This window comes from Corythoichthys intestinalis, chromosome 6 (assembly GCF_030265065.1).
Source record: "Corythoichthys intestinalis isolate RoL2023-P3 chromosome 6, ASM3026506v1, whole genome shotgun sequence".
NCBI classification, from domain to species: Eukaryota; Metazoa; Chordata; class Actinopteri; order Syngnathiformes; family Syngnathidae; genus Corythoichthys; species Corythoichthys intestinalis.
Window position 1 is genome coordinate 11399724 of NC_080400.1, and position 217491 is coordinate 11617214.

At 39.9% G+C, this 217491-nt stretch overlaps 1 protein-coding gene and 1 long non-coding RNA gene across 6 annotated transcripts; both read left to right on the plus strand.

The window, feature by feature from the left end:
- The first annotated feature begins 4201 nt into the window (after positions 1 to 4201).
- LOC130917269 (uncharacterized) lies at positions 4202 to 4719 on the plus strand. The gene is made up of 3 exons (XR_009063441.1): positions 4202 to 4280; positions 4406 to 4481; positions 4572 to 4719. It is a non-coding gene; the product is annotated as an uncharacterized LOC130917269 (long non-coding RNA).
- Positions 4720 to 6805: 2086 nt separating this feature from the next.
- LOC130918015 (ryanodine receptor 1-like) lies at positions 6806 to 215868 on the plus strand. 5 transcript variants are annotated; one of them, XM_057839856.1, is made up of 108 exons: positions 6806 to 6999; positions 9695 to 9768; positions 51531 to 51653; positions 51785 to 51886; positions 56277 to 56297; positions 59144 to 59218; positions 59280 to 59358; positions 59427 to 59539; positions 59610 to 59709; positions 61937 to 62033; positions 65099 to 65173; positions 65286 to 65442; positions 65577 to 65741; positions 65813 to 65934; positions 65996 to 66182; positions 70074 to 70209; positions 70276 to 70371; positions 70447 to 70565; positions 70630 to 70763; positions 70834 to 71075; positions 76677 to 76869; positions 76997 to 77213; positions 77282 to 77386; positions 80585 to 80688; positions 81616 to 81699; positions 81776 to 81935; positions 85364 to 85511; positions 85579 to 85784; positions 87846 to 88020; positions 88097 to 88305; positions 91967 to 92313; positions 92409 to 92544; positions 93423 to 93583; positions 94324 to 94486; positions 94559 to 94645; positions 94717 to 94943; positions 95315 to 95759; positions 96551 to 97081; positions 97895 to 98095; positions 99740 to 99851; positions 99924 to 100067; positions 101701 to 101974; positions 104810 to 104927; positions 105034 to 105166; positions 108052 to 108146; positions 108229 to 108364; positions 112773 to 112956; positions 113034 to 113145; positions 113228 to 113348; positions 113426 to 113595; positions 113668 to 113888; positions 113965 to 114055; positions 116008 to 116148; positions 116220 to 116383; positions 117876 to 117954; positions 118029 to 118118; positions 118232 to 118372; positions 118435 to 118512; positions 118585 to 118660; positions 118735 to 118858; positions 120323 to 120438; positions 120511 to 120578; positions 120672 to 120793; positions 120947 to 120996; positions 122871 to 122931; positions 123022 to 123148; positions 123233 to 123341; positions 123414 to 123495; positions 127710 to 127840; positions 127905 to 128225; positions 131222 to 131462; positions 131525 to 131612; positions 139673 to 139765; positions 141407 to 141421; positions 152679 to 152849; positions 152921 to 152980; positions 154192 to 154326; positions 156906 to 157018; positions 159794 to 159890; positions 160082 to 160188; positions 160250 to 160301; positions 161887 to 161967; positions 167283 to 167382; positions 167465 to 167544; positions 167634 to 167710; positions 167822 to 167895; positions 170826 to 170843; positions 176623 to 176703; positions 179880 to 179968; positions 180043 to 180171; positions 180279 to 180383; positions 182531 to 182612; positions 187199 to 188505; positions 188632 to 188726; positions 193010 to 193184; positions 193270 to 193356; positions 193420 to 193677; positions 195426 to 195556; positions 195630 to 195672; positions 195751 to 195884; positions 195963 to 196023; positions 196094 to 196240; positions 200960 to 201094; positions 205985 to 206141; positions 206208 to 206272; positions 206335 to 206435; positions 212687 to 212738; positions 212809 to 215868. In XM_057839856.1, the coding sequence occupies exons 1-108, from the start codon at positions 6978 to 6980 to the stop codon at positions 212902 to 212904; spliced, it is 15261 nt and encodes a 5086-aa protein (XP_057695839.1). In that variant the 5' UTR covers positions 6806 to 6977; the 3' UTR covers positions 212905 to 215868. The 5 variants fall into 5 exon arrangements, with proteins under 5 accessions (XP_057695839.1, XP_057695842.1, XP_057695843.1 ...); XM_057839859.1 differs by lacking the exon at positions 141407 to 141421 and having other exon boundaries at positions 118435 to 118660; positions 161887 to 161949; XM_057839860.1 differs by lacking the exons at positions 141407 to 141421; positions 170826 to 170843 and having other exon boundaries at positions 161887 to 161949.
- Positions 215869 to 217491: the final 1623 nt, after the last annotated feature.

The following is a 217491-nucleotide window of genomic DNA, read 5'->3' on the forward strand; positions in this document are numbered from 1 at the left end:
GAGACGACCATACAGGGGACATTAATGTCTGCCGAGAGCGCAGGAAGTGGCTTGGCACTGGAGAATGAAGTGAAGATGCAGAGGCTGTGAATGCAAAGTCACATGATGATAGTGAGGCCGAGAAATGTGATTTAAACAGTATAAAAGTGGCAATTATATAGTAGTCTTATTGGCTGCCATTGACCATAGTAGGTGGAGTTTGACTTTTGGGGCAGGGGGGGCACAACATGTTGATGACCCCGAAACGCAGTGTCAGCAATAAAATTAACTTCCAAGAATATTTATAATAATAAGTTGACAATGAGTGTTTTTTGTTTCCCATCATTCTTGAGGGGAATTCTAAATCAGGCAACTCAAGCAATATTTTTCGCCAAGATCGTCATCCATTGAAAATGGTACGCCCGCCCGTGTCGTGCCAGTGTAGTTACCCCAGTCAAAAATTGTAGCGCCTGGGCGGAGCCATGTGGAGGTACAGTGCCCTCCATAATTATTGGCACCCTTGGTTAAGATGTGTTTTATAGCTTCTAATATTTGTTTAAATTCAGATAATATGGGATCTTAATGGAAAAAAAGAGAAAAATCCAACCTTCAATACAAGTGCATTTATTCAGTGGAGAAAAAATCCCACATAAAGAAAAAAATATTTGGGGGAGAGTTGGGACGGGGCTTTACAGTCCCGGCCCGGCTCCCCCCTGTTTTTAATGCACCACACACCAAGGTTGTGGGATGGTTGGGACCTGTTGGGGGGTGGGGGGGGGGGGTACCTCACGGTTGCCCCCTCACAACAGGCCCCGCCATCCCTGCACCTTTTTTAAATGCACCACACACATCATACTCCACAGGAGAGCTCCGGCAAAGGGCTGTGGGACGGGCGGCTGGGCAGAAATCCATGCTGCGGTCCCACTGCCCCAAGCCAAGCTCTCCTTTTTTAATGCATACATTGCACTACCCTCCCCTCACAATCCCATCACGGTGCTGGGTGATGGCTGCCAGCCGGGAACCTGGCAGCCACAGTAATAGGGTGGTAGGTGGGTCCCACACTTTTTCCTCATGGCGTGGCTCCTGGGGTGTGGCCTCCCCTCTGCCTGGGCTGTCGGCCGCGAGAGTGGGGTGGGGGGGTCGGGGCTCCGATCTTGCATCGCCCCGTGGCAGTTCCTCGGCGTTCTCCTGCCTCTGCCTTCCCCTCTTCTCTGACTGGACATCCGCCCTGCGCTCCGTTGCGGGTCGCTGGCTGGGCGCCGGTGTATCAGCGGGGTGTTGCCTGCACCGGTGGGGGGCCCTGCCCTGCCTTGGGCTTAGTGGGCCGCTGGGGTTCCCGTGGCGTGCCGTGCCGGTTGGGGGGCTGCGGCTGTGACTCGTGGCCCGGGTGGGCGGGCGGGGGTGGGGATAGACGTGGGGTTGGGGTTGGTGGTGCGTCCCCTCCTGCCATCCCTGAAGGCCGGTTGATGGGTGCGCGGGTGGCCCGGGGGACCACCCTGGATCCCGGGGGGGGGGGGATGGCTCCTTTGCTGGGCTGCGGGAGGAGGGATGGGTTGCGCTTTACCCCCCGCCCACCCTCCCTCCCCGGGTTGGCTGGGTGGGGGCTGTGGCCCTGGGTTGGCTCCCGCACGGCTTCTCCGCCCGTCTGCGTGGCTGTCGCGCGTCCGGTGGGGCTCGCGTGCTGCGGGATGCGGTAGGGCATGCTCGGGTTGGGGGTCCTGGTGCCGGGATTGGCGATGGGACGGCGTAGGGTTGGTCGCCAATGGGCTTACATTCATAAGAGATTCAAATGATTACTGTATTCTAGATCAGATAACTGATTTGTGTACACTCTACCTCTTTCAGTCACTTAGCTTATAGACACCCCCACCCCTGTCCCCCTCTTTCACTGGCCAATAGGCCCCCTCATGGTGTAAACCGGAAATACATCTCGCTGACGATGGCACCAGCATATTAATAATTAGTCTAGATGTTCTATGTATTTCTTGTTGTTGTTTGTGTATGTGTTTCTTTTCTTTCTTCTCTTGTGTTGCTTTTCTTCTGTCCCCCCATAATCCCTTCCTGTTCGCTGCTTTGTCATAATAAAAAGGTATTCTGAATGATCACAATGGGAGTATATCAGACTCTCAATGAGAAACATTAAAACTGTTCAGACAACCTGGGCACTTAGATTTCCATTCTCTGTGTCAAACAGCTGAACAGGACAGGTTAAAAAAAATATAAATATATATATATATATATATATATATATATATTTGACATCAAATAATGTGTGTCACAATTATTAGCACCCCTGATGTTAATATGTTTGTACAACCCCCTTTTACCAACAAAACAGCACCTAATCTTCTCCTATAATGTTTCACAAGCTTGATTTTGTGTCTGGTGAACCATTTCTGTGTAGATTTGGCCATATGTTTAGGGTCATTGTCTTGCTGAAAGACCCAGTGACGACCCATCTTCAGCTTTCGGACAGAGGGCAACAGATTATGATTTAAAATGTCCTGGTATTTTAAAGCATTCATGATGCCATGCACCCTAACAAGGTTCCCAGGGCCTTTGGAAGCGAAACAGCCCCACAGCATCACTGACCTACCCCCATACTTCACAGTGGGTATGAGGTGCTTTTCAGCATGCGCATCTTTCGTGGCCAAGAGACCCACTTAGAGTGTTTGTTACCAAAAAGCTCAATCTTGGTCTCATCTGACCAAAGCACACGGTCCCAGTTGAAGCCTGGGACCGTGGTTGTACAAAGTATTAACACCAGGGGTGCTAATAATTGTGACACACATTATTTGATGTCAAATAATTATTTCTTTATGTGGGATTTTTCCCCCACTGAATAAATGCACTTGTAGGGTGCCTCGGATAATTCTGTATAAGAATATTACAGCACGTACTTCTTATGACTCCAGGTTGTGTGTCCCTGCTCATTCAATTATACAATGCTTGCTAACGTTTCTGTTTTTGCTACACCTGAATGCTAGCCCTGTTCCCATCCCCCACTGTCAGCCAGCAAGAATTCTGCTTACATCTTGAGGACGGTAGACGCTTTGAGGGTGACGGGAGGAGTAGGGGGACGAGGCTACCTGAATACACCACCTGGATAGATGCGATGGAAGTGATTGTGATTGGCTGAGTGTTAGAGTCATGTGTCATGGTAAGCCAATCAGAGCCGGTGTTTTCACACACAAACCGGAACAGCGCGTGCGGCAAACACACACACGCAAAACAGATGCAGAGGGATATGATGGCAGAGAATTCAGAGGAAAAATTGTCCTTTACGAGGTGGAGATATAAACACTATTTCAAGTCAAAATACTTGAAGTACAGTAGGCTATGTCTACTTGACCAGTTATCTCAGGTTGTGAGAGTTAGACTCAATTGATTAAACTCACTTAATATTGTTTACTGCTGATTGTTATTTTATTATATTGTTTACTGTTTGTTTTTGTTGTACTTGAAGTGTAGGATAAATCTATTGCTGGTGAGGTGTGATAAATATTACAAGGTTCTATAACACAACTACCTGTCTTCTTCTCTATTCAACTGTCTCCAATACTGTTCAGAAAATTTCAAATTCTTTGACATACAACCATTTCTTTATAAAGTAACAGAAATAATTACATTCCCTGGTAACTAGTTACTTTTACTATAGAGTAATTCAGTTACTAACTCAGTGACTTTTTGGAAGAAGCAGTGAGTAACTATAACGAATTACTTTTTTAAAGTAACGTGCCCAACACTGCTCTTGACACATCAATATGCCTGTCTACTCTATTGACTAATCCGAGTAGAGATTTGTGTTCGTCGCCATCTAGTGGTTGGCTGCCATTACTTGGGTGCTTGCACACCTATAGCAGCCCAGCGTCAGTCAGTGTAAACAGTAATGTTAGCTGTTGTTGACTGTGTGCTGCGGGCGGCGATGTCTTTGGAAAGCTTTTTTACGGGGTAAAGGCCAACTGCTGAGCCAGAAGAGAAGCCTACAATCAAGTCCATTTTGGATAATATGTGGCTAAAGCTAGCAAACAAGGCAATAAAAGTGAATGCCTCGTGGCGAACCATATTGCTAAAGCCAAGAAGCCTTTCACGATTATTCATGTAACAAGGTGGAAAGTTGGGGTGCCCAATTTTCCCACAGTCCCAAACGCATCATGCTAAATTGACTGCCACTCCTCCAGCTGGCACTATAAATTAGCTCATGCTCAGCACCAGAGCATGAGCCAGGTTGTTGCTGTTTGTCCAGGAAGACTTGAGACCTGGTGAGAACCAGTTTGTGAGGGGAGCTGGCCTAGGATGAGGTACTTTTACATTTCTGGTGATAAATTGTGTTAAATGTGTAAACATTTTGCTGTGCTTAGCAGTTGCCACCTGGAGTGAGAAGTTTGTCAATTGCTGTTTAATTGAGTTCCCTTTTCCTTTTAAGTATGCCACTGACAACATTAAGTAGCTCACTCAAATTGAGTACGTTTTAAAAGGATTTAACTGAGCGTACAAACATGGTAGGTATTCCTTTTTTTTTTTGTGTGTGTGTCTTTTTCTTGGTTGTGGAAATTTTCACTTGAGTTTGTTTGCATTTGCTGTGATCATAGGCGGATCTTCTATTCAGGCGAAGTAGACCCTTACCAGTAGGGGGCCCCCCAATCAGCTGTCCTTGCCCCTACGAGCAACGGCTTGGGCCACCGGAGCCAGCAGCACCCCCAACTATTCATCATGTATAATTATGTAAACATACCAAACAAACAAAAAAGCCATTTGAATGCTGCATTTATATTACCCCCCCCCCCCCCCCCCACACACACACACACACTACAATGGACTGTTCCACGACGACGGACTGAATATCAGTCGCTTAGCTTCATTTAGCGCCGTTTAGCATCGCTTAGCTCCGCTTAGCTGTTCGTTAGCTTCACTTAGCTCTCCCGCGGTTTTCACGCCATTAAGCTCGCTATTTTTAAAGCTCACTTGCTACTTTGCACGTTGGCTATCATTTATTTCGAACACATGAGCGAACGTGCCCTCCATGAGATCACGTTCGCAGTGAGGGAGAAATTGAGAACAGACCTCTAAATGCCTCTTTTAACTTTCTTCTTCACACTGAACATAAAATACATGACAGCACACCCTGTGGCCAGAGGCTTAGCAAGAGTCCAAGAGTTTTATTTAACAAAAGTATAATAACGCCTCGGTCTCATAAAGCGCTTTTTAGGCGACTTAAAGTGCCCGGCTTCTACTACATTAGGACATAAAAGTACAGTAACATGGTACACTCACCGCTGTCTTCCTTCCTTTTCTCTTCTGCTTTTTTTTTCTTTTGTCGATTCTACAAAGATAACTTCTCTTCATTTTGGATATACGCCAATTAAAAAAAAAAATCATCCGCTCACTCTCACTCTGAGTCACGTGGGGGGTGTAGAGCGAGTGAATGGGCCCCTTCAGGGAACTCAGACACAAGGCTTTCACTGGCACTGTCGCACTTGTTGCTGCGACTAGTGACGTGTGCTAAATCTGTTGGCCCTCTGGGGGCCCCTTCTGGCTGGGGGCCCTAAGCAAATCCCTGGTTTGCCTAATGGGACGCGACGACTCTGCCTGTGGCGAAACAATGTTGTACAGTTCCAATCAGTCATACAATAATACTCAACAGCTGGTTAACAGCAAAAGCACGTCATGTTCGTCATATAAATAATTTCTCGAGTTAATCCCACATAATTCAGAATTAATATTATAATATGTTGAGTAAAGACTACATAATACAGATTCTACACGAAGAACAGCTTTAAAATGACACTCTTCTTGACATATGATTGGCAATGAATAATATAATTATCATACTATTATATATAGTAGTATACTATAATGCTAGAATTCTTTTTAAAAAAATTTTTTTTAAAGAAGTGTTTGAATAATGTTGGAAAGGCAAAGTCAGTGTTGTGAATCTGTTTACTTTCCATTCTTTTGCACTAATAAATGCTATCAGCATTTAACCTCATTGTGATTGTTATTTACATTATTATTTCTACTTTAATAAAGAATTTAGGTGTTCCAAAATAGTTTTGTGAATTAATAAGCGTCAACAAAAATTTCATTGCTAAATTAGTAAAAAAAAAAAAAAGAAAATTATTACATTAGTCGATTAATCGTAAAACTGGTCGGCTGACTAATCAGGAGAAAATTTGTCGTTTAGGACAGCCCTAGTGTACCAGAACATATTTCCCCCACACCCTTCTCACCTTTTTAACCCCTGACCCATGAAGAGGGCCCCTTGATATGTACACCTTAGGCCCCAAAATTGCAAAGTCCGCCACTGGCTGTGATTGTTTCTTTCAAATATTCACTCAACAATTTTTAGAAGTTTTGAATAATGCATGTGTTTTATTAATAAAATAAATTCACTTAAATAAATTGTACATTGTTGCCACCACATCTGCTGCTTCATTAATTTTTGCCAGACCTGTTTTATGTTACCAAAGGGCTTGCCTTGCCCGACACGGTTACATTCACGAAGAACTCATGATGCCCGAAACCAAGGATATTTGTCGTCAAGTTTTTGCCACACATTGCCGGTCCGTGGATTAAAAAAAAAAAAGGCCCACACAACACCGGTCCGTGGTTCAAAAAAAGTTTGGGGACTACTGCTGTATTGGGTCTAGTGACGCTCCTGTGCTAGTAGCGCCAATATTGAACCAATGGCGCCACTCTCCGGCGTCGCAACGCAACTGCACCGCAAGCAGACGCAAAGTCATGACTCTGGCCAAAAAAAAAAAAACAAAAAAAAAATGAAGCCACGGACCGGAGCTAGCCTTCGCCGGAGACTCCAATTCTCATAATGCACCTCGGCTATTCGACGGCGCGTCACCTCCCGGACCCGCCTGCCAGTGCCTGGCTAGTGGCTGCTTCTCTCTGCTTTACCGGCAGCGACGGGGTTGGTGGTCCTGGAGAGTTGCGTCCGCAAAACGCCTTCCCCCTGCCGCAGTGGGAGATGGAAGAGAGATTGACGGATGCCAGATGGATACGGAGCAGGTAACAACGTGGCTGGATGTGCGTGTGCTTGGCTGTGAGTGGTGAATTTGCTTGAGGACTGTGCCAATGTCACTCATGCACATCTAACCTTAGAAATGTTTTGTACATGACAGTATTTTCCAACCAACAGACCACCAAAAATAATGATTTTTGTGGGAACCATTTCGAGTTATTTATTGCAAAACACACCTGTTTTTTTTTTTTTTTTTTTTTTTTTAATTCTGTAATGCCCAAAGATGCCACAAGATGCCATTAAAGGCCTGGCTAATTGAAAGTAGCATTTATTATTATTATTATTATCATTATTAAACAATACAAAAACTACAGAGCAACCAGCTTACATGACATACAGCAACAATTAACAAAATACAAATACATTAAATCAATTCCAATAGTTGCAATATGACTTACAGTATTTAGACAAAGAATATGTACATAATTGTTAAATATTTCCAAATAAACTTAAAGCACAGACTAGCATTCCTAGTTTCGATTATAAGCAGGGGCGGAGCCACCAAGGTGGCATGGGGTGGCAACTGCCACCATAAGCGGATTTTAAGGTGGGGGCTTAGACCCCAAACTTTTGAACGGTAGTGTAAGTCTGAAGATAATGAAAATAATTCACTTAACTCATTCACTCCCAGCCATTTCCACCGGCGCAACCCCCTTCGCTCCCGGCCGTTTTATTGGATTTTGACTGATTTTGCAAGGCCCACAGAAAATTCTGTTCTAATGCTATATAAACATGGAACCCACCAAAAGACCGATTGGACTCTTTCTTTCAGCAGAAAAAAAAAGTTTGTATTAGAAAATAGCTTAGTTTGAGCAATTTTCCAATTTCTGATGAAAAAACAGAAATTGAGCTTTTTGTAAACGCGTACATTTCAAACATAACTTTGACTTTAACAGTTATTTTTTGTTATTGTTACATCCCAAACATTTAAATAATGTTTTCCTTCTATAAAATAACATAAACAACAAGACAAATAGAGCTTTTGATAGCAAAGTAACAATTTAACTACATAACTGACAGAGGCGTCGCGGCCCATTAGGCAAACCAGGCAATTGCCTAGGGCCCCCAGGGGGCCAACAGATTTAGTACACGCAGCTTTACTCCAATGAAAGCCTTGAGTCCGAGTTCCCTGAAAGGGCCCCTTCACTCGCTCAACCCCCCACCCCCACCCCACCCCACGTGACTCAGAGTGAGACTTGCTATATAAACATGGAACCCACCAAAAGAACGATTAGACTCTCTTCTTTCAGCAGAAAAAAAAAGTTCATATCTTTTTCCATTCTTTAGAAATCAACATTAGAAAATAGCTTAGTTTGAGCAATTTTCCAATTTCTGATGAAAAAAGAGAAATTGAGCTTTTTGTAAACGCATACATTTCAAACATAACTTTGACTTTAACACAGCTATTTTTTGTTACTGTGACATCTCAAACATCTGAATGTTTTCCTTCTATAAAATAACATAAACAACAAGACAAATAGAGCTTTTGATAGCAAAGTAACAATTTATTTGCACATAACTAAACTATTGAACTGAGAGATGACGCTGTTGTGGCCCCGACAGCCGGGGTAAACTTTTCCCTCATCACCGCCTGTCTCATAAGGATGGATTTTTTTATAGTCTTTCTTTTGTGGTGACCACTGCCTCGTGGCGGAGTTCGCCTGGGGGACTTGTGTCAATGGGGGGCAACTGGTTTGGCTGTGCGCGTTTCCGGCTGAGATGGGGACACTGGAGGGTGCGGGGGACGCGCGCAGCCGAGCACGGCAGCACGGGTTCTGCTCAGCGAGCAGCACTAACTCAACGGCATCGTCCGCTGCACTGGTGGTCCCGGTCGTTCCGCCCGGTCGTCCAGCGCCTGGCATCCCAGGGATCCTCCCGGTTTTTCTGCTCCGTAGTCGTTCGCCGCCTGGCGTCCTGGACGTCCATTCGGTCGTCTGCCGCCGGCGTCCCGACCATTCGTTCCGTTGAATCGGGTTGGGGGCCTTACCAAATGCGCTACTGCCCTCCAGTGGCCAGTTTTATTGCTTTAAAATGGATTTTCAGCATTGTGCTTTGGAGCTAGGTTGAATCAGAACCTAGAGATGTCTCTTGTGAAAAAAAAAACGTAAAAGACGTATAGATACGTCTTTGGGACACTGAAACAATTAAAAATAGAACGTATTTATACGTTTTTGGGAGCAAATGAGTTAATAATGGTAGGGTCAATTCTATCGTTACAAAATATAGGAAGACGATCTAAATGACCTATATAACGGAACTCATTCTATAATGCAAATAAGGTCGCTTAAAAGTTGGTGGGGACAATTTGAGGATCCTGAAAATTTGGTAGTGTTATGTCCCTCCCCTCCCCAGGCAAACCTATGCCCTTCAAATTTCCCAACCTTTTTAAATCAAATTCTGATTGCGAACATGTCAAGTGGCCGCCTCCATCCTTTTTTTAGCCGTAGACATGAGGAAGGAGGGGAGGGATGAGCGTCTCCTGGCGTGACAAACATGTTGGCGTGGCAAGGTGGGACCCACGCCGGGGTGCGAGCGCCCCTCCCACCCTTGTTCTCTCCTTCTGCACTCTGAGAGTCGACCCGGACGGGCGCTACACTGCGAGAGACGCTTGATAGAAAGAGAGAAAGGGGGGCAAGAGGAGATCAGGGCAGCAAACTAAAGGATCTTGTCTTGTCCTCGAAGGTGCTGCCAGTAAAGCGTGGCCGAGGATGGCGGAGGGGGGCGAGGGAGAGGAGGAGATCCAGTTCCTGCGAACGGTGAGTCCCATTTACTTTTCCCACAGGTGCTCCTCTCCAGAATATGTCCCCATAAAAGGGAGGTAGTTGACTTATTTCTATGTTGGTAACCTCTTCAAACTCAGTCCTGGTTAATGTTCCGGCTTGTAAAGCTGCCAGTGGTTGCGTATTAAAGCACCATAAAAGACCACACAACTGTGCTATGAACTGTATATCATTTGGAGGAGTTTAGAATGAGTATTTATATAAATATTATGGCAGCAGACTTGCTGAGTGTTGTATTGATAAAGGCAGCCATTTTCGGAAAAGACCCATTTTTATATTTGTAGAATTTTGACTGAAATTTTAAGGACAACTAAATAGTTTTATAATTTTCTAAGTGAAAATGGAGGCTACAAAATTGAAGATTAGGAGTGTCAAACTCATTTTTGATGACTAAATCCTCTTTTTTTTGGAGCTTTTTAATTGCAAATATTTGATGCAATACAAATATATATATATATATATATATATTTTTTTTTTACAAAAAAAGTGCGAGTTACCTAGTAGAAAATGCAATTAAAATATTTAATCACTTGACAGCACTAGCAAATATTATATATTTTCATTAATTAAAAATAATGGTATTCTTTTGTTTTTCAAAATTCCTATTTAGTTTACTTCTGCAACGATTAATCGATTATCTCGAGTAATTCGATTAGAAATAAAGCTGGCAACCAGTTCACGGTGTCCCCTGCCTACTGCCCGTAGTTAGCTGGGATAGGCTCCAGCACCTCCGCGACCTTCGTGAGGAAAAGCGGCTTGGAAAATGAATGCATGAATGAATAAAGCTTCGAATCAAATTTTGCTGCATCGAGGATTCATTTAGAGTGGCATTGTAATGGTTTGTTTTGAAAGTGTTCGCATTTAGATTTATTGATTTGGGTGGATACACTGCCCTCTAGTGGCAACAGTGAAAATGACATAATGTATTTCACATGGCTGAATCCAGCTGCTCCCTGTTAAGGCCAACATAAGGTTGTAAGTTTTTTTTTAAGCTAATACTGTATGTTTGTTTATCCATTCGTAATTTAGCTTAGAAGTATATTTAGATTTTTTTTGTGATACCATGTTAAAAGGATTTGTTAAGAGCTTTGTTTAAAAAAAAAAAAAAACATCTTATAGCATTTAAGCTAGCGGACTTTTGCTATGCAAGTTAGCCAGTTGTTCTTTTGTTGTACTTAAATCCTCATTTATTTATTTTTACCGTTTGAGGCTGAGATTAGGTATTTTAATTTCGTTTTAAACACGTCAAACACAAACAATTGCTCTTGTGAAATGAAAGTGTAATTCTGCATAGTTTGAAGAAACGCTCAGGGATTTTATTTTGTATTCGGATTTCATGCTCTTTTAAAAGTGCAGTCTTAGCAAGACCAAATAAATATTATTGCAAGCATAAACACTTGTTTCTTTCGTTTTACAGCTGCTAAAATATTCTGCAAGGCATTATACAGTATGTTTGTGATCTGATTACTCGACCTAATTAATCTATATATTAATCGATTACTTAAATGATAGATAGCCGCAGCCCAAGATTAGTTGTAATTTTGAAAAAAGTATTTACAGTTTTCAATTAAGCAGACAGAAAAAAACCACAATGTCTGTTTTTAATTTTTTAATTGTTAATAAATAAAAAGTCATCACCTTATCGTGGTGGAGGGGTTTGCGTGTCCCAATGGTCCTAGGAGCTATGTTGTCTGGGGGCTTTAAGCCCCTGGCAGGGTCACCCATGGCAAACAGGTCCTAGGTGAGGGGCCAGACAAAGAATGGCTCACAAGACCCCTTATGATGGAGAAAATTACAGGATCCAAGTTTCCCTTGCCCGGACGCGGGTTACCGGGGCCCTCCTCTGGAGCCAGGCCTGGGGGTGGGGCTCGAAGGCGAGCGTCTGGTGGCCGGGCCTTTTCCCATGGGGTCCGGCCGGGCACAGCCCGAAAAGGCAACGTGGGTCCGCCTTCCCATGGGCTCACCACCTGTGGGAAGGGCCAAAGGGGTCGGGTGCGTAGCAATTTGGGCGGCAGCCAAAGGCGGGGGCCTTGGCGGTCCGACCCCCGGCTACAGAAGCTAACTCTTGGGACATGGAATGTCACCTCTCTGGCGGGGAAGGAGCCCGAACTGGTGTGTGAGGCAGAGAAGTTCCAACTAGACATAGTTGGACTCTCCTCCACACACAGTTTGGGTTCTGATACCAGTCCTCTCGAGAGGGGTTGGACCCTCTTCCACTCTGGAGTTGCCCACGGTGAGAGGCGCCGAGCAGGTGTGGGCATACTTATTGCCCCCCGGCTTGGTGCCTGTACGCTGGGGTTTACCCCAGTAGACGAGAGGGTAGCCTCCCTCCGCCTTCGGGTGGGGGGGACGCGTCCTGACTGTTGTTTGTGCTTATGCACCAAACAGCAGTTCAGAGTACCCACCCTTTTTGGAGTCCTTGGAGGGTGTGCTGGAGAGTGCCCCCTCTGGTGACTCCCTCGTTCTGCTGGGGGACTTCAACGCTCACGTGGGCAATGACAGTGAGACCTGGAGGGGCGTGATTGGGAGGAACGGCCCCCCCGATCAGAACCCGAGCGGTGTTCTGTTATTGGACTTCTGTGCTCGTCACGGATTGTCCATAACGAACACCATGTTCAAACATAAGGGTGTCCATATGTGCACTTGGCACCAGGACACCCTAGGCCGCAGTTCGATGAGCGACTTTGTGATCGTGTCATCGGACTTGCGGCCGCATGTTTTGGACACTCGGGTGAAGAGAGGGGCGGAGCTGTCAACTGATCACCACCTGGTGGTGTGTTGGCTCCGATGGTGGGGGAAGATGCTGGTCAGGCCTGGCAGGCCCAAACGTATTGTGAGGGTCTGCTGGGAACGTCTGGCAGAATCCCCTGTCAGAAAGGGCTTCAACACCCACCTCCGGCAGAACTTCTCCCTTGTCCCGGGGGAGGTGGGGGACATTGAGTCCGAGTGGACCATGTTCCGCACCTCCATTGTTGAGGCGGCCGATCGGAGCTGTGGCCGTAAGGTGGTTGGTGCCTGTCGTGGCGGCAATCCCCGAACCCGCTGGTGGACACCTGGGGTAAGGGATGCCGTCAAGCTGAAGAAGGAGGCATATCGGGCCTTTTTGGCCTGTGGGACTCCGGAGGCAGCTGACAGGTACCGGCTGGCCAAGCGGACTGCGGCTTCAGCGGTCGCCGAGGCAAAAACTCGGACATGCGAGGAGTTCGGTGAGGCCATGGAAAACGACTTCCGGACGGCTTCGAGGAAATTCTGGTCCACCATCCGGCGTCTAAGGAGAGGAAAGCAGTGCACCATTAACACTGTGTATAGTGAGGATGGTGTACTGCTGACCTCGACTCGGGACGTCGTGAGTCGGTGGGGAGAATACTTCGAAGCCCTCCTCAATTCCACCGACACGCCTTCCTTTGAGGAAGCAGAGTCTGGGGACTCTGAGGTGGGCTCTTCAATCTCTGGGGTTGAAGTCACTGAGGTGGTTGGTAAGCTCCTCGGTGGCAGGGCCCCGGGGGTAGATGAGATCCGCCCGGAGTTCCTAAAGGCTCTGGATGTTGTAGGGCTGTCATGGCTGACACGCCTCTACAACATCGCGTGGACATCGGGGACAGTGCCTCTGGATTGGCAGACCGGGGTGGTGGTCCCCCTTTTTAAAAAGGGGGACCGGAGGGTGTGTTCCAATTATAGAGGGATCACACTCCTCAGCCTCCCTGGTAAAGTCTATTCAGGGGTGCTGGAGAGGAGGGTTCGTCGGGAAGTCGAATCTCGGATTCAGGAGGAGCAGTGTGGTTTTCGTCCCGGCCGTGGAACAGTGGACCAGCTCTACACCCTCGGCAGGGTCCTCGAGGGTGCATGGGAGTTCGCTCAACCAGCCTACATGTGTTTTGTGGATTTGGAGAAGGAGTTTGACCGTGTGCCTAGGGGAGTCCTGTGGAGGGTGCTCCGGGAGTACGGGGTACCGAGCCCCTTGGTGGGGGCTGTTCGGTCCCTGTACGACCGGTGTCAGAGTCCGGTCCGCATTGCCGGCAGTAAGTCGAATTCGTTCCCAGTGAGGATTGGACTCCGCCAAGGCTGCCCTTTGTCACCGATTCTGTTCATAATTTTTATGGACAGAATTTGTAGGCGCAGCCGAAGCGTTGAGGGGGTCCGGTTTGGTGGCCTCAGCATCTCATCTCTGCTTTTTGCAGATGATGTGGTGCTGTTGGCTTCATCAAGCCGTGACCTCCAACTCTCACTGGGGCGGTTTGCAGCCGAGTGTGAAGCGGTTGGGATGAAGATCAGCACCTCCAAATCCGAGACCATGGTCCTCAGCCGGAAAAGGGTGGCATGCCCTCTCCGGGTCGGGGATGAGATCCTGCCCCAAGTGGAGGAGTTCAAGTATCTTGGGGTCTTGTTCACGAGTGAGGGTAGGAGGGAGCGGGAGATTGACAGGCGGATCGGTGCAGCGTCTGCAGTGATGCGGACTCTGCACCGGTCCGTTGTGGTGAAGGAGCTGAGCCAAAAGGCGAAGCTCTCGATTTACCGGTCGATCTACGTTCCTACCCTCACCTATGGTCACGAGCTGTGGGTCGTGACCGAAAGAACAAGATCCCGGATACAAGCGGCCGAAATGAGTTTCCTCCGCAGGGTGTCCGGGCTCTCCCTTAGAGATCGGGTGAGAAGCTCGGTCATCCGGGAGGGGCTTGGTGTCGAGCCGCTACTCCTCCACGTTGAGAGGAGCCAGTTGAGGTGGCTCGGGCATCTGGTTCGGATGCCTCCTGGACGCCTCCCTGGAGAGGTGTTCCGGGCATGTCCCACCGGCGGGAGGCCCCGGGGTCGACCCAGGACACGCTGGAGAGACTATGTCGCTCGGCTGGCCTGGGAACGTCTTGGAATCCCGCCGGAGGAGCTGGCTGAAGTGGCTGGGGAGAGGGAAGTTTGGGCTTCCCTGCTGAAGCTGCTGCCCCCGTGACCCGACCCCGGAATAAGCGGAAGATAATGGATGGATGGATGGATGGATAAAAAGGAAAAACAGATTGTTTTCACTTGTTTGATTGTTAATTTTTTTTTTTTTTCATTTCATATTAAAAAATATGAAAAACTACTAAGTATTCACAATTCTGTAGGTCATCGAGCTTTCATTGAGGACTACAGAATTGTTATCGAAATGTTTGGTTAGCAATTAACATGAAGTCGATGCATGTGATTTACTTTTGCGGACCACACAAAATGACTTGATGGGCCAGACATGACCCCCAGGCCGCCATTTTGACACCTTTGTAATAGACTCATTTTTATCAGAAAAAAAATGATTATTACTCATAAAGATGTCCAATCCATTTGAAGTGTGAGGGTGGCAGCGAATGAAGCTGCTACACCTCCCTCTTCAAATGAATTCGAACCCCCTCCTCTTTCTCCTCAGTTATCAGGCCCCCCACATAGTGTCCATGGGTAAATATAATTAGCTATGTTCATAGGTAGCATAGCCGTGTAATAATGTATTTCTTGTTATTGTTTGTTCTTCTCCTCTTCGGTCTGCTTCCTCCGTTTCTGTTCCCCAATAGCCCTTTCCTGTTTACTGCTTTCTCCTAATAAATAAAACATAATCAACAACCACAAAGGGAGTATATCAAACCCAAAAACAAAATTGAGGAACTCTCCACAGCACCACCAACAAAAGTGCAGATAGTAAAACATAAAAAACTCAAAATACACATACAGTACACATATTTCATTGCCTAGCAATACTGATTCTAAATACCACAGGTAGATTTGAATTACGCTGATTTCTCATTGGACACCCCCCTCCACCCAAAAAATCATCAGTGCCGTACTTGCAGACAGACAGACACTCGGTGCATCTGTTAGCACAGTTATCTATTTTTGAACCCGAGTGAGGGAGCGAACAGGGCTCGAGTAGGCCGAGTAGCTCGCAGCTAGGGAACGCCTGGACAAGACAGCTGACAGTGGACGCATCCACTTTGCACTCAGCGGGGGGAAGACCCCAGAAAAAGACCCTGAAGTGCTGACCTGGTCGGTACTTTCCAAAAGTTAAGGAGAGTCAAAGTTGCAGAGAGAAGGTTACCAAATGTTACCATGAAACTTTCTTAATTTTCTCCCATTGAAAATGATGTAAAGTGAAAATAATGTGGACATACTGTATATTCTGAAACGATGGCCCAGAAGTTACAGAAGTTGTTGCACCGATACCATTTTTTGGCTCTCAATACCGATTCAGTAATGTGGATCCATCTAGATACAACATTTTATGAAAATACATACAAATAAATCTGTCGTGATAAAAAATTTTAGTAGGCAATATATTGTCTCTTAATTATTGCCGATATGCGATATTATTGCCTGTTGTTTTTTTTAACCTTTTCAACCACGAAATTAGTGACATCCTGATAAATCACCTATTCAAATGCAGAAATTTGGTATTCTTAAATAAAAAAAAAAAACTATATTAAAATTAGGCCTGTCAAATGATTAAAATTTGTAATTGAGTTAATCACAGCTTAAAAATTAATTAATCTTAATTCATCGAAATTCAAACCATCTCTAAAATATGCCATATTTTTCCGTAAATTATTGTTGGATTGGAAAGATAAGACACAAGACGGACATAAACATTCAACATACTGTACATAAGTACTGTATTTGTTTGTTATAACAATAAATCCACAAGATGGCATAAACATTATTAACATTCTTTCTGTTAAAGGGATCCACGGATAGAAAGACTTGTAGTTCTTAAAAGATAAATTTGAGTAATTAATTAATTTTATATTAAAACTAGGGCTGTCAAATGAATAAAATTTTTAATCAAGTTAATTACAGCTTAAAAATGAATTAATCATAATTAATCCCAATTCATACCATTTATAAAATATGCCATATTTTTCCGTAAATTATTGTTGGAATGGAAAGATAAGACACAAGACGGACATAAACATTCAACATACTGTACATAAGTACTGTATGTGTTTATTATAACAATAAATCCACAAGATGGCATTAACATTAACATTCTTTCTGTTAAAGGGATCCACGGATAGAAAGACTTGTAGTTCTTAAAAGATAAATTTGAGTAATTAATTCATTTTATATTAAAATTAGGGCTGTCAAATGAATAAAATTTTTAATCAAGTCAATTACAGCTTAAAAATTAATTAATCATAATGAATCGCAATTCATACCATTTATAAAATATGCCATCTTTTTCTGTAAATTATTGTTGGAATGGAAAGATAAGACACAAGATGGATATATACATTCAACATTCAGTACATAAGTACTGTATTTGTTATTACAATAAATCAACAAGATGGCATTAACATTCTGTTAAAGCGATCCATGGATAGAAAGACTTAGTTCTTAAAAGATAAATGTTAGTGCAAGTTATAGAAACTTTATATCAAAACCCTTCTTAATGTTTTTGTTTGAATAAAATGTGGAAAATTTTCAATCAAAAAATAAACTAGTAGCTCGCCAATGTTGATGTCAATAATTACACAATGCAGCAGAGGGCAACAAAAAATACCAACATTGCGTTAAATGTGTCAAATATTTTAACGTGATTAATTTAAAATATTAATTACCGCCCGTTAACGCGATAATTTTGACAGCCCTAATTAAAACCCTTCTTAATGTTTTCACTTTAATAAAATTTGTAAAATTTTCAATCAAAAAATAAACGAATAGCTCGCCATTGTTGACCTCGCCTAGCAGGACGTCACATGGGCTCCCTGCTGTTCTTCCACAGTGTCTTTAACTACGTAAGGTAGTGATTGAAATACACCACAAGGTGTCAATGGGGAGTTTTAAATTAATTAGAGATCTAACCAAGGCAAAGTCAAAGTAAGTTTTATGTGTATTTTGCATAGCTATTTTGATTGGGAATGCCAGTTCTCTTTGCACTGAGCGCTTTTCTTTTTGTGAACATTATTTTTTTGAGTGATAGCAATATTATTTTTGTTGTGCTTTCACTAAATGATACTGTCGCTACTTAACTATTCTGCCCAAATGCATGATGGGAAGTTGGGCAACCATGACTGTCAGTGGTGGCTGCAAATTGTATACAGTATGTTTTGCGTTGTTTAATTAAGCGTTTTAAGAAAAAGATTGTCTCCTGTAAGAGATAGGGCTATTATTTTTGTTGTGCTTTCAATAAATGATACTGTCGTAGCTTAACTGTTCCACCCACAGATAGAAATATTATTTATGTTGTGCTTTCACTAAACGAGTCTGTAGCAACTTAACTATTCTGCCCAAACGCGTGATGGGAAGTTGGGCAACCATGACTGTCAGTGGTGGGTGCAAATGGTATACAGTATGTTCCGCGTTGTGTTCAATTAAGTGTGTTAAGGAAAAGCTCGTCTCCTTTCATTCTTCCCCACATCGTTCTCCACAATACTTAATATTTGCTGTGAAAGAGTTGCCAAAGCTTAAGCCAATAAAAGGCCCGGTCCAATGAATGCCTGTGTCCACTCGCATGTCTCTGCCTTTTTGCTCTCAATGTGCTAAAACGGCGTCATTGTAAACAATGGCAACTCATGACCGGGCCATTCCATGCATGCGTTAATTGCGTCAAATATTTTAACGCGATTAATTGAAAAAATTATTACCGCCCGCCCGTCGACGGAAGTACGTTTGCTAAGCCACTAACCGTAAGCTTTACACACATTCAAAAGAAACGAAAACGACTTCGTGTTTGTCATGCATGTGGTATAAGTAATGAATTTTTTTTTTCCTTTTGTTCGCATAGCTTGCAAATTCTTTAATCCAGCGAGTTTTCATGTTAGAAGTGTCACCTTTTCACCGCAATTTTGCGTAAAATGAATACAATAGGAATTAGAGCAGTTACAGTATTTCTATTACTTATTTTATGCTGGGATGCCAAACCAAAAGGCTTTTGGCTGTAAATCTCCACATTCAAAATGAAAGTGGAGTGCAGCTTTTATGAATTATTGATGAGTGGTACACTTCAATGACACCATGGGGGTAAAGTGGTTCAGAGGCCATGATGTGCTTAGGTGACTCTTTTAACCTTTCATAGGGTAAGGTGACTATTTTTGGTCATTAAAAAGACAAAAACGTACCCCTATGAAGACCTGGCGTCCTCATACGTGAACATCGCATTTTCGGAAGCCATAACATTAAAGGGGAAGTTCAGAATTTTTGTAATTACCGTAATTTCCCGAATATAAGGCGCACCCGTGTATAATGTGCACACCAAATTTACTTGTAAAATCTATGGAAAATTATTGTACCCGTTCATAACTCGCACCCTAATTTTAGCACCAATAAATAGAAGAATACAAGAAAACAGAGCTCGTGTACGGGTACAGAAATGTCATTTTACTGATTGGTGAAACACAGCACAAGCATAGCATATTGGTAGTTCAAAACATTACCATAAACTGACAATATTGACAACTGAAATGAATAAATGAATAAATGACAACTTCTCCAATTTACCAGAATCTAGGAGAAAACAAAACAGATGTGACTTTTCTTTTAAAGGCTGCTGTATAACTTGCTCTTTTCATCATGATGAATAAATGTTTCTTCCATGGATTGATACGGGAAAATGAAAGTGAGAACGTAGTCAGAAATCCGAGAGAGCTCATCGTTGTCGACACTGTGACATATTGGTATTCTATGTTATGTTGTTCTATGTTGTGGCACTGGTGGATCCATGCTGCTGTATTGTCATATCTATGTTGTGATTGTCTATGAGCCAGAGGGCCGCTGAGGCTAGACAAAAGAGCGCAGCATTATAGCCGGACTGTCGGCATTTAAGTTCATTAAAAGCAAGAAATAAAACGTTGAACACGACACTCGAAGTATTCTAGTTTTTTTTCAAGACAAGATAAAACAGACACGACAGTAACAATAGGAACTATTGTTATTTGGGTTTGAGTTTCCCGAGGGACAGATATAGTTGACAGACACACACAGAAGGTCTGTTATGTTTGTTATGGTCCGAGTTGCGGAGCTGCAATAAACGTTGACTCAAATGAGTTCAAGAAACTAAATTCTGTGCTTTATGAAGAGTGGGAAAAAAAGCTGAATTTAACACAGACGAAATCATTCGGCCGATCAGAGTGAAGTATTACCGAAACAAAATGGTGACGTCAGGTACCGTAATGGTCGGCAACGGATCGCCGCATAAGTTTCTTCAACACAACGTGGCTGTGTCAATTCGTGTCAATAAAAAAAACTCGGTTTATATTAGGGCTGTCAAAATTATCGCGTTAACGGGCGGTAATTAATTTTTTAAATTAATCACGTTAAAATATTTGACGCAATTAACGCACATGCCCCGCTCAAACATTAAAATGACAGCACAGTGAAATGTGTACTTGTTTTTTGGAGTTTTGTCGCCCTCTGCTGGCGCTTGGGTGCGACTGATTTCATGGGCTTCAGCACCCATGAGCATTGTGTAAGTAATTATTGGCATCAACAATGGCGGGCTACTAGTTTATTTTTTGATTGAAATTTTTAAAAAATTTTATTAAAATGAAAACATTAAGAGGGATTTTAATACAAAATTTCTATAACTTTTACTAACATTTATCTTTTAAGAATTACAAGTCTTTCTATCCATGGATCGCTTTAACAGAATGTTAATAATGTTAATGGCATCCTGTTGATTTATTGTTATAATAAACAAATACAGTACTTGTGTTGAATTGTGCTATATAAATAAATTTGCCTTGCCTTGCCTTGCCTTATGTACCGTATGTTGAATGTATATATCCATCTTGTCTCATCTTTCCATTCCAACAATAATTTACAGAAAAATATTATGATTAATTCATTTTTAAGCTGTAATTAACTCGATTAAAAATTTTAATCGTTTGACATCCCTAGTTTATATAATATATATATATATATATATATATATATATATATATATATATATAAATACATAAATTTCTGTCTCCATCCATGTACCCGTTTATAATGCGCACCCTGATTTTACAAGTTGATTTTGGGGGAAAAAAATGCACGTTATATCCGGGAAATTACTTTAGGTTTAAAGTGCCTGCGACACGAAAAAACATGTTTATTCCATAATACATGCGGTATTTCATGCTACTGAATGAAATGGACCGCCTGGATGTGTGTGGATGCGATCGCTATATTTATTTAGCGAAAATGAGTGACTTCCGGCAACAGTCTCGAGTTGGGAAAGCGGGCGCTGTGACGTGTATGGAGGAAGGAGTCCTTTTCACTATACAGCCGTACTGTTGTTTAAGAAGGACTAAGGATTCAGCTGATTTTGCGGATTAATTTATTTTTCGCATCACGCCAGCCAAACGGCTGCAGAAAAATCTTGCTGTATGAGGGAGAGGCGTGTGCGCCTTTTTGGGGTTTCAAAAGGTTCCCATTCACTGGTGGATATTGGCCAAAACAAGCCCTACTACTGTGGGACCATGGGACTTACAAGGAAGTGAGTAAACATCGTGTTTTGTACTATGTCAAATACTGGAATCATTTTAATATGTAGGTGGCTTGCATTTTGTGGCTGACATGCATGCGGGGCGGCTATTTTTCGGCACAACACCGGTGGCTTGTCGCACATCCCCCCCGCCGGGAGAGGACTATATTCGGCTTATTGTGCTCATGTGCCCGGTGTTTTGTCAAATTTTCCGACCGATCAGAAATTGTAACTTTGAGTTAAAAATAGCCGCGACTACAGCGATTACAAAGTAAACACCACAAACTTTCTTTAAATAAAGGACTACTTACGTTTGATCATGAATGGGCATGTAAAAAGCTCTCCTCATACACATTAGCAACATTGTCCAGCTGCTTCCCTGGCTAGCTCTCCTGTCCGTCGTAGGGGAATGAGCTGTAAATTGCTCTCCGCTGGGCGGTTTGCCGATCGGCGAAGACGATCGACAACCCAGTCGTCATGTGAAATGATCCGGGCTAGTTATGTGTGATTTTCCGCTTCGAAGACTTTGAAACATCACTCGGTTCAGGTTAGCATGTCGGCTTGCTGTCACGCCTCTTGGTTTGTTTACTCTCTCCGAAGCCGGGGAAGGGAAATGACATAAGCCCGATTTAGTTGGCATAAAATATTGTTCGGGAGGTGCGACAGTAAAGCTGAAGTCGACAGTTTTGACCGTTATGGAGTAATTTTGCCATGTCGTCTTGAAAAATGCATTTTTATTATTTCATATTCCATTTAGCTCAAGACTGTTATTTGTCATGACCATGCCATTTATTTAGCTTTTGGGGAAAAATACTTGGATAAAAAGAATATCCTGTAAAAATTTTGGAGTAGAGAGACTGAAACAATGACATTTAGCGGCTCTCTTCGACAAGTTTTCCTCGTTCTGAATAATTCCCCCTCAACGGGCTGACTGGTCCTTCTCAAGCCATTTATTTAGCTATTGGGGAAAAATACTTGGATAAAAAGGAATATCCTGTAAAAATATTGGAGTAGAGCAGTACTTCTCAAATAGTGGGGCGCGCCCCCCTGGGGGGCACAGAGTGATGCCGGGGGGGCGCATGTGACCTCGGGGAACATGCTTTTTTTTTTTTTTTTTTTTTTTTTTTTTTTTTGCCGTACTGGAATAAAATGTACTTGCACATCCACTCAGTGGGTGGCAGTGGCGCTCTTATTTTCAGAGTGCGCGCAGTATTTTTGAACTAAGGAAGAGCACTCAGCACACACAGAAAACAGATATGAAGAACAGTGTGCCGCCGTCGTTTTCGAAAGCCGTTTTCCGACCGGAATCACTCACGCAGCGACCCACTGTCTTGTCCGGTTCTCACGTCGCCGCCCGAGAAGTGCCATTTTCGGCTTGGGATCGTCACGACGACCGCCCTCACCTACGGTTCTACCTCGGCCGCCGAGAGTGCGCTTTTTTCGTGCCGTTTGCCTTTTAGCTTTGACTTTTAATACAGTGGGTGATGGGGAAAGACCACATTTTACTGTGTCTAAAAATAATTATAGCGGGCAGCCAGAAGCCAAATCAATTAAGACGCCACTTAAAGACATTAGACCCCAATCTCATTGATAAGCCGCTTGATTGTTTTTTAGCGAAAACGTGCCGAATATTGCCAACTATCGTCCTGCTTTGTCAGTGTTATATCAGTAAACCAGTGAGCATTATTAGCATGCTCATTGCAAAATAACGCCACACCATTGTAAAGAAGGTAATACTGTGAGCAGGAAAAAATAAAAACTGTCCTTCTGTCGAAGGACACTCATTTTTTCTTTTATTCAGCTTTGTTTTTTGGTCAAATTTTTTGGCATATTGTCCTCATGAGTGAATGTTACTAATCAATTTTAATTTTTTATTATTTACTGATTTTATTACATTTTATTTTTCTGTATCAAATGGTCAAAAATGTACCTTGAGTGTATTTTTTACAGTTTGGATGTGACTTTTTTTAAAATTCAGGCAAATTGATGCGCGTCAGGTCTTCTCTGTTACAAACAAAATGTTAATAAAGTTATACTTTACTATAAGTTGATCTGTTACTTTTTTTCTTTATTAGAAAAAAAGGACACAATGTTAGGCAGATGCGTATTTATAATAGTAATTTCATAGACAAATGATACTATTTACAGTGGCGGCAGAGAGTTTGGGGGGGGCGCAAAACATTTACGTCTTCCTTGGGGGGGTGTAACAGAAAACAATTGAGAAGCACTGGAGTAGAGAGACTGAAACAATGACATTTTGCATCTCTCTTCGTCGCGTTTTCCTTGTTGTGAATAATTCCCCCTCAATGGGCTGCATACTAAATCAGATGAGATAGTGACTCCGCTGAAGTCATCCACCTGTTGGGGACGCTAGAGCCCTATAATGGGAGGCGTGGCTAACCGGCAGATTAAAACACTAATTTCTCGTCATCTGCGCTTTGCTAAATTGTTGTACAGTTGTGGTCAAAAGTTTACATACACTTGTGAAGAACATAATGTCATGGCTCTCTTGAGTTTCCAGTTATTTCTACAACTCTGATTTTTCTCCGATAGAGTGATTGGAACAGATACTTCTTTGTCACAAAAAACATTCATGAAGTTTGGTTCTTTTATGACTTTATTATGGGTGAACAGAAAAAAGTGAAGAGAAAAAAAAATAAATTTGGATTTCCCTTTAACATCACATGACCCATACTATTACCGTATTGGCCCGAATATAAGACGGTCCTGATTATAAGACGACCCCCTCTTTTTCAAGACTCAAGTTTGAAAAAAAGACTTTTTGAACACCAAATTAATTTTATACAGAAAATAACTACAGTACATCCGAAACAAATGATTATAACAATATGTTTGAGAGAAAAAGCATGTTATTTTGCCTCATTCAAATCTTAATACCTGAACATTTAAATATGTAAACTAAAGTGCAATCACATTCGTAAATGAATGGCTTCTGGTTTTTGAAATGCAAATAAACCAATCTCTTGTGATAAAACAACAAAATTGCAATAACTACGTTAACCATAAGGGGTTCGCTTTGGCCTGTGGATCAAATTCAGCATTCGCTTCAATGATATCTAGCGCCATCTAGCGTCTTGAATGGGTATAATGTCTAGACCCCAATATAAGACGACTCCCGCTTTCTCAGTCTTATTTCAATGCAAAAAACACCGTCTTATATTCGGGCCAATACGATATGTTCTGCAGGTCTTAATTATAATCATATATATTTTTTATTATTATCAGTCATTATTTGTATATATAAATTAGGGCTGCAGCCTGTTTTTGTGGCACTTGCGAGTCACTTAGTGCCTATATCGGGTCACTGTTGATTTTGGGGCATTTCAGAGTCCCTTCATGTTGATAATAGGTGACCTACTGTTGATTTTTCGGTCATTGGTCAACTTTCTGTTCGGTCTGGTGCATTTGCCAGACATTTGCCGTTGATATAGAGTCACTTAGTGTTCATTTTGGGGGATTTTGAAATCACTCCTTGTCACTTCTTGCTTATTTTAAGGCATATCCTTGATCCCTTCCTGTTAAGTTTGTGTCCCTTCCTATTGATTTTTAGGAATTTTCCGTTTCCTGTTGATATCAAGTCACTTCCAGTAGGGGTGATAGTGGCTAGAATTTCTTGCCAGAACTCCCCGATGTGAAGGTCGCCACGGAGCCAGAAATTTTCTTTATTTTCCATTCAAAATGGTATTTTTTTCAATCATTTGCAAAATAAAAGTTAACAAAAACAGCAATAACCCCAACCTCATCTCCTAATTTTTTTCCCCCCTTATTTCCTCACATACTAAATGCCAAATCTCAGTTTTAACTACTTAAGAACATAGGATATATATTAAAATTGAAGTTAATGTAAACATTTACTTTTTTTTTTTTTTTTTTTAATAATAATTTTTTGTAATAAAGATATAAGTAACATACATTCCGGAAAATAAGTCCAAATGACTTATATTATGCAGAGTGAAATGGAATATATTTTGAAGATCGCGCAAACATTGACTTTTTTAAATCATAAGGAAATGAATATGTACCATAACAAAAATGAACAAATATAAGTCCAAAGTGCAGATTGACAGCTAAGATGTTCTGAACCTCCCCATCAGAGGAAATGTGACTAAATATGATAAATAAGCCTCCTCAACTCTTTCGTTGCGCTTAAAGATTTGATCCGGTTTATGTTGCATTGCCCTTATTTTGTCGCATCAATTCAACAAGCTTTTTTTCAAATTTTTTTTTTTACTGTTCCAGAAAACATGCACATTTGAACCAATCAGAGCTAACAAGAGGTTGCGCTAGACTTTTTCGTTGTGTCATTTTGACTGACAGGGTCTTAAAAATCCGGTCATAATCTATTTTTACCCGTCACTTAAATTTTTAAAATGATAATAATGACATTGTGGTGACCCTTTGTTTGGCATAATTCATCTTCCGTACTTGTGTGTCCATTTGGCCGAGGGCGTTACCGGCTACGACACAGTCACGTGACAGAGACACTAATGAGCCGCGCACGTTCCGGCTTGAATATGAAGAGAGAGTTCACAGAGAGCAGCAGAGCTACAGCGGCTGGACACAGCAATTCAAGCTAACAAGACTCTTAACATTGCATACCGCTTCAACATATTCAATAGTATTTAGTTTTCATTCATTTTAAATTAATATTCTGTCCGAACAAGCTTATTCACACCGTGCCAGCACACATCAAGCAGATGAATATGTAACTTTTTTCTCCGCAGTGACAAAAACAGCTGACTGTGGCCCCAGTAGCTAGGCTACGTATGGAACAATGAAATTAACAATTCCCCTGCTGTGCCCTGAACGGAGTCTTACACCTTCCTCCTGGTGCGCATGGACTTGAATTGCGTGCCAGCTTGTGCAGTCCCTCTTTTTTTCACCTCTTTTATCAACACCATCGTCGTTTTGGGGCTTTTTGAAGAAACTTCGGACACTCAGTTGCCTTGACATTTTTCCGAGTAAGGCCAACGACGTCATGCATCAAGAGAGACAATAGCTAATTAATATGCTCACTCGCCACCCTGTGGTCTGGGGTGTGAATTGCAACCTGTCAAAATGAGAGATGGACCTACAGTTTTTTCCGTCACCGTTTTAAAAAATCGGTCAACGACGGAAAATATTCGGTTAACGCGACCCCTGGAGCTAACCATCTCTGCTGATCACATGTCAGTATGTCGGTCAATTGAACGGATGAGTCCGGGCGTTTTGCTTCGCTGCGTGCATTCGCACATTGATGTGACTCATCATCGTCAGACTCAGATAACTGCAGTAGCTGAGGAAACCTCCATGCTTTCCGTGGAATAAAATCAGTAATAAATATTGGTGGAAACGGATTACGCTACACAAACACTTTGTTATGCTTGTTGTTAACACTTGTGTATGTAAATCTGATGTTCGTAGATTGTTTTCTTCTTGGAGCTGAAATGCAAGTGATGCAGCTTAGCATTTTTTATTTTTTTTACATTGCGTTTTGACAGTTGCGCTCATATTTTCGGAATCAAAGCACCGTGTACCGGAACAGCATTCCGGCCCTGAATCTTATACCGGAACAGCATTCTGGCCCTGAGTCTTATACCGGAACTGCGTTCTGGCTCTGAATCTTATACCAGAACTGCGTTCCTGACCGTTCTGGCCCACTTTCACCCCTCACTTCCAGTAAATTTTAAGGCATTTCAGAGTCACTTCCTATTGCTATTGGGTCACTTCTTGTTGATTTTGAAGCATTTCCTGGTACTTTCCTGTTGATATCGGGTCACATCCAAGCCAATTCCTGGTGATTAAAACTGAAATATACTGTGGTTATGTCTAGGGCTGCAACTAATAATTATTTTCATAATCGGTTAATCGGATTTAAATGATTTATCGATTATTCGGATAAATGTCATTTCTTTCAATGACCTGCACAATTTACCCTGAAATTGTTTTCGGCATGTTGTAAGTAGCAATGAGGACAAAATGGATGACTATTTGCTTCAACTGTATCGATTATCAAGTTAGTTGGCAACTAATTTATTAACCGATTTGATCGATTAATTGTTGCAGCCTTATTAAAAAGCTAGTTTAGACAGTAAGATGTCTGATAATTGGCAAAAATGTGATTTGTTGTTTTCCAAAGTAAAAACAGATTTTTGTTCATGTCCTACTTTGACTTAAAAACAATTTAATGTAGAAATCTGATATTTATAACTGAGAAGTTATATATATACCGTAATTTTCGGACTATAAGCCGCTACTTTTTTCCCTCGTTTTGAATCCTGCGGCTTATAGTCCAGTGCGGCTTATTTGTTGATTTATTTGGGTTAATAGGTAACACTTTATATGACAGCGATGTAATAAGACTGTCGTAAGACCGTCATAATTATGACATAACATTATCATGGGCATTAATGAATGCTTATGACAGATATCATTAAGTGTCATCCGGCAAATTATATGTCCAGCTCAGATCTTTTGCATCCATTCAAAATGGAGATGATTTGTCAGATGACACAAAATGACATCTGTCATAAGCATTCAATAATACTCATGGCAGTTTCATGTCATAATTATGATGGTCTTATGAAAGTCTTATGGCACTACTGTCAGAAAAAGTGTTACCAAATACCTTAACTAGCAACTAACGAAACTAACTGAAGATATGATTAGCACAGAACATGAATTTGGATTGTTATTAACATCTGTGGTGCTGCAATGCTTGCTAGGAGGCATGTTGGACGACAACAGTGTTGACAGCTGGTGGCAGCAGAGGTTGACTGTCTCCCCCAAGAGATCAGTGATGGCCAAATGAAGCTTCTTGAAGCAACGAAGCTTTGCAGCCAATTGGTTTAAAGCTTCATGATGGTTCATTTGGTCTTATGACAGTCTTATGATGCCGCTGTCAAAGTGTTACCTGTTGATATCTTTTGGTGTAAATTAGGTTTGTTCAAATCATGTTTTTTTGCTCCCGATCCGATCGTTGTAGAGTATCTGCCGATCCCGATATTTCCTGATCCGATTGCTTTTTTTTTTGCTCCCGATTCAATTCCAATCATTCCCGATAATTTTTCCTGATCATATACATTTTGGCAATGCATTAAGAAAAAAATGAATAAAACTCGGACGAATATATACATTCAACATACAGTACATAAGTACTGTATTTGTTTATTATGACAATAAATCCTCAAGATGGCATTTACATTATTAACATTCTTTCTGTGAGAGGGATCCACGGATAGAAAGACTTGTGACTTTGTATATTGGGACAAAATATTGCCACCTTGTGTATTTGTTGAGCTTTCAGTAAATGATACTGTAGCCATGCCCAAATGCATGATGGGAAGTGGAACCATGACTGTGCGTAGTGCTACCAATTGATATATCTTCTCTGCGTTGGGAAATAACATGTGTTAAGAAAAAGATCAATTGCTAACTTGCTTCCCCACATTGTGTCCCATGATATTTCTAATCGTAGGAAGAGGGATTGTAAGGCTTTAGCCAATCAAACAAGGCTCCAAAGGCTACCAAAATTCACTCTACTCATTTTACGCTGCCTTTTATCTCTCTATATAGATAAAACGGCGACATTACAGATTGAGCGCGACAATGCGTGAGTGGGTTGTGTAGCGCATGCATTAATTGCATTAAATATTTTAACGTGATACATTTTTAAAAAAATTAATTTCCACTGTTATCGGGATAAATTTGATAACCCTACCTTAAGCCTAAACTAAAGACTCTGGATGAGTGTAACGTATTATGTCTAACGTTAAATACAATTAGAAAACGAGTTAATTAAAAAATAGATATATATTAAAAAAAAGGCATGGCAGATATTTTTTTGCCGATTCCGATACTTTGAAAGTGACGTGATCGGACCCGATTGATCGGGACATCTCTAGTGTAAATATCCCATAATCCAGTGAGGACAGCTGCGGCTTATCTATGACCAAATGCTGTTTTCGTGTCAAATTTGGTGGGTGGCGGCTTATAGTCTGGTGCGCCTTATAGTGCAAAAATTACGGTATGTTGTCCAAGAATTTAGACAAGTCTAAGTTGAAAAAGGTCCCAAACGATTAATCGGTTATCAAAATAGCTATCGATTAATTTGATAATCAATTAGTTGTCAATTAATCGATTAATTGTTGCACCTCTCGTTATGTCCCCTGAAAACACATTTTAAAAAATTGATTTCATAGTATTTAACTCATTACCTGCCATTGACAACATTAGATTCATTCAAATTAATCATTAAAACTGGGAGGACCGGATGTGAATGCTCATCTTTCAATGCCATCGACAACGCTAGACGTCCAATCCGTTTTAACTGGGAATGAACCAATGTATTTGTCATTGAGCCCACAGAAATATTAGAATTTTATTTTAGCAAGAAACATGAAGTCGATGCACGTGATTAACTTTTTCGGGGCACACGATATCATGTGGAAGGCCGCTGTGAGTTACAAGCTTTTCTCAGGAGATGCTTGTAAGGTCAATTCAAAAATGGTGTTTACACACATACACACACACTGATATGTCCCTAAGGATGCGAGCAAGTAGGCCACTGGCTGTTCCCTCAAGGCTGAACACTTATAGTGACACACTAAAAAAAGACGTTTCAATTATAGACTGAAACTCAAATACAATTTGAAAATGTCTTTCTCGGCCATGGGAGGCATACGCTGAGATGACACAGCTTTTACAGTTTATAGTCTATTATTTTGGGCAATGGCAGTGAATGAGCAATTAATGGACTGATTTCACTTAGGTTCCTTAACGCTTTATTGAGTTGATGGTGCTAGACGTCTAGTGCTGCAACGATTAATAGATTAACTGGGGTAATTCGATTAAGGAAAAAAAGCTTCGAATCAAATTGAGCTGTTTCAAGTATTCGCTTAATTAACTCATTCACTCCCAACCATTTTCACCGGTGCAACCCCCTTCGCTCCTGGCCGTTTTACTGGATTTTGACTGATTTTGCAAGGCCCACAGAAAATTCTGTTCTATTGCTATATAAACATGGAACCCACCAAAAGAAAGATTACTCTCTGCTTTCAGCAGGAAAAAAAAGTTCATATCTTTTTCCATCCTTTAGAAATCAGCATTAGAAAATAGCTTAGTTTGAGCAATTTTCCAATTTCTGATGAAAAAACAGAGAAATTGAGCTTTGTGTAAACGCATTAGGGCTGTCAAAATTATCGCGTTAACGGGCGGTAATTAATTTTTCTAATTAATCACGTTAAAATATTCGACGCGTTTAACGCACATGCCCCGCCCGCTCAAACAGATTAAAATGACAGCACAGTGTCATGTCCACTTGTTACTTGTGTTTTTTGGTGTTTTGTCACCCTCTGCTGGCGCTTGGGTGCGACTGATTTTATGGGTTTCAGCACCATGAGCACTGTGTAATTATTGACATCAACAATGGCGAGCTACTAGTTTATTCTTTGATTGAAAATGTTACAGATTTTATTAAAACAAAAACATTACGAGGGGTTTTAATATAAAATTTATATAACTTGTACTAACATTTATCTTTTAAGAACTGCAAGTCTTTCTATCCATGGATCACTTTAACAGAATGTTAAGAATTTTAATGCCATCTTGTTGATTTATTGTTATAATAAACAAATACGGTACTTACAGTATGTACAGTAAGTTGAATGTATATACTGTATCCGTCTTGTCTTATTTTTCCATTCCAACAATATTTTACAGAAAAATATGGGATGTTTTATAGATGGTTTGAATTGCGATTAATTACGATTAATTTTTAAGCTGTGATTAACTCATTTAAGTTTTAATTGTTTGACAGCACTTAAACGCATACATTTCAAACATAACTTTGACTTTAACTCAGTACTTTTTTGCTTTAGTTACATCCCAAACATCTGAATAATGTTTTCCTTTTCCAAAATAACATAAACAACAAGACAAATAGAGCTTTTGATAGAAAAGTAACAATTTATTTACACATAACTAACTGACAGAGGCGTCGTGTCCCATTAGGCAAACCAGGCAATAGCCTAGGGCCCCCAGCCAGTAGGGTCCCCCCTGAGGGCTAACAGATTTAGCACAAGCAGCTTTAATGCACTGTTGCAGCGACAAGTGCGACAGTGCCAGTGAAAGCCTTGTGTCCGAGTTCCCTGAAGGAGCCCCTTCACTTGCTCTACACCCCCCACCCCCCACCCCACGTGACTCAGAGTGAGAGTGAGCGACGATTTGGCTTTTTTTAAATTGGAGTTTATCCAAAATGAAGAGAAGTTATCCTTCTAGAAGCGACAAAAGGAAAAAAAGCAGAAGAGGAGAAAAGGAAGCAAGACAGCCGTGAGTGTACTATGTTACTGTAGTTTATGTCCTAATGTAGTAGAAGCTGGGCACTTTGAGTGACCTAAAAAGCTCTCTGAGACCGAGGCATTATTATACTTTTATTAAATATGCTATTGCTCCAAGTCCAACTGTCCCCCTGACTTGCACACGCTCGAAGGGCCCCATGTTGCTTGTTGCCTGGGGCCCCCGGGGACCCTTGCTACTCCTCTGCTAACTGAGAGAGGACGCTGTTGTGGCTGCGACAGCTGGGGTTGACTTTTCCCTCTTCGCCGCCTGTCTCATAAGGATGTTTTTTTTGAGTCTTTCTTTTGTGGTGACCACTGCCTCGTGGCAGAGTTCGCCTGGGGAACTTGTGTTCCTGGGGGGGGGGACTGGTTTGGCCGTGCGCGTTTCTGTGCGGGACACTGGAAGGTGCGGGGGACGCAACTGCCGAGAACGGCGGCGCGGGTTCTGCTCGACGAGCAGCACGGACTCAACGGCATCGTCCTCTGCACTGGTGGGTGCCGGTCGTTCTGCTCGGTCGTCGGCCGCCTGGCATCCTGGACGCCCATTCGGTCGTCTTCTGTCGGCGCCTCGGCTGTGTGGCTCGGCCGTTCGTTCCGTTAAATCGGGTTGCGGGTCTTACCAAATGCGCTACTGCCCTCCCGTGGCTAGTTTTATTGCTTTAAAATGGATTTTCCGCGCTTTGCATTGGAGCTAAGTTGAATCAGAACCCATAGATGTCTCTTGTGAAAACGTAAAAGACGTATAAATACGGCTTTGGCACACTGAAACAGTTAAAAATAGAACGTATTTATATGTTTTTGGGAGCAAATGAGTTAAGAGTGGCGTTGTAATGGTTTGTTGTGAAAGTGTTTGCATGTAGTTTTTTTGGTTTGGGTGGATACACTGCCCTCTACTGGCAACAGTGAATATGACGTAACTCATTTGACATGGCTGAATCCAGCTGCTCCCTGATAAGACCAACATTAGCTAAGTTTTTGTTTAAGCTAATGTTTTTTTTTCTTTTAACACAATTGCAATTTAGTTAATAGGTATATTTAGCAGTTTTTTTGTGGGAATATGTGTTTGAACAATTTGTTAAGAGCATTGTAAAACATCATTAGCATTTCATTGCATTTAAGCTAGCGGACTTTTGTTAAAGTTAGCCAGTTCTTTTGTTGTACTTAGATGCTCATTTATTTATTTTTGTATACCGTTGGAGGCTAAGCTCAGGTATTTTGATTTATTATTTTTTTTAATGAAATTGCAATACAGCATAGTTTGAATAAGCACTCAGGAATTTTTTTTGTATTCGCATTTAATGCTCTTTTGAAAGTGGCTGAATCCAGCTGCTCCCTGTTAAGACCAACATAAGCTTTACAGCATAAGTTTTTGCTTAAGCTAATGTTTTTTAATGCATTCGTAATTTAGAGTAAAGGTATATTTGGCCTGTTTTTTTGTGGGAATACGTGTGTGGACCATTTTTTAAGAGCATTGAAGAAAGAAAAAAAAAAACGTTAGCATATTATAGCATTTAAGCTAGTGGACTTTAGCCAATTGTTCTTTTGATGTTCATAGATCCTCATTTATTTATTAAACTGTTTGAGGCTCAGCTCAGGTATTTTAATTTTTTATGTTCCTTATCCGATTACTCGATTTTTCGAACTAACTACTTCATCGATTAATCGACTACCGAAATAATCGATAGCTGCAGCCCTAATTCACTCATTGTCTGCTATTGACAGCACTCGAAGTCCAATCCCTTCGCTGCCAACCCTCCCACATCTAATGGATCCGACGTCTATTAGTGATAAACTTACTTTAATTCAGTGCAGAAGCATGAAAAGACCTTTCATCCAAGGGCGTAGGTTTGTATAGGGACGGCAGGGACATAACACTGCCAACTTTTCTGGATGCTCAATGCCGATGCTGTCGGCTACAGTCAGGAAATATTGGAGCCACCTAGCCTAGCATCGCGTTTGCAACAGCGTCACAAAAAACACTTCGCTCTATGTCTCTGACTTTTCTCGCGTCATTCAACCAACGTAGTAACGCATAGAACGAAGAAAGAAAAACGTAATGCACGAAAAACGTACAGATTTTGAACGTACGGCGTACACATTTAAAAATCAGTGCTCACTTGTACAAATTACATTGAAACCGTACAATTTGACAGGTATGTTACAGTCCTGTCCCCAGCAAAAAGTGTACATATAGGTTATGCTCAGTGGCGAACTTGGCAATTTTGGGGCCTAAGGCGGACATATGCAGGGGGCCTCTTTATGGGTCAGGGGTTAAAAAGGTGAGAAGGGTGTGGAAAAAATGGTTTGGTGCACTAGGGCTGTCCTAAACGACAAATTTTCTCCTGATTAGTCAGCCGACTAGTTTTACGATTAATCGACTAATCTAATAATTTTTTTTTTTTTTTTTTTTTTTTTTACTATTTTAGCAATGAAATTTTTGTTGACGCTTATTAATTCACAAAACTATTTTGGAACACTTAAATTCTTAATTAAAGTACAAATAATCATGTAAATAACAATTATTAATCACAAATAAACAATGAGGTTAAATGCTGATAGCATTTACAGTGCAAAAGAATGGAAAGTAAAAAGATTCAGAACACTGACTTTGCCTTTCCGATATTATTCAAAACAATTCTTAAAAAAAAATCTTGCAATATTATTATAGTATACTACTTTATATAATAGCAGTATAATAATTATAATAATAATTGCCAATCATATTTGTCATGAAGAGCGTCATTTGAAAGCTATTCTTAGTGTAGAATCTGTATTGTGTAGTATTTATTAAACATATAATATTAATTCTGAAGTATGTGGGATTAACTCTAGAAATCATTATTTATATGACGAACATGACGTGCTTTTGCTGTTAAGCAGCTGTTGAGTGTTATTGGAACTGTACTACATTGTTTCGCCACAGGGTGTGCAGTCGTGTATTTTATGTTCGGTGTGAAGAAGAAGAAAGAGGCATTAGAGGCCTGTTCTCAACTTCTCCCTCACTGCACTTTGGCTCTCATGGAGAGCACGTTCGCTCATGTGTTCGAAATAAACGATAGCCGATGTGCAAAGTAGCAAGTGAGCTGTAAAAATAGCGAGCTCAGTGGCATGAAAACCACGGGAGAGCTAAGTGAAGCTAACGAACAGCTAAGCGGAGCTAAGCGATGCTAAATGGCGCTAAATGAAGCTAAGCGACTGATGCCCTTACTGTCATCGTCGTGGAACAGTCCATTGTAGTGCGTGTGTGTTGGGGGGAAGATAATATAAATGCAGCATTCAAATGGCTTTCTTTTTTGTTTTGTTATTTGTTTGTTTGGTATGCTGACATAATTATACATGACGAATAGTTGGGGGTGCTGCTGGCTCCGGTGGCCCAAGCCGTTGCTCGTTGGGGCAAGGGCAGCTGGTTGGGGTAGGTGGGCCTAAGGCGATCGTCTACTACACCTGAATAGTAGATCCGCCTATGGTTATGCTGTTATATCATTTCAATCAATGTTGAACCCAAACCTACGGCCTTGCTTTCATCGCCCCTTCCAATCTGGCCACCAACATTCCCATCAAAGTCAATGCATGGACATTAAATTTAAGTCAAAACAAGCTTATTTCTCAACCAATTTTGAAAAGATTATTTTATCATTGTTAAAGCATCTGCTATTCACTCACTGCCTGCCATTGACGTCACTCGAAGTCCAATACCTTCGCTGTTGTAATGGATTTAGAGCTGAAACGAATACTCGAGCAACTCGAGTAACTCGAGTTTAAAAACTGACCCGAGTCATTTTATTCACCTCGAGGAATCGTTTAATTTTGCCAGCTCTAAGCATCACGTTTTGCCCGGACTACTTTTAATGCGGGACAACACGCTGACGTCACGTGCGTAGAGGAAGAAGCGATAAAAAAATACCTTACTGCAGCCGACAGCCGTTACAAACTGCGCTGACGTTGCTAAAAACTACGCCCGCATGTTGCTACGGTGGTAGCAGCCTAGCAGATAGCGTCTGATGCGTGTCATAGATATCACATGTACGTAGAACTAGATGCGAAATGACTGACTCGGCGGTGTTAATAAAACAGCCGCCATCTTAAAGCAGTACACTTCTCGGCGCTCATAAATAAGATTAACGTTACTTTCACTCGCTCACGTAACGTTATCCCTGCGGAAGGCTAGGTTTCTATTCATTATGACCACTGTCGATGCGTGGCTAACTCTTACATACAGGCTTTATTTAATCTGTGAAAACAGCGCTGTAGAGTGATTAGGGTGTAAAATAAAAACATAATAGCTCATAGTAGCTCAGTAGTCATTGCTGGATAAAACACCAAGTAGCACTGGTGCCTAATGTGCTCCAATACAGAACAGCATTTATTTTGAACACTGCAAAAACTCAAAATCCTATCAAGACTTAGTTTAGACAAACTGAAAACTTAACTAGAACTTATAGCTTGACACAAGTGGTAATTCAATTGAAACACGTACGAAAAACACCTAACTTTTAGGTCATGTGTGTTATCAAGCGTAATGACATTTTTAAGTAAGAAATATATATATTTTTTTATAAGCTCTAAAAGTTTTTGGAGTGAAAGCAGTGAATTAGTCTTTTTTTAGTCACATTTGAGATGCAATTGTTGGCTGTTTTCAACAATGTACATCGAAAATAAAGACATTGATTGACTGAAAATGGTTCAATATTACATGAAATGTCTTGTTTTCTCATCTATATTTATAACTACTCTTTACCAAAAAAAAAAAAAAAAAAGTTTTATCTGCTTAATCGATAGAATTTTCAGTCGATTACTCGATTACTAAAACATTCGATAGCTGCAGCCCTAAATGGATTGGACGTCTACTAATGATAAACTCACTTCAATGGCAGCCAATGAGTGTCACTGCGCGATCATGTGTTTTTAATCCATAATGCCCAGTAAATGCACGTGTTAATCACTTGTGTGATGAAAATGAGATTGACTTTATCTGTCATTGCGTGAGCAGATTTAAAAACAAAAAAAATCATTTGAGGGAGATGTCGTTATTGGCTCCATCCGAAGGACTTTGCGGGCAAAGCTGGGGCTTCAAAGTGTTGAGCCCGGCAGATGAACACGTCGGTAGACACGCGTACGCTCACACGCCACCTGTTATGGTGTACGTGTCGGTAGTTAGCACAATAAACAGGTGGTTGTCAGTTATTGGTGATGTCGGAATCTTCTAGAATGTAAAGTATAAGCAGTTTTGGGGGCTAATAAGGACTTCAAAGTGATGTTTTGCCCATCATATTTTTGTTGCTGTATTTTTCATCATGCTTTTATATATCTTAAATGAGTTTGGTGTAATATATTTTATTAAATGATTATTTAATTTAATTTTTTTTTTTTTTTTTTGTCTAATTGTAGTAGTTTATAAAACATGGTCATTCGTTTTTTTTTCATATAAATGTTTTACTTTAGTGTTATTGTTTTTATTTGTATGAACACACTTTTTTTTAAAAAAGGGAGTGTTTTCAAGTAATTTTTAAACACTTTTTGGTCAAACATCTTGTATTCATGTCTAAAACGTCATCATCGTTGCAATGTTGTAATTTTTTTTATCGAATGTTTTATTTTTCCAATGTTTCTAATTATATTGTCTATTACATAAGGTGGCTGCTAGCTACATTCACTAATAGACTAGCATTGTACTTTGACATATTTATGTAAAATAATTGCTAACTGCACAGGTTTTTTTGCTTTTAACTAAGAATTGAGACTGTTTTACATCCATATCTATAAAGAATTCAGGGACTTAAGCATTTATTCACAATAATTTTAAACGGAAAAGCTCGGTTTACATAAGGGTGCCGCTAGCTGCATTCACTAATAGACTAGCATTGTACTTCGACATATATACGTAAAATAAATGCTAACTGCACGTATTTTTTTTTTTTTTTTTGCTTTTAACCAAGAATCGAGACTGTTTTACGTCCATGTCCATAAAGAATTCGGAGATTTAAGCATTTATTCAAAAGAATTTTCACCATAGAGCGTGAAGGTGGCTTTCAGTATTCACTGTGATAAACTCAAACACACGCTGCGTTCTAACGCCGGATCTAGGTGGAAATAGGACGAAGGTTTTACTGCATACAAGCCGGCAGGAGTGTCTCAAGAGTGATTTGATTGAGGATTCAAGTTAATTATTATAACAAATAGCATCATGCATGCACTTTGAAACACTGTGAAAAAAATTAAATGAATGGAAACATTAGCGTAACTTTAGCTTGAAATATTTACGTAAAATGAATGATACCTGCCCATTTTTTTGCTTTTAACCAGTAATCTAGACTGTCTTACGTTCATATCTATAGAAATGCCGTGATTTAAGCATTTATTTGCAAGAATTTTCAACTTGAAAAACTCGTGACAGTCGCCACGTTGGATTAAACAATACCGTAATTTTGGCTTAAAATATTCACGTAAAATGAACGATAACTGCCCGTTTTTTTTTTGTTTTTTTTTAATGCTTTTAACCAATAAGCTATTCTAGACTGTTTTACATTCATAGCTATAGAAATTTCGCGATTTTAGCATTTATTTGCAAGAATTTTTAATGACGGCCGCCATGTTAGATTTTGTATCTCTACACAGTAGCAGAATACAACCTAAATAGGTTGTGATTATATATAGAAAAATGCAAATTTTGCTTTTGTTGAGTAAAATTAACATGATTCTGCATGCCTTCCTCAAATATTAAGTTTATAACTGTCATTTAATTGTATTTTTTTTGTTACTGTTGCATTTTCCCCAATATTTTAGACGATAAATAATCGATCCAAACCAAGAAAATAAAAAAAATAAAAAAAGTTTAAAATCGTAAATATATGAAAATGAAAACCTCGACCACTCCTTGATGTCTGCGATTTCTGCATCGCGACCCTTGTTATATTACCATGTTTCACCCATAAAATCCCCCCTAAATTCCGGCTGTGGCCAATCACAGCCGTGTCTTGACACTCAGTGATACATGCTACATGGAGTTTTTGGATCGAAAAAAGTATGCGATAATATCTCGTTAAAATCATCGCGTCTTTCATTCTGCTCTCGCGTGCTCTCACCTCCAGTTAGGATTTTGCTGTTTAATTTTTTTTTTTTTTTTTTAAATGCCTGCCTGTTTAGAATTTTTCTTCCCCCAGTTAATTGAGATTTTAAGATTTTTATCACACGTGCATATAGGACAATTTTGAAAGTTGGCCAAATTGGGGGTCTCAGAGCGGAACTTCAAGTCACCTGAGTGTTTTCGGCCATATATATATACACATATAGTTTTACAAAAATGTTTTTTAGTTTTCAGATATAAAAACATGTATATATATATTTTATCATTTCTTAAAAAAAGATACCTGTGGGCTTTATCTAAAATCTTTTGCACATACTTCAAATATCAGTATTTTTTTAAATCAGATATTGAATTTTTTTTATATATGGCGGAAATCATGTATTTATATTCATGCGTCATTTATTTCATGTATTTTCTATTCTCCAATATTTCAATATTTAGCAGAAACTTTAACTTCTACGAAGCCTTCTCTTGGCAGTTACTTTCCAGACTACAGAGTCACAAGTATTGAGTGAGTAACCTTCTGCTCAATTCTCCTTCACTTGAGTTTACTACTTCTCACTGCCGTCTCCCCCGCATGAAGCGCCCAAGTATCTGCTGGTCAGCAGAAGGAGGCAACGTGATCGCGACAGGTGCAGCCACCCAAAATAGTCGTTGTGAACTGAAGGCCTGTAGCGTTGCACAGGAGAAGATCTGGTCCACCATAGACCGATAGAAACTGGAATGCCTGCTTTTACACAGATAATTAGATGGTGTCAGCACCACGGCATGGAAAACGCTTGTAAAATTCAAAGTTTTATAGCCAGTGCGCAAGCTCGCAACATATATCCTTGAGCTTGACATCGTTGTTTATGTTAAGAGTGACGAGCCCGTAGTGTCTTTTAACTATTTGGCGTAAGTCGCTGTACATTCTTACTCCTTTAGAGGGCTTTACATGGCTTTAAATGTCAGTTCGTCAGATTTTCTCCATGCGCTCCAGTCAGTCCACTAGGGGTAGGGTTAAGTCGCTTATCTGCAAGTCATAAGGAAGTATCACGTCTCAAGTTTCAAGTGGAGGCCAGTCCCCGTGAAATTCTTTAAGTGGAGTCAAGGCATTGCTGGGGTTATGCAGGTCATAAGCACATTTGAGTTGAATTCTCGCCCTGACCTGAGCCCAATCATTGCCCAGAACGAGGTGCTTTAAGCGGCTGTTCCTCAGTTAAAGTTCTGGAATTTGTTTTTTATACCCCCCTACCCTCACAGACACACCCACACACACACAAAAATCAGATAACTCTAGTCCCCAAACTCTGCTGTGTTGATGCGTACTCTCTAGAATGTATTGCGGTTGCAGGCCAGGTGATAAACCGGACATCCTGACCTTCATTAGAGCCTTGTCCACACATAGCAGTAGGGCTGTAGCTATCGATTATTGAAGTAATGGATTGATCTATCGATGAATTGGTTCGATTAATCGAATAATCGGGTAACAAACATTTCATGCATTGCGGACTAATTTTAAGATGTAAAATAAAGAAACAAGTGTTTATGCTTGCAAAAACGTTTATTTTGACCTGCACGTCCATTGGCGCCAGCATTTCACTTTCAAAAGAGCATTAAATGCCAATACAAAATGCCCAAGTGTTTCTTAAAACTCTACAGAATTGCACTCAAAAAAAAATTTACAGCCTTGTGTTGCCTTGATTTCCATCATATAAATTACAACCAATACAGGCCATACAATATATATGTATATATATATATATATATATATATATATATATATATATATATATATATTAGGGCTGTCAAACAATTAAAATTTTTAATCAAGTTAATCACTGCTTAAAAATTAATTAATCGTAATGAATCGCAATTCAAACCATCTATAAAATATGCAATATTTTTCTGTAAATTATTGTTGGAATGGAAAGATAAGACACAAGACGGATATATACATTCAACATACTGTACATAAGTACTGTATTTGTTTATTATAACAATAAATCAACAAGATGGCATTAACATTATTAACATTCTGTTAAAGCGATCCATGGATAGAAAGACTTGAAGTTCTTAAAAGAAAAATGTTAGTACAAGTTATAGAAATTTTATATTAAACGTAAAACCCCTCTTACTGTTTTCGCTTTTATAAAATTTGTAAAATTTTCAATCAAAAAAATAAACTAGTAGCCCGCCATTGTTGTTGTCAATAATTACTTACACAATGCTCCTGGGTGCTGAAGCCTATAAAATCAGTTGCACCCAAGCGCCAGCAGAGGGCAGCAAAACTCCGCAAAACACAATTAACAAGTGGGCCTTTCACTCTACTGTCATTTAAATCTGTCTGAGCTGGGCAAGTGCGTTAATTGCGTCAAATATTTTAACGTGATTAATTTTAAAAATTAAATACTGTCCGTTAACGCGATAATTTTGACAGCCCAAATATATATATGTATATATATATATTAGGGCTGTCAAACGATTAAAATTTTTAATCGAGTTAATTACAGCTTAAAAATTAATTAATCATAATTAATCGCAATTAATGGCAATTCAAACCATCTATAAAATATGCCATATTTTTCTGTAAATTACATATATATATTCTGTAAAATAAATTGTTGGAATGGAAAGATAAGACACCAGATGGATATATACAGTGGGGAGAAGAAGTATTTGATACACTGTCATCAAATACTTGTTCTCCCCACTGTACATTCAACATACGGTACATAAGGACTGTAGTGGGCATTTCACTCTACTGTCATTAAAATCTGTCTATGCTGTCCTCACTCCGAAGCGTCTACTTTTTCCAAAGCTAGACAGCTAGTGAACGGCGCCTTAATAATCAGACTTCTCTCTTTTTCATCTGATTTATTAATAAAATAGCCTCAAACCATTGTCCTCTTTAGACCGTCGTAAAACTACAACAAAAAAAAGGACACAAGCATTGCATTAGCAACAACGTTAGCTTAGCACGCTATACAGGTTCACTAAACATAAACAAAAAGCGTCTCATACAAAAAATAGAACATTTCGCTTACTAACATAATATGTACATTCTTTACAACAACCAGACTTACGGACAAATCTTGTCCAAGGATCATATAAGCACAACATTACAACGGAGGCGTCAGCCCGAGACGTCGTGCAGCCATATTGAACTGGCAAGAAAAAAAATAAACCATGTCGCAAAGCGACCACAAGAGTTCGCTGTTAGACAGCACAAAAAGCCTGCTGTAAAACTTACCAAAAGGCAGAATACTGTCTGAGCGGGACATGTGCGTTAATTGCGTTAAATATTTTAACGTGATTAATTTAAAAAATTAATTACCGCGCGTTAACGCGATAATTTTGACAGCCCTAATATATATATATTAAGAATAGGCTTGCGTAGGGGTGTGACAAAATATCGAAATGGTGATATATCGTGATACTTTGTATCCCCAAAAGTTGTCGATATGCTCCTGCGAGAATCGAGATATCATTTTAAAAAAGGTGTCAGTGTCTTAAAAAAAAAGAAGGAACCAACAAATTGCTACTAAAATCTTCCACAATAATAGTGTCTCAGTTAACTCTAAGGCTGCCTTGACGGTGCTTGACACCCAATCCATTTAGAAACCAGAGCATTTACAGTCATTCTGTCAGATTTTCAGGGCATTTATAGGTCACTTGCTTTTCATTTTAGGACATTTCCAGGTCATTTCCTGTTGAGTTTGAGTCACTGCCTATTCATTTGGGTGATTCCCAGGTCACTTCCTGTTCTGTAACACAAAATGAACAGGAAGTGAACTATAAAATACTCCAAAATCAACAGGAAGTAACTTAAAATCAACAGGTAAATGACCTAAAATGGCCCAAAATGACCTAATTGCCTGGCATTGGCTGCTACTGACGGCCATAGACGTTCAATCTGTTTGAAGTGGGAGGGAACCCTCCCAGTTCAAATGGATTGGACGTCTACTAGTGATAAACTCATTCCAATTCACGGCAGAAGCTTGTTTTTCTGTTTATTAGTTGTTTATAGAATATCCTAGAATGATTTCCTGACCAATGTACCGATAAAAATCAAAATTATCGCGTTAACAAATGGTAATTAATTTTTAAAAATAATCACGTTGAAATGTTTGACGCATTTAACGCACATGCCCCGCTCAAACAGATTAAAATGACAGCACAGTGTAATGTCCACTTGTTACTTGTTTTTTTTTTTGTGTTTTGTCACCCTCTGCTGGCGCCTGGGTGCGACTGATTTTATGGGCTTCATCACCCATGAGCGTTGTGCAATTATTGACATCAACAATGGCGAGCTACTAGTTTATTTTTTGATTGAAAATTTTACAAATGTTATTAAAACGAAAACATTAAGAGGGGTTTTAATATGAAAACAAAACATTAAGAAGGGTTTTAATATAAAATTTCTATAACTTGTACTAACATTTATTTTTTAAGAACTTAGAACTTAGAAAAGTCTTTCTATCCGTGGATCGATCGCTTTAACAGAATGTTAATAATGTTAATGCCATCTTGTTGATTTGTTGTTATAATAAACAAATACAGTACTTATGTACAGTATGTTGAATGTATACATCCATCTTGTGTCTTATCTTTCCATTCCAAAAATAATTTAAAGAAAAATATGGCATATTTTATAGATGGTTTGAATTGTGATTAATTATGATTAATTAATTTTTAAGCTGTGATTAACTCGATTAAAAATTGTAATCGTTTGACAGCCCAAAATATAGTATAATATAATATAATATAATATAATATAATATAATATAATAATGAATAATAATAACACTATTAATTAAATAGATAATAACCAAATAACCCTCTCTGGGTTCTTCACAGAAAAAAGCCAGGAAATAAATAACACTATGGGGGGGGGTTCAGGGGGCTGGACCAAATGTGGAGGTGAGCCGTATCCGGCCCACGGGCCGTAGTTTGGGGACCAGTGCTCTAAGCAATGAACTTTTATGAGGCCGCCCATATGACTCGAATTGGAAATTTCCCTCAGAAGTGGGTGAAAGAAATGAGTCCGGTTAAGCAGCAGAGTATCTCGCTTGTGTAATGGCTGAGTGCGGGCAACAGCTGAGAATGGCCAGTGTCAGATGAAAGGTGTTTATTGCCATCTTTTGCACCAGTCAAATTACTGTCTGTTAGTGCCAAGCTAGGGACGTGAATGCGCTTTACACTGGCTGTCATTGACGGTGCTAGACGTCGAGTCCATTTTGACTGGGAGAGGTGAATGAGCGTTAATTTGGGTGAACGTCTAACGCTGTCAGGGGGAACTGAAACACAGAGGTGGGTAGAGAAGCCAAAAATCCCTCTCAAGCAGGGGTGAAAGTGGCTAGAATTTCTTGCCGGAACTCCCTGATGTGAAGGTTGCCACGGAGCTAGAAATTTTAATTATTTTTTATTTATTTATGTATTTTCATTTTTTGGGGGGTGGGTGGTTCAAACCTCCTAAAACCACTGTAATGCAAAGAAAACTGTTTTGGCACAGTTATTTCTATAACACATACAGTGGGGCAAATAAGTATTTAGTCAACCACCAATTGTGAAAGTTCTCTTACTTGAAAGAGAGGCCTGTAATTGTCAACATGGATAAACCTCAACCATGAGAGAGAGAGAATGTGAAAAAAAAAAAAAAAACAGAAAATCACTTTGTTTGATTTTTAAAGAATTTATTTACAATTTGAAGTGGAAAATAAGTATTGGGTCACCTACAAACAAGCAAGATTTCTGGCTGTCAAAGAGGTCTAACTTCTTCTAACGAGGTCTAACGAGGCTCCACTCGTTACCTGTATTAATAGCACCTGTTTTAACTCAGTATAAAAGACACCTGTCCACAAACTCAGTCAGTCACACTCCAAACTCCACTATGGCCAAGACCAAAGAGCTGTCGAAGGACACCAGAGACAAAATTGTAGACCTGTACCAAGCTGAAGAAGACTGAATCTGCAATAGGTAAAACGTTTGGTGTAAAGAAATACACTGTCGGAGCAATTATTAGAAAATGGAAGACATACAAGACCACTGATAATTTCCCTAGATCTGGGGCTCCATGCAAGATCTCACCCCGTGGCATCAAATAACAAGAATGGTGAGCAAAAATCCCAGAACCACACTGGGGGACCTAGTGAATGACCTACAGAGAGCTGGGACCACAGTAACAAAAGCTACTTAATATCAGTAACACAATGCGCCACCAGGGACTCAAATCCTGCACTGCCGGACGTGTCCCCCTGCTGAAGCCAGTACACGTCCAGGCCTGTCTGCGGATGATCCAGAAGAGGACTGGGAGAATGTGTTATGGTCAGATGAAACCAAAATAAAACTTTTTGGTAGAAACACAGGTTCTCGTGTTTGGAGGAGAAAGAATACTGAATTGCATGCGAAGAACACCATACCCACTGCATGGGGGTGGAAACATCATGCTTTATGGCTGTTTTTCTGCAAAGGGACCAGGACGACTTACCTGTGTAAAGGAAAGAATGAATGGGGCCATGTATCAAGAGATTTTGAGTGAAAATCTCCTTCCATCAGCAAGGGCATTGAAGATGAGACGTGGCTGGGTCAGATTTTTCATGTTTTTAAACAGTGATGTATATTTTCACAGCACAAGGTCATCTATATGAACTATTATTATTATACCGTACTATATCCTATTACTACGGCTGTCAAAATTATCGCGTTAATGGGCGGTAATTAATATTTTTTAATTAATCACGTCAAAATATTTGACGCATTTAACGCACATGCCCCGCTCAAACAGAGTAAAATGACAGCACAGTGTCATGTGCACTTGTTACTTGTGTTTTGGGGTGTTTTGTCGCCCTCTGCTGGCGCTTGGGTGCGACTGATTTTATGGGTGTCAGCACCATTGTGTAATTATTGACATCAACAATGGCGGGCTATTAGTTTATTTTTTGATTGAAAGTTTTACAAATTTTATTAAAACGAAAACATTAAGAATGGTTTTAATATATAATTTCTATAACTTGTACTAACATTTATCTTTTAAGAACTACATGTCTTTCTATCCATGGATCACTTTAACAGTTAATAATGTTAATGTCATCTTGTTGATTTATTGTTATAATAAACAAATACAGTACTTATGTACAGTATGTTAAATATATATAGCCATCTTGTGTTTTATCTTTCCATTCCATTCAATTATTATTATTATTATTATTATTCCAACAATAATTTACAGAAAAATATGGCATATTTTATAGATGGTTTGAATTGCGATTAATTACGATTAAATAATTTTTAAGCTGTGATTAACTCGATTAAAAATTTTAATCGTTTGACAGCCCTTCCTATTACATGACCATATTAAGCCAAAAAAAACCCGTGCCAACCAGAAGCCGTGGTTGACAGGAGATGTCCACAAGCTGTTGAAGGCAAGGAATGAAGCCTTCAGAGCTGGGGATGAGGCGGGACTGACAAAAGCAAGAGCCAACCTGTCACGTGGCATCTGGAAAGCAAGAAGGAATATACACAAAAAAGATAGCAAAGATGCTCGGAGCATATGGAAGCCCATCCAAGCTATCACTGATCACAAGCCAGCGCAACGAAGCTGTGAAAACATCACACCTCTACTGAACGACCTGAACAGCTTTTTCGCACGCTTTGATGAACAAAACAACACGTATCTACAGAAAACACCACCCCCGCACCCTGACCGACCACTGCTCTTGCCTGTTGCCAGCGTGAAAAAAGCACTTATCAACATAACTCTCGCAAGGCAACAGGCCCAGGCAATATCACTGGGCGAGTGCTGAAGGACTGCGCTGAGGAACTAAAGCACATCTTTACTGATATCTTCAACGCCTCACTGGAGCTTGCTTCAAAACCGCTACCATCTTACCCGTACCAAAGAAGTCATCACCAACCAACTTCAATGACTACCGTCCGGTGGCACTGACTCCTATCATCATGAAGTGTTTTGAATGGCTGGTCATGTCACACATAAAATCCACCCTCCCACCCACTCTGGACCCTTTCCAGTTTGCATACAGGGCCCAACGCTCCACAGATGATCCAATATGCTCTGCCCTCCATCCAAGCCTCACCCATCTGGACAAGAGAAATTCCTATGCGAGAATGCTGTTAATAGACTTCAGTTCAGCATTCAACACCATAATACCACAACAACTCATTAGCAAATTGGACAAGCTAGGACTTAGTCCCTCCCTCTGCAAGTGGTTGCTGGACTTCCTCAGCAAGAGACCGCACGCAGTACGTGTCGGCAACAACATCTCGAGCACCATCACACTCAGCATAGGAGCCCCTCAGGGCTGTGTTCTGAGCCCTATGCTCTTCACTCTGCTTACACATGACTGCAAAACAACTTAGAGCACCAATCATTTGGTAAAATATGCGGACGACACCGCTCTGGTGGGCCTCATTACCAACGGCAACGAGATGCACTACAGGGCTGAGGTGGACCTCTTGGCCACGAGGTGCAGAGATAACAACCTCTTGCTGAACTTCAACAAAACAAAAGAGATTGTTGTCAACTTCCAGAGAGGCCCCAGCCAACACCTGCCACTGGTCATTGACGGGACGGCCGTAGAGAGAGTCACCAGCACAAAATTGCTCGAGGTGCACATCGATCAGGATCTCTCTCGGACCACCAACACCACATCACTTGGCAAGAAAGCACAGCGGCGCCTACTTCTTAAGGAAACTAAAGCACGCTAGCGCCGCACCATCCATCATGGCCACGTTTTACAGAGGGACCATCGAAAGCATCCTCACCAGCTGCGTTGCTGTTTGGTGCAGGAGCTGCACAGACTACAATGAGAGCCCTACAGTGTATAGTGAACACAGCAAGCAAAATCATCGATGCTCCACTTCCTTTCCTGCAGGACATCTACACCACCCGCCTCACTCGCAAGGCTGTCACCATTGTGAGAGATGTGACAGACTAAGCGCAACTTTTTCAGCTTGCTGCCCTCTGGAAGGATGTATAGGAGCCTCCGGTCCAGAACCACCAGACTGACAAACAGCTTCATCCACCAGGGCGTCAGGCTGTTGACCTCCCTCCCTTGCCTCCCATCATGGACTTCCACATAAACACACACATTTACGCACAGAGCACTTTAATAATTTAATACAGGGGTCCCGGCCCGCCTCCACATTTGGTCCGGCCCCTTGAACATTTTTTTTTTTTAAATTCAATAGTGTTATTCATTTCCTGGCTTTTTTCCTTGAAGAACCCAGAGAAGGTTATTTGGTTATTATCTATTTAATTAATAGTGTTATTATTATTTATAATAATATCATATCATATATATTATATTTTGGGCTGTCAAACTTAAAATTTTTAATCAAGTCAATTACAGCTTAAAAATTAATTAATCGTAATTAATCGCAATTCAAACCATCTATAAAATATGCCATATTTTTCTGTAAATTATTGTTGGAATGGAAAGATAAGACACAACACGGATATATACAGTGGGGAGAACAAGTATTTGATACACTGTCAATGGGAAAACCCACTGGCAGTGTATCAAATACTTGTTCTCCCCACTGTACATTCAACATACGATACATAAGTACTGTATTTGTTTATTCTAACAATAAATCAACAAGATGGCATTAACATTATTAATATTCTGTTAAAGCGATCTATGGTTAGAAAGACTTGTAGTTCTTAAAAGATAAATGTTAATACAAGTTATATAAATTTTATATTAAAACCCCTCTTAATGTTTTCGTTTTAATGAAATTTGTAAAAATTTCAAACAAAAAATAAACTAGTAGCTCCCCACTGTTGATGTCAATAATTACACAATGCTAATGGTGCTGAAACCCATAAAATCAGTCGCACCCAAGCGCCAGCAGAGGGTTACAAAACACTAAAAAAACACAAGTAACAAATGGACATGACACTGTGCTGTCATTTTAATCTGTTTGAGCAGGGCATATGCGTTAAATGCGTCAAATATTTTAACTTGATTAATTTAAAAAATTAATTACCGCCCGTTAACGCGATAATTTTGACAGCCCTATATATTATATTATATCATATTATATTTGGGGCTGTCAAACGTTTAAAATTTTTAATCAAGCTAATTACAGCTTAAAAATTGTAATCAATCGCAATTCAAACCATCTATAAAATATGCCATATTTTTCTGTAAATTATTGTTGGAATGAAAAGATAAGACACAAGACGGATATACATTCAACATACGGTACATAAGTACTGTATTTGTTTATTATAACAATAAATCAACAAGATGGCATTAACATTATTAATATTCTCTTAAAGCGATCCATGGATAGAAAAACTTATTAAAAGTTCTTAAAAGATAAATGTTAATACAAGTTATAGAAATTTTGTTTTAAAACCCCTCTTAATGTTTTCGTTTTAGTAAAATTTGTAAAATTTTCAATCAAAAAATAAACTAGTAGCTCGCCATTGTTGATGTCATTACACCATGCTCACTCCCCAAACCCATAAAATCATTTGGACCCAAGCGCCAACAGAGGGCGCCAAACAACAAAAAACAAGTAACAAGCGGACCTTACACTGCTGTCATTTTATTCTGAGCGGGGCATGCGCGTTAATTGCGTCAAATATTTTAAAGTGATTAATTTAAAAAAATTTTTACCGCCCATTAACGCGATAATTTTGACAGCCCTAATTATATTATAATATATATGTATATATATATATATATATATATATATATATATATATATATATTAGGGCTGTCAAACGATTAACATTTTTAATCGAGTTAATTACAGCTTAAAAATTAATTAATCGTAATTAATCGCAATTAATCGCAATTCAAACCATCTCTAAAATATGCCATATTTTTCTGTAAATTATTGTTGGAATGGAAAGATAAGACAGATATATACATTCAACATACTGTACATAAGTACTGTGTTTGTTTATTATAACATATCCACAAGACGGCATTAACATTAACATTCTTTCTGTGAAAGGGATCCACGGATAGAAAGACTTTTAATTCATAAAAGAAAAATGTGAGTACAAGTGTGAGTAAGTTATAGTAATTTTGATAGTTTGTATATTGTGACTAAATATTGCCATTTAGTGTATTTTTTTAAACTGAATATTTAATATAATTTGAATGGCGTATTATTTTGCATAACTATTTTCATTGGGAATGCCAGATCTCTTTGCATTGAGCGCTTTTCTTTTTGTGAACATTATTTTATTTTTGAGAGATAGGAATATTATTTTTGTTGTGCTTTCACTAAATGATACTGTAGCGATTTAAATGTTCTTAACTCCCCAATGCATGATGGGAATTTGAGCAACCATGAGTCACAGTGGTTGCTGCAAAGGATATATCTTCTCTGCGTTAACTACAATACGTGGTGTTAAGTAAACGATCGTCTCTACTTATACGTCCCCATGAAGCTTGCTGCAATTGTTATAACAAATGTGGAAGAGATGCTACTGCGTAACCCATTGAATAGCGCGGCTCCAGTAAATGTCTGCGTTTCCAATTCTTTCCTGCTAGGAAATTGGTAGTGCTATGGACTCCATTGGACTGGTGAATCGTGTTGGCTCATTGTCGTCACGCACTTTCTCTACTCTCTCGCTCTCTCGCTCAACCACTTTCTTCCTCACTGCTCAATCTGACAATGCCGGTCACATTGAAAATAACAGCGGCCCCCTTGGCGGGTGCCAGTAACACCTGCGTCCACTCCACTTGCTTGTCTCTGCCCTTAGCTCTCAATATACTTCAAATGGCGCCATTGTACTCTGTTCGCGGCAATGCTTGAGTGGGTCGTTCCGCACATGCATTAATTCCGTTAAATATTTTAACGTGATTAATTTTAAAAATTAATTGCCGCCCGTTAACGCGTTAATTTTGACAGGCCTAATATATATATATTATTATATTATATTATTATTTTTACTCTATTTACTTTTGTTCCGAGAAGAAACGAGATTTGTGGGGGATTTTATGGGTGAAACATGGTAATATAACAAGGGTCGTGATTCAGAAATCGCAGAAATCAAGGAGTGGCCGCGATGTTCTTTTTCATATATTTACCCTTTTAAACATTTTTTTCCCCAATTTTTCATTGTTTGATCGATTATTTATCATCTAACATATCGGAGAAAACGCGACAGTAACAAAAAAATAAATCAAGCGATAGTTATGAGGTAGATATCCGTGACCTTTTTGCAGACACCATTTTTTTCCATTTTGACGTAATTTGTTTCAAAGTTTAAAATATGGGAGTGAATAATTTTTCAAGGTAGTTTTTTTAGACATCAATTAATGATTCTAAGCTAAAAATGACAGCCATTCCGAACAATAAATATAATTACTGAGCTTCTCTTTATGGCTGGGTTAAAACAAGAGCGGTTGCGCGAAGTCTGTAAACGGAGGTTTCCAGGGTAAAACGGACAAATTAAAAATAGTTTAGGGGCTTAATGCGCCATGAATCTGCTATGGCAGCATATAGACATATTGTTCTATCAAACACAACAGTTATTTTGGCTTAAAATACAGCAGTTTCTTTTAAAGAGGCGTGCAAGAGCAGAAACTGCTTTTTCAGTCTTGTCTGTGGTTTCCGCCAAATACATTTTTAATCAAAAACCCGATCCTTTTTACCTGATTCCGATCCTCTGAAAAATGGCTTTTTCGGCCCGATTTTCGATTAGGTGTTCGGATCTGGACATTTCTGAATACAATGTGGTCGTAGTGAGTCAAAGTATTCCCAAACAGAACTATTCAAGTGTTATGTAAATTCTTCTTGTTTTAATAGCACAACCCCCCCCCCCCCCCCCAAAATCGCAATGTCAGTTTTTTTCCAATATAGTTCAGTCCTAGTTCCCACCCCTAGTTACTACCAACTTCTACTGAAACACGATCATTCTCCTGTGCAGGATGACCAGGTGGTTCTACAGTGCACCGCCTCCATCCTGAAGGAGCAGCAGATTAAGCTTTGTCTGTCCTGTGAGGGATTCGGAAACCGTCTCTGCTTCCTGGAAACCACCTCCAACGCCCAGGTAAGTACTACCTGCCTACAATCATCTGTTTCCTTGCTTTGTCTTATATTTTATAATTTAAGTTAAAATCAAATGGAGTCTTAAAATGAATGAGTTTTTAGTGTTCTCACGTTTTTGCTGATTTTTCACAGAAAGTGCCTCCAGATTTGGCAATATGCAACTTCATTCTGGAGCAATCGTTGTCAGTGCGTGCCTTGCAGGAGATGCTGGCCAACACGGTGGAGATGACCGAGGTAGGACTCTGAAAAAGTTCTGGTGGTGGAAAGGGTTTCACAAAACATTTACTGTATTTTCGCAGGGAAGTCGTTATAGATGACAATGATGTATGTTGAAGTGATACGCTGGTTCATGGTGAAACTCATGAAGGTTGATGTTTGTTGAGTTGTGTTTATGACGTGAGATACAGCGGAGAATTACAATGGGAATCATCTTTTTTAGCCAAGTATATTGGAAATACACGAGGAATTAAATTCTTAGTTTCAACTAGGGCTGGCACTATTAATCAACTACCGTAATTTCCCGAATAAAAGGCGCATCTGTGTATAACGCGCACCCCAAATTTACTTGTAAAATCTAGGGAAAATTTTTGTAACCATGTATAACGCGCACCCTAATTTTAGCACCAATAAATAGAAGAATACAAGAAAACAGAGCTCGTGTACAGATACAGAAATGTCATTTTACTGACTGGTGAAACACAGCACAAGCATAGCACATTGTTCAAAACATTAACGTAAACTGACAATATGTACGGTAATATTATGATCTGACAACTTGTCCAACTTACCAGAATCCAGGAGAAAACAAAACTGATGTGACTTTTCTTTTAAAGGCGTCTGTATAACTTGCTCGTTTCATCATGATGAATAAATGTTTCTTCCATGGATTGATATGGTAAAATAAAGGTGAGGATTTATGTCGGAAATCGGAAAGAGCGCATCGCTGTTGACTAGACTGTAACAATAGGAACTATTGTTATTTGGGTTTCAATATCCCAAGGGACAGATATAGTTGACGGACACAGGAAGTCTGTATTGTGTTACGTTTGTTATGGTCCGAGTTGCCGAGTTGCAATAAACATTGACTCAAATGAGTTCAAGAAACGAAATTCAGTGCTTTATGAAGAGTGAAAAAAAATTTTTTTAACACGGACGAAATCATTCCAACAATCAGAGTGAAGTATTACCGAAACAAAATGGCGACGTCCTGTACTGTAATGGTCGGCAATGGATCGCCGCATACGTTTTTAACACAACATGGCCGTGTCAATAAAAAAAGAAAAATCGGTCTTTATATATATATATTTCTGTCTCCATCCCTGTACCCGTGTATAATGCGCACCATGATTTTACAAGTTGATTTTGGGGGAAAAAGTGTGTGTTATATTCGGGAAATTACGGTAATCAATTATCAAATACAATGGGGCAAATAAGTATTTCGTCAACCACCAATTGTGCAAGTTCTCCTACTTGAAAAGATTAGAGAGGCCTTTAATTTTCAACATGGGTAAACCTCAACAATGAGAGACAGAATGTGGGAAAAAAACAGAAAATCAACATTGTTTGATTTTTAAAGAATTTATTTCCAAATTAGAGTGGAAAATAAGTATTTGGTCACCTACAAACAAGTAAGATTTCCGGCTGTCAAAGAGGTCTAACTTCTTCTAACGAGGCTCAAACCCGTTACCTGTATTAATGGCACCTGTTTTAACTCATTATCGGTATAAAAGACACCTGTCCACAAGCTCAGTCAGTCACACTCCAAACTCCACTATGGCCAAGACCAAAGAGCTCTCGAAGGACACCAGAGACAAAATTGTAGACCTGCACCAGGCTGGGAAGACTGAATCTGCAATAGGTAAAACGCTTGGTGTAAAGGAATCAAGTGTGGGAGCAATTATTAGAAAATGGAAGACATACAAGACCAGTGATAATGTCCCTCGATCTGGGGCTCCATGTAAGATCTCACCCCGTGACATCAAAATGACAACAACGGTGAGCAAAAATCCTAGAACCACACGAGGGACCTAGTGAATGACCGATAGAGAGCTGGTACCACAGTAACAAAGGCTACTATCAGTAACACAATGCGCCGCCAGGGACTCAAATCCTGCACTGCCAGACGTGTCCCCCTGCTGAAGCCAGTACACGTCCAGGCCCGTCTGCGGTTCACTAGAGAGCATTTGGATGATCCAGAAGAGGACTGGGAGAATGTGTTATGGTTAGATAAAACCAACTTTTTGGTAGAAACACAGGCTCTCGTGTTTGGAAGAGAAAGAATACTGAATTGCATTCGAAGAACACCATACCCACTGTGAAGCATGGGGGTGGAAACATCATGCTTTGGGGCTGTTTTTCTGCAAAGGGACCAGGATGACTGATCTAGGTAAAGGAAAGAATGAATGGGGCCATGTATTGAGAGATTTTGAGTCAAAATCTCCTTCCATCAGCAAGGGCATTGAAGATGAGACGTGGCTGGGTCTTTCAGCATGACAATGATCCCAAACACCCAGCCAGGGCAACAAAGGAGTGGCTTCGTAAGAAGCATTTCAAGGTCCTGGAGTGGCTTAGCCAGTCTCCAGATCTCAACCCCATAGAAAATCTGTGGAGGGAATTGAAAGTCCGCGTTGCCCAACGACAGCCCCAAAACCTCACTGCTCTAGAGGAGATCTGCATGGAGAAATGGGCCAAAATACCAGTAACAGTGTGTGAAAAGCTTGTGAAGAGTTACAGAAAACGTTCGGCCTCCGTTATTGCCAACAAAGGGTACGTAACAAAGTATTGAGATTAACTTTTGGTATTGACCAAATACGTATTTTCCACCATGTTTTGCAAATAAATTCTTTAAAAATCACACAATGTGATTTTTTTTTTCTTTCCACATTCTGTCTCTCATGGTCGAGGTTTGCCCATGTTGACAATTACAGGCCTCACTAATATTTTCAAGTGGGAGAACTTGCACAATTAGTGTTTGACTAAATACTTATTTACCCCACTGTATACTGTATATGTTTTTCTTTTTTTTTTTTTTTTTTTTTTTTAATGACATACTGACAGAGGACAAGGCCAAGCAACACCCCAATTCCTTCGTTAGGAAAAGGGAAATCAAAGTGTGGAAAAGCAAAATGACTTAGTCATGGAGGAAATTATTGGCACCCATGGAATTTTTCTAGAAAATATACAGCATTTCTCACAGAAATTATTGCAATTACAAATGTTTTCAGTATGAATGTGATTATTTATTGGATGTGCATTGGAAAAACACAAAAAAGCTAAGAAAAAAAAGCCGAAATCGACACAAATTTTAGAAAAAAACTCGAAAAATAGGCTGGACAGTATTGTTGGCAGCCTTACCTCAATATTTGGTTGCACATCATTTGGAAGAAATAACAGAAAGCAAGTTTTGTGCACCTCTCAGATGGAATTTTGTTCCAGGTCTCTCAGATTTGTGCCTTCTTGCAAAAGCAATTTTCAGATTTTTCCGGTGTTCAATGGAATTTAGATCTGCACTCATTGATAGCCACCTCAGAATTCTCCAGCGATTTGTCTCCAACCATTTGGTTGCTTGGTGCTAATTGATGTATTTTATGGGTCATTGTCCTGTTGGAACAACTAGGACCTCTGACGCAGACCCAGTTTTCTGACACTACACCCTACATTGCGGCCCAAAACAATCTGATAATCTCCAGATTTCATGACTCCTTGGACACTGTCAAGGCAACCAGTGCCAGAAAAAAGAATGAACCCTACAAAGAAAAGAACCCAGTGCCTATAGTCAAACATGGTGGAGGTTCAATGATGTTTTGGGGTTGCTTTGCTGCATCTGGCACTGGGTGCCTTGACTGTGTGCAAGGAGTCATGATATCTGGAGACTATCAAAATGTTTTGGGCCGTAATGTAGGATGTAATGTCAGAAAACTGGGTCTGCGTCAGAGGTCATGAGTGATCCAACAGGACAATGACCCAAAACATACCTCAATTAGCACCAAAAAATGCTTGGAGACAAAGCGCTGGAGAATTCTGGCCATTGATGAGTCCAGATCAAAATCCCAGTGAACCCCTATGGAGAAATGTCAAAATTGCTGTTGCAAGAAGGCATCCTTCAAATCTGAGAGACCTGGAACAGTTCGGAAAACAAGAGTGGTCCAAAATTCCATCTGAGAGGTGCATGAAACTTGTTGATGATTATAGGAAGCGATTGCTTTCTGTTATATTTTTTCCAAATGATGTGCAAACAGATATTGAGGTGAGGGTGCCAACAATATTGTATTTTTAAGTTTTTGTCGAAAATTGTGTCAATTTTAGCATTTTTTTTCTCAGCTGTTTTGTGTGTTTCCAATGCACATTCAAGATATAAGCACATTCATACTGAAAACATTTATAATTGCATTAATTTCTGTGAGAAATGCTGTATTTTCTGGAAAAAAAATCCATGGGTGCCAATAATTGCATCCATGACTGTACCTATGCTCCTGTTTAAAGATAATTGAGGAAATGGGTTATTTCTATCTTTATGTTCAGTTTTTCTGGTGATTTAATGAAATATTGGCACCACATTATTATTATTCTACCGCATTTAACTTCTTATGGTCTCTAAATAATATGTGGACCCGCTCTCCTTCAGGCAGTCGATTTGGACAAATGGGTACGTCTATGAACATCTGTCTGTCTGTTGACATTTCCCATGATGCCGTCTTGTTGAAAGTCCCCATTCGTGGTAGTTTCCAACGCATTTGTATTTTAGAAGCAAATAATTTCTGTTTTAATGTGTGGAAGCCATTTCAGCTGGGATGGCTGGCATTAAGTGATCATGTTTTTGAGTTAAATAGCGTTTATGAATTTTTTTTTGCACAGTCATTGTCACTCTGTTGCCTTTTGCACAATCAAAATACAAAGATAAGAAATCAAATAGAGGTTTATGTAATCTAAGATCTCTATTTACACTTTTAGCTCCATGTGGGGCATCCTACATGAGGATTAACAAGGCCAGCCGGGGTTTGAGAATAGCATGGCAAGCGGCCCAGTGGAGTGTCCCACCCACCTCTGTCAGAAGTAGAGGGGCAACAAGACATTTCCTCACACTCACACACACGGGAAAAGACAAGCATCGCCACCTGTCCTGAGGAAGTTAGCGCTAATGCTGACAGTGTTGCACTAGTATTTGACATACCTGCAACCCCTCGTGCCGCCTGGTGGGGATTAGGAATACGTGACCCTGCATAAAAGTCTATTTGTCGTCACCCTGTTGGTTGGACCAAATTGTTTTTTTGTTTACTGTAATGTATTTTCCTGTTTTATAATTCTTAGTGCAAAACAAATGTATATTTTATGTTATACCAGATACATAAAAGATCTAATAAGATTTAAATAAACTCATTTGTATTGAAAAATTTAAAAAAGTATTTTTATCCAAACAAATGAATGACCAAAATACGTGATGTCAATTGGACAATGTCAATATATATTACCAAAAAAATCTTGAAATAATGGATATTCAAAAAAAAAAATGCCAACAGAAACTATTGATATATATAAACAGTGGGGCAAATAAGTATTTAGTCAACCACTAATTGTGCAAGTTCTCCCACTTGAAAATACTAGAGAGGCCTGTAATTGTCAACATTGGTAAACCTCAATCATGAGAGACAGAATATTGAAAAAAAAAACCAAAAAAACAGCAAGTCACATTGTTTGATTTTTTTTAAAGAATTTATTTTCAAATCATGGTGGAAAATAAGCATTTGGTCAATAACAAAAGTTCATCTCAATACTTTGTTATGTACCCTTTGTTGGCAAGAACAGAGGCTAAACGTTTTCTGTCTCTCTTCACAAGCTTTTCACACACTGTTGCTGGTATTCTGGCCCATTCCTCAATGCAGATCTCCTCTAGAGCAGTGAGGTTTTGGGGCTGTCGTTGGGCCACACGGACTTTCAACTCCCTCCACAGATTTTCTATGGGGTTGAGATCTGGAGACTGGCTAGGCCACTCCAGGACCTTGAAATGCTTCTTACGAAGCCACTCCTTTGTTGCCCTGGCTGTGTGTTTGGGATCATTGTCATGCTGAAAGACCCAGCCACGTCTCATCTTCAATGCCCTTGCTGATGGAAGGAGATTTTCACTCAAAATCTCTCAATACATGGCCCCATTCATTCTTTCCTTTACACAGATCAGTCGTCCTAGTCCCTCTGCAGAAAAATAGTCCCAAAGCATGATGTTTCCAACCCCATGCTTCACAGTGGGTATGGTGTTCTTCGGATGCAATTCAGTATTCTTTCTGCTCCAAACACGAGAGCCTGTGTTTCTACCAAAAAGTTCTATTTTGGTTTCATCTGACCACAAAAAATTCTCCCAGTCCTCTTCTGGCTCATCCAAATGCTCTCTAGCGAACCGCAGACGGGCCTGGACATGTACTGGCTTCAGCAGGGGGAAACGTCTGGCAGTGCAGGATTTGAGTCCCTGGCGGCGCATTGTGTTACTGATAGTAGCCTTTGTTACTGTGGTCCCATCTCTCTGTAGGTCATTCACTAGATCCCCCCGTGTGGTTCTGGGATTTTTTTCTCACTGTTCTTGTTATCATTTTGACGCCACAGGGTGAGATCTTGCATGGAGCCCCAGATCGAGGGAGATTATCAGTGGTCTTGTATGTCTTCCATTTTCTAATAATTGCTCCCACAGTTGATTTCTTTACACCAAGCATTTTACCTATTGCACATTGTCTTCCCAGTCTGGTGCAGGTCTACGATTTTGTCTCTGGTGTCCTTCGACAGCTCTTTGGTCTTGGCCATAGTGGAGTTTGGAGTGTGACTGACTGAGGTTGTGGACAGGTGTCTTTTATACCGATAATGAGTTAAAACAGGTGCCATTAATACAGGTAACGAGTGGAACCTCGTTAGACCTCGTTAGAAGAAGTTAAACCTCTTTGACATCCAGAAATCTTGCTTGTTTGTAGGTGACCAAATACTTATTTTCCACTGTAATTTGGAAATAAAATTCTGTAAAAATCAAACAATGTCATTTTCTTTTTTTTTTTTTCCCACATTCTTTTATGGTTGAGGTTTACCCATGTTGACAATTACAGGCTTCTCTAATCTTTTCAAGTAGGAGAACTTGCACAATTGGTGGTTGACTAAATACTTATTTGCCCCACTGTATTTTTTAAGTGGGTGAACTTGCAAAATCATTAGGGGTGCAAATACTTCTGTCCCTCAATGTATTTATTTTATTTGAAATCAAAACTATAATTGTTTTATGAATGCCAACAAGGTAAGTATATAGGTTCATTTACTCTTTAACTTTATAGTGTCAGCACATTCGTTGTTTTGCCTGTCATCATATGTTGCTTGTATAGATGGATAAACACGGATACATTACAGTGGTTTAGAAACAGTAATCTTCTGAAAATGAAATAAAATAGTGAAATTTAATCACTTCTGTTAAGCTCTAGGCATAGCTGTACTCATTTCTAAATGTTGTTTCTTGTACTTTGCCAGTCGTCGCAAGGTGGCGGCCATCGCACCTTGTTGTACGGCCACGCCATCCTCCTCAGGCACAACCACTCAGGCATGGTGAGTTCAACAGCAGGTTTGTTTCAAAGTTAAAAATTCTGACTTTAGACTTTTTCTCCAGTACCTGAGCTGTTTGACCACATCTCGCTCGCTCACAGACAAGCTGGCCTTCGACGTGGGGTTGCAAGAAGATTCTACTGGTAAACTTTTGTGCTTTTTGTGCTAGTTGCTAAAAACTCCCCGAGACTCAGTGTTCTCGTCCCTCCAGGCGAGGCGTGTTGGTGGACTATTCATCCTGCCTCCAAGCAGAGGTCAGAAGGTGAAAAGGTCAGAGTCGGTGACGACCTCATCCTTGTCAGCGTGTCCTCTGAGAGATACCTGGTAAGAATACTCCAAGCACTATTTTCATCACTATTTTGCCCAAAACTGACCCATCATTTTCCTCCCATAGCACTTGTCCTACGCCAGTGGAGATCTGATGGTGGACGCCTCCTTCATGCAGACTCTGTGGAATATGAATCCTATTAGCTCAGGATGTGAACTAGCTGAAGGTACGAAACCTAAACACTAGGGCTGTCAAACGATTAAAATTTTTAATCGAGTTAATTACAGCTTAAAAATTAATTAATCGTAATTAATCACAATTCAAAGGATCTATAAAATATGTCATATTTTTCTGTAAATTATTGTTGGAATGGAAAGATAAGACACAAGACCAATATATACATTCACCATACGGTACATAAGTACTGTATTTGTTTATTATAACAATAAATCAACAAGATGGCATTAACATTATTAACATTCTCTTAAAGCGATTTATGGATAGAAAGACGTGTAGTTCTTAAAGGGATCCTCTATTTTTAAGACAAGTAATTTTTAAAAGATAAATGTTAGTATGAGTTATAATAATTTGATATTAAAAGCCCTCTTAAAGTTTTTGTTTTAATAAAGTTTGTAAAATTATTTTAAGTGATAGGTCGCCATTCTTGTTACGTCGCAGTGTGTGACGTCACCGGTCCCGTTTCTGAAATTCCAGCGTGTCACTCGTTAGCTTTCCCAACATGTCGTCAGTTCTACCCTTCCTATTTGAACCAGATCTGAAAAGTGAAGAGCAGGACAGCACTGTCGGTCGTTCACAAGACGAGCTTCAGGGAAAAATGCGTGCAGCAAATACCTGATAAGACAAAAGTTGGGAAAAACTGTAGATGTGAGAGAGTGCTGTTGGGAACTCCGGTTGGGAGTGAGAGTGTATGCTGTCCGGTTTTATTAGCAGATATTCAAGGTAAGCATATTGCGTTTTCAAACTTATCTCAATATAATTATGTAGATTGTTAGCTCCCAGAGCTGTCGTGTGCTTTACATACAGTACAGGCCAAAGAGCACACCTTGTGTAATCCATGTCTTGTGCATTGTAACGCGTGGTAGCTAGGATACATGTATAAAAGTACCAAAAAGGGGAGAAGCTTCCACTATGCACATTTATTGACAAAAAATAATATTTCCACCTTGACCACTCTTCACTCGGGAGCTCAGCAGTACGCAAACACGCGTTCCCTAACGAACTCCAACATTGTTGTGAGGTCCACGTCAGAGTCACTGTCATCACTGTAGCGTGCCATAGTGCTTTATTTATTTAGTATGATTTGGGGAAAACTCCCACGAAGAATTGTCAACAAAAAAGATAGCAATAGTAATCCAAATCCGCGTTTTTTACTCACTCGAAGATCCAGGAATTAAACCGATCCCATGGCACTGTCGCAGCCGCAATCAAGCCGTCGATTCCACAAAATAGACTGGTCAGAAAAGCCGCTGTGGGACCGACGAATCAAAAAAAAAAAAAAAAAAAAACAGATCCGAAACCAATATTGCAGACGCGGTGAGACCGTCGGATCCAGAAAATAGACTGATCCCTTACTTGACTGAGGATCCAGGAAAAATGTTCGGGCACCAGTTGTAACGCGTGGTGGGTAGGATACGTGCATACAGGGACCAAAAAGGGGGAGAAGCTTCCACTTATGCACATTTATTTACTAAAAATAATAATTCCACCTTGACCACTCACTTTACTCCCCTTGTTTCCATTTGACTGGAAATTGCATCCAAAAGCAGCACATTGTGGCATTTTACTTCGCGAGTTTAGGCAGCAATAAGCAATTGTTGAACCTGCTACACATTTGGAAAGATCCCAATGACGTCATCACTGCGAGCCTGCAAACCATGGCGCCAACTAAGGGTCAAAATATGGACTAAATATTATAAAATATTGCCATTGATTTAACATTTTATGTGTTTCTAACAACATATTTTTGAGAGAACAATTGTGGTTTATTAGAGCCTACATGTATTTAAGTTAGAGGATCACTTTAAGATATAAATGTTAGTACAAGTTATAAAAATTTTATATTAAAACCCCTCTTAATGTTTTCGTTTTATTAAAATTTGTAAAATTTTCAAACAAAAAATAAACTAGTAGCTAGCTATTGTTGATGTCAATAATTACACCATGCTCACTCATGGTACTAACCCATAAAATCAGTTGAACCCAAACGCCAACAGAGGGCGCCAAACACCAAAAATATTTTAATCTGTTTGCGCGGGGCATGTGCGTTAATTGCGTCAAATATTTTAACGTGATTAATTTAAAAAAGTAAAAAGTAATTACCGCCCGTTAACGCGACAGTTTTGACAGCCCTTCCAAACACAAAAGAAATTGGAATAAATCACTTCGTACTGTTCGATAGACGTGAGTGTGTGACCTGGTTCTTGTATTTTCAGGATTCCTGACGGGCGGTCACGTGCTCCGGCTGTTCCACGGTCACATGGATGAGTGTCTGACCATTGCCACACCAGAAGAAGGAGAGGAAAAGCGCAGGTTAGAAGAGCAAGGCACAAAATACATTTTGGTCCAAAGTTTTAATCACCGTATTTTTCGGACTATATTTCTCAAAAAAAATTTTCACAGTTTGGCAGAGGGTGCGTCTTATACTCTGGAGCGACTTATGTGTGATTATTTACGGCCGGGTCGGGCCGACTTCTCGCTAACTTTTTAAAAATATATATTCATATGTTTATACTAAAACGATGTACGGATGTTAAATAAAATAAATAATTTGGATAAAACAGACAAGGCGCTGTGCATGCCTGCGCACGTGAACACAGTGGCTCTCTTTTCAATCTTTCACTCCCAGCGCCCTGCGGCGCCCTCCGCGAGCATCCTGGTATTTCCTTTTCGCAGCTATAGGAGTGAAAAACAAACTAAAGACAGGGGAATTGAAAAGCAAATATCTGCGGTCGGAGTGGGATATGGAAAGGATTCAAATTCATTGTTGAAGGTGCTATACGGAAACCTGTGTCAGCTTCGCTGAATGTAAACGAATTAGAGCTGTCAAACGATTAAAATTTTAAATCGAGTTAATTACATCTTAAAAATTAATTAATCGCAATTCAAACCATCTATAAAATATGCCATGTTTTTCTGTAAATTATTGTTGGAATGAAAAGACACAAGATGGATATATACATTCAACATACGGTACATAAGTACTGTATTTGTTTATTATAACAATAAATCAACAAGATGGCATTAACATTATTAACATTCTGTTAAAGTGATCCATGCATAGAAAGAATTGTAGTTCTTAAAAGATAAATGTTAGTACAAGTTATAGAAATTTTATATTAAAACCCCTCTTAATATTTCCGTTTTAATAAAATTTGTAAAATTTTCAAACAAAAAATAAACTAGTAGCCCACCATTGTTGATGTCAATAATTACACAATGCTCATGGGTGATGAAGCCCATAAAATCAGTTGCACCAAAGCGCCAGCAGAGGGCGACAAAACTCCAAAAAACACAAGTAACATTGCACTGTGCTGTCATTTTAATCTGTTTGAGCGGGGCATGTGTGTTAATTGCATCTAATTGCGTATTTTAACGTGATTAATTTAAAAAATGAATTACCGCCCGTTAACGCGATCATTTTGACAGCCCTAAAACGAATGTGGCGCTTTGGTTTCATACGAGAAATATATTTAACAAACTTTTCCAGCGTTATTTCGTTGAGTAAATGCATTTACAATGATCATAAAAATATGTAGACTATTTAAACATTGAGAAAGTGTGCGTTCTTTTTCTGCCAACACGATGAGATTAAAATAAATGTCAAATCCACTATCCGCCTGTCAGAACCGACACGCAAATATAAAAGATATACATTTTTATTGAATATCCATCTTACAGTCTTGTTTAACTGGGAGAATTCGTTACAAAAGACAGGCTTTAATTTGTTATCATTACGCATATATGCACCGGCATCGTCACAAACGTGATCACACAAAAAGCAACCACGCATCGCATCCCCGCATTTCCTCCTTCTCCTGAGTCCTCACAAATGAAACATTTGTTTGTGAAAATTGATTTTTTAAATTATTATTATAATATAAAAATAATTGTAGTCAAAACTGAATTAATTAGGTACCTACTTGAGTGATATAACAGGGCTATATCGTGCAAGCTTTTTGCTTGCATTTGCGCGTAAAAATAATTGGTTGCGAATAAAGAAAAAAGAAGCACGAGTGCAAGCACAGATTTTACCCCTTTAATTCACATTTTGCTCCTGTAAACTACATGTCACTATGATGCTCTGAGCAACCAAATGATTAAACCAAACATGATGCCTGATAGCCTGTAAAAATGTGTACACTGCTGGCCAAAAGTACTGGCACCCCTGCAATTCTGTCAGATAATGCTCAGTTTCTCCCAGAAAATGATTGCAATTACAAATGCTTTGGTAGTAATATCTTCATTCATTTACTTGCAAAGAAAAAAACATAAAAGAGAATGAAAAAAAAGTTAAATCATTATCATTTTACACAAAACTCCAAAAATGAGCCAGACAAAAGTATTAGCACCCTCAGCCTAACACTTGGTAGCACAACCTTTAGACAAAATAATCGCGAACAACCGCTTTCGGTATCCATCAGTGAGATTCTTACAATGCTCTACAGGAATTTTAGACCATTCTTCTTTGGCCAACTGCTCCTGGTCTCTGAGATTTGAAGGGTGCCATCTCCAAACTGCCATTTTCAAATCCCTCCACAGGTGTTCTATGGGATTCAGATCTGGCCACTGTAGAAGTCTCCAGTGCTTTCTCTCAAAGCATTTTCTAGTGCTTTTTGAAGTGTGTTTTGGGTCATTGTCCTGCTGGAAGGCCCATGACCTCTGTGGAGACCCAGCTTTCGCACACTGGGCCCTACATTATGCTGCAAAAATTGTTGGTAGTCTTCAGACTTCATAATGCCATGCACACGGTCAAGCAGTCCAGTGCCAGAGGAAGCAAAGCAACCCCAAAACATAAGGGAACCTCCGCCATGTTTGACTGTGGGGACAGTGTTCTTTTCTTTGAAGGCCTCGTTTTTTTCCCCTGTAAACTCTATGTTGATTTTTTCTCCCAAAAAGCTCTACTTTTGTCTCATCTGAGCAGAGAACATTCTTCCTCAGGAAAGTTTTGGTAAAGTCCCACCTGGCTTTTTTATGCTTCTGGATCAGAAGTGGGGTCTACCTAGGTATCCTACCATAGAGTCCCTTTTCATTCAGACGCCGACGGGTACGGGTTGACACTGTTGTACCCTCAGACTGAAGGGTACAAAAATTCTTCTTCGAACATTCCTTCGGGCAAATTATATCACATTTTGTAATTGTCAATGATTGTCAATTATACTGATGATGATGACAATAAATATTCCATTCATTCAGTCTTGAAGCTGCATTGTTTAATAAGCTACCACTCAAAAAACAAGAGGGTATTTTTTTTGCTAGTTTTAAGCTTTGAAATGCAACAACTGTTTAGTCATAGTGTTATCTTTATTTTCTATCATAGTGTTATCTTTATTTTCTATCATTTCCTTACTATTGTATATGTGCATTGGGTTCACCAGAATGGCTCACTATGAAGGCGGTGCCGTTTGCAGCCAGGCTCGTTCCTTGTGGAGGTTGGAGCCTTTGCGCATCAGGTAATAACAGATAAACAGATGATGTCGTTGATGATGTAGTTGATAATTGTAAGTCACAACTTCATTTGTTTTATTCTAAAAAGACATCATGTTTATCGTCCACTTCCCACAGTTGGAGTGGCAGCCATTTTAAGTGGGGGCAAGCATTCCGCATCCGCCATATCACCACAGGGCGTTACCTGGGTCTGGATGAGGAAAAGGGCTTGTTGGTAGTGGACTCGGACAAAGCTAACACCAAAATGTCTGCTTTCTGCTTCCGTGCGTCAAAGGTCTGACATGATTTTTTTTCACACTTTGGAATTTCATCCTGAAATTTCACTTCAAAGTCCCAAATTTTAAATTCTTTGAGTACCTTACCTCTTTGTTCAATGTCTTTTCCCGCTTTTTTCCCACCTCCGAGCAGGAGAAGGTGGACGTGGCTCACAAGCGAGATGTAGAAGGGATGGGCATCCCGGAAATTAAGTACGGAGAGTCCATGTGCTTCGTACAACACGTTTCCACAGGCCTGTGGCTCACGTACGCCGCGCTGGACGCCAAAGCTGCTCGTCTTGGAATGATGAAGAGGAAGGTGTGCTTCTTTGACAACACATTTGATACCAAAAAGTATTGCTTATTGAATGATGTCGTTTTAACTTCCAGGTCATCCTGCACCAAGAAGGCCATATGGATGACGCCCTCACTGTGTCCCGCTCCCAGACAGAGGAGTCTCAAGCCGCTCGTATGATTTATAGCACCATGGGTCTCTTCAGGCAGTTCATCAAGTATGAGAAATATATTAGGCTTGATTTGACTCAAGAATCTAAATTTCATTTGCCTTCTTAGGGGTTTGGACTCTCTGAGCGGGAAAAACAAATCGCCGGGGCCTGTGTCGCTTCCTCTGGAGGGCGTTATCCTGTCCTTGCAGGATCTTATTTTCTACTTTCGCCCTCCCGAGGAGGAGCTGGAACATGAGGAGAAGCAGACTAAGCTGCGATCCCTCCGGAATCGGCAGAATCTCTTTCAAGAGGAGGTATGACAACCTCAAAAATATCGCTTTATAATTGCTTGGCTTTTAACGGTAACAGTATGGTACCAATACTAGATTTTGGACAAAATATCATTTGAAAGAATGGGTACAGTGATACAGTGTTGTTTTCATCTCGTTATATTCTAGTCTCCCAAGCAATGTTTTTAGCTCGTCACATCGACATCATGAAAAAATGGCTTGTAGACAAAATATTTTTGTTATCGTCATTGTTGACGAAAACAACACTGCTGCGATACATATGCAGTGGGGCAAATAAGTATTTATTCAACCACTAATTGTGCAAGTTCTCCCACTTGAAAATATTGCAGAGGCCTGTAATTGTCAACATGGGTAAACCTCAACCATGAGAGACAGAATATGGGGGGGGAATAGAAAATAATATTGTTTGATTTTTAAAGGATTTGTTTGCAAATCATGGTGGAAAATAAGTATTTGGTCAATACCAAAAGTTCATCTCAATACTTTGTTATGTACCCTTTGTTGGCAAGAATGAGGCCAAACGTTTTCTGTAACTCTTTACAAGCTTTTCACACACTGTTGCTGGTATTTTGGCTCATTCCTCCATGCAGATCTCCTCTAGAGCAGTGATGTTTTGGGGCTGTCCTTGGGCAACACGGACTTTCAACTCCCTCCACAGATTTTCTATGGGATCTGGAGACTGGCTAGGCCATTCCAGGACCTTGAAATTCTTCTTACCAAGCCACTCCTTTGTTGCCCTGGCTGTGTGTTTGGGATCATTGTCATGCTGAAAGACCCAGCCACGTCTCATCTTCAATGCCCTTGCTGATGGAAGGAGATTTTCACTCAAAATTTCTCGATACATGGCCCCATTCATTCTTTCCTTTACACAGATCAGTCGTCCTGGTCCCTTTGCAGAAAAAAAGCCCCAAAGCATGATGTTTCCACCCCCATGCTTCACAGTTGGCATGGTGTTCTTCGGATGCAATTCAGTATTCTTTCTCCTCCAAACATGAGAACCTGTGTTTCTACCAAAAAGTTCTATTTTAGTTTCATCTGACCATAACACATTCTCCCATTCCTCTTCTGGATCATCCAAATGCTCTCTAGCGAACTGCAAACGGGCATGGAGGTGTACTTTCTTCAGCAGGGGCACACGTCTGGTAGTGCAGGATTTGAGTCCCTGGCGGCGCATTGTGTTACTGTTAGTAGCCTTTGTTACTGTGGTCCCAGCTCTCTGTAGGTCATTCACTAGGTCCCCCTGTGTGGTTCTGGGATTTTTGCTCACCGTTCTTGTTAGCATTTTGACGCCACGGGGTGAGCTCTTGCATGGAGCCCCAGATCGAGGGAGATTATCAGTGGTCTTGTATGTCTTCCATTTTCTAATAATTGCTCCCACAGTTGATTTCTTTACACCAAGTGTTTTACTTATTGCAGATTGTCTTCCCAGCCTGGTGCAGGTCTACAATTTTGTCTCTGGTGTCCTTCGGCAGCTCTTTGGTCTTGGCAATAGTGGAGTTTGGAGTGTGACTGACTGAGATTTTGGATAGGTGTCGTTTATACCGATAATGTGTTAAAACAGGTGCCATTAATACAGGTAACGAGTGGATCCTCGTTAGACCTAGTTAGACCTGGTTAGAAGAAATCAGACCTCTTTAACAGCCAGAAATCTTGCTTGTTTGTAGGTGACCAAATACTTATTTTCCACTCTAATTTGGAAATAAATTATTTAAAAATCAAACAATGTGATTCTCTGTTTTTTTTTTTTTTTTTCACACATTCTGTCTCTCATGGTTGAGGTTTACCCATGTTGACAATTACAGGCCTCTCTAATCTTTTCAACTAGGAGAACTTGCACAATTGGTGTTTGACTAAATACTTATTTGCCCCACTGTATATAAACTAGATACATGGCCATGTGAATAGAGCAACATTGCCCAGAAATATAGTCAAATCAATTTACTGACCTAGCAGTTGTACGTTGAGTAGTCACCAGTCAATTTGGGCGTTCATGACACAGGGTCATTCCCCACCAATAGTGTAAGTAGATGAACTGGCTTCCACCTACTTCAAAATCAATGAAGTAATAGCAGGTCATCAAATCAAAGGTCATTTCAACTCAGTTCTAAAACGAAATTAAAATGATTACATAACAACAAACTAAATACCATATGTAGCAATTAATGAGACAACTGGAACAGTAACTGAAGAAAAATCAGCACAGAACATGAAGTTTGAAATTTATTTACAACTTTAGTGCTGCAGTGATGACAGCAGGTGGCAGCACAGGTTGTCTGTCTCTTCCATGGAAGTGAGAGATTGCAATGAGCAGTGATGGTCAAATGAAGCTTTTTGAAGCTTTGCAGCCAAATAGTGCAAAGCTTCATGGTGGTTCATTTGCTATATGATGCTATCAAGTGGTCTTGAAGCCCAAGAGGCCAACAGTGTTGAAAATTCTATGGCTATTTATTTAGGAAAATGATATGAATGGGCTTGTGTTACTATTGACTAATCCGAGCAAACCGACCGGAAGTAAACCATCCGCCATTGCTGGGGTGTTCCCCCGTAGATGCTAGAGTTGCCAACCGTCAATTGCAAAATGGAATCGTCGCGTATTCAGAATCAGAAGTATACATCCCGTATTAAGCTTACAAGGGACGCGCTCTGTCCTGTACTGTTATGAAAATCGAAAATAGTGTTTTATTAGTAGAACGAACGGATACTGGTATGATGCTTTTCAACGCATACCCCCGCCTCTCCTATTTTCTGACCAATGAGCTGACAGAACAATGACAATCCCACACATCTCATTGGTCGAGGCACGGTGGGTTGTCATTAAGATATCGGTAGATGAAATAGTGTGGGAGATAAGAAGTTTGATTAAAGCTTTAGTAAAAAGCTTTTTCAAAAAATGATGATCCTTTGTTTTCTTGTTCTTTTTGTGTTCTTTATTTTGACTATTTGTAATATATATTTGTGTCTTATCAATTTCGTTTGCATTTTCACATTATATTTGCAGTGATCATTTGTAAAACTGTTATTACTTAGGGGACTTTGAATGCACCTCAGTTAATGTTTGCACTTTTTAAAAAGTATTAAAGATACATTGCCAATAATAGTTTTTTAATGTGCTTATACCACTCAAATATGCACCAAATTCAGGTTTGAGTAAAAATAATATGACATTTACTGTATTTATAAAATAATGATAATAATAAAATAAACACTTTTCACATACAAAAAAAAAAACAAAAGGTGACAGTTATCAGGCCGGCTCCACCAATGAGGTGTCCCCCCCCTTTTTTTTTTTTTCCCAGTGAGTTGGCAACCCTAGCAACAGCTAACGTTACTGTTTACATTGACTGACGCTGGGCTGCTACTGAGGTGTGTTAACACCCCAGTAATGGCGGCCACCACTATTCGGATTAGTCAATATGAACAAAATGCAACAAGTGCTATAGGGATCATTTGTTATTCGTTTTTACTTTAGAAATAATGGCTTTCCCACAGTGTTTGGCTTTAAACAGCTTCTTTTTTGGGGAAAAGTATTTCACTTGCTCAAGATAACAATCATTCACGGTCCAAAATCCACAAAATGTGAGATGACATTGCCTTTTGTGGCTGCTTTATACTGTCATCTGTACTGCATTTGCATGTGAAACTGAAACAAAAATAAGTTACATATTTATTTAATTTACTGATATCATATTGTGACGTGTCGTTTCGTGACCCTGGCAAATCAAGGTGAGTTTAAGTGTATCGTCCAATCCCTAATCAATAGCACGCTATTTGAAAAAAATAACAGCTGCTAAAAGTACAGTAATGTACTTTTACTTGTAGTATTTAGTAAAAGTTATAACACTCACACTTTGTAATGCACTGAAGCGCGAAAGTAAAACTGATTTTCCGTGTCAGGGAATGATCACCATCGTGTTGGAATGCATCGACCGGCTCAACGTGTACAACACGGCGGCGCACTTTTCAGAATTCGCAGGCGAGGAAGCAGCAGAGTCTTGGAAGGAGATTGTCAACCTCCTCTACGAGTTGCTGGGTAGGACACACTTGTAACGACAAAAAGTGATGGAGTCGACATAATTTTTTCCCCTCTTTTTAAAAGCTTCACTAATCAGGGGCAACCGCTCCAACTGCGCCTTGTTTTGCGACAACCTGGACTGGCTGGTCAGCAAACTGGACCGTTTGGAGGCCTCATCAGGTATCAAATGGTCATTTATTTAGAGGGATTTTTCAACAAAAAAAAAAAATCATTTTTTTGTAACTTCACACCTAGGTATTCTGGAGGTTCTGTACTGTGTGCTCATTGAAAGCCCCGAGGTTCTAAATATCATCCAAGAGAACCACATCAAATCCATCATCTCTCTCCTGGACAAACATGGACGGAACCACAAGGTGAGTTTTGGCGATTATATCCCCACCCTGAAAATGATATTTTATCCATCCCTACTTTTTGAAGGTTCTCGATGTTCTCCGCTCTCTCTGCGTGTGTAACGGTGTCGCTGTGAGGTCCAATCAGAACCGCATCACTGAGAACCTTCTTCCGGCTCGCGACTTACTACTGCAAACCAACATTGTTAATTACGTGACCAGGTACTCATACAGTTACCACTTTTCCGCTCTCCAGAACTTCTGATAGTTACGAAGATTGTTGTATGCGTAGCGTCCGGCCAAACATTTTCTTGGGTACCTGCGAGGGCTCCACACAGTACAAAAAGTGGTACTACGAGATGATGGTGGACTACGTGGAACCCTTTGTGACAGCGCAGGCATCACACCTACGTGTGGGCTGGGCCATGACTGAAGGCTACAGCCCCTACCCTGGAGGCGGCGAGGGCTGGGGAGGCAACGGTGTTGGCGACGACCTCTATTCGTACGGCTTTGACGGCCTCCACTTATGGTCAGGTGAGATCACTGGCGTCAAAGGGGCAGTTTACATGGCGACTCTGCGACACAAAGACGCAAAGACAGAGTAGCGGAATGGCCTTGCGTGCACATGGTGTCGGCGAAGACAAAAAATTCTGAATCCTGCCTCCAAAGTGGAAGAATTCGATTGCGGCGGATTGAGGGGGGCTTGCTCCGCATGCATATCAAAGGCTCCTGCGGCGCGAGACCGCGCCGATAACGTCAGCACTCATACACGGCACGTTGGGCGTGCTCAGCGGTGCTACTAAACATTAAAAACAGCAAATATGGTGGAATGTCGGGTTTAATTTACTGTTTTAATAATATTTTTAAATGAAATATGTTGAATGTTTCCATTTTTGTGCCTTTTCGAACAAAAGAAAAATGCCATCGCTTCGAGTGGGCGGGCATATTTTTTTCCGAGTTGAGCTTGGTGGGGTCAAAGTGCATAATTCGCTGTCACCTTGTAAATCTGCACTGCCCCCTAGGCATGAATACTACATCGTTTTCATGCGGAATTGCGACATTGTTCGTATGGAAACGGGCCCATATAAATGCAAATTTGAAATTTTTCGTATTCTCGTAGTCACCATGTAAACGGCCCCAAAGTTTGCAATTCTTCATTACAGGTAGTCCCCAGGTTACGACGTAGTCGACTTCAGTGATTTCGACTTTTCGTTTTTTTTTCTTTTCTTTTTTTTAGTCTTGTAAACATTACCTTATTGTACCTGACAGTATTTTTTTTACTTTACGTTATTAACATGGCGTGTTCTTTCTTCACTAAACATGAAGTTGTTCAGCTTTACAGACAGCAAGCACAATTGTAGTTTTTGAAGCTTTTTACTTCCTTCACTTTTGACCATTTGTAGAGCTGTAACACCCATACTAGTATGTTCACTTATGTTCAGAATTACTCGCATTTTAACAATAAAACACTTGACACAAAACAATTGGTGTTCAAACGTCCATCTCGTCTGATCAATATGTAAGTTTAGAAGATTTTAATTTACCTAACAAAAGTCTGCTAGTTTAAATACTACGAATGCTAACGTATTTACAATTCTCATAGAAAATCGCTCACATGTAACACCACAAACTGTAGCTGTAAACTTAATTACAAATGCATTAGGGGTGTGACGAAATATAGAAATAGTGATATATCGTGATACTTTGTATCCCAAAAGGTTATTGATATGCTCCAGCAAGAATCGTGATATCATTTTAAAAAGGTGTCACTGTCTTAAAGAAAAAAAAAAAAAAAGAGGAACCAACAAATTGCTACCAAAATCTTCCACCATAATAGTGTCTCAGTTAACTCTAAGGCTGCCTTGACCAGAGCATTCAGTCATTCTGTCAGATTTTCAGGTCATTTATAGGTTACTTGCTGTTCATTTTAGGGCATTTCCAGGTCATTTCCTGTTGAGTTTGAGTCACTGCCTATCAGTGTTGGGAATAACGCGGTTATAAATAGTGTTATTTTTTTTCAGTAACGGGGTAATCTAACTAATTATTTTTTCCACCGTTACTGACGGTCAAAAGCGGTGCGTTACTTACTTTGAATAAATTGAAGAAACTACCAGCCGTAGCGAGTCTACTCTGCTCTGTTTATTTGTCATCAAAGACTTGGGGTGCGTTCAGGTTCATGGCAATGAAAATAGTAAACACACATAGCCTACTTTTGCAAGAACGATGGAGTTTAATACGGTCATAATGTGCAGGTCCTGCACAAATTCACAGCAAAACTGTTCGTGGCTTTGTAGCGATTTGTAATTTCGGAATCGCCAAAGAGTTTAGTATCATCCACCAAACAATAAACACAGCAGAATGTCCATTTCACGTAATTGTGGAAGCGCGTCGACATCTTTACTCCATTTGTCTTCGGCTTGCTTGTAAGGGTCAACATTGTTCACATCCTTAAGTTTGATCACATATCTGTTTTTCGCCTTAGTAACGAGTTTGTCTCTTATCGAAGTGGCAAGTTAAAGTTTAATGTCCCGCGAGCCAGACCTGCTTCCAATATGGCTGCGTTGTTGTCAAATCTCACGTGATCCCCCATTCTGTGACATAAACGCTCGAGCCTAATAGCGCACGTACTTCAGAGCTGGTTGTTTATATGTGAATTATCTCGCCCTATGTTTGTATATGTGTATTTGTTGTTAATAAAGTTTTAACACACGCAAAACAGATACAGAGGCATATGATGGCAGAGCATTCAGAGGAAAATTTGTCCTTTACGAGGTGGAGATAGAAACACTATTTCAAGTTGGTCAAAATTAAAGGAAAGAACGTGCATGTAAAGTGTATTTTATGTCCCGGGGCAAAGCTTTTGTCGACATCTGTGGTAACCAATTCAAATCTGTTTATTTTTGTTTCACTTCAAGTGTAGGATAAATCTGTTGCCGGTGAGGTGCAATGAATATTACAAGGTTCTATAACACAACTACTCGTCTGTTCTTCTCTATTCAACTGACTCGAATACTGCTCAGAAAATTTCAAGTTCTTTGACATACAACAAGTTCTTTATAAAGTAACGGAAATAGTTACTTTCCCTGGTAACTAGTTACTTTTACTATAGAGTAATTCAGTTACTAACTCAGTTACTTTTTGGAAGAAGTAGTGAGTAACTATAACTAATTACTTTTTTAAAGTAACGTGCCCAACACTGCTGCCTATTTATTTGGGTGATTCCCAGGTCACTTCCTGTTCTGTAACACAAAATGAACAGGAAGTGACCCATAAAATACCCCAAAATCAACAGCAAGTAACTTAAACTCAACAGGTAAATGACCAAAAATAACCCAAATTCACCTCATTGCCTGGCATTGGCTGCTGCTGACGGCCATAGACGATGATATCCTAGAATGATTTCCTGATCAATGTATCGATAATCGTTGTATCGCCGTATCATCAGATCATCGTTATCGTTAGCTTTTTATCGCATATCGTATCGTATCGTGAGGTACCAAGAGGTTCCCACTCCTAAAATGCATACACAAACATATTAGCTGAAACAACTTACAGCCTTATGTGGACCAAATCAGAGCCCAGCTGTCCTTTATCAATGTCAGTTAGAGTCTGCTCCTCAGTCATAAGGCGACAGTCCAGCCAGACCCAACGCTGCCACCAGAGGGCAGTGTATCAGCCACCAACAAACAAAATACATTTGGATTTTTTGGTTGCGTCGCCAGCGTAGGAACGGAACTCGTTCATAACCCAGGGACTGGTATTTATTTTTATATATGTACTAGTATATTAGCGGTGTAACCATACACGCAAATCACGGTTCGGTGCGTCAGTTCAACAGGAAAAACAAAAATACTTTTTTATCGCAGCATTTGAAAGTTAAACTTTGTTCTATTGACTAAAAGTAAACTATTGGCTAAAAATTGGCTAAACTATTAACCATTCTCTTAGAAAATCACTCACACGTAACTCCACAAACTGTAGCTGTAAACTTAATTACAAATGGATACACAAACATTTATTAGCTGAAACAACTTACAGCCTTGTGTGGGCCAAACTAGAGCGCAGCTATCATTAATCCTTTCAGACGTCTGAGTCTGCTTCATACAAGCCAACAGTACAGTCACATCCATCACTGCCACCAGAGGGCTGTGTATCCTCCATCATTATACAAAATACAATACCTTTGGGCGTTTTGGATTGTGATTTAGTGATTTTTTTTTTTTGGGTTGCATTCCCTGGTCACCACTGGTTGTCATCAAGTCACTTTGGCTAGGTTCATACAGCAGGTTTTAATGCACAAATTCGATTTTATCGTGTTTTTCCGACTCGAGTGAGGGATTAACTTGACGGTCTCAACGCGACAGGTTGCATAAAAGTGGACCAATTTAAAGCCAATCTAGGTCACTTTCGAATGTGGCTCAAATCCGATCTGGGCCACATTTTTCTAGAATGTCGCGGCAGTCTGAACTGTCAAGTCTCCCAAATCGGAATGCCTGCCGCAATTAGGTCAGCAAAGAGCGAGAAAGACAGGGTGCAACGACAGAGATGGAGCTATAAATTAGCGTTAGCGCATAGCTTGAACTCGGCTTTTGGGGAAGAGGCGGGCTTCACCACTGTCATATAAAAAAAAAAAAAATAATAATACTAATAATAAAATTACGTTGAAAAAGGGATAAGCCTGAGAATGCTTGTTTTTTCCTCTGTACTCCAAATGAGCAGTATTTAAAGATTACTTACATGGCCGAGAATCGGGGCGAAACTGACCGTATGTGTGTGCAATATGTACGCACAGTGCGTGCATGCGTTCTATCAATCCATATAAACTTTGAATATAAGACTGTCCTCTTTTTGGAAATAAAAATGTGATCACCCTGGAATGACGTAGATCCAGCATGTGTAGTTATTTGTTTTGATGCTTCTGCACATGCGGGTCAGTTTGCTCAGCGCGTTAGTTAGTTAGTTAGTAGTTAGTTAGTTAGTGCGCATGCGTACGACATTCACGGGCCCAATGAAAAAAGGCAGTCTGAATGGGCAAACCCCCCCCTAAAAAACATAAGAAAAATCAGATTTGTGCTTTAAGACATGTGGTATGAAACTAGCCTTCTTGTTGCTTTTGGACTTTTCCGGATCACTTCCTATTGGTATTCTACCTCCTGTTGATTGTGGGGCATTTCCAGGTGGCTTGATGATACTGGGTCATTTTCAATTTAGGCCATTTCAGGGTAACTTCCGGTTAATTTGGGGGCATTGCTTGGTCACTTCCCATTGGTATTGGGTCATTTCCTGTTGATTTGATGGTATTTATGGGTCACTTCCTACTGTCATTGGATCACTTCCTGTTGATTTTGGGGCATTTCCGATTCACTTTCTCTTGAAATCCAGTCATTTCTGCTTCACTTACTGTTGCTAAAAATAGAATACAGTGATCCCTCGTTTTTCGTGGTTAATGGGGACCAGAACCTGCAACGATAAGTGAAAAAATGCGAAGTAGCGCCCCACCCCCTAAAGTTTGTTTTGGATGTGTTTAATGCATGTACTTAAATTCAGCATTGGAAAGAGATACATATAAGACATGATTTTTCACTTTTTTCCCAAAGTATAATCTTAAAAAAATGATTATGTATATATACGTTTTAATAAATGGTTTTTAAGCACTTCAAATGTAATAATTATGATAAGTTTTAAACATGTTACTGTCCCACCCAGTTTTTTTGAAACAAGAAAAAATTACAGTAGTAAAAAAATGCTTGCCTTTATTAAAGGCTTTATCGAGTGAGTCCACATAATAAGTTGCCCCAGCAACTGTTTAACAAGTTAAACGATGATTGACGCATGTGGCCCTTTGAAGTCCGTGGCTCTGGCAAGATCAAACCCAAAAATTTGTCAACATCGTTAATGTTAATAAGCAACTCCAGTGCATGTGCTGACGAACAAAGAGCAGAGAGAGAGCGAGAGTGAGACTAGCAATCGGCTCAGGACAGCTCATCTGTTTTTTTTCTTTTCAATTCATAGTATTTAACTTATTGTCTGCTATTGACAACAATAAATGTAAAATCCATTTTAACTAGGAGGACTGTGAATATTCATTTTTCAGGGCCTATAGAGGGGTTAACCCATTGTATTCCATCCGACCAGGTACTGTCGCACGCCAGGTGGCCTCACCCTCCGCACATACTCTGGCCGCAGACGACGTTGTCAGTTGTTGTTTGGATCTGAGCGTGCCCAGTATCTCCTTCCGCATCAACGGACACCCGGTTCAGGGCATGTTTGAAAACTTCAACGTAGATGCCCTCTTCTTCCCTGTCATCAGTTTCTCAGCTGGCGTCAAGTAAGTAGTGACTGCTGTTTAACCTGTATAAATGAGTTTTTGTGCCCTCCCAAATATGTCAAAAAACACTTTCACTTGTTTCAAAATAACGTTCAAAGTAAAGATTCCAATTTTCCATTTCCACCAGAGCTCGTTTCCTGTTGGGGGGTCGCCACGGAGACTTCAAGTTCATGCCCCCACCAGGCTACGCACCATGCTATGAAGCGCTGCTCCCCAGGGAAAGAATGCGCATCGAGCCAATCAAAGAGTACAAGCACGACTTTGGCGGTGTGCGGAACCTGTTAGGGCCTACATTGTCACTCACTCATACATCTTTTACGCCTTGTCCAGTGGACACAGTTCAGGTAAGGAAAACAAAAAACAAACTCAAATGTTTGATGATCCTAAATAAACCACCCATTTATTTCTATAGATCGTATTGCCGCCACATCTTGAAAGAATCCGAGAAAAACTAGCGGAGAATATTCATGAGCTTTGGGCAATCACCCGCATCGAGCAAGGATGGACTTATGGAACGGTGAGGGTTGAATTTACCCGACACGCCCACACTTATACATAGGGATTCTCCTGATCGCATATTTTTGCTCCCGAGTCAGAATCACCTGACTTTGAGAATCTGCCGATACAGAGTCCCGATCCGATAACGAAACAAAAGGGTTCCAGTTCCAAACATGTTACTGTCCCACTGTGCCACCTTCATAATGTGAATTATTTTTAAATGCTTCATTGAGTGAGTCCGCTCACTCTTTGACGCTCACGCTGCACAATGAGCTGCCACAGCAAATTTGTACAAATTAAACGATGATTGATGATTTGGCTTTTATGACTTTTATATGGTGGCCGAGAGGTGTCAGGTGAAATGCAAAGTCCAAACACTTTGCAAATAGAAAAAGCATGAACCCCAATTGCAAACGCTTTGCGAAAGATAAAAAACACGAATGCAAACTGACACAACACGATCCCCAATTCCTAAAGCGCGATCGCAAATTGGCAAAAGCACGAACCCCAATTGCCACAACACGGCAGCAAATGGCTCGCAGCACGAATGCAAATTGCCACAACACAATCCCCAATTCCTAAAGCACGACTGCAAATTGGCAAAAGCACGAACGCCAATGGCGTACCGCATGCAGGCTATTTTTACACCGTGACCTTGCATCGTAAAGCGGATGTAAGCCGAAGTGGGACATTACAGACCCGCCCTCGCATAGACACAACGTAATTTGTGCTACTTTTCTCCGGTAATCTTTCAAAAACGGACATGCCGATCACGCATTGCTTTTATGGAACTTGTAGAAACGACTCTAGTCATTACGACAGATGAAGGATTTTTTCTTCATACGTTTCCGGAAACCAAAAAAATGTGAAGACCGAATCAACTTGCGCGGACTTTAACACCAGCTCGGTGAATCCATTCACATTTCAAATGCAGTAAACATTATGTTGGGTTGGCATGGTCTTTCAAAGGACAAAGAGGTAAGCCATTTTTATATTTTTAACTTATCATTTTAGCGTAACGTTGTGCCGTACTGCTTCTGTCTGACAATGAATGACCTGAAAAGAATTACAATGGTATCTGATAGCCACTGTTACAGTTTCTGTTATGTATATAAAAAAACAACAACTTTAGTACGGGGGAAGTGTAAGTAAATTATAGAATTAAGAAGTGTTCGTTGGCTGTCACTGAGTAGCATTTGCGATCGCTACACAAAGCTAATTAAATTACCCCCAAGAACGGTAAGAGACGTAGGACAACCAGAGGATATATAAGAAAGACAGGGCTGATGGTAAAGGATAGCTTGTTGAAACAGGAGAATGTCATTGTCAGTCGCGTCGATAAAAAAGCTAAAGCTATGCTTAAGTCGGCTCGTTTTTTTTTGGTCTTTTTCAGCCTTCGACACTCAAGCCATCTCTTTTAACTGAACATTTTTATGTTCTTCCACATCTTTGCCAGTGAATTTGGCACCAGGCACATCATTTTCAGAGAGAATTGGTAGGTTTAGCTCTGTAAACATCTCCTTCGTACACGATTTCTATTCATTTCCTATTAGGGACAAACGGTGGCCTGTCCCTACTTAGCAACAGTAGCTAATGTCATGAATATTAATGAGCGGAAGTGACGTGTTGCTTGCGGTACGCCATTGCCACAACACGACAGCAAATGGTTCGCAGCACGACCGCAAAAGGCTCGCAAGACAATTGCAAAGACGATGACCCAGAAGTTAAAAAAAATAAAAATAAATAAAAAAGACGACAGTTTGTATATTGCTATATGTCCGTTGTGACCATCTCTACGGGCCTGTGTAAAGTTGCCCCCCCATCAGACGCAAATTTATATAAAAATGATGTTAATCGTTGGTGCTGCAACTGTTTAGTAGATACAGTATTATACTTTTATTGAGATATTAATTACGAGTGGGGACGTCACTCGTAGCTTTTTCTTAGCTTAGCTCCCGCAGCTAACGGAGCGTACCAACTCTCTCACTAACTGAGGGGTGTCCAAACAAGGCTAGCACGAACATAGTGCAAACAAATTCGGGTCCATTTTGCACTAAATTAGGGGGCTTGAGATATTAATTTCAAGTGATGACATCCCTCTAAGCCCCCAATTTACTGCAAAATGGACCCGAATTTGTTTGCGCTACGTTCGTGCTATCCTTGTTAGGACACCCCTCTGTTATTGAGAGAGTTGGTACGCTCCGTTAGCTGCGGGAGCTAAGCTAAGAAAAAGCTACGAGTGACGTCCCCACTCGTAATTAAAATCTCAATAAAAGCATAATACTGTATCTACAAAACAGTTGCAGCACAAACGATTAACATAATTTTTATATAAATTTGCGTCTGATGGGGGGGGGGGGGGCTTTACGGAGGCCCGTAGAGATGGTCACAAAGCACATATAGCAATATACAAACTGTCGTCTTTCTTATTTATTTTATTTTTTTTTTCAAACTTCTGGGTCATCGTCTTTGCAATTGTCTTTTGCGGTCATGCTGCGAGCCATTTGCTGTCGTGTTGTGGCAATTGGTGTTCGTGCTTTTGCCAATTCTCAATCGCGCTTTAGGAATTTGGGAATATGTTGAGGCAATTTGCATTCGTGCTGCGAGCCATTTGGTGCCTTGTTGTGACAATCGGGGTTTGTACTTTTGCCAATTTGCGACTGCACTTTAGGAATTGGGGATCGTGTTGTGGCAGTTTGCATTCGTAATTTTTATCTTTTGCAAAGCATTTGCAATTGGGGTTCGTGCTTTTTCTATTTGCAAAGTGTTTGGACTTTGCATTTCGCCTGACACCTCTCGGCCACCATACTTTTATCATAGACCTACCAAGCTTCTCTGGCAAGATCAAAGCTACAAACCTGTCAATCATCGCTAACTTTAAGTACCAAATGCAAGCTGGACAGTTTGGCCGCACTCCTTAGCAGGAGGGAGGGTGAGAGGGTGTGGCGCTGCATGAGGCTGAAGCGGAAAAACATATATATTTTTTTCTTAAAACCCGAGCCTTCCACCCAATTCCGATCCTCTGAAAAATTGTACGATCGGCCCGATTTCCGATCACGTGATCAGATCAGGACATCCCTACTTTTACTTACCTCATACTAAGTTGAGTTGAGCATAAATTAAACAGGTTACAAGGATTTGTAAATCATGTTGTTTACACTTTATTTGACAGTGGTTTCAAAAAACTGTCATAATTATGACATGACACTGTCCACAGTTTAGAGACGACAACAAAAAACTTCATCCCTGCTTGGTGGACTTCCAGAGTCTTCCTGAACCCGAGAGGAATTACAACCTGCAGATGTCTGGAGAGACTCTAAAGTAAGTTTGATGTTCATTCATTCATTCCTTTTTCCATGCTGGTTATCCTCACGAGGGTCGCGGAGGTGCTTGAGCTTATCACAGCTAACAACAAGCAGTAGGCGGGGTACACCCTGAATAGGTTGCCAGCCAATCGCAAGGCAGTTTGATGTTCAAAATTGCTTTTAGTTCATCAGAAAATAATTTCAGTCACAGTACAAATAAAAAAAAAAAAGGCTAATAATTAGGGCTGTCAAAATTATCGCGTTAACGGCCGGTAATTAATTTTTCAAATTAATCACATTAAAATATTTGACGCAATTAACGCACATGCCCCGCTCAGATTAAAATGACAGCAGTGTAATGTGCGCTTGTTACTTGTTTTTTGTTGTTTGCCGCCCTCTGCTGGCGCTTGGGTCCAAATGATTTTATGGGTTTGGGGAGTGAGCATGGTGTAATGACATCAACAATGGCGAGCTACTAGTTTATTTTTTGATTGAAAATTTTACAAATTTTAATAAAACGAAAACATTAAGAGGGGTTTTAATATAAAATGTCTATAACTTGTGCTAACATTTATCTTTTAAAAACTGCAAGTTTTTCTATCCATGGATCGCTTTAAGAGAATGTTAATAATGTTAATGCCATCTTGTTGATTTATTGTTATAATAAACAAATACAGTACTTATGTACCGTATGTTGAATGTATATATCCGTCTTGTGTCTTATCTTTTCGTTCCAATAATAATTTACAGAAAAATATGGCATATTTTATAGATGGTTTGAATTACGATTAATTACAATTAATTAATTTTTAAGCTGTAATTAACTCGATTAAAAATTTTAATCGTTTGACAGCCCTACTAATAATATCATTTCTCTTCATAACGATTAGCTACTCTAAGTTACACTCTAATCATAAAGTGACTTGACTTGCTCCCCTAACAGAACTCTCCTGGCTCTGGGCTGTCATGTCGGCATGGGTGACGAGAAAGCAGAAGAAAACCTCAAGAAAATCAAGCTACCAAAGACGTAAGTTGGCTTACATCTTTCGCCCGTTGTTTCAATACTGTTTTTGAAGATGATATACTGTATAACCTTTCCTTAGCTATATAATGAGCAACGGCTACAAGCCCGCACCACTTGACCTAAACCACGTCAAGCTGACACCCAACCAGAACCAGCTTGTTGAAAAACTGGCAGAAAACGGACATAATGTTTGGGCGAGAGACCGTGTTCGGCAAGGGTGGACTTACAGCATAGTGCAAGTAAGACAATCTTAAACACAATACTGTATATAAATCTATTACAAACTTGCAGAGAATTGGACTCGAGTCACGGGACTCGGACTCGAGTCGATTGGAGTCGCAAATTCGATGACTCGCAACTTGACTAGGACTTGAAGAAAAAAGGACTTGGACTTGACTCGCTTGAGTTGGTTGGGTCCGACACTCGAGACCCGACTCGACTTTAGAGGCAATAACTCAAGACTCGACTTGACAAGATGACTCGAAAAACTTGGATCGTAGATTGGTTCCCATGCATCATGGCAAGTTTAGCAGTGCCAGGTCCCAAGAACAAAGAAAAACATGATTGGACTCGAGTTTCCCTCGCCCGGACATGGGTTACTGGGGCCCCCGTCTGGGGCCAGGCGTGGAGGTGGGGCTCAAAGGTGAGCGTCTGGTGGCCGAGCCTGTACCCATGGGGCCTGGCTGGGCACAGCCCAAAAAAGCTACTTGGGTCCTCCTTTCCATGGGCTGTAGGAGGGGTGCTTAACTCATTTGCTCCCAAAAACGTATAAATACATTCTATTTTTAATTGTTTCAGTGTCCCAAAGACGTATTTATACGTCTTTTACATTTTTTTTCACAAGAGACATTTCTGGGTTCTGATTCAACTTAGCTCCAAAGCACAACGCTGAAAATCCATTGTAAAGCAATAAAACTGGCCACTGGAGGGCAGTAGCGCATTTGGTAAGACGCGCAACCCGATGCAATGGAACAAACAGCCGGGGCGCCGGCGGAGGACAACCGAATGGAAGTCCAGGATGCCAGGCGGCGGACAACCGAGCAAAACAACCGGGAGGACGCCCGGGATGCACGGCACTGGACGGCCAAGCAGAACGACTGGGACCACCTGTGCAGTGGACGATGCCGTTGAGTCCGTGCTGCTCGCTGAGCAGAGACAGGTGGCGATGAGGGAAAAGTTTACCCCAGCTGTCGCGGCCACAACAGCGTCATCTCTGTTAGTTTTGTGTAAATAAATTTTTACTTTGCTATCAAAAACTCTATTTGTCTTGTTGTTTATGGTATTTTGTAAACAGAAAACATTCAGATGTTTGGGATCTAACGAAAGAAAAAAATAGCTGTGTTAAAGTCAAAGTTATGTTTAAAATGGATGTGGGGATGTGGCTCAGTGGTAGTGTAGTTGTCCCCCAACCCAGAGATTGTGGGTTCAATTCTCTGCCCTGATGAACTCGCCTAAGTATCCTTGAGCAAGATACTGAACCCCACATTGCTCCTGGTGCTGCGTCACCAATAGGTAGATGGCGATGTAGTGTAGTGCTTTGAGCGCCTTGAAAGGTGGAAAAGCGCTATATAAGTATAACACCATTTACCATGTATGCTTTCACAAAAAGCTCAATAAAAATTGCTCAAACTAAGATATTTTCTAATGCTGATTTCTAAAGAATGGAAAAAAGATATGAACTAACTTTTATTTCCTGCTGAAAGAAGAGAGTCTAATCTTTCTTTTGGTGGGTTCCATGCAGTGGTTGCGCTAGACATTTTCGTTGTCTGTCATTTTGACTGACAGGGTCATAAAAATCCGGTCATAGCCTATATTTACCGGTCACTTAAATTTTTAAAATGATAATGATGACATATTCAATAGTATTTAGTTTTCATTCATTTTTAATTAATATTGTAACGCTTGCTTGGCGGCGAAAAATTAGACACGGGAGTCGTGGTATTTTTCTCCCTTTTTACTCTGCTTACCGCCAACAACTCCGCCCCCAAAGAAAAAGAGGCAACGATATAGACCCCAATCACCAACGTCACACAATGATCTTAATTGTGGTTGTCAACTCAAAATCTTCTAAATATATATTAAATGCATCTTACCAGATATAAAATGACTACTACATAGTCTGTGGTGATCGTTTGGTGCCCAGATTTCTTGTCGAGTTACAGCAGTCCATCTCGCTCTCATCCTTGGGTCTCTCAGAATACGGTAGAACTTCAAGTCTTTCCGTCTATCTTTTCTGTTACAGCAACCAACCGCCACACACGCCTTCACCATTTTGATTATTAATATTAACGAGCAGAAAAACACGCCGTAATAGGAGGCATGTACGTAGCGGTAATGTGTAGACATGAACAGCTGACACACAATATGGCGGCTCCAGTCAGGGGGGGCGGAGTTGTGGCGTCATGTGATTGGGCGGCAATCTTGTCCATCAATTAGATGACGCGCTGGCACACCGGGTGCACCAATAAGAACCTCGCGTTAATGTGTCAATCACGGTGCCGCCGCCAGACCCCGGTGACGCTACAATATTCTGACAGAAGAGCCAACGACGTCATGCATTAAGAGAGACAATAGCTAATTAATATGCCACCCTGTGGTCTGGGGTGTGAATTGCAACCTGTCAAAATGACGGACGGACGTCAGTTTTTTCCGTCACCGTTTTAAAAAACCGGTCAACGACGGAAAATATCCGGTTAACGCGACCCCTGGTTCCATGTTTATATAGCTATAGAACAGAATTTTCTATGGGCCTTGCAAAATCAGTCAAAATCCAGTAAAACGGCTGGAGCGAAGGGGGTTGCACCGGTGAAAATGGCTGGGAGTGAATGAGCTAAGGAGTTGGGCGGCAGCCAAAGTCGGGGGCGTTGGCGGTCCGACCCCCAGCTACAGAAGCTAACTCTTGGGTAGGTTGAGAAGCTCGGTCATCCGGGAGATACTCTGTGTCGAGCCGATGCTCCTCTGCGTTGAAAGGAGCCAGTTGAGGGGGCTTGGGCATCTGGTTTGGATGCCTCCCTGGAGAGGTGTTCCGGGCGTGTCCCACCGGCGGGAGGTCCCGGGGACAAGCCAGGACATGCTGGAGGCACCATGTCTCTCGGCTGGCCTAGGAACGCCTTGGGTTCCCACCTGATGAGCAAGTTGAAGTGGCTCGGGAGAGGGAAGTCTTGGCTTCCCTGCTAAAGCTGCTGCCCACTTGACCCGACCCTGAATTAAACAGTAAATGAGGGATGGAGACTTCCCAAGGTGATTAATTTTACCTACAAAAACTTCCATTCCGATGGAAAACACCGAAAGTCAACATGCAAGACCTCCGATGCCAATATTTGCGACAATGAAAGTACAACGTTAAACTGCAGTTTGTTTTTTTTACATTGACTTTCATTGGCAGTAAGTTTTCCCTCAAAGATAAACCGGAGTGCTTTGTGGGTGGGCTGGGGAACAATGGTGAAGGCCTTGACTAACCTGTTACTTGACTTGACCCGACTTAACATCCTTTGACCTTACATGACTCGTCTTTACAACCTTTTGACTCTGCTCGACTCGACTTGACTCGACAAACCTTGTGACTCGACTTGACTTGCCCACAACAGGTAAGACTCTGGACTTTACTTATGACTCGGATCAAAGTGACTCATGCGATTGCCTGCAAGCTTGTCTCCATTTTTCTTAGGACATCCTCAATAAGCGAAACCCTCGTCTGGTGCCTTACAACCTGCTGGACGAGAGAACTAAGAAAACCAACAGGGACAGTGTCAACAACGCTGTCCGCACCCTCATTGGCTACGGTTACAACATTGAGCCTCCAGACCAAGAGAGCAGTAAGTCGTGTTCTTACAGTTAGGCCTTGATTGTGCTTTTTGTGATCCGTGTCACATCAACCTGCAGCCGGCCACGGCCTGGAGAACATTCGCGGCGACAAGGTCCGACTCTTCCGTGCCGAGAGGTTGTATGCCATCACGCAAGGGAAGTGGTACTTTGAATTCGAGGCCGTTACTACAGGGGAGATGCGAGTGGGCTGGGCTCGGCCTAGCGTCCGCTCGGACACCGAATTGGGAGCGGATGAGCTAGCTTACGTCTTTAACGGTAATAAGGTCAGTCCGACTTTTTTCTATTTCATAGCCAAGTGTTGTCTAAATCAGGGGTACACACACACATGAAGGTAGTTTGAGACTGTAGTAAAAAAAAAAAAAAAAGTACTGTAGACAAGAATATTAAGCCAAATTTGCCAGTAGATGGCAACGATTTTAGATTTGGGATCTGACCGGTTTGTCACTGCTTTTAACTCTTTGACTGCCATTGACAGGAACAGACCTCCAATCTATTTGAAGTGGGAGGGTTGGTTAAAAGTGCTACTAGTGATGAAGTCATTTAAAGAGTTTCAAATTAGTTTTTAAGAGTCACGTGATTGGACAACCAGTTTGTCATTGCACCGAACTCTTTGACTGCTATTAACAGGGTCAGACATAAAATTTATTTGAAGTAGGAAGGTTGGCATTGAATGAACGAACTAGAGGACACTCATACTGTTTGGACGAGTGATGTTTTTTGTTTATTTTTTTTGGCTTAATATGGTCATGTTATAGGTTATAGTCAGAGGTGGACCGATATGGGATTTTCAAAGGCTGACGCCGATACCGATATCCCCAAAAAGCCGATATTTGAGACCGATATACTTTATATTTTTAAAGCACGTAGATTATGAGAGGGAATTTAAAAAAAAAAATGCTTGGTGTAAAAACAGCCTACACCATATCAATGACAATGCCACCTGTGGATGATGTGCAGTTACTGGGGTTGTCGTAAACAATTATTTTTGTCCCGACTAAGCTATCGACTATCTTTACGATTAGTCGATGTTGTTTTAACGATTAATATTTTTAATAATCTAGTGATTATTTTTGGCGTTTGCTATTATTAATTCACAAAACATATCGAAACACTTATTTAAATTGAGTGTGAGTTTAAGAGGACGCTCGCCATGCTAAAGCTAATGCTAAGGTGAATGCTACGCTAATGCTACAAGTTATATTTATAGTGCAAGGATCGTTCAGTAAACAACTTAAAAGGCTGGAGCAACATTGCATATTCTCTCATGCAAGATAAACAAAATCTTACAATATTTACAAAACAAGCAAGCCTAAAGCTTACCTGTCGCAGCCTGCTTTCAAGCTGCTGCGGAGTCCTTCTGGGGTCCTAAAGTCATAAGCGGTGGCCACAGTTGCCCACACAGATGCCTGATCAAAATCGTTCATCAGCTTTTTAAAAAAAAATTTTTTTTATGTTATCTGGCTGATGTTGGAAAAATTCTCTGGTAAATACATTTTTACTAGGGCTGTCAAAATTATCGCGTTAACAGGCGGTAATTATTTTTTTAAATTAATCACGTTAAAATATTTGACGCATTTAACGCACATGCCCCGCTCAAACAGATTAAAATGACAGTACAGTGTCATGTCCACTTGTTACTTGTGTTTTTTTGTTTTTTTGTCGCCCTCTGCTGGCGCTTGGGTGCGACTGATTTTATGGGTTTCAGCACCATGAGCAGTGTGTAATTATTGACATCAACAATGGCGAGCTACTAGTTTATTTTTTGATTGAAAATTGTACAAATTTTATTAAAACGAAAACATTAAGAGGGGTTTTAATATAAAATTTCTATAACTTGTACTAACATTTATCTTTTAAGAACTACAAGTCTTTTTATCCATGGATTGCTTTAACAGAATGTTAATAATGTTAATGCCATCTTGTTGATTTATTGTTATAATAAACAAATACAGTACTTATGTACCGTATGTTGAATGTATACATCCATCTTGTGTCTTATCTTTCCATTCCAAAAATAATTTAAAGAAAAATATGGCATATTTTATAGATGGTTTGAATTTAGATGGTTTGAATTGCGATTAACTACGATTAATTAATTTTTAAGCTGTAATTAACTCGATTAAAAAGTTTAATCGTTTGACAGCCTTAATTTTTACATGTGATTTTTTTGTGTGTGTACATGGCTGTAGTTTTGTCAGTTGTTCAAATATGGTGTGATTATGAGTATGTGTGTTCCTCTTCACACGAACACATTTTTTGTGAATAAAGTTAGCTAACGCTCCATTATTTTATTTCCATACTATTAACAAACGGGCTATTTTCAGGCGCAAAGATGGCACGTTGGCAACGAACCCTTCGGCCGCCAGTGGCAGTCTGGCGACGTGGTTGGCTGCATGATCGACTTGACCGAGATGAACATCATGTTTACGCTCAACGGCGAAATGCTGATCAGCGACTCCGGCTCGGAAATGGCTTTTAAAGATATTGAAATCGGAGAAGGTCAGAATTCAAAATAATCACTCACGTTTACAATTCGTCAAAGCACCTAAAATCCATTCTTCGTTTTGTTTATTAGGTTTCATTCCAGTGTGCGCATTGGGCCTGTCCCAGGTCGGAAGGATTAATCTCGGCCAGAACGTCAGCAGCCTGCGCTACTTTGCCATTTGCGGCCTTCAAGAAGGCTTCGAGCCCTTCGCTATTAACATGAAACGAGACATTACCATGTGGTTCAGCAAAAGCCTGCCCCAGTTTGGTCCCGTCCCCGCTGACCACAACCACCTAGAGGTAACGGCTTAGCGTGTCTTGGTCTGAGGGCCACATCTGGACCCCGAAAGTAAATCATGTGCATCGACTTCATGTTTCTCTCGAAAATCTGATTCAAATGACATTTTTTGTCATCCTTTATGAAAGACCAAGAACTAAAGAATTCAAAGAATATTTACTGTATTAAATAATAATAATGATGATAATAATTTAAGATAAATACAAAAATGTAAATTAAAAATAAAAAAGGAATGTTTACTGTTTGTTCCTCTTTTTACTAATTTAAAATAATAAACTTTAAAAAATATTAATATAGTTTTTTTTTTTTAAATAAAAAGAATAATTATTGTTGGCTTTTCAATTGAAACACTGAAAATAAAACAATAAAAAAGAGAATAAACTTTTTTTTTTTTTTTTTAATTTAAATATGTACTGCGCGACCACTTATGTTTTAACCCAGCCATAAGTAATTAAGTAAGTAATTATATTTATTATTTATTATTCCGAAATGTCTATCAGTTTTAGCTTAAAATCATTAATTGATAGCTAATATCAAGTTAAAAAAAATATATATATATGAAATTATTCACTCGCATATTTTAAACTTTTAAACAAATTACATCACAATGAAAAAAATAGTGTCTGTAAATAGGTCATGGATATATCTACCTCATAACTATCGCTTAATTGTATTTTTTTTTTTTTTTTTTGTTACTGTCGCATTTTCCCCGATATTTTACATGATGAATAATCAATCCAGACGAAGAAAAATAGGGGGAAAAAAAGTTTAAAAGGGTAAATAAAAAAAAAAGAAAATCTCAACCACTCCTTGATGTCAGCGATTTCTGCATTGCTACCCTTGTTATATTACCGTGTTTCACCCGTAAAATTCCAAAAAAGTCCTGCTGTGGCCATATACAGCTGTGTTTTGACACTCGGTGATACATGCCATACTGAGTTTTTGGATCGAAATAAGGTTAGCACACGATAATCAGTGGCGCCTCCAGAAATTTTTCATAAAGGTGGCCAGATGGGGTCACTTAAAATCTTAGGGTGGCACACCAAAACTAAAAGCCATAATTTCATGGTTTTATGATGTTGTTGCAGTAAAAAGGCCAGAAGAAAACTATCAGAAAGACACGCCTACTAATTTACTTTGGTGTATTGTGTTATATTTAATGTAACTAATGATTTTATGTGTATAGCCCATAACAGTACAGTCAACATTTAAGTTCCACAATAATTCTGTTGTATTGTGTTATGTATATATTAAGCATAAAGTGTATTTTCATCCTATTTGGGATGAAATGTATAAATGTTGCTGCTCCAATCAACGATATACTGGCCAGTGGGGTGGCCAACAAATTTATAGCCCCTGGCCACCCCTTGGTGGCGCCACTGGCGATAATATCTCCTTAAAATCATGGTGTCTATAATTAAGCTCTCACCTGGACGTTTAGGGGTTTAAATCTTTTTTTTTTTTTTTTTTAATGCCCTCGTGTTTAAAATGTTTCTTCCACCAGAAAATAGATATTTTAACCTTTCCAATGATGTATTACACATACCGTACATATAGGACAATTTTAAAATTTGGCCAAATCGGAGGTCTCAGAGCCCCATGTCTTCAGCAAAGTGTTTGCGAGCTTTCTTGTGTACCGTCTTCAGAAGAGGCTTCCTCCTGGGGTGACAGCCATGCACACCAATTTTAATGTAAAGTGCGGTGTATAGTCCGAGCACTAACAGGCTGACCCCCCACCTCTTCAATCTCTGCAGCAATGTTGACAGCACTCCTGTCACGAGTCACATGACATTTTGGAGGGAAAATGACAAGCAATACTCAATTTGGACATTTAGGGATGTACGTAGTTCCCATGCGGTGTACTCAGTTTTGTTGCCAGGAGTTTAGATATTAATGGCTATATTTTGAGTTATTTTGAGGGGCAAATAAATTAACTCTATTACATAAGCTGCACACAGACTACTTTTCATTGTGTCAAAGTGTCGTTTTGTCAGTGTTGTCCCATGAAAAGATATACTTAAATATCTGCAGACATGCGAGGGGTGTACTCACTTTAGTGATACACTGTGTGTGTGTGTGTGTGTGTATATATCTATATATATGTATATATATAAAATAAATATAAAATAACATTGTTTGATTTTTAAAGAATTTATTTCCAAATTAGAGTGGAAAATAAGTATTTTTTTCACCTACAAACAAGCAAGTTTTCTGGCTGTCAAAGAGGTCTAACTTCTAACGAAGTCTAGCGAGGCTCCACTCGTTACCTGTATTAATGGCCCCTGTTTTAACTCATTATCGGTATAAAAGACACCTGTCCACAACCTCAGTTAGTCACTCTCCAAATTCCACTATGGCCAAGACTATAGTGGAGTTTGTGTCAAAGGACACCAGAGACAAAATTGGTAGACCTGCACCAGGCTGGGAAGACTGAATCTGCAATAGGTAAAACGCTTGGGGTAAAGAAATCGACTGTCGGAGCAATTATTAGAAAATGGAAGACATACAAGACCACTTATAATCTCCCTCGATCTGGGACTCCATGCAAGATCTCACCCCGTGGCGTCAAAATGATAACAAGAACGGTGAGCAAAAAGGTTGAATGACCTACAGTGAGCTGGGACCACAGTAACAAAGGCTACTGTCAGTAACACAATGCGCCGCCAGGGACTCAAATCCTGCACTGCCAGATGTGTCCCCCTGCTGAAGCCAGTACACGTCCAGGCTCGTCTGCGGTTTGCTAGAGAGCATTTGGATGATCCAGAAGAGAACTGGGAGAATGTGTTTTGGTCAGATTAAACCAAAATAGAACTTTTTGGTAGAAACACAGGTTCTCATGCTCATCTTGTGAGGAGAAAGAATACTGAATTGCATCGGAAGAACACCATACCCACTGTGAAGCATGGGGTGGAAACATAATGCTTTGGGGCTGTTTTTCTGCAAAGGGATCAGGACGACTGATCTGTGTAAAGGAAAGAATGAATGGGGCCATGTATCGAGAGATTTTGAGTGAAAATCACCTTCCATCAGCAAGGGCATTGAAGATGAGACGTGGCTGGGTCTTACAGCATGACAATGATCCCAAACATACAGCCAGGGCAACAAAGGAGTGGCCTCGTAAAAAGCATTTCAAGGTCTGGAGTGACCTAGCCAGTCTCCAGATTTCAACCTCATAGAAAATCTGTGTCGGGAGTTGAAAGTCTGTGTTGCCCAATGACAGCCCCAAAACATCGCTGCTCCAGAGGAAATCTGCATGGAGGAATGGGCCAAAATACCAGCAACAGTGTGTGAAAAGCTTGTGAAGAGTTACAGAAAACGTTTGGCCTCCGTTATTGCCAACAAAGGGTACATAACAAAGTATTGAGATTAACTTTTGGTATTGACCAAATATTTATTTTCCACCATGATTTGCGAATTAATTCTTTAAAAATCAAACAATGTGATTTTCTGGGTTTTTTTCCACATTCTGTCTTTCATGGTTGAGGTTTACTCATGTTGACAATTATCGGCCTCTCTAATATTTTCAAGTGGGAGAACTTGCACAATTAGTGGTTGACTAAATACTTATTTGCCCCACTGTATATATAATATTATAAATCTAAAATAATATCTATTTCACATTTCTGTGTTTGAATCTCAGCTCTGGCCTTTTCAATCCCTTAGGTTTCCCGAGTAGATGGGACCGTGGACAGCGCCCCCTGCCTGAAGCTGACCCACAAGACCTTCGGCTCGCAGAACGCCAACACCGACATGATGTTCCTCAGGCTCAGCATGCCCGTCCAGTTCCACGAAACCTTCAAGATCCCAGCGGGCACCACCTTGCTCACCCGTACGCTCACCATACCCGAGGACGAAGTGGTGGTGGTGGAGCCCGACTCGGAGTTTGAGGTCTTGAAGAAGTCAGCCAGCCGCAAGGAGCAGGAAGAAGACAAGAAGGAGCCTTCAGTACCAAAGGAGATCTCTGTAGAGAATGAGAAGGACACCATGTCAGAAAAGGGGAAAAAACGAGGGTGAGCTTGAGTTTTGAAGTACAAATTGGGGTCTTTGCACACAAGTGAGAAAAGAACAAAGAAGAAAAACATGTTCTTCTCTCTCCTGTACTTAGATTTTTCTTCAAAGCCAAAAAGGTCGCCATGACACCTCTTGCCCCTCCTCCCGCACCTCCGACAGTACCTCGCTTGGTGGAAGACGTGGTCCCTGACGACCGAGATGACCCTGAGATTATCCTAAACACCACCACTGTAAGACTCACCATTATATCAAGTTTGCCCGAGCGCTGTCAAACAATTAAAATTTTTAATCGAGTTAATTACAGCTTAAAAATGAATTCATCGTAATTCATCGCAATTCAAACCATCTATAAAATATGCCATCTTTTTCTGTAAATTATTGTTGGAATGGAAAGATAAGACACAAGATGGATATATACATTCAACATACAGTACATACGTACTGTATTTGTTTATTATAACAATATGTCAACAAGATGGCATTAACATTATTAACATTCTGTTAAAGTGATCCATGGATAGAAAGAATTGTAGTTCTTAAAAGATAAATGTTAGTACAAGTTATAGAAATGTTATATTAAAACCCCGCTTAGTGTATTCGTTTTAATAAAATTTGTAAAATTTTCAATCAAAAAATAAACTAGTAGCCCGCCATTGTTGATGTCAATAGTTACACAATGCTCATGGGTGCTTAAACCCATAAAATCAGTCGCACTCAAGCGCCACCAGAGGGCGACAAAACTCCCAAAAACACAAGTAACAAGTGGACATTGCACTGTGCTGTCATTTTAATCTGGTTGAGCGGGGCATGTGCGTTAATTGCGTCAAATATTTTAACGTGATTAATTAAAAAAATTAATTACCGCCCGTTAACGCGATAATTTTGACAGCCCTAGTTTTCCCTGATAAAATATTTACATAGGTCAATCCAGAATTGGAGGATATTTTACATACCTCAAATTTTGAAAAATTCACATACAAAATACTAAAACATGAAGTTTCTGAATAAATTTGCTTGTCCTTAGAGACCAAAAAAAAAAAGCCTGAAAATTCCAGAATTAATGAATGTGCTCTAAATCTTCTTACCTATCCTTTTATTTTCCTTCCAGTATTACTATTCGATTAGGATTTTTGCGGGGCAGGAACCGACTGGCGTATGGATCGGTTGGGTTACCCCTGACTACCACCAGTTTGATCCGAGTTTTGATTTATCAAAAGTGCGGAACGTCACTGTCACGGTGGGCGATGACAAAGGAAACATACATGACAGGTGGGTTCATTTCGCATGACTCCTAGGTTTCTGTCATAAGAAGCAAATCTAATGTAACTAGTATTGCACCGATAGCATTGCTACCAATATGGCACTAAAATGAGGTAATCTGTACCAGCAAATACTAAGAAATAACGTGCTGATGCTGTCCAATATGTACTTTTCATGATCTAGTTTCTAAAATCTGGCTCCCCCTACCAAAGATGGCTGCCAGCACGCCATCGTAAAAAAAAAAAAAATTTTTTTCAAACAAGCGCTTCTCGCCCTTCCCAAGATGCAGTGGTGGAATCTAACGAAGTAAAAGTACTTTGTTACTGTACTTAACTACATTTTTGTGTATCTGAACTTTACCTGAGTACAAATATGAAGTGGTACTTTTACTTCACTACATTTTACAGCACGTATCTGTACTTTTTCCTCCACTACTTGTCAAATTATCGCCTGTGAACGTGAAATGTTACTTTTGTTTGTTTTTCTCTCATTGTGAATTGATACTTACACTGCTGGCCAAAGTATTGGCAGCCCTGCAATTCAGTCAGAAAATGCTCAATTTCTCCCAGAAAATGATTGCAATTACAAATGCTTTGCTTGCAATGAAAAAACACAAAAGAGAATGACAAAAAAAAATTAAATCATTATAATTTTCTCAAAACTCCAAAAATAATCAACGTAACTTTACAAAACGTAACATTAAACAACGTATCGTAACATAACGGAGTATCAAAATGAATTTCCAATAGTATGAAGCACAGCAACTGTTACATGGTTTGGGGAGGCGACCTGGTGAGCACTCAGCAGACCCGCTTCAGCCAGGAAGACATGGTTGTGGGTTGCCTTGTGGACCTGGCCACGGGCCTCATGACCTTCACAGCCAATGGCAAGGAAATTAACACCTTCTACCAGGTGAGCCAATCTTCATTAGATCTATTTTATGAAGCATGTCTTGTTCCGGTGAACTTTAATGTTTTCTCATAGGTGGAACCCAACACCAAGCTGTTCCCTGCTGTTTTCATCCAACCTTCCAGTCAAAACATGGTCCAATTGGAACTGGGAAAACTCAAGGTCCGATCTTAACTCAGGTGTTTCTCCATTGTTTTATCAAGATTCACAAACCTTCTGTGTTGCGTCCTCAGAACATTATGCCGATCTCAGCCGCCATGTTCCGTAGCGAGCGCAAAAACCCTGTGCCCCAGTGCCCCCCGAGGCTGGACGTCCAGATGTTGACCCCGGTCATCTGGAGTCGAATGCCCAATCGCTTTCTCAACCCCGAGGTGGGCAAAGTGAACGAGAAGCTGGGCTGGATGGTGGAGTGCACCGAGCCGCTCATCATGATGGCACTGCACATCCCAGAGGAGAACAGGTGGGACAGCGATATCGGTCGGGCAGCATAGCATAGCATAGCATAGCATAGCAAGCATGACATAAAACATAGCACAGCCTCGCATAAAAATGCAAAAAAAAACGTTGCGTAGCGTGACGTAACATAATATGTAACGTAACGTAATTTGGGATTTAAAAAAACTAATAGTACAGTATTTAACTATTAATGAATATTAGTATATAACATTAAAACCAGGAGGACTGACCGTGAAGGCCATCGTTCAGTGCAATTGAAAGCGCTAGACGTCCAATCCATTTTGACAGTTGCAGCCCAAGAGGTCAATCTATACCTTATAAAGGTATGAAAGCACTATGAAAGCAGTGTTAGTCAAGACAGTAATTTATTTCCAGGTGTATCGACATTCTGGAGCTGTCAGAGCGCCAAGATCTGATGAAGTTCCACTACCACACCCTCATGCTATACTGCGCCGTGTGCGCCCTTGGCAACAACCGGGTTGCCCACGCGCTGTGCAGCCACGTGGATGAGTCGCAGTTGTTCTACGCCATCGAAAACACCTACCTGCCAGGTCCGCTGCGCAGCGGCTACTACGACCTCCTCATCAGCATCCACCTGGAGTCGGCCAAGCGGGCACGTCTGGGTACCAACAAGGAGTTCATCGTGCCCATGACGGAGGACACGCTCAGCATCAACCTCTATCCAGATGCCAAGAAAGCTCACTCCCTTCCCGGGGTGGGTCTCAACACCTGTTTGCGTCCCAAGCTGCATTTCTCCTCCATCAACTTTGTGGGAATGGATCCAGACCTCTATACGCTCAGTCCCGTTTTTCCACTGCAGGTAAGAGAAGTGTTGAATAGAAATGAATATGAATTCTATCTTTTTAAAGGTGTACCTTTAAAGGTCCCCCCCCCCCTTTTTTTATTTTTATTTATTTATTTTTTTTACTGTTTTATGCATTAGATGCTCAGATGTGTCTCATGGTTAAGGTTGACCCATGTTGACAATTACAGGCCTCTCTAATCTTTTCAAGTAGGAGAACTTGCACAATTGGTGGTTGACTAAATACTTATTTGCCCCACTGTACCAGATCTAACATAGTCAAATAAATGTTTGAAAATACAGATGTAATTGACATGTAAGTTCTAATAACTTTATCCTGAAAACATAGCCAACACTATTGATATCATGCGTGCATTTGTTTTTTTCATTGGTATAACAACCACTGTAAATTGCCGTTATATGAAGCAAGGGGAAATCCCCCCATTTTGGAAAACAATTTTCTCGCATGAAAAAAGAAAATAACAATTTTAACTTTTTTCATTTTTACGTAGGAAACACATCAGCATATTCGTCAGAAATGTAGCCCTGATCCCCGTTCACCCAATCTGTTTGGTCTTATTAATGTCCCGTCTGTAGCTAAAAATGTACATTCAGGTTATGCTGTTATAGTGTCCTTACAAATGTTGACTGAACCTAGGCCCTTGGTTCATTTGCTGCCAACCTCCATGAACAAATAGCAGGTTCTATAGCTGTCAATGGCAGTGAAAGAGTTAATATTTTCTTCAGGCAAAATTATAATTTCCTTATAAGCTAGTAATAAGTTAGTTTCCTCTTCTACTCCATTTCAGGAACTGAAGACCAGAGCTATCAGCATGCTAACGGAGGCCGTGCTGGACGGTAGCCAAGCCATGCGCGATCCAGTAGGAGGCAGCGTCGAGTTTCATTTCGTTCCCATCCTCAAACTGATCAGCACGTTGCTCATCATGGGTATCTTCAACGACGAAGACACCAAACACATCCTGAAGATGATCGACCCCAACGTCTTCAGCGGGAAGGAAGAGAACGAGGAGGACGAGGGACAAGCCGCCACGGAGGAGGCGCAAGAGGAAGCTGACGAGGAGGCCGAACTGGAGGACGAGGGTGTGGGTGAGGAGGAAGAGGAGCTGAAAGCTCTGGAAAAAGTAGAAGATGAAGAAGGCGAGGAAAAAGAGGAGGAGGAAAAGAAGGAAGGTGAAGACACCGGGGACAAAAAGGTGGACGGAGAGAAGCAAGAAGAAGAGAAGGAAGCGGAGATGCTCGAGGCGGAGTTAAAAGAAGAAGAGGAGGGGCTTGAGGAGGGGTTGCTTCAGATGAAGTTGCCAGAATCTGTCAAACTACAGGTTAGAAAGACAAAAAGATGTGGAAAAACACCCAGGACTACGAGTTTAAAGTCATAGTATTAGTACGACAATAAAGTCATACTATTAGTACGGGGAAAAAAAGTACTATTCGTACTTATTATTACATTACGATAACGTAATTGGTATGGATGTACGGTTAATGTCGCTAAATTATCTGCTACGATATTTTTCTCTTACTAATAGTATGACTTTTTTTTCTCGTACTTATACTACGTCTTTATTCTCGTAAGAATACGACAACTTTATTCACATACTAATAGTCCGACTTCAATCCCGTACTAATAGTACGACTAATCTCTTACTAATATTACAACTTTATCCTCATACTAAGACTTTTTTCTCATACTAGTACTATGACTTTATTTTCGTATGAATACTACGACTTGAATCTCGTACCAACTGTACGACTTTTTTTCTCATACTACTACAACTTTATTGACATACTAATACTATAACTTGAAACTCGTTCTAATTGTACGACTTTTTTTCTAGTACTAATACTGCGACTATATTCTCGTACAAATAGTACAACTTTAATCTCCCTCGACTATTAGAACATTTTGTCGCTTAACAATACTACGATTTTATTCTTGAGCTAATAGTACGATTTTATTCTTGTACCTATGATAGGACTTAATTTCTCATACTAATACAACGGTTTTAATGTCATACTATTTGTATGACATTCTCGTACTCTAATCTCGTGATCCTGTTTTTCTTTCTTCCTTTCTTTTGTCCTAATACGCCGTCATATAAAAACTCAAAAAGTGTAACTGTGGCTTTCCCTTTTAGATGTGCACACTCCTTCAGTATTTCTGTGACTGTGAGCTGCGACACCGCGTGGAAGCCATCGTGGCCTACTCGGACAACTTCGTGCACGAAATTCAAAGCAACCAGCGCGTCCGCTACAACCAGCTGATGACAGCTTTCACCATGTCAGCAGCGGAAACCGCGCGAAAGACTCGGGAGTTCCGTTCGCCGCCGCAGGACCAGGTAAATGAAAAACATACAAAATATTTTCATTTATTAGTTATGATAATTTGACTATTTCATTCAAAGGCATACATGTATTTTTTACTCAAGGTGTTTTATGTATGTATTTTTTTATTCGTCCACAATAATTCAATAACCATTTCCATTTATTTAATATAATATATAAAAAGTGGTACTTAGGCTTTATATGTAAAAGTCTTGAGTTTACCTTTATTTTCTTTACAGTAAATACCCTATTGGCTTGAATATAAAACGGCCTAGATTATAAGACCACCCCCTCTTTTTCAAGACTCAAGTTTGAAAAAAGACTTTTTGAACACCAAATTAATTTTTATACAGAAAATAATTACAGTGCATCTGAAACAAATGATTATAACAATATATTTGAGAGAAAAAGCATGTTATTTTGCCTCATTCAAATCTTAATAGCTGAATATTTAAATATGTAAACTAAGGTGCAATCACATTCGTAAATGAATGGCTACTGGTTTTTGAAATCTATTGTGATGAAACAACAAAATTGCAATAACTGCATTAACCATCAAAGTGAGGTCTAACTGTAACTGTAGTCTTGAAACAAATCTGAATAAGGAAAAACATTGCAATAAAATAGTGCAAACTGGTTAAACTTGAGAGTAGCTGAGATCTGTCATGACAGAACATCGCTTCAATGATATCTGGCGCCATCTAGCTTCGTGAATGGGTATAATGTCTAGACCCCCGAATATAAGACGACTCACCATTTTTCAGTCTTATTTCAATGCAAAAAAAAAAAAACAACAAAAAAACACTGTCCTATATTCGGGCCAATACGGTATATGAAACATTAATTTGTAATATATAGTTTTAAATAAAAAAAATCATAAATATATATGCTTAGTCGTTTATATTACTAGTTTTAACCGTTCAATTTTTTTTCTTGATAAATCAACGAATTACTAAATAAGATGAATAAATAAAAAGTGTTTATGTATACAATACATTCGTAATTACACCAAAAGTGGTTGGTTTTATTTTATTTAGTGAAAATTTGTGAAGCAATTATTTTGTAAAACACTGTAAAGTTAAATATATATATAAATATACTTGGTGGTTAATACGATTATTATTGTTTTATTTTCTGTAGATGATTTAGCCAATCAATTAATAGCCAAATTATAAGTGTTAACATATCTGAAAAATGAAATAAAACGAGAAGTTAAGATTTCTTAATTGATTTTAAAATTTGTTGTTTTCATTTATCTACAAATAATAAAATCAAAAATTGTACAACGACTTTACAGCATTAATATAAAGTTAATTTTCAAAATATTATTTTAATTAAATAAATTAACCAATTTAAAAAAGAATAAAATATGCATGTTCAAGGCAAAATTATTTTTATTTTTTAGTAAAATAAATATATAATGTATATATTGTGTATTTCAGATTGCTAATTTGAGTATATTTATTTTAGCATTTACAATGAGCATTTTAACCAATTACTCATTTATTTAAAAAAGTCCCGAATACAGTATGTATATAAAATGATCAATTTCACCATTGATTTCTTTACTCTCAATAACAACCATTTCATGAAATAAAAATGTTCGCAAAACTGTCCATTTGAATTAAAAACCTTTTTTTATTTTTTATTTTGCAAAGGTTCTTTTGCTGACCAATTTCAAACACAGTCCCGAGGATGAAGATTGCCCTGTACCTGAGGATGTGCGAGACACTCTGGGAGACTTTCACAATGACCTCCTCCTTCACTGCGGTCAGTATACTTGAAACAGTCACACGTTGATTCTGCTTCCTTGTTCTAAATCTCTTTCCACAACACTTGAAGGTGTACATATTGAGGAGGAGACGGAGGAAGAGGAAGTGGTCACCTCGCTGAGTGGACGCCTTCTCAGCCTGGTGGAGAAAGTGAAGAGCTTGCGAAAAAAGGAAGAGGAGGAAAAACCTGAAGTGGAGGAGGAGCCAAAACCTAGTAAGATGTCTTCATTTGAATGTGTTGACAACAGTGGCGGATTTTGGTCTTTCAATGAGGGGAAGCTCAAACTGTGTCCCCCCACGAATGCTTTGTGACGGTGGAGGGGCTCAGTGACACCCGCTGCTCGGTAGAGAAAGAAGCTAGAGTGCCAGAAGTCAAGTCTTCAAACACAAGTAGCTACAATAGAAAAAAAACACCAGAAATAGAAGCTTGATTTTTCGCTGGTCATTTTGAACAAAGTGACACTAGGATGATTATAAAGGTCTCCGGTTCAACTCAAAACAACAGAATGAAAATTCAAAAATGCCTCCCGTGGATGTTAATACTACATGATCACTGCTTCGCTTATTTCGCGGTCAGTCAAAAAAGGGATTAAGCCTCAGACCAGGGGTCCCCAACCTTTTTTGCACCACGGACCGGTATTATTTGGTTTTTTTTTTCACGGACCGGTGTTCTGACAAATTTTGCAACCCATCAAAAATTGCAACGATGCGGTTCTGCGGATGTGCGTAACGTTAAACATGGCCGCAAATGCAGCGATTCCAAAGTAAACACTACAAATTTTCTTTAAAGAAAGGAATATTAACTTATGTTTGATCATGGAAGGACATGTAGAAAAGTTCTCCTCAGATACATCCTGCCATGTCAGCTGCTCTCTCACCATTAATGACTTCGCCTTGTCGTGAAGCATTAATTGAGAAGCCCGCTTCATAAAGATACGATGTTGGAAATTGTAGCAAGGTTTTCAATGCTCTCGTAGCAATGTCAGGATATTCCGGAATGACCAGAACCTCGGTAGAGTTGTTATCTCAAATGTACGTTTAAGGTCGCCGTCATTTGCGATCTCTACAAGCTGATCCTCCTGTTGCACAGACATGCTCGAATCACTCAGTTTATTCACAAACGGGTCACGAATCCACTCCTTTGCAGTTCGTGGGTCTTTGAGGTTGTAGGCTCATCTTCTGGCTCGTCAGGCACCCTTTTCGCCGTAAAAAATATCTCCAAAGACGTCTGTTTTCCAGTCATCTTCGCTCGTGTGGGAGCTAATTATTGGTATTATATCTAGAGTAGACAGGGATATTGGTGTGTTAAACAGGGGCACAGGGTTAATTCGGCCAGAATGCCGTCATTAATAAATTATTCTTTCTGTGCGGCTCGGTAGCAAATGCGCCACGGACCGGTCCGCGGCCCGGCAGATGGGGACCCCTGCCTCAGGCAGATCATCCAATCAACACGCAGAGAAGCAGAGCATTCGGGCCAACCGAGCCCCTCCCACTGCCAATATACCACCAGAGGATAAACCCAGTGTTTAGCCAATGACTCGTCATGTTTCGCTGTAGTCGAACAATGAACTATCAACTTTGGAGACGCAAAGGGTCCACACTTTTTAAGGGATTGTGAAGCTTCACGAATTTATAAAAAGCAAGCTGCATCATAACAACTGATAAGAAGTTAATTCTGAACAAAAGTTAAGCGCGTTGTAGTGCATATTTAGTCAATAACATATACATACAACAGTATACATTTTTGGACATTTTAGGTTGAAGCTGAGCTTAGCTTGCGGTCTTCGAGCACTTGCCTCTGGTTAAAGAAATTTAAGAGGTTCTGGTCTTAACTTCTCTTCACACAGGCACCCTCCAGGAGCTGATCTCCCACACCATGATCCACTGGGCCCAGGAATCGTTCATCCAGAACCCGGAGTTGGTGCGCCTGATGTTCAGCCTGCTCCACAGGCAGTACGACGGGCTCGGAGAGTTGATCCGGGCGCTACCCAAGGCCTACGCCATCAATGCCGTGTCCTACCAGGACACCATGGATCTGCTAGAGTGCCTTGGCCAGATACGCTCGCTGCTCATCGTTCAGATGGGACCGGAGGAGGAGCGCCTCATGATCCAGAGCATCGGGTTAGGATGATTTGCCTTCCATTTATCAAGATTGGAATAGAAAAAAAACGAATTCTGCTGTATTGAGTACAGTACTTGAATTTATGGGTCATGACAGAATTGGAAGACATTTTCCATCACACCCTTCAAATTTTTGCTAATCTACATACCATGCAGTTTCTGAGGAAATTTACTCAAGAAATCTAAAAAATAAGAAAATGCTTGAAAATGTTTTTTAAGTAATAATATTAATATATACATATATTTAAAAAGGCTGGAGTGCCACAATTTTCTCTTGTCCTAACCCTAATTACCAAATTGAGCCTCAAAAAAGTTCAACTGAATTTTCAATCCAAATATAATTTTTTTGTGTGTGTGTGTGTGTTTGTTTCATGCCTGTCTCTTGTAACCGTGGGAATATTTGTTCTCATAAAGATAATATTTCAAATATTAATTAATATTGGTGTATGGGTGTCTCAGAACATGCACTCAAGCGTTTCACAATAATATTTTTTCGACGTGCGCATCCCACTGAGCACTTTTTTGCTTTTGAACGCTCCACACTACTGAAACAATTTTTTTAAAAATCATGGTTGTCCAAAAGAATGGCTCGAGCAAGTGTATGTCCTTGCTTTTATTTTTTATTATTGATATAAAACAGTTAGCCTTGATTTGTTGTCTCACTTTACCTCATTCAATCTATCAGAATAATTATTTTGATATTTACTTATAAGTAAGTTTGTTTTCTTGTTCAGCAGTACTGGCTAGCTAAGCAGCTAGCTAAAAAGCTTCTACTCTTGAGAGAAAAAAAGCTAACATTAGCATAGATTTGCAGCCCCTCTAAGTCAAAATCGTTAAATTTAGCAATATAGCAATTTGTTGTTCTTTGGTTATGGTTTAGGGTTAGGTATTTATTGGTAAAATAATTGGATGGCCGTAGTCGTCCAAATGCACTGGCACAAGACAAGTGTTTGTAATGTCATCCAATAATTCTTATAGGTGTGCGAAATTTCCGATTCTTAGATTATTCGCGATTCGGCAGTGGAAGATTCGAGAACGATTCACAAACATCCAAATTCCGATTATTGAATTATACCAGGTAAAGCGGAAGTAAAACACAGTAGGCGCGGTCTTTGGGACGCAATGAGGAACGGACCGAGAGTAAATATCATGTTCAACTCATGCCGCTAGATGAAAAAAAAACAATCATACCTGAATGCGGCCGACAGCTGCTACAAACAATGCCCGGTTGCTAGTTGCTACAAACATACAGCTACAGTAGATATCATATATATGTAGAACTAGATGCAAAATAACAGACTTGCCGGCGTTAGTAAACAGCCGCCATCTTAAGGCAGTAGACTTTTCTAGAAGGCTCTTTTGTAGCGAACCTAATTAACTTTTATCTAAAATACTCCTGAATCGGCAAAATCTTGTCTTGAAACTATCTTTAAATGATGAAAAAGTTTTAAAACTTTGACATGTCAAAAGTAGACAGAAGGGAAATTATGGAATAACGGGAGCAATTTTAACAACTGTAACAGTTGATTCACAACATTAAATTAATTGCATGTAGTTTAAAGCTACTGATACAGAACGGGGACTGGAGTTTTTTATTTACTGTTATTTTTGTATATTTGTTTACTGTTATATGTTAACTTGATACTGAAAAAGTAGTTTGGTTTAGCCTGAGAGGATTTTTGAACAATTTTGGAACTAATGTACAAAACATTAAAAAAAAAAAAAAAAAAAAAAGAGGGGGGTGAATCAATAATCGTTTTATAATCGAATCGGAACCTCTGAATCGTAATCGAATCGTTAGGTGCCTAAACATTCCCAGCTCTAATATATATATGTATATATATATATATATATATATATATAAACAGAAAAGGAATTGCTAAATAGAGGTGAGTACCCATAATATTGTTTAATCAGTACAAAGCTATTTATTCTACATTAGATATATCGAAATATATCAATAAAAAAGTATATATATTCACATTATTTATCAGTTTATGTTCTGTGTTGTAGAGGCACAGGTCCAGGCCAAGTTAAAAAAATCAATAATAGGCAGGTTAAATTAATATTAACTATTATCGGTTTAAAATAAATTTTCACACACACAAAGAAAAAAATAAGTGATTTAAAAAAAATATATATATTTTTTAAGGTTATGATTTGTATTTCGAATTTTTCTGAAGTTTAGGGCTCACAACTCCAAATTTTGTTAAAATTAGGGAGCCCTATTAGGGTATCATTTGGGTTTATTGGAACCAAAATTAACCAGACACCAACAATAAAAATCTAAATCAAAACGGACTAAAACAATTCTTCATATAAGTGCTCAAAAAATAAAGTGCTCATAAATGGGTTAGGATTAGGGTTTAGGGTCATTTTTTTTTTCTTTTTCTAAAATAGTTAACCTTGATTGACCTTGCAATAAAAATATCAGAATAATACATTTATTTTATATTTACTTTTAAATTCCTTCCTCTTGATCAGCGGTAGCTGCTAGCTAAGCAGCTAGCTAAATAGCTCGCGTCTTCTCTCAAGAAAAAGATAACATTAGCCTAAATTTGCAGCCCAGTTTCCTGCAACCCTGTTAGTGCAATTACATGAACAGTATTGAAAATATCAACAAAATAATGTGATAATTTTGACAATTCATCTGTAAACTAAGCTAATCAAAACTTTGATAGTTTATCGTGTCTTAGCTACTGTATAATTATGTAGCAGAAAACTACAGAAGTTGAGCTTATTTTTCAATACTTTTGAAGCCAAAAGGTCCTCCCAATTACAGAATCATGTTGTTGTTCTCAAATGGCGATAGATTTGCTTTTCATTCTTCTCCAGAAACATCATGAACAACAAAGTGTTCTACCAGCACCCCAATTTGATGAGAGCTCTTGGTATGCACGAGACAGTCATGGAGGTGATGGTCAACGTTTTGGGTGGGGGTGGAGACTCAAAGGTAAAGGGTTTTCCCATTAAATTATATAGCATAGCGTGGTGAGATGGTGGTCTTAAAGCTGTGGTGGGCAATTTTTTAACAACACTTTTTCAACTTTGGTCCAAAGGAGATCCGCTTCCCACAAATGGTGACCAACTGCTGCCGCTTCCTTTGCTACTTCTGCCGAATCAGTCGACAGAACCAGCGTTCCATGTTTGACCATCTCAGTTACTTGCTGCAGAATAGTGGCATCGGACTTGGTAAGTCGGCAGCATGGGTGTCAAACTCACGGCCTGGGGGACCAAGTCCAAACCGCCACATCATTTTGCCTGGCCCGCAAAAGTAAAATTTGTACATTGCCAAAATCTCGCTTGAATTTAAATGTAATTGAAATTGCCATAGTCTTTCATTTAAGGTCAACGACAATATTTTCCCTTTTTTTTTTTTTTCGTAGAATTTTGAATTAACTCATCTTTTAAAATGTTTTAAAGAAAATAAAGAGAGAATAGTTTGTTTTTCTGGTTTAAAATTGAAACAAAAATGTAAAATTAAATAATGATTTCCCCCCGTTTTTTTGTTATCATTGAAAATTGTATATAAATTAAAAATGAATGAATAAAATAAAAAAGAAATACTTACTGCTTTTCCTTTTTTAATTAAAAATTACATTAAAAAAAAGAATATTTGCTCTATATTTAATAAAATGTAAAATAATTCGAAAATAAAAATACAGTATATAAATAAATATAAAAGAGAAAATTACTCTTTCCTCCTTCTATATTAAAAAAAAAAAAACTTTTCAAAAACGATTTGTATAAAATACAGCAGACATGTCTAAAGTCCGGCCCGGGGGCCAAATGCGGCCCGTGGTCAAATTTCATCGGGCCCCCAGCCTCTGTCATAAAATCAATCACGTCTGGCCCGCGCACAGACTTAATAAATTGGTCAGAAATACTGCTACCAGCATATGAAGTAGCTTACACACTAAATGCTGCTCCTCATTTACCCACTGAAAGGCAGCAGCACTCTAAGCAACATTACCCCGTGTGACCCTCACTCACAATTTTCTAAAATGGCGACAATCAACAAAAAAAAGAAAGTTGCCGGCCAACCCTTCAAGGATAGGTGAAAATTACTATTTCTTCATTAAAATACGCAACAACTGTGTCTGCCTCATTTGCAAAGAGACAGTCCATGTTTTTAAAGAGTTCAACGTGAGGCGATATTACCAAACAAGACACGCTGACATGGACAACAAGATTACAGGGAAGATGCGTAGCGAGAAATTGAAGCAACTTGAAGCTAGTTTAATTTTACAGCAGCAGTATTTCGCAAGAGCCCGAGAGTCGAAGGAGAATGCCACAAAGGCTAGTTGCAACAATGTTGAAATTATTAATTAAAAATAATAACAAAGCAAATAATACAAATAATAATACTACATTTTATTTATAGAGCGCTTTTACCGGTGCTCAAAGGCGCTTTACAGTTGAGGGAAAAAAATAAATTAAGCTCACACAATGTGGGCAGTAAAGAACAATAGAGGAAAGAATTACAAATTAAAAGCCAGTTTAAAAAGGTGAGTTTTTAACAATTTTTTGAATATGGGAAGATCAGAACAGGTGCGGATGGTTTTAGGGAGTGCGTTCCAAAGTGAGGGGGCAGCAATGGAGAAGGCTCTGTCCCCCCAAGTACGGTGTGTTATTTGTGGGGGCAGTGCGAGAATGTTTCCATTAGATGAGCGAAGGTGACGGGAGGGGGTGTGGGGACAGAGAAGGTCTGTGAGGTAAGGAGGAGCCAAGTAATTGAGTGCTTTGTATGTGAGAAGGATGATTTTGAAATGTATCCTGTGTGAGATGGGAAGCCAGTGCAGTTTATGAAGGACGGGGGTAATGTGATTCCTGTAGGGGGTACGGGTGAGAAGGCGTGCAGCGGAGTTCTGGATATATTGTAGTTTATTGAGGAGTTTGGCTGGAGATCCGAAAAGAATGCTGTTACAATAATCGAGTCTGTAGGTGACGAATGCATGTATGAGGGTTTCTGCAGCAGAGTAGGTGAGGGAGGGGCAGAGGCGGGCTATGTTCTTGAGGTGGAAGAAGGCGGTTATGCTGATGTGGTTGATGTGCTGATCGAATCTTAGTTTATTGTCGAAAATGATACCTAGGTTGCGGTAGTGTGTTGAGAGAGGGAGGGTGCAGTTGTCGATGGTAAGGGAGAATTGACTGTTTTTGATGTGAGCTGTAGGGTCTATGATGATTATGTCAGATTTGTTGCTGTTGAGTTGAAGGTAGTTAAGTTGCATCCAGGATTTAATTTCGCTGAGGCAGTTGTGAAGTGTAGTTTTGGTGCTGTGTGAGATGGTTTTTGTGGAGATGTATATTTGGATGTCATCGGCGTAGCAGTGAAATTGCAGTCCAAATTTACGGATGATCTGACCAAGGGGGAGGATGTAAAGAATGAAGAGGAGGGGGCCAAGAACTAAACCTTGGGGGACACCTTGTGGTAGGGAAACAGCAGGGGACGTGCAGTTGTTAATGCTGATGAATTGTTGTCGGCCAGTGAGGTAGGAGTGGACACACAGAATGGCTTGCTAAAATTTGCTTAAATATATGGTTCTCCGTAAAGGACGTCAGCCAAGGTCGGCCCCCCAAATTTTTACCACAACAAATCTGGCCCCCTTTGCAAAACGTTTGGACACCCCTGTAATAGAGTATCCTTCAGTATACGTGTGTGCATGAATAGTTGTTAGTCTAGATCGGCTAGGTGTACCCCGCCTACTGCCCATAGATAGCTGGGATAGGCTCCGGCACCGCCCCTTGGAAGTTGAATGAATGAATAATAGAGTATTTGCTATTACGAAGCTAAAAAAAACAAACAACAACAAACAACAATATTGATCATTCTTAGGTCAACAATCTCTAAAGGATTTATCAACTATCAAAATGCACTAGTTGATTCATTTGATTGTCGATAAGTTGTCGACTCGTCGGTACATCAGACCAGCCTTATTTGGCAAACAGTGGCCCTCTGAATTAAATCATAACAACAGGGTGGCTCACAGCAAGTATGAATTTGACACGCCTGGTCTACGATATTTTTTGTTATCAAGCCAAGTATTTAATTAAATGGTTGTGCTTCTGACTCGCAGGCATGCGTGGTTCGACTCCTCTAGACGTGGCAGCGGCTTCTTGCATCGACAACAATGAGCTGGCTTTAGCACTGCAGGAGCAGGACCTAGAAATGGTTTGAAAACTGACATTAAAAGTATATAGACACACCCCACTTCACAAACCTTTTCTAATGATGTTGTTATCGCATGTTACAGGTAGTGACGTACTTGGCAGGCTGTGGCCTACAGATGTGTCCCATGCTGCTATCCAAGGGTTACCCAGACATTGGCTGGAATCCATGCGGAGGGGAAAGATATTTGGACTTCCTACGATTTGCAGTTTTTGTGAATGGTAACAGTACTTCACACATTGGTCCTGACTTCTTATTATTTACCTGTGTCTTCTTTAGTTATTTTGCATCAGGGGTGTCTAAAAAAAAAGATCGGGTTTTTAAAATGTATTCATTTTAAAGTATTAACTTATTAGCTGCCATTGACGGTGATAGACGTGCAATCCATTTTGACTGGACCCCATAGGCGGAGTTTGACTTTTGGGGCAGGGGGGCACAATATGTCGATGACTCCCAAAACGCAGTGTCAGCAAAAAAATTAACTTACAAGAATATTTATAATAATAAATTGAAAATGACTGTTTTTTTGTTACCCTTCATTCTTGAGGGGAATTCCAAATCAGTTTGCTTAGGCTATACTTTTCGCCAAGATCATCATCCATTGAATATGGTACGCCCACAGGTGTCTTGCCAACGTAGTTACCCCAGTCAAAAATTGTATCCCCGGGTGGAGCCACTGCGCTGTACTGATTTGCTCGATTTCCGTGTTTTGGTGATGTAGTCATCTATGAGGTTTCAAAACATGGCACATCCATTAAAAAAAAAACTTTTTTTCTGTCGTATAACGTAGCATACGTACTGAATATAAAAAAGGCAATGTTTCACTGTTTTACTCATAGGATGACCTATAACTGTTATTACTGTAATTCAAGTCCTGTATGGAGTTTCTCCAGTTTAATAAACGTTAATGACCAAAATATATAACTATGGTTCTTTTCTGGCTTCAATTCATTGTTTAAGTCGACATAACTCATAACTAATGTGTGTGTGTGTGTGTGTGTGCGCTCCCGCGGCCAGTGGACACAATTTTTGACGGGGGTAACTACATTGGCAAGACACCAGTGGTGGCTCTGTTGTACAATTAGCGTCTTTAGTGGGGCAAATTGAAACGCCGCTCACCAGCGTTTCATGGTCCACATTTTCAATCCTTGGTTCTTGCTCAGTAGTTGTTGTTGCTTTTGAAAGCTTAGGTTTGAAAAAAATTATGTATATCCATCTTGCCTCTTCGGTCCTCGGGTGATTTTGGCAAAGCAAATGACGGTCTAAGGTGATAATCACTTGATCTGTTCGAAAAATCATTTTGACCCATTAAAATATCTTTTTTTGTTCATTAAATTCATTTTTGTTGTTTGTTTTATTGCTATACAACTTTTATAGACAATATTTTCCCGGAAAATTCTTAATTTTAAACTCATATACAGAACTGTATAGGAAAGTCAATTACATGTAATGACACTTTCCTCCCACCAGGGGCCTATTGTTTGCAGTGCTCACATTTACCGTCAGGATGTTTACCTATCTTGGCCAGATCCCAAGCTAGTCCACAGTGACCCAATCTTAGACGCGTTAACATGACGGCATATTTCCTTTCTTTACCGATATACACCGGAGTAAATTTGACAGATGGGTTAATAGCAAAGTAATGACGCCCCCTGGTGTCACTATCCCAAATTTTTTGCCAGACAGCTGTCACATACGCCTTAATTTTACCCTTTCACTCATAAATTCCAGGGACTATTTCAACTTGAATTTCCCGTTTGAGAGCCCACTTCGCCGCCATATCGGCCATTTCATTTCCAAAGATCCCCACATGGGCTGGAACCCATACAAAACCTACCTCACCGCCTGCCCTCTCAATTCTATGAACGATTGACAGCAATGCTGAGATGAGGTCAGGTCGTGAACCTTGTCCTCTCCCCCCCAAAGCTTCCAGAGCAGATGCTGAATCAGTGCACACCACTACCCTTTCCTGTTTTGTACTCTCTGCCCACTGTAAAGCACATATTATTGCTGCAATTTCAGCTGCATATACAGACACATTAGAAATACTTTTAAACTGAAGAACATCGTAATCAGGGACGTAAATTGCAAAACCAGTTTTTCCCGACTTGAGGTCCTTTGACCCATCAGTGTAAATTTGGAGAAACCCCTCCCATCTACTCGCCATCAATTTATCCACAAGCCCCACATAATTACTTCCTTCTTTAGCCAGTACCATCACCGACATATCAATATCCGGGGTAGGTAAAGTCCATGGTGGACTACCAGTCCAAATCACACTCGGAGCCACACCCACCTCTCCTAGTTTCAGCCTTTGCAGCTCTTTACCCATTTTGTATACATAAGGCACAGTCTTGTTAGCCCCCCACTCCCACACCTCCTCAAGGACCTGCCTAGCAGGATGACTCCCCGGATATGCTAATAATTTGATCACATATTGCATAGCAAATTTTGCTCTCCTAATTGACAGAGGAGTCTCACCCAACTCTACCAGCATTGCCGGGATTGGGCTTGTTCTGAGAGCACCACAACAGACCCTTAAAGCTTTTGCTTGAACTGTATCCAGTTTCTTGAGATGGGAGGCTGCAGCCAGCATGCTTATTTTATAATACACGCGGTATTTTATGCTCCTGAATGATATGGACCGCTTGGATGTGTGTGGAAGCGATCGCTATATTTATTTAGTTTTTTGAATACCGCGCCATGAAAATGAGTGACTTCCGGCAACAGTCTCGAGTTGAGAAAGAGGGCGCTCTGACGTGTACGGAGGAAGGAGTCCTCTTCACTATACAGCCGTACTGTGGTATGAGAAGGACGAAGGATTCAGCTGATTTTGCGGATTAATACGTTTATTTTTCGCATCACACCAGCCAAACGGCTGCCGAAAAATCTTGCTGGATGAGGGAAAGGCGTGTGCGCCTTTTAGGAGTTTCAAAAGGTTCCCATTCACCGGTGGATATTGGCCAAAACAAGCCCTACTACTGTGGGACCATGGGACTTACGAGGAAGTGAGTAAACATCGTGTTTTGTATAATGCCAAATACTGGGATCATTTTAATACGGAGGTGGCTTGCATTTTGTGGCTGACATGCTCCTTGTCCCCTTGGCCGACAACCAGCGGCTTGTCGCACATCCCCCCCAACGGCCGAGCACTATACTCAGCTTTTGCACTCTTGGTATGCCCGGTGTTCGTCAAATTTTCCGCCCGATCAGAAATTGCAACTTTTTGTTAAAAATAGCTGCGAATACAGCGATTACAAAGTAAACACGACAAACTTTCTTCAAATAAAGGACTACTTACGTTTGATCATTGATAGGCATGTAAAAAGCTCTCATGCACATTAGCTGCACGTTAGCTGCACAATAACTGCAGCCGCACTCCTCCGGGGAACGAGCTGTAAATTGCTCTCCGCCGGGCGGTTTGCCGATCGGCGGAGACAGTCGACAACCCAGTTGTCATGTCAAATGACCCGGGCTAGTTATGTGTGATTTTCCGCTTCGAAGACTTTGAAACATCACTCGGTTCAGGTTAGCATGTCGGCTAGTTGTCACGCCTCTTGGTTTGTTTACATTCTCCGAAGCCGGGGAAGGGAAGTGATATAAGGCCGATTTAGGTGTCATAAAATATCGTTCAGGAGGCGTGACAGTAAAGGTGAAGTCGACAGTTTTGACCATTATGGAGTAATTTTGCCATGTCGTCCTGAACAAGTGCATTTTTATTATTTCATATTCCATTTAGCACAATACTGTTATTTGTCATGACCATGCCATTTATTTAGCAATTGGGGAAAAATACTTGGATAAAAAGAATATCTTGTAAAAATATTGAAGTAGAGAGACAGAAACAATGACATTTTGCAGCTCTCTTCGTCGTGTTTTCCTCGTTGTGAATAATTCCTCCTCGATGGGCTGACTGGTCCTACTCAAGCCATTTATTTAGCTATTGGGGAAAAATACTTGGATAAAAAGAAATTCCTGTAAAAATATTGGAGTAGAGAGACTGAAACAGTGACATTTTGCGACTCTCTTCATCGTGTTTTCCTCGTTGTGAATAATTTCCTCCCAATGGGCTGCATACTAAATCACATGAAATCGTGACTCCGCTGACGTCATCCACCTGTTGGGGATGTTAGAGCCCTGTAATGGTAGGCGTGGCTAACTGGCAGATTAAAAGACTAATTTCTCGTCATCTGCGCTTTGCTAAATAGTTGTATATAGTCGAATCGTCTGAAAATATGATTCTAATTCACATAATAATCCTATTTAAGACTTTTTTTCTCTTGTCGTACGCACTTTAAGCTTCTTGTGTGGGCCATATTCAATGGTATTTTCTTCATTTTCAAAACTGGGCAGTGGGTTGTAGTGTGGACACCCCTGGTTTACATGAAACCTTGTCTTTCTCACTCCTGCAAATGCACTTTTGGGGGTCATAAACAGATTCTTTAGTGTGGGGAAGGAACAGGCTTTAAGAGTCACGGTAGTCATAGGGTAGGCACATGCATTTTGGTTGGGAGGATGCCCTATTCTAGTCTAGTCAAGAAATGACTTTTGAGCGTTTACTCAGTGAGATTGATAGGATTTTCGTCATTAAACTAACGTTCTTGTGGTTGACTTCCCGCCCCCTTACAGGTGAGAGCGTGGAAGAGAACGCCAATGTGGTGGTGCGTCTTCTCATCCGCCGGCCCGAGTGCTTTGGCCCGGCGCTCCGAGGAGAGGGTGGCAACGGTTTGCTGGCAGCCATGGAGGAGGCGATTAAGATCTCAGAAGATCCAGCAAGGGATGGACCAACTGTCAAAAAAGACAGGCGCTTTATGTGGGTTTCTTATGGCTTCTCTGTGTCCCGGGTCTTGTTACCTTTGTTCACTCTGGACTTCTTGTCTTTCTTGTCAGGTTCGGTGGTGAAGAGCAGCAGGAGGAGAGTCGGGTGCACCTGGGAAACGCCATCATGTCATTCTATTCGGCCCTTATAGATCTGCTGGGCCGCTGCGCCCCAGAAATGCACGTGAGTGGAGCTGGTTTTGCCATAGCTATTTCCCCTCAAATGTGAAACTAGAACTCTTAATGTTTCTTTGAACGTCCATTAGCTGATCCAAGCAGCAAAGGGTGAAGCTCTAAGGATCCGAGCCATCTTGAGATCGCTGGTTCCCATTGAGGATCTGGTGGGGGTCATCAGCTTGCCAGTGCAGATTCCTGCTCATGGCAAAGGTGAAGTACAAACAGTACAACACTATCAATCATCTGATACCTCCCACTGAGCACTTTGTTGCTTTTCAACTCTCCAGACGGTCAGGTTGTCGAACCCAAGATGTCTGCCAGCTTCGTACCTGACCACAAAGCTTCCATGGTGCTCTTCCTGGACAGAGTGTATGGTATCGAGAACCAGGACTTCCTACTTCACGTGCTGGAGGTTGGCTTCTTGCCTGACATGAGAGCTGCTGCATCTCTGGACACCGTGAGTCTTTTAATTACAATCTTAAAATAGATAATTTCCAAGTTAGTAACCACACAACCTCTCTGCTTCTAGGTGGCCTTCAGCACCACCGAGATGGCGCTGGCTTTGAACCGCTACCTCAGCTCGGCTGTTCTGCCTCTGCTCACCAAGTGCGCCCCTTTGTTCGCCGGCACTGACCACCGCGCCATCATGATCGACTCTATGCTCCACACCATATACCGGCTGTCCCGCGGCCGAGCCCTTACCAAAGCCCAGAGGGACGTGATTGAGGAATGCTTAATGTCACTTTGCAAGTCAGTCTGGGGAAAATCGGGAATGGATAGTGTGAAAGGTGAAAAATCCATTTCACTCACGATGGTCTGTTGGCAGGTACCTCCGGCCATCCATGCTTCAACATCTGCTCAGGAGGTTGGTGTTCGACGTGCCCATCCTCAACGAATATGCAAAGATGCCTCTTAAGGTTTGCCATCTTTTAATTGACACTACCATTTCCTGATTGGGGGCTGCTTTGCAAAAAAAGCCTCCCACATATAATATATTTTAAGCCTGAACGATATATCGTTTAAACATCGCCATCGCGATGTGCGCGTGCGCGATAGTCCCATCGCAAGCACGTGTGATAGTTTTTATTTTTTTTAATCCACATACGCCTTGCTTTCTGCTCTGCGCACAGCCTCACACCCTCTCTCTCCAAGCCCTTTGTTCCTCTCAGTCACTGCGGCACTTGCTTATTAAAGTTAACGATGGCTTTGATTTGGCCAAAGAAGCCGGGCAGCAATTTGTCAATCATTGTTTAACTTGTTAAACAGTTTCTGCAAGGAAGCCGCGCTGGAATGAATGAGTGTGTGTGGAGACGTTGGAGACATACGTACTGTATAAATGCCAGAAGTGATCATGAGGAGTTTGAAATTTCTACATGTCACTCCAACAGTCACAGCTAAGGTAAATAAACAGAAGCATTTAATAAAGCCAAGCATTTATCTACTACAGTACTTTATTCTTGTTCAAAAATGATTTGGTTGGACAGTTATGTTTAAAACTGATCATAATTATGACATTTGAACTGCTTAAAAACCATTTATTTTTATACATTTTTTAAATCAATTTGGGGGGAAAAGTGAGAAAAAAAACATGTCTTATATGTATCTCTTTCCAATACTAAATCTGAATGAATACATTGAGCACAAAAAACACACACACACAAAAAAAAAATTGTGGGGGGGTACGCTACTTCGCGGTTTTTCACTTATCGCGACGGGTTCTGGTCCCCATTAACGGCGAAAAACGAGGGATCACTGTAAACTGTGGTGATGGTGATTCATCCAAAGTCTTTCCAAACAGCTATTCAAGTCATCTAGTGGAAATTTATTTTAAAAAATATATATAATTTAAAAAAAAATATCGCAATATAATATTGCAATGTATCGCTAACCCCCCCAAAAAAATAGTTTTTTTTCCAATATCGTTCAAGCCTAATATATTTTTCCCCGTCCATAATCTCTCAATTAAAATGGATTGGATGTCTCGGGTCGTTAATGGCAGTCAATGAGTTGACAAGGAAATGACGGAAAAATGCTCCATAATAGACACGTGCCGATTACCGGTTTCAAGGTATACCGTGGTATGTAAATGTCAAGGTTTCAAAACCGTAAAAAATGTCCGTCATACCGTCCCTAAGGTAGTAGCTATTTTTTATGTCCCAAAAACGCATGTAGAAATCCCTCGCTTGTAGCTGCAAGGCTCAACCGGTTGTTGCTCAGTGTTAGTGAGTCAGCTGTGCTACACGATGGCCGGAGAAGGTGAAATTCCTGAACTCTTTCCCCCATCAAAGAAAATGAAATCACTGGTATGGGAAAACTTCGGCTACAAAAAAGTTAGATAGCCTTAGAGGAGGAGGGCCAACTGACATGGAAAACATGTTCGTGGAGGGTGGCTGCCGAGGAGGCAATACCTCCAATATGATTTCACATTTATAAAAATTTAAGGTTAGTAAACACTGTCATGAATGTTTCCCACCCTCTCAGAGAATTTACTCCGGTGTGTTTAGTGTGTCTAGCTGTGGTAAAACGTAGTGTTTTTTTCTTTCTGGCAACTGTCTGTGTTGAGAACCAGAGTGTGTGTATACTGTAAGCATGATGCGAGTCATACACACGTGCTTTTTATGGAAAATAATTGAATCATTTTTGTTCTGATGGTAATAATGTTGAGCTGTGGGCCTGTGGCTGTGATAATATTTTGGCTCGAGGTAATCATCCCATCAGAATATCAGACCGGCACATGCCGACTCCAGAACTGATAGGAAGCGACAATTGGGAGAGAAAGCAAAGCATCCCTACGCAAATTCTCTAGAAATTTCATCTTCTAGTTTACATGGAGTTTCCGAGTTTCCAAACATTTATAATTGTCCTACAGCTTCTGACCAATCACTATGACCGCTGCTGGAAGTACTACTGCTTGCCTAACGGCTGGGCCAACTTTGGGGTGACGTCAGAAGAAGAGCTGCATCTTTCTCGTAAACTCTTCTGGGGAATCTTTGAGTCTTTGGCTCACAAGGTACAGATGTGAAAAGGAAAATAATCACATTAAGAGTATGTCTTTAGTAACTCTGCGCCTCTCCACTCTAGAAATTTGACGCAGAGCTTTTCAAGATCGCCATGCCGTGCCTGTGCGGCATCGCAGGAGCCATCCCGCCTGACTACGTGGACGCTAGCTACTCCTCTCACACCGAGAAGAAAGCATCTGTAGATGCTGAGGGAAACTTTGATCCGAAACCGGTGGAGACCACCAAGTAAGATTTGAGAAATTCATTCATTCGTTAGCCTCATTAGCCTCACAAGGGTTGTGGGGGTTCTGTAGCCTATCCCAGCTAACTATCTGCAGTAGGCGGAGTACACTCCCTGAATCGGTTGCCAGCCATTCAGAGGATTTGAGGAATACATTCTAAATTAATTCATGACTTTGTCCACCTCAGGGGTGCCCATGTACGGTCCTATCCAGCTTGTTTTCCATATCTCCCTCCTTTAGCATGCAGGATAACAATCCTGATTATTTGATTCAGGTATGTTGGAGGAGGGAGACATGGATAAACAAGCTGGATTGGGGCTCTTGAGGACCGGTGTACCTGCACTCTGATTATTTAGCTGGAAAAGGGAAAACAACATGATGGATGAGGGAAAACAACTGAAACTGGTAATCATGGGGATGCTTACATTTTTTGCATTTAGTTTTTCTTTGTTGTTGTGTTTTTCAGGAAACAATATGAAACTTTTTGACGCTTTTTTGCAATTTTAGGGGTTTTTGCTTCCTATTTGTGTGGAAAAAACGATTACCAGCAATGCCAATGACTGCTATGTACAGTGATCCCTCACTACTTTGCGCCCTCAGTCCACTGCGTTTTTTTCCCAATTAAAATAAATAAATAAATAAAATAAAATAAATACAGATGAGTTGTCCTGATCCGACCATGTAGTCTCACTCTCCCTCCTGGTGCCTTTTTTTTTTTTTTTTTTTGGTCAGGCTGTGCACTAGAGTTGCTTATAAAAGTTAATAATGACTGACAGACGTTAAGGTTTAATCTTGCCAGAGATGCTTGAAAGCTTAAACTTCAAAGCGCCGCATGTGTCAATCATTGTTTAACTTGTTAAACAGTTGCTGTGTCAACTCATTGTGTGTAAGTGAGCAGCTTGAGTGGACGCACTCAATGAATCATTTAATAAAGACAAGCATTTTTCTACTTTATTCTTGTTTAAAAATAATTCGGTGGGACAGTAACATGGTTCAAATTTATCATAATCATTACATTTGAAGTGCTTAAGAACCATTTATTAAACTATATATACATATAAGTTTTTTAATATTATAGATTGGGAAAACAGTGAAAAAACGTGTCTTATATGTATCTTTCTAATGCTAAATGTATTTATTCAATAAATTGGGGCCTACTTTGCTGTTTTTCACTTATTGCGTCGGGTTCTGGTCCCCATTAACTGTGAAAAATGAGGGATCACTGTTCACCTATGCCAGTGAATGCCATGTATGCCAATGCCACTGGCTATGTTCATCAGTGCCACTGACCACTATGTCCGCCAATGCAAGTTACGGTATATCCCTCAATGCCGACAGATTGATACATCAGTCAGTTCCAAAGGGGATTGGGGAAAAAGTTACTGACCAGCAGAGCAGAGCAAAGCATCCACGTGCAATTTCTCTAGAATTTTCATCTTCTAGTTTTCAATGTAACTACAGTATTTGATGCTAATCTGTGTCCATTTTTTTGACAGCACCATAATCCCTGAGAGGTTGGACGCCTTTATCAACAAGTATGCAGAGCATACTCATGATAAATGGGCGTTTGAAAAGGTCAGTGATTAAATCATGATCAATTCATTTTCCCATACTAATAATGTCTGTTACTTTTATTAACTCATTCACAGATTCAGAACAACTGGACCTACGGAGAGGCATTAGACGAGAACGCCAAGACTCACCCGATGTTAAGACCGTATAAAACGTTTTCGGAAAAGGTCGTCTTTTTAATTTTCCTAGCATATTGATCGAGAAGTTTCGCCAAGCTATGTTTCAGATCCATGTATTGACTTGCACTGTGTTGCATTTTGCTGTTTCCTGTGCTCCTCAGGACAAAGAAATCTATCGTTGGCCCATTAAAGAGTCCATCAAAGCCATGCTGGCGTGGGAGTGGACCTTGGAAAAAGCCCGAGACGGTGAAGGAGAGGTGGAGAAGAAGGCCGCTACACGGAAAATCTCACAAACTGCTCAGGTATTCTCAGGCTGTGTTGTAGTTTAGTACCTCAAAAACAAACCAACATTCTTTGTTTGTAGGCTACTTATGATCCTAGTCATGGTTACAGCCCTCAACCAATAGACATCACAGGAATGGCGTTATCCAGAGAGCTGCAGGTTTGTATCAGAAATGTCTCTCTTTGTCTTAAAACTTCACAAGTTGAAGATGCTTCTTCATTTTCTTCACAGTCAATGGCTGAGCAGCTGGCGGAGAACTACCACAACACTTGGGGCAGGAAGAAGAAGCTGGAGCTTCAGTCCAAAGGTTTAGAGCTTTCCCTCTGCCAAACTCTTGCACAAGTGTCAAGTTGCTGAGCAGAACCAATCATATGATTTCAGGTGGTGGGACCCATCCTTTGCTGGTGCCTTATGACACTCTGACTGCCAAGGAGAAGGCTAGAGACAGAGAAAAAGCCCAGGATCTGCTCAAGTTCCTTCAGCTCAACGGATACGCTGTGACCAGGTTGGCTTAGGCCTTGTTTAGACTGGCAGGAAAAATCTGATTTTTAGCCTATCCATATTAAAACTGGATGGCTCTTTTGTAGTCTGAACAGTTACAAAACACTGATATCTGTTTTTTTTTTTTTTGCGAGACGGATTGAAACCACATACGGGAGGTAGTTTCATATCAAAGTTGGACAAGATGCTTCTCAGTCTGAGCAGCTCGATTGGGATTTGACTTTCTATGACGTCGCTCTATGCTGGATGATCCCTTCGTTGCCAAAGCAACCTGTCAATAATGTGGCCTAGTCTGAACAGGCGCAGATCTGATTTGGGCATTGATTAGCTAAAATAGTGTAAAGAGTTAGACCTAAAAATCAAATTTCAAGAAGAATCTCATTGGAATCACATATGCCTGCAGTCTGAACGCAGTCTTAGCCATGTCATATAATCAAAAATTCAAACTTCGGGGGTGAACCTCATGGATATAGTGAAACACTCCTAATAGACACTGTACTATAGTAACTAATAGAGACGTGCGACATTTCCGATTCTTAGATTATTCGCGATTCGGCCGTGATTCGAGAACAATTCACAAACATCCAAATTCCGATTATTGAATTATATCAGGTAAAGCGGAACTAAAACACAGTCGGCGCGGTCTTCGGGGCTCAATGAAGAACGGACCGAGAATAAATATCATGGTCCACTCATAGATAGATAAAAAAACAATCATACCTGACTGCGGCCAACAGCCGCTACAAACGACGCCTGGTTGCTAGTTGCTAACATACGGCCACATACGGCTACAGTAGATATCACATAAATGTGGAACTAGATGCAAAATGACAGACAACAGCGGTGTTAGAACATGTTTTAGAGAACTAGATGCGAAATGACAGACTCGGCCAGCATTAGTAAACAGCCGCCATCTTAAAGCAGAAGACTTCTCTAGAAGGCTCTGTTGTAGCGAACCCAAGTAACTTTTTATCTAAAATGCTCCTAAATCGACAAAATATTGACTTAAATCTATCTTTAAATAATAAAACAGTTTTAAAACTTTGACATGTCAAAAGTAGACAGGAGGGAAATTACGGAATAACGGGAATAATTTTAACAACTTTGACGGGTGATTCACAACATTAAATTAATTGAATGTAGTTTAAAGCTGCTGATACAGAATGGGGACTTGAGTATTTTATTTACTATTTTGAAGTGTTGACACTGAACTAGTAGTTTGGTGTAGCCTGAGAGGATTTTTGAACAATTTTGGAACTAATGCACAAAAAATTAAAATCGGGGGGGGGGGGGGGGGGGGGCTGTTAATCAATAATCGATTTATAATTGAATCGGAGCCTCTGAATCGTAATCGAATCGGAGCCTCTGAATCGTAATCGTAATCGAATCGTTAGGTGCCCAAAGATTCCCACCTCTAGTAACTAACACTACCAAGTTGGATTTTTCACTGTGGTTTCTTCATTTTCAGAGGCATGAAGGACATGGAGCAGGACATCTCATCCATCGAGAAGCGCTTTGCCTATGGATTTTTGCAGAAACTTCTCAAATGGATGGACATTGCGCAGGAGTTCATCGCTCATCTCGGTATGTAAGACAGACAAAAGTAGACAACAAGAACTCTGATGTCAAGTTTTTACATGCTGTATCTCTTAACAGAGGCTGTGGTTAGTAGCGGTCGAGTCGAGAAGTCACCACATGAGCAAGAGATCAAATTCTTTGCTAAGGTACGCTACTTGTTAAGATAGTCTCCATGGTTTTAACTCATTGAGCAAACATTAAGTGAAATGTGTTTCGTCAAACCTTAATTTCCCCTCCAGATTCTCTTGCCGCTTGTGAATCAGTATTTCAAGAACCACTGCCTCTACTTCCTATCCACTCCTGCTAAAGTCCTGGGAAGTGGAGGACATTCCTCCAACAAGGAGAAGGAAATGATCGCCAGGTATGTTCACGTCCTTTTCGGAATTCCAAAGTAGCGTTTGATGTGTCTATCCTCTTCCACTTCCTTCCTAACGTTGGCTTTCCATGTCACGTCAAACATCTCTCCTTCTCTGGATCTCTCCTTGTCGTCTTCTTATTTTCTCCCCCGTGTCAGTATCTTCTGTAAGTTGGCTGCTTTGGTGCGGCACAGAGTTTCTCTTTTTGGTAAGCGATCTGCATTGTGACAGTGTGCCCAGCGGCTTCCTTGCATCTTCATTGAGTTTGATGATCTTGTGCTGTGATGTAAACTTTCAACTTTCTGATGGCTTCTGTTTTTTTTTTTTTTGTATGCTTTTAAAAATACTGCGTGTGATTTCATTGCGTGTTCTCTGGATTGGTTTAATACAACCTCAAAGCACTTCACTTTTTTCATGTTATGTTAGCTTTATAACTACCTCACCTCTTCAAATGAGAGGTTTGGTAAACACAAAAACAGAATTCAGGGGATTAATTTCAAACCTTTTTCGTCCATTCCATTAATGTGGCCTTGAAAAAAAGTCCCACATTAGTTTGGGAGATTGAGTTAAGGAAGTGTCACCCAAAAATACACACTCACCGGCCACTTTATTAGGTATACCTGTCCAACTGCTCGTTAACACTTAATTTCTAATCAGCCAATCACATGGCGGCAACTCAGTGCATCTAGGCATGTAGACATGGTTTAAGACAATCTCCTGCAGTTCAAACCGAGCATCAGTATGGGGAAGAAAGGTGATTTGAGTGACTTTGAACGTGGCATGGTTGTTGGTGCCAGAAGGGCTGGTCTGAGTATTTCAGAAACTGCTGATCTACTGGGATTTTCACGCACAACCATCTCTAGGGTATACAGAGAATGGTCTGAAAAAGAAAAAATTTCCAGTGAGCGGCAGTTCTGTGGGCGGAAATGCCTTGTTGATGCCAGAGGTCAGAGGAGAATGGCCAGACTGGTTCGAGCTGATAGAAAGGCAACAGGGACTCAAATAACCAGCCGTTACAACAAAGTTAGGTAGAAGAGCATCTCTGAACGCACAGTACGTCAAACATTGAAGCAGATGGGCTACAGCAGCAGAAGACCACGCCGGGTACCACTCATTTCAGCTAAGAACAGGAAACTGATGCTACAATTTGCATCCATGGTTTTATGTTGTTGACGCCAAATTCTGACCCTACCATCCGAATGTCGCAGCAGAAATCGAGATTCATCAGACCAGGCAACGTTTTTCCAATCTTCTATTGTCCAATTTCGATGAGCTTGTGCAAATTGTAGCCTCAGTTTACTGTTTTTAGCTGAAAGGAGTGGCACCCGGCGTGGTCTTCTGCTGCTGTAGCCCATCTGCCTCAAAGTTTGACGTACTGTGCGTTCAGAGATGCTCTTCTGCCTACCTTGTTTGTAACAGGTGGTATTTGAGTTACTGTTGCCTTTCTATCAGCTCGAACCAGTCTGGCCATTCTCCTCTGACCTCTGGCATCAACAAGGCATTTCCGCCCACAGAACTGCCGCTCACTGGATATTTTTTCTTTTTCGAACCATTCTCTGTAAACCCTAGCGATGGTTGTGCGTGAAAATCCCAGGAGATCAGCAGTTTCTTAAAATACTCAGACCTGCCCTTCTGGCACCAACAACCATGCCACGTTCAAAGTCACACAAATCACCTTTCTTCCCCATACTGATGCTCGGTTTGAACTGCATTCTTCAACTGAATTCTTCGAGTTTTAATATCTCAATATATCGCAACCCCCCCCCCCCCAAAAATCGCAATGATAGTTTTTTCCAATATCGTTCAGGCCTCATTCCCATGCAATTTCTCCAAAAATGTCATTTGCTCGTTGAATTATGCAATTTTACTGGCCACATTAATAGTGGAAAATCATTGCTTCATTTTTTTTACACCACCAAACATGGCATTTAACTCATTCACTGCCATTGATGGCGTCCAATCCATTTGATACTCGTCAATGGCAGCCAATGAGTTTAACAGTGTTGTGTAGACTTTCTTTATTCACTTCACTTGTATGCAAAAATAGCCAAAAAGCAAACCTAAGACCAGCCTTGTTCGTAGGAACGGATGCAAGCGCCGTGGTCAACTGCCTGCACATTCTGTCCCACTCGCTGGACGCAAGGTGCGTCTCGCGTTTCTTTTACGCATGCTTTTACTTTTGGGGAAAAAAATAGAAAAAAAAAAAAAAACAGTTTTACTAACTGCGTCACAGAACTGTAATGAAATCGGGGCCTGAGATTGTCAAAGCTGGACTGCGTCAGTTCTTTGAGAGCGCTGCTGATGACATTGAGAAGATGGTAGAGAATCTCAAACTGGGCAAGGTGTCCAGCCGCAACCAGGTCAGGAACCGCTCCGATAAAGTTGTAGAGATCTCACCTGATGAAAGTGTACGGGACGAGTATAAGTCTGGTCGCTGACCGTAGGTGAAAGGCGTGGCCCAGAACATCAACTACACCACGAACGCTCTGCTGCCGGTCCTCACCTCGCTGTTCGACCACATCGCTCAGCATCAGTTTGGAGATGACGTCATGAGTGAGTCCAGTCCTTATGAGTCCTGGTGTTCGTGCAACAGATGACTAACCCTATGTGTTTTCTTCTTCTCAGTGGACGATTTGCAAATTTCCTGTTATCGGCTCATGTGCAGCATCTACTCGCTGGGCACTGTGAAGACACCACACGTTGAAAAGTATGCGAGAACCTCTAACTTCACTCCTCTTAGATGTCTAATATCCTTCCCCCCTTTATTCCCCCTTTCTCTTCTTCCTCCTCTTGCTCTTCTTCTTTACCTCTTCAACCCCTCTTTTATCTCTCCTCATCTTTTTGCTTCCCTCCCTTATTCCTTTTTTCTTCCTCCTCCTTCCACTTTTCCTCGTACCTCTCATCGCTCCCATCTTTTCCCTCCCCTCTTCTGCCTCCTCACTCTTCTTGTTGTAGCTCTTCATCCCCTCTAATTTTGCCTTATCTATATCCTCCCCTCCTTTATTTCTTCTTTCTCGCTTCTTCCCTCTCGCTCTTCTTCTTTGACCTCTTCCTCTCCTTTCTCTATCATCATCCCCTCCTTTATTCCTCTTTTCTCTCTTCTTCCCCCTCTAGCTCTTCTTTTACCTCCTCCTCATTTCTCCATTCCCGTTATATATCTTCTCTCCCGTATTTTTTCTTTGACCTCGCCCTCTTCTTTCCAATTCTTCATGCCCTCCTTTATTCTCCTTTTTCTCTCATTCCTTCTTTTGCTATTCTTCTTTTTCTTATCATATTCCTTCCCTCCTTTATTCTATTTTTCTCTCTATTTCTTCCTCTCTCGCTCTTCTTCATTTACCACTTCCTCCTATCTCCTCAAATTCTTGTTCCTCCCACCCTTTATTCTTATCTTGTGTCTTCCTTTTTTTCTTTTTCACCTTCTTCTTCCCTCTCTCCCTTCTTATCTTCGTACTCCGTTCCTTTCTTCCTCCTTTCTCTTTACTTCCTGCCTTCATTCCTCTTTTTTCTCTTCCTCCCCTCTTCTTTCTCCTCCTCTTCATCTTCCTCTTCAAGCATCTCTTCATCTATTTTCTCAACGCTTTTTCTCTTACTCCACAACACGTCTCCTTTTGTCTCCTTCCACCCTCTTTATTCCTCCTTTTCTTCCTCTTTTCATCCCCCTCACTCCTGTTGGTATTTGACCTTTTGGCCAGATTGCCAGAATCACGCCAGCCAAATTGCGGGAATCGCGCTAGTGCAATTCCAACAACCCGGGCTGGCGCAACCCAACAACCAGGCCAAAAGGCCAAGCTCCGCGCGTTCACATTAGTTTTAGATGCATAAGTGGGTCAAAAATGACCCGGTGAGGTTGTTTTCTTGAAATATCTTCAGAATGAAAAATTGTTATCAATTCATATTCCAGGTATTCCTCAAAAAACATGTTTTTTGATATAATGCCATTCAAATTTTCGATGAACTTTTTATACATTTGAAGAAATTATCATTTTTGTATTACTACCGTAAGCTTCCACAAGTGGGTCAAAAATGACCCACATGCATTTTCTATGGAATCCAATGGGAATCTTTCTTATCAACTTTGGCTGTAAGGAATAAATTTACCGTGGACCACACAGACTAGGTATGTAAAAAGTGACATCCCTTAAGAAGATTATTTTACACAGCAAGAGCTGATACGTGTACTGTAAGTATTATGTCCATATAGTATTTTGTGTGTGTGTCTTTCATGACTCTTTATTATTATTTATCAACAAATTAACCTACTTCATAACTAGCTAGCTAACTAAGGCTAGGTTCATACCGCTGGTCGTAATGCACAATTCCGATTTTTTCTGTCATATGTTTTTTGGCGTATCCGTTCAGACTGCCTTTGTACATTGAGCCTGTTCAAGCATCACACATGCGCTCTAATTTGCAGTCCGAGATGTGCTGAGCAAACTGGGCCGCATGCGCAGGTGCATTGGAGCAGAGAGAAAACAGAGCATTGTCAGGCTTATTCTCAACCCATTTTATTTTTTTATGACTCTTGTCAAGCCCGCTCCTTCCCCAAAAGCCACGTTCCAGCTAGGCGCTAACGCTAATGCACAGCTGTACCGCTACCGTAGAACCCTGTCTCTCTCGCTCTTTGCTGATGTTAATTGCTGCATGAGTTCCAATTTGGGGGACTTGACAGTTCGGACCGCAGCCACATTCTGGAAAAATGTGGAAGAGTGTAGGGTCCAATAACTTGTGCATTTAAGGGTTAAACCCCTTGTATTGACTCCATTTTAAAAGCTGGAAAAAAGCTTCAAAACACAAGTTGACAATTTATTCCAATTCGACAGCGAGGCAAAAACAGCAAACAGACCCAGACGCAGAGGAAGGCTGAATCCAGGGTCACCAAATCACAGGTCAACAAAAGATTCCCGAAAAAAAGACAGTGCTAGCTAAAGAATTCAGTCTTAAGAAGGCTTTTGTGGGGCGGGCTGTGGGCCGGAAGAAGGTTGTGTTTGGTCATTTTTTAAGGTTATTGTCTGTTGTGAATTGAGCAAGAGAGTTCGGGCGTTACTGTTGTCAGGGCAACGAGAGTTTAGGATTTTGCCATCCTCAGCACCGCGTGAGTGCTGAATTTCAACTTCTCAGTCGCGGGTTCCTCCGTTATCAGATGTTCCTTGTGTGAGGAGAGGATGTCCTTTCATTGTTCTGGACTGTCCATTGTTGGTTACCAGATGAGCTGGTGGTGGGATTTGGTAGGCCAGACGTGGGCTTGTAGATGTCTTGGCCGTCCCGTGCTTGTGTTGCTCCGTCAGCGTCAATCTTGCTCAGTCAGCTGCATGATGCGCCCATTGGGCTTCCATAGTCAGCAGGAATCCTGAAGTTGTTATCACCCTTACCTGTCCGTTCTCTTGGTGCTGCAAATTCCAGTAACGTCAACTCCACTCATACTTCAGATATATTCTACTTGTTTTCGATTTAAATGTAGTTTTTTTATATTAGAGTAATACAAACAGTCAAATAGTAAATACAGTGGGACCAATAAGTATTTAGTCAACCACTAATTGTGCAAGTTCTTCCACTTGAAAATATTAGAAAGGCCTGTAATTGTCAACATGGGTAAACCACAACCATTAGAGACAGAATGTGGGGGAAAAAAAACCTGAAAATCACATTATTTGATTTTTAAAGAATTTATTTGCAAATCATGGTGGAAAATAAGTATTTAGTCAATACTAAAAGTTCATCTCAATACTTTGTTATGTACCTTTTGTTGGCAATAATGGAGGCCAAACGTTTTCTGTAACTTCACAAGCTTTTCACACACTGTTGCTGGTATTTTGGCCATTTCCTCCATGCAGATCCCCTCAAGAGCAGAGGGGACTTTCAACTCCCTCCTCACCCCGTGGCGTCAAAATGATAACAAGAACGGTGAGAAAAAAATCCCAGAACCACACAGGGGGGACCTAGTGAATGACCTACACAATGCACTGCCATCCTGCACTGCCAGACGTGTCCCTCTGCTGAAGAAAGTACACGTCCAGGCCCGTCTGCGTTTCGCTAGAGAGCATTTGGATGATCCCAAAGGGGACTGGGAGAATGTGTTATGGTCAGATGAAACCAAAATAGAACTTTTTGGTAGAAACACAGGTTCTCGTGTTTGGAGGAGAAAGAATGCTGAATTGCACCATACCCACTGTGAAGCATGGGGGTGGAAACATCATGCTTTGGGGCTGTTTTTTCTGCAAAGGGACCAGAAAGACTGATCTGTGTAAAGGAAAGAATGAATGGGGCCATGTATCGAGAGATTTTGAGTAAAAATCTCCTTCATCAGCAAAGGCATTGAAGATGAGACGTGGCTGGGTCTTTCAGAATGACAATGATCCCAAACACACAGCCAGGGCAACAAAGGAGTGGCTGCGAAAGAAGCATTTCAAGGTCCTGGAGTGGCCTAGCCAGTCTCCAGATCTCAACCCCATAGACAATCTGTGGAGGGAGTTGATAGTCCGTGTTACCCAACGACAGCCCAAAAACATCCCCGCTCTAGAGGAGATCTGCATGGAGGAATGGGCCAAGATACCAGCAACAGTCTCTGAAAAGCTTGTGAAGAGTTACAGAAAATGTTTGGCCTCCGTTATTGCCAACAAAGGGTACATAACAAAGTATTGAGATGAACTTTTGGTATTGACCAAATACTTATTTTCCACCATGATTTGCAAATAAATTATTTAAAAATCAAAACGATGTGATTTTTTTCCCCATATTCTGTCTCTCATGGTTGAGGTTTACATATGTTGACAATTCCAGGCCTCTCTAATATTTTCAAGTGGGAGAACTTGCACAATTAGTGGTTGACTAAATACTTATTTGCCTCACTGTATAGGAAAGGATACTATTCCCTTCACTCCTCTTTATCTTTCCTTTTTCTTCCTTTCTCGTCATCCCACGCAGGCAGCGTCCCGCTCTGGGCGAGTGTTTGGCCCACCTTGCAGCCGCCATGCCGGTCGCCTTCCTTGAACCTGAGCTGAATGAGTTCAATGCATTTTCTGTTTACACTACCAAGACTCCCCGGGAGAGAACCAGTAAGTCCAATGTCTTTAACCTCTCCAAACCAGTCAGTAACGCCAACTGTTTTCACTCCTTCAGTTCTGGGTCTCCCCAGCCAAGTGGAGGAGTTGTGTCCAGACATTCCTGAGCTGGACATCCTCATGAAGGAAATCCAAGACCTGGCCGAGTCGGGGGCGCGCTACACGGAAATGCCTCACGTCATCGAGATCACGCTGCCTATGCTTTGCAATTACCTCCCGCGCTGGTGGGAGCGAGGTCTGGAGAACTTCCCCGAGTTGGAGGGCCAAATCTGCACCTCGGTCACCTCGGAGCACCTCAACCAGCTCTTGGGGAGCATCATGAAGATTGTGGTCAACAATTTGGGCATCGATGAGGCCTCCTGGATGAAAAGGTTGGCAGGTCAGTTTTAGCTTAGATAACAGAATTTCTGAGTACCAAATGATTGATTTGAACAATATTTCACCTAAGCCTGGGTGATCAATTGATGGGGCTGATCGTGGCATTTTTAATAGGATTGGGTTTTTAATTAAAATGATATATTTGTTTTTCTGCTTCATGCTCGTATAGCCTCTCACCCTCCGTCCTGCTGCTTTGTTTGGTCACCAGTGCAGCTGGCCTTTGGTACTTAAAGTTAACGATGATTGACGGGTTTGTTGCTTTGATCTAGCGAGACAAGGCTCGGTAGCTCTACGATCAAAGGCACAAATGTGTTACCGTAAATTCCCGAATATAAGTCGCACCCGTGTATAATGTGCACCCCAAATTTACTTGGAAAATCTAGGGAAAATTATTGTACCCGTTTATAACGCGCACCCTCGTTTTAGCACCAATAAATAGAAGAATACAAGAAAACAGAACTCGTGTACAGATACAGAAATTTCATTTTACTGACTGGCAGGGGTGAAAGTGGGCCAGAACGGTCAGGAACGCAGTTCCGGTATAAGATTCAGGGCCAGAACGCAGTTCCGGTATAAGATTCAGGGCCGGAATGCTGTTTCGGTATAAGATTCAGGGCCGGAATGCTGTTCCGGTACACTGTGCTTTGATTCCGAAAATATGACGGCAACTGTCAAAACGCTATGTAAAAAAAAGCCTAAGCTGCCACACATGTATTTCATCTCCAAGAAGAAAACAATCTACCAACATCAGATTTACAAGCATAATAAAGTGCTTGTGTAGCGTAATCCGTTTCCACCAATATACCGTATTGGCCCGAATATAAGATTGTGTTTTTTGCATTGAAATAAGACCGAAAAAGTGGGGTCGTCTTATATTCGGGGTCTAGACGTTATAACCATTCACGACGCTAGATGGCGCCAGATATCATTGAAGCGAATGCTGAACTTGACTCCCCAGGCCAAAGCGAACCCCTGACACGAAGAAGAATCTCAGCCACTCTCAAGTTTAATAAGTTTGCATTATTTTATTGCAATGTTTTTCCTTATTCAGATTTGTTTCAACAGTTACAGTTAGACTTCACTGTGATGGTTAATGCAGTTATAGGAATTTTGTTTTATCACAATAGATTGGTTTATTTAGATTTCCAAAATCAGAAGCCATTCATTTACGAATGTGATTGCACTTTAGTTTACATATTTAAATGTTCAGATATTAAGATTTGAATGAGGCAAAATAACATGCTTTTTCTCTCAAATATATTGTTATAATCATTTTTTTCAGATGTACTGTAATTATTTTCTGTATAAAAATTAATTTGGTGTTCAAAAAGTCTTTTTCCAAACTTGAGTCTTGAAAAAGAGGGGGTCGTCTTATAGTCAGGGCCGTCTTATATTCGGGCCAATTTGGTATTTTTTTATTCATTCATTCATTCATTCATTTTCCATTATTTAAAAAAATAAAAAAATAAAAAAAACCAATAACATTTCTGGCTTCATGGCGACCTTCACGTCTGGGAGTTCCGGCAAGAAATTCTAGCCACTTTCACCCCTGCTGACTGGTGAAACACAGCACAAGCATAGCACATTGGTAGTTCAAAACATTACCATAAACTGACAATATTTACGGTAATAATATGATTTGACAACTTCTTCAACTTACCAGAATCAAGGAGAAAACAAAACAGATGTGACTTTTCTTTTAAAGGCTGCTGTATAACTTGCTCGTAAAGGGGAAAAGATATCGTCATCGCACGCTCCATATAATTGTTTGCATTAGTCTAACACATATATAGTCTAACACAGGGGTGGGCGAGCTATTCCACAAGGGGCCGCAGTGGGTGCGGGTTTTTGTTCATACCCATCATGAGGACAGCCTTTCGCCAATCTGGTTTCTTACAAGTGCAATCAGTTGATTGCAGTCAGGTGCTTCTTGTTTCCACTGAAACCTCATTGGTTAAACTGTCTGTGCTGAATCAGTTGGAGCGGAGACCAGGACCCACTGCGGCCCCCCGAGGACCGGTTTGCCCACCACTGGTCTAACACATACATATGGTACAGGTTCTCGTAGGCACCGTCTAACTGTTTGCATTACTCTAACACACGTAATATAATTAATCAGGAAATAGTATCATTTTCATATTTACGGTAGGACTACACTACTAATATAAAATAAATAGCACACCATAGTTTAATGAGAAGAAATAGAAGAGATACACAATGCCGTCATCACAAGATTGACGCACCAACTCCTGCAATCAGCTCTCCCAGCAAACTCCAAGGACAAAGCGCTTTGTCCTAAAACAAGTACAACCAGCCCGGACAGCAAAGTTGATAGCGGGCGTCCCAATCCGCGCACGAACCTAAGCCGCCTAAAACCGACCACCAAGGGGAAGACCCAAAAGCAACACCCAGACCCACCTTCGGACACGCCTTCGACATGACCCGCATCAGCAAAGACTTTAAAAAGACTGGACACTGAGATAACACAGATTTTTTCGGCTCGGAAACATGTAGCCTTGTTTTGGATCCAGAATTGTCCCTCCGACGTCTGTTTTTGCCTTGTTTTTACCATTGTCGACGAATAAATTGTCAACCTGTTTTCGGTGAGTGTTCTTCAAGCTTTTGAAACATGGAGTCAGTACAAAGGGTTAAAATAAGAGGACACGCGAAGTTCGGCCTTCCCGGCGGGCGCACGCAGGGCAGCGTCAGCCGAGCGGCACTTGTTTTGGCTGGTGCTGTTCCCGGGTGCGTCTGGGCCGGGGGGGGCGATTTTCAACACTCGTTTCATCATGATGAATAAATGTTTCTTCCATGGATTGATACGGTAAAATTAAAGTCAGAACGTAAGTCGGAGAGCCGTGAGAGATGGATGGACGTCTACGAGTGGTAAACTCATTTGAATTCACAGCAGAAGAATGATTGGACACCACACAATTAAACGTCTTACCTAACTCGACCCAGCCTTATTTTCAACTACAAATTCACGTGTTTTCACAGTATTCGCACAACCCATCGTGAGCAGGGCCAAACCGGAGATGCTCAAGTCGCACTTTATCCCCACCATGGAGAAACTGAAGAAGCGCTCAGGCAAGGTGGTGGCTGAGGAGGACCATCTTCGCATGGAAGGCAAAACGGAGGTGGACAGCGAGAATGGAACCATCCGAGATGAATTTGCCGTTCTGTGCCGTGACCTCTACGCCCTCTACCCTTTGCTCATCCGCTACGTGGACAACAACAGGTACTTCAAATATCAACTTTATTTTCCCATCTGTTTCTAAGATGAATGACGTTTTCCCTCAGGGCAAGATGGCTGACGTGCCCTGATCCCGATGCCGAGGAGCTCTTCAGGATGGTGGGCGAGGTCTTCATTTTCTGGTCCAAATCTCACGTAAGTTCTTCTATCTCCAGTCAGTTCTGGTTTACATGTAACCCATTACATTTACCTAAGTAATTTTTTGAGACAAACGCACTTCTAAAAGTAGTTTACCTCGACATACTTTTTACTTGAGTAGATTTGTGAAGAAGAAACGCTGCTCTTACTATTCTACTTTGAGCTACACGAGAGTCGTACATTTTTCCTTTTTATTCGACATATTAGATTTGACTTTATTTTTGCACAGTGGTTCTGCCAGTTTCACCAATGAGACATCCCAACTAGGGATGTCCCGACCCGATCACGTGATCGGAAATTGGGCCGATCACATCATTTTTGAGTGAAAAGGATCAGGTTTTTAATTTCAAGAGATAATTTTTTCTGCTTCATACTTGTGGAGCCTTTCACTCTCTCCCTGCTGCTTTTTTTGTTCTGCAGGCAGCTGGTGTATGCTTCCTAAAGTTCACAATGATTGACTGGTTTGTAGCTTTGATCTGGCAAGTGAAGGCTTTGTAGCTCTACGCTCAAAGGCACAAATGTGTCAATCATACAGTGGGGCAAATAAGTATTTAGTCAACCACTAATTGCGCAAGTTCTCCCCGAGATTTTTGTACACCGTTACACCCCTACTAATTTGTAATTTCACTTCATTTTGGTCACTCAAGTTCCCGGTGTATTAATCTATGTTAACCTCACGTCAACACAGGCTGACAGGTTGTTATAAATTTGTCCACGAATGATCAACGAAGTGATAAGAACAATCATACCAGTGGCGCCACCAGGGGGTGGCCATGGCCACCCCTATAAATTGGTTGGCCACCCCACTGGCCACCCCGCTTTCCAGTATATCGTTAGATTGTTGTAGCTTCAGTTATGCATTTCATCCCAAATGAATGCATTTTTTTCTTTTGTTAAATGTAGGGCTGTCAAACTTATCGCGTTATTGGGCGTTAATTAATCTTTTTAATCACGTGAAAATATTTATCGCAGTTAACAAATTCGGGGTACGACTCACTCACGCATTGCTGCAAACAGCCTACAATGGCACCGTTTTACTTATATACAGAGATAAGAGGCAGTATCAAGTGAGTGGAGTAGATACAAGCATTCATTGGGGCTGTGCTTTTAATTGGCAAAAGCTTTGTCATCTCTCCCACAGTAACTATAAATATTGTGGGAAGCGACGTGGGGACGAATGACAGGAGTTGATCTGTAATTTTTTTTTTTGTTTGTTTACATCTTTTTATTTGAGTTTTTTAACAGAGTTCAAAACATCTCAGCCAAAACGAAAGTAACAGAATAATCTTATTCATGGTCCATTTGGTAACAGCGGAAAGGTAAACGCTTAGTCTTTGTCTTAATTCCAAAGTTGTGTTTGGCTGTGTCATAAACAGGTCCTTTATCTTTTTTACACAGACCACATATACATCACTAACGAAAAAAAAAACAAAAACAAACAAACACAGGGAAACGACCACCCCCCACCCCCCACCCCCACACACACACCTACACAAAAATAAATGGAAATAAGTTTAACCATAAATAAATGAAAGAATAATAACCAAGAAACAAAACGCATGAAGTTTGATAATACAATTGGTAGCAGTGATCTTATGGTAATAAGAAAAAATAAGTAAATAAAAAATAAAAAATTCTAAATAAAAGTTAAATTAATTATTAACTAAACTAACTAAATTTGACAACAACAAAAAAGGGGGGGCAGGGCTTCTAGTCACTTTCTTGAGAGAGTGTGAGTCCATCTAGATAGTCCTTAAAGGGCTGCCAGGTTTTGTGGAAGATACTTCCCCTACCATTGAGTGAAAATCTCATCTTCTCTAGCTTAAAATGAGTCCAAACTTCTTCGAGCCAACAGTTATAAGATGGGGGATGTGCATGTTTCCACTTGAATAAAATGAGCCGTCTCGCTAATAGGGTCGTAAAAGCAATTACATGGCGTGTCGGTGCAGATAAAACAAGTGATAGAGGAGGGCAACCAAAAAGTGCTATGTATGGGTCGTTCCCCAGGTTTGTGCCAGACACGGTTTCCAAAGTATCAAAGATCTGCCGCCAGAAACCAGTGAGACTGGGACAGGACCAAAACATATGTGTATGTTCGGCAGGTGATTGTTTACATCTATTGCAGCAGTCAGGGGTAGTGGGGTAAATTTTTCCGAGTCGAGCATTAGTGTAGTGTACTCTAAAAACTACTTTGCATTGCAATAGACCATATCTGGCACAAATGGAGGAGGAATGGACCAGCTTACAAATCTGCTTCCAACGGTTGTCAGATATTGCAGTCCCGATCTCGTCCTCCCACTTCTGTTTTAAAGAGTGAGTATATAGATGACTCTGACAGTCAGAGGAATTATAGATGAATGAAATGGTTTGTCTATGGGCATGGTCGATGTTAAGCAAAGAATCAATCAAAGAGGTTGGTGGCTGATTGGGAAAATTTGGATAGGTAGATTGGACGAAGTGCCTAATTTGTAAAAAAAACGGTAGAAGTGGGATTGAGGTAGGTTGAATTTCTGCGATAGCCCTTCAAAATTCATAAAGCGGCCGTCAACGTATAGGTCTCGAATATTTATCAGGCCTCTGTTGCGCCAATTCCCAAAGGTGGGATCGAGGTTAGACGGAGGGAATAAATGATTTTTTGCTATTGGTGCAAGAATTGAAGGATCTACCAGACCATAGTTTTTACGAAACTGAATCCAAATTTTTAATGAATTAATGGCAACAAGGTTTTGGGAAATATGGCGAATCTTTAAAGGAAGCTTTGCAGTTAGGAGAGACTTCAGCGACAACCTAGAGGATCTTAACTCAAGCTGGGCCCATGAGGGACACAAGTCTGTGTCTTCCAACAGCCAATTATTTATTTTGACAATATTACATGCCCAGTAGTAAAGAATAAAATTCGGAAGAGCAAGGCCTCCCTGATTCTTAGGCAACCGCTGTAATGTTTTGTTAATACGGGGGTGCTTGTCCTGCCATAGAAATGCAGAGATTAATTTATCTAGATTGTGAAAAAAGGATTTCCTTAAAAAAATCGGAATGTGTTGAAACAGGTAGAGAAATTTAGGGAGTAAAACCATTTTAACCAAATCAACTCTTCCTGTCAATGAGAGTGGAAGCACTGACCAGCGTGTCAAGTCAGGCTTACATTTATCAATTAACGGATGAAAGTTACTCTTAAAAAGGTCCGCGAAAGAAGCAGGTATGAAAATACCCAGGTATCGAAACCCTTTAGCTGTAACTTTGAATGGAAACGAGGATGCTGGTATCATTCTTGATAAGGTGTTGATGGGCAGAAGTTCACTTTTTCCAATATTTAATTTATAACCAGAATATTTGCCAAACTGAGTTAAAATGTCAATGACAATCGGGATGGATGAAACTGGGTTTGACAAATACAAAAACAAATCGTCCGCGTAAAGAGATAATTTATGGGTTACCTCATTCCTGGAGATGTCCACTACTCGTGCCTCCTCACGAAGCCATATAGCCAGTGGTTCCACTGCCAGGGTGAACAGAAGTGGAGAAAGGGGGCAGCCCTGCCTAGTACCCCTGTGAAGGGGGAATGAAGCTGACCGTACCCCGTTTGTAAGGACCTGAGCTGTTGGAGACTGATAAAGCATTTTGATCCATTTAATAAAATCATCACTAAAGCCAAACTTTGCTAAAATATAAAACAAATACTTCCATTCAACCATATCAAATGCTTTTTCAGAATCTAATGAGATCACCACTTCAGGTACCTCAGAACTAGGAGAGCCAATAATGTTAATAAGTCTTCTTGTGTTAAACGACGAGTCTCGGCCGGCCATTAACCCTGTCTGGTCAGCCGCGATAAGAGTAGGTAGGGCTTGCTGTAGACGTGTTGCTAGAACCTTAGCAAGTATCTTCTGATCAACGTTTAAAGGCTGATAGGCCTATAACTCCCACACTCAGCTGGGTCTTTTTCCCTCTTTAGTAGAAGAGAAATGTTGGCCTCATAGAAAGTTGAAGGTAATCTACCAGTAAAAAAGGCCTCGTTGTAGACCTTGACCAGCTGTGGACAAATAACATCTGAGTAGGCTTTGTAGAATTCCACCCCAAATCCGTCAGGGCCTGGGGATTTCCCATTCTGTAGTTTACTAAGTGCTTCTTGTACTTCCGATAGGAAAACCGGACCACCTATTCCGCAAACTAACTCAGTGTTAATTCTAGGGTAAGTAAGGCTCTCCAGCGGGTTATCCCCCTCCCAGACCTCTGGTGGGGAGTCAGACGTGTACAGATCGGTGTAAAATTTTAAAAAAGTTCTGTTCACAAGGTTGGGTTCTGACACTATTGTCCCAGAGGTTGATTTTATTCTTGGTATCAATTTTGAAAGAGCAACTGATCTAGCTTGATGAGCGAGGAGGTTACCTGCCTTATCGCCCTGCTCAAAGTAACGCTGTCTTGAGTGTAACAATTTAATTTCTACCTTTGAGGTCGACAGTAAATCATACTCAGCTTGGAGTTTAAGACGTTCGTCATATAGAGCATTAGTGGGGGTAACAGAATATTGTGCGTCTATTTTTAAAATCTGATTAGCGAGCCAAGTCATCCTAGCCGCTTCTGCCTTTTTCTGGTAGGATGCAAAAGAAATAGCTTGCCCCCTCAAATATGCCTTGCAGGCTTCCCATAGATTGCCTCTGGAGACCTCAGGAGTATCATTAATCTGAAAAAAAGTTATGATTTCTTGCTGAAAAAACTGTTTGAATTCTAAGTTATTTAACAAAAAATAGGAGAGTTTCCATTGAGTGCAGGGGGGTATGTAATTTGGAAAATATATATCCAGTGAAACAGGAGCGTGATCTGAAACAACTATACTGTGATATTCACTCAGAGTTACCCAGTCCAACAATCTATTGTCTTTGATAGTTGATCTTTTTCTTAACACCCTGTAGTGTACCCAACACAGAGAAGATATAGCATTTGCAGCCACCACAGAAAGTCATGGTTGCACCACTTCCCATCGTGCATTTGGGCAGAACAGTTAAGTCGCTACAGTATCATTTACTGAAAGCTCAACAAATAGACTAGATGGCAATATTTAGTCACAATATACAAAACAAACTCACATTTATCCTTTAAGAATCACAAGTCCATGGATCACTTTCACAGAAAGAATGTTAATAATGTTAATGCCATCTTGTGGATTTATTGTTATAATAAACAAATACAGTACTTATGTACAGTCTGTTGAAAGTATATATCCGTCTTGTCTTATCTTTCCATTCCAATAATAATTTACAGAAAAATATGGTATATTTTAGAGATGGTTTGAATTGCGATTAATTACAATTAATAAATTAAGCTGATGAACTCGATTAAAAATTTTAATCATTTGACAGCCCGAGTTAAATGTACACCTTATGCCTAATATATACATAACACAATAAAAACAGAATTGTTGTGGAACTCAAAATGTTGACTGGACAGTTATGGACTATGCACATTAAATCATTAGTAACATCAAATATTGCACAATACACCAAAGTATATCAGTAGCCGTGTCCTTAAGTCTTTTCGTTTTCCCCTGACCTTTTTACTGCAATAATGTAATGAAAAGCTGAAATTATGGCTTTTAGTTTTGGCTACCCCAAGATTTTAAGTGGCCCCATCTGGCCACCCCTATGAAAAATTTCTGGAGGCACCACTGAATCATACAATCTCACCTACGTCTCATCTACGTCGTGCTGAATCCATTTTTGGAGATTCCGTGAGTTCCTCTGCTTTAAGTTTGCAGTTTTAACTTTGTCAAAACACAGCTTACTTCAACTGCAATTCTTGTTGTTTTTCTGAACCGGAACTTCGAGGCAGACATTGTCCAAGATGGCGCCGCCCATATTTCGCCCGGGAAACTTGTCTGTAGTCTAATCCGAGTAAAGATTTGTGTAGGTTGCTATCTCGTTGTTGGCTGCAATTACGGGGGTGTTTGCACACCTGTAGCAGCCCAGCACCAGTTAATGCAAACAGTAACTTTAGCTGTGGGCTGTGTGCTGTGGGCAGCGATGTCTTTGGACAGCTTTTTTACGGGGAAAAGGACACCTGCTGAGTCAGAAGAGGATTCCATTCTGCATAATACTGTATGTGGCTAAAAGTTAGCAAATGAGGCAACAAAAGCAAATGCACTGAAAGCATCTTACCTCATGGCGAACTGCTGTATTGCTAAAGCCAAGAAACCTTTCACAATTGGAGAAGAACTCATTATGCTCGTGACCACGGATATTTGCCGGACAGGCCGGTGTTAAAAAAGGTTGATTCAGCGTACGGTGAGTTACATTTTCCCTATACTTAATATTTGTTTTTAGCCCCGTTGTGTTATTTTATATTTACTGTGATTTTCTGCCACACATTGCCGGTCCGTGAAAAAAAGGCCCACATTACACCGGTCCGTGGTGCAAAAAAGGTTGGGGACCACTGGTCTAGAGGCTGTTCTCAGCAGTGTGAGCCTCAAAGCCTGAGCGAACCAAATTCACGTGTGGAGTCCCTCAAGGGTCAATTCTTGGACCACTCTTATTTAACATCTATATGCTTCCGTTCGCTCAGATAATGGAACAGTATGACATCTCCTATCACGCCTATGCAGATGACACACAACTGTACATTTCTGTGTCCCCACATGATTATAGTCCCTTAGTCTCCCTGAGTAAATGCATTCATCAAATCAATGAATGGATGTGCCAGAATTTTCTCCAGTTAAATGTGGAGAAGACAGAGGTGATCATTTTTGGGCCAAAAAAGAAAAGGTCAAAGATGAGCAGCCAACTTAGCACAATGTCACTTACAGCTACAAATCAAGTCAGAAACCTTGGCGTAATTATTGACTCAGACCTAAAATTTGATAGCTAACTAAAGTCCGTCAGTAAATCCGCTTATTACCACCTAAAAAATATAACCAGAATTAAGGGGCTTCTGACTCCACAAGACATGGAAAAACATATGCATGCATTCATTTTCAGCAAATTGGACTATTGCAACGGTATATTTACAGGTCTTGATAAAAAATCAGTCAGGAAGCTGCAGCTAGTACAGAATGCTGCAGCCAGAGTCATCACAAATACAAGGAAGCTGGACATTACACATTACACCAGTTTTGAAATCGCTAAACTGGCTTCCAGTGAGTCAAAGGATAGACTATAAAATACTACTGCTCGTCTACAAAACACTTAATGGCCTTGGACCAAAATACATGCTTGACTTGTTAGATTCCTATGAGACATCTAGACCCCTAAGGTCGTCTGGAACCGGTCTTCTGCATGTTCCAAGAACAAGAACCAAGCAGGGTGAGGCAGCATTTAGTTATTATGCTCCTCACCTCTGGAAAAAGTTACCCGAACGTCTGAAGTATGCTCAAACTGTTAGCTCTTTTAAATCAGGGCTAAAAACGCTTTTGTTTAGCACTGCATATCCTTAACTATCTATATATTTCAATCTACTTGCTTTCTATTCCTCTTGTGCTTATCTCCATTGCTGATTTCAATTATTATTAGTAGTAGTAGTTTTTGTTTTATTTTTGTTTTATTTGTATTTATTTATTTTTATTCTATTTGTGATTAAATGCGATCTTTTGTCTTGGTTTTTACGTTGTATTGATTTAAATGTGATTTTTATGATCTTCATGTGATGTAAAGCACTTTGAATTGCCTTGTGTTGAATTGTGCTATATAAATAAATTTGCCTTGCCTTGCCTTGGACTCATACATATGAATTATATGAATATTATAGGGAAAGATTAAAAGCTGGATTTTGTGTGTTTTCGGCCTATCATGGTCATGTATTAGGTTGTAGTACAGTAAAATAATAACAGTTCATATTTGTAAACAATGTGCTGAGAAAAAAACCCATCCCATTGTTTAAAAATTATCAGACTTTCTAATCAGTTCCTCGTTTCTTGAGTATTTTTTTCACCGAATACTTTTTAATAATGTTTTGGATGACTACTTTTACTTGCGTAATATTGTTTTGGTGTAACGCCACTCCCGAATAAAACTTTTTGGCTGCTGTCCCCACCTTTGCTTCCTACTGATGCTGCCGCTTTCTTTTTGCAGAATTTCAAGCGTGAGGAGCAGAATTTTGTGGTGATGAATGAGATCAACAACATGTCCTTCCTCACTGCCGACAGTAAGAGCAAGATGAGCAAGGTGAGAGTGGACGCGCGTGCAAAAACGGACATCCACAGACGACGTACGCACTTTTAACTCGTTGGCTGCCATTGAAGCCGATTGACGTCCAGTCCATTTTGACTTGGAGAGTCTGGCCCTCACAGTCGAAATGGATCGGATGTCTTTCGCCGTAAATGGCAGATGACGAGTTAAGCACATGAAAATTTTTTTTTTTTTTTCAAATAATTGTGGTTATAAGGAATTAGAGACGTGCAGTCTAAATCCAGCCACTCCCTATCCTGTAACACATTAAGGAACTAATATCTGATCAACCTACTAATTTACACATGTTGCAACACATACAAAACATTTCATGACCATGTTTTTTTCCCCTCTATGGTATTAGAGCTGAACCAGCTACAAACTTGTGTTCTTAATGTGTGAACAGTGAATCCAGAAAGTAATGAAAGTGGTTCATATTTTCCATATTTTATTACAGTTCACCCTTTTTGCCAACAGAATGAATTTCATTTTGTAACCAGAATAATATGCACGACTACGGAGGAGTATTGCTACCACACCAGAAAACTCATGTCCAGTATATTTTTCTCCTATAATTACGGTATCTCATTTTACTTCATAACTTATCATGTGAAAGTGTGATGACTTTATTGTAAAAATGTGATAGTTATCATGTTAAATCCTGAAAACTATCGTGTAAAATTTTTTTCAAACCGATCATGTAAAAATAGGATAACTATCCTATTAAAATTGCTAATTATCATGTTAAAATGTGAACATCTATCATGTAAAAATGATCATTTAAAAACATAGATTATCATGTAACGCTATTATGTATAAATGTCACACTGTGAAAATGTGAAAACTTAATGTAAAAACATTGTAATATAAAAAATATATATATTTTATATTTTATTATTTAAAAAAAATTTTTTTTTCAACTTTTCAATGTAATTGCCATGTAGAAATATAAAAACATATGAACGATAAAACTTCCTTTGTTAAAATGCGCAAACCTCTGTAAAAATGTGACAATCATAATAAGTGTCATGTAAAAACAATATAAATGTAAAAATATGACACCACATCCTGTAAAAAATGAAATAAAAAATGTCAAAACTTATCATGTAAAAATAGAATTATCATATAAAAATGTGATAATTCTCATGTAAAACAATGTACACATAAAAATGCAAAAACCTCTGATGTTAAAATTGACAGATCTATGGAAAAACTTGATTTTCTATCATGTAATAACGAGATAATTACTATTTAATAACAATAATTATGTAAAAGCATAAAAACGTGACAATCTTTGTAAAAACTAAAAAAAAAAAAAAAAAAAAATTCCATTTGTGGGAGCAGTGTTCTTCTGTATTGTGGCATGTTTATTACATTTTTTTTTTACCAGTTTGTAACTTTCTCAAAAAAAAAAAAAAAAAAACATTACTGGGTGAAAGACAAAGTTGAGGCACTTTTGACTATTTTCCATTTTCACTGTCCCTCATGAGAAGCCATTCCCTCTGACCCTACTAACACGGCCAGGAGTGTTGTTCAGAGGCAGTTTGTGGTGGTCGAGGACAGACGCTGGCGTCACGTGTGTCGCTAACTGTGCTCTCTTCTTGTATCCTGGGTCGGGGTTGGACGGCGGGCCGCTAGGCCGGAGACGGAGAGGTTAGACTGTGTTTGTGCACGAGCGCTGGGCTGGGCTGGCTGACCGCATGGGCACCCCCCGGGTTTGGGCCGGGCTTCTAGTCAAGCTTGGTGGACCGCCGCACTTGTTTTCACGCAGACCCCAGCGACATTTTTCATGCGCTCGCTCTCACACACTCACAAAAATGGGGGAATTAGATTTAAATTCTCGCATGTGTGGAACATTTTGATTGTTAGTCTTTTAGTTAGTGATTGTTAGTCTTTGAGATTTATAGTATCGTGTTGACAATGTGAAGCAAGAATTGCTGAATTTAAAATGGATTTTATTCATAGGATACAAAAAAAAAAAAAAACACACAGCCATTGACATTGATAGACATCAAATCAATTTAGACCGGGGACAGCTGGCAGCGATCGTTTTCCATCAGTGGCAGCGTATGAGCAAATTTGTATTTGGGGGCTGACAGCATAAATGGACGTGAAAAGTGATTTCAGTAAGAATAAATAATACATTTTTAAAAATCATGCAAAAACAATGAAAGCGCAAAACGTTAAGCTGTGAAACTGTAAAAGTGTGATAATTATTATGTGATAACGAGATAATTAAGGTGTAATAACATAATAATGTAAAAAAATATAATTAAAAACTGTAAAACTTGAGACTGTATTTTTTTCCATGTGTGCACTAATATGCTTTTGTACACAATGGGATGTGTTTCCCCAAATTTGCAACATGAGTTAAAAAATAAATAAATAAATAAAAAACATTTGTGGGTGAAATAAGGTTTTAATTTTAATTAGTTCAATTAGTTTAGTTAACTGGGACACTTGAGACCTTTATAGACCCTTTATAAGGCAAATAACTATTTTTTTTAAAATAAATATTTTATTCATATTATATTTTTAATATTATTTTATATGCTTATACATATATGTATACATTATTCCAATGTTAATAAAAGCCAAATTTATGAAGTATGATGAAAAGTAAAAACAAAAAAACAGAAATACACTTTGGTTATGGCCACAGGTAATACTTTAAAGTTGTTTTTTCATATAATCAACTCATTGGCTTCAAATTCAATGCATTTAAACTAGGGCTGTCAAAATTATCACGTTAACGGGCGGTAATTAATTTTTTTAATTAATCACGTTAAAATATTTGACGCAATTAATGCACATGCCCCGCTCAGATTAAAATGACAGTGTCATGTCCATTTGTTACTTGTGTTTTTTGTGTTTTGTCGCCCTCTGCTGGCGCTTGGGTGCGACTGATTTTATGGGTTTCAGCACCATCCATGAGCATTGTGTAATTATTGACATCAACAATGGTGAGCTACTAGTTTTTTTTAATTTTTTTTATTTTACAAATTTTATAAAACGAAAACATCAAGAGGGGTTTTCATATAAAATTTCTATAACTTGTACTAACATTTATCTTTTAAGAACTACAAGTCTTTCTATCCATGGATCGCTTTGACAGAATGTCAATAATGTTGATGCCATCCTGTTGATTTATTGTTATAAGAAACATATACAGTACTTATGTACAGTATGTTGAATGTATATATCCGTCTTGTGTCTTATCTTTCCATTCCAACAATGATTTACAGAAAAATGTGGCATATTTTATAGATGGTTTGAATTGCGATGAATTACGATTAATTAATTTTTAAGCTGCGATTAACTCATTTAAAAAATTTAATCGTTTGACAGCCCTAATTTAAACTGCTAGGACTGAACTTTCATTCTCCCCTTTGAGTGCCATTGACGATGCTAGACATCCAATTCAATGTACTGGATGTCTACCCATGTCAACGAGTCAAATGAGTGACCTGTAAAAGTACAGAAATAGTCATAATTCGTGCAATAAAGAGTTAAAAACTGTCCCAGGTCTACATCTTCACTTAACGCAAATGCACAACACAATTTCAAGAAGATCCAAATGACAGTACCTTGTGTGTGTTAGCGAGGGTGGGTCTGCAATGTCTTGACAAAATTTCTGTGCTGTTGTAGATTGTAGTGGCCTGATGGGTGTCATGGCGCCCGGCTCAGTAGTATCACGTCATTTTCCATCGTGCGCGCCTGCAGCCGAGCGCCATTGTCCCCCTTGGTTTGATTTATTGATTCACGGTTTGCCTGTAGATAGTTGGGGTGTTTTTGTGTAGCTTGTGAGTCTCACTTTGTAAGTCACACCATCTGATACATTTAAGCTGGACTCTGAGAAGTTGTTTTCCAAGAAAACGTTGGGTCACAGGGAGCCTTTGTTGCACTTACTAACTGAAACCACCCTATCCCAGCTAATCATTGACACGATTAAAACATTCTACCATTAAATACCTAATCTGGTGTTTTCTCCCTAAATGCCTTTAAGACCAGAGTACATCTCTTTGGTAACAATATGAGCTTCTGGAAAGTATAGACAGTGCTTGTGTTTGCTATCTACCGTATTTGCCCGATATAAGACGGTGCTTTTTGCATTGAAATAAGACTGAAAAAGAGGGGGTCGTCTTATATTCGCGATCTAGACATTATACCCATTCGCGACGCTAGATAGCGCCAGATATCATTGAAGCGATGTTCTGTCATGACAGATCTCAGCTACTCTCAAGTTTAACCAGTTTGTATTATCTTATTGCATTGTTTTTCCTTATTCAGATTTTTTTCAGGACTACAGTTAGACTTCACTTTGATGGTTAATGCAGTTATTGCAATTTCCTTATTCAGATTTGTTTCAAGACTACAGTTTGACTTCACTTTGATGGTTAATGCAGTTTAGAGCTGAAACGAATACTCGAGCAACTCGAGTAACTCGAGTTTAAAAACTGATCTGAGTAATTTTATTCACCTCGAGTAATCGTTTATTTTGACAACCCAAGCATCACGTTTTGCTCGGACTACTTTTAATGCGGGTCAACACGCTGATGTCACGTGCGTAGAGGAAGAAGCAAAAAAAAAAAAAACTTAGTGCAACCGACAGCCGCTGCAAACGACGCCGACGTTGCTAAATACTAGCCCGCTGCTACGTTGGTAGGTAGCGTCTGATGAGTCTCATAAAGATCACATGTATGTTGAACTAGATGCGAAATGACAGACTCGGCCGCATCTAGGCAGCGTTAGTAAACAGCCGCCATCTTAAAGCTGTACAGCGCTAAACGCTAATATAGAGCGCTAAGCGCTAATAAATAAAGATTAACGTTACTGTCACTAACTCAAGCAACGTTAGCCCTGGGGAGGGCTAGGTTTCTATTAATAATGACCATTGTTGATGTGTGGCTAACATGTCTTACATACAGGCTTTAACATAACATCGTGTTGTGGAGTGATGAGGGTGTAAAATTAGGGTGACCATATTTTGATTTCCAAAAAAGTGGACACTCAGCCCGGCCTCAAGATACTTGAATTTTACTCGAAGTTCACTCAAAGACGCCTATATCACTTTAATATATTTAAAGTGTGCCCCCTCACTCTGGATGGAAAAATGCATTTTGAAAAAAATAACAATAAATAATGACGAGAAAAAAAAATGTGTATGTATATATATATATATATATATATATATATATATATATATATATATATATATATATATATATATATATATATATATATATATATACAGTGCCTTGCAAAAGTATTCAGCCCCCTTGAATCTTGCAACCTTTCGCCACATTTCAGGCTTCAAACATAAAGATATGAAATTTAATTTTTTTGTCAAGAATCAACAACAAGTGGGACACAATCGTGAAGTGGAACAACATTTATTGGATAATTTAAACTTTTTTAACAAATAAAAAACTGAAAAGTGGGGCGTGCAATATTATTCGGCTCCCTTGCGTTAATACTTTGTAGCGCCACCTTTTGCTCCAATTACAGCTGCAAATCGCTTGGGGTATGTTTCTATCAGTTTTGCACATCGAGAGACTGACATTCTTGCCCATTCTTCCTTGCAAAAGAGCATTATGAAAACCAAGGAACACACCAGGCAGGTCCGAGATACTGTTGTGGAGAAATTTAAAGCCGGATTTGGATACAAAAAGATTTCCCAAGCTTTAAACATCTCAAGGAGCACTGTGCAAGCCATCATATTGAAATGGAAGGAGCATCAGACCACTGCAAATCTACCAAGACCCCGCCGTCCTTCCAAACTTTCTTCTCAAACAAGGAGAAAACTGATCAGAGATGCAGCCAAGAGGCCCATGATCACTCTGGATGAACTGCAGAGATCTACAGCTGAGGTGGGAGAGTCTGTCCATAGGACAACAATCAGTCGTACACTGCACAAATCTGGCCTTTATGGAAGAGTGGCAAGAAGAAAGCCATTTTTCAAATATATTCATAAAAAGTCTCGTTTAAAGTTTGCCACAAGCCACCTGGGAGACACACCAAACATGTGGAAGAAGGTGCTCTGGTCAGATGAAACCAAAATTGAACTTTTTGGCCACAATGCAAAACGATATGTTTGGCATAAAAGCAACACAGCTCATCACCCTGAACACACCATCCCCACTGTCAAACATGGTGGTGGCAGCATCATGGTTTGGGCCTGCTTTTCTTCAGCAGGGACAGGGAAGATGGTTAAAATTAACAGGAAGATGGATGCAGCCAAATACAGGAACATTCTGGAAGAAAACCTGTTGGTATCTGCACAAGACCTGAGACTGGGACGGAGATTTATCTTCCAACAGGACAATGATCCAAAACATAAAGCCAAATCTACAATGGAATGGTTCAAAAATAAACGTATCCAGGTGTTAGAATGGCCAAGTCAAAGTCCAGACCTGAATCCAATCGAGAATCTGTGGAAAGAGCTGAAGACTGCTGTTCACAAACACTCTCCATCCAACCTCACTGAGCTCGAGCTGTTTTGCAAGGAAGAATGGGCAAGAATGTCAGTCTCTCGATGTGCAAAACTGATAGAAACATACCCCAAGCGACTTGCAGCTGTAATTGGAGCAAAAGGTGGCGCTACAAAGTATTAACGCAAGGGGGCCGAATAATATTGCACGCCCCACTTTTCAGTTTTTTATTTGTTAAAAAAGTTTAAATTATCCAATAAATTTTGTTCCACTTCTCGATTGTGTCCCACTTGTTGTTGATTCTTGACAAAAAATTAAAATTTTATATCTTTATGTTTGAAGCCTGAAATGTGGCGAAAGGGTGCAAGGTTCAAGGGGGCCGAATACTTTTGCAAGGCACTGTATATATATATATATATATATATATATATATATATATACTGCAGACCCATGGAAAGTCCAGTCAATACACATGCACACAGTAAGCTATGTGCCAACTAAACATTTTTATAAATTACTATCGCGACAATTGTCCTTGACAAATTGTTATTCCCATTCAATTGATATTCTCATTCAATGTTCTAGATTGCACACAAACAATAACCCAAAAAAACTGACAAACTATTCAACTAGTATGTTTCCAAACGTAGCAGTCAAAAACTACGTTTCCCATAATGCCTAGCGTGGTTTAGCTTACTGATACTTAGCTGAGGCAAAAATCAAACTTTGCTACAAAAGTTTACAATCATCGGCAGCGCAACGATGCAACACCAAACAGGATTTTACAGTCAAAGCTCCGACAGAAGTCAACAGTTGCCATTATATACGTATTTATCATAAAAAACCTAACAACTGGGCAGGCATTGTGGCCAATTCGTCAACCCAGTAGATTGCGGTAATGCCTCATGATAGGGGTAAACTGCCAACAAAAACAAGAAGAACTACTCCTTCCCTCCCTTCTAGTAGGAGCCATGTCAACTGCTGCCACCCAGCGGCCGGGAGGATTCTAGTCAAATTGGTCCCGTGAAAAATCATAAAAACCGGACATTTTTATGAATTTATAAAACCTGCCGAGGATACCACGTGAAAGTAGGACTTGTCCGGGCGAAAGAGGACGTTTGGTCACCCAATGTAAAATAAAAACTTAATAATGCTAACTATCAATTTTAGCTCAGTAGGCATTGCTGGATAAAACACCAAGTAGCACTGGTCCCTAATGTGCTCCAATACTGCCTGTATCATACATTTATTTTGAACACTGCAAAAACTCAAAATCCTATCAGGACTTACAGTTTAGACTAACTTAGAACTTAATTAGAACTTAAAAATGGCTAGACACAAATAGAAATTCAATTGAAACACCTCGGAAAAAATCGTAACTTTTAAGTGATGTTATCAAGCATAACGGCATTTTTAGGTGTATATATATATTTTTTTAATAAGATCTAAAGGTTTTTGAGTGAAAGCAGTGAATTAGTCTTTTTTTTTAATTTTTTAAAATTCTAGTTACATCTGAGATGCAATTGTTGGCTGTTTTCAACAATATACATCGAAAATAAAGACATTGATTGACTGAAGATGGTTCAAGATTAGATGAAATGTCTTGTTTTCTCATGTATATTTATAATTGCTCTAAAAATATATTTGTTTTATCCGATTACTCGATTAATCGATAGAATTTTCAGTCGATTGCTCGATTACTAAAATATTCGATAGCTGCAGCCCTAATGCAGTTATTGCAATTTTGTCGTTTTATCACAATAGATTGGTTTATTTACATTTCAAAAACCAGAAGCCATTCATTTACGAATGTGATTGCACTTTAGTTTACATATTTAAATGTTCAGATATTAAGATTTGAATGAGGCAAAATAACATGCTTTTTCTCTCAAATATATTCTTATAATAATTTGTTTCGGATGTACTGTAATTATTTTCTGTATAAAAATTAATTTGGTGTTCAAAAAGTTTTTTCAAACTTGAGTCTTGAAAAAGAGGGGGTCGTCTTATAATCAGGGCCGTCTTATATTCGGGCTGATACAGTATATTGCACTGTACGTGTGTGTGTGATCAACATTGAGGTAGCTTATAGTGATCTAATCAGAAAGTTGCTAGGCTAGGAAAGTTGAAATGGTGCTTTTGAGGAACAACTAATCCAAATTTTTTGCCATGTACCACTTGTGCGCATGTTGTGCTATGGCGCATGATGTGAATCTGACCATCACACAGTAACTTTTCTTCTTCCACTTTGTCAATATTTGGGTGAAATTTCCCATGTGTACTCTTGACGCTTTTCAAGTGACTTTAGACCACTTCCATGTTGCATGTAAAAAAAAAAAAAATTATGAAAAAATTATGTTTTAACTTTACAATTTTTTTAACTTTAATATTTTGTTTTTTTCCTCACAAAATTTGATTTCAACTCACTTCTCCAACTCCTTGCTTACCGAAACAAAGTCTCAAAGTGAGTTTTGCGTTGTATTTTTTAAGGTTTCAACAGTGTTTTAAATTTTTTAAAAATATTTCTCATTTCGTTTGATTTTCATTGATTTACTTAGTTTTAAATAAAAAAGAGCCAAAAGGGAGAACCGAAAATATTCTTGTTTTATTTCTATTATTTGTATTTATTTACATGTGTTTATTATTCATTTAAAAAAAAAAAGTATATTCATTTTAGGGGTGTCAAAATTATCGCGTTAACGGGCGGTAATTAATTTTTTAATTATTCACGTTAAAATATTTGACGCAAACAACTAGCACAAACGTACCACGAACAAATGGCACCCCCTTCAGGTCCATTTTTCTTTAAATGGGGGACTGTGAGTCATGTTATTATTCTAAATTAATTTCTCAAGCCTCCCATTTATTGGGAAGGGGTGTCATTTGTTTGTACTATGTTTGCACTAGTTGTTGGGACACCCCTTAGTTGCAAGAATTGGTACGCTCCGTCAGCCGATGGAGTTGGATATGGAAAAGCTATGAGTGACATCATCACTCGAAATTAATATCTCAATACAGGTAGTCCCCGGATTACGAACTAGTTCAGTTCCTACAATGGCGACGTTACCTGAATTTCCGCGTCAGTCGGAATTAACCTTTTAAGTACCCCATTTATACCCCCAAAATCTCAAAATAACTATCCAAAAACATGTATTATACGTCATTGTACTGTCCTCGCCAAGACGTTGGACCTAAGTCCTAGCTAGACAGCAAGCTAAGCTCCGAAATGGCGATGTCAGACGTCCTTGCGGTATACTGACTTTATTCAACTGCTCATGACATCAACACTTGCAGAATAAAACTAAAATAAAAAACGAAATCAAGGCAGTTTCATCTTTAATAACAGTAATTCACAAATTTTCATAGATAACTAACTGCTAATACAGCAATAGCAATCCACACAAATGATTAGCATCTATCAGTTAGCGTCCACAAATCATCAAAAACAATCACATACACTCGGCCCAGTAAAAAGCACAATGAACAGTACTAAAGGTGTTATATACAGGTGTTTCCTCTGCGGATGCTTCACAAGCAACAAATGTGAGAGCAGGCTTCCAGTTCTAATCACTCGGCTGCGCGACTAGCTTCTTCTTGTGTGCGCGTGCGCATTTCTTCGTGAGCGCAAATACATTCTTCTTTATGTGTATGGCGTAAAACACTCAGGTGACTTGAAGTTCCGCTCTGAGACCCCCAATTTGGCCATATTTCAAAATTGTTCTATACGCATGTGTGATACATCACTGGAAAGCTTAAAATCTCAATTTTCTGGGGCAACAAAAATTTTGAGCAAGAGGGCATTTAAAAAAAAAAAATTAATAATAATAATTAACAGCAAAACCCTAATTGGAGGTGAGAGCAGAATTAAAGACGCTACGATTTTAACAAGATATTATCGTGTACTTACCTTGTTTCGATCCAAAAACTCCATGTAACATGTATCACCGAGTGTCAAGACACAACTGTGAATGGCCACAGCCGGATTTTGGGGGGATTTTATGGGTGAAACATGGTCATATACTAAGGGTCGTGATGCAGAAATCGCGGACAATGAGTGGTTGAGATTTTTTTTTTTCATATAGTTACCCTTTTAAATGTTATTTTTCCAATTTTTTTTTGTTTGGATCGATTCTTTATCATCTAACATATCGGGGAAATGAGACAGTAAGAAAAAAAAATATATATATATACAATTAAGCGATAGTTATGAGGTAGATATCCGTGACTTTTTTACAGACGCCAAATTTTTCATTGTGACATAATTAGTTTAAAAATTTAAAATATGCGAGTGAATAATTTTATAAAGTCGTTTTTTTTTTTTTTTTAACTAAATATTAGACATCAATTAATGATTGTAAGCTAAAAATGACAGACATTTTGAATAATAAATATAATTACTTACCTTCGTTTTATGACTAGGTTAAACAGAAGCAGTTGCGCGACGTCTGTAAACAGGGGTTTTCAGGGTAAAACGGACAAATTAAAATAGTTCGGGGGCTTAAGTGCGCCATGAATCTGCTATGGCAGCATATAGACATATTGTTCTATCGAACACAACAGTTCTTTTGGCTTAAAATTAGTGATGTTACGCTCGAAGCAGACGCTTGAGACAAGTGTCGAGCGCTCGCGGCAGAAGTGTCACAAACCAGTCGTCCCGATGTATCGCTGGATCCGATGGAACAGCTAGTGACGTCACGCTCGAAGCAGACGCCCAACAAGTGTCGAGCGCTCGCGGCAACAAGTATCCCGATACGTTGTACCGATGTCTCGCTTCATTCAGTGGAAAATCATCTGGCTGCGGAAGCGAAGCGTTGTGACGTCACACGCGTGTCGGCCGTGACCGTCAACGTGTCACTCATAAGAAGGGGAAATATTCCTCAAAACTTTGTGGGTTGTGAGGAGGAGAGCTTTTGCGCGCGTTACGTCATATTGAGAACCAGGGAGAGTAAGGTGAAGTTAGATCAGATTACACATTAGATTAATTTGCAATTTCATTGACACACTATACGCTGATTTATATAATACGCACACACACACACAAGTTTGTTTTTGTGTCTGTCAGTTTTTGTGTCTGTCAGTTTTTGTGTTTGTTTGTCTATCTGCCAGTTTGTGTATTTGTTCGTGCCATGTGAGAGAATATTCTCAAAAGCTGGAAGTGATTAGCAAAAAGAGTAACCAACTGAAACCAAATGCTGCTGAGATGATTTTGTTTTTATATAAAAATGTGTGAAGCACCCAAATCCCCATCCCAGTGTCACTATAGCATTCTATACACCAACCATCAAGAGTTCTCTATTGGCACAAGCATTTCCGTTTTTCATTTAAAAGTAACACAACAGCTTTTTTTGTTTTGTCATCTGGGGTAAGAATAAAAAAGAAATTTCAGGCCAGGAATCGGACGCACTACTGTTTGCACAGAAGTCAAGGTATAAAACCATCGTTCCACCCACAGGTTTAGTAGTTCGAGTGACACTTTGTAATTTGGTTATATGAAAGTTGAATATAGTTTTTTCCAGCAGATGTCACCACACCGAATTGTGTCAAATGCCTCATAGCACTGAACCATTTCACCACATTTGCTTCAGTGGTACAGAAAGCAGTGGTGAAGCAGTGTCGTGACTCACCACGCTGATTCGTGGCAAATGCTTCATAACACTGAACCATTTCGACACATTGCTTGATATTGATTCACTGCTTCAGAAATCTTCGGTTTCTCCATCACTACTTAAAATACAGCAGTTTATTTTAAAGAGGGGTGCAAGAGCAGAAACTGCTTTTTCAGTCTTGTCTGTGTTTTCCGCCGTATATATGCGCTCTTACTTGTGTGTGGAAGTACTACCTGCTCTACGCTTCCTGCGCCAATGTAAAAGCATGCATCACAAAACAAAAGTCAACATTATTTAAAAAAAAAAAAAAAACTGGAGATAACTTGGCGGAGGAGACTCCGGTATCGTGAAGTCGAAATCACGTAAGTCGGGTACGTCGTAATCTGGGGACTCCCTGTATCTATAAAATGATTACAGCACAAACAAATTTTTTTTTTTACAAACGTAGCATAAACAAATGGCACCATTCATGGTCCATTTTACTATAAAAAGGAGCTGCGTGACGTCATCACTCAAAATTACTATCTCAATATCTCAAAAACAATAGCAACACAAACGACAATTTTTACAGCACAAATGAAGCATAAACGACTGACACAATTTTTAGCCATTTTTAGTCGAAATGGGGGGGTTGGTTGACCTCAGATTGACTATAAAAGAATTGTAAATATCACAAAAACGATAGCAGCACAAACGATTGACATCGTTTTTATATAAATTTGCGGCTGTTGGGGGGCAATCTTCACGGAGGTCATTTTGGATTGAAGTCTAGTGCCGTCAATGGCACAAAAGTGTACACAGTGGTCTTAAAGTAACATTGAAAAGCATCTCCAATGCTAGGCTGGCATGAACATTCGGTCTTCTCCACTCTAGTCTGGAGGGTCCGAGCAGGAGCGCACCAAAAAGAAACGTCGAGGGGATCGCTACTCGGTGCAGACCTCGCTTATTGTTGCGGCCTTGAAGAAAATGCTTCCCATCGGGCTCAACATGTGCTCACCCGCGGACCAGGAGCTCATCAACCTGGCTAAAATCAGATACTCGCTGGTACTGTGACACGTTTTATGTCACTTCATGTATGAAAAAAATGTGATAAAACCTTGTCCCCACCTTTATAGAAAGACACAGATGAAGAAGTGAGAGAATTTTTGCACAACAATCTCCATCTCCAAGGCAAAGTAAGCCATTTGTTCATATACAACCATAAGCGGATTTTAAGGGGGTCCAGGCCCCCCCGGTTGCTGAAAAATGTAATTGCATGAATTTGAATTTCCTTTATATATAAAAGTTGTAAAGCAATAAAACTGCAACAAAAATGAATGAAATGAACAAAAAAAAATTTTTTTTTAAGGGGGCAAAATTATTTTTCGAACAGATCATGCGACGAGCACCTTAGACGGTCATTTGCTTTGCATATAATAATAAAAAAAATTTAAAAAATAGGGGAGGGCAATTTCATTTTTCAAATGATTTTTTTCTTTGAAATTTTTTTTTTTTTTTTTTGGTTGAAACAACTTTTTTGGGATTGAATGATTTAGACACAAATGTCCTACACATAATATGGCCCAAACACGAAAAGGATTGCTTCAATCAAATAAAACTTTCAATGAAAAATTAAGTGTTCAAATGCAAATTTTTCAATCTCAAATATTTTTTCGCATTCAAAAACATTTTTTTTTACAACTGAAATGTTTCTTTTTTTTTTTTGATTGAAGTGTTTTTTTCTTTTTGAAAATGTATTTTTTTGAATCAACTTATTTTTTGATTGAATAATAACGACAAAAACATTCTAGCCAAAATGTGGCCCAAACACAAATCAACATTACTTAAGTTCAATCAAAAAAAAAAAAAAAAAGATCAATTCAAATAGCTTTCACATGCATTTTTTTTGAGTTTCGAATTTATTTTTGCATTCAGATTTTTTTTATTTTTTATTGAAGCGACATTTTTTTGATTGAAAATATATATTTTGATTGAAGCAGCTTTTTTTCTTTTTTTTTTATTGATGCAAATTTTTTTTTTTTGATTGAATAATAAAGACACACATCTACCTCCATATGGCTCCGCCCGGGGGTATACAATTTTTGACTGGGGTAACTACGTTGGCACGACACCAGCGGGCATACCATAATCAATGGTTGACGATCTTGCAAAAAAGTATTGCCTAAGCAGCCTGATTTACAATTCCCCTCAAGAATAATGGGAAACAAAAAAAAACGCTCATTCTCAACTTATTATTATAGATATGGTTTTAAGTTCATTTTATTGCTGACACTGCGTTTTGAGGTCATCAACATGTTGTGCCCCCCGGCCCCAAAAGTCAAACTCTGCCTATTTATACAACCGTAATAGTGAACACATGAAATAAATGCAAATGTGTGATCTTCAGGTTGAAGACCCAGCAATGCGGTGGCAGATGTCCCTGTACAAGGAAATGTCCGGAAAGGCGGAAGATGCCGAGGACCCGGAAAAGGTGGTCAAAAGGGTGCAAGAGGTGTCAGCGGTGCTTTATCATATTGAGGTGGTAAGTTAAAAAAAATGTTTTTTTGCTGTTGCTGGGGTGTCATTAAAAGTTGTTGAATCGATCTTCTCTATCTTGTTCACTCTGTGTATGACATTCTATAGAGTAGGGATGTCACGGTAGCGCTGTGCAATTTGAAAAAAATCTATCACGATTTGGGCAGTTTTATGTAGTATCACAATATCGATATCCCAAGATATAATGTATTTTTAAAAATTATTTGGTGAAGAATTGTACAATTATGAAAGTTTTTGGTTGAGGTCGACCGATTTTCAAAAGCTGATACCAATTTTTAAAAAATTCAGCCAATTGCCAATGTATAAAGGTCATTTAATAAGCTGATATTTGAGGCAGACAATAAAAACTTAAAGCATGTTGATTATAAAAGACAATTGAAACAGTCATTCATTGTATGAATGTGCAGTGGGGCAAATAAGTATTTAGTCAACCACCAATTGTGCAAGTTCTCCTACTTGAAAAGATTAGAGAGGCCTGTAATTGTCAACATGGGTAAACCTCAACCATGAGAGACAGAATGTGGAAAAAAAACCTGAAAATCACATTGATTGATTTTTAAAGAATTTATTTCCAAATTAGAGTGGAAAATAAGTATTTGGTCACCTACAAACAAGCAAGATTTCTGACTGTCAAAGAGGTCTAACTTCTTCTAACGAGGTCTAACGAAGCTCCACTCGTTACCTGTATTAATGGCACCTGTTTTAACTCATTATCGGTATAAAAGACACCTGTCCACATTCTCAGTCAGTCAGACTCCAAACTCCACGATGGCCAAGACCAAAGAGCTGTCAAAGGACACCAGAGACAAAATTGTAGACCTGCACCAGACTGGGAAGACTGAATCTGCAATAGGTAAAACGCTTGGTGTAAAGGAATCAACTGTGGGAGCAATTATTAGAAAATGGAAGACATACAAGACCACTTATAATCTCCCTCGATCTGGGGCTCCATGCAAGATCTCACCCCATGGCGTCAAAATGATAATAAGAACGGTGAGCAAAAATCCCAGAACCACACGGGGGGACCTAGTGAATGACCTACAGAGAGCTGGGACCACAGTAACAAAGGCTACTATCAGTCACACAGTGCGCCGCCAGGGACTCAAATCCTGCACTGCCAGACATGTCCCCCTGCTTAAGAAAGGACACGTCCAGCCCCGTCTGTGGTTCACGAGAGAGCATTTGGATGATCCAGAAGAGGACTGGGAGAATGTGTTATGGTCAGATGAAACCAAACTAGAACTTTTTGGTAGAAACACAGATTCTCTTGTTTGGAGGACAAAGAATACTGAATTGCATCCGAAGAACACCATACCCACTGTGAAGCATGGGGGTGGAAACAGCATGCTTTGGGGCTGTTTTTTCTGCAAAGGGACCAGGACGATTGATCTGTGTAAAGGAAAGAATGAATGGGGCCATGTATTGAGAAATTTTAAGTGAAAATCTCCTTACATCAGCAAGAGCATTGAAGATGAGACGTGGCTGGGTCTTTCAGCATGACAATGATCCCAAACACACAGCCAGGGCAAGAAAGGAGTGGCTTCGTAAGAAGCATTTCAAGGTCCTGGAGGGGCGTAGCCAGTCTCCAGATCTCAACCCCATAGAAAATCTGTGGAGGAAGTTGAAAGTCCGTGTTGCCCAACGACAGCCCCAAAACATCACTGCTCTAGAGGAGATCTGCATGGAGGAATGGGCCAAAAATATCAGCAACAGTGTGTGAAAAGCTTGTGAGAGTTACAGAAAATGTTTGGCCTCCGTTATTGCCAACAAAGGGTACATAACAAAGTATTGAGATGAACTTTTGGTATTGACCAAATACTTATTTTCCACCATTATTTCCAAATAAATTCTTTAAAAATCAAACAATGTGATTTTGTTTTTTTTCCACATTCTGTCTGTCATGGTTGAGGTTTACCCATGTTGACAATTACAGGCCTCTCTAATATTTTCAAGTGGGAGAACTAGCACAATTAGTGGTTGACTAAATACTCATTTGCCCCACTGTATAAATTAGAATGTTTTCGTGTGCTACTTATTGTTTAACCTTTGGCCACTCGGTGATGCAAATTTACAAAAAAGAAAGATCATCACCCAAACAGTGAACGTTAGTTATCACATTTTATCAGTAAAATATCAGCTGATATCAGTCAAGCTCTCAAAATTAAAAAACAAAAATCATCACCCTAACAATGAGCATAAGCGTTATCTTAAAACTGTATATCGGCTGATATCGGCCAGTTTTGAAACAAAGTCCATATATTGGTCTAATATAACGGCAAGCCAATATATGGCCTAGGTTTTGTCATATTCAATTTTAGGTTTTGCCCAACAATTTTCATTTCGGTATATCCCGAATATTTTTCAAAATCATTTTATATTACGTTTTAATGTATATGCCACATATATTATGCCCTTTCATTTTTAACCTGTGCACCTTGCACTTTTATAGTTTTCCTGTCCATATTTGCTGACAAAATTGATAATACATGAAAAAAATACAATGAAAAGACTCACACCAAAATGAAGGCCTTCTCTGGTATTTTCTTTGAATTCATTTTACTGTAGACAGAGCATCCCTTCAAGTCCAAGAAGATGGTTTGGCATAAGCTGCTGTCCAAACAACGCCGGCGAGCCGTGGTGGCCTGCTTCAGGATGACGCCCCTCTACAACATACCCACGTAATTACTGCCAAAAGCCAAAAATGATTTACAATAAATTAGCCATAACTATAATTAACCTATATACAGTGGGGCAAATAAGTATTTAGTCAACCACTAATTGTGCAAGTTCTCCCACTTGAAAATATTAGAGAGACCTGTAATTGTCAACATGGGTAAACCTCAACCATGAGAGACAGAATGTGGAAGAAAAAAAAAACAGAAAATCACATTATTGGAATTTTAAAGAATTTCTTTGCAAATCATGGTAGAAAATAAGCATTTGGTCAATACCAAAAGTTCATCTCAATGCTTTGTTATGTACCCTTTATTGGCAATGACGGAGGTTTTCTGTAACTCTTCACAAGCTTTTCACACACTGTTGCTGGTATTTTGGCCCATTCCTCCATGTTTTGGGGCTGTCGTTGGGCAACACGGACTTTCAACTCCCTCCACAGATTTTCTATGGGGTTGTGATCTGGAGACTAGGACTGAACTAGGCCAATCCAGGACCTTGAAATGCTTCTTATGAAGTCACTCCTTTGTTGCCCTGGCTGTGTGTTTGGGATCATTTTCATGCTGAAAGACCCAGCGACGTCTCATCTCCAATGCCCTCGCTGATGGAAGGAGATTTTCACTCAAAATCTCTCGATACATTGCCCCAGTCATTCTTTCCTTTACACAGATCAGTCGTCCTGGTCCCTTTGCAGAAAAACAGCCCCAAAGCATAATGTTTCCACCCCCATGCTTGGCAGTGGGTATGGTGTTCTTCGGATGCAATTCAGTATTCTTTCTCCTCCAAACACGAGAACCTGTGTTTCTACCAAAAAGTTCTACAGTGGTACCTCTACATACGATCGCTTCGACACACGAACTTTTCGACATCCGACGTAAAATTTGACTCGCCATTTGTTTCTACATCCGACGACATGTTCGAAATACGACGACAATGGCAGCACCGCAGACGAATGCACGGCGGATTTTCTTGTGTGACAAATCAACACTGGTTTCAGAAAAGGTTGGTACAGGTGGTGAAACAAGGAAAAAGTTGACGCTTACCTTCTAAATGAAGATGCAAATGACAGAAAAATATGAGCGTAGGGTGGGCATCCGTGAAATGGCTCAACAATACATCTCCACGGTCCTCCTCCGACCATCGTTCGCCAGTCTTTATAAGTTAAGCTGACAATTCTTATTGTGGTAACATCTCCAGAGAAATCGCCAACTTCGCCACGTTTTTATCATTTATTTCACAACTTATTCAAAACAAAAACACCTTCTGTCTGCCGCAATTGACGGTGTTCTCAAGCATTTAAAGTGAAAGTGAAACTCAAGCTCACCGGTCTGTCTCTGGCACGTCAGCTCCGCGGTGCGTTCGGGGTCAGCAAAAAACGTCCGCCACATTAGAACCCGATTCGTTACATTAATACAGGAATTATTATTATTATTATTATTATTATTATTCCGATTTTGATTTATAATTTATTTGTTTTGCTATGTGTAATTGCCATTTGTAATAGTACCAGCAGTATTTTTTAAGGATTTAGTGAAGGTTTTTGGGCTGTGGAACGAATGAATGGAATTATAATGTATTCCTATGGGAAAATCCTGCTCGACATACGACCATTTCGACTTACAAACAAGGTCCTGGAACGGATTAACTTCGTATGTAGAGGTACCACTGTATTTTGGTTTCATCTGACCATAACACATTCTCCCAGTCCTCTTCTGGATCATTCAAATGCTCTGTAGCGAACCGCAGACGGGCCTGGACGTGTACTTTCTTCAGCAGGAGGACACGTCTGGCAGTGCAGGATTTGAGTCCCTGGCGGTGCATTGTGTTACTGATAGTAGCCTTTGTTACTGTGGTCCCAGCTCTCCGTAGGGCATTCACTAAGTCCCCCCGTGTGGTTATAGGATTTTTGCTCACCGTTCTTGTTATCATTTTGACGCCACGGGGTGAGATCGTGCATGGAGCCTCAGATCGAGGGAGATTATAAGTGGTCTTGTATGTCTTCCATTTTCTAATAATTGCTCCCACAGTTGATTCCTTTACACCAAGCGTTTTACCTATTGCAGATTCAGTCTTCCCAGCCTGGTGCAGGTCTACAATTTTGTCTCTGGTGTCCTTCGACAGCTCTTTGGTCTTGGCCATCGTGGAGTTTGGAGTCTGACTGACTGAAGTTGTGGACAGGTGTCTTTTATACCGATAATGAGTTTAAACAGGTGCCAATAATACAGGTAACGAGTGGAGCCTCGTTAGACCTCGTTAGAAGAAGTTAGACCTCTTTGACAGCCAGAGATGTTGCTCGTTTGTAGGTTACCAAATACTTATTTTCCACTTTAATTTGGAAATAAATTCTTTAAAAATCAAACAATGTGATTTTCTGTTTTTTTTTTTTTTCCCACATTCTGTTTTTCATGGTTGAGGTTTACTCATGTTGACAATTACAGGCCTCTCTAATCTTTTCAAGTAGGAGAACTTGCACAATTGGTGGTTGACGAAATACTTATTTGCCCCACTCAATATATATATTTTTATTGCCTATAGCAAAATATGGTCAGGCAACACTAGTACTACAATTGGATGTCAAATGGAGGCCGCAAAATATTGTCCCATGGGCTGCAATTAGCCCCTGGTTCTTAAGTTTGAGACCCCTGTCCTGTATGACAGTACTAAAAACTTTTAAGAACAAAAACATCATAATTTGTGCAAGAAACAGTTAAATTGGAGGGTCATGCAAGAATCATTCTGTATTTTTTATGATATTATCTCAAGAGCACGTCTTCTCACAGGCACCGAGCAACCAATATGTTTCTGGATGCCTACAAACGCAACTGGCTGGAGACGGAGGGCTACTCCTTTGAGGACAAGATGATCGACGACTTATCGGTCTGTCATCTCCCATTATGTAAACCTAACCTACTCTTTAGGTCAAAACAGCAGTTAATGGTTTTAAATTGACAGGAAAAATGAGGAGTATAAGTGTATAAGTCGGAGGCCTACCCAAACTTTGAAAAAAGTTTGACTTATTGTCCAGAAAAGACAGTAAGACTTATTCTGTATATACTGTATATTTATAGAAAGCTCTGGAAGAAGAGGAAGAGGAGGAAGAAGAAACCGAGACCAAGCCCGACCCTCTTCATCAGCTCATTCTGCATTTCAGTAGAACGGCTCTCACGGAGAAAACGTAAGATCGCCTTGTTGTCCTCTTGATTTTCCACGACTCATTAGCTTTCTTCCCGTTGCAGAAAACTTGACGTCGACCACCTCTATATGTCATATGCTGACATCATGGCAAAAGTAAGAAGACCTAGAATAAAACACCAAGAAATTGGTATTTTATTCACTTTCTGAGGTGTCAAACTCCAGGCCAGAGTGCCACATCTGGCCCACCGGATAATGTTGTGTAGCCCGCGAAAGTAAACATATGCTTCATGTTTTTCGCTTAAATAAAATTGAAATAAATGGTCTGTGGTCCTCACTTAAAAGATTGAGGAGTAGATAAATATTACACGCACACAATATTTACAGCATTTCGCCCTCCCTTGGTTAAAATTTAAAATAAATATTAAAAAATCTGAAATTTTGTAAAAAGATTGAGAAATACAATTTTTTAAAATAGTTTTTTCCTTAAATTTTTTTTCAAATCACTGAAATAAATAAAAAAGTATTTCATTTACATCTTTTTAACAATAAAAATACAAATGAAAACACTAAAAATACAAAAATGAATAAATTGAAAACGAATGAAAAGGAATGAATGTATAAATAAATTATAAATAATAACTTTTATAAAATAATACACAATAATTAAAATAAATACTGACAATATTTACTCAATTTGCTCCTTATTGTTTTTATCTAAAATATTAATAAATTAAAAAATAATTATATATATAAATATTCTTTCTTTGTTTTTTAAAAGAAACATTTACAGAATTAAAAAATAATAATCATAATAAATATTAATAAATTAGATTTAAAACATTAAAAATTTATCAATAATAAAAAAAAACAAATAAATAAATCAAATTAAAAAACAGAATAAATACATTAAAAATAACAATAATTAAAAAATACACACTAGTATATAGACAAAAAATAAATAACGAAAACAAAAAGAATGAATAAATAAAACTTAATTGTTTTAAAAAAAAAAAAAAAATGATTAAAGAGAATATTTGCAATTAATCATCTCAGAAGATTTGGACAATTTTTAGATCAACAATGTCTCTAAACCAGGGGTCCCCAAACTTTTTCCTGTGAGGGCCACATAACTTTTCCCTTCTCTGATGAGGGGCCGGGGTCAGTTTGTAACAGAAAAAGTGTGACGATTGTAGGAGTGTCTAAATGTAAAAATTAATTTTTTTTCAGAAAGCCACAATCAAATAACCCTTTCTGGATTCTTGACGGAACAAAAGTAAATATAATATAATATAATATAATAAACACTATTAATTAAATAGATAATAACCAAATAACCCTCTCTGAGTTCTTCACAGAAAAAGGCCAGGAAATAAATAACACTATTGAGAGAAAAAAAATTAAAAATGCTCTCCGGTATTGTTCAGGGGGCCGGACCAAATGTGGAGGTGGGCCGTATCCGGCCCGCGGGCCGCAGTTTGGGGACCCCTGCTCTAAACTATTCATCGACTCTCGAAAGATTAATTTGATGACAATTCATTAGTTGTCAGTTTGCCAATTAATCATGGCCGCCCTATATTAGTAGTTGGCAGACATAACGGCCCTCCGAAACAAACAATAACTACGATGTGGCCACTGACAAACATGAGTTTGACACCCCGAATTTAACTCATTAACTCACACCTACTCTTGTTCTGGCACGTTCCCACTGAATTTCTTCGTTTTTTTCACTTCACTCCAGAGTTGCCATATTGGTGAGGATGACGAAGGGGAGGAGCAAGAGGGGGAGGAGCCATCCTTTGAGGTGCGGCAGACAGAGATGGTATGGGGGGAACCAGGGGAAGGGGAGACAGGGGAGTCAGCCAAGAAGCAGCTCCCCGAGCCAACAGTGACCACACGAACACCAACACACTCGCACCGCCCCCTAGCTATACAACACAAGCAACTCCATTCGTCTTTTTATTTTAAAATCTTTACGTGTGGTTTCACTCATAACACTTCCTGCGATGGTGGACTGAGCTCGGAACATCGCAGAGTTTTAATTTCACCCCCCCGGGGACCAAGTTTTGCATCCAACCGGATTTGTCACCTCCTCCAGACTCACACATTCCCCTCCCTTTTTCGTACTTACATCATCGAACCGTGTTTTAACTCTAACTAACAGTAAAGCATGAACAGTGCAAAGTCCCACACTCACTTAACTTGATGAGTTGAACACTTTACAACCCCTAAACAAGTCTTACAACATTCATACTATAGCAACAGGACAGGAAAGGTGAAAATAGTGAGGGAGGGGGGAGGAGCTGGGATGGAGGGGCGGGGCATGATATTCAGTGGGTGGCTAAATGTGTTTTAAAGGCTAGTAATGTATGATAATGTAGTGTGACACAGTGTAGCACAGCTGCATTGTAATGATGGTATAGAGTGGCGCCTTGAGATACGAGTGAGCAATATATTTCTATGGCTTATGAGCAATAGATTTGAGGAGTTTTGAAAAAAAAAAAGAATCATTATCGATCATTCATTGTATTTAATCTAAAGTGCTTTTTTACGGGAGTGGGCCGGAATGAATTATGATAAAGATTATCTTGAATAGGGAATAAGAAATATATTTTGAGTTATGATTCAACTTTTATCTCAAGGTACTACAATAGTGCTGCTATGAGTAGTGTAATATTAGTTTTAAATGACCCGATTTCAATATAATGTGGCTTGAGGTGTTTATCCATTCAAGTTCAGATTTTTAAGATTTTGAGGATATGAATGCATGTGTGAATGAAGTATTTATTTTCTAACAAAAAGCATTTTTTTCTATATTCTATTTCATACTTTAATGTTTATTTAAAGGCATTTTCTTTTAGAATACACCCCTCCTTTTAACAATAAGCCATTTTTTGTCCTAATTGTATTGTATACATAATATATAATTGAAGTGATATTTTTTCCCCAAAATATAGTCCCTTTTATGTTTAAGAATAAAGGCATTTTTTCCAGAACAATTTGAAAAATTGTTCTGAAATAGAGGAGCACTCTGAGAGAGCAAACCTCCATAGACCGCCACATTTGTGACCTCTGACTTTTGACTCTTTCTCTTATGATACAGCAGTGCTTCTCAATTATTTTCTATTACGCCCCTCCCAGGAAGACGTAACCGTTTCACCCCCCCACCCCCAACTCTCTGCCGCCGCTGTAAATAGTATCAGTTTTCTCTAAAATCATTATTATTATAATTACACCTCTGCATAACATTGTGTCCTTTTTATAATAAAAGAAAAAAAGTAAAATAGATCAACCTGAGAATAAAGCTTAACTTTATTAATATTGTTTTGTTTGTAACAGAAGAAAACCCGCATTAATTTGCCTAAATAAAAAAAAAAATTTTTTTGAAAAACCGTCACAATAAACTCAAGGTACATTTTTTGACCATTTGATACTGAAAAATAAAATGTAATTAAATCAATCAATGATAATAAATTCAAATTGTTTAGCAACATTAACTCACGAAGACAATACGCCAAACAATTTGACCAAAAACACAAAAATAGAACAAAAACGACAGTGTTGGACATTCGTTCATTTGCTGCCATCTCTCCCACTTCAAACGGATTGAACGTCTACGGCCGTCATTAGCAGCCAATGCCAGCCAATGAGGTGATTTTGGGCCATTTTAGGTCATTTACCTGTTGATTTTAAGTTACTTCCTGTTGATTTTTGGGTATTTTATGGGTCGCTTCCTGTTCATTTTGTGTTACAGAACAGGAAGTGACCTGGGAATCACCCAAATGAATAGGCAGTGACTCAAACTCAACAGGAAATGACCTGGAAATGCCCTAAAATGAACAGGAAGTGACCTACAAATGCCCTGAAAATCTGACAGAATGGCTGTGAATGCTCCGGTCAAGGCAGCTTTAGAGTTAGAGGCACATTGGCAGGGGGTAAAATTACCCGCCTACATTAACCGTCTATCAACTAATCCATACTAGCTTAGCCGACATGTGGTATAGTCCAAGTAATTACACGTTTAAGGCCATTATCCATCTTGTGTCGACATAGCTTATACAGTGCCCTCCATAATTATTGGCACCCCCGAAAAAGATGTGCTTTTTAGCTTCTAATATTTCTTTATTCAAATAATATGGGACCTTAATGGAAAAAAAGAGAAAAATCTAACCTTCAATACAAGTGCATTTATTCAGTGGGAAACAAATCCCACATAAAGAAATAATTATTTGACATCAAATAATGTGTGTCACAATTATTAGCACCCCTGGTGTTAATACTTTGTACAACCCCCTTTTGCCAACAAAACAAGGTCTGGGGACTGAGATGGCCATGGGAGGAGTTTGATTATGTGTCTGGTGAACCATTTCTGTGTAAAATTGGCCATATGTTTAGGGTCATTGTCTTGCTGAAAGACCCCGTGACAACCCATCTTCAGCTTTCTGGCAGAGGGCAACAGATTTTGATTTAAAATGTCCTGGTTTTTCAAAGCATTCATGATGCCATGCACCCTAACAAGGTTCCCAGGGCCTTTGGAAGCGAAAGAGCCCCACAGCATCCCTGACCCACCCCTGTACTTCACAGTGGGTATGAGGTGCTTTTCAGCATGCGCATCTTTCGTGGCACGCCAGACCCACTTAGAGTGTTTGTTGCCAAAAAGCTCAATCTTGGTCTCATCTGACCAAAGCGCACGGGTCCAGGCTTCGACTGGGACCGTGTGCTTTGGTCACATGAGACCAAGATGCAAGGTGCATTCACTGAATGAATGCACTTGTATTGAAGGTTAGATTTTTCTTTTTTTCCATTAACGTCCCATATTATTTGAATTTAAAAAAATATTAGAAGCTAAAAAACACATCTTAACCAGGGGTGCCAATAATTATGGAGGGCACTGTATCTACGCTCTCCAGTCCAAATGCATATTATGCCAATATTTCGTTTGACAACAATCAGCGGGAGCCGTACATTTGCCGTTGCCGACAAGTGACAACATGCTCGGCTTTACTTGATTCGCTCCGGGCCTTCGCCCTGCGGCTAATGGCAATTACCAGTACAACATATTGACAAGCTCAGCTGACAACAAGGTTCAAGACTGAGTGTCTTGCACAACAACAACAACATGCTCCATTACCTTGATACTGTTGTTTCTTTTCTTCTCCGATTTTCTTCTTCTTTCGTTTCTCTGCTGCAGAAGGATAAATTCTCTTCGACATATTCGTGCATCTATTTTCCAAGCAAATTTGAGCACCACTCATGGCAAAGCAGGTTCAACGTCACTACCCAGGTTGCCAGATTGTCATGACAAGAAAATGGATGTTTGCATAGATAAACGGCAATGCGTACCGCATTACCGTAATTTCTGTACTATTGGGCGCCCCTGATTACAAGCCTCACCCAGTAAATTTTTAAAGGAAAAACCATTTTGTACATACATAAGCCTCTCCTGCCTATAAGCCGCATGTGCCCACTTAGTAACAAGAGACATTGACAAAGAAATACAGTTTTCAAACGTTTAATAACACACCTTTAACTTTTCGTTCCAAACAGTGCCGGCAAACACGTCAGTTATATAGCAGTGGCACGGAGGTTGCATCGCATCAGCATGGCGGTGCGGCACTAATTGTGCTGGTTAATAAAAACATAAAAGTCTTTGTTAGCAATCTTCATCTTCCTCCTGTGCATTCAAACCATGAAAGTCTTCACCCTCAGTGTTGGATATGAAGACGCTCAGATGCACTTCGCCACGCACGCACCTACTCAGTCTCTCCTTCGCGTCGCCTTCAATGTCTCCCATAATGAGGCATATTCACTCCCAGCCTGTGCCGTCCTCCTCGCAGCAGACTGGCCCCTCAAAAGCCGTTGGTGATGGCGGACTCTTTCACAGCGCTTCACGCTGCCAGGCTCCCCCGGCAAACCTGTACAAAAGCTGCTCTTCGCATGCGGCGAGTCTTGGTAAACGATCTCTCGCCGCTCGTCATCAAAGCGTCCCATACATCTCGGATGGCCAATTTAATTTCTTCTAGCATTTTCCATGATGCAGGTCTGCCAATTCTACTCATCCACAAAGACGAGGGTCCGCCACCTCTATTCATGCACAACGCACAAAGTTAAACTACCGGTAGTAGTGCAAACTAGCGTCTTCCTCGACACATATATTCCACGTGTCTCACTCCCACATTCCATGCTCGAGCGCCCCTGGCGGCCGTCAGAAAAATACACAAATTGGCCGCATCATTGCACACGCCGCAGGACCCAAAATGAGAGAAAAAGGTAGCGGCTTGTAGTCCGGAAATTACGGTATTCACGATGCTCTGTTAACAGTGTATAACATGAGGTTGCCAGATTGGGGGCCCCCTAGTGGTGGCCCTATAGGCTAGGCCGGCCTTTGTTGCGACGTTTCATTGGTGAAATCAGTAGAGCTAACCCGGTAATACACCAGGCACGTCTGTATTCTTAGCATCCCTGGCAAAAAAAAAAAAAAAAAAGTAATATGATGAATATAGAGGAAAAATGTAACGACTCTTGTATAGCCCAAAGTAGCGGAGTAAGAGTAGCGTTTTTTTTCTTCACAAATCTACTCAAGTAAAAAGTATAGCTTAGTAAAACTACTCTTAGAAGTACAATTTTCTCAAAAAGTTACTCATGTAAATATGACGGAGTACATGTAACGCGTTACTACTCACCTCTGACGGTTGGTGTGCGAGTTTTCTGATTTGAGGACGTGGTTTAGCGATAGGTCAATTTCTGCCGGAGGTCTGCTCTCAGAGTGCTTCTTCGTTTCCTTTCAATTTAATCATCAGATTGCAATATCTCCTCTTTGAACTGCTGCCACTAAACGCTGCAAATATGGCACCAGTGTTTTTGTACTCTGTTGAATCCTGACTTGCATGCCTGACATGATTTTTCTTTTGTTTCGCGTGTATGTGTCTGTATGCGTGTTGTATTTTTGTCCCAAACGTTGGCTGCCGTTTGTGGAAGTTATCAAGCTGCTGAGATAACTTCATCAACTAATGCACACAGTAGAAGCAGGTGTGAGTGAGAGAGAAACCATGTGTGCTTGCGAGAGAGTGTGGGGGGGCCGTGCACTCTGCGTGGGCGTGGTCACAGTGGCTTTCCTCCTGCTCTGCCTCCCCATAGGAAAAGGAGATGGAGAAACAGAGGCTTCTGTATCAGCAGTCACGTTTGCACAACAGAGGAGCTGCTGAGATGGTGCTGCAGATGATAAGTGCCTGTAAAGGTGGGGAAGGGGAAAATCCACTCAATCAATGGCGGCCATTGTTTTCGTGAAGGTGTTCAACTCCAGTTGTGTTTTTGGCCAGGTGAGCCTGGCGCTATGGTTTCGTCCACTCTCAAGCTGGGAATCTCTATCCTCAATGGAGGCAACTGTGACGTGCAGCAGGTTGTTCAAATACATTGGACGTCTGTGATATTGCTGTCAATGGCAGCCCAAAAGTGGTAATGTCTTGGATTTTTTTTTCTCACGTGCAGAGAATGCTGGACTACCTGAAGGACAAAAAGGATGTGGGGTTTTTCCTCAGTGTTCAAACGCTGATGCAGACTTGCAGGTTTCTTGACTTCACTTTTTGACTCTTTATTTTTAAAATATTTGTCAGAGCTGAAAGCTGGACATTGAAATACTGCACTGTTTAAACTAATTTCGTGTGATTTGCGAGCAGCGTTTTGGACCTGAACGCTTTCGAGAGGCAAAACAAGGCAGAAGGACTTGGAATGGTGTCAGAAGAGGGCACCAGTGAGTACAAAGTCATGCCACATGCACACAAAGCAAATAACTTTTCTCAAGTTTAACTTTTTAAAATATGTTTCTGGAAAAAAATATCTTTATGCTTTAAAAAAAAGATTTTTTTTTTTTCTCTTTTAAAAAAATGTCTTTGAAATAAAATAGAAACCACTCCTCTCTCCAAATAAATGCTTTTATTCTTGTACAAAATGTGCTTTTTTTTTTTTAAATTATGCATTAATTATTGAAAGAATAGGACCGCATCCTTGAAAAAATATGCATTTAAGCTTGTAAGCTTTTTGTGGGGGTTACAAAATGCAGTATTATTGAAAAATTACAACTGTATTTTTTTTTAATAAACCTTAATTCTCGAGAGAAAAAAGGCTGCTTTCTTAAAATATAATACTGTATGTCTTTGAGCACTAAATAGGATTTTTTTATTTTGTGAATGGGGTTGGGGATGCTTTTGTTTTTGAAAAGTATACCGTAATTCTTGAAAGAATAGGACCGTGAAAAAAATACCCACTTGAGCTCTCATTGACACCCAAATTGAAACGTCATCAACAATAGGCCAATAGGAGAGAAGAGTCACGTTAATGAAGCATGATGGGAAAAATTATGACCAATAGGGTAGCAGGATTTTAACATTTAAAAGCAAAATGTACATGCGGATCTTTTACAGTACTGTACCGTACTTTTGTCTCTCATATCCTGAAATTTCTTTCATAACAAGAGGCAACATTTTCCCGTTGAGGCGTGTCGTAACCTCAAAATTCTGTTTGTAGAGACGTTCAAAAGTCGTGGTACCACTGTAGTCATAAAATAGGACCATATCCTATTCATCCTTTCCTATTCATTTAACAATTCTTTCCAAAAAAGTCTGTATTTTTGGAAAAAATAAGCATTTTACCTCTTTATCAACATACAGTGCCTTGCAAAAGTATTCGGCCCCCTTGAACCTTGCAACCTTTCGCCACATTTCAGGCTTCAAACATTAAGATATAAAATTTTAATTTTTTTGTCAAGAATCGACAACAAGTGGGACACAATTGTGAAGTGGAACAAAATTTATTGGATAATTGAAACTTTTTTAACAAATAAAAAACTGAAAAGTGGGGCGTGCAATATTATTCGGCCCCCTTGCGTTAATACTTTGTAGCGCCACCTTTTGCTCCAATTACAGCTGCAAGTCGCTTGGGGTATGTTTCTATCAGTTTTGCACATCGAGAGACTGACATTCTTGCCCATTCTTCCTTGCAAAACAGCTCGAGCTCAGTGAGGTTGGATGGAGAGTGTTTGTGAACAGCAGTCTTCAGCTCTTTCCACAGATTCTTGATTGGATTCAGGTCTGGACTTTGACTTGGCCATTCTAACACCTGGATACGTTTATTTTTTAACCATTCCATTGTAGATTTGGCTTTATGTTTTGGATCATTGTCCTGTTGGAAGATAAATCTCCGTCCCAGTCTCAGGTCTTGTGCAGATACCAACAGGTTTTCTTCCAGAATGTTCCTGTATTTGGCTGCATCCATCTTCCCGTCAATTTTAACCATCTTCCCTGTCCTTGCTGAAGAAAAGCAGGCCCAAACCATGATGCTGCCACCACCATGTTTGACAGTGGGGACGGTGTGTTCAGGGTGATGAGCTGTGTTGCTTTTACACCAAACATATCGTTTTGCATTGTGGCCAAAAAGTTCAATTTTGGTTTCATCTGACCAGAGCACCATCTTCCACATGTTTGGTGTGTCTCCCAGGTGGCTTGTGGCAAACTTTAAATGAGACTTTTTATGGATATCTTTGAGAAATGTCTTTCTTCTTGCCACTCTTCCATAAAGGCCAGATTTGTGCAGTGTGCGACTGATTGTTGTCCTATGGACAGACTCTCCCACCTCAGCTGTAGATCTCTGCAGTTCATCCAGAGTGATCATGGGCCTCTTGGCTGCATCTCTGATCAGTTTTCTCCTTGTTTGAGAAGAAAGTTTGGAAGGACGGCCGGGTCTTGGTAGATTTGCAGTGGTCTGATGCTCCTTCCATTTCAATATGATGGCTTGCACAGTGCTCCTTGAGATGTTTAAAGCTTGGGAAATCTTTTTGTATTCAAATCCGGCTTTAAACTTCTCCACAACAGTATCTCGGACCTGCCTGGTGTGTTCCTTGGTTTTCATAATGCTCTCTGCACTTTAAACAGAACCCTGAGACTCAGACTCACAGAGCAGGTGCATTTATACGGAGACTTGATTACACACAGGTGGATTCTATTTATCATCATTGGTCATTTAGGACAACATTGGATCATTCAGAGATCCTCACTGAACTTCTGGAGTGAGTTTGCTGCACTGAAAGTAAAGGGGCCGAATAATATTGCACGCCCCACTTTTCAGTTTTTTATTTGTTAAAAAAGTTTAAATTATCCAATAAATGTTGTTCCACTTCACGATTGTGTCCCACTTGTTGTTGATTCTTGACAAAAAAATTAAATTTCATATCTTTATGTTTGAAGCCTGAAATGTGGCGAAAGGTTGTAAGATTCAAGGGGGCCGAATACTTTTGCAAGGCACTGTATATATGCCTCTTCTAAAAACATGCCTACATTCTTGCGAAAATGTGCCTTTAGGCCCCCTCCAAAATCGGAATCTCTTGAACTTTTAACTTAAAAAAAAAAAAAAAAAAAAGACTTTTTGGGATAATACAGTACAGCTTTTTATCTAGAAAAAAATGTTTGTTGAACCTAGTTTTTGGAACCACTATTCTACCGGACCATTTTACTGCACTGTGTTCTGATGTGCATCTGTGTGTGTCCGACTGCGTGTGTGAGAGTCCTCCTGCTGGGAAACTCTTGTCAAATGTGGTTGATGGACTGACTGACTGCACTGAGGTTTGTACACTCACTGCATCTTCTCTTCTGGTCCTTTCTTTCCGCCCTCTCCCGTCGCTGCCATCAGATAAGAAGCTCGAACGTGGTAACTAGACGTCCCTTAGCCGCCTTGCGTGAGAAATTAATCCGCTTCTCAAGACCCAGTACAACTAAACGTTTTCAAATGCTGCCTAAAGCTGCTTTATCATTATCATCATCATCATCATCATATTCATCATAACTCTTTTAAATAAGTAATTTTGATTAAAACAGAATGCGCCTCAGTTGAGGCGGATCACTTCAATTTAAATCCTCAAAGTTACTTTACTATTGAAAGATGACTTCAAATGTCCAAATGATTTTTTTCTCCCAGACTTTTGTTTGAATCAAAGCATGCTTGTATATATTTGCCAGCCTTCCTTGCATGTGAACTCCTTTGTAATGGAAGGCAAGGCACCACTTTTACACCAGAATGTTGAGTTTTGACATGGCGCATTTGCTTTACATGCCATTTTTCATGTCGCATGTACAGCAATGGAATGTTTAGCCTGAAACTGATTCTTTGTTCTCAAATCTGAAAGAATCAGCCAAAAAATATCTTAAACCTTTCGTTCAGAGGTGTCCAAACAACAGACAACAAACAGCTGCCACCCACCACTTTTTTTATTGGCAAATTATAATTTTTTTAAAAAAAAGATTGAAAATGGATCGCACAAGTATCTTGAGTTCAGTTTATTTCTCAGCTTTAACACTAGATGGCGTTAGTCACTTAAATAGTGCCTCTCAAATAGCACAGGGGTCAAAACATGACATGTTGTAATCAATGTCGAAAATTATAGAATTTCAGTCTTTTGTTTTACATAAATAAGCTTAGATAACAAAATAATAATCCAATGTGATAATTTGAGCTATTTTGATTGTGATTTTAAATTTTTTAATTTTTAAATTTTTTTTTTTTGCTGTTTGGCATTCTCGTAATTTATATTGTTTGTTTCAGTAGTGTACATATTAGGGATACCCCGATCAGATGACGTGGCAGATTTTCGAAATCAGGTGACTACATATATATATAGTATATACTGTACATACACAGTGGGGCAAATAAGTATTTAGTCAACCACCAATTGTGCAAGTTCTCCTACTTGAAAAGGTTAGAGAGGCCTGTAGTTGTCAACATGGGTAAACCTCAACCATGAGTGACAGAATGTGGGGGGAAAAAAGAAAATCACATTGTTTGATTTTTAAAGAATTTATTTCCAAATTAGAGTGGGAAATAAGTGTTTGGTCACCTACAAACAAGCAAGATTTCTGGCTGTCAAAGAGATCTAACTTCTTCTAACGAGGTCTAATGAGGCTCTACTCGTTACTTGTATTATTGGCACCTGTTTTAACTCATTGTCGGTATAAAAGACACTTGTCCACAAGCTCAGTCAGTCACACTCCAAACTCCACTATGGCCAAGACCAAAGAGCTGTCGAAGGACACCAGAGACAAAATTCTAGACCTGCACCAGGCTGGGAAGACTGAATCTGCAATAGGTAAAACACTTGGTGTAAAGGAATCAACTGTGGGAACAGTTATTAGAAAATGGAAGACATACAAGACCACTTATAATCTCCCTCGATCTGAGGCTCCATGCAAGATCTCACCCTGTGGCATCAAAATGATAACAAGAACGGTGAGCAAAAATCCCAGAACCACACGGGGGACCTAGTGAATGACCTACGGAGAGCTGGGACCACAGTAACAAAGGCTACTATTGGTAACACAATGCGCCGCCAGGGACTCAAATCCTGCACTGTCAGACTTACTTGTCCCCCTGCTGAAGAAAGTACACGTCCAGGCCCGTCTGCGGTTCGCTAGAGAGCATTTGGATGATCCAGAAGAGGACTAGGAGAATGTGTTATGGTCAGATGAAACCAAAAGAACTTTTTGGTAGAAACATAGGTTCTCGTGTTTGGAGGAGAAAGAATTCTGAATTGCATCCGAAGAACACCATACCCACTGTGAAGGATTGGGGTGGAAACATCATGCTTTGGGGCTGTTTTTCTGCAAAGGGACCAGGACGACTGATCTGCGTAAAGGAAAGAATGAATGGGGCCATGTATCAAGAGATTTGAGTGAAAATCTCCTTCCATCAGCAAGGGCATTGATGATGAGACGTGGCTCGGTCTTTCAGCATGACAATGATCCCAAACACACAGCCAGGGCAACAAAGGAGTGGCTTCGTAAAAAGCATTTCAAGGTCCTGGAGTGGCCTAGCCAGTCTTCAGATCTCAACCCCATAGAAAATCTGCGGAGGGAGTTGAAAGTCCGTGTTGCCCAACGACAGCCCCAAAACATCACTGCTCTAGAGCAGGGGTTCCCAACCTATTCCACTAAGGCACACTGTGGGTGCAGGATTTCATTCTTACCAAACAAGATGACAACACTTTTTCCCCAATCTGGTGTTTTACAAGTGCAATCAGTTGATTGCAGTCAGGTGTGGCTTGTTTTAGCAGAAGCCTCATTGGTTCAACTGTCTCTGCTGGATCGGCTGGAACAAAAACCAGGACCCACAGTGTGCCTTGAGGACTGGGTTGAAAACCCCTGCTCTAGAGGAGATCTGCATGGAGGAATGGGCCAAAAATATCAGCAACAGTGTGTGAAAAGCTTGTGAGAGTTACAGAAAATGTTTGGCCTCCGTTATTGCCAACAAAGGGTACATAACAAAGTATTGAGATGAACTTTTGGTATTGACCAAATACTTATTTTCCACCATGATTTGCAAATAAATTCTTTAAAAATAAAACAATGTGATTTTCTGGGGGTTTTCTCCACATTCTGTTTCTCATGGTTGAGGTTTACCCATGTTGACAATTACAGGCCTCTCTAATATTTTCAAGTGGAAGAACTTGCACAATTAGTGGTTGACTAAATACTTATTTGCCCCACTGTAAATATTTATATATATTGTATATGGCGGAAAACACTCAGGTGACTTGAAGTTCCGTTCTAAGAGCCTCAATTTGGCCAAATTTCAAAATTGTACTATATGCATGTGTGATACATCGTTGGAAAGCTTAAAATCTCCATTTTCTGGTGGAAGAAAAATTTTGAAAAGGAGGGCATTTTTTCACACCTTAAAAGTAGGTCAAATCAGGTGAATGAAAAATAGACATTTTTGAGAGTTTCTCATTTAAAAAAGGCTTTGGACACCTATCCTGGCACATAATAAATAACGAACACTTCAAGATTACCCCTTTTTGTCTACTGAAGTCTTTGATAATCAATATGAATGCACTAAGACGTAGGTGGATTTGCAAAAATTGAGGAAATTTGTGTGAAATTGGTGAATAAATGTAGATTTAATTTAGCCCTGTGTTTTATTTTGTAAATAAACATGGCTAAACGGGGAGTTAGCTTTATACTTAGTGATAACTTTACTGCATACAGTTTTTGATTTGGCTTGATTTTAATCTGTGAGAAGAAAAAACATTTCCAGGGGAATTTTAGGGATTAAATTCCAAAACCATAATACTTTAATTTTTGCAGTGGGCTTTTAAAATATATTTTCAATTATGATTAAACAATGTGAATGCAAGATACTGAGAATAAAAGGCTCCGTATGCATAAAGGGAACATATAAATGTGTGTATATAACACTATCTATTTATTGTATTTAGCCTTGAAGCCTATAACCTAGGCTTTATGATTTAAGCATCTATTGTATCCAATACATCGATGACATCCTATAATAAGCAATACAATTGGCAACAAGAGTCAAAAAGATAGTGGACAGCATGCTAGTCAGTTAGCCTGCTGTGTCCATAAATTTCGTGCTAGCATTCGACCGCAATGTCTTTTTGTGGCTTTCCGGTAACCCGAGGTGAAAGCATGAGAGAGCTTAATTAAAGACACCATGATTTTAACGAGATATTATCGTGCACTTACCTTGTTACGATCACAAAACTCCGTGTAGCATGTATCACCGAGTGTCAAGACACAGCTGTGAATGCCCACAGCCGGACTTTGTTGGGATTTTATAGTTGAAAAACAGTATTATAACAAGGGTCACGAGGCAGAAATCACAGACATAAAGGAGTGGTTGAGATTTTCTTCTTCAAATATTTACCCTTTTGAACGTTTTTTTTTTTTTTTTTTTCAAATTTTCATTGTTTGGATCGATTAGTTATCATCTAAAATATTGGGGGAAATGCGACTGTAACAAAAACACAATTAAGCGATATTTATGAGGTAGATATCCGTGACCTATTTACAGACACTGCCTTTTTCATTGTGACGTAATTAGTTTAAAAGTTTAAAATATGTGAGTGAATAATTTTTTTAAAGTCTTTTTTTTTTTTTTTTTTTAAATAAATATTACACATTAATTAATCATTTTAAGCTAAAAGTGGTAGACATTTCGAATAATAAATATAATTACTTAGCTTCTTTTTATGGCTGGGTTGAAACAAAAGTGGTTGCGCGGTGTCTGTAAATGGGGGTCTCCAGGGTCAAACGGACAAATTAAAAATAGTTCGAGGGCATATTGCGCCATGAAACTGCTATGGCCGCATATAGACATTTTTCTATCAAATACAACACTTGTTTTGCCTTAAAATACAGCAGTTTATTTTAAAGAGGGGTACAAGAGCAGAAACTACTTTTTCAGCCTTGTCTGTGTTTTCCGTCATACATATTTGTATATAATGTAGGGCTGTCAAACGATTAAAATTTTTAATCGGGTTAATTACAGCTTAAAAATTAATTAACTGCAATTCAAACCATCTATAAAATATGCCATATTTTTCTGTGAATTATATATGTATTGTGTAAAATAAATTGTTGGAATGGAAAGATAAGACACAAGATGGATATATACATTCAACATACGGTACTTAAGGACTGTAGTGGGCATTTCACTCTACTGTCATTTAAATCTGTCTATGCTGTCCTCACTCCGAAGCGTCTACTTTTTCCAAAGCTAGACAGTTAGTGAACGACGCCTTAATAATCAGACTTCTTCCTTTTTCATCTGATTTATTAATAAAATGGCCTCAAACCATTGTCCTCTTTAGACCGTCGTAAAACTACAAAAAAAAAGTACACAAGCATTGCATTAGAAACAATGTTAGCTTAGCACACTATACAGGCTAACTAAACATAAACAAAAAGTGTCTCATACAAAAAATATAACATTTCGCTTATTAACATAATATGTACATTCTTTACAACAACCGTACTTACGGACAAATCTTGTCCAAGGATCATATAAACACAACAGAGACTTCGTGCAGCCATATTGAACTGGCAAGAAAATAAACCATGTTGCAAAGCGACCACAAGAGTTCGCTGTTAGACAGCACAAAAAGCCTTGCTGTAAAACTTACCAAAAGGCAGAATACTGTCTGAGCGGGACATGTGCGTTAATTGCGTCAAATATTTTAACGTGATTAATTTTAAAAATTAATTACCGCGCGTTAACGCGTTAATTTTGACAGCCCTAATATAATGCAATATTTTGTTGCTTGTAGTCCTTAACTCATTCACTGCCATTGACAGTTACAGACAAACCCATTAGAACCCGCAAGGGTCGTACTGAGTGGCCATGTTTGACCATCATTGACGACGTCTATTGCCTTCAACGGCAGCCAATGAATTAATATGTAAAATGAATACATTTAGAAAAGAAAAAAAAAAAAAAGATTTTTTTTTTTTTTCCCTGATTTGGATCCTCCGTTAAATAATTGTAAGATGAGAAACAAGTTTGGACACCTCTGCTTTTGTTGAAAACAGCAATGCTAACACACTAATCTTAAGTTGTAGCTTAAAAAACAAACAAACAAACAAATCAGTTCCTCAGAACAGTGGACTGACTAATTTGCCATCATTTGCCCATTTAGATGAGAAAGTGATGGCAGATGACGAATTCACGTGTGACCTCTTCCGCTTCCTCCAGCTTCTGTGCGAGGGTCACAATAACGGTAAGTCATGCATATCCAATTCGGCTGCATTCACAGTGACAGAACATAGAAAAAGAACCTACGTAAACGTGTCCAAATTGCATGCCAAAACTTACAAATATACACAATGCAAACAATGCAGATTTTTATGCTGAATAAAACTTAAATTGGCATGCTTATTCCAAAAGTTTTAGTCAATTTTTTCTCCACATTTCCCTGAAGGGGTTATACCTCATGTAATAATCTAAAATTTAGCAGTTTTGCTGATCTGTGAGAGAAAAATGGGAACGAAATGATTTCGACCTATTGAAAAAGTTGCAACACTCAGCGTAAAAAAACGGGATAAACAGTTAGCTTCTCCCTAGTTAGCTGGGTCGCTTGACCCAGATACGTGCGAGAGGCCCCAGTGTGGGGAGACCTAACACTAGCGACTTACTATGTTGTTACTAATTGCAGACAAATATAATTATATGTGCTATATCCTTTGCTGAAAAATATGTATTAAATAAAAATTGCATTATGTTTCATTTGTCAAGATTTTGAGTATGTTTATAAAACATTTCTCATATTTTTTTCGGAAAACAGGGATCCTGCATCTTAAAAACTAGTGTTGCACTGATACATTTTTTGGCTCCCGATACCGATTCCGAATCCAACTGTGTGGCCGATACTGTTCCAATACCACATTATTTTTTTTATAAAACAAAAATATATGTAAAATATTGTAATTTTCATATGTTTAAGAAAATGGGATTTTTTTAATTAGTTTAAAATCTATTGTTGCACCAATTTCTTTTTTTTTTTTTATTTACCTCCCGATACCTATTCCGAAACCTGGATTAGACAACTACAGTGAAAAATTCATTTAAATTCGGATCAGAAGGATAATTGGATGCCACACAATTGAATGTCTTTCATTGTCTTGCGAAGTGCAGTTCTCCATATTTACGGCGGCGTGTGCAGCTGGCAGCCATCTTTGGTACAGCAACCAGTGGTTGGGAACTAAATCTCTAGAACTAGATGTTTCTTAATGCCTTTTCACACTAGTGTTAGCGCAGCGTGAAGAGCGGTCCGCGGCAAGCGCAAAACGGGAAGAACCAGGTAGCCTGACGTCGTTTTTCATTGTTGCACAAGAAAATAGCGACTTTTCCCATTTCAAGGACTAGGTGGCATCATAATAGCCGTGTAAAGAGTTTTACTAGTTTCGATGAGAAGGTGGTTCATTTGTTGTTCGTGAACTACATTTCCACACAAACACACATTGAGGTACTATTTAGCTTAGCAAGGAGATGTATGAGAGTCATTTTTCAAGTGTCCCAGCGCTCGCGAAATTTTAAAAAGCACATTTATCAAGGTTTCGTCGGCGGTGATTTGCATTTTTCGTCCGCCGAAACAGCCTGATAGCACAGATACAGTGGGGCAAACAAGTATCTAGTCAACCACTAATTGTGCAAGTTCTCCCACTTGAAAATATTAGAGAGGCATGTAATTGTCAACATGGGTAAACCTCAACCATGACAGACAGAATGTGGGGAAAAAAACAGAAAATCACATTTTTTGATTTTTAAAGAATTTATTTGCAAATAATGGTGGAAAATAAGTATTTGGTCAAAACCAAAAGTTCATCTCAATACTTGATTATGTACCCTTTGTTGGCAATAACGGAGGCCAAACGTTTTCTGTAACTCTTCACAAGCTTTTCACACACTGTTGCTGGTATTTGGCCCATTCCTCCATGCAGATCTCCTCTAGAGCAGTGAGGTTTTGGGGCTGTTGTTGGGCAACACGGACTTTCAACTCCCTCCTCACCCCGTGGCGTCAAAATTATAAGAAGAACAGGGAGCAAAAATCCCAGAATCACACGGGGGGACCTAGAGAATGACCGACATAGATCTGGGACCACAGTAACAAAAGCTACTATCAGTAACACAATGCGCCGCCATGGACTCAAATCTTGCACTGCCAGACGTGTCCCCCTGCTGAAGAAAGTGCACGTCCAGGTCCGTCTGCGATTTGCTAGAGAGCATTTGGATGATCCCGAAGAGGACTGAGAGAATGTGTTATGGTCAGATGAAACCAAAAAAGAACTTTTTGGTAGACACACAGGTTCTCGTGTTTGGAGGAAAAAGAATACTGAATTGCACCATACCCACTGTGAAGCATGGGAGTGGAAACATCGTGCTTTGGGGCTGTTTTTCTGCAAAGGGACCAGGACGACTGATCTGTGTAAAGGAAAGAATGAATGGGGCCACGTATCGAGAGATTTTGAGTGAAAATCTCCTTCCATCAGCAAGGGCATTGAAGATGAGACGTGGCTGGGTCTTTCAGCATGACAATGATCCCAAACACACAGCCAGGGCAAAGAAGGAGTGGCTTTGTAAGAAGCATTTTAAAGTCCTGGAGTGGCCTAGCCAGTCTTCAGCTCTCAACCCCATAGAAAATCTGCAGAGGGAGTTAAAAGTCCAACGACAGTCCCAAAAAATCACTGCTCTAGAGGAGATCTGCATGGAGGAATGGGCCAAAATAGCAGCAACAGTGTGTGAAAAGCTTTTGAAGAGTGACAGAAAATGTTTGGCCTCTGTCATTGCCAACAAAGGGTACATAACAAAGTATTGAGATGAACTTTTGGTATTGACCAAATACTTATTTTCCACCATGATTTGCAAATAAATTCTTTAAAAATCTAACAATGTGATTTTCTGTTTTTTTTCCACATTCTGTCTCTCATGGTTGAGGGTTACCCATGTTGACAATTACAGGCATCTGTAATATTTTCAAGTGGGAGAATTTGCACAACTAGTGCTTGACTAAATACTTATTTGCCCCACTGTATATGTATGGCTGTCCCTCTGCTATTGGATGCTTTTTTGACTTCGGCACAGCGGCGCTCCCCGGCTCTCGGCGCAAATTCATTCAAACTTGCCGTTCCATGCAAAACTGCCGTTCGCCACTCACTTTTGCCGAGAAGTCCGTTCCCACATACACAATGAATGGGTTGTTGCTTAACCCCTCACACTAGGCTGCCACTTGTTTAAAACAGCCTTTAATCATTATTAGTACCGATACTAGTTCCAGCATTGGTGCAACACTATTAAAAAAACGTATGTAATAAAGTAAAAACTGAGTTCAGTTTTGTATTTCACTCTTAAAAATGAATTAAAAGCAGACATGACTCAACAAAAATTGTCAACCACTAGACTTCCAGAACTACCTGAGGACCCAGACAGGCAGCACCACCACCATCAACGTCATCATCTGCACGGTGGACTACCTCTTACGTTTACAGGTGAGCGCCTGTGACAAAATTTCCTCCCATAAAATCTGCTCTTTTGAAAATATTCTCATTGGCTGTTTTTGTAGGAGTCCATCAGTGATTTCTACTGGTACTACTCGGGCAAGGACATCATCGACGAGCCCGGCAAGAGGAACTTCTCCAAAGCCATGACGGTGGCCAAGCAAGTCTTCAACAGCTTGACGGAATACATCCAGGTACTCTTCGTATATGCTCCCTCTTTCATGTTCCAGTTAAAACGATGTCTATCAATTCCGATTTGACTTTTTCACTTTTAAAATTTCAAATCTGTGTGGTCCGTCAGGGTCCGTGCACGGGTAACCAGCAATCGTTAGCGCACAGCAGGTTGTGGGACGCCGTGGTGGGCTTCCTGCACGTCTTCGCTCATATGATGATGAAGCTAGCACAGGTAGGACACACATGATTTACATATTTTACATACAAGTTTTTTTTTTTACCTATACTCAGTTGTTTGCTGTTTTCTGGTACATTTTTCTATGGTTTCGTTGCTTACCTAAGATGGAAGCAAAGCCCTGGATAATAGGAAAGTAGTAAATGGTGTCAGCTAGGTACAGTATGTTCAAGTGATGCTCAAGCAAAAATGTGCACAGCATTACAGTATTATCCATTAACGAGTTAACTAGTTTTTTCTCCTGTTCCTATGATGGTATTGGCAGACTAAAGTATGTAAAGTATATCTATTTAGAATATTATAATACTCTGGATTTTTTTAACCTCTTTCCATACTAGTTTTTGTTGTTGTTGCCAGGTTGTTTTGATTTCTTTACTGGGAGGTTTTATTTTAATAAATTGAAATTTAGTGATCCCTCGCTACTTTACGCTTCAAACTTTGCACCCTCAACTCATCGCGTATTTTTTTTCATTTAAAAAATATATGAATAAATACAAATGAGCCATCCCGAGCCAATCACGTCGTCTCACTGTCCCTCCTGCTGCTCATCCCGATCGTTTTAGTTTGAGTATCTGCCGATCCCGATATTTCCCGATTCGATTGCTTTTTTTTTGCTCCTGATTCAATTCCAATCATTCCCGATAATTTTTCCCGATCATATACATTTTGGCAATGCATTAAGAAAAAAATGAATAAAACTCGAATATATACATTCAACATAAGTACTGTACTTGTTTATTATGACAATAAATCCTCAAGATGGCCTTTACATTATTAACATTCTTTCTGTGAGAGGGATCCACGGATAGAAAGACTTGTAATTCTTAAAGGATAAATGTGACGTTGTATATTGTGACTAAATAATGCCATCTAGTGTATTTGTTGAGCTTTCAGTAAATGATACTGTAGCCATGCCCAAATGCATGATGTGCAACCATGACTGTGCGTATTGGCACCTATTGATATATCTTCTCTGTGTTGGGAAATAACATAGGGTGTTAAGAATAAGATCAACTACTACCTTTCTTCCCCACATTGCTTTCCCACGATATTCCTAGATGTTGAGGGAGGGATTTTAAGGCTTAAGCCAATTAAAAAAAGGCTTCAAAGACTGCCAAAATTCATTCTACTCATTTTACGCTGCCTTTTAGCTCTATATATAGGTAAATCGACGCCATTATAGATTGAACGCGACAATGCGTGAGTGGGCCGTGCAGCGCATGCGTTAATTGCGTAAAATATTTGATATAAATTTGATAGCCCTACTTTAAGCCAAAACTAAAGACTCTGGATGAGTGTAAGACATTTTGTCTGTAACGTTAAATACAATTAGTAAAAGACTTGATATATATATTAAAAACAAGGCATATCCGATATTTTTTGCCGATTCCGATACTTTGAAAATGACGTGATCGGGACATCTTTAATGGTTATATTAAGTTATAGGATATAATGGCAATATTAAGGTTAATACAGTATATACAGCAGTCTGCTGGTGTCTTACCAGTGTTGTATTTTCAAGTCTGTTTAACTCTGTTTTGCTTAACTTGTGGCAAATATAACATAGAAAAATTCAAATTTAATGATAATGCTATATATAGAGAGAAAAATTGTAGGTAACATGTTCTGTATCCTTGATAGATGCATCCTGATTCAGGACAACAAAACGGCGTAAGATGTTTTTTGTTTTTTTTTGCCCACCACCCTAAGCAATACCATCCCATTTACTTTCATACTACTACATTTCATTTCATTTAAGTTATACTTTAACTGAATGATCACTACCAGGTCAGTTGGACTAAACATCTATTGCCGTCAGTGGTGCAGGAATATGATCATTCACTGCCAGGTTGTGGTCAGTTTCAGAAAATAAGCAGAGATATCAGAGTCTGTCTGTCTGTCCATCTTACTTCCATGTGTTTTTTTTTTTGCTGTGTTAAAAATGTATTCTTCTTTCTAATAACTGCAAACCCAGGATCATTTTTGGACTAGAACCCCCTTTGAGGTAGCGTTTTTAAGAGCCTTCCATCATGATTTTGGAATTAACAACCCCTCTCTAAGGGCCTGGATTATCCCAAACAGCAGACTCTTAAAGAATATTTTCTCTACTATTTGTTCTTTTCTGTATTTCGGCTTCTCTTCAGGATTCGAGTCAAATCGGGCTTTTGAAGGAGCTGCTGGATCTGCAGAAGGACATGGTGGTGATGCTTCTGTCTCTCCTGGAAGGTAAGGCATCACTATTAAGTGAAGTCACTACAGCTAAAATAAGCTAAGCTAACGGGACCGTAGATGAGCTGAGTACTATGCAAAACCGGCAGTAAAAGGTTGGCTGTTGTTGAGCAGAAGTGTCGCAATGTTGTAGCGTGTAGACTAAGCTTAAGAACTACAGTGCCTTGCAAAAGTATTCGGCCCCCTTGAATCTTGCAACCTTTCGCCACATTTCAGGCTTCAAACATAAAGATATGAAATTTAATTTTTTTGTCAAGAATCAACAACACGTGGGACACAGTCGTGAAGTGGAACAACATTTATTGGATAATTTAAACTTTTTTAACAAATAAAAAACTGAAAAGTGGGGCATGCAATATTATTCGGCCCCTTTAGTGCAGCAAACTCACTCCAGAAGTTCAGTGAGGATCTCTGAATGATCCAATGTTGTCCTAAATGACCGATGATGATAAATAGAATCCACCTGTGTGTAATCAAGTCTCCGTATAAATGCACCTGCTCTGTGATAGTCTCAGGGTTCTGTTTAAAGTGCAGAGAGCATTATGAAAACCAAGGAACACACCAGGCAGGTCCGAGATACTGTTGTGGAGAAGTTTAAAGCCGGATTTGGATACAAAAAGATTTCCCAAGCTTTAAACATCTCAAGGAGCACTGTGCAAGCCATCATATTGAAATGGAAGGAGCATCAGACCACTGCAAATCTACCAAGACCCGGCCGTCCTTCCAAACTTTCTTCTCAAACAAGGAGAAAACTGATCAGAGATGCAGCCAAGAGGCCCATGATCACTCTGGATGAACTGCAGAGATCTACAGCTGAGGTGGGAGAGTCTGTCCATAGGACAACAATCAGTCGTACCCTGCACAAATCTGGCCTTTATGGAAGAGTGGCAAGAAGAAAGCCATTTCTTAAAGATATCCATAAAAAGTCTCGTTTAAAGTTTGCCACAAGCCACCTGGGAGACACACCAAACATGTGGAAGAAGGTGCTCTGGTCAGATGAAACCAAAATTGAACTTTTTGGCCACAATGCAAAACGATATGTTTGGTGTAAAAGCAACACAGCTCATCACCCTGAACACACCATCCCCACTGTCAAACATGGTGGTGGCAGCATCATGGTTTGGGCCTGCTTTTCTTCAGCAGGGACAGGGAAGATGGTTAAAATTGACGGGAAGATGAATGCAGCCAAATACAGGAACATTCTGGAAGAAAACCTGTTGGTATCTGCACAAGACCTGCGACTGGGACGGAGATTTATCTTCCAACAGGACAATGATCCAAAACATAAAGCCAAAGCTACAATGGAATGGTTCAAAAATAAACGTATCCAGGTGTTAGAATGGCCAAGTCAAAGTCCAGACCTGAATCCAATCGAGAATCTGTGGAAAGAGCTGAAGACTGCTGTTCACAAACACTCTCCATCCAACCTCACTGAGCTCGAGCTGTTTTGCAAGGAAGAATGGGCAAGAATGTCAGTCTCTCCATGTGCAAAACTGATAGAAACATACCCCAAGCGACTTGCAGCTGTAATTGGAGCAAAAGGTGGCGCTACAAAGTATTAACGCAAGGGGGCCGAATAATATTGCACGCCCCACTTTTCAGTTTTTTATTTGTTAAAAAAGTTTGAATTATCCAATAAATTTTGTTCCACTTCACGATTTTGTCCCACTTGTTGTTGATTCTTGACAAAAAATTAAAATTTTATATCTTTTTGTTTGAAGCCTGAAATGTGATGAAAGGTTGCAAGGTTCAAGGGGGCCGAATACTTTTGCAGAGCACTGTATAAACCGATATGACCGGATGAACCGATAGTAAAGATAGATTTCGGCTATCGCGAGCACAAGAATCAGCTTCTAATGCTTAGTTCAATGCATTGCTTAATACGATAATAATTTAGCTTTTACCTCAAATGCTGTGCTTGTGTTAATCATCACGCAGCGCACTTCGATTGTGACAGCTGTCATGGTTGCCTCAACTTCCCATTTATTTAACCGCTAGTAGTCGCCGTCATTACCCGATCGTCACGGGCGTGTCATAACAACGCAAGAGCTAACAAAACCACTGTAACGCACGCTTCGTAGCGTTTTCTTCACAGCCCAAAACGTAACTAGTTGTGGCAACGAAGGAACATGTTAAAATAAAACAATGGACAGTTTGCACACCACGCCAGCGACGTGCAGCGATTGATTTTCAACGCACCCCGGAAAACAAAAGTCGGACTTTGAAGTAACGAAGGCAGCAAGATCTGTTCACATGGGACAGAGCTAGTGTGAAGCGGTACAAAGATGGTGATTTTTTAACCCTGAAAAATAACCCACTACAATGGTGGAAAGGGCGGCATATTGTTTCCACGAAACGCAGTCTACTTAAACATGAACATGTGGATCAGTTGATCTTCCTTAAGAATAATCTGCCCTTCAAAAAAGATATAGACAGTGATGAGGAATAAAAAATGTGGAAGCACAGGCATAAGTGAATGACTTTGCTGTGTATAAGGTTAAAGTAATGATTATAGATCTGTCTGTCTAAAATGCCGTGTCCCCCCCCCCCCCAGTTATAGATCCCAATCACCAACGCCACACAATCACATGATCGCTGTATTGTGCCGCCATATTGTCCGTCATTGTGTGTCCGTATTGTCAATGACTGTAGTTTCTGTAGTATAGGTGGATTCCCTTGCAAATTATGGAAGCCCGGTGCTTTCAGACGCTGTAAACTCATTGGATGAGTTGCATATAAGCCGTTATTTGGAAAAGCTTCAGTCGATCCATTCGCCAGATCCATATTTGACGCCCAAAACGATGTTTCCTCCCGTCCGGTCCCGTCCCGTGCGTCAGAGCTCGTCCTGAGATCACAAAATTTCCAAACACACTCCAGTTTATGTCACGATGAGGAGTTGGGTACCCAAAATCGGCACCGGCCCGAATATAAACAGACATTTGGTCAGCTGGGCGTCACCGTTGTCTCGATTGTAAAATGAAACTTGATCGACAACGGGCCAGTGTGAGCTGAAAAATAGTTGCCCCGCGTGAAATGTCCCCCCTGACGGGAGCGCTTATTTATAACGCTTCATGGACGCATTACAGTAATGGATTTACGACTGTAAGATCAATTTTAAATAATTAAATTACACAAAATGTTAGTACTGTATTTTAGTAACAAATCGTGGACTGGGCCACATAACCATCTTTGAACAGAAATGTACAGGTTTTCACGACCTTATCCCAATGACAATCACACAGGTATGACATCTATTAGTTCCAGCAGAGTATAATAATACATATTCACGTTACAAGAAAGTCGTTTCCGTGTGGGCGCTCCCGTCAGGGGGGACATTTCACGCAGGGCGGCTATTTTTGGGCACAGCACCTGTTGTTGCACTCACCTTCTTGCTTTTGCGCGACCGTGGCGACGAGCTTCTTAGTCTCCGTCTGATGAAGTCTGCGATCGTGTTGGCATCATATTGATGTTTTCGCCGCTGTCTGACGGCTGTCAACACAAACGCATCATGGGCCGAGATAAACAAACCGTGCTGCTTTAGAGATTTGCCCTTTTAACAATGGGCACACAGCAGCTACTAAAATGACCGTTTATCTTCTCTGTTTCTGCAACCAACCGCCACACATGCCTTCACCATTTTGATTAATCAATGTTAACGATTGTCAGGAAGGTTTTTTTGGTTCATTTACTAGGCGCTGATTCCTTAGACAAGCAGAAAAACACGCAGTAATTGGAGGAATGTACGTAGCGGTAATATGTAAACACGATGAGCTGACGGACAATATGGTGGCACCAGTCAGGGGGGAAGAGTTGTGATGTCACGTGATTGGGGTCTATACCAGTGGTAAAGCATAATTTATTATTTATTCATGATAACACTAGCAGGTTTAATTCTTTTTTTCTAGAGCTGCTGCATATAATTAATATTTTTAGCGTGTAAGATGTTTACGTTGAAAGTTTGCACTTAAATTACTTACCTATTGTGTTCAAAACACCAGGAAATACAGTAATTAAATTACTGCACATTATTGTTGTCTGTCACTGGAGTTTTATTTTATTATCAATCCCATCCAACAAAATGACGGTCATATAGTAAGCTTTATTATTATTATTTTTCATAAAAAAAAATAAAACATAACATTGGTATGAAATGTTGTTTAATTTAATCTTTAATCTTTTTTTATATGTTTAAAATACTGTACGAACACATACAACAAATGTTTACTATCGTATCGTTTTCACTCTGTATCGAACCGTATCGTTCTTAAACTGTATCAAATCGTATCGAATCGCTCGACCTTAAAAATGTATCGTTTTTTAATCGAATCGTGTGTTTCTAGATACATATCGAATCGGCTTCCTGCCAGAGATTCCCAACCCCTAGTGTAGACCTTTATGTCAGGGAGTTCTGGCAAGAAATTCTAACCACTTTCACCCCTGCGTTTACATTGTTAGACTTGGGAGTAGTTTTTGGTGCAAATTAGTACACTTCAGTTGGTTGGTTCTACTGGTCTGTAAAAATTAGTCAAAATGTTCAAAAATGTCAACTTGGATATGGAATATAAGTTATTCTGCCCTTACAGGCAACGTCGTGAACGGCACCATCGCCAAGCAGATGGTGGACATGCTGGTAGAGTCATCCAGCAACGTGGAAATGATCCTTAAGTTTTTCGACATGTTCCTCAAACTGAAGGACATTGTGGCATCGGACGCCTTCCGCGACTACGTCAGCGACCCGCGCGGGCTCATCTCCAAGAAGGACTTCTCCAAAGCCATGGATAGCCAGAAGCAGTACTCTCCCTCAGAAATCCAGTTCCTGCTCTCCTGCTCGGAGGCGGATGAGAACGAGATGATCAACTTTGAGGAGTTTGCCGACCGCTTCCAGGAGCCAGCCAAAGACATCGGCTTCAACATCGCTGTGCTCCTCACCAACCTGTCAGAGCACGTGCCGCACGACACGCGGCTGCAGAACTTCCTGGAGCAGGCAGAGAGCGTGCTCAACTACTTCCGCCCCTTCCTGGGCCGCATCGAGATCATGGGCGCCAGCCGTAAGATCGAGCGCATCTATTTCGAGATCAGCGAGGCCAACCGTAACCAGTGGGAGATGCCGCAGGTGCGCGAGTCCAAGCGCCAGTTCATCTTCGACGTGGTCAACGAGGGCGGTGAGAGCGAGAAGATGGAGCTCTTTGTTAACTTTTGCGAGGACACCATCTTTGAGATGAACATTGCCGCTTCCATCTCCGAGCCCGAGGGTGAAGTCGTTGAGGAGGAGGATGACGAGGAAGAGGAAGAAGAGGCGGCTAAGGAAGGAGACTCTGGCGAAGGGGAGGACGGCAACGGTGAAGAACCTGCGCCGGAGTCGGCGTCGGCCTTCGCGGACTTCTTAGCCAGCGTGGTCAACTTCTACAATATGTTCACCTTCCGGAACATGCGGCGGCGCTACCGCAAGCTGCGCAAGATGACTGTGAAGGAGATGGTGATGGGTCTGGCTACCTTCGTCTACACGGTCCTGATGGGAATCCTCATGTTCGTCTACGGTATCTGCAAGGGCTTCTTCACGCTCATTTGGAAAGCACTCTTCGGAGGAGGTCTGGTGGAAGGCGCCAAGAAGATGACGGTGACCGAGATCCTGGCTAGCATGCCGGACCCGACGCAGGACGAAGTGCACGGTGACCTTCCGCCGGAGCCGGGAGCGAGGGTGGTTCAGGACTCGGACGGAGTGGCGGACTTGGACGCTGTGGGTGGAGAAGAGGAAGAGGAGGATGGAGAAGAACGGGAAGGAGGGCGACTGCCTGGTTTCAACGCTCCTGGAGGACTCGGAGACTTTGGGGAGACAACGCCGGAAGAACCGCCCACTCCCGAAGGCACGCCGCTGCTCAAGAGGAAGCTAGTAAGTTCACGTAAAATAATGATGATAGACCTCCAACCTCCAATCGCTTCTTGTCCAATCATCCTTCTGATGTTAATTTAAGTGAGTTTACCTTGAGTAGATGTTTCATTGCATTCATTGCCACAGACTGCTGGAGGTGAAGGACAGGAAGAAGAAGGAGGAGGAGGAGGAGAAATTGCTGTCACTGAAGAAGAAGTTCCACCAGAAACGGAGAAAGCAGAGTAAGTAGTGGATTATGTATACCCTCGAGTTTCCACACCAAAAATATCGAAAATCCACAATCTAGTTAAATTCAGAAAAACACCGGCTACTTTTTGACAAAAAAGCCTAATTCATTTCCAATGGCACGTTCATAGTAACATACGGACATTGCTCATTCACTTCACATTATCGCTGAATAACACCCAGAAAAGTTTCTCCAGTCTTACTGATGTTCAACTTGGACCAATACAAAAAGTCTCCTTGGGTGAATCCACAAAAATACAATCTCCTTTAAATCTATTTAAACATTCAATTTTCAAACTGTTGTGCTTTCTTCTCTTGAAAAAACATTGGGAAAATCCCACCATAAAAAGCATACATTGGAGTAAATTGACTTAATGGTCAATGTTCTGTACCCACCAAAACTCCCCATTGGATTTGATTCAAATTAGCGAACATTTACAGTGATCCCTTGCTACTTCGCGTTTCAAACTTAGCGGCCTCAGTCCATTGCGGATTTTTTTCCAATTAAAAAATTAAAAAATAAATCCAGTATATTATAGAGATCATGTCCTGACCCAATCACGCAAAGCCTTTCACTCGCCCTCCTGCTGCTTTTCTTGCTCAGCAGGCAGCTGGAGTTGTTAAAGTTAACGATGATTGACAGGCGTTGAGGCTTTGAGAAGCTTTACCTGCAATGGCGTTGAGTCGTTTAGCTTGTTAAACACAAGCAATAGTGTGCTGTGGCAACTCATTGTGTGTGTGAGCAGCGTGAGCAGATTTGAGTGGACTCACTCAATGAAGCATTTAATAAAGACAAGCATTTTTCAACGTTCTTCTTGTTTATTGTTTATAATTCTTGTAAATAATTCAGTGGGACAGTAACATGTTTAATTTTTTTTTTTTTTTTTAAAGAAATTTTCACTAGATGACTAGAATAGCTGTTTGGAAAGACTTTGGATGAATCACCATCACCATAGTGTACAGTGATCCCTCATTTTTCGCGGTTAATGGGGACCAGAACCTGCCGCGATAAAAACCGCGAAGTAGCGCACCCCCCAATTTTTTTTTTTTTTTTTTTTTTTTGGTGTGTTTTTTGTGCTCATGTATTTATTCAGATTTAGCGTTGGAAAAAGATACATATAACACGTTTTTTCTCACTTTTTTCCCCAAAGTGATTTAAAAAATGTATATAAATAAATGGTTTTTAAGCACTTCAAATGTCATAATTATGATCAGTTTAAACATAACTGTCCAACCAAATCATTTTAGAACAAAAATAAAGTACTGTAGTAGAAAAATGCTTGGCTTTATTAAATGCTTCTATTTACCTAACATGGCTATGACTCTTGCAGTGACATGTAGAAATTTCAAACTCCTCATGATCACTTCTGGCATTTTTTTAATATGTCTCCAACGTCTCCACACACACACATTCATTCCAGCGCGGCTTCCTTGCAGAAACTGTTTAACGAGCTAAACGATGATTGACTCATTGCTCCGCTTTGATAACTGTTTCTTTGGCAAGATCAAAGACAACGAGCATCGTTAACTTTAATATGCAAGTGCTGCAGTGACTGTGAGGAACAAAGGACTGGAAGAGGGAGGGTGTGAGGCTGTGCGCAGAGCAGAAAGCAAGGCGTATGTGGATTAAAAAAAAAAAAAAAACTATCGCACGTGCTTGCGATGAGACTATCGCGCACATCGCGATGGCGATGTTTAAACGATATATCGTTCAGGCTTATTAAAAACTGTTTATTAAATATACATATGCATAAAAGGGTTTTGTTTTTGGGAAAGGAGAAAAACATGTCTTACATGTAGAGGTGCATGACTAATATTCGTCCGATAATTATCGGTCCGATTATAGGAATTATGACGTCATCCCAATAAATCTAATAACATTATACATTATTGGGCCTATTAATAATATTTTTGGCGCAGTGTTGGATTGGGATGTGAACATTTGTTTCCACTCCTGTTTTGCCAGTATGCAAAGTTTTGTTACTGTTCTAGAGGCCATATTTTTCCTTCACTGAGTTTTAAACCTTACTATGGCAATTAGCAAATGTTTGCATTTTACAGTGTTATGTTTACAAGTTCTTGAGAGGCCTTTTGGTTATTGATAGGCTTGCTGTTGTATAATTGCCAGGTTAAGAAAGTTGTTTCATGGATCAAGACGATAAGTCTCCTCTCCTGTTGCACCAAATGTTTTATCTGCTGACAAAGCACAAGACCTGTTGGGTTCATGTTTATTTTAGATCAGTGCTAATTGTTCAGGGGAACACATCTCTCAATCACAATAATCACATTGACTGACTGTGATTGACTCAAAATTATATTTATTTTAAAATGGTCTATGGTTTATGGTCACTTGATTTGAAGTCAAGACTGTTCTTGTCTTTGTTTTGTTCATTATAATAATATTCATGTCATCATAAAAATTCTGTTTCGGTCAAAGGCAAATCTATGCTGGATCAACCACTAGTATTTTTGACCTACAGGTGTTCAAAAACTCAGGTGAATTGAAAAATTATATACATATTATCGGTTATCGTATTGGTATAGGCCATGAAGAGCAGGAAGTTATCGATATCGGTTTCAAAAAATGGATATCGTGCACCCCTACTTACATGTATCTTTTTCGAATACATTGAACACACAAAAAATAAAAAAAAGCTCCAGCTTTACTTTGCGACTTTTCAATTATCGATTAACTGTGAAAAACGAGGGATCACTTTAGATTAAACTCAGATTCACAAAATATTGCCAGGACGTTACAGTCAAGCCAACAAAAAATTAACAGGGAGTGACCCGGAAATGCCCAACATTAACAGGACTCAAAACAGGAAGTGAATTAAAAATGCCCCTAATCAGCTATAATAGAACCAAAATCAACAGGAAGTGACGTAAATTTGCCCCGAAATCAGTAGGAAGTGCCCCAAAAGCCACAGGAGATTATCGACAAGCATGAAAGCATTCCCGCAAATTGCTCCAGAATGGCATTTTTAGTTTTAGTTCATTATTCTTATCTATCCATAATGCCATCTAATTTTGTGCTATCATATCACCAAATAGTTTTGAAACCAAGGGCGTAGGTTTGATCTTAGCATTGGTGTAGGGACAATAAAACCCGGCACATTCAGCAAGTGAAAAGGGGTAAATGTAAGTTTGAACATAATAAAAATTATTTTCTTAATAATGGTAGGGTCTATTCTATCCTTACAACATATGGGAAGACAGTCTAAATTTCCTGGATAACTGAATTCATTATATAATGCATACAAGGTTGCTTAAAGGTTGGTGGGGACAATTTGAGCATCCTAAAAAAGTTGGTAGTGTTATGTCCAGTGTTGTTAATAACGGCGTTACAATATAACGGCGTTACTAACGGCGTTATTTTTTTCAGTAGTGGGTAATCTAATTAATTACTTTTCTCATCTTGGCAACGCCGTTACCGTTACTGAGGACGGAAAGGCATGCGTTACTATGCGTTACTATATTGGTCGAAAAATCTGAGGGAGACGGATTCACCGAGACGACAGAGCAGAGCAGGAGTGGGGAGGAGGCTAGAAAGTTGTGACGCCGAGCAAACGCGATGCTAGGTAGCTCCAATAATACATGTTGTAGCCGATAGCCTACAAACTACGCCCGCATGTTATGGTAGATATGGTAGACATGGTAGATAGGGTAGATATCACATGTACAGTAGATATAACTAGATGCAAAATGACAGACATGGCACTAAATGCGTTAGTAGACAGCGCCATCTTAAAGCAGTACTTTTTAGGACGGCTCTGTTGTAGAGAACCTTCCTAGCGAACCCAAGTAACTTTTTATCTAAAATACTTCTAACTCGGCAAAATCTTGACTTGAATCTATCTTTAAATGATGAAACAGTTTTAAAACTTTCATATGTCGAAAGTAGAGAGAAGGGAACTAATGCAATAATGGGAGCAATTTTAACAACTTTTAACAGTTGATTCAGGGTAAAGGGTAAATTAGGGTAAAGAATTGGGCTCGGGCCAATTTTACCAAATACCTTCACAAAAAACTTCACATAATGTGGCCAATGTATTTTTTTTTTTTTTTTTTTTTTTTGAGGAAAAAAAAAAGTAATTATCACCAATTACTTTGCCAAGTAACTAATTACTCTTACATTCAGGTAATTGAGTTACTAACGCAATTACTTTTTGGGAAAAGTAATTTGTAACTATAATTAATTACTTTTTTTCAGTAAGATTAACAACACTGGTTATGTCCCTACCGTGCCCTTGAAACACTTCACTTAATACTTTTACAGCACCGAGAGCGATGAGAAAAAGCCAGAAAAGACTGAGGCGGAGCCTGAGGTCAAAGAAGAAGAACCCGAGGAGCCTGAAGAGCCGGTGAAGACCAAGGTGAAGAAGGAGAAGAAACCAATTGAGGAAGGCTTTGAGCTGTGGAATGAGCTGGAAGTCCAGAGGAATAAATTCATGGTGAGCAGAAATCCTTCCATCTCACTAAGCCATGGAATAAAAAATTGTTGCTGATCCACTAATTTATCTGGATATCTCCTTGCAGAACTACCTCTCAAGAAACTTTTACAACCTGCGTTTCTTGGCGCTATTCATCGCTTTTGCACTCAACTTCATCTTGCTCTTCTACAAGGTACCCTTATAAGACTGAATGACTTAACCATGACTTGATTGCTACGGAATACTCCACACGCAGGTGTCGGACAGCCCGCCGGGCGAAGAGGACTTTGAGGGTTCCGGTCTTTTTGAAGGTGGCTCGGGACTGTTTGAAGGCTCGGGTGCCGATGAGGAAGGATCCGGATTTGAAGATGGAGGAGATGACGACGAAGACGAGGGCCCCTTGTACTACTTCCTGGAGGAGAGCACTGGCTACATGGAGCCTGCATTGGCCTTCCTCAGCATCGTTCACACCATTATCTCCTTTCTCTGTATCATCGGATATAATTGCCTCAAGGTGAGAGCTTCGCTCTGCGAAACTTTACATGCTTGTCGTCAGCAGGCCATTAAAGAGCATACGACAGGAGAAAAAAAGTCTTAAATAGCATTATTATGTGAATTAGAATCATATTTTGAGACGATTCGACTATATACAACAATTTAGCAAAGCGCAGATGACGAGAAATTAGTCTTTTGATCTGTCGGTTAGCCACGCCTACCATTATAGGGCTCTAGCGTCCCCAACAGGTGGTTGACGTCACCGGGAGAATGGGCTCATCTTTTTTACTATTCAGCCCATTGAGGGGGAATTATTCAGAACGAGGAAAATGCGACGAAGAGAGCCGCAAAATATCATTGTTTCAGTCTCTCCAATATTTTTACAGGATATTCTTTTTATCCAAGTATTTTTCCCCAATCGCTAAATAAATGGCTTGAGAAGGACCAGTCAGCCCATCGAGGGGGAATTATTCACAACGAAGAAAACGCGACGAAGAGAGCTGCAAAATGTCATTGTTTCTGTCTCTCCAATATTTTTACAGGATATTCTTTTTATCAAAGTATTTTTCCCCAAATGCTAAATAAATGGCATGGTCATGACAAATAACAGTCTTGTGCTAAATGGAACATAAAATAATAAAAATGCACTCATTCAGGACGACATGGCTAAATTACTCCATAACGGTCAAAACTGTCGACTTCACCTTTACTGTCGCACCTCCCAAACGATACTTTATGACACCTAAATCGGGCTTCTGTCATTTCCCTTCCCCGGCTTCGGAGAATGTAAACAAACCAAGAGGCGTGACAGCGACGTGCTAACCCGAACCGAGTAATATTTCAAAGTCTTCGAAGTGGAAAATCACACTTAACCAACCTGGATTATTTGACATGACGACTGGGTTGTCGATTGTCTTGGCCAATCGGCAAACCGCCTGGCGGAGAGCAATTTACAGCTCGTTCCCCGGAGGAGGACGACTGCAGTTGTTGTGCAGCTAACTTGCAGCTAATGTGCATGAGGAGAGCTTTTTACATGCCTATCAATGGTCAAACGTAACTAGTCGTTTATTTAAAGAAAGTTTGTAGTGTTTACTTTGTAATCGCTGTATTCGCGGCTATTTTTAACACAAAGTTGCCATTTCTGATCGGGTGGAAAATTTGACACAACACCGGGCACACCAAGAGTGCAAAAGCCGAGTATAGCGCTCGCCCGGCGGGGCGATGTGCGACAAGCCGCCGGTTGTCGGCCAAGGAGAGAAGGAGCATGTCAGCCACCATGATACAAAACAAGATGTTTACTCACTTCCTCGTAAGTCCCGTGGTCCCACAGTAGTAGGGCTTGTTTTGGCCAATATCCACCGGTAAATGGGAACCTTTTGAAACTCCAAAAAGGCGCACACGCCTCCCCTCATACAGCAAGATTTTTCTGCAGCCGTTTGGCTGGCGTGATGCGAAAGATAAACGTATTAATCCGCAAAATCAGCTGAACCGTTAGTTCTTCATACAACAGTACAGCTGTATAGTGAAGAGGACTCCTTCATCCGGACACGTCACAGCGCCCTCTTTCTCAACTCGAGACTGTTGCCGGAAGTCACTCATTTTCATGGCGCAGGATTCAAAAAACTAAATAAATATAGCGATCGCTTCCACACACATCCAAGCGGTCTATATCATTCAGGAGCATAAAATACCGCGTGTATTATGAAATAAACATGCTTTTTCGTGTCACAGGCACTTTAAATATTTTGGTATGCTCTCACCCCACAGGTTCCTCTGGTTATCTTTAAGAGAGAGAAGGAACTGGCCAGAAAACTGGAGTTCGATGGCGTCTACGTGACTGAGCAGCCAGAAGACGACGATATTAAGGGGCAGTGGGACCGACTGGTGCTCAACACTCCGTAAGAACCGTTTTAGCAGAACCTAAGCCAAACTAGCGCAAAATGAAAGAGTTTTGTTTTTCTGTGACTGCAGAACTTTCCCTAACAACTACTGGGATAAGTTTGTGAAAAGAAAGGTGAGTTTTCCAGTTCTTCACCGTGTGTTTTCACTAAAAGGTCACTCTGAAAGGACATTCTTTTGACCATGTTTGTAGGTGCTGGATAAATATGGGGACATCTACGGTAGAGAGAGGATTGCCGAACTACTTGGCATGGACTTGGCCTCCTTGGACGTTAGTGCCATGACACACGATAAGAAACCGGAGCCTGACAACTCTGTGTTTAGCTGGTAGGGTTTGGTTCTCTGAAACTCCCATCTAGACGGACTGAAGATGTAAACTTCTTTGCAAATATATGTTCTCCACAGGATAACATCCATTGACATCAAGTACCAGATCTGGAAGTTTGGTGTTGTGTTCACAGACAACGTGAGTTCTGGAAACCAACAATTTGACAGAAGAAAAGCGTTGCAGTTTTTGACCTTTTTACTCTTTGCAGACCTTCCTGTACCTGGTCTGGTACATGCTCATGTCTATGCTTGGTCACTACAACAACTTCTTCTTCGCCGCTCACCTGCTGGACATCGCAATGGGAGTTAAAACCTTGCGCACCATCTTATCATCAGTCACCCACAACGGCAAGCAGGTGAGGGGAAAAACAAAAAGCAACAAGTTAAAGAGAGGACATGATTGTTAGTGATGGGTGATACCAGTGATTTTGGATTGGATCCGATACCAAGTAATACCATACCGGAAGTTCATATTTTATACTGTATGTATATATATATGTATATATATATATACATATATATATATGTGTGTGTATATATACATATATATATATATATACATATATATATATATATATATATATATATATATATATATATATATATATATATATATATATCGGGTTGCGTTAACCGGATATTTTCCGTCGTTGACCGGTTTTTTAAAACGGTGACGGAAAAAACTGAAGTCCGTCCGTCATTTTGACAGGTTGCAGTTCACACCCCAGACCACAGGGTGGCGAGTTAGCATATTAATTAGCTATTGTCTCTCTTAATGCATGACGTCGTTGGCTCTTCTGTCAGAATATTGTAGCGTCACCGGGGTCTGGCGGCGGCACCGTGATTGACACATCAACGCGAGGTTCTTATTGGTGCACCCGGTGTGCCAGCGCGTCATCCAATTGATGGACAAGATTGCCGCCTGTGTATAGACCCCAATCACATGACGTCACAACTCCGCCCCCCTGACTGGAGCCGCCATATTGTGTGTCAGCTCGTCATGTTTACACATTACCGCTACGTACATGCCTCCTATTACGGCGTGTTTTTCTGCTCGTTAATATTAATAATGAAAATGGTGAAGGCGTGTGTGGTTGGTTGCTGTAACAGAGAAGATAGACGGAGAGACTTGAAGTTCTACCGTATTCTGAGAGACCCGAAGATGAGAGCGAGATGGACTGCTGTAATTCGACAAGAAATCTGGGCACCAAACGATCACCACAGACTATGTAGTAGTCATTTTATATCTGGTAAGATGCATTTAATATATATTTAGAATATTTTGGGCTGACAACCACAATTAAGATCATTGTGTGACGTTGGTGATTGGGGTCTATATCGTTGCCTCTTTTTCTTTGGGGGCGGAGTTGTTGGCGGTAAGCAGAGTAAAAAGGGAGAAAAATACCACGACTTCCGTGTCTAATTTTTCGCCGCCAAGCAAGCGTTACAATATTAATTAAAAATGAATGAAAACTAAATACTATTGAATATGTCATCATTATCATTTTAAAAATTTAAGTGACGGGTAAAAATAGACTATGACCGGATTTTTATGACCCTGTCAGTCAAAATGACAGACAACGAAAATGTCTAGCGCAACCTCTGATATATATATATGTATATATATATATATATATATATATATATATTTATTAGGGCTGTCAAAATTATCGCGTTAACGCGCGGTAATTAATTTTTTAAATTAATCACGTTAAAATATTTGACGCAATTAACGCACGTCCCGCTCAGAAAGTATTCTGCCTTTTGGTAAGTTTTACAGCAAGGCTTTTTGTGCTGTCCAACAGCGAACTCTTGTGGTCGCTTTGCGACATGGTTTATTGTTTTCAGTCCAGTTCAATATGGCTGCATGACGTCTCGGGCTGATAATGTTGTGCTTATATGATCCTTGGACAAGATTTGTCCGTAAGTATGGTTGTTGTAAAGAATGTACATATTATGTTAGTAAGCGAAATGTTCTATTTTTTGTATGAGACGCTTTTGTTTATGTTTAGTGAACCTGTATAGCATGCTAAGTAGTTTTGTAGTTTCACTACGGTCTAAAGAGGACAGTGGTTTGAGGCCATTTTATTAATAAATCAGATGAAAAAGGAAGAAGTCTGATTATTAAGGTGTCATTCACTAGCTGTCTAACTTTGGAAAAAGACGCTTCGGAGTGAGGACAGCATAGACAGATTTAAATGACAGTAGAGTGAAATGCCCACTACAGTCCTTATGTACCGTATGTTGAATGTATATATCCATCTTGTGTCTTATCTTTCCATTCCAACAAATTATTTTACAGAATATATATATATATAATTTACAGAAAAATATGGCATATTTTATAGATGGTTTGAATTGCAATTAATTGCGATTAATTACGATTAATTAATTTTTAAGATGTAATTAACTCGATTAAAAATTTTAATCGTTTGACAGCCCTAATATATATATATATATATATATATATATATATATATATATATATATATATATATATATATATATATATATATATATATATATATATATTAGCTGTCAAAATTATCGCGTTAACGGGCGGTAAGAAATTTTTTAAATTAATCACGTCAAAATATTTGACGCAATTAACGCACACCGCTTCTCGGGTAAGTCCCGGACATGACACTTGGACACGACCCGTGAAATGTCCGCGTGTCAGTCGACACGGGAAGTTGTTTTCACACACAACTGCTACACGGGTTAATCCAGCGACATTCCCAGTGTGTCGGAGTATGTGAAAGGGGCTGTAGCTAAGCGTTTGACTCTTTGTCAACGTTCCAATACAATGCAATACATTTTTAAAAAAAAGTTTTTATATTATTATTAGGGCTGTCAAAATTATCGCGTTAACGGGCGGTAATTAATTTTTAAAATCAATCACGTTAAAATATTTGAAGCAATTAACGCACATGCCGCACTCAGACAGATTTAAATGACACTACAGTGAAATCCCCACTTGTTAATTGTGTTTTATGGAGTTTTGCCACCCTCTGCTGGCGCTTGGATGCGACTGATTTTATAGGCTTCAGCACCCATGAGCATTCTGTAAGTAATTATTGACATCAACAATGGCGGGCTACTAGTTTATTTTTTGATTGAAAATTTTACAAATTTTATTAAAACGAAATCATTGAGAGGGGTTTTAATATCAAATTTCTATAACTTGTACTAACATTTATCTTTTAAGAACTACAAGTCTTTCTATCCATGGATCGCTTTAAGAGAATGTTAATAATGTTAATGCCATCTTGTTGATTTGTTATAATAAACAAATACAGTCCTTATGTACCGTATGTTGAATGTATATATCCATCTTGTGTCTTATCCTTCCATTCTAACAATAATTTACATCACCATATGGCTATGGTTTGAATTGCGATTAATTAATTTTTAAGCTGTAATTAACTCGATTAAAAATTTTAATCGTTTGACAGCCCTAATATATATATATATATATATATATATATATATATATATATATATATATATATATATATATATATATATATATATATATATATATATATATATATATATATATATATAAACAACCCTGCAGAGTTCTCAGCCATTCTAATGATATCTAATGTACAACAACAGCAAGCACTCAAAAACTAATAAAAGTCTATTTGTGTCAAATATGCATTGCAATGAAAAAACTGCTGCTTTTAATACCTAGCATAGCAGTTTCCCTACAAACTCACAAACCAGTCCATCAACAACAAAATCTGATTAGTCAGTCTCACTCTTTAAACATGACCCTTAAATTCATATGCACAGAACATTTCCCTGCTACACGTTGTATTTGATCAAATTTTAATCTACCTAAATTAAATATTTTGAATCTAATTAAAGAAGGAATTGATAGTAGCATTTTACTGCCCTCTAATGATAGATCATTAGAAACAAATCCAATAAACAATAGTCACTTGCAATTTAAAAAAAAAATAATAATAATAATAATTGCTAATGTTAGAAATACAGTAGGGGGAGATGTGTGTATTTAAAATGTTAAGTGATAATTCATGTATATTTTTTTTATACCCAACTTGCTTGCTAGTAGTTCACTTGACTATCCTTTGGAATGTGATGTGGGCTGATTTGTCCTCATTGTATCAAAAATTAATAAAACGGAGACTCACATTTAGGTTACAGTAATACCTCACTGTTGATTATGTATCTATGGTTATTTTACCTTTTTTATATAATGCGGTATGAACTTTGCTTTTCACAAAAAGATGTAGCTATAACTTTCCATTACATATTCAATAGTGCTGCAAAGTTCTTTTTTCTATGTGAGATGACAAAAACGCCATATTTATCGTTTCATATTGCACATCAGCCACTAATGCTTATATCGTCTCTGATTATCTATTAGCATCTACGATACCTGGATAAGTCCTGCCTTTCGCAATCGCCCCTTCTAAAGTACTTTGCTTTGCTTCGGCGGCGTGCTCTTGTCTTTTCTCGTGTCCTCCTCAGCATGAGCGGCATGTTTTTCATTTAATTAGTCGTGTGCTTCGGGATGCACGTTTCATAAGTGTTTCGTGAGGCTTTTGGTATAACCAGAATATCTGACAGTTTCGGCACAAACTGTGCACTTAGCCTCGTTGCTATTTATTAAAATGAAATATGTCCAAACCAGACTTCTTTTACGATCCGTCGTCGATGCCGCAGCCATGCTACCAGGCTGGTAGTACTAGCTTCCAAATGTTTGTTTGTTGTGAGTGTGTTGGTGCCTCGTGAGAGGGGCGGAGGAAAAGCATGCTGATCGACATATGATAGGGACATAAATGGGGGCGGGAGCAGACACCGGTGCTCTGCTTATGTGCGTGCACTGCTTACGTGCGTGTAGAACGCGAAAGGCAAAAGTCGTACAAAAAGCGCACAAAAATATACCCAAAAAAACAGACAAAGAAAATATATTTATTCTAAATATACTTTTGCTTGGGGATCGATACCTAAAACTTAACGCGCTGGGTCGAAATATCGATATCTTGGTATCGATCCACCCATCCTTAATGATTGTTCACTAATTTCTGTGTCCTTTACAGCTGATGATGACGGTGGGCTTACTAGCCGTGGTGGTGTACCTCTACACTGTGGTGGCCTTCAACTTCTTCCGCAAGTTCTACAACATGAGCGAGGATGAGGATGAGCCCGACATGAAGTGTGACGACATGATGACGGTGCGGAGAATAGGCAACATTTCTTTACAAATGTACTCTGTTAAAAAAAAAAAAAAAAAAAAAAAACAATAACAAAAAAAAAAAGCAATTGAGCGTGCTGACTGTTGAGCTACTGAAAACCGTCTACGTAACTGTGTGTGTGTAGAAAGTTAGGAAAACGTTACTCCCAGAGACAGTGCTTAATTTGTAAATCATATGGTGCCAAAAGCAAAGTACATATGACAGCGCATGGATGACTAGACACACACAGGTCCCGGAACACGGGCAAAAACTGGTATAGAAAACAACACACAAATGCCCACTTGCCATGCTGTGGGACTTACAAGCCTCAATTTCAGATAATAGCCATGGTATAAATGTTATGACAACAATTTACAATTATTTAGGATATACTCTGCACAGCACGGGCAATTGCCCAAATAAACAAAGGTGGGACTTACAGTAAACAGTCAGCGATATACAGTAACATGGCTATAGATGATTAATCCATGCAAGGGACTCATCACCAAATGTATCACTATACAGCCCTTTTCACACACATATCCAGGGAAATTCCCATGTAAGGTGACGCGGGATTTGCTCAGGTCATTGCTTTTACGCATGAAAAGATGTCCCGAGAATGAAGCGTGTTGGACGCTTTCACAGACTTGTCCCGTGTTGCCCACTGCCGCTCTCTGTGCGGGCTGCTGGCGCGATTATATAAACCGGACTTATACGTCATTTTTGTCGTAACTCCAGCCAAGCTGATCAAGATTGTAAGTGGTGGCAAGTGGTAAAATGGTGCCTAAAAAAATCCAGCCCGACCCGAGCCGGTCTGCGCATTAAAGCCCGACCCGGCCCGAGCCCGGTCAATTAACTCAGAGGTCCCCAACCTTTTTTGCACCACGGACCGGTATTATTTGGGTCTTTTTTTCACGGACCGGGGTTCTGACAAATTTTGCAACCCATCAAAAATTGCAACGATGTGGTTCTGCGCATGCGCGTAACGTTAAACATAGGCGCAAAATGCACAAATGCAGCGATTCCAAAGTAAACACTCCAAACTTTCTTGAAAGGAAGGACTATTAACTTAAGTTTGATCCCTGGAATTTAACACCTGCTTTCACGCACACCGCTTCTCGGGTAAGACCCGGACATGACACTTGGACGCGACCCGTGAAATGTCCGCGTAATCTGCGTGTCAGTCGACACGGGAAGTTGTTTTCACACGCAACTGCTACACGAGTTAATCCCGCGACATTCCCAGTGTTTCGGAGTATGTGAAAGGGGCTGTAGCTAAGCATTTGACTCTTTGTCAACGTTCCAATACAATGCAATACATTTTTTAAAAAAGTTTTTATATTATTATTAGGGCTGTCAAAATTATCGCGTTAACGGGCGGTAATTAATTTTTTTAATTAATCACGTTAAAATATTTGACGCAATTAACGCACATGCCTCGCTCAGACAGATTTAAATGACAGTACAGTGAAATGCCCACTTGTTGTGTTTTATGGAGTTTTGCCGCCCTCTGCTGGCGCTTGGGTGCGACTGATTTTATAGGCTTCAGCACCCATGAGCATTCTGTAAGTAATTATTGACATCAACAATGGCGGGCTACTAGTTTATTTTTTGATTGAAAATTTTACAAATTTACAATTTACAAAATTAAAACGAAAACGTTTAGAGGGGTTTTAATATAAAATTTCTATAACTTGTACTAACATTCATCTTTTAAGAACTACAAGTCTTTCTATCCATGGATCGTTTTAACAGAATGTTAATGCCATCTTGTTGATTTATTGTTATAACAAACAAATACAGTACTTATGTACCGTATGTTGAATGTATATATCCATCTTGTGTCTTATCTTTCCATTCCAACAGTAATTTACAGACAAATATGGCATATTTTATAGATGGTTTGAATTGCGATTAATTGCGTTTAATTACGATTAATTATTTTTAAGCTGTAATTAACTCGATTAAAAATTTGAATCGTTTGACAGCCCTAATGATTATTATTTTCTACACACGAGAGGTACCGGATCTGCCCAAATAAGTCCCGGAACACAGGGACGCCAAAATCAAGAGGTGGCGGATCCTGTTCCGGCGTGTTCCGGCACAAATTAACCCCTGCCCAGAGACCTTAAAAGTGTGCTAATGTCTACAACTGGGTTTTGGCTCAGTAGTTAGCACGCTCGACCACCATGGTGACGGCGTTGGTTCAAACTGGATGGTGAGAGGTGAGAACAAGAAAAGGAGCGCAATGACAACACTCAGACCAGTTACACATACATAATTTTTACAGTCGTTTCCTGTAAACCACAGTTGAAGCAGTTTTTATTGTAGTTATTCAGAAATATTTAATGGTAGAATTCTACCAACCATGCGGGCCACTAGAATCAATAGAAAGTGAGCTGGAAATTATTAAAAATGCCACTGGAATTGAAGCTAAATTAACAGGAAAGAACCCGAAAATGCCTAAAAATGAACAGGAATGGGCCAAAACCAACAGGGAGTGAACTGTAAATGCACCAAAAGTAATGGGAAGTTAAGCAAAATAAACAGGAAGTGATCTGTAATATCCAAAAATTAACAGGAAGTGGCCCAAGATCAACAGAATGAGCCAAAAATAACAGGAAGTGACATTACATGACATGACAAGCATTTTCTAGTTTACCATAAATTTGATGCCGGTGTACTAGGCCCGATATACAGTGGGGCAAATAAGTATTTAGTCAACCACCAATTGTGCAAGTTCTCCTACTTGAAAATATTAGAGAGGCCTATAATTGTCAACATGAGTAAACCTCAATCATGAGACACACAGAATGTGGGGAAAAAAACAGAAAATCACGTTTGATTTTTAAAGAATTTATTTCCAAATTAGAGTGGAAAATAAGTATTTGGTCACCTACAAACAAGCAAGATTTCTGGCTGTCAAAGAGGTCTAACGTCTTCTAACGAGGTCTAACGAGGCTCCACTCATTGCCTGTATTAATGGCACCTGTTTTAACTCATTATGGGTATAAAAGACACCTGTCCACATTCTCAGTCAGTCACACTCCGAACTCCACTATGGCCAAGACCAAAGAGCTGTCCCATCCGTCGAAACGTGGGTTGAAGTGGACCGCGATGTCGCTGGACTCGGACTGCCTAAAAAAAAAAAAAAATTACATTTTGAAAATGGTAACTCGTTGGCTGCCGTTGAAGTCGATAGATGATTTGTTTGTTTAATACAGGGTATTTTTGGGGGGAGATATGGATGTCATATTTTTAAAGAAATCACTGTTGTTTGTCACTGATCACAATGTATAAATAAATTGATGCCATAATTCAATTTTTTGTTTTTGTTGTAATTTTGATGGCATTTACAGTGGGGCAAATAAGTATTTAGTCAACCACCAATCGTGCAAGTTCTACTTGAAAAGATTAGAGAGGCCTGGAATTGTCAACATGGGTAAACCTCATCCATGAGAGACAAAATGTGGAAAAAAACAAAAACAAACAGAAAATCATATTGTTTGATTTTTTTTTTTTTAAGAATTTATTTCCAAACTAGAGTAGAAAATAAGTATCCGGTCACCTACAAACAAGCAAGATTTCTGGCTGTCAAAGAGGTCTAACGTCTTCTAACGAGGTCTAACGAGGCTCCACTCGTTACTTGTATTAATGGCACCTGTTTTAACTCATTATGGGTATAAAAGACACCTGTCCACATTCTCAGTCAGTCACACTCCAAACTCCACTATGGCCAAGACCAAAGAGCTGTCGAACGATACCAAAGATAAAATTGTAGATCTGCACCAGGCTGGGAAGACTGAATCTGCAATTGGTAAAACGCTTGGTGTAAACAAATCAACTGTGGGAGCAATTATTAGAAAATGGAAGACATACAAGCCCACTGATAATCTCCCTCGATCTGGGGCTACATGCAAGATCTCACCCCGTGGCGTTTATATGATAACAAGAACGGTGAGCAATAATCCCAGAAACACATGGGGTGGACCTAGTGAATGACCTACAAAGAGCTGGGACCACAGTAACAAAGGCTACTATCAGTAACACAATGCGCCGCCAGGGACTCAAATCCAGCACTGCCAGACGTGTCCCCCTGCTGAAGCCAGTAGACGTCCAGGCCCGTCTGCAGTTCGCTAGAGAACATTTGGATGATCCAGAAGTGGACTGGGAGAATGTATTATGGTCAGATGAAACCAAAATAGAACTTTTGGTAGAAACACAGGTTCTCGTGTTTGGAGGAGAAAGAATACTGAATTGCATCCGAAGAACACCATACCCACTGTGAAGCATGGGGGTGGAAACATCATGGCTGTTTTTCTGCAAAGGGACCAGGAGGACTGATCTGTGTAAAGGAAAGAATGACTGGGGCCATATATCGAGAGATTTTGAGTAAAAATCACCTTCCATCAGCAAGGGCATTTAAGATGAGACGTTGCTGGGTCTTTCAGCTTGACAATGATCCCAAACACACAAACATCACTGCTCTAGAGGAGATCTGCATGGAGGAATAGGCCAAAATTCCAGCAACAGTGTGTGAAAAGCTTGTGAAGAGCTACAGAAAACGTTAGGCCTCCGTTATTGCCAACAAAGGGTACATAACAAAGTATTGAGATGAACTTTTGGTATAGACCAAATACTTATTTTCCACCATGATTTGCAAATAAATTCTTTAAAAATCAAACAATGTGATTTTCTGTTTTTTCCCCCCCACATTCTGTCTCTCATGGTTGACGTTTACCTGTGTTGAGAATTACAGGCCTCTCTAATATTTTCAAGTGGGAGAACTTGCACAATTAATGGTTGACTAAATACTTATTTGCCCCACTGTAATTACTGTATTTTGATATAATTATTTATAGTAATGGTTCTGGATGCTTCCACCCCCAGTGCTATCTTTTCCACATGTATGTGGGCGTGCGTGCCGGCGGAGGAATCGGAGATGAGATCGAGGACCCGGCCGGAGACGAGTACGAGCTCTACCGAGTGGTCTTCGACATCACCTTCTTCTTTTTCGTCATCGTCATCTTGCTGGCCATCATTCAGGGTAGGAAATTGTGATTCACCTCCGGAGGAGGGCCGACTTAATTCCAAAATGGGTTGTGTCTTACAGGTTTGATCATTGACGCCTTCGGAGAGCTGAGAGACCAGCAGGAGCAAGTCAGGGAGGACATGGAGGTGAGTCAATTCCTCGATCTTTCCCTCGCTTGCTTTCTCACGTCTTCTGTTTTGGCCCGCAGACAAAGTGCTTCATCTGCGGGATCGGCAGCGACTACTTTGACACGACGCCGCACGGCTTTGAGACGCACACTTTAGAGGAACACAACTTGGCCAACTACATGTGAGTGCCGCTTTCTCGCTCCTATTCAAGGAATTTTATACCCTCATTGTTAGAGGTGTGCGAAATTTCCGATTCTTAGATTATTCGCTATTCGGCTGTGGAAGATTCGAGAACAATTCACAAATATCCAAATTCCGATTATTGAAATATGACAAGTAAAGCGGAACTAAAACACAGTCAGTGCAGTCTTCGGGACACAATGACAAACGGACCGCATCCCTGATTCAATGGAACGAACGGCCGGGCCGCACAGCCGGGATGCCAGCAGAAGACGACTGAATGGAGGTCCAGGATGCCAGGCGGCGGACGACCGAGCAGAACGACCGGGACCACCACTGCAGCGGACGATGCCGTTAAGTCCGTACTGCTCGCCGAGAAGAGATTTACCCCGGCTGTCGCGGCAACAACAGCGTCATCTCTCAGTTAGTTATGTGTAAATAAATTGTTACTTTGCTTTCAAAAGCTCTATTTGTCTTGTTGTTTATGTTATTATGTAAAAGGAAATCATTATTCAGATGTTTGGGATGTAACTAAAGCAAAAAAAGAAAAAATAGCTGTGTTAAAGTCAAAGTTATGTTTGAAATGTATGCTTTCACAAAAAGAAAAAAATTTTTCTATTTTTTAGAGCTGGGAATCTTTGGGCACCTAACGATTCGATTACGATAACGATTCAGAGGCTCCAATTCGATTATAAAACGATTATTAATGCACCCCCCTCCTTTTTTTAAATTTATTTTTTATTATTATTTTTTTTAATGTTTTGTACATTAGTTCCAAAATTGTTCAAAAATACTCTCAGGCTAAACCAAACTACTATTTCAGTATCAAGTTAACATATAGCAGTAAAAAAATATACAAAAATAACAGGTAAATAAAAAACTCCAGTCCCCATTCTGTATCAGCAGCTTTAAACTACATTCAATTAATTTAATTTTGTGAATCAACCGTTAAAGTTGTTAAAATTGCTCCCGTTATTCCATAATTTCCCTTTTGTCTACTTTCGACATGTGAAAGTTTTAAAACTATTTTAAAGATAGATTCAAGTCAATATTTTACCGATTTAGGAGTGTTTTAGATAAAAAGTTAATTAGGTTTGCTTGGAAGGTTCGCTACAACAGCCTTGCAGGGAAGTGTACTGCTTTAAGATGGCGTCCGTTTACTAACGCCAGCATCTAGCTTTTTGTAGATGTGCTGCTAACACTACCGAATCTATATCATCTAGTCCTATATAAATGATATCTACCGTAACATTATGTGGATGTACTTTGTAGCAGCTTTTCGGCAGCAGTCAGGTATGTAGTTGTGTTTTTTTTTTTTTTTATCTCGTGGCATGAGTTGAGCTAGAGCCGTGAGTTGAGCATTGGCATTACCCGAGGGGCCGGGTAATGAGAAGCATGACTTTTAGCTATTCTCGCTCCGTTCCTCATTGTCCCGAAGACCGCGCGGCGCGCTGAGTGTGTTGTACTTCCGCTTTACTTGGCATATTTCAATAATCGGAATTTGGATGTTTGCGAATCGTTCTCGAATCTTCCACGGCCGAATCGCGAATAATCTAAGAATCGGAAATTTTGCACACCTCTACTATTTTTCATCCAAAATTGAAAAATTGCATAAACTATGCTATTTTCTAATGCTGATTTCTAAAGAATAGAAAAGGTTTTTTCTTGTGGAAAAAAAACGTCTTTGGGACACTGAAACAATTAAAAATAGAACGTAATTTTACATTTTTGGGAGCAAATGCAAATGCAAAGGAAGGAAACTGTTTTGGTCAGTTACTTATATAGCATATACAAACACTGATTTTCATTCTAAATTGTATTTTTTCAATGATTTGCAAAATAAAAGTTAACAAAAACAGCTAACTTCAATTTCTTTAGTGCGCCAAGAACCCATAAGAAAGGAGGTGGGGTTGCCAGTCTGATCAGGGACAGTTTTCAATGCACGAATATTTCATGTGGTCAGTTTGATTCCTTTGAGTATATTGTCATTCAGCTAAAAAGCCCTTGCAGAGCTGCCTTGGTAACAATTTACAGACCACCGAAGTATAACACAATGTTTTTTGATGAGTTTACCAAAATACTGTCTTCCGTGTGCATGGACTTTGATTGTGTTGTTTTAGTGGGTGACTTTAACATTAATGTTGATAATCCTGAAGAAGGATGTGCTAGAGAGCTTTTAAATATTTTGGATACATTTGGTTTATCTCAGCATGTCACAGTTCCAACACATAACAGAGGGCACATACTGGACTTAATAATATCCAAAGGTCTTAACATCTCTGAGGTCACAGTGAATGATGTTGCTCTGTCTGATCACTACTGCATTATGTTTAAAATGACCACCCCTGTCCATCCTCTGAAAAGGGAAACAGAGTTTATTAGGAAGCGTTACATAAGTGATAACACATGTGCGTTATTCACACAGGCCTATGCCTCATTATTAACCCCTACAATAGCTCCAGTGGAAGAACTTGTAAATAGTTTCAGTTCCGGTGTGATGACTGTAATGGACACTATTGCCCCGATTAAGACAAAAACCTTGTCAAGAAAGAAGAGGTCACCCTGGAGAAATGCCATACTAGCTATAAAACAAAAGCAAGTTTGTAGACGAGCAGAACGCAGATGGCGAAAAAACAAACTCCTAGTTTTTTATGATATCTACAAAGAGAGTCTTCGCAAATACAACCAGGAACTGAAAAATGCTAGACAATCATATTTTTCAGAGATCATTAGTAGAAACACCCACAATACTCGCACACTATTTTCTGTTGTTGACAAACTGACAAACCCACAAGCATCAATACCTCAGGAATTGGCATCTGAGGTGTCCTGTAATAATTTCGCAGCATTTTTTACACACAAAGTACTAATGAGTAGACAGACTGTGTGCAACTCCGGATTAACAAATGTTACACTAAATGCCTCCCAACATGTCCCCCACGTCAATCTTAGACAGTTTAGCCTCTTGGACTATGCCACTTTAACAGAAATTGTGTCGAAACTAAAGCCCACAACATGCTGCCTTGACATCCTTCCATCAAACTTTTTCAAAACTGTTTTTCATTGCATAGCCCCAGACATACTTCAGATTATAAATACTTCCCTCCAAACAGGAGAGTTTCCTCAGACTTTAAAAACTGCAGTAATAAAACCTCTCCTAAAAAAACCTAATCTGGATGCCTCAACCATTAGTAATTACAGGCCAATATCAAATCTGACATTCCTGGGGAAAATTATCGAAAGGGTTGTGTTTGAACAGATCCAGACTTTTATGATCCAAAACAATCTTTTTGACTCATTTCAGTCTGGATTTCGGCCACAACACAGCACCGAGACCGTGCTTATCAAAGTCCTAAATGATATTCGTCGGAATACCGATGCAGGCAAATCATCTGTTCTGCTACTATTGGATCTCAGCGCCGCATTTGACACGGTTGATCACAACATACTACTCAGCAGATTGGAACAGTGGGTAGGGCTTACTGACACTATTCTTCAGTGGTTCACATCCTATTTACATGATAGGGATTTCTTTGTGTCAATCGGAAATTATCAGTCAGAACGAACCAAATTCACGTGTGGAGTCCCTCAAGGGTCAATTCTTGGACCACTCTTATTTAACATCTATATGCTTCCGTTAGCTCAGATAATGGAACAGTATGACATCTCCTATCACGCCTATGCAGATGACACACAACTGTACATTTCTGTGTCCCCACATGATTATAGTCCCTTAGTCTCCCTGAGTAAATGCATTCATCAAATCAATGAATGGATGTGCCAGAATTTTCTCCAGTTAAATGTGGAGAAAACAGAGGTGATCATTTTTGGGCCAAAAAAGGAAAGGTCAAAGATAAGCAGCCAACTTAGCACAATGTCACTTACAGCTACAAATCAAGTCAGAAACCTTGGCGTAATTATTGACTCAGACCTAAAATTTGATAGCCATCTAAAGTCCGTCACTAAATCCGCTTATTACCACCTAAAAAATATAACCAGAATTAAGGGGCTTCTGACTCAACAAGACATGGAAAAACTTATGCATGCATTCGTTTTCAGCAGATTGGACTACTGCAACGGTATATTTACAGGTCTTGATAAAAAATCAGTCAGGAAGCTGCAGCTAGTACAGAATGCTGCAGCCAGAGTCCTCACAAATACAAGGAAGCTGGACCACATTACACCGGTTTTGAAATCGCTACACTGGCTTCCAGTGAGTCAAAGGATAGACTATAAAATACTACTGCTCGTCTACAAAACACTTAATGGCCTTGGACCAAAATACATGCTTGACTTGTTAGATTCCTATGAGACATCTAGACCCTTAAGGTCGTCTGGAACGGGTCTTCTGCATGTTCCAAGAACAAGAACCAAGCAGGGTGAGGCAGCATTTAGTTATTATGCTCCTCACCTCTGGAACAAGTTACCCGAAGGTCTGAAGTATGCTCAAACCGTTAGCTCATTTAAATCAGGGCTAAAAACGCTTTTGTTTAGCACTGCATATCCATAACTGTCTATATATTTCAATCTACCTGCCTTCTATTCCTCTTGTGCTTATCTCCATTGCTGATTTCAATGATTATTATTAGTAGTAGTTTTTGCTTTATTTCTATTTTTGTTTTATTTTTATTTATTTATTTTTATTCTGTGATTAAATGCGATCTTTTGTCTTGGTTTTTACGTTGTGTTGATTTAAATGTGATTTTTATGGTTTTCATGTGATGTAAAGCACTTTGAATTGCCTTGTGTTGAATTGTGCTATATAAATAAATTTGCCTTGCCTTGCCTTGCCTATAACCCCAACCTCCAGCTCCCAATTTTTATTTTCCCTCATTTCCTCACATACTACATGCCAAATCTCAATTTTAACTACTTAAGAACATAGGATGTATATTAAAATTGAAGATAATGTAAACATTTACTTTTTGTTGTGTTTTTTAATAATAAAGATATAAGTAACATAAATTCTGAAAAAATAAGTACAAATTACTTATATTATGCAGAGTGAAATGGAATATATTTTGAAGATCGCGCAAACATTGACTTTTTTAAATCATATGGAAATGAATAAGTAGCCTAACATAAATGAACAAATAAAAGTCCAAAGTGCAATTTGAAAGCTAAGATGCTCTGAACCTCCCCTTTAGAGCAAATAAAACAAAATATGATACGCCTCCTCAACTCTTTCGTTGCTCTTAAAGATTTGATCCATTTTATGTTGCATTGCCCCTTTTTTTGCTGTTTCAGAAAAATTGCACATCTGAACCAATCAGAGCTTACTATCTCTGGTGATCACATGTCTGTATGTCAGCCAATTGAACGGATAAATGAGTCCAGGCGTTTTGCTTTGCTGCGTGGATTCGTCAGACTCTGATAACTGCAGCAGCTGGGGAAACCTCCATGCCATCCGTGGAATAAAATAAATAATAAATATCGGTGGAAAGGGATTACCCTACACAGCACTTTATTATGCTTGTTGTTAACACTTGTGTATGTAAATTTGATGTTGGTAGATTGTTTTCTTCTTGTAGATGAAATGCATGTGTGGCAGCTTTGTATTTTTCTTTTTTTTACATAGCGTTTTGATATTTGTCGTCATATTTTCGGAATCAAAGCACCGTATACCGGAACAGCATTCCTGCCCTGAATCTTATACCGGAACTGCGTTCCTGACCGTTCCCGCCCACTTGCACCCCTGGATATGACAGACTAGGCGCTGTTAACCAATGTATAAAAAACTAGATGCGAAATGATAGACTCACCTGCGTTAGTAAACAGACGCCGTCTTAAAGCAGTGGACTTCTTTGGAAGGCTGTTGTAGCGAACCTAATTCACTTTTTTTTTTTTTTTTAAATACTCCTAAATCGAAAAACCTTGACTAGAATCTATCTTTAAGTGATGAAACAGTCTTAAAACTTTTCACATGTCGAAAGTAAACAGAAGGGAAATTATCATTAAGCATCATTAAATTAATTGAATATAATTTAAAGCTGCTTACACAGAATGGGATTTGAGTATTTTATTTACTGTTTTGAACTGTTAACTTGATACTGAAATTGTAGTTTACTTAAGCCCGAGAGGATTTTTGTACAATTTTTGTAATTAATGTTCGAAACATTAAAAGCAGCTAGTAGCTAGCAGCTAGGGAAGGGGGGAACAACAATCGATTTATAATTGAATCGTAGCCTCTGAATCGTAATCGAATTGTTAGGTGCCCCAAGATTCCCACCTCTAATCATTGTTGTCTTGCAGGTTCTTCCTGATGTATCTCATCAACAAGGATGAAACAGAGCACACGGGACAGGTCAGCTTCTCTCTGATTCTCTCTATTGAATTTACCGAGTGTTGATTTTGAACGTGTATTTGTCTCTTAGGAATCATATGTGTGGAAGATGTACCAGGAGCGCTGCTGGGACTTCTTCCCTGCCGGGGATTGCTTCCGAAAGCAGTATGAGGATCAGCTGGGATAACTCCAAGGAGAAGGATGGGTGGACGATTAGGAATCCACAAGTTAAAAATGCTATGCACACTTTGACTGCAGCGTCCGATTGGATCAAATAACACCATCACGACACTTAGGCCTTTATTTTAAAACGACCATGTCCGTAGATTGCCTTGCTTCAACACTCGCGCAGCTCGTCTACACTCCGAACTGTGCCTGAACGCATCGTGTTCATCAAACAGATTGAATGTGAGAGTGGAGATGCTGTCTTTTAGTGCCTAGAGCAGTCACTGCTTTTTATGTTTGTTTGTTTGTTTCTTTTTTTGTTGGTTTAGACGCGAGTGAGGATGCTTTATTTGTTTGAGAGAACTAGCGTGGGCTAACTCCAGTTATGATTTGGGACATATTTAATATTCTGTATGAATTATATTATGTCTTCTAGGTTTACTGATGACAAAAGGAAACAAATCGGAAGCAAATAATAGTGGTTTACGTCCAGTTAACCAGTTTCAGTTTTTGTATTCTTTTTGTATGATAATTTCACTGAGCAACTTGGTATGCCACCTTATATGATGCTAATAGTGCTCACTGGCAGAGGTGGATAGAGTAGCCAAACTTTTTTTTACTCAAGTAACAGTAGTGTTTCATCTAAATATTATTACACAAGTAAAAGTAGCCTTCCAAAAATTTACTCAAATGCAAGTAAAAAAGTATTCATTGAAAGTAGGGCTGTCAAACGATTAAAATTTTTAATCGAGTTAATTACAGCTTAAAAATTAATTAATCGCAATTAATCGCAATTCAAACCATCTATAAAATATGCCATATTTTTCTGTAAATTATTTTTGGAATGGAAAGATAAGACACAAGACGGATATATACATTCAACATACGGTACATAAGGACGGTATTTGTTTATTATAACAATAAATCAACAAAATGGCATTAAAATTATTAACATTCTGTTAAAGCGATCCATAGATAGAAAGGCTTTTAGTTCTTAAAAGATAAATGTTAGTACAAGTTATAGAAATTTTATATTAAAACCCATCTTAATGTTTTTGTTTTATTAAAATCTGTAAAATTTTCAAGAAAAAATAAACTTGTAGCCCGCTATTGTTGATGTCAATAATTACTTACACAATGCTCATGGGTGCTGAAGCCTATAAAATCAGTCGCACCCAAGCGCCAGCAGAGGGCGGCAAAACTCCATAAAACACAATTGACAAGTGGGCTTCACTCTACTGTCATTTAAATCTGTCTGAGCGGGGCATGTGCGTTAATTGCGTCAAATATTTTAACGTGATTAATTTATAAAATTAATTACCGCCCGTTAACGCGATAATTTTGACAGCTCTAGTTGAAAGAAATACTCAAGTAATGAGTAACATTGTGAGTAACTGCTTCCAATGTCAGATTTTTTTAAATAATGGTATATTTTTTTTTCACAGCACATCTTTCTTTATATGAACGGTTATGATTATGCTCTACTATGACTTCATACATGATCATATTAGGCCAAAGAGATGACACAGAAATCATCAAATTCAGACCAGGACAACACTGTAAATGACGAATTTTATTAGATGGGCACTTTCCTTTGCAAAGCTTCCATTAAACATCACGTGTTCAAAGAGCATGAGTGCCCTCTAGTGGAGACGAAACATTGTTACCTCTTATTGGTATAACGGAGGCATGTGGTTATTGTTGCGACGTCCCATTGGTGAAACTGAGACAGTTCTGTCTGCATCTCTGGCAAAAATAACATCAATATATAGAATAAAGAGGAAAAATATAGCGACTCTCGTGTCGTACAAAGTAGCGGAGTAAGAGTAGTGTGTCTTTTTCACAAATCTACAGGTAGTCCCCAGGTTACAACATACTGTATTTTTCGGGCTATAAGTCGCACCTGAGTATAAGTCGCATTTTGGGGGGAAATTTACTTGATAAAATCCAACATATAGAACAGACATGTCATCTTGACAGGCAATTTGAAATAAAAAATACAATAGAGAACAACATGCTAAATAAGTGTACAGTATGATAATGTTACATGATTCATGAACAACAAAATGCGAATATGGCCGGTATGTTAACGTTACATAGCTATTAAGAGTTATTTAGATAACTGTAGCATAAAGAACATGCTAACAAGTTTACCAAACCATCAGTGTCACACCAAAATAACATGTGAAATGATGTGATAATGTGTTAATAATTTCACACATAAGTCGCACCCCCAGCCAAATTATGAAAAAAAAACTGCGACTTATAGTCCGAAAAATACGGTACTCGATTTAGGCGATTTCGACTTTACAACACTGGAGTCTCGTCCGCCATTTTGTCTCAGTCGTTTTTTGTTTTTTTTGTAGTCGCATTAACAGTACCTTATTGTACCTCACTCACAGTATCTTATTTTTTATTTTACTTTAATATAATAACGTGCTCTGTCCTCACTAAACGTGAAGTTATTCAGCTTTACAGACACTTTTGACAATTTGTAAAGCTGTAACACATATACAGTGCCCTCCATAATTATTGGCACCCCTGAAAAAGATGTGTTTATTAGCTTCTAATATATATATATATTTTTTAATTCAAATAATATGGGACCTTATTGGAAAAAAAGAAAAATCCAACCTTCAATACAAGTGCATTCATTCAGTGGGCAAAAAATCCCAAATGAAGAAAAAATTATTTGACATCAAATAATGTGTGTCACAATTATTAGCACCCCTGGTGTTGATACTTTGTACAACCCCCTTTTGTTAACAAAACAAGGTCTGGGGACTGAGATGGCCATGGGAGGAGCTTGATTTTGTGTCTGGTGAACCATTTCTGTGTAAATTTGGCCATGTGTTTAGGGTCATTGTCTTGCTGAAAGACCCAGTGATGACCCATCTTCAGCTTTCGGGCAGAGGGCAACAGATTTTGATCTGAAATGTCCTGGTATTTCAAAGCTCTCATGATGCCATGCACCCTAAGAAGGTTCCCAGGGCCTTTGGGAGTGAAACAGCCCCACAGCATCACTGACCCACCCCCATACTTCACGGTGGGTATGAGGTGCTTTTCAGCATGCGCATCTTTCGTGGCATGCCAGACCCACTTAGAGTGTTTGTTGCCAAAAAGCTCAATCTTGGTCTCACACAAATCTACATGCGGTCCCAGGCTTCAACTGGGACAGTGTGCTTAGGTCAGATGAGACCAAGATTGAGCTTTTTGGCAACAAACACTCTAAGTGGGTCTGGCGTGCCACGAAAGATGCGCATGCTGAAAAGCACCTCATACCCACTGTGAAGTATGGGGGGGTGTCAGTGATGCCCTGGGGCTGTTCTGCTTCCAAAGGCCCTGGGAACCTTGTTAGGGTTGTGAGGACCTTGTTAGGACCACAAAAATTGTGATCATGAAAAAGAAATACTGCAATAGTGGTCAACTCTCCAAACTGTAGTTCTCTCAATTACATTCACCTACACTGACATGCAGCGTCTTCTATCCATTTCTGATACCTATTTTTCGAGGGTGGGAGTGAGTAACTTCTAGTTTCATGGGCGTGGCCATCTTGCAAAGGGACTTGTTGCATTGACCGATCAGGAAATATGCTGACTGCCTCCTTTGTTTCACAACTGAAACTGACTGAACTGATAGAAGTCATCTGCAGGGGCGGATCTGGGAAAATATTTATTGGGTGGCGACGGGGGGGCAGGAACTTTTCGAGGGGTGGCAAATATTTCATCATAATATAATACGTTATTGACCCTTTATACTAATAATCTCACATTTAACAAACATTTCCAATTACCGTATTTTTCGGACTATAAGTCGCACCTGAGTATAAGTCGCACCAGCCATAAAATGCCCAATGAAGAGGAAAAAAACCATATACAAGTCACACCGGAGCATAAGTTGCATTTTTACGGGATAAAATCCAACACATAAAACAGATATGTCATCTTGAAAGGCAATTTAATATAATAATACAATAGAGAACAACATGCTGAATAAATGTACAGTGTACAGTGCATGAACGACGAAATGCGAATATACTGTCCTCACCAGGACGCTATGGCTCGGTCTTGGGTATACAGCGAACTCCCAAAAGACAATGCTGGACGTCCGTATAATTTGCTGAATCAATTTGGTCCTGGATAGCAAACAGGTTCGCATCAACATAAATAAATGATAATTAGGTGCTATTACAGCAATAACGTAACAGGTTAGCATGCGTTCGCTAGCATTAGCACATCATTCAAACAACCACACAATTGGCTCTAAGTGTCCGATCGCGGGTGGAAAACACACAACAACAACAGAAAAGATGATACACGCAGGCGTTGCCTCTGTAGAAATATTTTAGAAGCATAAACAATGAACGTAGGTTCGTAGCAGTGTTTCCCTCTCTCACTAACTCGCCCACTCACTCAGAGCTACGTAGCTGTCAGTCTTCTTCTGTCGTGTAAGCGCTCTTCTTCACATAAACAAGTGCGAGTGCGCCCCCACGTGGGCGTGAAAGCGCCACAAACTAAATGCATCCATTTCAATATAAAGTCAATAATACAATTGAACATACATTGCCAAAGGCAGAACGCCAACGTGGCCATGGCTATTAAGAGTTATT

Excerpts from the sequence above, each read along its gene's own strand:
- LOC130918015 (XM_057839859.1), top strand. The coding sequence starts at position 6,978 with ATGCCAGATGGATACGGAGCAG. Across the intron at positions 95,760-96,550 it reads GTCCCGTTTTTCCACTGCAG|GAACTGAAGACCAGAGCTAT; the intron begins GTAAGAGAAGTG and ends ACTCCATTTCAG. Across the intron at positions 167,711-167,821 it reads ACGCTGATGCAGACTTGCAG|CGTTTTGGACCTGAACGCTT; the intron begins GTTTCTTGACTT and ends ATTTGCGAGCAG.